A 288,358-nucleotide genomic window follows, 5' to 3' on the forward strand; every position below is an offset into this window, starting at 1 on the left:
ATACAAAATCAAAATAATTTATACAGGCCGGGCTCAGTGGCTCATGCCTGTAATCCCAACACTTTGGGAGGCCAAGGCGGACAGACTGCTTGAGTCCAGAAGTTTGAGGCCAACCTGGGCAACATGGTAAACCTCCGTCTCTTAAAACAAACAAACAAACAAACAAAAATTAGCTGCGTGTGGTGGTGCATGCCTGTGGCCCCAGCTATTCAGGAGGCTGAGGTCGGAGGACCACCTAAGCCCAGGAGACAGAGGTTGCAGTGAGCCGAGAGTACGCCACTGCACTCCAGCCTGGGTGACATAGTGAGACCCTGTCTCAAGAAAAAAAAAAAAAATTCATACAAATAAATTGTTAGGATTAATTAGAAAGTTTATAAGTCTGCTAAATACAAACATCAAATGTATTTGTGGACCTTTGCTCTGGAACTTTATGAAAATACAGGTTTGGCTGGGTGCGGTGGCTCATGCCTATAATCCCAGCACTTTGGGAGGCTGAGGTAGGTGGATCACCTGAGGTCAGGAGTTCGAGACCAGCCTGACCAATATGGTGAAACCCTGTCTTTATTAAAAATACAAAAATTAGCTGGACATGGTGGTGCATACCTGTAGTCCCAGCTAAACTCGGGAGGTTGAGACATAATTGCTTGAACCTGGGAGGTGGAGGTTGAAGTGAATCGAGATCACACCACTGCACTCCAGCCTGGGCAACAAAGCGAGACTCCATCTCAAAAAATAAATAAATAAATAAATTAAATTAAATACAGGTTTGGGGGCTCCACCCCCATTTCTAAATCAGTAGCTCCAGGGCAGGGCTCAAGGATGTGCATTTCTTTTTTTTTTCTTTTTTTGAGATGGAGTCTCACTCTGTTACCCAGGCTGGAGTGCAGTGGTGTGATCTCGGCTACTGCAACCTCCGCCTCCTGGGTTCAAGTGATTCTCCTACCTCAGCCTTTCGAGTAGCTGGGATTACAGGAGCCAGCCACCATGCCCAGCTAATTTTTGTGTTTTTAGTAGATACAGGTTTCACCATGTTGGCCAGGCTAATCTTGAACTCCTGACCTCAGGTGATTCCCCGGCCTCGCCCTCCCAAAATGCTGGGATTACAGGTGTGAGCTGCCAGGCCCCACCAAGAATCTGCATTTCTATGGGTACAAAAAAAATAGTAAGAATGAATAAGATCTAGTATTTGATAGCACAACAGAGTAACTATAGTCGATAATTTAATTATAGATCTTAAAATAACTAAAAGAGTATAACTGGATTGTTTCTAATACAAAGGATAAATGCTTGAGGTAATGGATACCCCAATTACCCTGATGCGATAATTACATGTTATATGCCTGTATCAAAATATTCCATGTACCCCATATATATATCTACTATGTACTCACAAAAATTAAAAATTAAGAATTTGCATTTTTAACCAGTTCTCTCTGGTGATGCTGATGCTCCTCATCAGGGGACCACACTTGGAGAATGATTGCTATAGATTAACAACAATGAAACTTACAATAAAGTCACTTACCCAGGAATCTAACAAACGATGCATAATATGTAAACACAGAATACTATAAATCATTGCGGATATAAATGAAAGATAATCTAAATAAATGGGTACTCCACTTACATATTTTGGAAAACTCAATATTCTGGAGATGTCAATTTGTCTCAACCTTGTCTATAGCTTAATGCAATTTGATTCAAAATTTCCATAGATTTCTATTTGTGGAACCCAATAAATCTGAAATGTATACTGAGGCATTGTGAGTAAAGAGCACAGATAATTAAAATAGGCTTCTTACTTTCTGGGTTTGAATACTGGCTCCATCAACTACTCTGTGACTATGGTCACGTTACTTAACCCTTCAAAGAAAACAGGAAAGATACAATTTGGTGCCCATATGGGAAAAACAGTTGACTTGAACTTCACTGATTTGGCATGTATTTATCAAGGCCCTCCTTTTGGCTGAGGAGACCCCTCTGGAAAGAATGGTATCCATTTCTTCCTGGCAGTGTTCACCATTCTCCAAACCACTGACCTGCGGCCTGGTTCATGAAATGGTGGGTGGCTACTAGACAAAGATCTCTGAACAAACCTGTCCTTCCATAGTTCTATTCCTGGAAGTCTCAGTGAGTCTACACCAGCCCTGGAAATGAGGAATTCAGGGGCCAACTCCCATCCTCAGCTGAGTTATTTCCAAGGAACTGGACTGCTCCAGCATCTGCCCCATGAACAAGAGCTCCAAAGCAGCAGAGTCTGGCCTTGGCTCAGTGCCAAGTAACTACCCAGACTTCAGGACACCTCCCATATGCATGGCTCCTTACCTCAGGCTCCCACCAAAGTCCAGGGGGCCTCCTATACCATGCCTGATGAGGCTGGGAAACAAGGGGAGAAGTCAGGGAAGAGGCCATAATAAGCCTTAGCCTATTCCTGAGGTTGGTTTGTCTACTGACTTGGCCATTTCTTGGAGTTCCAGTGCCAAGTTCCAAAGGCCCAGTCTACCCATAAAGAAGAGGCTCACCCATTCCAAGAGCAGCCGAAACCAGCTCACTCATTTATTTGACTGAGAACATTAAGAAGGACAACAAAATTAAACATTCTTTAATAAAATTCCTATAGAAAGCTCAGTCATAGGGCAAATACTCAGTTCTCTTTCCCATATCACCGAGGATTGAGAGCTCCCAATATTCTTTGGAGAATAAGCAGTAGTTTTGCTGGATGTTGCCAGGACTCAGAGAGATCACCCATTTACACATTCAAACCAGTAGTTCCTATTGCACATATTAACATTACTTGCCCCTAGCACCCTAAATATATGGTACCTCAACAAATAACTTAAAGATTTCCGTGTGGCGTGAAACCATTTCAATTTGAACTAATATCCTTGAAAAAAATCACATTATTACAAGTTTTAATAAATACAGTAAGAAGAGCTGGCATTTTTCTAAAATACTGAATTTCAGATCTGGAGTTTATTCCATAAATAGGTTTCTTTTCATTTGCTTGCTTTCTTGGATACATTTGCTCAAGTATTATTCTCTATGAAGTGAACTCTTTCATAGATACCATATAAAAACTGTATTAATATGTGCCTCATTATAGAAGCAGCTGGAAGAACTGGATCACACAGTTACCTAACTGAAAAGTAACTTAGGAAAAAGCTCTGCTTTTTGTAAAACTTTAAATCACAGGCTGAAGAATACCAAAGAAACATTTATATAGAACTCCCACTAGAAATTTTATAAATATATATGTAGCATATTTATATATATTATATTTGCCTCACCAGTAGATTTTCAGCAAGTCTGGCTGGAATGATGCTATCATGGAAATAAATATTAACAAAAGAATTAATGAGTATCCACAGGTTTACAAGATTTCTTCTGGAAAATAATCATAAATTCAAATTATATTATAATTTGCAGTTTACACAATTTTAAAAGGGAAGAAAGATGCCTTTCTTTTTAGCTTCATTTGGACAGTAAGAACAGCCACCAACCCCCAGGTGTGGAAAAGTTGTTGGCTGAGTGACAATACTTGGTCACAACATTGAAAAGAAGTATTTACACCATTCTGGGAAGTACCAAATATTAGAAAAAACAAACAAAAACGGAAACAATCCCTAGTAGCATTCCTTGGCGTGCAAAGTCAGCAGGAAATGATTATCCATTGACAGTTTTCATGATAAGTCTTGGAAGCATTCAAAAAGCAGAGGGAATCATCGGGGATTGTTCAGATTAGGTTCTGTGGGATGCCTTGTTCTTAATTTAACTCTGAGTTCCAGGATTTCATTCCCTTTATAACATCTCTAACAGGGTCATGTTCAATTTAGTGCAAGTGCAAAATGAAAATGAAATGAAACCAACAAATACATTAGGAGCGAAGGCTGATCGTTAAGATCTGTAGTCTTTCCGAACTGTGTGGGCCATCCAGTTCACTTTAGTAGTCCAGCTTTCCCTGAGCGCCTCATCAAATTTTTGCTTAAACTGTTTGAGTGCTTCTTCTTCACTCTTCCCTAATGCAAGAGAGTCCTAAAATGGAAGGGGGAAAATATGATTTTATATAACTTTAGTAGAGATGTGCAAATATCAAAGTCTGCAGGAGGCTGGATTGGTTGTGCCTCCCCAGCCACCATCAGGCAGCATGCTTCATGTTCTTATTTAAATATCATCTGCAGGAGGCAGAACCCCAAGATAGGGAGATAATATGACTTCTTCCAAAAGGTTTTTGAAGATGAAAATAATTTATAATTACTGCAGGATGCACAGCTGCTTGCCACTACCACCCAAATCCAGTAAGATGACTCAAGACCTACTAAGATCCTGGCAAGAAAAAGGCAGACTGTGGAAAATCAAGGTGGCAACCCGCTCCTGATCTGCGGTCTTTCAGTAATGTGAGTAAGAAGGCTACAGCCCAATACCAGTCTTCTTTACGCCCCTTCTACTGATGGGAAAATCTTCTGGGTTACAAGCTACTCTACAAAATTCCTCCTTTATGTACTTCCCAGATTCTTTCCCTCCTGGCTAAGAACCATCTTAGAGGAAATGACTTTGTTCTACTTCCTTCAGCCACTTGAATAAAACAGGCAGCTAAAACTGAGCTCAATGCCCACAAAGTCCAAGAGAGAAGGAAAAGTGGTTTTATACCTTAAGATACTGTATATCTTTGACTGATGTGAGTTCAGGAAGCCCTGCAGTCAACATCAGCGCAAAGAGAGTGATGAAGAGATTCCCATGCCGTCGTAAAATCAGATATGCATCCTCACAACACTGGCGGAACCTTTGGGTGATGCAGCAAACCACATGAGCACAGTGTTAGAGGGGAGAGAGCACATTTCATACAGGAAATTAAGAAAACACAGCTAGACTTTCTATTAGAATAAGAAAATTCCTACTGAACTAAAGGTTCATTTCTGATTTTTACTTCTGCGAAAATTGTCCCAGGACTAAAATCTACATAAAACAATCAATCTCTCTAACATCACAGATATATTTTTCAAAAACAAAACTAAATAGAAATTCTATGACGAAAGGCTATTACATTTTTAATAATAATCTAGACTTTTTAATTCTATGAGACACAAGAACTGATTATTAAATCAGTTATAATTATAATCCACAAGGATTTCTGAACATACTTCTGGGTTCTATATTTGTGGTCTGATTCCAGAAACTAATTTTTTAAAAGTCCCCTCAATCAGTGTCAGTGCTTTTGCTCCTTCCTGTCATCCTGCCTTCCCTCTCTCTCCTCTTCAAGATGGTCCCTCAAGAAGATCATCCAATGTTTTTTTTTTGAGATGGAACCTTGCTCTGTCTCCCAGGCTGGAGTGCAGTGGCGTGATCTTGGCTCACTGCAACTTCTGCCTCCCAGGTTCAAGCAATTCTGCCTCAGCCTCCTGAGTAGCTGAGATTACAGGCGTGTGCCACCACACCTGGCTACTTTTTGTATTTTTAGTAGAGACGGGGTTTCACCATGTTGGTCAGGCTGGTCTCAAACTCCGACCTCCAGTGATCTGTGTGCCTTGGCCTCCCAAAGTGCTGAGATTACAGGCATGACCTACCGCGCCAGGCTGAGGACCATCCAATCGTATCCCCTTATTTTGCCAAAGAGAAAACTAGACCCACTGAGGTATATTCTGCAGAAACCCAAACAGAACTATAAAGGATAGTGACAATGATTTGTTAAGTATGTGTTGGTTACATGATATGTCTCTAACCATCATAGTAGCCCTTAATTTCATATTTTTGTCCCCATTTTAAGATGATACAAAGGCAAAAAGACAAGTATTATGCTTGGGAACATGTAGGTAGCCAGTAATAGATCAGAGATTAAAAAATTTGCCCTGAATTCTAGTTCCCTTACTGTACTCCATACACAATGACAGCAGATGTCTTTTCAGCATCTTCCTATCAACTGTCTTAATAGTTTCAGAGAATGTTCTGAAACAGGTAAAAGGTAGTATATTATTGGAATAAAATATAATAATTATTTTAAATTTCTAGCATTCTGTTTCTCCTATCTGGGAATTTCTGAACCAGCACAATAATCTGACAGGCAAATTCCCCCAAAAGCTTCCTATAATCAGACTGAATATCTCCCAGATCCAAATATATCTCAGCTAAGAAATGCTGGTCCACCTGGTCAGATAAGAAAATGTTAGAAGTGTTCAGCCTTGGCACAAGGGCAGTACTCACCGGCCAAACTTTTCTGTATTTCCTGTTTTTCCTTGTTGAATGACATGGATGAAATCATAGGTAAGAATAAAAGGCACTCGCTCCCTTTTAATGCCAAACTTAGATTTGAAATTTCCAAGAATATGTCCAAAGTCAATGTGGAAGAGCTGGAAAACAAATGGGATTTAATTTCCTTCATTTTTCTGGTGGGTTCCAAATATAAAGGCAAAACCTCCATAGTCCTAGACCCCCAGGAACTATACCCATCCACATCTGAGCCCTTCTCCCTCTGTTTATAGCCCACTGAGCCAGGTGAGAAGAGACCATATCTAACACTCTTAAGACTTTTACAATCAATAATAAATAACCCTGATATTAAACTGTAGATATCTAGTGGAAAAGGAGACGCTTTAGAAAGAAAAATACATCCAAAGAATTAAAATGTCTGATTTTTAAAAAGTCAAATAGTTCTATAAAACATAACAAGAAAAGAGTACAGGTTGGTTGTGGTGGCTCATGTCTGCAATCCCAGCACTTTGGGAAGCTGAGGCAGGAGGATCACTTGAAACCAGGAGTTCAAGGCCAGCCTAGGCAACATAGCGAGACCCCATCTCTACAAATGAAGGAAAAAATTAGTCAGGCATAGTGGCACACACCTGTGGTCCCAGCTACTCAGGGGGGTGAGGTGGGGGAATTGCTTGAGCCTAGGAGGTCGAGGCTGCAATGGGCCATGATGATGCCACTACGCTCTTGCCTGGGTGACAGAGTAAGACCCTGTCTCAACAACAACAACAACAACAAAAAAGTACATCCTTGCCCTACTAGCTCCCCACATTGAGTGCTACTCTTTAGAGGTAACTTCTTACTCTTCTCACTAGGTGTTTTTCCTGGTGTCTGCCTCCATTTTTCTAAATAATATGTTTATATTTATTTTTGCTCCCTAATTGTATATTACTATTCTTATTATGGAAGATAAAGATTTAGTACTTTTATGCTAACATAATGCTACACACTGTGGCACATTATGTCATAATTTCTGGTTACATCAATATTCAGTGTTTTTATTTTTCACATGTTCACCTTTTTTCCTTTAGAAAACTGTACGCATGTATTCATTCATTCATTTAGCTTAGTGTTCTATGACCTTAGCATTAATTCTTCCCAAACTCTCCTTAAAAATCTACAAATCAAACAACAACAAATCTACAAATCATTTTCAAAACTGTTTTCCAGACAGTCAGGTAATCTACTGGTTTCTAGCTGGGCTGGTTGTTCTCCGGTGTTGCTGCAGAGCCATCATCCTGGGCCTTCCCTTTCCTCTTCTCCCATTTGGAGCCCGTTTTGTGTCCCACATCACATTCTCTTTTGGTTGAGACCAGGGTTTCTCAATACTGGCACACACTGACATAGGCCATATAATTCTTTGATATGGGGTTCTGTCCTGTATGGGTGTTTAGCAGCATCCCTGGCCTCTATCCACTGGACTACCCCACCCCCCAGTTATGACAACTAAAACTGTTTTCATATATTAACAAATGTCCCCTGAGTGAAAAATCACCCCACTTGATAATTATTGGTTTAGGCACTTGTTTTGGTAGATGTCCTTATTCTGGCAGCCTCTGAGAAAAGATGCAGAGGAGTGACAAGTTTTGTGACCCTGCAAGTTGGAAAAATGTCTTCATTCTACCCTTTATACTTGACTGGGCGTGGTGGCGCATGCCTGTGGTCCCCCAGCTGCCTGGGGAGGCTGAGGCAGGAGAATCACTTGAACCCAGGAGGCGGAGGCTGCAGTGAGCCGGGATCACGCCACTGCACTCCAGCCTGGGCGACAGAGCAAGTCTCCATCTCAGAAAAAAAAAAAAAAGTTTGGTTATCGAATTTTAGGTTAGAAATCATTTTCCCTCAAAATTATGAAGGCTAACGTGCACTGTCTTATAATTGCCAATGTAGCTATTGAGGAGCCAAGTCATTTTGACTTCTAAACTCTGGTATGTGGCCTGCTGTGTCTCTGCGAAAGTTTTAAGACTTTCTCTTTACGTCTGATGCACTGAAATTTCATAGTGCAGGTACTTAGTAAGGGTGTTTTTCTTCCATTCTCAGAAAATTTTTGTGCTATTTTGACTGGATATTCATGAACATTGGCTCTGGGAAATGTCTTAGTATATTATTTGCTTAGTAAGTGCCCTTCTTTCCTCTTCTTTTTTTTTTTTTTTTTTTTTTTTTTTGAGACGGAGTCTTGCTCTGTCGCCCAGGCTAGAGTGCAGTGGCGTGATTTCAGCTTACTGCAAGCTCCACCTCCCAGGTTCACGCCATTCTCCTTCTTTCTGGAATATCCATTAGGCTGAGAGTATACCTCCCTGGACTGAGTCTCTATTGTTTCTGGATCTTCTCTCTATTTATCATATTTTTTGGAGATATTAAGGCATGGTGGATTAAAAAAAAAGAATATGAGCCAAACTGCCAGGGTTAAAATCCTGATATGTCTACTCTCTGTTGCCTTAATATCCTCACTTGTAAAATGGGGCTATTGCCGCCACTCTATAAGGTTGTCATCAGGCCTGAAGGCATTAGATTATATATAAAGCACTTACAACTATGCCTGCCACAAAATATTTACACTATTTCTATTTTAACTTTTTGTTTGTTCCTATTTCTAATTTTCAAGACCTCTATGTGCTGATTGTAAAAAACAGAATCCTATTATTACTTTAAAGATACAATATATTTTTTTGCTTTGATTTTTAAAATCACCCTCTGTTTACTGCAGTTACCCTGTTTTCCCAGAGTTCTTTTCTTTTCTTCCCTATTTTGCTTATTTGGTTTCTATCTTTCATGGTAGAGGTTTCCCTTAAATGTCTGCTAATCCAGTAGAGAGTAGAATGGTGGCTGCAGGTGCTGGGGAGATACTGGTCAAATAATACAAAATTTCACTTAGGAGGAATAAGTTCAACAGATCTGTCTTACAACATGGCAACTATAGTTAACAACAATATATTGTATTCCTGAAAACTGCTGAAAGACTAGGTTTTAAATGTTATCATCACAAAAAAAGATAAGTATGTGAGGTAACACACAGGTCAGCTCAATTTATCAAGTCCACAATGAAGACATACTTCAAAACAATATGTCGTACATGATAAACATATTCAATTTTTGTCATTTTTTAAAAGTATATTAATCCTTAGCTGACCATTCATATTTAACAATGAATCACTAAAAAGCTGAATGAAAATTCTATGTACATGGTAGGCTTGCTTGTTGATTGGTGGACTTCCTTGTATAGAAACTAGGGAGAAATCTCAACTGTCAGATCTGCAGGACTTTTCAATGGAACCAATCAGATTTCTAGAATAGAATCACCTAGTCTTTTGATGAGGGTCAACTATACATCTGGCTGCCACTGTTCTTAGAATAAAGCAAGTGGAAGTGGCTGCAGATTGTACCATTTACTACGCCGACTTTCACTCCATCTCCATTTTTAATATGGGACCCTTTCTTGTAGTCTCTGTAGAAATAAGTGTGCTTGAGTCAGAACCAGTTTCTTCAGAGAATAAATCTATCTCCTTCTTGGCATAGGGAAGGGGACTTGAGTGCCTAACTGTTCCATATATAAGCTGCCAACTAGTTCTGTTTCAGCCTCTTTCTGTATCCCTCCTTGAACAGTATACATGGTGCCTCTGATTCCAGAGCTTTTATGGGACTTGCGTACCCCTTTACAAGTACTGACTTTCTATTTTCTCAGTTCTGCTAAGTCACTGCCACTTCTCTATCTCACTTTCTATCACCCCGAAGTCTGGTAATAGGTTTCACCCACTGTGGCCTATTTTCCTATCATCTTTGACTTCTTGAGTTTATATATTTCTTAATTCCTTATTATTGTTTTAGAGGTGTAAAAGAAGAAAATGGAGATAAATCTAAGTGTTTAATGTGATTGGACGGAAGTCCAAGGGACTCCTTTTAAGTATGGACACGAGATTCCTCAATCGTACATGGTGCATTCATGTATTATAGTGCATTACAAATTCATTCCACATCAACTCTCAAAGCCCAAGCCAGAACTAATCCAGATTTCCAAGGAGATACAAAACTGTGGGTCCCTCATAGAACCAAAGTTCACACAGTGACCCAGAGAGATTTTCATTCTAGTATGCCTCTAATGTGGGAATTCCTAGGGGGGCTAAACTGAAAAATTATCTAAGATATCTCATCTGTTTTTGCTTAACATAAAAAGTGTTTACAAATATGTCACTCTGAAAAATGAAATTTTCATTTGAAAACTTAAGTACTTTATAAACAACATGGTCTAGATTCCCTAGGTACCCCAGAATGCTATTACTCACACGACTGTTCTCCCTTCTCCCATATATAATTAGGTATGATGTTCTAAAAGAGAAAATAACTCAAGTGGGGTTCATCCCAACTTTTTTTTTTTAGCATTGGTAATCTTTTTTTTTTTTTTTATTTTAAGTTTTAGGGTACATGTGCACAATGTGCCGGTTAGTTACATATGTATACATGTGCCATGCTGGTGTGCTGTACCCATTAACTCGTCCTTTAGCATTAGGTATATCTCCTAATGCTATCCCTCCCCGCTCCCCCCACCCCGCAACAGTCCCCAGAGTGTGATGTTCCCCTTCCTGTGTCCATGTGTTCTCATTGTTCAATTCCCATCTATGAGTGAGAACATGCGGTGTTTGGTTTTTTGTCCTTGTGATAGTTTACTGAGAATGATGATTTCCAATTTCATCCATGTCCCTACAAAGGACATGAACTCATCCTTTTTTATGGCTGCATAGTATTCCATGGTATATATGTGCCACATTTTCTTAATCCAGTCTATCATTGTTGGACATTTGGGTTGGTTCCAAGTCTTTGCTATTGTGAATAGTGCCGCAATAAACATACGTGTGCATGTGTCTTTATAGCAGCATGATTTATAGTCCTTTGGGTATATACCCAGTAATGGGATGGCTGGGTCAAATGGTATTTCTAGTTCTAGATCCCTGAGGAATCGCCACACTGACTTCCACAATGGTTGAACTAGTTTACAGTCCCACCAACAATGTAAAAGTGTTCCTATTTCTCCACATCCTCTCCAGCACCTGTTGTTTCCTGACTTTTTAATGATTGCCATTCTAACTGGTGTGAGATGGTATCCCACTGTGGTTTTGATTTGCATTTCTCTGATGGCCAGTGATGATGAGCATTTTTTCATGTGTCTGTTGGCTGCATAAATGTCTTCTTTTGGATTAAAGACTTAAACGTTAGACCTAAAACCATAAAAACCCTAGAAGAAAACTTAGGCATTACCATTCAGGACATAGGCATGGGCAAGGACTTCATGTCTAAAACACTAAAAGCAATGGCAACAAAAGCCAAAATTGACAAATGGGATCTAATTAAACTAAAGAGCTTCTGCACAGCAAAAGAAACTACCATCAGAGTGAACAGGCAACCTACAAAATGGGAGAAAATTTTCGCAACCTACTCATCTGACAAATGGCTAATGTCCAGAATCTACAATGAACTCAAACAAATTTACAAGAAAAAAACAAACAACCCCATCAAAAAGTGGGCAAAGGATATGAATAGCATTGGTAATCTTTAAATTTAATACATCCAGTACATTATCCGCTCCTTCTGTTAGGTACAAATGTATCCCAAATACTATTTCTTATATTGAAGAACAGGCCACTTTAACTACAAAAATTTTTTCAATAATTTTTTTTTGAGATGGAGTTTCACTCTTGTTGCCCAGGCTGGAGCACAGTGAGGCGATCTCGGCTCACTGCAACCTCCGCCTCCCAGGTTCAAGTGATTCTCCTGCCTCAGTCTCCCAAGTAGCTGGGATTACAGGCGCCTGCCACCATGCCTGGCTAATTTTTATATTTTTAGTAGAGACGGGGTTTCGCCATGTTGACCAGGCTGGTCTCAAACTCCTGACCTCAGGTAATCCGGCCGGCTCGGGATCCCAAAGTGCTGGGATTACAGGCGTGAGCCACCACACACAGCCTTTAGTAATTTTTTAAACAAATAAATGCTTACCATCAAGCAAGCAAACAAATGAATACATGTAGTAGACTATATATGAAACGAGAGGTAGTGAGAAATTGAAGTAAAGACAAAGATATGACACTAAGAATCACAAAAGAATCTGGCTGAGTTGCACAAGAGATTATGCTATACATAAGAAATAGCATTACTAAGGCCCTTGGCAGATCCTGAGGAGCAGCTCACCTGGCCAGTTTTTTTGACCATGATGTTGTCACTATGTCTGTCACCAATCCCAAGGACATAAGAAGCTACACAGTAGCCAGCACAGGACAGTGTAAATTCCTCAATGGCTCGGTCCAGGTCATCCCTGAACAAGAGAAAAGAACAGAAGCAAAAAAGGTTTTCAGCCTCCAAGCGTGTAGAGTGAGACCCAAACCATACCTCTGTTTCCTTTTTAATTGTGAGGAGAACACAGAGCTGCCAAAACCGTATGAGAGAACATGTGGATCAGCCAAGGGGAGTGTGGGTGGTCTTCACAGGGGCTGGGCTGAGAGAGCTGCCTTCAAAGACATTAAATAACTGGGCCTTAGATATTCAAACGTCCTGGGAGCTGTGTTTCGGTGGGGCTGTGAGTAGACTAATGTTCACAGTACTTAGAAGAGACCATGGCTTTGCTAGATCATGCTAGGGGTTGGGCACATTTTAGTTAGTTTTGACCAAAGACTGACTACAATTTCATGTTTAAGAGTTAAGCACTGCAGTTTCAAACATTTAAGTCACTGATTTCAATTAGAAGTAAGTAATAGAGATTCCCTGGAGACAAGGCCTTAAGATCAAAATTTGGAAACTGATTTGCATATTACAAGTTCTCGATAAAATGTGTCTGACTCTGAAGTCTTTAGCCAAAAATACTTGCAGACCATTTCCCCCTCACACTGTGAAGTTCTTTTATTTCCTATATATTAGTGCTTTTCTAACACCATAGCCATAATTCCAAACATTGCATTTTTTAGTTTGGAGAAATCACAATCTACCAACTCATTAAAAACTCACTTAAGTTCATATATTCACATAATTAGAGAAGCTGATGCACTTGAACAAAGGCTTCAGTATGTTATCTTTAAATACTTAAATTCATAGATTGTAACTTTACTGCGGGGCTCCAAAATTTGATTTAGATAAAGTAGAATTCAACATTCACCATTTACAAGACTTTACGAAGGGCTATGTGTCATTTTGTTCTAACAAGAAATGAAGCAATAGATAAAAAACACTAATATTTCCTCTAACACACTGCTGACTTCTATTGGGAGCATACAGTATTTGTTTGGCTGTTTGTACAGAAAAATGATAATTAAACAGAATAAACTAACCCAGAGTTGTATTCTTTAAGCCAGTTCAGAAGGGCATCTTTGTTGAAGGCTGCTGCAGCAGCCACATTGCTACTGTTCAGCTGAATGTCAGCAATTGTTTCAGAGGTGCTCACAACTTCAATGAGGCCAGAGCGATCTCCTGTTGCTAAACAGCCATAAGGCAACATCCTGGAAGGAAAAAAATGGGCATAGAGTCATATTTTCCTTAAAATGAAACATTAATTTGGTAAGATTTTCCCTTTACTTTTTAAAAAAAGTTTTATTATTATTGATATACTTGCCATTACTATATTATTGTCATATGGAAAAACACAAGTTCCACCAAAGGAGTAAATCTCTTGGCCAACAGAAGGAGTAATTTACAAGGATTCCAATGTGCCAATTACATATAAAATTTTTTGTCTAATTATTCTGGTGAAACATTCTATTTGCTTGTGTAGGTGGACAGAAGTACATTGGATCAAAGTCTTTCACTCTTACTCTACATTTTGGGGAAATAAACTACTCTTTATGGAATACCCAGTAAGTGCCATGTGCCAGACTAGCCACTATACATATTATCTTGGTTAAGGGAAACTCCGTCCTTCTGGTGGCACCATCTCAGTTCATTACAGCCTCTACTTGCCAGCCTCCAGCCATCCTCTCACCTCAGCCTCCTGAGTAGCTGGGACTACAGGCATGTGCCACCACGCCGGGCTAATTTTTAAAAACTTTTTTTGACACAGGGTTTGGCCATGTTACCCAGGCTGCTCTTGAACTCCTGGGTTCAAGTGATCCTCTCACCCCAGCCTCCCAAAGTGCTGGGATTACAGGTGTGAGCCACCACATCAGAGCAGCAAAAGCAATACGACATCAATGGGTTTTCATGCTGACTTCTCATTTCTTGAGTTGAGATTTTACCTCCCCAATTAGATTGCAAACTCCTTGGAGACAGCAACTTTAACTGAAAAGAGGTGACTGGGTATTTACAAAGGACTAGTCATCTGTCAGAAAGGTAAGAATTGATATTCTAACTAGACCAATACATTCTGAAAAATAGATTATCAATTAAATGTTTTGCTCAATTAATAGGTGGCAGTTTGCTTTGATTTGCACTTATTTGATGCCTAGTAAAGATAATTATTCTCAGATCTCTTTTGGCCATTTTTTTTAAGAGTCAGTGTGTCTCTTTATTGCCCAGGCTGAGTGCAGTGACACGATCATAGCTCACCATAGCGTCAAATCCCTGGGCTCAAGGCAATCCTCCCTCCCTTGGCTCTAGAATAGCTGGGACTACAGGTGAGTGCCACTACGCCTGGCTAGTTTTTTTATTTTTTTGTTTTTTGTAGAGATGAGGTCTTGCTTTGTTGCTAAGCTTGTAACTCCTGGCTTCAAGTGATCCTACTGCCTTGGCCTCCTAAAGTGTTGGGATTACAGGCATGAACCATTGCACCTGGATCTTTTAAGCATTCTAAGATTTCTTTTGTGACTTAGCTATTTACATTCTTTGCCTATTTATTAGGGCTTTAGACATTTTCTTCAGTAACTTATATGAGCTCTTTGTATATTAATATTACCTTTTTCTCATTTTGGTTGCAAATATTTTCTCTAATTTCTATTATAATAAGAACACCAAAATGGAATGAGATATCTTGAAAGGTTCAAATAAAGATCAGGTAGCTACAGAAAATACAATGGATGGAATTCATGCACTCAGTAAATACTCGGGTACAGCTAACCAAGCATTGTGTTAGATCCTGGTGATACAGAAATAAGCAACAAACAAACAAGAAAACCAGAGCAGCAGTCCCTACACTCACTGAGCAAATGTACAATGTGCATGTGTGATCTCTGTATAAGGAAGAAGTGCCAGGAGAACATGGCAGGAGTCAAAAAAGACTTCCTGGCCGGGTGCGGTGGCTCACACCTGTAATCCCAGCACTTTGGGAGACCAACGTGGGTGGATCACAAGGTCAGGAGATCACGACCAGGTCAGCAGATCTGGCCAACATGGTGAAACCCTGTCTCTACTAAAAATACAAAAATTAGCTGGACGTGGTGGTGTGCTCCTATAGTCCCAGCTACTTGGGGGGCTGAGGCAGGAGAATCGCTTGAACCCAGGAGGCGGAGGTTGCAGTAAGCCGAGATTGCGCCACTGCACTCCAGCCTGGCGACAGAGCGAGACTCTGTCTCAAAAAAAAAAAAAAAAAAAAAAAGACTTCCATGTGGAGGAATGACAGCAGGGCTGGAGGAGAGCACAAGGGGGAGCACAACAGAAAGATGAGGAAGACACAGTAAGTGGTGAAAAGACCATGCAGGTTCCTGTTGGCCATGTAAGGACTTCTGTCATACTCCTAAAAGCACTGAGAAAGCTTCCGAAGGACTTTATGAGCGACAAAGAGAGGCTGTGTGTGTGTTGTGGGGAGGAGGGAGTATATGAGTGTGTTAGCATGTATCACAATCAGATAGTTTCTAAAATTAAACAGTTTCTAAAAGTCCTTCAAAAAAATTGAATTATTTTATGCTTTTTTATTTATTTTTATTTTATTTATTTATTTATTTTTTGAGACAGAGTCTCGCTCTGTCGCCCAGGCTGGAGTGCAGTGGCGCAATCTCGGCTCACTGCAAGCTCCACCTCCCGGGTTCACGTCATTATCCTGCCTCAGCCTCCCGAGTAGCTGGGACTACAGGCGCCTGCCACCATGTCTGGCTAATTTTTTTTTTTGTATTTTTAGTAGAGACGGGGTATGCTTTTTTAAAAGCACTTTTCATCCGGGCACGGTGGCTCATGCCTGTAATCCCAGCACTTTGGGTGGCCGAGGCAGGTGGATCACCTGAGATCAGGGGTTCGAGACCAGCCTGGCCAACAAGCTGAAACCCTGTGTCTACTAAAAATACAAAAAATTAGCCAGGCATGGTGGCAGGCACCTGTAATCCCAGCTACTCAGGAGGCTGAGGCAGGAGAATTGCTTGAACCCAGGAGGCGGAGGTTACAGCGAGCTGAGATTGCACCATTGCACTCCAGCCTGGGCAATAAGAGCAAAACTCCATCTCAGAAAAAAATAATAATAAAAGCACTTTTCTAGTTCTAGCAAAATGAGGTTGGGGGCAGAACTGTCAAAATACAAAATAAGAGAATGAAGCATTCTCCTAATGCAGCATTAATGTTTTTAATGAGACCCCTTATTCTTATCATGACATAACACATGTAAAGCAAACACTGCCAGGTTAAAGTGCACTTTCTCACTTTCCTGCATCTCCTCTCACTCCAGTTGCAGCCAAGGTAGGCAGAAGTCCAATAACTTCCTTTTCAAAAGCAGGCAACGATGAAAGCTTTCAGTGCCTTGAGGGTAGAATGTTCACAATGAGAAGGAAAAAACATCCTTCTCAGAGAGTTTGACAGAAGTCAAGCTGGGGACAAACTCTTGGAGCCCTAATCATCTCACCTAGGTACCCTCTGCACTCAACTTCTACACTTCTTACAAAGGCCAAGACTACAATTTCAGTAATGTTTACCCTCCTTTCTCAGACTCTCTGACTGAAGTAGCAATCTGTTACCTTTCACACTAAATCAAACATTTAAAAATGAAATAAATTCTACAACACGGGGATGGCAGCTCCATATCCTTACTCTAAACAGGTATATAGCAAGTTATCTGGCTTTAAAAATTTGTTTTACAACTTGTATATATTCATGGGGTAGAAGTACAATTTTGCTACATTGATATATTGCACTGTGGTGAAGTCAGGGCCTTCAGTGCATCCATCACTGTAGCAACACACATTGTACTCACCAAGCAACCTGCCATCAACCACCCATGCCATCCCTCTAAGTCCCCACTACCCATCAACCCACACCCTGCTTCTATGTGTATATATTATTTAGCTTCTACTTATGAGTGATATTATGTGGTATTTATCTTTCTTATCTCTGATTCTGACTCTGACACAATGACCAAAGTCTGAGTAGTACCTTAGCCATGGCTTCCAAAGGAGAAAAGTTTAAATCTTTTACCTAATGCTTGCATTATTTCCACCTTCTTCCTCCAACCCTCTGAGATGCTGACACCACTATCATTAAATAACTTTTGTATAGGTCTCTTAAAAGGGAAGTAGGCCAGGTGCGGTGGCTCACGCCTGTAATCCTAGCACTTTGGGAGGCCAAGGTGGGCGGACTGCTTGAGTCAAGGAGTTTAAGACCAGCCTGGGCAACATGGTGAAACTTTGTCTCTACAAAAAGTAAAAAAATTAGCCAGGTGTGATGACAGGTGCCTGTGGCAGCTACTCAGGAGGCTGAGATGGAAGATCACCTGAGCCCAAGGAGTTGAGGTTGCGGTGAACCATGATTGTGCTACTGCACTCCAGCTGGGGTGATACAGTGAGACCCTGTTTCAAAAAAAAAAAAAAAAAAAGGGGGGGGGGATGTAAAATGTAAACTCCATTAGTGTAATTCAGATATGAAGTCTTAATGGAGGCAACTGTCAAAAAATTGATTTCACATGTATTTGTTGGGGTAGAGTGGGGGTGTGCAGAGGACTGGCAAATCTACCCACGGCCAGATAGGTTTATATGTAGCCAGCCTATAAGATTTGCTTATTACTTCTTCACCAAAGGAGGTCAGGGAGTCCTAACACATCAATGTCTTATAAATGATCTAAGCTGACATGAAAGGTATCAAAAGAGTATTTTGGAACGTCATAGAAAAATGAAAATGAGCATTATGTATTTTCATTCATGCAAACATGGCACTGTTACAAGTACTAAAACAGTAATGTACAGAAGGTACCTCAAGATTTGGGATTGACCTTAAAAGAGTGTGTGCTACATGACCCACTTTAACCTAAACAGCTGGCCGAAAGAAAAAACAAACAAAATAGAAACATTGGAGCACATATATTTATAGAAACAGTAAAAAAGGTTTGGTGAGAAAAAGGTACCAGTTTGGAAATGAACTTAAAAAAAAATTAAAGTCCTTCATTTTTTAAAAACATGGGGTCAAAGTACAAAAAGTCAGCAAAGATCTCACTGGACAGACAAGTTCCTTTTTCTTCGCACAATGCTTCCCATCAGCTAGACACTAGGTTTATTTCCAGCACTCCCACATGTGGGTGCCTCCCATTGTCTGAGGTCACAATGAACTTCATTTGATGCTAAATGTGCTTTACATTTAGATAAATAAAATCAAAACTAAGAGAGAATAACTTGGTTGGGGTTTTCAATTAGGCTGATGGAACTAAGAATGCCAGGAAACAGTCTTTAGCTTAGCTTTTCATAACTAAATGAAGCTCATGATATGGCCTGAATCTACTAATTAGCAAAGGAGACCACTGTGTAGCTTCTGTGCTAACCTTGGAAAGAACAAATGAGTTACTAAACTTCAGCTTAAAGTTTCCCTCCTTTTTTGTGGGATCAGTCAAGTAAAAACATATTCCTGGGGGCTTACTTTATATAGGAGGAGTTGGTAAACTCTTCCCAGAATGAGCCAGATAATAAATATTTTAGGCACTACAGACTAAACACTCAACTCTGCAGTTGCAGCACAAAAGCAGCCATACATAATATGTAACCAAGTGGCTGTGTGCCAATAAAATTTCATTTACAAAAACAGGTAGCCCAGGTCCAACTGGGTTTATGGTCCTCAAGCAGACAGTTTATTCTAATGACCTATTCCTCTTATCTATGCAGTATACCTTATGAGTGTTTGAAAAACTAGCTACCTATTCAAAGCTACTAATTCTATTTTTACACAGCTGCATTAGAAATTCCTCCTAATTTAAAAGAAAAAAATCTGTCACCTGTAGTAGCCACAGTGTCCTTTTTAGATGAATTATGATCTCTTTTCTTTATTCTAATCACAGCTACAATCCCAAATTGCTCTTTCTACCTTTACACTACTGGAAAGTGTAACTTGGAAAAACCTAAAAATAAAAAATTATTTCTTTTTTTAAAAAAAAGGAAATTTAGGTATTTTAGGCACCATTATACTCTGATAAACAAAGAGTAGTACTAGACATGTCTTACCACATTATTTTCTCACTTAGCCAGACTGGTAAAATAATAAACAGGCATTAATTTAGAGTCTGACAGTCCTGGATTTGAATTTAGCTCTGCCATTTAATATTTCTGTAACCTTTGTTTAAAACCTCTAGCATTTTAATTTTTAATGTGTTAAAAAGAAATAACATAGCCCCATAGATATGTAAGCCTATACGATATTACTTACGAGAAGAACTTAATACAATGCCTGGTTCAGTCAATAAACAGCAAGGGTTGCAAGTTTTAAAAATATATATACACATATGTTTCATAATAACAGACTATAACTGAAACTTAAGAAATTAATCAGGAGATATTATAATCTTGCAGGAACAAAGTCGATCACACGTCTAACCGTTTCCAGCAACCTTGTAGACTAAGGTTGTTGCAGATACTAAATCACATTAAAAAAATGATGAAGTCCAAAGGTTTTATAAATAGGTGTGGTTAAAAAAGAAAGAAAAAAAGACCTCTAGGTTCCAAAAATAGAGATTTCTCACAGCAGTGGCTCAGGAAGTTAGACTTGGCTGACATTTCAATGCCCACCAAAAACAGTCACGGACTTAGGCCCATGAGGTAGGATCTGGACCCGACAAAGAACTGTTAGGAATAACACTCAAAATCCTAAGGAAACTGAACACTTGAACAAAGGATTCTTAGCAAAGCAATTTTACTTCTGCGTAGAGGGGTGCCTCCTTGGCCAGTTGCCATGAGAGCACACCTGAACAAAGGGGCACGACAGCCTTTATTCCTGACGCAAGTCCTGCCTCTGCATTCTTTCCCCATTGGCTGGGGTTGGGTTGTACAATCTAAACTAATCCTGGTTGGCTAAACATCTGAATTTTTTTAGATAGGGTGGGCACATGAAGAAAAAGTGGAGAGAAAGGGGAAGGGGTGTCTGTAATGAGCTAGAAAGTTAGTCCTCTTTCTAAATAAGGAAAGGAATGTGAGCTGGTACTGATAACGCTTGGTACTGTGGTGTGCCTGGGGATCTAACAAAGGCAAAAAGGAAAAAAAAGGAGAAAAAGGAGAAAAAAAGTGGGGGGGTTCTATAAATTAACGAACAAAAGATTGATCAGATTATTTGAAGAGGAACCTCATCATATCCCACACTACACAAAACTGAGGTCTGGGAGGACTGGAACTCGAAATATCTTTTCATTGATCAGATGATGTGGCATGAAAGTTTCCCATCTACCCCAGAAACTGGGTAGGCAAGAAAAAAAAAAAGTTTCATGTAAGTGCAAAACTTCAAGCCTTCCCACACTCTCTTATGAGATCTAAATATAAACTATCTATGAGGTGTGATGGTCTGAAGGCAGGGAGTTAACATAAAAACTGGCTGATTGTGTGTACAGGCCTTTGGCAACAGCTCAAACAAAATACAAACTCATTTTTAGAGATCCATTCACAACCCAGGGAGCAAAGGACCTTTACAGAAAACATAATTATCCATCAATAATGAATTCAAAACTGAGTATTATTAACTATATAAGGAAATGAATAAAGTCACGCAGATAAATGAAAAAGTAATATCCCAAGAACTAAAAAAGAACAATCTGAAAGAGACTTTAGGCTGGGCGTGGTGGCTCACGCCTGTAATCCCAGCACTTTGACCTGGGAGATGGAGCCAGGCGGATCACCTGAGGTCAACAGTTCAAGACCAGCCTGGCCAACATGGTGAAACCCTGCCTCTACTAAAAATACAAAAATTAGCCGGGCGTGGTGGTGGGTTCCTGTAATCCCAGCTACTGGGGAGGCTGAGGCAGGAGAATCGCTTGAACCTGGGAGGTGGAGATTGCAGTTAGCCAAGATCGTGCCACTGCACTCCAGCCTGGGTGACAGAGTGAGACTCCGTTGAAAAAAAAAAAAAAAAAAAAGAGAGAGAGAGAAAGAGATGAAAAAGAATAGAAAGTCTAAGCAGAAAAAAAATACAATACAGGAGAGTAAACATTGTTGCAGAGATAATGAACTGGAAAAGAATAGGAAATTACTAAGAAAGTCACATAAAGATATGAAAAGACTCAGCCTGGTCTCAACGCCAGAGCACACAGAGACTTGAGTAAAACTGTTATAATGATAAGATATGAAAAGATAGAAAATATGGAAGGTTAAGAGACATAAAGGAGAGAACAGGAAAGTTTAATATAAATCTACTAGAGCTGCAGAAAAAGACAATGAGAGTGGGAGAACTGCAATACTGAAGGAAATGTTCAAAGTTTTCAGAAACTAAAAGATGTGACTTCTTTGAAAAGGCACAATGAAAATGGTGATAAAAAAAAGAAATAAAAGAAATACACACGCACAGATTGTACTGCAGACAAAGGCAAAGAGAAACTTTTTGATGCACTAAGGTGTAAAAAAGACATTACTTACAAAGAACCGATAACCAGACCGAGAACAGACTTTTTAAAAACCGAGACTAGAAGACAAATGAATAATATCCTCAAGGCTTCTGAGGAAAGCAGTCAATTTGGATTTCAAACTTCTATAGCCAAATGATATCAAACTCTGAATATCTACTTCTCCATAAAAGCAACAAGAATACTGACAAAAATTGTTGAAATCAACTATTTTAGAGTTCTGAAAATAAAACAAAGGCTTGCAGCAATCCAATAAGTGTTTATTTAAAACACACACACACGTACACACACACATACACACACACACACCCCAACGTGAATCTGTTTTGTTTTACCATGGCCTAGTCCCAACCCCCTTCCCAGTTATGTGGTAGCCTTGACAACAAATAGCCCACAATCATGGTGAATGCATGTCTGACAGCCACTAGAGGAAAGAAAAATGAAGTTGGAGCTCCTTCAAAGCCTGATTCCCACAGAACTGTCATTCTTTGGCCTCTCTGGTAGTTTCCAGGAAGATCCCACTTACAATACTATGTTTATTTGACCTGACTCAGACCTCACCTAGCATGAACTGCCTTTTTCCTGGGGAGTTTCTCAAAAATACTCAGAGGCATCTGTTTAACATTGTAGCTGTCTTGGGGGTAAATAACAGTTGGGGGAACCAACAAGCTAACTGAAAGCTTAAAAGGAAAAGGTAGGTAATTACATGTCCATATGGTGCACTGAAAAGCTCCAAAATTACTGGTAGGAATCTAGAAGGCCGTGTGCATGGATACTATTGTGGATTCCCAGGTCTGTGTACATGCAAAGGAAAGAGCTTACAAAGCCCTGGCTCTCAACTATGGCTAACTTTGAGGCTTTGTGAAAGCAGAAAGTTAGGGCTAAGGCACAGTTCTGAACCACCAGGCTGACTGTTGAAGGCATGACCCAACATGTGCATAAAGTGCCTCAGCAGACTGGAAGAGGGGTGGATTCCAGGCATTTAAGAAAATCAGGTCAACCATTAGCTGACCAATAAACTAAGTAAAGACATCAGTGACCACACATGACAAAAAATATAAACTTTACATAATTAGTTCAAAAAAGTCACTAAAATAAACAAACAGCCACAACGACAAATCCTGAAGGGAGAAGGAATCTGAGTTTCAGAGTTGTAAAATTATTTAAAGTGAACAGTTTTTGGCAAAAAGTATGTGACATACAAAGAAACAAAAAAGCATGGCACACATACAGGAAAAATGCATTCAATGAAACCGTCCTTCAGGAAAATCAAATTTTCAACTTATTACACAAAGATTTAAAAATCCCTATTTTAAACATGTTCAAAGAACTAAAGGAAACCATGTTTAAAGAACTATAAGGTTGGGGGCGGTGGCTCACACCTGTAATCCCAGCACTTTGGGAGGCCAAGGCAGGTGGATCACCTGAGGTCAGGAGTTCAAGACCAGCCTGGCCAACGTGATGAAACCCTGTCTCCACTAAAAGTACAAAAATTAGCCAGGAGTTGTAGTGGCCGCTTGTCATTATCCCAGCTACTTGGGAGGCTGAGGTGGAGAATCGTTTGAACCTGGGAGGTGGAGGTGTCAGTGAGCCGAGACCGCGCCACTGCACTCCAGCCTGGGCGACAGCACAAGACCCTATCTCAAAACAAAACAAAACAAAACAACTGTGAGAATGATGTATCAACAAAGGAAGACTATCAATAGATAGATATTATTTAAATGAATCAAACAGAAATTCCAGAGTTGAAAAGGGCAATAACTGAAATTTTAAAATTCACCAGGTAGACACAACAGCAGATATGAGCATAATAAAAAATTGGCAAACTTGTGGATAGGTCAATTATCCAATCAGAGAAACAAAAGAAAAAATAATGAAGAAAAAAGAACAGAGCCTTAGAGACCTGTAGAACACCACCAAGCAAAGCAATAAATGCATAATGGCGTTTAAGAAGGAGATGAGAGAGAGAGGCAGAAAAAATATATGAAAAAATTATGGCTGGAAACTCCCCAAATTTTATGAAAAACAATAATATATATGTCCAGGATGCTCAATTAATTCAAAGTAGAATAAACTCTAATAGAAGTAGGCATATTATAATCGAACTGTCAAGAACCAAAAATAAAGAGAATCTTGAAAGGAACAAGAGAGATGTGACTCATCACTTACAAGGATCTTAAATAAGATTAACAGCTGATTTCTCATGAGAAACCAGGGAAGCCAGAAGAAAGTGGGATGACATATTAGACATGCTGAAAGAAAACCTATCAAGTAGCAAAATTCTTATTCAGAAACAAAGGAAAAATTAACACAATCCCAGATAAATGAAAAGAGAGAAAGAACAAAGGTTGGAGGATTCATTCTTCCTGGTTTCAAAACTTATTATTAATTTACAGTAATCAAAACTATACATAGGGACAGACATATAGAATTGAACTTAGAGTTCAGGAAAAAACCTTCACATGTACAATCAATTGATTTTTGACATAGATGCCAAGATAATTCAATGAAGAAAGAATAATCTTTTCAACAAATGGTGCTGAGACAACTATACATCTAAATGGAAAAGAATAAAGTTGGATTCCTACCACACACACTATTTAAAAATTAAAGTGAACAAACAACCAGAAAAACATATTTGCAAATAATTTATCTAAGAAGGGTCTAGTATATAAAATATATAAAGAATTCTTATAACTTAACAATAAAAAGACAAATAACCCAATTTACAAATGAGCAGAGGATCTAAATGGACATTTCACCAAAAAAGGTATAGAAATAACCAACAAGCACATGAAAAGCTGCTCAACAACATTAGTCATTGGGAAAATGCAAATTAAATCCACAATGAGATAACACCTCAAACCTACTAGGGTGGCTATAATAAAAAAAGATGGACAATAACAAGTGTTGGTGAGAATGAAGAGAAATTGGAACCTTTGTACATTGCTGGTTGGAATGTAAAATGATGCAGCTGTGTGGGAAACAGTTTGATAGTTTCTCAAAAAGTTGAACATAAAGTTAACATCAGTTCCAGTAATTTTAATCCTAGGTATTTACCAAAAGAATTTAAAACACAGATTGACTCAAAAGTTGTACACAAATGTTTATAGCATTAACTGTGTACATTTATCTATGTATAGTTTTATAGCAGTTATTGTAATAGCAAAATAGTGAAACCAACCAAAATATTCATTAACTGATGTATGGATAAATAAAATGTGGCACATCCTTGCAAAAGAATATTGTTTGACAATGAAATGAAATACTGGTTACTGTTAAAACATGAATACACTTTGAAGCCATTACGCTTAGAGAAAGAAGCCAGTGACAAAGGCCCCATATTGTGTTTCCATTTATATAAAATGTCCAAAAAAGGTACATCTATAGACCATTAATTAGTGGTTGCCTAGAATTGGAGTGGTTTCAGGGAGGGGGTTGGGGGTAACAGCTAAGGAGTGCAGGGTTTTTGAAGGGTTGATAAAAATGTTGTAAAATTAATTGTAGTGATGGTTGCACAACTCAGAAAATGCATATAACCACTGAAATGTACACTCTAAACCAGTGAATTGTGATATGACAATTATACTGTATCCCAATAATAGTAAACAAAAACTCCATACCCAGCTAAACTATTATGCAAGATTTTTTTTTTTTTTTTGAGATGGAGCTTCGCTCTTGTTGCCCAGGCTGGAGTATGCAATGGTGCCATCTCCGCTCACTGCAACCTCCCCTTCCTGGGTTCAAGAGATTCTCCTGCCTCAGCCTCCCCAGTAGCTGGGATTACAGGGATGTGCCACCATGCCTCACTAATTTTGTATTTTTAGTAGAGACGGGGTATCACCATGTTTGTCAGGCTGGTCTTGAACTACTGATCTCAGGTGATCCACCCACCTTGGCCTCTCAAAGTGCTGGGTTACAGGCGTGAGCCACCGTGCCCAGCCTTACTCAAGATTGAGGGTAATATAAATTCATTTTCAGACAAAACCCGGAGTGAGGGAGTATGGTACAAAAAGCAATGGTGAATGAAGAAATATTTAAAATTGTATACAAGAAATTCTAGTAAAAATTCACTGTAACGAATAATATAAGGAGTTGTTAAATATTAGTTAAAATATAAGTGGTAGAATTTATCCTAAAGTACCTATAATGATCAAGAAGAGGGCTAAGTTATGGATTAATTTTGGAATTTGTTAAATCTGGCTGGGCGCGGTGACTCATGCCTGTAATCCCAATACTTTGGGAGGCCAAGGCGGGCGGATCACCTGAAGTCGGGAGTTCAAGACCAGCCTGACCAACATGGAGAAACCCCGTCTTACTAAAACTACAAAATTAGCCAGGCATGGTGGCACATTCCTATAATCCCAGCTACTCGGGAGGCTGAGGCAGGAGAATCACTTGAACCTGGGAGGCGGAGGTTGCAGTGAGCTGAGATCGTGCCATTGCACTCTGGCCTGGGCAACAAGAGGGAAACTCCCGTTTCAAACAAAAAAAACTTGTTAAATCAAATATGCAGTTTAAAAACTTAAGAATATTCCCTAAAATAAATAATATAGTATATAAAGATTCTATATAAGAGCTGGGTATGGTGGCATATGTCTGTAATCCCAGATACTTGTAAGACTGAGGTGGGAGGATCGCTTGAGGCCAGGAGTTTGAGACCAGAGAGAGCAACATAGTGAGACTCTGTCTCTCAAAAAAAATTTTAAATCCCAAAGTGCTTGGGATTACAGGCATGGTGGCATGTGCCTGTAGTCCTAGCTACTCAAGAAGCTGAGGTGAGAGGATTGCTGGTACCCAGGAGTTTGTGACTGTAGTGAGCTATGATTCTGCTACCCAGGAGTTTGTGGCTGCAGTGAGCTAGGATTGTGTTACCAAGGAGTTTGTGGCAGCAGTGAGCTATGATCATGCCAGTGCACTCAAGCGTGGGTAACAGTGAGACTCTATCTCTAAAAAAAATTTTTTTAATAAGTAAGAATTTAAAAAGTATTTTATAGAAAGGGAAAATGAAAATTTAAAACCCCTATCAATCCAATAAAAGGAAATAAATGAGAAAAAGGACAAAAACAAGGATGTAAATATAAAACATACAATAAGATAGTAGAAATAAATAAGTATATAGTAATCACAATAAACAATTAAAATTTCCTAATAAAATACATTCATATTGGAGTAAATCCATCCTCACAAAAAAATTCAACTATATGCTATTTACAGGAGACAAATATAATATAAAATGAAATAAAAGTTAAAAATAAAAGATACAAAGGTAAATACTAACCAAAATAAGCTGGTATACAAATGTCAATTTTGGACAAAACAGACTAAAACAAAATTACTAGGGATTAAGAGGCATATTTCTTAATGATAAAGGAGGGCACAGAAGCTAAAAGAAATCAAACCTTGTATAGATTTACAAATATAAGATCAATGCTTGAGGCCAGTAGTTCGAGACCAGCCTGGCCAACATGGTGAAACCTCGTCTCTACTAAAAATACAAAAATTAACCAAGCCTGGTGACCCGTGCCTGTAATCCCAGCTACTCGGGAGGCTGAGGTATGAGAATTGCTTGAACCCAGGAGGCAGAGATTGCAGTGAGCTGAGATCCTGCCACTACACTCCAGCCTGGGTGACAGAGTAAGACTCTGACTCAAAAAACAAACAAACAAACAAAAAAAGAAAAAACAAATATAAGATCAAGATAAACAAAAACTGATAAGATTTCAGGCAGGCAATGACAAATGTCAATTATAATAGGAGCTTGTAACATACCTACGAAGTGACAAATCAAAACTGAAGTTTAATGAGAATATAGATCTGAACATATACTTGATACAATAACAACACAATAAAATTAGAAATCATAAAGAGAACAAAAAAGTATGCCTTTGGAAATTAAATTTTATTTATTTATTTATCTATTTATTTACTGAGCTAGGGTCTTGCTCTGTTGCCCAGGATAGTCTTGAACTCCCGGGTTCAAGCGATCCTCTCACCTTGGCCTTCCAAAATATTAGGATTACAAGCAAGAGCCACTGTATCCAGCTGTAATTTTAAATAGTTCAGGAGTCAATAAGATAAAAATAGAAATTATGAAATATTTAGAATTTATATACTGTTTGATATATTATGAAAGTACATAAATATTTCCATTTTAAAAGTTAAGAGTTCTTTTTTTTTCTTTTTTGAGATTAGGGTCTCACTTTGTCACACAAGCTGAAGTGCAGTAGCGTGATCTTGGCTCACTGCAGCCTTGACCTCCTGGGCTCAAGAAATCCTCCCTCCTCAGCTCCCAAGTAGCTGGGACTATAGGCACATGCCAACATGCCTGGCTAATTATTATTATTATTATTATTATTATTATTGTAGAGACAGGGTTTCACCATGTTGCCCAGGCTGGTCTCAAACTCCTGAGCGAAAGTGATCCACCTTGGCTTCCCAAAGTGCTGGGATTACAGGCGTAAGCCACTGCACCCAGCCAAGAGTTCATTTTAAAAAATGAGAACAGAATAAACACAAAAGTAAAAAAAAAAAAAAAAAAGTAATAACTGATAAAGTAGGAAACAAAAAAATCAACAAAATTAGAAGCCCAGCTGAAACCATACTAATAAGGAAGCAAATCTCTAATAATAACTGACAATAACTGCATATAAAAAGAAGAAAAGACAGGGGGCGGCGACTCACGCCTGTAATTCCAGCACTTTGGGAGCCCAAGGCAGGCAGATCACAAGGTCAGGAGTTTGAGACCAGCCTGACAAACATGGCGAAATCCCATCTCTACTAAAAATACAAAAATTAGCCGGGCGTGGTGGTGGGTGCCTGTAATCCCAGCTACTCGCGAGGCTGAGGCAGGAGAATCACTTGAACTCAGGAGGCGGAGGCTGCAGTGAGCCGAGATCGCACCACTGCACTCCAGCCTGGGTGACAGAGCGAGACTGTCTCAAAAAAAAAAAAGAGGAAGAAGAAAAATATTAGACACAGCATAGCACAGATTTTAAAATTACAAGAGGATGTTATAAAAAAATATGTGGTAATAAATTTGAAAACACTGATGAACTGGACTATATCTTTGTGTATAAATCTCTGTCTACAATTCCAATTTTAAAGTAAATTGTGGAAATACTGGATATAAAGAGTATAAATTAACTTCATACATTAAGGTTTATATTAATTTATAATAGTATATAAAAATACCTGTGTTTTTGTTGCTTCAATAGCACCCTAGACTGGATTATCATTTAAGAAAATCTTTGTTAGGATATCCAGTTGTTCTTTTTTTTTTTTAATTTTTTGAGACAAAGTTTCGCTCTTGTTGCCCTGACTGGAATGCAGTGGCATGATCTCGCTCACCGCAACTTCCGCCTCTCAGGTTCAAGCAATTCTCCTGCCTCAGCCTCCCGAGTAGCTGGGATTACAGGCTCCTGCCACCACAACCTACTAATTTTTTGTATTTTTAGTAGAGCTGGGTTTCACCATGTTGGCCAGGCTGGTCGTGAACTCGGGACCTCAGGCAATCCACCTGCCTCGGCCTCCCAAAGGGCTAGGATTACAGGAGTGAGCCACCATGCACGGCCCAATTGTTCTTATAATCTGTACTTCTTAATTGGAACTGACAATTTTCATGTTAGTTTTTTTTTTGTTTTTTTTTTTTGAGACAGAGTCTCACTTTGTCATCCAGCCTGGAGTGTAGTGGTGCAATCTCTGTTCCCTGCAACCTCCACTTCCCGGGTTTAAGCGATTCTCATGCCTCAGCCACCAGAGTAGCTGGGAGTACGGGCATGTGCTCCACGCCTGGCTAACTTTTGTATTTTTAGAAGAGACAGGGTTTCACCATGTGGGCCAGGCTGGTCTCAAACTCCTGACCTCAAGTGATCTGCCCGCTTTGGTCTCCCAAAGTGCTGGGATTACAGGTGTGTGCCAACATGCCTATTAGTTTGTTTTTATACTTTTTATAAAATGCCTTTTCACATCTTTTCCTTATGTTCACTTCTATGGGCTCTTTAAATATTTACCCCTTGTTCTGTTCATTGTGAATACGATTCCCAGTCTGAGGCTTGATTTTATGTTTCCTTTTTTCTGTCACGACACCACAAACCTCTTCCGCTCACTATCTACCCCTATTGATGGTGGCAAACTAAAAACCTGAGAATGCACCTAAACATTTTCCTCTCTTTTCCCTTGGTAGGTAGAGAAATCAATGTCCCTGGACTAAGTATAAAAAGGCACAGGACTTTCTCTGGCCTTGTCATTGCCATGACCCACAGTACATCTTTCAACACCATAGGTTGGAATGTAATTCTGGCTGTCTGTCCAAACCTTATTAAAGTTCAAACCTATTCCTTCTTTCTGGAATTTCAGTAACATGTGTAGTTTTAAACTGAAAAAGTTTAGGCAAGACAACATATTTGAAAGTACATTCTAAAGTGCTATATAAATATTATTATGAACAACAACTAAAAATAAGAACAAGAGGGAAGGAATTAACAAGAAATTCTAGATATTTTTGCTATGGGAAGACATTAGACTGAAAAAAAAAAAAAGACTAGATCTCACCGAAGATCCAAACCAGCTTCTTTCCAGAGTAAATCCATCAAGCGCAACATTTGGAGTGTCAACATATCCTGTCGTAAATCTAAGGGAAAACAAACTGCTTCATTACAAGTGCTTTTCCTTTTATGCCCTGTAACTCATTAATTCAAGACTAACTCAGAATTAACTAAAAACATTAACAAACTCTGTGCTAATATTTTCACTAATTTTATAACAAATATTACACTCTTTGGATAGCATGTCCCTGTGACATTATTTCAGACATTAAATTAAAAGATTTTTTAAATTGTTTGCCATGTGTAAGTTACATCCTATTGAATATAAGCATAGCTTCGGAGAACTTTTAAGATTTTCCTTCCTTGATTATATTCTACCTCCCGAGGCTGACAGCTGGCCCTACTACTCCCATAAGGCAGTGACTTTCTGCTTGCTATTCACAGGAGATTCACTGCGCAAAGCACAGTCACTTACTAGAGGTCCGAGAGGATAACACATGGGTTCAGGGGTACTAATTGTATGCTGTAATACTGTTTGTATTACACTGTATGTGTATTACATTAATTACATGGTTAATTTTTTCCTTCTTGCTTGCTTTTACCACTATACGGAGAGTTCTTAAGAATCACGTAAGTAACTGCATCACGAGGTCACAAAACTGTAATGGTTCAATTTATTATCATGTCTAAGGGTATTTTCAGGGAAGAGAGCACATGAAACTAGTGACATCCACATAATGACATTTGTATGGTCAAGTGACATTAAATGTTTAGCAAAACCCTATGAGTTCTTTTTAAGTTGTAAGCACATATTCTGATAAGCACATTTGCTTATGTTATCTCAATTCCTTTTAATAACCCTGACATACAGATGCTATAATTCTCAAGGATATGAAAAACCTGAAGCTCAATCAGTTTTCTGTGCCTTGTTTGTAGTCACATAACTAACAAGTCACCACTGCCTATTGGCTGGTATGATTACTTCAGAGGCATTTCCTTTACACATTTTGGGTCTGTTAGGTACTTTCATCAAAATACAAAACTATGGCAGCAAAATCAATATTGCTATCACTGAAACAAGATGTATGAATATATTACTGAAAATATCCTTGCCTGGGCACGGTGGCTCATGCTTGTAATCCCAGCACTTTGAAAGGCCGGGGTGGGTAAATCACTTGAGCTCAGGAGTTCAATACCACCCTGGTCAACATGGTGAAACCCCATCTTTACAAAAAATACAAAAAGTGAACCAGGTGTGGTGGTGTGTGCCTGTAGTTCCAGCTACTCTGGGGGCTGAGGTAGGATGATCACTTGGGCCTGGGAGGTGGAGGTTTCAGTGAGCCAAGATCGTGCCATTGCACTCCAGGCTGGGTGACAGTGAGACCCTGTCTCAAAAAAAAAAAAAAAAAAGTAAAAATAATATCTTGTATTTCATAAGCTTTTTAATCAAAGGAGTAGGCGCGTTTTGTATTTTGTAGGGGGAAATAAAAGAAGGTTCATTAGGACAGTATATTTAAGTGAATGGTATAAATCATTTTATAAGAGGGGGAAAAAAAAAGCATTTAGGACATGTTCAACTTGACTTTAGGACCATTAATAGCTACCTTCCTGGCTGCAAATTGTTACACACTTACACTACACATCACCTTTCAGATAAAGCAAAATGGCAACAAATGAAAAATTCTAAGAAATTTGATGTTAAAAATCTCAGTACTTACCATCACCATTTTTAAAAATCACTCCAACTGAATCCTCACCAAATACCTTGTTATTGTATACCAGCCACAAAGGCTTCATTTTGGAATCCATGTATTTGCACTTTTCAACACTGAAATCAAGTGGGGAAAATTAGTCAACTTCAGTGTAATGATACAGAAGATTATAATTTTACCACTATATACTAGGCTTGGGAAAACTCCTCACCTATTCCTGTCAGGTCTGCAGAAGAGTCAGACTTAGAAGAGTCCCACTTGGTAGAAAAGCAACCATGAGGACAGCCTTGGGTGGCATATACTAATGCCAGATAGGCTGGACTCAAAACCTAAGATTGGCCCTTCTCACCTTCTCCACTTAACATTCCTTCTCTCGTTTCCTTTTATTTGCTTAACTTTACATTATTACATTTAGTGAATAAAAAATTAGAACAAATCATTGGATTAAAATTAGAACTATTTTGAGACCATTCTTGATTTCTTAACAAGGGATTCATTTGAATACTGATAATATACTGAATACAGACTATTATTTTCCATTATTACTTTTGTAGGGAATGAGAAAGTGAGAAATAAGTTGCCAAATTCACTCAAGACAAGATCTTATTTTAAAATAGGAAAATCAATCAGTAAATAATTTACTACAGTTTGCAACATTTTGCTTATTAGGATTGTCAACTCTTAAAAATCAGTAATATAGAAAATAAATTTAATTACATATAATTGAAATATAAATTCATTTGTAATAACTTTCACTAAATCCACTGGTAAGTTTAGCTGATAAGCATACATCCTATTGAATATAAGCATAGCCTCGGAGAACTTTTAAGATTTTCCTTCCTTAATTATATTCTACTTCCTGAGGCTGACAGCTGGCCCTACTACTCCCATAAGGCAGTGACTTTCTGCTTGCTATTCATAGGAGATTCACTGCGCAAAGCACAGTCACTTACTAGAGTTCTGAGAGGATAACACATGGGTTCAGGGGTGACTGCAGGTCAGAGAGGGCTTCCCGGTAAGCACTCTGTTTTAAACAGGTATGCATGGCCTCCTTCCCTTTGGCTCTGTTTAACTTCACGGCATTCAGTTTGATTAAACTATTTAAAGTTTTTAACTTATTGAGTGCTTCAACCTGAAAAATAAGTTCCCCACACCAAAAATTCATTTGACTAAAAGTAATATAATATCATGTGATCATATCAATCAATAACACCTGCTCCCAACATATACACATAACCATAAACACACATAACCAGCTGAAGTAAAAATAGTGTCTGACTTACGAAAAGCATTTTACATACAATAAACTTATTTTTAACAGTTGTTATAGCATCATTTTCAAACTTTCTTTAAACCTTTTCTTAAACAAAATCTTACAAATTCGAGAAAAGCAGACTTAGATTATGGGTACTTAAGATAAATGTGGGCCAGGTGCGCACTATGGGTACTTAAGAAGATAAATGTGGCCCAGCACTTTGGGAGGCTGAGGCAGCTGGATCACTTGAGGTCAGGAGTTTGAGACTAGCCTGGGCAACATGGCGAAACCCTATCTCTACAAAAAGAAATACAAAAATTTGCTGGGCATGGTGGCACTTGCCTGTAATCCCAGCTACTTGGGAGGCTGAGGCATAAGAATCGCTTTAACCTTGGAGGTGGAGGTTGCAGTGAGCCAAGATTAAGCCACTGCAGCACTCCAGCCTGGGTAAGAGAGTGAGAAACTGTCTCAAAAAAAAAAAAAAAAAAAAAAAAAAAGAAAGAAAGAAAGAAGATAAATATGAAACTTAAACTACTCAAAATTCTGCAATTCATTGTATAGTAGAATTTGAGACATCACTAACCTAAACCAGTCCATTTGGCCAACTTCCTAGTATTAGAGAAAAACCTATGTAGAAGTAACTCTGAGGTTCTTGCTATTCAACCTTAATATCTACTTCTTGTCATCACTCTTGTATGATATCTCAATATATTCTATTTCCATTAACAGCATAGCTAGAACGAATTATTTTATAATAAAGTGTGAATATAGACATGCTATTTGTTATTCAAATCTAAATTACTTGTTTTTATAATAACTATGGCTATCAAAACTTATGCAAGTAAAAAAAAAAACTTATGCAAGTAGTACAAGGTGTATCAACAATGGCCAACTAAATCAAAACCATTATGTTTAAAATTCAACTTTAGGCTGGGTGTGATGGCTCACGTCTGTAATCCCAGCACTTTGGGAAACTGAGGCAAGTGGATGAGTTGAGGCCAGGAGTTCAAGACCAGCCTGGCCAACATGGAGAAACCCCCTATCTACTAAAAATACAAAAATTAGCCAGACACGGTGGTGTGCACCTGTAATCCCAGCTACTCAGGAGGCTGAGGCAGGAGAATCACTGGAACCTGGGAGCTGGAGGCTGCAGTGAGCCAAGATCGTACCACTACACTCTCCAGCCTGGGCAACACAGTGAGACTATGTCTCAAAAAATAAATAAATCAGGGTCAGGTGCAGTGGCTCATGCCTGTAATCCCAGTATTTTGGGAAGCTGAAGTGGGCGGATCACTTGAGGTCAGGAGTTCAAGACCAGCCTGGCCAATATGGTGAAACCTCCTCTCTACTAAAAATACAAAAATTAGCCAAGCGTGGTGGCGCACACCTGTAATCACAGCTACTAGGGAGGCTGAGGCAGGAGAATCACTTGAATCTGGAAGGCAGAGGTTGTAGTGAGCCAAGATCATGCCACTGTACTCCAGCCTGGGTGACAGAGTGAGACTCCATCACAAAAAATAAAATAAATAAATAAATAATAACAACAAATAAAATTCAACTTTATTATTTAATAACTGAGGGTCTTTTATGTCACAGTACATAAAATTCATAACAACTTCAGCCACGCATAAAGAAGGAGCAGCTTATTTTACAAGTATATCATTAAAACTGGAAAAAACAAATGTTAAAAATAGAATTAAAAAGTATACCGTAACAAGCATATAAAATATGTCTATCACAAATATAAACAATGTGGCTTGAAATTCCATGAACAAGAGATTTAATTTATAACATGTTTTCATTTTTAAATTCTGCTTCTATGCAAGGAAACCACTAAGACTATGTAGGGAGATGAATTCAAGCATGCAGTTTCCACAGAGGCTGAGACCTTGCTCACAGGAAACTAGGAAGGACCTATGCAGCTTGATGATAAAATTGAGATGGCTGAAACTTACCAAGTTAGCCATCTGTTAAAACCACAGATCACTCTACTTCTCAACAGTTTCAGGAGCTGTACAAACACTGGTGACAAGGCAACCAGATAAAAACTGGGCTAAGCAAACAGGAACTTTTTACAAGTATGTGAAATTTGAAACTTCTTCCATGTCTGTACAGTTGAAAGTTTTCATGCTCCATCTCTAATTGTGTTGATATCCACACTTCCTGGAACAGTGTCCTGAATACCCCATGGACATAAGTCTAATACTTTAAGTGTTTCAACACCTTGTCCTTTTGTAAGTTTATAGTAATAACAAGAACAGCTATGTACAGGGTAAAGTCTTCCTCTCACAATTCATCAATCAAAAAAAAAAAAAAACAGGAGTTAGAATAATTTGTTCATACATATATCATCCTTTTATTGTCTTTAACATCAAGCTGAGGCTCCCAGAAAATATGCAGTGTGGAAAATGGTTATATGATGACAATAAGCAAGTTATGACTAAGTATGGCCTAACAGGCTTTGGCAGAAAATTTGAATTTTACTCATAGTGCAATGAAAAATTATTGAAGGGATTTTAAAAGGGAAATGATGTAATACAATCTACTTCTTTTTTTGAGACAGGGTCTTGCTCTGTTGCCCAGGCTAGGGTGTAGTGGTACAATCAAATCATAGCTCACTGCAACCTCAAATTCCTGGGCTCAAGCAATCCTCCCACCTCGGCCTCTCAAGTAGCTGGGACTACAGTTGCAAGCCACCTTCTAATTTTTTCTAGAGATGGGTCTCACTATGTTGTGCAGGTTAGTCTCAAACTTCTGGGCTTAAGTGATCCTCCCACCTTAGCCTTTCAAAGTGCTGGGTTTTCAGGTGTGAGCCACTGCATCTGGCCACAGTCTACATTTTTAAAATGTCACTTTATCTTCTGTGTATAGAATGTTGGGGGAGATGTAGGAAGGGAAACACGGGGTACAATTTAGATAGTTAATGAAGAAGTCCAGTGAAAAAGAATAGTAGCTTGGACTAGGATGGTAGCCATGAACACAAGGGAAATAGGCAGAGATGTGAGATATATTTCAGGGTTCTATAAAATTCAGAGGATTAATAATATTGATTCCATGTTGTTGTTAAGAATAAATGACCCATAATAAGTGATGAATAAACATTAGCTATTATTACAATCATTAATGGGCTTTTCAAAAGTAAGGGATCAGAAAAAGTTTTTAACATCATGAAAAATCCTAAATATTAAAAACACCTAATGGAAGCCTATGAGAGTTCTTCTGGCAATGCAAATGAATTAGAAAAGAGTAGTTTAACTGGAAATTAGGAATCTGATATAAAAATAGGGTGGGGCAGCCAGGTACGGTGGCTCACACATGTAATCCCAGCACTTTGGGAGGCCGAGGCGGGCGGATCACGAGGTCAGGAGTTCAAGACCAGCTTGGCCAACACAGTGAAACCCTGTCTCTACTAAAAATACAAAATATTAGCTGGGCATGGTGGCGCATGCCTGTAGTCCCAGCTACTCGGGAGGCTGAGGCAGGAGAATCGCTTGAACCCGGGAGGCGGAGGTCGCAGTGAGCCAAGATAGTGCCATTGCACTCCAGCCTGGGCAACAGAGCGAGACTCTGTCACAAAAAAAAAAAAAAAAAAAAAGGGTGGGGCTGGGTGTGGTGGTTCACATCTGCATTTCTTAGCACTTTGGGATTAATATAGAATATATTAGGAATGCCGAGTAATTATTTTTCAGGTAGCATTCAGTTAATATTTTTGTGCTAAGTTCATTGAAACTTCATTTTTTGACTTAAATTTTGACAAAAGAATGTATTCATCAGGTTGTCTGTTACTGAGACTTCTATGAAATAATGTGGTGGGAGAAATGGCATTTGATAAAACTGATCAAACACCAAGTACCAAATTGAACATGAAGATTAAAACAAGCTGATATTCATGCTTTAAACGTTGTCTGTCAAAAAAAGAAAAAATGAATAAATAAAACAAGCTGATACCTGCTTAGAAAGCACTTTCATGTGCCCCACACTTCCCCGGCAGTATGCTTCAAGGATGACACCAAATTGTACTGAGACAGCAGGAATGTGCACTTCTGACCTGCAGAAAGTTAATGATATCTGAACAGTTTGTTTATCAAACACTTCAGATCACCGAATAAATACTGACTTCTTTATTCTACAAAAAATAAACTTATGATGGCAAGGTCATTGTGTGCATTATTATTTCCTTCCTCCCTTCCTTCCTTTTTTGAGAGTCTCACTCTGTTGCCCAGGCTGGTGTGCACTGGTGTGATCTCGGCTCACTGCAATCTCCACCCACCGGGTTCAAGCTTGCCTAAAATAAAAAAGTGTAGCTAGATGTCGCTAGGTGACTAGGTTCTAGCCAACAGGATGCAAGATGAAGTGATGTGCACAAAAAATGAGTCCTGGACTTAGAAGGAAATGCTGGTCCCTCCCCTTCCCTCCCCTCCCCATTTCTGGCTCGAATGTGGATGGGGTGGCCAGCCCCTTCATACTTGCGATTCTCCTGCCTCAGCCTCCCGAGTAGCTGGGATTATAGGCATGCGCCACCATGCCTGGCTAATTTTGCATTTTTAGTAGAGACAGGGTTTTGCCATGTGGCCAGGCTGGTCTAAACTCCTGGCCTCAAGTGATCCATCCACCTTGGCCTCCCAAAGTGCTGGGAACAGGCATGAGCCACCACGCCTGGCTACTTTGTGCATAATTATTAGTGACATGGGTCAACTTTCCAATTTGTTAAACTTCAAAGTTCAAAAGCTATGATATTCTATAATTAGTTAATACTTCAAAGTTCAAAAGCTATGATATTCTATAATTAGTTAATACTTCAAAGTTCAAAAGCTATGATATTCTATAGTTAGTTAATACTTCAAAGTTCAAAAGCTATGATATTCTATAATTAGTTAATTCTTTATTCCAAGAAGTCTAAAATGTGTACATCTTACCTGATTTGCTTTTGTACGGGTAAGGCAATCTTACCAATTTAAAGACAATAGGCTGAAACAGGTATCTATGAAATCTGACTGGTATTAAACAATTGACTAATGCCCTGATTAGCATCTATTCCAATTTTTTTCTTACTTAAAAAGTGATGTACATATTTGAAAAAGGAAGGAATACTTATTTTGTTATTCCCTGAGAGGTTTAAAAACTAAGACTGAATGAATGAGAAAAGACAAGTTAAAAATAAGAAAAGGTTCTAGAACAACACAAGAAAGTAAAAAAAAGAGTGGAAAAAAATATATGAATAAGAAAACCATATTCAGAAATAAAACTAAAATTAAGAGCACAACATTATAGAGCTTATTGCCTTTGAGAAGCTCAGCAAAGAAAAGAAAAAAGAAGAAAAGAAGAAAAAGAAAAGAAAAGGAAGGAAGGAGAAAGAGAGAAAGAAAGAAAAAAGGTAGTTTTTTTTTCTGACAAGCATTAGTTTCAGCACTATGAAGTCCAGATTGGGAGGGAAAAAAAATGTCTGAGTACAGAGTCAGAAATGAGAAATCTATTAATACAATTTCCTTAGAAAACAAAGGAATAACTTTAGTTCTCATTCCTGATTTTACTCTTATATGAACTTGGTGAAGTAAGGTTCGTGTATTTCTGGAAATTACCTACTTAATAAAGAAATTGAATAAAATTGCTGTCATTATAGTATACCTTTACCTTCACTCAATAACACTAGTAATGACAGTACCACCCACAACTTTCTAGATGAAATAAATAGGTCTGCATTGAGCCCAAATATATTAAGACAATAAGTACACTTTACTGGAAAATAGCAATACATTATTAATTTCAGTTAAAAATCAAGCAGGTAGAAAACACACACAAAAAAAAAAAAAAGAAAGGAAGGAAGAAATGAAGAAATCAAGCAGGCATGGAGGGACACATAAGGGTCTTGGATAACTGAATTACTTTGTCAAATCTCAAATCATAAAAATCAAGAGTGCTGGTATCAAGAAACAGGAGAAGGCACCAAAACCATATAAATGTTATAAACGGTTCAGAAAAAAACTAAAGCAGCTATTTTTCTATTAAATATATTATGCTTGTTTATAGTTACTAAAGCACCTGGTGGGCTCAAAGTAAAATATAAAAGACTTACCTAAGATGCCAAAATAGAAACTGCCCTATCCTCCGATTACCAAGTGCTCTTTCTAATAGGAATCTAGAGAGGGCACAATCAAGAAAAGGCTCATATTTTAACACTTGCACCAGTTGTAAAAGATATTGAGAAAGTTCTTCATCACTGAAAGAAACAAAAGACACAGTGAGTAACCAAACAACCTGTGCCAGAAAAAGATCCCTTGGTATCAAACTATCAAATGTGAACTTGTTGAAACACAATGGTTCTTTTGGGCCAGGCTTGTTACATGCTTTCCTTCACTGTACCACTGTTACAATATCACAAAAAAAGCTGAAGATTTCAGATGGGGAAAAGGGAGTCAAGAGGGTCAAAGAACAGATACTAGAGATATTTTAATCAAATGAATTAGATTGTGATATGGTCTGGCTTTTGTCCCTACTCAAATCTCACCTCAAATTATAATCCCTATAATTCCCACATGTCAAAGGAGCATCCTGGTGGGAGGTGACTGAATCAATGTGGCCCTCCATGCTAGTCTCATGACAGTGAGTGAGTTCTCATGAGATCTGATGGCTTCATAAGAGGTGGTTTCCCCTGCTCTTTCCCTTTTCCTGCCACCTTGTGAAGATGGTACTTGCTTCTCCTTCGCCTTCTACCATAATTTTAAGTTTTGTGAGGCCTCCCTAGCCATGTGGAACTGTGAGTCAATTAAACATCTTTCCTTTATAAATTACCCAGTCTCAGGTAATTCTTTATAATGGTGTGAAAATGGACTACTACAGATTGTTAAAATTCATGACTGTATTTTCAGTCAGCTAAGAGTTACCAAAAATATTAGGTACTTTAATACTGATTTCTGATCATGCTAAAAAATTTGTGCTTAGTAAAACAATCATTTTTAAAATAAAAATTCCATCAGTACTTTCACAATTTATTTTCCTTTGCTGTTATTAGGGTTAAGTTGTCCCAGATAACCAATGTACAATTAAAATCTTAACTTCAAATAGTTTGAAGGATGAGAAAGTGAATACATTTATAAGTGGGAATTGATCATTGAAATAATATAACAGATAACATTGTAATTAACTGAGCTCAATTAATTAAGGTTAGTGGTTCTCTATTTTGTGTCAATCTCCAAACCATTCTACCTGTAAACACACTCCTATCAGAGGCAACTCCAGCAGTATAAGGTATGAAGCCCAAGTGCCCCAAGTGCTCCACTTACTCTCCACAGTATTGGGTAATAAATGGTTAAGGAATTAGTAGTCTAAGGCAGATATCTGGGACTGAAACCCAGGGCACTATATACCAAAACCAAAAACTCATAACCAGAAATTTCACAATAGAAAAACCACCAGAATTAGCTACACGGAATACACGGATCACTGCCATCTCCTCAGAGGGATCAATGCGTTTAAGAAAAACACTTGGCTCAGCCCAAGGAGAACCAGGTGGCCCCTCCACAACAGGTCTCCAATGCAAACTTAAGCAGATGGTGAAGCAACTGGGAATTCATTTTTTAAAACTATCTATAACACAATTTTGATTAGGTTTATTGTAAAATTCATGCCCACTATATAACCTATAAATAGTGTAAAAAATAGAAAGTATAGGAATAGGAAGCTGTTTCCTCTTCTCTCACATTTCTAATTTCACTCCCCAGAAGTAAGCACTATTGGTGAGTCTGTGTAATTACTTTTGGCTATTACACAGCTTAAAACATACACGATTTTAAAAAGAAAAAAGGATCATAGTATCCACACTATTTTGTGGGCTTTTATGTTTCAAAAACCATAAAGTACATAAGCCTCACTTTTGAACCTAGAAAGAAAATGGATAAACTTCATTGTCTGAGACAGTCATTTCTTCAGTGAATCTCATAGATTCTCACAAATGCACCATCCAAGGGAGACTGTACAAACATGTTCACTGAAGCATTATTTATAATAGGGAAATGTGGAGAAACTTAAATATTCCTTAATAGGGAATGAATTAAATAAGATATATCCCTATGACAGAATATTACACAGTAGTGAAAGGAATAAATGACATTTAAACATAATGGGAGAGACTAACCTCAAAAACCTGATGTTGAATTTTTATTTATTTATGTATTTGTATTTTATTTTTTGAGACAGGGTCTCACTCTGTCACCCAGGCTGGAGTGTAGTGGCACCATCTCAGCTCCTGCAACCTCCGCCTCCAGGGCTCAAGTGATCCTCCTACCTCAGCCGCCCAAGTAGCTGGGACCACAGGTGCGCACCTCCACGCCCAGCTAATGTCTCTGTATTTTTGGTAGAGACGGGGCTTAACCATGTTGCCAAGGCTGGTCTCAAACTCCTGGGCTCATCGATCTGCCTGCGTTTGTCTCCCAAAGTGATGGGATTATAGGTGTGAGCCACCACAGCTGGCTGAATTATTATTATTTTTTTTTGGAGACGGAGTCTCGCTCTGTCAACCAGGCTGGAGTGCAGTGGTACGATCTCTGCCCACTGCAACCTCTGCCTCCTGGGTTCAAGTGATTCTTCTGCCTCAGCCTCCTGAGTAGCTGAGATTACAGGCACCGGCCACCACGCCTGGCTAATTTTTTGTATTTTTAGTAGAGATGGGGTTTCACCATGTTGGCCAGGCTGGTCTCAAACTCCTGACCTCAAGTGATCTGCCTGCCTCAGCCTCCCAAAGTGCAGGGATTACAGGCATAAGCCACCACACCCAGCCATCTGGCCAAATTTTTAAAAAGCATGATATAAACTAATGCATATGGCAAGACACATTTGTGTAATAATAATTCCATGTCTATATTTTCATAGATATATATGAAACAGAAAAATGTGATATAGAAGCATACACACCAAATTCATGATAATGTTTGCCTCTGAGAAGGAAGAGAAGTAATCAAGACTGGATAAGGAAACTATGAGGACTTCAACTTTAACTGTAATGTATTTGCTTAAAATATATATATATATATATATATATATATATTATATATATATATATATATATATATATTTTAAACCCATGACAAAAATTAACATTTCTTAATTCTGGAGGGTGGATAGACTGTGTGAAGAAAAGAGGTAACACAGCAGGCTTGGCTGCTATCCTCTAACAAGCCTGCTTATAGGATTGGCCCATGGCTAGCATCTGGGAATTAAGATTTCAGGATTCCCACCACCCTCCCTAATTGATAAGAGTGGCTCACTGCACCTAAACTATTTGTGCAAATAATGGTTTATGTTGTATATCCACTTTACTGCTGGGAGTATAGAAATCTGGTACATGCTAGGCAGAGGGTGCTTATGTGATAGCTGCCCGTAAAAACCGTGGCCACGAAGTCTCTAACAAGCTTCCCTTGCAGACTTGTATTATCACAACTCACTCCTGATAGAAATAAAAGTGTTTGGGGTGACTTCACTGGAAAAGAACTCTTACAAGCTTATGTATGCCTGTTTTCCTCATGACTTCACCCCATGAACCTTTTTCCCTCTTTAAATTTTGCTCTGTATCCTTTTGCTGCAATAAATTATATCTGTAAGTGACTATGTGCTGAGTTCTGAGTCCTCCCAGTGAGTCATCAAACCTGAGGGTGATCTTGAGGACCTTCTGACCTAGCATGCTTTTGGTTTTTTTTTTCTAGTATAAACATTGAGTTGGGGAGCTGGCAGGAGTACATGAGCAAATGCTTTGAACTGTGAATAATTCTGAGCCCTTTTCTTTCTTATGAGACATCAAGGAGACACCCTCATCCCAAACCCACCCAAGTTATTCCTTGCCCCAAAGAAAACCACCTGCAGAAGATACCTCATCTGTCGCAGGCAGCCTACAGCATATTCTCGAACGTACTGGTCTGGATAGTTGAAATCCAGAAGCTCTAGGGCCTCCCGGGGGGGCAGTTTAGGCCAAATCTGAAGCAGCGCCTGAAGCTGTTTAAAAAATGAAACTGGTTCAGAAATAATGGGGGACAAAAGTAATCTAATTTTCCTTGACACACAGGAGCACCAAGATAGGTCAAAAGAAGGCAAAGCTCACTTTTAATTATTGATGCCTCAAAAATCCATTCCTGTTAATAGAGACTAATAAAGATTGTCTTTGTTGTTGAAACATTCTATAGATTAAGTCTGAAAAGCTATGAAGTACTTACCCCCAAATAAATTTTATGGGTGAGAGAGAAAAAAATGTTGAATTTGTAGCCTTTCTAAAGCTCAATTCCATCTGATAAAATCTTATTCCTTAGTATTTAATTTCTCTCATTGGATTTTCCTGGGTATCACCTAAGTACCACTGACATCAACGTCATGGAAGGTATATGATATGTATGCAAGATCACTGCTGTAAAACTATGGCAAATAGATGGCAGTGGTTAGAGGATTTTCTTTCAATTGATTGCTCAAAGTCATACTGGGAGAGGTGGCCTGCAAGCTTGTTGGCTATCTTGTGGATGTTAAGTTTTATTCTCCGACCAATTAAGCTTTGAGAATTCAATAAAAACCGTTTATATTTTATTATTTAATTCTACAAGTTATTCAATCTATAATTATGGCAAGCCCTCCCCCAAAAGTCAACAATATCTAAATGAGTATCTACCAGCTAAGTTAAAAGGCATTTTCTCATATCAAGCAAAAGTAAATAAAAGTTAACTAATTTTTTAAAAATTAGCTTAATTTTTTCAGTTGTTTTACATTTGAAAAATATTTTTGCGAAAACAATACTTTTGAATGATTTTTTAAAATTTAATTACTCTATTATTAGCATATATTTATATAAATTGTTAACTTTTTTCTGAGACAGTTTCACTCTTGTTGCCCAGGATGGAGTACAATAGTGCAATCTTGGCTCACTACAACCTCTCCTTCCTGGATTCAAGCCTCCTCCCAGATTCTCCTGCCTCAGCCTCCCGAGTAGCTGGGATTACAGGTGCCTGCCACTATGCCCAGCTAATTTTTTGTATTTTTTTTTTTTTTTTTTTTTTTGAGATGGGGTTTCACCATGTTGGCCAGGCTGGTCTTGAACTCCTGACGTCAGGTGATCCACCCACCTTGGCCCCAAAGTTCTGGGATTACAGGCATGAGCCACTGCACTCAGCATAAATTGTTAACTTATATATGTAATTTGACACATTAGAATTCACCTACGTGAATAAATTACATAGTTACTTAGCAAATACAGTGGAATGCCTAGTAATTTTTAAATTTTAACCTTTTTTTTTTTTTTTGTAAGAGATAGGGTCTCATTCTGTTGTCCAGCCTGGAGTGCAGTGGCACTATCGTACCTCACTGCAGCCTTGAACTCCTGGGTACAAGCAATCCTCCCAACTCAGCCTCCTGAGTAGCTAGGACTACAGGAACACGCCACCATGCCCAGCTAATTTTATTTCATTTATTTATTCTTGTAGAGATAGGGTCTCGCTATGTTGCTGGTCTCAAATTCCTAGACTCAAGTGATCCTCCTGCCTCTGCTTCCCAAAGTGCTGGGATTACAGGCTTGAGCCACCATACCCAGCCTAAATTTTAACTTTAAACTTAAGTTTTACTTAGCTATTCTTAACCCTATATTGAATAAGGCTAGCTCTTTTTTTATGTATAAAGCACAGATACAAATACGTACATGAAAAGATGTACCATGTATCTACGGAATCAAAATCTCATGGGTTATTGGGGGGAAAAGGGTCTATAAAAGCTCCTAAAGGTATAGTGATGAAAACAGGTTGAGAAATACTGATATAAAGACATAAAGCACCAACCTCATCCCCAATTTTTCTCACTAATAGATCCCCCCTCCCTGCTTTGCCAAAGGCCCTAATGGACCAGCAGTCTTCTTTATGAGCAGAAGAGTTGGGAAGAGACCATTTCCTGGGTTTTGAAATAGCAGTAATAAAAAAAACTCCTCATATCTCCAGTTAATACTTGGAATACACTGCCCATAAATAACACTGAAAAGGAGAGATAAGATTATGTAATACTAGAGGTTCAACAATGTTGTGGTTAAAAACAACTCTACCATTGGAAAGTAATGACTTTGGTAAGATTATTTATAATTATTAAAAATTAAATCATGTAAGTGTAAAATTAAATAAATTGCCAAAACTCACCAAACCTCTCTATAAGACAGCTTTTAAGAGTACAGCAAGAAATTCTTTCCATTGTGATTCTAATGAAATAATATGATGCATTTCTTAGATATGTACTCAGCACTAGACACTATCCAAAAGAAACAGGCAAATGTGTCAACTAAAAAAATGCTTAGATCTTGTTTTCCATTACTGAAGGTTCATGGAAAACGAATCCTGAATTTAGATAATACATCAGTGGCTAGAAGACAATAACTATTCTACAGCAATTAAAATAAAATAGTTCCTTTTCAGTCTAATTTGGTCTAAGGTGGAAACAAGTTTAATCGAGGTACACACAATAATATAATTATATAACATGTCTCCAAAGATTTATTTATTTATTTATTTATTTATTTATTTGAGACAGGGTCTCCCTCTGTCACCCAGGCTAGAATACAATGGCACAATCTTGGCTCACTGCAACCTCAGCCTCCCGGGCTCGAATGATCCTCCTGTCCCAACCTCCCGAGTAGCTGGAACAGGCGTGCACCACCATGTCTGGTTAATTTTTGTATTTGTTGTAGAGACAAGGTTTTGCCATGTTGCCCAGGCTGGTCTTAAATTGCTGAGCTGGTCTCAACCTCCTGATCTGCCCACCTCAGCCTCCCAAAGTGCTGGGATTACAGACATGAGCCACAGACCCCAGCCATTTTATTTTTTTGAGACAAGGTCTCACTCTATTGCCCAGGGTAGAGTGCAATGGCATTTGGTTCACTGCAGCCTCAACCTCCCAGATTCCAACAATTCTCCCATTTCAGCCACTCAAGTAGCTAGGACTACAGGCACATGCCAGCATGTCCAGCTAATGTTTGTATTTTTTGTAGAGATGGGGTTTCACCATGTTGCCCAGGCTGGTCTGGAACTCCTGAGCTCAAGCGATCCACCTGCCTTGGCCTCCCAAAGTGCTGGGATTAGAGGTGTGTGCTACCATGCCTGGCTCCAAAGATCTTTAGACACTAAAAGTAAACACAAAAGAAATCCTTTCTACTCTTAAATTGAGAAGTGAAACAATAAATCCAAAGATTTTTAAAATGCATATAATTAAGATAAATCTGTATTTCTTCACTAAATTTTTAGTCACTATAGATTTACTAAGACTACATACTAGAGAGATTCATTGAACTGAAATAAGTAACATGAAAAAATTTGGTTATTTTAGTAGACCAAATTTATTTGTTCTGATTAAAAAACCCATTTCAAAGGTCTTTCTATTGAGCACTGGTGGGTTGTTTGAATTGAATAAATGCCAGTGCTTTTTGGCAGGGTCTTGAAAATTAAATCAGGGAACTAAAATTTGGTGGGTTTCTGAAGCAAAATGGTCTTTTTTCTATTCTGTCAAAACGCATACATTCAGCAATACTGGACAACTGAAATGAATGTTAAAATTGACCTGAATGATATATTATCTAAAATATTATTCTCTGTAATAGATGTAATTTTCAAACAATGGACATTCATTCTAGAACAGTCATTGCAAAGAGTCTAAAAGATTTAAAACTCTGGAGTTCACTGATGAAGCTGGTAGAAGGTACCCACGTCTTAGAAAGTGGTACTTTTGATAGATAATTGTCCCAAGATCAATGTTTCAATTGTATTTGGTGAAAGGTATGGCAATCCTACCCAAAATCTGAGATTTTTAAATTCTGGAAATGTTCTGGTCCATTACTTGGAGTATAAGAGTTTAAAACCTCAAAATTTCTCCTGCTTAAATTATCCTATCTATGAAAATATACCTATGAGAAAAGGATACTTTATGTGAATCCAACCAAGTACCATACACCCAAAAAAAGTTATAGAAACGATCTTTTGTTACCTGAGCAACATCCTCAAGTTTATTCCACTTGATTGACAGCAGTAATTTTGGCAGTGATTGTGGGAAAATCTCTCGGCAGTCTTGTCGCAAAGTCCAAATAAGATCCATTTCATTTTCACACAGTTGAGACAAGGGATCCCTGTCCAAGATTTCTTTCAATACAGGAAGAAACTTTTTTCCACCTCGACTCTAAAAAAGTAAAATGCTCATTATAGAATTTAATTGTGCAAACACCACAGCGAACTTTCAGTAAATTTATATATATTTATATATAATAAATGAACCTAAGTATGTGAGATACAAAAATATAATTCCATAAAAAAAAAAAAAAGGTAGATCCTTTAATAATTTCTAAGCTAAGGATGAAGAGATTCTTAAAACAGTTTCTAAAAATCTAAAAATGTAAACTGTGCAAACACTGGGTGGCAGTATTGCTTTTTGGATAAAAATCCAAGTCAGGCCAGGCAAGGTGGCTCACGCCTGTAATCCCAACACTTTGGGAGGCCAATGTGGGTGGGTGGACTGCCTGAGGTCAGGAGTTTGAGACTAGCCTGGGCAACGTGGTGAAAACCCGTCTTTACAAAAAATACAAAATACAAAAAAAAAAGGATAATGAGGTGGAGACTAAGAAGACAGTTATAAGACTAGAAGACTGATTACAAACAGGGGATTGAGCAAATAAGTAAATACACCAAAGTTAACAGAAATCCAGATTTCTCATCATTAGAAAAGGGAATTACAAATATGAAAAGACAAAGACTAGAAAATATACAGTGGGAATGGATCCATATTAGAGGTATTGATGAGAACTCATGGTCTTTAATAGATGGATAAATAAATATATCTCTGTGTATGTTTATTTTCCCAAACATATGGAGGTAAACAAATATATACTGTCTAGCTCTGTTTCACAAAAGGGCCTGGAAGCAACTGCACCCCTGCATTCTCCAAGGAGCACTTACTTACTTTATACCCAGGGGCAATGAGCATATCCAGGGCCTAGATCTTACACAGGCCAGGTATGGTGGCTCACGCCTGTAATCCCAGCACTTTGTGAGGCTAAGGCAGGAAGACTGCTTGAGCCCCGGAGTTCAAGAACAGCCTGGGCAACAAAGTGAGACCCCTAATTCTACTAAAAAAAATAGAAATTAAAAAAAAATTTTTAAATAGCTAGGTATAGTGGCATGTGCTTGCAGTTCTAGCTACTCAGGAGGCTGAGGTGGGAGGATCACTTGAGCTCAGGAGGTTGAGGCTGCAGTGAGCCATGATCGTGTCACTGCACTCCAGTCTGGGCAACAAAGCGAGACACTGTCAATCCATTCCATCCGTTTGTTTATCCGTCCGTCCATCCATCCATCCATCCATCCCTACATACTTTTCACAAATAAAAGGAATAAACTGAATATAAAAAATGAAACTCTCCGGAGAAATGCCTGATTCCAAGGCTGGGGTAGGGAAAGTACTAGATGAGTGTGGAATACGCTGTTGTATCGGAAAGAAAGAAATGCTCAAAGAATGATAGGGACAAAGCAAAAAGAGACAAGAGACAGCTTAAATGGGCTCCCATGAGCCAGATCTGGGATAAATTAAACATTAAGATAAATGACAGTAACTAATTACAAATCATCGAATAAATGGAAATCACAAATCCATCTCCTATAAGTTAAAAAAAAGAAGAAAGAAAAAAGAGATGAATGGGGGAGAAGAGGAGTTCAAGGCTGCAGTGAGCTATGACTGTACCATTGCACTCCAGCCCGGGCAACAGAGCAAGACCCTGACTCTAAAAAGATAGATAGATAGATAGATAGATAGATAGATAGATAGATAGATAGATAGATAGAGATAGAGTAGAAGAAAAGCCTCTAACCTATGTTATAAGCCAACTAATAAATCCAAAACGAAAAGCAAGATTTAAAATTGGCAACCCACTGCAGTAACACTGATTCAAGGAAGATGTATTAGTGAATGCAAAAAGAAGTGGGTGACAGCTTGATCTGAAATAGAATGTTTACTTAGTGTCAAAATACGCCCCCACAAAACCTTTATTTATTAACTTTATACTAGAAAAACCTAGCAGACACCGTACTAACCAAGGGATAACAGTTAACTTCCAGAGTAGTGGTAAAAGCCGATATTGCCTCCTGATAAAATGCAGTAAGAAAACTACACCTTTACTTCTTTGATATTCACACTAAAAATGCATAACTGGGATCCTAAACATGACAAAACATCAGGCAAATCCAAACTGAGGGATATTCTATAAAATAATTGGCCTATAGTCTTCAGAAATGTCAGTCATTAAAGATTAAAAAAAAAAAAACAAAAAACAAACAAACAAAAAAACACTGAAGAACTGTTTCGGACTGAAGGAAGCTAAATATACCTGACAATGAAATGCAGCAAGTAACCAGAGATTGGATCCAAGACTTATAAAGCACATGACTGAGAAAACTGGCTAAATTTGAATAAAATCTGTAGATTATATAGAACTGAATCAGTATTATTTTCCTGACCTTCATGAATCTACTCAGGTTATGTATAAAAATGCCATTTTTTAAAGGAAATACTGAAGAATTAAGGGGTAAAAGGACATGATGTGGCCGGGCGTGGTGGCTGACGCCTGTAATCCCAGCACTTTGGGAGGCCGAGACGGGCAGATCACGGGGTCAAGAGATCGAGACCATCCTGGCCAACATGGTGAAACCCCATCTCTACTAAAATACAAAAAATTAGCTGGGCATGGTGGCGCATGCCTGTAGTCCCAGCTACTTGGGAGGCTGAGGCAGGGGAATCGCTTGAACCCGGGGTGGCAGAGACTGCAGTGAGCTGAGATCATGCCACTGCACTCCAGCCTGACAACAGAGTGAGACTCTGTCTCAAAAAAAAAAAAAAAAAGAAAAAGAAAAATCTAATAGATACTAGTAATTAATGCTATGGAATGTTAGAAAGGTATTTTTTAAAAAGTAGACCTATTCATACTCACATGACAATATCCACAAAGTATATTAAATGAAAAAAGTAGAAACTATATATATATATAGTTTTATATATGTATATATAGATCTCATTTATTTTAAAGGGGGAGATATTTACATATAAAGTTAGGATTGATAGCTACAAATTAAACTGTTTACAATTAGCTCTGGAGAGGAAGGTAGGTGGGAGTCACAGAGAGAAACTTTCATTTTTGGTTTACAATTTTTTTTTTTTTTTTTAAAGATACAGGGTCTTACTCTGTCATAACAGCCTCAACTTCCCAGGCTCAAGCTATCCTCCCACCTCAGCCTCCCAAGTAGCTGGGACTACAGGTCCATGCCACCACGCCCAGTTAATACTTTTTTTTTTTTTTGTAGAGATGGGGTCTCTCTGTATGGCCCAGGCTGCTCTCAAATTCCTGGGTTCAAGCAATCCTCCTACCTTGGCCTCTCAAAGTGCTGCGATTATAGGGGTGAGCCATCACACCCATCCTTACCATTTATTAATTGTACTTTGTGCCTAATAAAAAACAAACAAATTGTAAAGGTATATCAGACCTGGGCAAGATTACTGCATGCTCAGTGTGTAGCAAACTCTCTGATTTAGGTCAGGTACAAGTTTATGGTGGAAATAGTAAAAACTAATTCATTTATCTGAGGTTCAAGGAGCAATATTGTCTTATAAAGGGTAATGAGACAGGCACTTGAACCAAGACCTGCCTGTGTAACTATATCTCCTAAGCTTAAACTGTAATTATCTGTTTCAGTAATTGCCTAATAAGCTGATAAATTAACACCTGTAAGAAATTTGTTTTGTATCATTAAAGGTAACTGCTCTTGCAGTTGTCTCTTTTTAAAGTTTTTCTTTTATTTTTTAAATTTATACACAAACACACATTTTTTTACACTAGTCTCTGAGATTGCTTCCACTTTTATTTTACTGTTTTACTTTTTCAATAAACTCTTACTTCTTAGAGATTCCAGGCCATTCTCAAGTCTACATCCTCAGCAAGAAAAAGCAGTCAAACACAAGGATCCTATCACACCAGCCTCATCAATTGATCATGCAAATTTTTTTCAGGCCATATATATAATTTAAGCTATTAAAATTTGCACAATGTTTACAAATTAAATTATTATCTGAAACTGTCTCCAGAAACCTGAATAACACAAAACTTTGGGAAAAAAGACAGAGAGAGGAAGAATTTGGCTATTATGGTCCCAAACTGGCCCAGAGCCTTTCGTAAACTGTAAAGACTAGGAGTCTGGCACTACTGCTCTCTTTCCTAAGGTCAAGCATTCAAATTCAAAAGACAAAATTTAAGCCAAAAACACTAATAAGAAAGCAGTAGCAGATGACTCACACTGAGAAACTAGGGAAAGATTCTGAGAGCTCTAATGGCAAAGGAGAAGACAGCCTAGGCCAGACATTTCACCAACTGGCCAAAATTAAATAGTGCTTTGATTCTGTGAGAATGGGAAAAACATACACATTGTCTCCAGTTTGCCTCCTAGTCTCTATAACACTGCCATGCTACAGGTAGAATGACTTTGCTAAATAGACTTAAAAGTTGTAAACTGATGACGAGAATACTGGATTACAGCTCAACAAAGTCAAACTAGAAAGAGCCAAAAAATTAAATAAAAAAGCACAGATGGTATACATATTTATATATATATATGTAGATATAGATATAGATATGTAGATATAGATATAGATATATAAATGTAGATATAGATATAGATATATAGATGTAGATATAGATATAAATATAGCAACCCAAGTCAACAAAGTAACCTATTTGTAGTATCTGCATAGAAACAAATGGGAATAGTATATGTGGCAGAGACTACTATTTGACCCTCAATATCCATTCTCCACTTCTTCCTTTAGTACTAGAATCTCTTACTCTTAGCCAAGCGCATGACTGATGGCGTGGCTAAAGACTGCACCTCTCAGATGCGTGTGTACTTAGGCATGGTCAGTAAGATCTGGCCAATGACATGTAAGCAGAAATGATACATACTAATGATATCCTGAATAAGAATGGGGTGTGACCACTACTATTGTTTTTCCTGTTCCTGCTGGCTGGAATATAGTAAAGTAGGAAGCTGAAGCAGTAATATTAAACCATGAAATAGAAAATACATGTTAAATATGGCAGAGCACTAAGATGGAAGAAATTTGGGTCACTTGCATGATGATGTGTGTGCCTATTACTAAATCTGCTTTGTTACCTGAGAGAAATACAGTCTCCTCATTAAACTAAATAATATTCACTATGACAGCATTGTTAATCTATGAGGTGCCACAGAATCCCTTATAGATTACCTGCTAAACCTGTACTTGTATCAGAAAAGGGCTTGCCCACTGAACCCAGATCACCCACAAATTGGGCTGCCATTTAACAAAACACTATCATGTGCATACTTACCCACACTCACAGACTGTTCTTGCATATGAGTTACGGTCTTCTGTGAGTTCATTACTATGAGGCAAAGATACCTAATAATGTGCACAACTCCATAAGAAAGGGCCATTTAAAACTCTTGATACTTACTGACACATTAGCACTATCACTGCTTGCAATCTCAGCTGCCTTTTCAATAATCTGTTTAAAAAAATTAAAGAAAATGAATTTTGGCTCTCATATTTGTAGAATTTTAAGTGTAAATGACTACATTTGTACTTAGACTACATAAGATCTGGCATTGCTATGCTTTGTAACAGAAACATGAATTTTAAAAGCAAAATGATGCTTCTCAAGTGCTTTAAACTCTTGACAACAGGGAAATGATGGTATTGCTATAAGGGATTATGACTCCTAGGAAGCACTAAAATTGTCTGGAGATAAAACAAGTACCAGCTAGCATATATATGTCAAAAATTTTCTTTTAAGTATAAGTAAATGTATTCTAGTTAAGAAGACACAAAAACATGTAAGAGTTACTAAATTGTAGAATAAACTTTTCTCATTATGTTTTTTCTTCAATTAACAGACACCAAAAGTAGAAGTAACGACAATATCTAACTTGTACAATTGAAGGAGATCAATAAGCATATACTTATTTACATACTTTTTGTTTGTTTTTGAGATGGGGTCTATGTTGCCCAAGCTCGCCTTGAACTCCTGGGCTCAGGCAATTATCCCACCTCAGCCTCAAGCAGATGGGACTAAAGGCTGCTGTCCCTGGCTTATATATATTCAAAGACTAAAATCTCTATCCCAAACTGATCTTCTTCAAGAAAGACTCTCCAAGAGATTAGAAAGGCAAAAAAAAAAAAAAAAAACAAAAAACAAAACAAACAAAAAAAAAAACTTATATTTGCAAATATAGGAGGCTATATTTGTAAAAGTACTTCAAAAAGCATTTCATTTGAGCCAAAAGAGCCTATAACTGTTGAACACACATCATAACTGAACATGATAATAGTCACAGCTAAAACTATTAAATATATCACGAGTAGCTATGGCTTATGGATAAATTTCTATCAAAGGAATAACTAAAGACACTACATAAACGTATTGGATGAGTCAAAATGTAGCTTTTTCTACTCAGTGTATACTAACGTATATGATTCTTGCCATATTTGAAATTTATATTATAAGCACAAAATTTAATTTGGTTGTAAATTATTGTTCAGAAAAACATGTTTAAAAAACTTGAAATAAAAAATTACTCCTTAGATGGATAAAATCCAATTATAATGAAAATGAAGAAAGAGTGAATTACATAAATTTAATTTGCTAATACTTTAAATGTACAGGTAGATTATCTTAAGTATTTATAAAGTATAATATCAATCTTCAAAGGTAGTTTGTACTCAAGCGGATTGAGGAAATTAAATAAACTTTCAGCTTATTTTCTGAACATTTTTTTTTCTCCAGAGACAGGGTCTCTCTCTGTTGCCCAGGCTGGAGCACAGTGGCATGACCATAGGTCACTGCAGTCTGAAATTCCTGGGCTAAAGTAGTCCTCCTACCTCAGTCTCCAGAGTAGCTAGGACTATAGGCACATGCCACCACACCCAGCTAACTTTTAAATTTTTGTACAGACAAGGGTCTCTCTATGTTGTCCAGGCTATCTTGAACTCCTAGCCTCAAGTTATCCTCCTGGTTCAGACTCCCAAGCTGATGGGATCACAGGCTTGAGCCATGGTGCCTGGCTCCTAAATTCTGAGAATTTGTTCAAAGATTTCCTTATAAAAATCAACACTACCAGGTGCAGTGGCTCTCACTTGTAATCCCAGTACCAGGGATGCTGAGGCAGGACAGTTGCTTGAGGCAAGTAATTTGAGGCTCAATAATTGTGCCACTGCACTCCAGCCTGGATGACAGAGAAATACTCCATTTTTTAAAATAAAAAACACCATGCCAAACCTAAAGATAAAATATATGACAGCTCAGCTCTCTTAGCATGTAAATTACCATAGCCCTATATTTAGCCCCCATTAGATAATCTCTTTATCCCCAAGACATGCAGTGTGTATATTAAAGAAATATATTTAGAAATGAAGTCCTTACTATAGATTCTATAAAATAACTACATTAGGAAGCGCCACTAACAGACATATTCAACAAAAATCAATTGTTCTTTGAGTATCAATTCTAATACAGCAGTGACTATACCTTTAATATTTGAAACAACATTTTATGTATTCAGTTACATATGAATATATTTATAGCCCTTTAAGGGCGTGAGATATTAAAAAATAGAACAATTATGATTTCTTCATTTTATAAATAAGAAAAGTGAACTCCAGAGATGCCTTTTCTCTCTCTCTTTTTTTTGAGACGGAGTTTTGCTTTTGTTGCCCAGGCTGGAGTGCAATGGCACGATCTTGGCTCACTGCAACCTCCGCCTCCCGGGTTCAAGCAATTCTCCTGCTCAGCCTCCCGAGTAGCTGGGATTACAGGCATGTGCCACCATGTCCAGCTAATTTTGTATTTTTAGTAGAGACAGGGCTTCTCCATGTTTGTCAGGCTGGTCTCGAACTCCCGACCTCAGGTGATCCACCCACCTCGGGCTCCCAAAGTGCTGGGATTACAGGCGTGAACCACTGCGCCCGGCCTGGAGGTACCTTTTCTTACTTAGTCAGTGATAAAACCAAAACTAACAGAGTTAAGAAGGCTCCCTGATCCATGGTCTTCCCACTCAACAAAGCTGTCACTGTATGGGAAGTTTTGAAAGAGACAGATAGAGCTTAAACTATACATAGAGGAACTGATCATTCAATCATTTCATGCATAGAGGTCCTTTAAATAATTAGCTTACCTTATCGAAGGGAGGGTAATAATAAGGTTGTTTTTTATTCTCTGGAAATTTAACATGCAAAGCTGTTGCATTTTCAGTATATGGATTTGTTTGAACAGTTCCCATTGGATTCAACATTTCTTCGAGTTCATCTAAAACATGCAAATAATTTTGGTTCTTAAAAAATGTCTTTAAAACTAGGCTTTAAAAAAGCTGTAATGGATCTCCTCCCATGAAAATCACCTTAGAAGTATGTCAACTACAGAAGTGTGACAGACAATTCTATCAGTAATCCTCTAATTTTCTGTTAATGCTTGGAACAAAATTTCAGTGTGAGTTTGCATACATGTTTTAAAAATGAGAAAGTTAACAAAACTGAATGACTACTTTACCTCTTAATTCAAATTTAGTTCTCAATCTTGAAAAGACTTTAATTGGAACTGCTCTCTCTCCATCAAAATTAGGTGGCCCATAGAAACTATAATCTCATCACTACATATGGACTTCTTAATCACATGTAATCTGGTTTTCATGGTTGTCACAATAACCAAATTGGTATTTTAAGTCATCAATGACATTCTTCTTATCAAATCTAACGATAATGCTCTTTATTATCCTGCAACTGCTGACAGAAAATACCTTCTCTGGTAGCCTCTGGAATACTCCATTAAGTGGCGCTCCTTTTACCTCACCAACTGCTTCTTTCTTCAAGGTACTCCTTCCTTTTCCTTTTCCACCACGCTAAATATGGTCAATTCACAGAACTGTGTGTGTGATTTTAGAATTTCAGTGTAGTTAGAAAACTCTGGAGTTCGCATCATATAATTTTTTTATTTCACAGATAAGAAACTCATGATGAGAAAATAGAGTTAGGTGTACAATCTAAGATCCTCTCTCTCCAAAGTAATTTTTCTTTTCTTATACTGACTGTAGTACAGTTGTTCTTTCTGTATCTCCTAAGGAAAAAAAATATCAGCTCTACTCTAATTAGGTCTAATGTCCATAAAGTATGCACACTCAGAATTATTTCCTAAAGCTGGAAAATCTTTACAAGTTTTCGTTCCTTAATTCTTCGTTCATCTTTTTAAATATTTTCTCACCTCACGGACTCAATTTTTTCTTTTTCTTTTTTTTTTTTTTTTTTTGAGACAGGGTTTCTGTCACCCAGGTTGGGGTGCAGTGGCATGATCTTGGCTCACTGCAACCTCCACCTCCCAGGCTCAAGTGATCCTCCCACCTTAGCCTCCTGAGTAGCTGGGACCACAGGCGCATGCCACCATGCCCAGCTAATTTTTTAATTTTTGGTAGAGACAGGGTTTCACCATGTTACCCAGGCTGGTCTTGAACTCCTGAGCTCAAGAGATCCACCCAACTCAGCCTCCAAAAGTGCTGGAATTACAGGTGTGAGCAATCACACCCAGCCCAAACTCAATTTTCACCTGGATGGAGGCAACTCTTTTTTTTTTTTTTTAATCTTCCTGTTTTTTTAGAGACGGGGTCTTGCCACATTGCCCAGGCTGGATACAAACTCCTAGCCCCAAACGATCCTCCTGCCTCAAGCACCTGAGTAACTGGGACTACAGGCACACACACACCACTGCACCTGGCTCAATTCTAATAATTTATACAACTCTAGAGCTGATTTCTCAGCAATTTACAGTTTCATACTTCTGCTCTCTAGTACTATTTTACTTTTGTCCTATCAAATGCAACCTAACTGAAATCAAATTTAGTATTTTAGTACTTATTAGCCCCATACATAGAGGTAATCCTTTAGCCTTGTTCAAAAGTGATCAGAAAAAAAGGCACTCTTTTTCTGTGTGTATAGGGAGACAGAGTCTCACTATGTTGTCCAGGCTGGTCTCAATCTCCTGGACTCAAGTGATCCTCCTGCCTCAGTCTCCCAAAGCATTGGGATTATACATGTGAACCACCATATGTGGCAAAAAAAAAAGGCATTCATATATACTACACATGGAGAGCAAAAATTGATACACGCTATTGAGGAACAATTTGTAATGATAAGAATTATAAATTTATCTATTCTTTGAATCAATAAACCCACCTCTAAGGAATTTATCTCAGATATACACTGTACATAAGCATGGTTATTCATTATAGCAGCACTGTTTGAACTATCAGAACACAATTCTGCTTAAAAAAAAAAATCTAACAGTCCAGGCATGGGGGGAAAAACAGTTCTCTACATAGATACGTAGAGAAGATATGGTGATATGTAGATATGTAGATATGGTGAATAAAGCAAGAAGCAGAACATTACACAGAATGTGTCATTTTGTGTAAGTATAGGGGGAAAAACAGGAATCGACATTTGTATTTCCTAGTCCACATAAAAAAATTATGGAAAGTTAGGAAAAAAAATAATAAACGTGATTGTATACCTTGTAATGATGACCTAGGGACTCTGGATGGTAGATTATTTGTAGTTTCTTTGCTTCTTGTTTGCCCCTACTGGGTTAAATGTAACAATTCTAGAGCTGACACATGCAGAACTAATGTGTTCATTTATTATTTTTTATCATACATTTTCTCAGAGAGGAAGTCAGGTTCATAGTATTATGCCAAGTTAACACCACCAAAAATTGTAATTTTTACTAAAAATACTAGTCAAGTTGGTTGGTGATTCTGGAGAACATGTGTGAGTCTAAATTAAGATTCTCAAGAAAGTACAGTATTTTGCTGCTATATTTTATTGTATTGTGAAAGTTTAGTTCCTCCTAAGAAATATGTCAAATAGGCTGGGAGCTGTGGCTCATGCCTATAATCCTAGCACTTTGGGAGGCTGAGGAGGTGAAAATCACTTGAGCCCAGGAGTTCGAGACCAGCTTGGGCAACATGGCGAAACCCTGTCTCTACAAAAAATACAAAAAAAAAAAAAAAAAAAGCCGGGTGTGGTGGCGTATGCCTATAGTACCAGCTACTTGGGGGGCTGAGGAGGGAGGCTGAGCCCAGGAGGGCAAGGCTACAGTGAGCTGTGTTCAAGTCACTACACTCCAGCCTGGGTGACAGGGTGAGGCCCTGAGTCAAACAAACAAACAAACAAAAAGAAATACGTCAAATATACACAGTTCTCCTACATTTGGGGAATAACATAATTAGTGAAAACTGTTAGAGGTACATGCTGGAGAGGATAGGAATAGAAGGACACACACACACACACTATTAGATTGCAAAGAGTTTATAGATATGTCAGTAAATGATTATCCAAAAGTAATTTTTCAGGTGACAACTGCTAGTACATGAACATTTTGAAATGTCACTTACAAAGCCATGAATTAAAAAATTCAAATTCAAATTAGTTTACAACTTCACTAGATATATCAACAAACTATAAAGACAGGAAAAAAGAAAAAGAAAACCACTATTATAATGCAAGATTTACACTAAAAATTCCAACATTTGGGAAAGCAGTATAGACCAATGGGAAGATTTGAATAGTCTTTCATTCAAATCCTAGGTTTGAAACAGCTATGTAAGACTAACTTATTTTCTCTGAGCTTCACTTATCTGTAAAAATGGAAATAAAACCATCTACCTCACTTGATGAGGGTATTTTGAGTAGTATTTGAGAAATAAAAGCGTGTGGAAGGTGCTCCATTTACCTCAAATTTCAGGCTAAAGCCAACTAAAGAAAAAGTGTTTTAGGCTGGGAGTGGTGGCTCACGCCTGTAATCCCAGCACTCTGGGAGGCTGAGGTGGGTGGATCACGAGGTCAGGAGATCGAGACGATCCTGGCTAACACTGTGAAACCCCGTCTCTATTAAAAATACAAAAAATTAGCCAGGTGTGGTGGTGGACACCTGTAGTCCCAGCTACTGGGGAGGCTGAGGCAGGAGAATGGCATGAACCCAGGAGGTGGAGCTTGAAGTGAGCGCATATCACACCACTGCACTCCAGCCGAGGTGACAGAGCGAGACTCCATCTCAAAAAAAAAAAAGTGTTTTTACTATTTCTCCCTAATTAGAGATGTTCCTTCTACTCATGAAGAAAGTTAGCACAATTAGGAGCAACAAAGGTTATTATAAAGAAGACACTGTTCCTTAGGAGAATTTCTCAAAAAAAAAAAGAAAAAAAAAACCTACAAAAAATGCTGAAAGCAACACACATTCATTAAAATAAGAAATATATTCAGAAATACGGCCAGGCGCGGTGGCTCACGCCTGTAATCCCAGCACTTTGGGATGGCCGAGGTGGGCGGATCACCTGAGGTCGGGAGTTCCAGACCAGCCTGACCAACATGGAGAAACCCTGTCTCTACTAAAAATACAAAATTAGCTGGACGTGGTGGCACATGCCTGTAATCCCAGCTAGCAGGGAGGCTGAGGCAGGAGAATCGCTTGAACCTGGGAGGCAGAGGTTGCAGTGAGCCAAGATCACACCATGGCACTCCAGCCTGGGCAACAAGAGCGAAACTCCGTCGCAAAAAAAAAAAAAAAAAAAAAAAGAAGTTTAGTCTATTTCATTCCTAAATATGGTATGGAGATGCATAAGATTTAAAGACAAAGCTACCCATCACAAAACTTAAAAGTTATGTCCCATAGCGAGACTAGACAATCTCTAATGAGCTAAATGAATAATTTGTTAATACTAGAGTTAACTTGTTACTAGCAAAATAATGGTACATTATTTGTTGGAAGTATGTTTAAAATACTAACTTGTTAAAATAACCGTTTAAAATACAGGTCAGTAACAGTGGCTCATGCCTGTAATCCTAGCACTTTGGGAGGATCACTTGAGGCCAGGAGTTTTGAGACCAGCCTTGGCAGTATAGCGAGACCTTGTCTCGACAAAATAAAAAAAAATAATAAATAATAAAATAAAATATAGGCCGATTTTAAACCAAAACAAAATTTGTAAAGAAATCTACTCAGAAACAAGTAATTTTATGATAATATTAAAATAATTTGTGTAAATCTATTTTAGAATAAATAATACAAAATGATAATTTTATTTATTAAATTGAAAGAACGGTGATTCATAAATATTACCTAGTCCACATGCCAAAAGTTAGTTATGCTTTAACACTAAGGATAAGAATGTAAATCTTACCAGGAAATGAAGACCAGCTGTGTAATATTATGTCTCCAGTTCTCAATTGTCCTTTAAAGTCAAAAACCATCGTATTTACCCACGCTACAGGATAATGCTGTTGAAAAAGATACCATTGCATAAATATGCTAAGAATAACTTTAAGGTGTAAACATGCACATGTCCTTTGTTTCAATAATGTTAGTTCTAGAAAGTTCTGGATGATTTCCAAAATAATCTTCTAAAATGAGAACAAGATATACATAGAAAAATGCTCACTATCTTTATTACGTTTAAGAAGAACCTTAAAACTCAATTAACATTTCATAATAAATAGTATATGAATAAAATAGAATATGGACTAAAAAGCCTTGTGAAAATGATTTTTTTTTTTTTTTTTGAGATGGAGTCCCACTCTGTCACCCAGGCTGGAGTGGTGGTGTGATCTCGGCTCACTGCAACCTCCACCTCCCAGGTTCAAGAGACTCTCCTGCCTCAGCCTCCTGAGTAGCTGGAATTACAGGCACCCGCCACCACACCCAGCTAATTTTTGTCCTTTTAGTGGAGACGGGGTTTTGCCGTGTAGGACAGGCTGGTCTCAAACTCCTGACCTCAGGTGATCCACCTACCTAAGCCTCTTAAAGTGTTGGAATTACAGGTGTGAGCCATCACGCCCAGCCAAAATGAGAAATCTTTAATAATCCAAGAAAACACGTATAATATCAGAATACTTGTTTTAAGAGCTTTCAACCTACATAAATCTCAATATGGAAGGAGATAATGTCTCTAGGCATATAAATATATCTCTAAAAAGGAGGCATTGAGCTGATAGGACTTTTATACAAACATTTAAATAGATTAATTTCACCATAGTGTATCAAAAATCTTATAATCAAACACTTTGAGGATAATTCTATATTAAGGAAGAAAAAAATACTAAGGAACTAATGCTTCTGTGACTTTTTAGTCATTAAAAGTTATTTTACTTTTAGGGTATTTTTTTTTTTTTGGAGACAGGATCTCACCATGTTGCCAAGATTGGTCTCCAACTCCTGTCCTCAAGCAATTCTCCCACCTCAGCCTCCCAAAGTGTTGGGATTACAGGCGTGGGCCACTGCGCCTAGCCTAAAAATTATTTTTAGAAGACTATATGATGATAACCAGAGGAGATGCTTATATTCCCATGTTAAGAATAAAAGAACACGGCCAGGCACGGTGGCCACGCCTGTAATCCCAGCACTTTGGGAGGCCGAGGCGGGTGAATCACAAGGTCAGGGGTTCAAGACCAGCCTGGCCAACATGGTGAAATCCTGTTTCTACTAAAAATACAAAAAATTAGCTGAGTGTGGTAACGGGTGCCTGTAACCCCATTTACTCAGGAGGCTGAGGCAGGAGAATCGCTTGATCCCGGGAGGCGGAAGTTGCAGTGAGCCGAGATCGTGCCATTGCACTCCATCCCAGGTGACAGTGTGAGACTCTGTCTCAAAAGAAAAAAAGAATAAAATAACACAAATTAATATATAGATAAATATAGTAACTAGATTTTAAAAACATATAAAATTAATGTCCCTATCCCCACCAAAAAGCTTTCAAAAAGCAAGAAGAAAGTGAAACATTTGACTGAAAACATAACATGGAAGATGAAAGTATGACAACAGGTCCATCCTCTTATATTCATAATTTCAAAATCCGAGAAGCTCTAAAAACTGAAGGTTTGTTCATAGCTCATGTGACAGCAAAAAGTGGCCAGAGATAACAAAAAGCTAATGATAGTCACATTTAGTGTGAATACTGATATATTTCACTCCAAATATTAACATGTTTGATGACACATTTATGCCCCAGACCCCACAAGATATGTTGAGTCAGTTACGACCAATGATCTTTCTAAAATACACAAAATTCTGAATTCTTAAACATATCTGTCACATGAAATTTCAGTTGAAAGACTGCAGAACTGTAAATTTTTCAAACATCATCATTCTTCATATCTTCTTAAAAGTATTACATATATAATAAAACACTTATAAAATAAACCTGCCAAAAGAAAATCCATGGTAGAAGGAGCAAGATTACAAAAAAAATGCATGAACATAAACATAAATAAATGCATGAACATAAATCTAAAGATATAAACATGGAAATTTCTTATCTTCTTAAAATCAGTTTTTAAGGATCAAAGTTACCTAATATAATTTAACTTATATTACTCAATTATTTCAAACAGTCTTAAAATTATTCCGTTATATAAAACAATCCTCAGAAGTTGGTATATCATTACCACTTTTCCAGCTTTCCTGATGGTCTGATATTTAGAGGGATTAATAGTTTTCGTTGATTTCTTCGTTTTTACTTTATCCAAAACTGCATAAACAGCAAAACATAATCGAGCCATTCTTGGTAAGTCACAAATATTAATATCAAATTCCAGTGGTTCATTCCAAATATGATCATTTTTCCCTGATACCTCTGAGCTTACGATGGTTTTACACAGGAGCTCAGTACCATGAAAAAGACCAGCCCTGACATGAACCTGTAACGAAGCAGACAAAAACAAAAACAAAGTCATGAATACTGTACCACGAAAAACATCTCTTTTTGTTTGTTTGTTTGTTTCTACACTAAAAACATCTTTATTTTGGAGAAGGAAGGAACATACTGGAAGAAGAAACATGCCAAGTTTTAGAAAGCCTACTTGTCTGCAGAACCACTAGAGTGTAATTAACCAGTATATCGTTCAGTAAACCGTAGTTAGTCTAATCTGTTTTTCACTTGCTAAGTAAACCAGCTATAAAATCACATATTGGTCCAAATGCCAGGGTGCTCAATGGTTTAAACAGGTCTAAAGAAACCGTGACAGTAAGTATAAGCATACTATCATATGCTTACTCACTGACTTCATTTACTTGAGGTCTTGTCTTACCCTTCTCTATGTGTAGGAAAGAATGAATGGATGAGATGGCTCCAAAGTTTCTTTCTACTTCTAAATAATTTATGAATTTGTCATACTAAGTCAAGAGCTAACAAAAGATATTCCATCCATATCTTGATTATCCTATATATCACGGTCCTTTGTTTTTCCCTAAAGGCCTGGGGCCAGAGTGATGCAGGGCATGCGTAAGATGTCCCAGACAATTTTACTCATTTGCAGTTTTTTAAAATATATGACCTAATTATCACCAATTTAAAACTCAGGGAGAAAGTAGAGCTAAAAACAGTAGTAAAACACAGAGATTGACCCAGTGATACACTTTTAAGGTCAAAGTTTTTATACCAGTTTATTCAGATGTGATACTAGCACACAATATTACTCAACAAATATTTACTAAACAAATGAATACATATGTGGAATTGTTTAGGCTTATCTTTCATTTTTCAAAAGCTTATCAGCAAAAGCTTTTCTAGCTAGTTAAGAGTTACCACGCCAATATTTGAAAAGGAAGATAAATACCCAAGAATATACACATACTTCATCTATAGATATTAAAATATATTCAAACAGTAATATAAAATTTTAAATACTGATGTAATCAGCAATTTTAATTATAAATATTTATAATATAATTATGAGTTTAAAACCTACTAAAATAGTTAAAACTATGTTATGCTGGCATAAATAAAACTGTAGGTTAGTAGGCCAGACATATCATAATATAGTAAAAAAAAGATGACTGACTTAATAAATAATATTCTTTTATCTAATTCCAGCTAAATGAACACAGATGGATTAGAGAATTAAATATTTTTAAATGATTAAAAGCTAAAGAAATATTATTAAAAAGCTATCAGAATAACTTTTGAATCTGGATGATGGGTTCATGGAGGTTCATTATACTATTCTACTTTTGTGTATATTTGAAACTTTTCTTTTGAAAAAAAATTAAGCTAAAAGAAAAAAATTGGTTATTCTAAACACAGATGGATTATTATAACATGATAAATATTCAAGTAACAGGTGTTACAAAGGATACTAAAAGTAGTTGCAGTAAATCCTCAGGTCACTAGGAATTTATATCTGAACACATGACCTAATTCCCTTCAACTCCAGAAAAAGGCGTAATCCTTCAAGTCCCCTGGTCCCATATTGCTCCAGCTCCCCAAGTACTGAGATGTTACTCCTTTGCTCCTCTGCATTGGAAAAATCTTCCTCCAGCAGGCTATAAACCTGTGCAAGTCTCTCTCAGATCAAACTCAAACAAAAATCTACCTTAGAAGCTGACTAACCATAATCACACATGTTCTTTCTACCACAGTGACAATGGTACCAGCAGCTACTCAGTCACCTCTGTCTCCTACTTTCAATTCATCATGAAGTCTATGCTGTATACAAAGAAAAAGTTGATTTATGATGTAACCTTAAATGAAAAACAGTATAACGCAACATACCATCAAAATACTATACTATAGCAAAATATTATCAAAAGCACAGCCAGGTGCAGTGTCTCACGCCTGTAATCCCAGCATTTTGGGAGGCTGAGGTGGGTGGATCACTTGAGGTCAAGAGTTCAAGACCAGCCTGGCCAACATGGTGGAACACCATCTCTACTAAAAATACAAAAATTAGCTGGGTGTGGTGGAGAGCACCTGTAATCCCAGCTACTCAGGAGGCTGAGGCAGAAGAATCACTTGAACCCAGGAGGCGGGTTGCAGTGAGCCAAGACTGAACCACTACACTCCAGCCTGGGTGACAGAGAAAGATTGTGTCTCAAAAAAAAAAAAAAAAAAAAAAAAAAAAAGCATGTTCACCTTGTAAACTGTGTGAAGAATACAAATAAAAGTAGTTTACAGGCTGGGCACGGTGGCTCATGCCTGTAATCCCAGCACTTTGGGAGGCCGAGGCAGGCGGATCATGAGGTCAAGAGATCAAGACCATCCTGGCCAACATGGTAAAACTCGGTCTCTACTAAAAATACAAAAATTAGCTGGGCACGGTGGCACACGCCTGCAGTCCCAGCTACTCAGGAGGCTGAGACAGGAGAATTGCTTGAACCCAGGAGGCAGAGGTTGCAGTGAGCCAAGATTGTGCCACTGCACTCCAGTCTGGGCAACAGAGTGAGACGCTGTCTCAAAAAAAAAAAAAAAAAAGAAGTAGTTTATAGTGGATAGCTGGAATATTGGTGATTGTTGTCTCCTCTGATTAAAGGGGGACAAATATTAAAATCAATGATCTTTGATTTTATTTTATATAATGTTACCTTTAAATATTTTTAAATAGCCCAGAAAGTATTATAAAATGGCTGAATGTCCAAATGTAAGACCCTATATACAGACATAACAGCAAAATGACCACAGTCAATCCAAAACTCATTAAATGAAACCATGAATGAAAATAGAAATTTTTTGTGGTTTTTTTTTAAACTTTCATTTTAGGTTTGGGGGTACATGTGAAGGTTCGTTACATAGGTAAGCTGTTGTCACAGGGGTTTGTTGTATAGATTATTTCATCATCTAGGCATTAAGCCTAGTACCCAACAGTTACCTTTTCTGCTCTTCTCCCTCCTCCCCGCTTCACCCTCAAGTAGGCTCCAGTGTCTGTTGCTTCCTTCTTTGTGTTCATAAGTTCTTATCATTTAGCTTCCTTATAAGTGAGAACATGCGGCATTTGGTTTTCTATTTCTGCATAAGTTTGCTAAGGATAATAGCCTCCAGCTCCACCCATGTTCCCTAAAGACATGATCTCATTCTTTTTTATGGCTGCACAGTACTCCATGGTGATCATGTACCACATTTTCTTTATCCAATCTGTCACTGATGGGCATTTAGGTTAATTCCACATCTTTGCAATTGTGAATAGTGCTGCAATGAACATTCGCATGCATGTGTCTTTATGCTAGAATGATTTCTATTCCTCTGGGTATATACCCAGTAATAGGATTGATGGGTCAAATGGTAGTTCTGCTTTTAGTTTTTTAAGGAATCGCCATACTGCTTTTTACAATGGTTGAACTAATTTACACTCCCACCAGCAGTGTGTATGTGTTCTCCACAACCTCACCAGCATCTCTTATTTTTTGACTTTTTAACAATAGCCATTGCGACTGGTGTGAGATGGTATCTCATTGTGGTTTTGATTTGCATTTCTCTAATGATCAGTGACATTAAGCTTTTTTGCATATGCTTGTTGGCCGCATGTATGTCTTCTTTTGAAAAGTGTCTGTTCATGTCATTTGCCCACTTTTAATGTTTTTTTTCTTATAAATTTGTTTAAATTCCTTATAGATACTGGCTAATAGATCTTTGTCTGATGCATAGTTTGCAAATATTTTCTCCCATTCTGTAGGCTGTTTACTCTGTTGATAGGTTCTTTGGCTCTGCAGAAGCTCTTACGTTTAGTTAAATCCCACTTGTCAATTTTTGCTTTTGTTGTGATCGCTTTTGGTGTCTTTGTCATAAAATTTTTGCCCATTCCTAAGTGCAGGATGGTATTGCCTAGGTTGTCTTCCAGGGTTTTTATAGTTTGAGGTTTTACATGTAAAGTAAATATAAGTGTACATTTACATTAAGTCTTTAATCCACCTTGAGTTGACTTTTGTTTATGGTGTAAGGAAGGAGTCCAGCTTCAATCATCTACATACGGCTTGCCAGTTATCCCAGCACCATTTATTGAATAGGGAGTCTTTTCCCCACTGCTTGTTTTTGTCAACTTTGCTGAAGATCAGATGGTCGTAGGTGTGCAGCCTTATTTCTGGGCTCTTTATTCTGTTCCATTGGTCTATATGCCTATTTTTGTATTAGATATGATTTTTTAAAACAACCATTTGGGTTTTTCTCCCTCTCTTTAAGCAGGCAGTTTCAGGATTAAGTAGTCACACCCTTAAGCAATCTTTCTTTAAGTCCATGTCTCTGAACTACTTTAAATGGTATTTCCCTGTGTTCCCAGAAATTAGTCAAAAAGCCTGGGCACTTTCATTTTTAGTTTCTAAAGACTATGAACTAAAGAAAATTATGAAGAAAGATTTACACAACAGCACTTTTAGAAAATCTTTATATCTACCTTATATGCTATAAACAAAGTATCTAACTTATCAGAAACTTACATTAGCTCAGTATTTTTTTTTTTTTTTTTTTTTTTTTTTTGAGATGAGGTCTCACTCTGTCACCCAGGCTGCAGTGCAGTGGCATGATCTCAACTAACTGCAACATCCATCTCCCGGGTTCAAGTGATCCTCCCACTTCAGCCTCCCAAGTAGCTGGGATTACAGGTGCGCACCACCATGCCTGGCTAATTTTTGTATTTTTAGTAAAGACAGGGTTTCGCCAAGTTGTCCAGGCTGGTCTCAAACTCCTGAGCTCAAGTGATCTGCCCACCTTGGCTCCCAAAGGTATGAGCCTTTAACACCGGTCTAGCGTGGTATTTTAAACAGCTAAAATAGAACACTAGAAAGAATAGGAATAAGTGAAGGCATATTAAGACACATTTCACTTCTCATATTCCCAATTACTTTGTTTCTCTAAATAAAAGTTTAGTTGCCTGTAAGAACCATACAACAATTATTTTCTCCTGAGCAATTAAGAAACAGCCCCATCATCAATGTCTGTATCAGCTCTGTATCATCTCCAGAGAAGTCTTTCAAGGCTGAAGAAATAATCAATTTCATAGCTTTAAACACATTACCAAAAATTCTGTATGATATTATATACTCAACATTTAACCTAAATTCCATTCATTTAAACTAAATTCATATAAACTCCCAATCTGCTCTGCAAACACTGACAAAAAAAAAGGGGGGTAGGGGAAGAAATGTGTATGTACAGTGTGAAAATAGAAAATGAGACCTGAAGAAATAGCTAGGCTAGAAAAAAAAAGCTTGGGAATCAAGCAAAGTGGTGTACTTTTTCAAGTTTCTGACAAGAAAGATACCAGTAATTGCTTTCCAAGATGTGAAGACGACTAAGTGAGAAGAAAATCACTAACAGGTATTGATGCAGGGTCCGCATGCCTGAGGCAAACAACCCATCTGACTCCTGAGTTCCTTGACCTAAATATCTCCAACTAGGTACTTCTCTCCTTCCCTTCAGCCACACAATCTCACGATGCCACCCTGAATTTGACTTCACCACACCCTAGCACCTCCAAATCACTAATTATTACATCTCAGTTTCCAACCACTTCCCACCCTGATTCCAACTTACTGTTAATACATTCCCAAAGGAAAACTTTGTAGCCATCACTAAGACCTCTATTTCAACAACCAACACCTCTTTCTCCCCACTTCTCTAATAGTTTTGTCTGCCTTCACTCTCACCAAAATTATCTGCAAGTGCCTCTCTCCCATCACACTCGTCTGGAAGTCTGTATCTTGGATAAACCTAATCACCTGCCTCCTCTCCATCCCAAATGTTTTCAGGCAGACCAGCACCATGACTGACTGTTTTCAAATGTAAAATTACTATTTCAGGCTGGGTGAGGTGGCTTACACCTGTAATCCCAGCACTTTGGGAAGCCAAGGCAGGCAGATCCCTTGAGCGCAGGAGTTCAAGACCAGCCTGGGCAACATGGCAAAAGCCCATCTCTACAAAAAAATACAAAAATTAGTCAGGTGTGGTGGCGTGCACCTGTAGTCACAGCTACTCAGGAGGCTGACGTGGGAGGATCGCCTGAGCCCTAGAGGCATAGGTTGCAGTGAGCAGAGATTGTGCCACTGCATGCCAGCCTGGGTGACAGAGCAAGACCCTGCCTCATTCAGAAAGAAAAAAGAAAAGAAAGGAAAGAAAGAAAATAAAGAAAAAACTATTTTGTTACTGTAAGATTTCTTACCTTTTACTGCTCAAAATTTCTATTACCATTTACTCTCCAGAGAGATAATAAGCCTGCAAACTACAAAAAAACTTCAAAGCCCTGTTTAAGCTACTTTTTGGGAAAATGAAAGTGATTTCATAGTCAACTAACACTCCACATATCTTCATGAAAGGTGAGTGGGGGAGAGGGCAGTGCCATCTATTCACACATGATTTCTGCTTAGAAACTTCATATCCTTAAGTTTTTTTTTTTTGAGACAGAGTTTTGCTCTCATTGCCCACGCTGGAGTGCAATGGCATGATCTCGGCTCACTGCAACATCCGCCTTCTGGGTTCAAGCAATTCTCCTGCCTCAGCCTCCCGAGTAGCTGGGATTATAAGCACCTGCCACCACACCTGGCTAATTTTTTTGTATTTTTATTAGAGATGAGGTTTCACCATGTTGGTCATGCCGGTCTCTAACTCCTGACCTCAGGTGTTCCACTTGTCTGGGCCTCCCAAACTGCTGGGATTACAGGCATGAGCCACTGGGCATGGCCAAGATGATTTAATGTTACTCTAGGCTCAGTTGATGATCCATGTGTGCATATATATGTATATACACTTTGATCTTATTTGACTTTAAATGAACACAACAAAGTCTCCACTGCCTAATCTTTCCCAAATCCAGTTTTGAATAAAAATATGCATACAGAATTTCCTGAAAAACACACAACATTTATTTAGGAAGTCCAAATATTATTCAATTAAAGATAAACCATCAAATGGGTGAATACAGTACTAAGACTGAATTAATTTGGTCTCTTCTAGAATGACTTTTTCCAGATTATACTGTCAATATTGTATTTTATGTCTACCTAGTGAAAGACATTATAAGAGAGATGAGAAGCATTATTTTGCCTACTATAATATGATGTTGTCAGAGGTGTTGGTGCTCACTACATTACTCACTGTGTCTCATTCATAAGGATTCCCTAAGCATATCTCTCTCAATTTACAGTATTGAAATATGCTACAAACTCATAAATAACTAGTTTGTTTTACCTTATGAGATTCTGAATATTATAACTGATCATGTTTTCTCTTTGCCTTGTCCACTAGGTGTAGGGCAAGCAGACAGTCAAATATGTAGCCCACATCAAAAAATTAATCACACAGGATCTAATATTATACACATACCTACTAGGAATCTTGCTACTGGGTGTTTTTTTTTTTTTTTTCTTATTTCCTGTCAATTAACTATCCTCTATTTTTTTTAAAGTCAAAACTGTCTGTATTGTATGTGCTATGTAAGAGACACACACACACACACACACACACACACACACACACGTGTGTAGGCTCACCTCAAATAATCTGTAAAATGAGATTTGGTAAATCATAAATAAAACAAAACATACATAAAATATATTTTGCATCTGTTGTATGGGAGGTTATAAGATAGGAATATCAGGATAAAAGTGGTATTCAATTCTTACTCTCGATAATCTTACCTGAATTTGTCACCTTTTTAATATGGCATTTAAATATAGTTTATGCAGAAAATTATGAATTTTACAAATGATTATTTTTCAGTGTTCTGGTGATAAAGACATTGAGAAATAAAGACAAATAAGTTCCCACCATATAATAAAGGCTCAATAAATGTTCGCTAGTATTTAAAAACAAAACAAAACAGAATGCTAGTTATAACTGCATCCAAAAACTTCTGGCAAAACTCAGGTATAGGAAATGAAGTAGAATTAGGGATGAGCTGCTATAAAAGCTCAAAAAAAAAAAACCCAAAAAACCCTGAATTATAATGGGCTAAAAAAAAGTCCCGTACCATCTGTGTGAACAGCCACAACAAAAAATGTGATCTTGAAAAGAATAACAATAAAGAATTAATCTAACTTGAGCATGGTGACAATTTAAAAAAAACAAGACCCTGAACATTCTGAAAAAATTTGTTGAAAATAAGTATCATTATTTAACAGTCAAAGTATGATTTATTTCAGGCCAAGTCATTAAGATTAGTTCTGCTTGAGAAATCTCTGTGTAATTTACCATAATTATTAAAGTTGACAAATCGTTAAAAAGAAACAAGAGTAGGAAAAAAGACCCAACTTTATAATGATGCTAAAAATTTTGTTCTCTGAATTTAGAATCTCCCAATAAAAAGAAAAGAAGCATAAAAAAAGAAGTTTTTGTTTTCAGAAAAAGCAGTAACAAAATCCATCCTCTAAATTTGTATCACATGAAATTTTATAAAAATTGTCCCATTTCCTGAAGTTTGATCTGGGTTATCTTCAATCTTGAGAAGTAAAGCATTTTAAAGTATAATTTATTTAAAGTATGATTTAAAACCTGGCACAGTGGCTCACGCCTGTAATCGCAACACTTTGGGAGGTCGAGGTGGGCAGATCGCTTGAGCTCAGGAGTTCGAGACCAGCCTGGGCAACATGGCGAACTCTCCTCTCTACTCAAAATACAAAAAATAGCCGGGCGTGGTGGTGTGGGCCTATGATCCCAGCTACTCAGGAGGCTGAGGTGGAAGGATCCCTTGAGCCTTGGGGCCAGAGCCTGTGGTGAGCCAAGACGTGTCACTGCACTCCAGCCTGGGTGACAGAGCGAGACCCCGTCTCAAAAATAAAAATAATAATCATGCTTTATACGGTTACATGTTTTATTATCCAACTTTAATAAATTTTCATGGAAACACTTCTTCACAAGCCCCAGAACATTAGGAGAGCAAAAGAAGTCAGGCTTTGACATGCAAAGGACTTGCCACTGTGCTATAGCAGGGAGGTGCCAAGCCAACACACAGACTGCATTCCTATACTCACCAATTAAAAATGTTCTGTGTTGAATAAGATATGAATTTTTTTCACATCAACATTTTAATTTCCTTCTTGTTCCACAATATGGCCAAAATCCACTACATTTTTGCCCTTAGATATTAGACACAAAAAAAGATCAGTAGCATGAATAGGTGGAAATTCCCATGTTTTGGGAATTTCCCAGCCTTGATCATTTGTAAAAAGTGAAAAACTGTCTCTTCTACCTTCATCACTTCAGACACCAAATGTGAGGGTTTTCCTACACCAACCAATTCTCCAACTCTCTGGACACCAATTGGGTATCCTACAATTCAATTTTGATGCTACCTGGACTTAGGGCAGATGCTACCAGGTTATGGCATTAGTTCCATAAGACTGACTTCCAATTCAGGTGACAATTGCAAATCTCAGGTTATTATTTGTACTTGTGATCAATCAAGGGTTCCCACAAATGCCCTCCTCAGGTTCAATTTGCTCTAACGGCTCACAAAACTCAGGGAAACACATTTACCCATTTATTATAAAGGATATTACAAAGGATAGAAATGAATAGCCAAATGAAAAGGTATATATATGTTCTTCAAGGTCCAGAAGGGTTCCAAGTGCAGAAGCTTGTCCCCATAGAATTTGGCTGCACTATCCTCTCAGCATGTGGATATATTCACTAACCCAGAAGTCCTGCAAATCCCATTATTTAGGGTTTTTATGGAGGAGGCTCCATTAAGTAGGTATGGTTATTAAGTCATTGGCCACTGTTAAGTCGGTCTCTGTCCTCCCTCCCCACTCCAGAAGTCCCGGTGTGGAGCTGAAAGTTCCAATCCTCTATTCACGTGGTTGGTTTCTCTGGCAACCGGCTCCATCCTGGAGCTATCTAGGGACTGTAAGTCTCCATTCATCTTGTCAGCATACAAAAAGACACTTCTATCATTACCCAGATTCCATGGGTCTTGAAAGCTCTTTTGTCAGGACACTGAGACTAGATCAAACCATTAGAATAATAGATGCTCCTATCACTCAGGAAATGACAAGGGACTTAAGGAGCTCTGTGCCAAAAGCCACGGCGGAGACCAAATGTATATTCTTTATTATGTCACAATTTGTAAAAAGGTAGCTTTGTTCTGACTTATGAGAAGAATACTACATGACCTTCAACTAAGGATAAAATGTTAGAGACAGTTACGTTAAAATGTATTCATTCATTGCACAAATATTTATTCAGTGTTCCAGGCACTGAAAGAAGATAAAAAGAGGAAAATACGGGGAAGGTGTGGGGGTAGGGGGTGTGGGTGTGAGGTTTGAAAATTTACCTGTTGGGCAGTGTTCAGTATTTGGGTGATAAATACACTAAAAGCCCAGACTTCACTTCTATGCAATATATGCCCAGACTTCACTTCTATGCAATATATGCATGTAAGAAATATGCATTTATACTCCCTAAATATATATATTTTTAATGTTTAAGATTAAAGATACAAGTTCCTTGGGTTATATACTTTAATAGATAAGGAGTCCTGAGACCTATATAACTAGGCTATGGGGAATTATGATGTATGACTAATACGTGTGATACAGGATATGTCTGCACTTGTATTTCTCTTGGGATTCTTGAATTTGTGTTTCTGTCTTTTGCTGACTTTGCCGATAATCTAGTTTCCTGTGATTATTTCCTTAAGTAGTCTTCCTGAACTGTACTCTTTCTCTTATTTTTCTCAAAGTCAGATTGCACAAATGTTAGACTTTCTAGTATTTTCTCACAGGTTCCTGGGGCTCTATCGAATTTTTCTCCCATTTTTCTCTCTGTTGTTCAAACTGGAAAATTTGTATTGATTAATCTTTAAGTTCACTGATCCTTTCCTTTTTCATCACCATTCTGCTATTGGGTCCATTCAGTGTATTTTTAAATTTCAGTTATTATATTTTTTAGTTCTGAATTTTCCATTTGATTCTTCCTTATATCTTCTATTTAATGGCTGAAACTTTCTCCCTCTCCAGTCCCTCCTGCTGATTTGCCCTTAGTTGTTATAGCATTTTCATAACTGCTTTAATGTCTTTGTGAGATAATTCCAACATCTGTGTCATCTCGTCACTGACGTCTATTGAACTATCATTGTCCACACAACTTCAGATTTTCCTCATTCTTTATGTGTCAACTAATTTTGAATTGTATTCCAGATATTTTGTCTATTATGTTATGAGACATTGGGTCTTGTTTATATCCTATGGAGAATGTTGATATTTTTGTTTTGGGGGACCATAGTTAGTTAGGTTCAACAGTTGGAAGTTTCCATGAGCCTTCTGTGAGCTACAGTTCCGATACCAGTTCAGTTTTCAAGTCTTCTTGCAGGGCTATTTGCATCTGTCCCATGTGTGCACTACACATTAACCAGTTTGAGACTTGGCTAATGGAATATGCCACTGTTCAGTTCTCAAAGTATGTAGACTGTTAAGAGCAGATCCTCATATGCACAGCTCAGGAATAAGCTTATAAACACAGATAACTTTAAGAGGTTGCTTTCCTGAGCTTATCTCACTCTGCAATGTTCCAAGTATTTTTTAGTAGGCTGGGGTTCCCCTTTACTTGTTATCCAACCAGAAAGCTGCGGCTTTATTCACTCACACTTCCTGCAACTATGCTAAACACTAGGGGGGTGAGGGAAGGGGAGACTTACTCCATTCTCTTGTATCTACAACTCCTATAATTGAAACGGACATTCAACTCTGAGTCTTAGGCTCTGCCTGTCCCCGCTTCTCCTGCCACTGCCACTGCTACCACCGTTGCTATTGCCACAATACTGTTCAGAGACCGGGGCAATGCAGAAGAGAAAAAAGAAACAAAAAGAGGAGAAAAAGAGGTACAATTCATACATTCTCTGAGAGTTAGAAGACCCCTTTCCCACTAGAGCTATAAACAGCTATAAATAATGTCATCTTCTAGACTTTAGGCAACACTGAGTTCAGGCTTCTGCTGAATATTAATTAAGATGTACACATGAAAGAGGAAAACACTACAAGGCTAGCCAGGCTCGGTGGCTCATGCCTGAAATCCCAGCACTTTGGGAGGCTGAGGCAGAAGGATCACTTGAGCGGAGGAGTTCAAGGCCAACCTGGACAACACAGTGAAATCTCGTCTCTATAAAAAGTCAAAAAAAAAAAAAAATTAGCTGGGTGTGGTGGTGCATGCCTGTAGTCCCAGATATACAGGAGTCTGAGGCAGGAGGGTATCTTGAACCCAGGAAGTCAAGGCTGCAGTGAGCCGTGTTTATCCACTCCACTCCAACCTGGGTGACGGAGCAAGACTGTCTTTAAAAAAACAAAAAACAAACAAAAAGCCCTACAAGGCCAAGGAAAGATTGATCAGGAAGCTATATGCTACAGAATTCCAAGCACTCCCACAGAGATGGAAGATGTTCAAGTGCCAGGGAGGCAGAGTGGTGAGTCAACACTGAACATTTGAGATTTCTGTTATAGACCTCATACAGAGTCATGTGTCCTATATGATCTCTCAGACTGCAAATACGATGGATTAGACGCCTGTGATTAGGTTATACTATATGATACTGTCAGCTTTAAGGAGGGCAGAGAATCCTCAGTGAGACTGACTTATTTGTTGAACCCTTAAAAGACACTCAGCTCTTCCTAGCAAAAGAGTCAAAGAATGAGAAAATTTGATGCGTGAGAAATTTTCCAGACTTAAAAGTTAGACAGGGCCACAGGGCAAGGATCTGAGAGCTGTCTCTAGTTACAGAGAGAAGACCCCAGCCAACAGCCAGCAGGGAATTGGAGACTTCAGGCCTACAATCACATGGAACAGAACTGGGCCAACAACTTGAATCAGTTCAGAAGCAGACTCTTTCAGAGCTTTCAAAAAGGAGTGCAGCCAAAGTACACCTAGATTGCTGAGCTAGTAAGTAAATGTTGTTTTAAGTTTATGGTATTTTGTTATCCAGCAACAGAAAACTAACATAAGGGACTACTATGAACTTTATGCCAATAAACAACAACAAAACAAATTCTCTGAAAGACAAAAATTACCAAAATTGACACAAAAGAAACAGAAAATCTGTCTACCATACCCATTAAATAAATTTTGAATTTCTTTCTTTTTTTGTTTTGTTTTGTTTTGTTTTTTTGAGATGGAGTTTCGCTCTTGCTGCCCAGGCTGGAGTGCAATGGTGTGACCTCAGCTCACTGCAACCTCCGCCTCCCAGGTTTCAGTGTTAGCCAGGATGGTCTCGATCTCCTGACCTCGAGATCCGCCCGCCTCGGCCTGTTGGTTAGGCTGGTCTCGAACTCCTGACCTCAGGTGATCCACCCGCCTCGGCCTCCCAAAGTTCTGGGAATGTAGGCATGAGCCACGACTCCTGGCTATAAATTAAGTTTCTAATTAAAAACCTTCCCATAAAGAAAACTTAAGGCTCAGCTGGCATGGAGTAAGTTCAATTAAATATTTAAGCAATAAATAATACCAGTCCAACTGGTATTTTCTGAACGTAAACTTGTTCAGAAAATAGAGAAGGCTTCTCACCTCATTATATGACCAACGTTATTCTAATACCAAAATCAAAGAAAGACATTACAAGTCAAGAACACACCAATATTCCTCAATTTTCCTTATGAGCATAGACCATAAAATCCATAACAAAATATTAATAAGTCAAATTTAATAATGTATAAAAAGGCTAACACATCTTGACCGAGTGAACATTATTTCAGAAAAGTAAGGTTGGTTTCAACTTTTGAAAACCAATGGATGCCAGGCGCAGTGGCTCACGCCTGTAATCACAGCACTTTGGGAGGCCGAGGCGGGTGGATCATGAGGTCAGGAGATCGAGACCATCCTGGCTAACATGGTGAAACCCCGTCTCTACTAAAAAAAATACAAAACATTAGCCAGGCATGGTGGCGGGTGCCTATAGTCCCAGCTACTCAGGAGGCTGAGGCAGGAGAATGGCATGAACCCGGGAGGGGGAGCTTGCAGTGAGCCGAGATTGAGCCACTGCACTCCAGCCTGGGTGGCAGAGTGAGACTCCGTCTCAAAAAAAAAAAAAAGAAAACCAATGAATTAAAATATACAAATCATCTCAAAAAATGCAGAAAAAGTGATTAACTTTTTCTTAAAGGATAAAAATTTTCAGCAAACTAGGAAGAGAATTTCTTGAATAAGGGGCATCTATGAAAAAAACTACATTATATTTAAAGTTGAAAGACTTAATGAATGCTGTCCTTTAAGATAAAGAACAAAATCAAGATGGCAGGCTGGGCATAGTAGCTCACATCTGTAATCCCAGCATTTTGGAAGGCTGAGGTGGGTGGATCACCTGAGGTCAGGAGTTTGAGACCAGGCTGGCCAACATGGCGAAACCCTGTCTCTACTAAAAATACAAAAATTAGCTGGGTGTGGTGGCAGGTGCCTATAATTCCAGCTACACCGGACACTGAGGCATGAGAATCACTTGAACCCGGGAGGCGGAGGTTGCAGTGAGGTGAGATTGCGCCACTGCACTCCAGCCTGGGTGACAGAGTGAGACTCTCTCAGAAAAAAAAAAAAAAGAAGGTCTACTATAATGGTTAATTTTATGTGTCAACTTGATTAGGTCACAGGGTACCCTGGTATTTGGTCAAACATTTTTCTGGGTGTTACTAATGAGATATTTGGTCAAACATTATTCTGGGTGATTTTGGATGTGATTAACATTGTGATCAGTAGACTGGGTAAAGCAGATTGCCCTCCCTGATGTAGGCTAGCCTCATCCAACTAGCTGAATACCTGAAGAGAACAAAGACTGACCCTCCCCAAGTAAGACAGAATTCTTCCTGCTTGACTGCCTTGTAACTGGGACATTGGCTTTTTTCCCTGCCTTGGGACTCTAACTGAAACATTGGCTCTTCCTGGGTTTGAGTCAAGCCTACCAGCCTTCAGATAGGAACTACACCCACTGGCATTCCTGGTTCTCAGGCTTTCAGATTCAGACTGGAACTCAACCACTGGCTCTCTTGGGTCTCCAGTTGCCCACCTCCATAATCATTTAAGTCAATTTCTTATAATAAATCTTCTATATTTTTTGCTTATTTATATGTGATAATATAGATATAGCTATACATATTGTATCCTATTGGCTCTGTTTCTCTGGAGAACCCTGAGTAATCCATTTACCCTTATCACTTCTATTTGAAATTGTACTGGGATTCTTAGCCAGTGCATACAGGAAAGAAAAAAGTTTGGAAAGAAAGATGTAAAGCTGCCACCTTTTTTCAGATTTTGCTTTAACATTCTACTGGAGCTCCTCACCTGTGTAGCAAGGTATATCTACAGGAAAATCATGTCATAATTACATTTAATGTACTCAAATTCAACTATATAATCCTGCTGGGGAGAAGAAAGAAAAAGAGAACTACAGTGCTAGGTACGGTGGGGTGAGGTACATACATTAAATACTACCTGTCATTAAGCCCATTAATCCTCTCCATGAACATAACAACGGCAAACAATAGAATCAATCAAGCTTGATACCTGATAGAAGTGGCAAAACATATGGACATAAAATGTCAATGACTTTATTGGGTTTCTGACCACTGACAAAGGAATAACGCATAATGCTTGAGAAAAAATAAAACACGAATGAAGGCTTCTTGGATATTCTTTAGGAAGAAATTAAGTAAAGGGCTGCAGAGAAATACCAACCATAAACAAATCAAAGAACTGATAAATTATCTACAGAAGACAAATATGATAACCTGCAAATGGGAAGAACAAGCAGAAATTCCCATTTGTTACTACGTAGATTCTATATCGATACCTATAAATTACTAAACAAAACCATATATATATATAATATTCCATATGACTTGTGGGTAGATTTGACTCCATGTGATTTTTGCCTTTAAAAATGAAATCTGGTCTGGCATGGTGGCTTGTGCCTGTAATCCCAGTGCTTTGAGAGGCCAAAGCAGGAGGACTGCTTGAGGCTAGGAGTTCAAGACCAGCATTGGCAACATAGCAAGACCCTATCTCTATAAAAATAGAAATAAAAATAAAAATTAGCTGGAAGTGATGGTGTATACCTGTAGTCCTAGCTACTTGGGAGGCTGAGGTAGGAGGATCGCTTGAGACCAGGAGTTCAAGGTTACAGTGAGCTATGATCATGCCACTCAACTAGTGAGGGTGACAAAGTAATACCCTGTCTCTAAATAAATAATTTTTTTAAAAAAAGAATAAAATCCTCAAGGAAGTCTACTATTTACTAATCCAGAGGACTGTCCAGCACATATTATAAAGTGAATAAATCAAGTTATAGAACAATGTACATAGTATCATCCCTTTATTAACAAACCATTTGACAAATCACAGAAATAAACACAACCAAAACCCCTTTAATTCCATATCATATGTTTATATATATTTTTATAAACCTGGAGGACATTCACAAAGCTTGTTAACTTTGAATCCCTTATGATGGTAAGGAGAGACCAGTACCTTTTTTCTTAATCATGTTTGCACTTTTTCTTTTCCTTTCTTTTTTTTGGGGGAGATTGGGTCTCACTCTGTCACCGGGGTGGAAGGCAGTGACACAATCTCAGCTCAGGGGCAGCCTCGACCTCCCAGGCTCCAGCGATCCTCCCACCTCAGCCTCCCTCATAGCTGGGACTACAGACATATGCCACCATACCCAGCTAAGCTTTGTATTTTTTGTAGAGATGGGATTTCGCCGTGTTCCCCAGGCTGGTCTTGAACTCCTGGACTCAAATGATCTGCCCGCCTTGGCCTCCCAAAGTGCTAGGATTACAGGTGTGAGCTACCACGCCCAGCCTGTTTGCACTTTTTCATTTGTTGCAACAATTAGTCTTGTTATACTTTTGCAATTAAAAAATTTAAATTAAAAGATAAAAACAGGATTACCACTAAAATAGAAAACAGAGGTTAACCGGCCATAAACATGCTCATTAAAAAGAAAAATCTAGGCTGGGCGCAGTGGCTCACACTTGTAATCCCAGCACTTTGGGAGGCCACAGCAGGCGGATCACGAGGTCAGGAGTTCGAGACCAGCCTGGCCAATATGGTGAAACCCCATCCCTACTAAAAATACAAAAATTAGCCAGGTGTGGTGGCGTGTGCCTGTAGTCCCAGTTACTGGGGAGGCTAAGGTAGAAGAATTGCTTGAACCCGGGAGGCAGAGGTTGCAGTGAGCCGAGTTCATGCCACTGCGCTCTAGCCTGGGCAACAGAGTGAGACTCCATCTCAAAAAAAAAAAAGAAAAATCTAGCTGAGGATATAAAAGCAAAGCCTTTATTTTAATGATAGCTACTCAAAGAATCTTCTTCTAAAATTGCATATATTTAAGGTGTACAACATTGATGTTTTAATATAGAATGAAGTGCTTGCTACACAGTCAAGTAAATCAACATATCCATTACCACACACACTTTTCTTTTCTGAGGAGCGGTAAGAGTACCTAAAATCTACTTTCCTAGCAAATTTCCTGTATACAATATTATTAACTATAGTCTTCATGTTGTATATTAGATCTCCAGAATTATTCAACCAAGATAACTCTTTGTACCTTCAAATTATTTCTCTCAACTTTTTTCACAGCCTCACCCACTTGTCTAACACCAAAGGCGGTAACCACCCTTCTACTCTCCCCCAAAATCTTTAATACCCATGTACAAAAGCAAGACATTGGTAATTTTTGGCAAGGGGCTCCTGAATATATCTTCAAGCAACAAACATTTCAAACAAACCAAATCTCTTTCTTGGATCACAAAAATTATTCACTTAATTTCCTACCCAGCAAATTAGGGAAAATAAATGCTTTATACTCTGAGACAAAATGCTTTGTTAAGTCTTTATTTAAATGTATGGGATTGAGCAATAAACCCCCATGTGTTAACAACTTGTGGTCCATAACGTAGTAATCTATTTTCTTCCAGGAAATGGTATTACATGTTCTCTGTGCTCAGTTTAAAAGGAAAGAAAAGAAAAAAAAAAAAAAAAAAGACTGAAAGAGGGGTTCAGTGCAGCTCTAGGCAAGGCTGAGAGAGGAGAGTAAGCTTGCATAAAAACATGAGATCTATAGTTTTGGCTTAACTTTCACTTGCTGAAATTTAACATATTCATCATCACATATAGTTACCTTTGTTTTTTTTGAGTAAGGAGTGGTAAGAGTACCTAAAATCTACTCTCCTAGCAAATTCCTGTATAAAATATCATTAACTATAGTCTTCGGGTTGTACATTAGCTCTCTAGAATTATTCAACCAAGATAACTCTACTTTGCACCTTTGAATTATTTCTCTCAACTTTCTTCACAGTCTTACCCATCTATATTATATATTTCTTCTATATAATATATAGAAGAAATATGTAATATATACTGGAAAAATAATGTCAATCTTTCCAGTAGATCTCTAATGATTCAAAAGTCTTTGAATTTTAAAACAAAATTTTAAAATTTTAAAACAAAAATTCTCAATAGTCTTATAATAAATTACCATATTCTATATCATGTAATTGATCAATATGGGTAAAATTCAATCTCCAATGTGACATTATTGAGCATATCAGTGAGTTATTCAAATACTGGAGCGGATGGCAAATTCAAATCTTAGTGGGTACTCACTTTTACAGTTTCCTCTGTGTTAAGTTTATTTCCCTTAACCAAGACAATTTGGAAAGGGTTGTTATTTTCCCAAACATGCTGTAAAAGAATAAAATAAATACAAATTATTTTAATGAAAGAAATGAATATTCTATGCTAGCAATGCAATTGTCATCAGTTCTAATGTCTATTGGCAAAACTATGAAAATAGAGCTCTAAACTAACAACTGAAAGTCACATATACTAAATTAAGCATTGACCGGGCGCGGTGGCTCACGCCTGTAATCCCAGCACTTTGGGAGGCTGAGGCAGGTGGATCATGAGGTCAGGAGATCGAGACCATCCTGGCTAACACGGTGAAACCCCGTCTCTACTAAAAATACAAAAAATTAGCTGGGCATGGTGGCGGGCGCCTGTAGTCCCAGTTACTTGGGAGGCTGAGGCAGGAGAATGACATGAACCCGGGAGGCGGAGCTTGCAGTGAGCCAAGATTGCGCCACTGCACTCCAGCCTGGGCGACAGAGCAAGACTCTGTCTCAAAAAAAAAATTAATTAATTAATTAAGCATTATAACCCCTAGCACTTGGCTTTCATGGCAAAACATAGGCAGCATTCCACTAATGCTAAGAGATTTCACTAAATTAAAAAGCATTAACAAATAGTAATAAAAGCTTTGTATAAATTAAGAGCTGACCATTTATATTAATATAGAAATAACATCATCAAGGAGTAGTTCAATATACAATTTGTGACGACTGAGTAACTGACTAAAAAGTATTAACTGTTCAAATAAAGACAAAGTTAAAATTTGCTTTATACAAATATATTACATTCTGAAAAACAATAGTGCCCTTCATATATGTTTAGTACTAAAAGAATTCAGTATTAAGAAGGCAGGCAAATTATACCAAAAATACTACCATAGTTAAGCTGATAGAAATGAAATATACTGGTTAATTCAATTATTTCTGCACATCTAACTTTTCTACTAGGATGTCTCCAATTACTCATTGAAGTCCTATATTTAAATCAAAATCTCTAATTTGATGGCATTTTTCTTCGGCAGAAAAAGACATCAAAAATATAAACGGCATATTTACATTTAATTGTGGCTTGAGTAAAAATAATAGTATCTAGAAAGATAATTTTTAAATAAATGGTGATCGATTTTTGGCAAATATGTATTGGTTTTCACAGAAGGAGAAGTGAGCAAAGGAAATATGTGTGAAACTTATGTAAACTAACACAATCACATGGCTTTTGGGGTTACTAAAGGTTCAGAAATAAAACTTACAGAAATAATTCGTGTTTTCTTTGGTGGTAATGGAAGAGGAAGATTAGATGAATTTCGATTTATGGCAGCCTCTATGGCAATCATTTCTTGTTCATACATTTTCTTGATCTTGCAGCATTCCACAAGTATAAAATGGGGCAGGGCTCTGTTCATCACACAGTTCCGGATATACTATAGGGGCAAGAAAGGGGAAGGTATTGATTTTCATGCCAACACCTAAATCAATAGAATAAAATGAAGCTGAACAACACTATATCAAATGCACTGTGAAAGTATGTCTTAAACCACAGCAGAATATCAAGAAATTAAAAAAAAAAAATTTTTTTTTTTTTTTTTTGAGACAGGGTCTATGTTGCCCAGGCTGGAATGCAGTGACACGATCACAGCTCACTGCAGCCTCAATCTCCTGGGCTAAAGCAATCCTCCCACCTCAGCCTCTGGAGTACCTGGGACTACAGGCACACACCACCATGCCCAGCCAATTTTTATATTTTTTGTAGAGACAGGGTTTTGCCATGTTACCCAGGCTGGTCTTGAACTCCTGAGCTGAAGTGATCTGCCTACCTTGACCTCCCAAAGTGCTAGGATTACAGGTGTGAGCCACCAAGCCCAGCCTAAGCATATGAGAATTTTAAATCACAATACAAAAAATAGCTATCATTAACTGAACACCTAAGTACCTAAAGAAATGAGTTAGATGATTATTGTATGTTACAGCTAATCTCATTACACTCATTTAACATATTAAAGAAATGAAACTCAGAAGGGTTAAGTTGCACACCTAGTATCTGTAAAACCTAGATTTAAACCCATTTGTCTAACACTAAAGTCATACTTCAGCCATACTTTCAGCTTGGCTAGAAAAGCTGAATACGTGGTTCGCATGTGGCAGATTCACACTTTCTATGGATCCCTGAGATGGCCCCTTTCCATCACAGAGCTCTAGGCAAGTATTACCAGCCGTCTTCCCATCAAAAACCTACCGATCATCCCAGTTTGATGTTCTATTTTCACAAAACTAGAATGACTCTCCAGAGGCATATAAGAAAAGGGGTGATTATTCATATTACCAAAGATTCCTAACAAAGTGAATAGGAATCCAATGTATTCCTCAGAAGAATGAATTTCCTATACAGATCCAGAGTGTGATTCAATGTATCGTAATTCAATTCAGAACCATTAAAAATACATTTTTGTCAGAGAAAAAAAACTTCCAGAATGTCTCTCAGAAGTTATATATGATATTATGATAAATATATTCATCCAAAAACTTTTCACTATGAAAGATCCATTTCTCTCACATTCCTTTGCCTACACTGTATATTCTCTCTCTCTCTCTCTTTTGTACAGGGTCTCTCCTGTCTAACCCTGCACAAAAACACATACATGCTTCTGTTTTTCTTTATAATAATAGAGGATAATGCTGGTAAAATATACATTCTCCTTTACACCTCTTAAGGTAAAAAGAAATGTTAAATTAAAGAAACAGAAATCTACTTGAATGATGGCAGAACATGAAGAAAAGTCAGTACTTCTATGTTGCCCACCAAGCATTTTTCATCTTGTTTCTTCTTATGGACTAGAGTTCAACAGCTTACTATCAGAATACCACAACTCCCAAAGCTGTGCACATAAGTTATAACTGCTCCTGGACCTTATATGTACTAAACCACAAAAATTGAGGGCCACACCAGAAACCTGAGAAGAGGTGTAACATCATGTTATCTGCTAATAAATTGCAGCTCCATATTCTCAAACACATATTACTTTATAATTGGCATGCCTATACCCCTCTTGTTTAAACAACAACAACAATAATATCACAAAATAACAAGACTTTCCTAAAATTCTGTAACTACTAACCTCTAACTGGGCACTTATAATAATATTCCTTACATAATGACTATTTTTTAGTCTCCAAGATATTTCAACAAAAACATCTTCAAGTTACTTGAAGGCAAAGCCAAGGACCTAGTCTTTAAACAGTATACCTTATAGGGAGAGGGGTGCTGCACTGCACATAGCATATTTAAACTCCACTTTACTCCAAAAATAATCTGGGGCAATTCAGTGCCGTATAGAAGCATATTCTCAAAGAATTCTTAATTAAATGAAAATAAATAAATACCCGAATGATTAATAAAGGCTTTTGAGAATGGTCAAACCTAATGCCTGCAAAATTCTTGCCATTCATGGAAGTAACAAAAAAGGGGCAAGGGAAATTCCACGCATAAATATTTCAGACTGGAATTGAAAAGTTTTCCTTTAGTTAGCTAATGGATAATCACAAATAAGTTTTTATACAATTCAATGGATGACCATTTAATCGATTTTTAAATACTTTACCTCCCCCAGAATATTTCACGTTTATACTATATGATGAAATAGAAAGCAGCTATAAGTGTTAAAAAAATTCATAATGATATAAGACAATAATTATAAGGCTAACTAAAACAATCAAAACAGCCGAATGAGCCGGGCACAGTGGCTTATGGCTGTAATCTCAGCACTTGGAAAGGCCAAGCAAGTTGGGCGGATCACTTGAGGCCAGGAATTTGAGACCAGCTTGGCCAAGATGGTGAAACCCCATCTCTACTAAAAATACAAAAAGAAGCTGGGCATGGTGGCGCACACCTGTAATCCCAACTACTCGGGTGGCTGAGGCACAAGAATTGCTTGAACCTGGGAGATGAAGGTTGCAGTGAGCCAAGACTGCATGCCACTGCACTCCAGCCTAGGCGACAGAGCAACACTCTGTCTCAAAAAAAAAAAAAAAAAAAAAAAAAAAAGCAAAGCAGAATACAAACATATACATACACATATTTGTCTGTACAATCATTATGCTAAAATACAAACATAACTGCAAAAAGTGACAAAAACATGCCAAAAGGGTAACAATGATTATCTCAGAGGTAAGTACTATTATGAATATTTACTATTTAATACTGTATAATTTTCTGTATATTCCAAATGTTCCAGTGTGGGAACACATTTTTAAAGTCAGAAATAAAATATATATATATATATATATACTCATAGACTTTTCTGGTAAATTAATAGTTAATATACATACCTGGAACTGAATTAGTGGATGATCACCAAAAACATATTCTACTCTCCCGCTGACTTGCAACACATAATCATAGGGGCTAACTTCATCTTCCTTCCCATGAATAGTCAAACGTTTTTGGATTGCCAATTCATTTACTTTGATAGGATTCATATTAGGAGACACTTGAAAGCTAAACACGTCCTGAAGGGGGAGGGAGATGGGGAAAAAAGCAGTAAATGTTATATTTATGCTGAAAAATCACATTACAATCATTATGTAATAATATGTACAAATGTACATAATATTTATATGGGTACATCCTTAACAAATTTTATATGGATGCATATTTAGAATGTAGACAAGTTTACTGAAAGATAAAGATTTCTGATAATTTGAAAGTCATCTTACTGTATTCATAGTGCACAGCTTCCACAGGTAAGATTAATATTTAACTAAAGGTTACCATTAGGCATTTTCCAATGAACATCTCATCTTTTTTTTTTTGAGACAGAGTCTCACACTGTCCCCCAGGCTGGAGCGCAATGGCTCGATCTTGGCTCACTGCAACCTCTGTCTCCCAGGTTCAAGCAATTCTCCTGTCTCAGCCTCCTGAGGAGCTAGGATTACAGGCGTGCACCACCACGCCTGGCTAATTTTTTGTATCTTTAGTAGAGACAGGGTTTCACCATGTTGTCCAGGCTAGTCTCAAACTCCTGACCTTGTGATCCGCCTGCCTCAGCCTCCCAAAGTGCTGGGATTACAGGCACGAGCCACCATGCCCGGCCACATACTGCAGCTATATTTTGTATATATATTTTTAAAAACTTACACATTTCTCACTGGTAAGAAGACAGCCATACTTTATACGAATTAAACCATAAATTAGCAATTACGTCCAATTTTAGAGACATGTAAATAGAAACATATAGAAATTCTAATCAATTAAAAATGAAGATATAGTTTGGAATCGATATAGCATTACCAAATCTGTTCATCATAAGACTGAATGATACAGTTAACACCTGAATCCTCTCATAATCTAGCAAGGTAATTTTTCATTATATGATCATATACTAAAGATATAAGAAGCTATCTCCCAAAGCAACCAACTGCTACTCTGAACAACTAACTTATTGCTATTCTCTATACTGACCTGACATCAATTCCATAATATTTTCCACTAATTTAATTTAAATAAATCACTCCCCTGAATTTAAGATGTCTTACATTCAAACTTTTAAAAACTAAACTTACTATTTCACATCTATTTTTTCCAGTATTTTACTTGTTCTTCTGTGTTTTCTATGAGTTGGTGCCTGCCATAGACTGAATGTTTGTGTCTCCCCTGGCGAATTCATATGTAGAAACCTAATCTCTAATGTGATGATATTTGGAAGTGAAAACTTTGGGATGTGATTAGGTCATGAGGGCAGAGTCCTCATGAATGGGATTAGTGTCCTTATAAAAGAGACCCCAGAGGCCGTGCACGCTGGCTTACATCTGTAATCCCAGCACTTTGGGAGGCCGAGGTGGGCAGATAATGAGGTCAGGAGATCATGACCAGCCTGGCCAACATGGTGAAACCCTGTCTCTACTAAAAATACAAAAATTAGCTGGGCATGGTGGTGCATGCCTGTAGTCCCAGCTACTTGGGAGGCTAGGCAGGAGAATCACTTGAACCAGGGAGTCGGAGGTTGTAGTGAGCTGAGATTGTGTCACTGCACTCCAGCCTGGCGACAGAGCGAGACTCCGACTCAAAAAAATAAATAAAATAAAATAAAATAAATAAAAAAGACCCCAGAGAGCTTCATCTCCTCTTCTGCCATGTAAGGACATAGCAAGAAGACAGGTACGTATGGACCAGGAAGCAATCCCTCATAATGAACTAGTGCCTTGATCTAGTACTTCCCAGCTTTCAGAATTCTGAGAAACAGGCCAGGTGCAGTGGATCACACCTATAATCCCAGCATCTTGGGAGGCCGAGGCGGGCGGATCACTTAAGCTCAGGAGCTCAAGACCAGCCTGGCAAACACGGTGAAACCCTGCCTCTACTAAAAATATAAAAAATTAGCCAGGCATGGTGGCCCCTGCCTGTAGTCCCAGCTACTCGGGAGGCTGAGGCAGGAGAATCCCTGAACCAGGGAGTTGGAAGTTGCAGTGAGCCGAGATCGTGCCACTGCACTCCAGCCTGGTGTCAGAGTGAGACTCCATCTCAAAAAATAAAAAAAAAAAAAATAAAAGAGACCCCAGAGAGCTTCCTCTCCTCTTCTGCTACGTAAGGACATAGCAAGAAGATAGTTATGTATGCACCAGGAAGCAATCCTCATAAGACACGGAATGAACTGGTGCCTTGATCTTGGACTTCCCAGCTTCCAGAATTGTGAGAAACAGGCCAGGTGCAGTGGCTCACACCTGTAATCCCAGCACCTTGGGAGGCCAAAGCGGGTGGATCACTTAAGCTCAGGAGTTCAAGACCAGCCTGGCAAACACAGTGAAACCCTGCCTCTACTAAAAATACAAAAAATTAGCATGGCGTGGTGGTGCCTGTCTATAGTCCCAGCTACTCAGGAAGCTGAGTCAGGGAATCCCTTGAACCTGAAACGGGGCAGTTGCAGTGAGCCTAGCTCATGCTACTGCACTGCAGCCTGGACGACAAAGTGAAACTCCGTCTCAAAACAAAACAGAACAAAACAAACAAAAAACCCTACAATTGTGAGAAATAAATTTCTGTTGTTTATAAGCCACCCAGTCTATGGTATTCTGTTACAGCAGCCCAAACAGACTAAGACAGTGTCACACACATCAAAGAACACAGGCTAGGATGCTAGGAATCATTTTGAGAAGTCGCATGCCTCCTCTTTCCTCCTTGACCTCACCTCCCAGTAAGACACCAATGATCTTATATCCTAATAGTTTTCCCATATTTCAAGCAGTTGTTCATTATCACTTTCAATGACTTCATGAAATATTGTACCTTTTTTTTTTGAGACAAGGTATCCCTCTGTCGCCCAAGCTGAAGTGTGGTGGCGCAATCTGGGCTCGCTGCAAACTCCGCCTTCTGGGATCAAGCAATCCTCCCACCTCATCCTCCTGGGTAGCTGGGACTACAGATGTGCACCACCATGCCCAGGTAATTTTTGTACAGATGGGGTTTCACCATGTTGCCCAACCTGGTCTTGAACTCCTGGGTTCAAGAGATCCTCCCTGTTCAGCCTCCCAAAGTGGCTGTGCGCCACCTCACCTGGTAAAGCCAGTGTTCTCAAGTTGAACTCTCATCACCTTTCAACAGTAAATTCCCCTATTCTACCTCTCTTGACCACGGAGAATTCCTTAAACAGTATTGTAAATTTGACCTTGACATTTTAATGATACTCAAATCTTGACTTAAATTGAACTTTAGACTCAACGTATCTCAGGACAGAATGACAAATGGTGTTTTTCCCTAGATAAACTTACTTGTTTAGAGAAAATGCCTGAAGGCAGAATCTTTTTTTCACATCTGTCCTAACAAATACTTATTAACATGTTGTCTAAAAGGAGGCAAAACTGGGTAAAACCAGAGACACCTGGATGAAATCCTGGCTCTACCACTGACCAGCTATGAGGACTGGCACAAAACACTAAACTTGTCTTCCTTTCAGTCTCTTCACTGTAAGATGGGGGAAAGACAACAACGCTTGTAAGGTTGGTGTGGGAACTGGAGAATATATGAAAAATAAGCCATACCAGGAATTATGCAGAATAAGTGCTCAACACAGAACAACGACTGTTAAGTCATTGAGCACTTACCCTGCATAATTGGTTGTTGTCATTGCTATGGTTATTCACAGTAATTCAAGAACAAAACAAAACAAAACATCTGGCTGTGTGCAGTGGCTCATGCTTGTAATCCCAGCACTTTGGGAAGCTGAGGTGGGTGGATCATCTGAGGTCAGAAGTTTGAGACTAGCCTGCCAACATGATGAAACCCCATCTCTACTAAAAATACAAAAATTAGCCAGGTGTGATGGCAGGCGCCTGTAATTCCAGCTACTCAGGAAGCTGCGGCAAGAGAATTGCTTGAGACTGGGGGGCTGAGGTTGCAGGGAGCCAAGATTGCGCCATCGCACTCCAGCCTGGGCAACAGAGCAAGACTCCGTCTAAAAAAAAAAAAAAAAATCCTTGAGTTTCTACCTTAATCTAATGCCAGACCCTAGATGCTAGAACCACTATACTTGATACAACAGTAGTAGCATCATCTAGTTTGTATAATTGCTATGAACATTCAGAAATGGATGGGCTGTATATCAACTCTATTATAATGCCTACTTCCATATCATTAATTAATTCACATAGTCACAGAATGCAAATTTAAGAATATGGAAACAAAGAGACCATTTTGATTAGGCTTTCATTTCTACCGATGGGGGAGAAAAGTCACATGAGAAAAAAATATTTCCAATAAGGAACACTATCTAGACCAGCAACTGGCAAACTTTCTCTGTAAAGGACCAGGTTTGGCAAACAACATACAACACAGTGGTCTCTGTTGCATATTCTTTTTACTTCTTCTTCTTTTAAACATCCCTTTACAAATCTTTGAGGTTTTTTTCTCTTTTTAACATCCCTTTAAAACTGTAAAAACCAATTAAACAGTCCAGTTTGCCAATCCCATTCTAAATCACCATTCCACTGTATCAAAACAGATACGTGTACAGAATATCACTTTAGACTATTATATATAATCCTAAATACATTTCTATCTGAAATATAAAATTGTTCTTTCTAATAGTGTTTGCTAGGCAAGCGACAGACACTTCTAAAAATGCAGTTGTATTCGGGTAAAAATGAGAAATTTATTACAAAATATTTCTTAAAAAAATATAATCCTACCTGGCAGTTTTCAAAATGAACAGCTACGATGAGCTTTCCCCCATAAAGTTTATCTTCTAAGTTTTCAGGGATGGATGGTTCATGCTCTGGTGGATATGTTTGTTTTAGCCAGTCCATCCAAGACAATCCCACAAGTGACAGGATTTTTTCCTCGCTGAATTTGCGCATTTTTCTTCGAAATTCATTTACTTCAGGATCCTTCAAGGAATCAAATTCATGCAGACCTAAACACATTTTTTAAAGGTGTCATTTTCAGTAACTAACAATAATAAAAGAATATAGAAAGAATACAAAGTATATTCAACAAAAACTAACTTGGATGTTGGATGCTTGGCTTTTATCAAGCAGATGAAACTAGGGAGGAAAATACCATTAAAGATCAAAAAACCCAGATAAAACAATAAATCTCATGTACAGAAGACAAACATACAATTATATTTTTTTAAAAAATACAACTCAAAACCTCATAAAGAAATGTAGTTTGCCTACCAGTTTTACAAAGTAATTCACAATACATATTTTAAAGCCACACATAAAAGATTCATTGTTTTTATTTACAAACCAAGTATTAATAAATCACATTTAAAATATGTGAGAAAGACTAAGAATCTGAAAAACAGTTTCAATACTATATTAGAAGAAAACTAAGAATCAAGTTATTATTTCACCAAAACTTGGTATACTATGGGAATGGCTACAATACACAGGGGCAGAGGGAATACGGAAAATCTCTGTATCTTCCTCTCAATTTTGCTGTGAACCTAAAACTGTTCATAGTCTTTAAAAAAACAAAAACAAACCAAAGAAAACCTAGTACACTTAAATTTTATAGACTGAATTTTCAGTTCATTGTGATTTTTAAATGGTTATCATATATTGTTTTAGTTAGTCAAAAATCCCATAAACATAAAATTGTTCTTTATTGTTTGGTTGATTCTCAAACAACATGGTGGATGGGGCACCAACCCCCTACAGAGGAGAAAATTCACATATAACATTCATTCATTCATTCATTCATTCACTGAGACAGAATCTTGCTCTGTTACCCAGGCTGGAGTGCAGTGGTGTGATCACGGCTCACTGTAGCCTTCATCTCCTGGGCTCAAGCGATCCTCCCACCTCAGCCTCCCAAGTAGCTGAAATTACAGTCACAAGCACATGCCACTATGTCTGGATAAATTTTTAGTAGACATGAGGTCTTGCTATATTGTCCAAGTTGTCTTGAACTCCTGGGCTCAAGCAATCCTCCCACCTCAGTCTGACAAAGTGCTGGGATTACAAGTGTGAGTCACCATGCCCGGCCTACATGTCCCTTTTGACTCCTGAACAACTTAACTACTAATAGCCTACTTATGACCAGAAGCCTTACCAACAACATAGTCAGTTAACACTTATTTTGTATGTTATACATGTTATATACTGTATTCCTAAAGTAAGCTAAAGAAAATGTTAATTATTCCAGCACTCTTCTGATTAGAAAAAAAGAAAATGTTATTAAATAAATCACAAAGAAGTGAAAATATATTTACTATTTATTAAGAGGAAGTGGATTGGTCGGGCGCAGTGGCTCACGCCTGTAATCCCAGCACTTTGGGAGGCTGAGGCGGGTGGATCACCTGAGGTCAGGAGTTCGAGACCAGCCTTACCAACATGGAGAAACCCCATCTCTACTAAAAATACAAAAAACATTAGCCAGGCGTGGTGGTGGGTGCCTGAAGTCCCAGCTACTCGGGAGGCTGAGGCAGGAGAATGGCGTGAACCCGGGAGGCGGAGCTGGCAGTCAGCCGAGATTGTGTCACTGCACTCCAGACTGGGTGACAGAGCGAGACTCCCCCAAAAAAAAAAAAAAAAAAAAAAAAAAAAAAGGAAGTGGATCACCATAAATGTCTTCATAACTCATCATCTTCACACTGAGTAGGCTGAGGAGGAGGGGGAGAGGTTAGTCTTGCTGTCTCAGGGGTGGCAGACACAGAAGAGTGAAGGAGGTACAAGGGGAGGCAGCAGACGCAGGCATACTGTATGTAACTTCACAGATATACATCATAATTTCTGACTTCTTTGCTTTTTCTTTTCTGTAAAAATGTTTATCTGTATAGTACCAATCCTACCACTGTTTGCTTTAGTTTCAGTGCTGGTATCATAGAAGGGGCCATATTATAAAAGAAGTAAAAAGCATTCTTGAATAATCAGAAGCCTTCTGTCAGACTGTTGCATGTGAATTTGTTTTCGGGCACTGTTTCTTCTACATCTTCTTCCTCATCATCTGGCACTGCTTCAGAAGCACTCATCTCCATGAAGTTGTTTTCTGTTAATTCCTCTCATGTGGTGTTTATTAGCTCTTGGATTTCTCCACGATCTGTATCTTGAAACCCTTCACCACCACTGCTGCCTTTTATGCCATACCACAATCTATTTCTTAATTTCCTTGATTGGTTCTGTTGTCAATCCTGTGAAGTCATGTACAATATCGGGACAGAGATTTCTCCAACAGGAATTTACTGTTTTGGGTTTGATAGCTTTCACAACTTTTTCTATATGAACGATGGCATCTTCAGTGGTGTAATACTCCCAGACTTTCATGATGTTCTATCCAGGTTCTCTTTCATAGAGTACCATGAGTAATGAGCCTTAAAGGTCCTTATGACCTCCTGATAGGCTAAATTAGAGATGTTGTGTTTGGGGGTAAGTAAATCACTTTGAGGCTTTCAGTGTTGAACTCAGGGGGTTCTGGGTGGCCACGGGCATCATCCAATATCAAAAGAACCTTAAAAGGCAGTCCCTAGGCTGGGCACAGTGGCTCACACCTATAATCCTCCTGTCATCCTAGCACTTTGGGAGGCCAAGGTGGGGGGATCACTTGAGGTCAGGAGTTCAAGACCAGCCTGGCCAACATGGGGAAACCCCATCTCTATTAAAAACACAAAAATTAGCCAGACATGGTGGTGTGTGCCTGTAATCTCAGCTACTTGGGGGGCTGAGGCAGGAGAATCGCTTGAACCCAGGAGGCGGAGGTTGCAGTAAGCCAAGATCGCACCCCTGCACTGCAGCCTGGGCGATGAAGTGAGACCCCATCTCAAAAAAAAAGGCAGCCCCTTACTGGCAAAGTAGTTCCTGACTTCAGAACAAAGCAGTGATGGAACCAATCCAGAAAAAGGGTTCTTATTGTCCAGGTCTTCTTGTTGTACAACCAAAAGACTGGCAGCTGGTGTTTCTTTTTCCCTTCGAGGCTTGGGGGTTAGCAGCTTTACAAATAAAGTGTATCACAAACTAGTCTGCATTTGCACAAAACAGTAGTTAGCCTTCCTGTCTTAAATCCTGGTGCTGACTTCTCTTCCTAATAAATGACCTTTGTGGCATTTTTTTTCTCCAGAATTGGGCACTTTGATCTGCATTAAAAACTTGTTCAGGGTCAGACAAGGCAGCTCACACCTATAATCCCAACATTTTGGGAGGCCGAGGTGGGAGGATTCCTTGAGGTCAGGGGTTCGAGACCAGCCTGGGCAACATAGTGAGACCTCATCTCTATAAAAAATTAAAAATTAGCTGGGCATGGTGGTGCATGCCTGTAGTCCCAGCTACTCAGGAGGCTGAGGTGGGAGGATCACTTGAGCCCAGGAGGGCAAGGATACAGCCTGGGCAACAGAGTGAGATCTTGTCTCAAAAACAAAACACTAAAAATCTGTTCAGGCAGGTATCTATTCTCCTCAGTGATTTTTCTTAATGGCATCTGGGAACTCATCTGCTATTTCTAGGTCAGGAAAAATAACTTCTCCTGTTACCTTGATTTTTTTTATGCCAAACCTTTCTAAAATTGTCAAATCGGCCGGGCACGGTGGCTCACGCCTGTAATCCCAGCACTTTGGGAGGCCGAGGAGGGCGGATCACGAGGTCAGGAGATTGAGACCATCCTGGCTAACATGGTGAAACCCCATCTCTACTAAAAATACAAAAAAATTAGCCAAGAGTGGTGGCGGGGACCTGTAGTCCCAGCTCCTCGGGAGGCTGAGGCAGGAGAATGGCATGAACCTGGGAGGTGGAGCTTGCAGTGAGCCGAGATCACGCCACTGCACTCCAGCCTGGGTGACAGAGTGAGACTCCGTCTCAAAAATAAATAAATTAATTAATTAAAAATAAAAATAAATAAAAATAAAATTGTCAAACCATCCTTTGCTAGCATTAAAATTCTCCTGTACTAGATCCTTCAGTTTCTTATTGCTTTGTCACATAACTTTGCCTTTTCTTGAATCAGATTAGAGTCTATTGGTATGCCTTTCTTATAGCAATCCTGCACCCACATACAAGCTGCATTTTTACTCTGAGATAAAAAGGTGATTCACAAAAAGTGCAAGGTTTAGCACCTGCTGACATAGCTGCGGCGACAGTTTCATGAATTTGTTTTTTCACAATGGTACTTATACTGGATTGATTTATCTCGAAATGGCAGGCAACCACAGCTGCAGACCTCCATCTACAGTACATATCAAGCTATTCAGCCTTTATATATATATATATATATATATATATATATATATATATATATATATATATATATATATGGCATTTGCAGGCACAATCACAGCACACTAGTACCTAGAACTCCTGGGCTTAAGCAATCCTCTTGCCTCAGCCTGTGCACCCAGCTGCATTCAACTTTTTTCTTATAATATCATGACTTTTCTCTGTTCTTAGAAGTACTTCCAGGATCACAAGTAGCATTTTGTATGGGTCCCACAGTGTTATTCAAGGTTTGCAGTATTCCAGTAAACACAATTTAAAAAATACATGAGAACTCGGAGAGATCCCTTTTTACTGCAATATGCAATTTACTAGACAGAGAAACTGCTCAAGTGGAGATGATTAGAGTCACATGGCATTTCTGAGCATATGCTCACAACACTTAACCTCACCACAATAGCAACAGGAGGTGGCTGCAAAATTATTACAGTAGTATAATACAGTTAATTTTATGCAGTTATGATTTAATACTGTATCTTTACATTTGTTTGCACTTCTTTCAACTGCAAATGGCACCATGTATGGTTGTCTAAATGTCTGTGTATGTAAGTTTTGAAATTTTAACTTTTTATAATAGATTTATGTGTATTTTATGGTAGTAAATGATACATACATATCATGCATTAATGACACTTAACTTTTTAATTTTTTCACTATTTCTAGGCTGTGATTCGTCTGCAAGTTTTTTCAAATTGTCACAAATCTCAAAAAAAGTTTCAATATACGTATTAAAAAATATCCACGTATAAGTGGCCCTGCACAGTTCAAACCTATTGCTGAAGGATGGGTTGTACTTAATTTTTAGTCACTTCTGCCATTAAGACAATTATATATGACAACTTTTTCAAAAACTTATGATTATTCCAGTAAATAATTTTAGAAATCTAAAAGAATGAATCAACATACATAAATGTTTATGTGTGCATTTATTTTTACCTATCAGGTTGGCACATATTTTAAAATTTGATAATACCCTGTGCTGGAAGGGGCAGAGAGAAAAAGGCATTCTAGTATAGTTTTGTTGAGAAACTACATTAATATGAACTTTTTGGAGGGCAATTTTGCAATATTTATTAGAAATCATACACACACACACACACACACACACACACACACACACACACATCCTTAGACCTCACAATTTTATCAATCGTAATCTCAACCTGAGAGATTCAGGACCAACGAAGAAAGCCAAGTATACTAACCCAACACCAATCACATAAGATGCCTTGCTTCTAATTAGCCCACCTCCAGCTCCCTGCTGCCAATAATTTCCCATCAGGCATCTCTGAAACCTTCCCTTTTTTTTCACTGTAAAGCTTTCCCACTCCCCTGCCTGCCTCTGAGTCTCTGCCAAGCTCAAGTTCTTTTACTATAGCAACCTCTGCATAAATAGTCTCTGTTCTCATCTGAGTGGTCTTTGTTTATTTCTACAAACCTATGGATATACTATCAATATATGAATATTTGCTGCAGTTTTGTGTATAATAATTAAAATGTAATCTAAAGGCCATCATTCAGGACTGGTTAAATAAAGATACATCCATGTATCATTATACAGTGGTGCAGGAGATAAAAATACAATCAATCTTTGTGTTTTTAAGGGCACCAGATATTTTTTAAAAGTAGGTAGAGAATGGGTCAGGTAAAATCCCTTTTCTGAAAATTCAAAAGGAAGAATACAGAATATGCATAAGTTTTTGTTTTGGATACTTGAGATGACTCTATTGCTAGTGGTATTTTGTAGTATTAGGGAGGAATGCACAGTGAGGAAAGTTACTTTTTATTCCATAAAATTAATCTATACTATACTATTTGAACATATGCATGTCAGTAAGGGTTGCATTGTCTTTTTACTTTTATGCACTGAAAACAATAGTTGTTATTTCAAAAATATATCCTAGAATCAATTTTGTGGTATTAAATATAGAAAAATAAAACACAGCAAAGGTATAACACAGCAAAGGTAAAATGATTTCCTGGATAGTTTTAGATCTGGAATAAAATACATTACTCTAAATTAGCTATGAATGGACTGTAATTTGGGTGGAATGGCTGAAGCATTTTAGTGCACTGTTAATATTCATTCTATTCACAGGCAATAGGTATTACAGGTGACGAAAGGGAAATAAGTACCCAATAATATATACATCTAACAAAAATCAAATGCTTTATTTCCCTTAATCTGCTACAAATCATGTTTAACCCACCTTCTAAATGTCTCTCAACTCTGTCCACTTCTCTCAATTCCTGTAAACATTAACCTAATCCTGGCCATCATCACCCTTCCTTTGGGTTACAACATTTTTTCACTAATTTCTCTATTCAAATTCTTAATCCCTCCAATCCACTCTTCATTCTACAACCTAAATAATCTTTCTAAAATGCAAATTTATCACGTTACTCCCCTACCTATATTTCTTCAATAGCTTCCCAAGTGTTCTTAGTAGTAAAGCTCTACTTTTTACATGGCCTGGATGGCACTGTATGCTCTGCAGATGGCTGCCTCTCTAGTCTTTCCTAGTTGTCCTATCTGTCCCCCTACACCACCCATAATCAATTTCTTTTCCTTGAATAGGCCATTCTTCACATGTGCCATTTCTTTTTGTTTTTTCCTTTCTCCACCTCTCTTTACCTGCCAAATTCCTAATCAGCATTGATGGCTCAGTGTAGGTATACATCTTCTAAGAGGTCATCCCTGATTCACCTAATTGATTTAAGGTGACTTTCCTTTTCAAAAGTTTTGTTTTTCATTAATTGGCAAATAATAATTGCATGTATTTTTGAGGTACAATGTGATAGAGTTTTTTTGTTTGTTTGAGACAGGGTCTCACTCTGTCGCCCAGGCTGGAGTGCAGTGGCATGATCACAGCTCACTGGAGCCTCAACCTCTGGGCTCAAGCCAAGTGATCCTCCCACCTCAGCCTCTCAAGTAGCTGGGACTACAGGCACACACCACCATGCCTGAGTAATTTTTTGTACTTTTTGTAGAGATGGGGTTTTGCTATGTTGCCCAGACTGGTCTCCAAATCCTGGGCTCAAGTGATCCACCCACCTTATCCTCCCAAAGTACTGGGATTATAGGAATAAGCCCCCAAGCTCGGCCAATGTGATGTTTTGACACATGTATACATTGTGGAATGATCAAATCTGGCTAATTAGCATATCTATCACCTCAAATATTTATTATTTCTTTGTGAAGAGAACATTTAAAAATTCTCTCATAAATATTTTGAAACATACAATACATTATTATTAACTATAGTCACGGTGCTATGCAATAGAATGGGGGTGGGGGTGGTTTTGGGATGAAACTGTTCCACCTCAGATCATCAGGCATTAGATTCTCGCTCATTAGGATCACACAACCTAGATCCCTCACATGTGCAGTTCACAATAGGATTCTTCGCATTCAAGCTCCTATGAGAATCTAATGCTACCACTGATCTGACAGGAGGCGAAGTTCAGGTGGTAATGCTCACCCAACCTGCTGCTCACCTCCTGCTGTGCGGCCTGGTTCCTAACCAGCAACAGGGAGCAGAGGAGAACCCCTGCAATGGAACACCAGAACTTATTCCTGCTAACTGAAACTTTGTACCCAGTGACCAATGTCTCCCCTTTCCCAGCCCAATACACCCCTTTCTATGCCCCCAACTGGCTCTGCTAACTACCATTCAACTGTTTACTTTGAGTTCAACTTTTTCAGATTCCACATTTAAGTGAGATCACACAGTATTTGAAGGTGACCCTTTCTGACATAGCATAGCAGTTAATACATTGCAATAAAACTGTGTTTACTGATCCTCACTTCCCACTGGATTGTGAGGTCTAAGCAGAGACCATATCACCCACGGTCACTGGTAAAATTTCAAGTATAAACACTCAATACTACTGAACTGCAATCACTAATGTTTTGGTAATGTTTTTCAATATATTATGAATAAGGGACCCTGTTCATGTAACTGTTAGAATCACATAAAAAAATACAGCTTTCATTTATTCCAGACACACTGAATCCCAATCTCTGAGCATATTCATTTTAAGAAACTGATACAATCTAAATTTGGGAACCACCATAAAGATCTCTTAAATACAGAAATTTTAGGCCGGGCGCAGTAGCTCACGCCTGTAATCCTAGCACTTTGGGAGGCCGAGGCGGGCGGATCACGAGGTCAGGAGATTGAGACCATCCTGGCTAACACAGTGAAACCCCATCTCTACTAGAAATATAAAAAATTAGCCAGGCATGGTGGCAGGTGCCTGTAGTCCCAGCTACTCGGGAGGCTGAGGCAGGAGAATGGCGTGAACCCAGGAGGTGAAGCTTGCAGTGAGCCGAGATGGCGCCACTGCACTCCAGCCTGGGCGATAGAGCGAGACTCCATCTCAAAAAAAAAAAAGAAATTTTATCAAAAATAACGAACACTTTAAGCTAAGTAATTTAATTTTAAACCTAGTTAATACCCTACATACCTTCTTCTAAGAGAATCTAACAGCAAAGCTTAAATTTTCCTTAAGGCTACTGTAAAATTTATAGTCAAATATAATTTTTATATTTAAAAAGTACTGAGTGAACAATTTATTCATACTAAAGAGGGTGTTAAAATCCTACAGACTAGGTCGGACATGGTGGCTCACACCTGTAATCCCAGCACTTTGGAAGGCTTAAGGTAGGCAGATCGCTTGAGGTCAGGAGTTCGAGACCAGCCTAGCCAATGTGGCAAAACCCCATCTCTACAAAAAATATAAAAATTAGCTGGGTGTAGTCATGCAATCCTGTAATCCCAGCTACTTAGGAGGCTCAGGCATGAGAATCACTTGAACCCAGGAGGCAGAGGTTGCAGTGAGCCAAGATCACGCCACTGCACTCCAGCCTGGGCAACAAAGTGAGACTCTGTATATAAAAAAAAAAAAAAAAAAAAATCCTACAGACTAGCTATTTCCCTCACTTAAGGTATACCACAGGTTTAGATAGGTCAGGAGAAATAAGGGAGTTTACAAATATGTTTTTCAGAATGCTAACAAAATCCTCTGATTACGATTCTTTTACTGAGTGTTTGGAGAAATTAATATGGGGTGGCATACACCTTACTACAGAGAACAAACAGAACTCAAACAACAGCTCTGTAAATAATTATTTGGAATAAACACAGAAAAAAAAAAGATTAGCCACATCATCTTTCAGGAAAAGGTATTTTTAGCCTAGTCAGGGCAATTACGTCTCTAAAGGTTCTATTGTTTTCTTTGGAGAGAGGAGGTGGCAACCTTGTTCCTAAAGTTAAACTGAAATAATTGTATATTTTTTCCCAGGAGGCATGGCCTCATCAAGCCATGGTCATCACAGACAAATCAGCAACTGCAAAAATTGACTTGACTTCTCAAGTATTAAAAGTGAAAATTCATTCTTAAATACACAACTTACTCAATTTCTTAAATAAATGTTAACATTTAAATTTGTGTATATAATCAAAATGCCAAAGAATACAAAAATTAGGTGGGCGTGGTGGTGCATGCCTGTAGTCCCAGCTACTTGGGAAGCCAAGGTGGGAGAATTGCTTGAACCTGGGAGGCGGAGGTTGCAGTGAGCCAAAAAGGCGCCACTATGCTCCAGAGTGGGTGATAGAGTGAGACCTCGTCTCAACAGAAAAAAAAAAAGAAAAAATTAAATTCATTAGTCTAATATAGATTATACCCCTATGCTATGGTAGGATAAAAGGTAAGGTTGCCAGGTTAAAAAAAAACAGTATGCGCAATTCAATGTGAATTTTAGATAAACAATGAATATGTTTTTAGCATAAGCACAGCATATGTAATATTTCAATCTTCAATATTTTTATTTGCCACATTTGGCAGGCATAGGAAGAGGTAATGGTGGCCAATGAATCCATGTTTTGGTAAATGTTGGGAAGGAGGTAAATTTCAGAGAGATACCAATGCCTTGAAGAAACTTGGCCCACATCCTGGGTAACACAGTAAGATTCCATCTCTACAAAAAAAAAGAAAAAATTAGCCAGACTTGGTGGCTTGCACTCAGCTACTCAGGAAGCTGAGGTGGGAGGATCACTTGACCCTGGGAGGCTGAGGCTGCAGTGACTGGTGGTTGCACCACTGCATTCCAGCCTGGGTACAGGGCAAGACCCTGTCTCAATTTAAAAATAAAAACAAAAACAGCTGGGCGCAGTGGTTCACACCTGTAATCCCAGCACTTTGGGAGGCCGAGGCAGGCGGATCATCTGAGGTCAGGAGTTTGAGACCAGCCTGTCCAACATGGTGAAACCCTGTCTCTAATAAAAATACAAAAACTAGCTGGGCATGGTGGCAGGTGCCTGTAATCCCAGCTACTCAGAAGGCTGAGGCAGGAGAATCTCTTGAACCTGGGAGGCAGAGGTTGCAGTGAGTCAAGATTGCACCACTGCACTCCAGTCTGGGCAACAGAGTGAGACTCTGTATCAAATAAATAAATACAAATAAAAATAAAAAGGCCAGCACAATGGCTCACACCTATAATCCTAGCACTTTGGGAGGCAAAGGCAGGTGGATCACTTGAGCTTAGGAGTTTGATACCAGCCTGGGCAACATGCTAAAATCTACATGGGCATGGTGGCATATGCCTGTGGTCTCAACTACTCGGGAGGCTGAGGTAGGAGGATCACTTAAGCCTGGGAGGTTGAGGCTGCAGTGAGCTGAGATCGCACCACTGCACTCCAGCCTAGGTGACAGAAAGAGACCCTATTTAAAAAAGAAAAAAAAATCAAAAAGAACATGGCCTACTCTGTGGTACTTTTTGGATTAACAAATATTTTAGCTTCCCTAAAAATCAATGTGGTTCTGGTTTGCTTTCTTACATTAGCATGAGAATACAGAAAAGCTAAGTATTTTAATCCACAGAAACAAAAACAAATAAAAGCCTTGAAATACATATAATTTATTCAAAAGAAATATATCAAAATATTGTCGGTCAATATACTTGTCCTGGATGATAAGACTATAAGTGATTTTTTTTCTTTCTTTCTCCTCTTCCATATATTCTTCAACTTTTTATGGGCATGAGAACAAAGGGAAAACCTTTTATAATGGACAAAAATTTAAATTCTATAAAAATATTTGGGCCAGGTGCTGTGGCTCTGAAGGCTGAGGCAGGCAGACAGCTCGAGTCCAGGAGTTTGAGACCAGCCTGGGCAACACCCTGTCTCTACTATAATAAAAATACAAAAATTAGCCAGGCATGGTGGCTTGCATCTGTATGTAGTCCCAGCTACTTAGGACGCTGAGGTGGGAGGATCGCTTGCGACTGAGGGTCGAGTCAAGGCTGAAGTGAGCCATGATCGTACCACTGCACTCTAGCCTGGGCAACAGGGCGAGACCTTGTCACCAAAAAAACAAAAACAGAAACAAAAAACAAACAAAACAAAACACACCTTTGTAGCTCTAGAAAATAGAAAGGCATGCTTTCTAATAATGCTTTCTAATTATATGTCACTAATATATAAGAAAAAATTTTGTATGATACATAACTATAAACTTGTTAACTGGGAAAAATTTATTGCCAAAAATAAACTAGCCACCCTCTGAAGTAATCAAATATTTTTAAATATCAGAGTATCCCTTAGTAAACTAACAAGGTTCTATGCACTCAGAGGGAGTAGTCCCACAGTATAATCATTAGCTAGCCTGAATTATTATAGGGTTAAGATCAAAGAATAGTATTTTAAAGGGGATGGTACTATATTATCCTATAACAGTGAATCTGATCAATACAGGTACCCAATCTAGATACATAAATCTCCAGTGGATTTTCTGGTTTTGTATTTAAACTATAAAGTCCCCTCCTCAGTAACCTTTTGTAGTTCCTAATTCAAGTCAGTACCCTCTCTAAAGCAAGATATTGATAAAACATTAGCCCCTGAGACTCCTAATGTTATATAGCAAGAGAGACTCCTCCATGTTCTTGATTGTGTTACTCACAATTTTCCATGGAATAAATTTGCAAGGAATAATGTGGACATGATATTTCCTGACTCTCTACCAAAATAACTTCTACTTAAAGATAATTTCAGTTAAGAAGTAAAATTTGTCAATAATTTATTTATGGAAACATCAAACAGCTTAAAGTCTTGGTTGGCATAGAGAGTTGTGTATAAAATATGTTCATTCTATAGGAGCAGTTCATAAGAAACTAAGGATAATGTCTCCTTTAGTCAAGGACTTCTCAAACAATCTGAGGTAAAGCAACAACTTTTTTCTTTCCAATCCATCAAAGATCAATATTTTTGTAAAATAAAAATAAATCAGCCATGCACAGTGGCTCATACCTGTAATCCCAGCACTTTGGGGGGCCAAGGTAGGAGGATCACTTGAGCCCAGGAGTTTGAGACCAGCCTGGACAACACAGTGAGACCCTGTCTCTATTTTTAAAAATTAAATAAATAATAAATCATTAGACAACAAAAACATATACTAAACATAAGCCCTTGGATGCTATGGCAATATCATATTGCTAAAGGGGTTTCTAAACATTTATTCTCAATTTCTATACTTACCTTATCTCAAACTGGCAACAATTTACAGATCAGCAGTGGTCCATGGACCACACTTTGAAAAGCAATGTCTTAAATATACTTACTATATGTTTATATAAATAGATATATTAAGAATTTGTACTTTTTTTTTATTTTTTAATTTACCTTTTCCTATAAGGACTCCAATTTTTGAGTCTAATTTTTCCCCTGGGTCACAACTTCTTGTCACTAATTTGAGAACTGGAAGAAAAGGTCTGACATCACAGAGTCTTCGTGTTTCATCTTCAAGCTCCTCATATACAGCAGTCTGATTCACACATGCAAACATATAGGAGTCAATATCCATAAGGAGGTTGAACATTGGGTAATTGTGAACTTGCTTCCATAACATCTATGAGAAAAAATAAGACATTTTCTGGAATGGAAACACTTGCTCAAGTGTACAAAGATATAAGGATGCTCACTGCAGCACTGTTTGTAAAAATAAAAAACTATGAACAAATCAAATGTTTAGCAATAAAAGATTGGTTAAATGAATTATAGAATATTACAGAATGGTGAAAATAATAGAAATATATTCAGAAAAATAGAAAAAAATATAAATTCATTCTGAAATGGAAAACCATACAAAATATTCAAGTTTTCTTACAACAGCAAATTATAGGAGAGTATATATGGTATTATCCCATGTTTGTAGGGTAATATAATGGCATAGTGCACAAAAAATGCATTATAAATGAAATTACTAAAAGCAAATTATCTATGACAAGTAAGACTCAATGAAAACTTTCATATTTCACTTTCCTGTAAGCAGAAACTACTGATCAGGAGTAATCAAAAAAAAATTTTAATTTAAAGTATGTATCACCACCTCCATACAATATTTAAATTATTTTTGTCCTGCACTCTTTTCTTTTATCAGGGGTATCCTTACTAACACTGTCCTGTCAGAATGATCATAATCAATCTCTCAACATCTCTTTCCATGTCTCCTGGATGAGATAATATAAAAGAAGTTCACCACACAAAAACAAAAAGGGATTGCATATTTTGTTAACAGCCAGTACAAAAGCTAAGAGCTGAAAATAACAGACCTGAGTTAAAAATTGTGGCCAATCCTCAGCTCAGATTCAGTTACATAAAACATACAGGAGAAAGTACAAGCAACAACAATAATAATAATGATAGGTAAACTTTTCATTCTAAAGGCTCAAAATAGTAACATTAAGAAAAAAAGGTAAACTGAACTTCACCAAAACTTAAAACTTCTGTACAGCAAAAGACATTATCAAGAGAATGAAAAGGCAACCAACAAAATGGGAGGTAATATTTGCAAATCATATATATCTGACAAGATATTAATATCCAGAATATATAAAGAACTCCTACAACTCAATAACAGAAAACAAAGTTTAAAAATCAGTACAGGTCTAGAAAAGATAATTCTCCAAAAAACATACAAATGACCAACAAGCACATAAAAAGATGCTCAACATCATTAGTCATGAGGGAAATGCACATAAAAACCACAATGAGGCTGGGTGCAGTGGCTCACACCTGTAATCCCAGCACTTTGGGAGGCCATGGTGGGCAGATCATGAGGTCAAGAAATCAAGACCATCCTGGCCAACATGGTGAAATCCCATCTCTACTAAAAATACAAAAATTAGCTGGGCATGGTGGTGTGCACCTATAGTCCCAGCTACTCAGGATGCTGAAGCAGGAGAATCACTTGAACCCAGGAGGCGGAGGTTGCAGTAAGCCAAGGTCATGACACTGCCCTCCAGTCTGGCGACAGAGCGAGACTCCGTCTCAAAAAAACAAAACAAAAAACAAAAAAAAACCCACAATGAGATACCACTTCACATCCATTAGGATGGATACTATTAAACACACACACACACACACACACACACACACACACACACACACAGAAAATATGGCAAACAAGATCGTATCTCTTAGACAAACAAAAAAAGGAAAGAAATAATGTAAGAAAAGAGGAAGGAAGAAAGGAAGGAAGAAGGGAGGGAGGGAGAGAGGGGAGGGGAAGGGAGGAGAGGGAGAGGAAGGAGGGGAGGTAGGAAAAGAGGGAGGGAGGGAGGAAGAGAGGGAGGGAGGAAGAGAGGGAGGGAGGAAGAGAGGGAGGGAGGGAGCGAGGAGAAAATAGCATGTGTTGGCCAGTATGTAGACAAACTGGAACCCTTGTACACTGCTGGTCCCAACATTATATGGTGCAGCCACTGTGGAAAACAGTGTGGCAGTTCCTCAAAAGTTAAAACATGGAATTACCACTGTGAACCAACAATCACACTTCTAGGTATATACCCAAAAGAACTGAAAGCAGGAATTCAAACAGACATTTATACACCAATGCTCAGAGTAGCATAATATTCACAATAGCCAAAAGCTGGAAGCAACCCAAATGTTCATCAACAGATAAATATACAAAATGTGGCATATACATACAATGGAATATTATTCAGCCATAAAAGGGAATGAAACTAGGATATATGCTACAACATGGATGAACTTTAAAAACACTATGCTATGCAAGCCAACTACAAAAGGATAGCTATTTATTGTATGTTTCCACTTATATAAAGTACCAAGAATAGGCAAACTGGTAGAGATGGAAAACAGAATAGAAATAAAAAGGAATTGAGGGAAAGGGGCAGTTATGGGTATGAAGTTTCTGTTTGGGATGATGGTTAAGTGCTGGAAATGGATACTGGTGATGGTTGCACAGCACTGTGAATGCACACCTAAAAATGTCTAAATAGTAAATTCCAGGTTATGTATATTTCACAATTAAAAAGAGATAAATGGTTAATCTAATGTGAAGTATAGCCATAGGAATCCATACTTGTCACTGGTGACTATAAAAATAGGTGCACCATGCATGAGCGTATGAGATGCTTAAGTCAATTCTGTATTTTCTTTTTACTTTAAGGATCATGCCATTTTAGAATTCCAGTTTCTCTAATGAAGAAGCTTGGAAAGGAGTTAAGAGGCTTGTCCAAAGCCAAGAGTTTTCAGAGGTATATCATAAATATGTTTTCTTAAAAATACCGTAACTCCTGATATTCACATTGGGTTCAGCTTTTTGAAAAACATTAGAAAGAAAGTTTAGAAAAACAAGTTCATGTATATGCTGGTTTTTACAAATCAACGGTGCTCATCAATTTACTTTAAAAACTAATGCAACAGAAAAGGCAAGCCTGCTGAGGGAAAAATATCTGGTGAACAGCAGAAAAGTCTTTCTTCCCCCAAGAGTCAAGGAAAGGGGGAAGAGAAGAAAAAGGAGAGAAGAGAAAATGAACCAAAAATCACATTTTTAAAAGTGTGACAAGCTCAAAGACAGTAATTTCAAAGACGAACTCAAAAGAAAATCTTCTTGACAGTTTTAATAACCCAAACAAACATTTCAAACTAGCTAACATAAACTAATTTTTCTTAATTACCATCACTTCATTACTATCATTATCACATATAATTTACATTAACATTTTCTATTATAGAATGATATTTCCCCCAAGTGACACAGTATGCTAAACACATAGAAATTATACCTATTAACATACCTGCTTAATATAAGAAATGGTAGCTTCCCGAGGTACCTCCAACTGGATATAAATCCCAGTGGGCAAAAGGAAATCCACAGGTATGGAGCCATCAGATGCTATCTGTGAATCCACCGCCCAGATGTCAAGGATGTCTGCCATAGCAGGAGGCATTATGAAACTGAAGCACATTCATAACCACGGGGCCCTAGAAATCAGTAATTAAAACATAGCAAAACAACCATCAGCCAAATTTTATACCAAGATATGATAAAGACCACTAATCTACAATTAGTCCTTAGATTTCAATATAGCCAATAATGTAACAGGAGGCCAATTAAATAATGTGATATTTTAAAAACCAAGAGTAAGTCAGCAGAAATAAATTATTTAAATACACTTTTATCACTTCACAAATTATATATATGTACATTATCCAATCCATACCACCAACTAAAGGAAAAAAATTATTCTTATATACATATAAATAAAAATATATACACATACATATGTACACACACACACACCACATTGATTCAAATTCAACATAGATATTTGACATCTGAATAAACTGCATGCTTAAGGATTACAGGGTCCTAAGAAATTTAGTTAACCAGCACTTGACAGGTGATTTTTCTCCAAACTTTATTTAGAAAATATTAGCTTCTTAGGCTGAGTTTTTCTCTGCAAATTCCAATGAAAATGACAATCAAGAGGGCCCTCTCTCAACAAGAACAATTTGCAATCAAGAGGGCCCTTTCTCTACAAGGACAATTTTTTTTTTTTTTGAGATGGAGTCTCTCTCTGTTGCCTAGGCTGGAATGCAGTAGTGACATCTCAGCTCACTGCAAGCTCCGCCTCCCAGTTTTACGCCATTCTCCTGCCTCAGCCTCCCGAGTAGCTGAGACTACAGGCGCCTGCCACCATGCCTGGCTAAATTTTTTGTATTTTTAGTAGAGACGGGGTTTCAACCGTGTTAGCCAGGATGGTCTCGATCTCCTGACCTCGTGATCCGCCCGCCTTGGCCTCCCAAAGTGCTGGGATTACAGGCGTGACCCACCGTGCCCAGCCAACAAGGACAATTTTCTATCAACCTCACGGCCCATCCCCTAAGCATTAAAAACACCAAATCGCTCAATACAGATGGCAAGGCCCCTTGTGCTATTTCTCTGGCCTATTTTTCTTGCTCTCCCATCACTCTACAGCCCGAGACTGGTATCACAGTGCCTTCTGCCTTCCTGCTGCTAGACCTATGTTCACATGAGGAATAAACTCCTCATATCAAAACAAACGCACTATCCCAACAAATGCACCCTTTAATAGTGCCATTTAAGTCTTACCTATTCCTTAAGGGCTTCCTTCAAGAAGATACAACAATAATAATTGGAAGAACATGAGCGCTAAAGTTAAATGAACCAAGGTTCATTTAACAATTATGCCATTAATGAAAGTGTCATATCAAAAGAGACAGGAGGCCGGGCACAGTGGCCCATGCCTGTAATACCATTACTTGGGGAGGCTTAGATGGGTGGATTGCTTGAGTCCAGGAGTTTGAGACCAGCCTGGGCAACAAACAAGACCCTGTCTCTACAAAACATACAAAAAATTGGCCAGGCGTAGTGGTGCATACCTGTAGTCCCAGCTACTTGGGAGACTGAGGCATGAGGATTGCTTGAGTCCAAGAATCTAAGGCTGCATTGAGCTAAAATAGTACCACTGCACTCCAGCCTGGACAACAAAGTGAGACCCTGTCTTAAAAAAATAAAAATTAAAAAACAATTTTTAGAACTTCTTTTGCTAATAAATGGAAAAAGAATAATAAATTAGAAAATCACAATTCTGCAAGTGCTAATGAACTAACAGATCTAGGCAATGATCATTAATAGATGCTAAAGACATAAATAATAATAAGGTGAAAGGAGAAGAAACTTTACAATCGTCCGTGTCTGTCTTGTTGACACTACAGGAATCCCCTGATCTTAGCATTACTAAAAGTGGGACTATCAGACATTATGTGTCTCCTCATGAAATGCAATAGTCAGTACTTACCATTCACACAAAACAAAACTGAACTTGAATCTAATCAAGGCTTTAGATCTGATCTATGTGCTAGTTTACAGGAAACAGAGAAAAAAGTTAAATACTTCAAGGAAGCAATCAGCCAAGTAGAGAATGTGGCATCTTCAATAAAACAAATTATATGGTTTCTCCAGCTAATCAATATCAAGAAGAGGAGGAAGAAGATGGTGGAAGGACTGTTAAAGAATTTAAAAAACACTTAGGAGACACAGCCAAATCCAATGTTAGCTGGAACAAATCAACTATAAAAAACTATCTTAGCCAGGCACTGTGGCCCATGCCTGTAATCTCAGCACTTTGGGAGGCCAAGGCAGGTGGATCACAAGGTCAGGAGTTCGAGGCCAGCCTGGCCAATATGGTGAAACCCCATGTCTACTAAAAATACAAAAATTAGCCAGGCATGGTGGCGGGTGCCTGTAATCCCAGCTACTCAGAAGGCTGAGGCACGAGAATTGCTTGAACCTGGGAGGCAGAGGTTGCAGTGAGCCTAGACAGCACCATTGCACTCCAGCCTGGGCAACACAGCGAGACTTCGTCTCAAAAAAATAAAAATACAAAAATTAGTCGGGGGTGGTGGCGTGTGTCTGTAGTCCCAGCTACTCGGGAGGCTGAGGCAGAAGAATCACTTGAACCAGGAAGGTGGAGGTTGCAGTTAGCTGAGATCACGCCACTGCACTCCAGCCTGGGCAACAGAGTGGGACTCTGTCTCAAAAAAAAAAAACCAACTATCTTTGGGCCAGGCACGGTGGCTTATGCCTGTAATCCCAGTACTTTGGGAGGCCGAGGTGGGTGGATCACCTGAGGTCAGGAGTTTGAGACAAGCCTGACTGACATGGCGAAACCCTGTCTCTACTAAAAATACAAAAAAATTAGCCAGGCATGGTGGTTCAAGCCTGTAATCCCAGCTACTCAGGAGGCTGAGGCAGGAGAATCGCCTGAACCCAAGAGGTGGAGGTTGCAGTGAGCAGAGATTGTGCCATTGCACTCCAGCCTGGGCAACAAAAGCAAAAATCCATCTCAAAAAAAACAAAAAACAAACAAACAAAACCTATCTTTGAAATAATCTGGGAAATTTAAATATGGATTCATTATAAGCTCCTTGAGGAGATATAATGTCTAGTGGTCTTACTTTTAGCCATGCTAAGATTGATCACAGAATTCAGGTATTGTCAACATGCTTTTTAAAGTACTGTTTCTCACCACAGTATATGGAAAGGTCTCTATACTCAGGAACTCTTAACCAATAAACTTCCATAAACACGAACAAAACTACACAGTCACTACACATGTTATTAAGGCACTAGTCCTAAAATTAAGCAAATCACTTCAGAGCAGCCTTTGAAGATCTGGTGTAGGAGCTTCTCAATCTTGCAAGTAATAAGCATTCAATAAGTATTTGCTGAATGAAAACATGCTGTATTAACTTATAAAGACCATACTTTGCAGGGCCAGGTAGGGTGGCTCAGCCTATAATCTCAGCACTTTGGGAAGCCGAAGCAAGTGGAGTGCTTGAGCCCAGGAGTTTGAGACCAGCCTGGGCAACATGGTGAAACCTTGTCTCTACTAAAAATACAAAAAAATTAGCCAGGCATGGCGGCAGGCACCTGTAATCCCAGCTACCAGGGAGGCTGAGTCAGGAGAATTGCTTGACCCCAGAGGGTGGAGGTTGCAGTGGGCCAAGATTACACCACTGCACTCCAGCCTGGGCAACAGAGTGAGAGTCTGCCTCAAAAAAAACAAAACAACAATAAAAAAATATATATATATACTTTGCTTATATTCAAATACCACCATGCAAAGACAGAGGTGGAAGCCAGCTACTGAACAAGTAACTCAAGTACTATGTCTAACCAAGAGCTGCCAACAAAAGCTGGAGGAAAAATGAAAGTTAGTATGTATGTATGTATGTATGTATGTATTTGTTTAGAGATGGAGTCTCATTCTGTCACCCAGGCTGGAGTGTAGTGGCATGATCTCAGCTCACTGCAACTTCTGCCTCCCAGGTTCAAGCAATTCTCCTGCTTCAGCCTCCTGAGTAGCTGGGATTACAGGCACACACCATCATGCCCGGCTAATTTTTGTATTTTTAGTAGAGATGGGGTTTCACCATGTTGGTCAGGCTAGTCTCAAACTCCTGACCTCATGATCCACCCGCCTCGGCCTCCCAAAGTGCTGGGATTACAGGCATGAGCCACCGTGCCCGGCCCAGAAGTTAGCATTTAAAATTGAGGTGGGTTTATGAAACATCAGCCCTCTGTCACAGAATTAGAAACATAATAAACCTGTACACGTCCCTAGTTTCTTCAACACAGATTTTTGTCAAGAATCTCAGAACTGAAACCAAATCACCCAATTAATACAATACTAATAAAAGAGCATGAAACTAGAAAAATAAAACTCTGGGATCTCACCCTTACCAGACAGCTGGAAATGGTAAGGCATCTGAGACATAATGCCCAGAGCAGCAATCTTTTCAAAGAGACTGACTGCATCTCACCAGCACTCCCATCCTATAGCATCAACTGCCAAGATATAAAATTCTAAATTTCTAAGCCATTAGAGAAAATGCATTAAGGTAGATACAAAAATTTCTTGATGAAGGCCAGGCGCGCTGGCTCATGCCTGCAATCCCAGCACTTTGGGAGGCCAAGGCGGGCAGATCATGGGGTCAGAAGTTCAAGACCAGCCTGACCAACATGGTGAAAACCCGTCTCTGTTAAAAATGCAAACATTAGCTGGGCATGGAGGCACGCCCCTGTAATCCCAGCTACTTGGGAGGCTGGGGCAGGAGAATCGCTTGAACTCGGGAGGCGGAGGTTGCAGTGAGCCGAGATCGCACCACTGCACTCCAGCCTGGGCGACAGGGCAAGACTCCATCTCCAAAAAAAAAAAAAAAAAATTCTTGATGAAATGATTATATCTAAAATGAATTACAAGGCTAAGAGTGGTGGCTCATGTCTATAATCCCAGCACTTTGGGAGGCCAAGGCAGGAGGACTGCTTGAGCCCAGGAGCCCAAGACCAGCCTGGGCTACATAGTGAGACCTCATCTATCAAGAAAAAAAAAAAAAATTAGCCAAGAGTTGTGGCATGCACCTGTGGTCCTAGCTACTAGGGAGGCTAAGGCAGGAGGATCACTTGAGCCCAGGAGGCTGAGGCTGCAGTGTGCTGTTAATTGCACCACTGCTCTCCAGCCTGGGCAAGAGTGAGACTATGTCTCAAAAAGTAAAATAAAAAATAAAATGAATTATGAGACAGGGCATGGCAGCTCACACCTATAATCCTAGCACTTTGGGAGGCCAAGGTGGAAGAACTACTTGAGGTCAGGAGTTCGAGACCAGCACAGGCAACAAAGCAAGACTAATTTAAAAATTGAATTATGAGAATGAATTCATGATTGGGCCCCTACTTTCCTTCCTCTCTAAATGTGTCATTCAACACACAGGATCCTTAGTCCAGTCATGCTGAATCACAGGTACTTGCCAGCATATCTCACATTCTCTCCTGCCTCCTACTTTAAACAGATTATTCCCTCTTCCTAAGATGTCTTCAGCTCCATATTGCCTGACCAAATTTTATTATTCTAGATTCCTGGAAACCTTCCCTGATACTCCTCGGTGTGTCTCAAGCACCCAGGACATACCTGTGACAACACTGGAGCACACTGTATTAAAGCTCACTGTGTACTCATCTCTCCCTAGTCTCATATTATTTCTAGCTCTTTAGCTCCTGGCACATATTAGCCTCTCAATAAATAATCACTTATGGTTAAATGAAGAAATGAGTAACAAATCCCACAGAATTTGTAAGAAGGAGGCCGGGCACAGTGGCTCCCGCCTATAATCCCACTAGCACTTTGGGAGGTGAATCACTTGAGGTCAGGAGTTCGAGACCAGCCTGGCCAACATGGCGAAACCCTGTCTCTACTAAAAATACAAAAATTAGCTGGGCGTGATGGCTGCCTGTAATCCCAGCTACTCAGGAGCCTGAGGCAGGAGAATTGCTTGAAACTGAGAGACGGAAGTTGCAGTAAGCCAAGATGATGCCACTGCACTCCGGCCTGGATGACAGAGCAAGACTCCATTTCCAAAAAAAAAGAATCTGCTAGTAGGACAATTATATTGGATATTAAAAATTTGATTTAAATCATGCTTGACAGGAAAACTTGAACCTTGCAATCTTCAATATAGTCTTTCAGCACTTACTCTAAGAAATATCACAAACAGCCTCCGCAAGTGATACCTTTATATGAAATCAAAATATTTTACCAATACATAGATAAAATGCCATATATATCTACATATCCTACAACTCTTTAAATTAAGAAAACTAGCCAGGTATAGTGGCTCATGCCTATAATCCCAGCACTTTGGGAGGCTGAGGTGGGGGGATCACTTGAGCACATGAGTTCAAGACCATCCTGGACAACATGGCAAAACCCCCTCTCTTCAAAAAAAAAAAAAAAAAATTAGCTGTGCATGGGACTACATGGCACACACCTGTAGTCCCATCTACCTGGAAGGCTAAGATGGGAGAATCACCTGAGCCCAGGAGGTTGAGGCTGCTATGAGCTGTGATCATGCCACTGCACTCCAGCCTGGGCAACAGAGTGAGACGGAAGGAAGAGTGAGACGAAGTGGGGCGAAAGAAAAAAAGTTGAAATTACTTAACTCAGACATTCAAGTCTATTTGCATGTGGTTTTACAAAATCTCAACCTACATTTCAGGTAGCCCATGTATCTTTCCTTAAAAGAATAAAGTAAAAAATATTAACAAACATATAAAATTCTTTTGCATAGATCAGGCTTTGCCTAATGCTGCCATGTCTCAAATACATAAACTCCTGTCATGTGAAGAAGAGCATAAAATGGATCTCACCTATAACTTAAAGATGGCACCCTCACTGTGTTGCAATCCCAGTAATGTTATAGGTGTTTCTGAAAATGATGTATTTTTTTAACTAATGTTTGACTATAAAACTGCTATTTTCAGGATAAGGCATCCTCTCCTAAATTTAAATAGGCTGAAGAACTCCCTTGATGTCAAAGGGATAACCATTATTTATTTCTCAAGCTCCAACAGACTGAAAATTGTTTCTAGTATAAAGAAAATAAAAAACTCATTTCAGAATAATTCACTAAGTTTTTATGTTTTATGTACTTTTCTATATCTGTGCTATATTTCACATTTTAAATGTCTTAAAATTTTTTTAATGGCAAAATACACTGCAAAGGCTAAGTATCTTTCTTGTGCCATCTTTAGGTGCATCATAAAGAAAAATTTTATCCTTTACTTTAACAGTTGCCCATGCTTAAAAATAGAAAAATCCTTCCTCACTTACAAAGAAAAATTTTATCCTTTAACAGTTGCCCATGCTTAAAAATAGAAAAATCCTTCCTCACTTACAAAGAAACATCACACCAATCTCCAAAATCAATTCCCCTATCTACAATTTCAAGGACAAAACCCTCACATTCAAAGTATCAATTGATTCAGAAATATTCTAATGATTCAGCAACATACTGAAGATGCCTGTAAAGCAGAATTATTGTGTTTAAAGACCTAGAAATGTTTTTCCCAACTAGGAGTAAATCATCAGAGGGAATACTGCAAGGTTAAATATATCTACCTTGATATTGTCATTAGCAATTTACTAATAACTGAGTTAGACTGGCTGTCAAACTTTGTAAACACTCTAAGGAGATATATAGTATTAAGCTAAATATTCTCCAGAAGAATGATTTTCAATTTTGTCATATTCAGTATTCCCCTTTTTTTTTTGAGACAAAAAAAAAGTATCCGGGCATGGTGGCACATGCCTGCAATCCTAGCTACTTGGGGGGCTGAGGCAGGAGAATCGATTGAACCTGGGAGGCAGAAGTTGCAGTGAGCCAAGATCGTGCCACTGCACTCCAACCTGGGTGACAGAGACTCTGTATCAAAGAAAAAACGAAACCAAAAACAAAAACAAAAAACAAGCTTTTCAAATACATAGATATCTGTAGAAAATTCAAAAATCATGTTTATATAAGACTTTTTTTGTTATACAAAACTGTCCAGTGTACTTCAGGATGTTTGATTATCCATTACCTAACAGTAGCACTTCCCTCAATCACTGTGCCAACAAGAACAAAATCATAACCCAACAAATTTCAAAACCATCTTTTGGGGGCTTCACACAGTCCACTTTCAGAATCACTGCCCTAAAATAATTCCTACTGTTACAGGATCCTTGGGGTGTTGTTTTTCTGGCCAGAAACATCTGTGGCCAGTGGCGCCTTTGCCTTAGTTTTGACAGGGCCCACTAGGCTCAGTCTGCCCACTTGGCCTAGCAGGCTGCACTCGATTCACACTATGGGACTGGATCCCATGACTGCCAAGGGAGACTGTGTGAAGCAGCAATGGGTGTGTGAGCAAGTGTGGGGTCCAGCCCCTGCACAGTCAGACTTGCCAGCTGCTGCAGCAGGGCAGGCAGCTCCAGGTGCCAGTACGGGCACCAGCTCTCCCTGAGGCTACGGCTGGACCAGGTGTACCACAAGCAGCTTCCACAGCTGGCACTGGGGGACATGGTGGCACCCGGAAGCTTGGAGATGTCAGGAACCCCGGGGCCCCAAAGAGGAAGTCACAGTCCTGGCTCGGGGAGTTCCCAGGTCTGGGCTCCCCAAAGGGCTACAGCTCTTCTCTCCTCTTCGCCTGCAATGCGATGAACAAAGGTCATGTTTCAGCCCTGTTTGTGTTACAGTTCTTTTAGCCTCAATTGGCAGGTCCCAAGAATGAAGTACGCAGCCAAGCGGAGGGTGAGCAAGACAAAGAGGAGCTTTACTGAGTGACAACAGCTAAGAGGAGGACCTGGAGTGGGTAGCTCTTCTCTGAAGGCAGGTCATCCTGTCATCTCTGCAGCTCTTCAGCAGACAGGAGGCCCTGAAATGGGTAGCTCTTCTCTGCAGCTGGCTGTCCTGACATCTGCTGCTCTCAGCAGAGAGGAGGCCCTGGAATGGGTAGCTCCTCTCTGCACCCTGTTGTGCTGATGTCTGCTGCTCTCAACAGAGAGGAGGCCCTGGAGTGGGTAGCTCCTGTCTGCAGCCTGTTGTCCTGATGTCTGCTGCTCTCAACCAAGAGGAGGCCCTGGAATGGGTAGCTCTTCTTTGCAGCTGGTCATCCTGATGTCTGCTCAGCTCAGGCTGAGCCTGGGGCTTTTATGGGCCTCAGGGAGAAGGAAGTGTGTGCCAACTGGTCCACAGGCAGCCATGGGCAGGCCCGGAAAAGGCACAAGTTCCCACTCTAGTCCATGGAACTGGCAGCCTGGTCCCTAGCCTTCAGACCCTCCCTGGCCTGAAGATGGAGGCTCATTGAGGACCCAACCTACTTCCACCCAGAAACCTGTCTGCCTCCTGTTGCTGATCATGGCACCCAAGCTGTAGGTACCGCCTACAGGTCAGCGCCAAGCTGCCCTCAGCCTCCCCTCAGCTTCCCTCCTATGTTCATTGGTGCCCAAAATCTGGAGGGGGCCAAGGTGGCAGGGGGCTGGCGTGTCAGCACTACCCTGAGCATGTGCACACCTGGCTGGGATGTGACAACACTTGGGCTTGGCCCTGACTCTGCTCCAAGGTCAGACTGGGTGCCGACAATAGGGAAAAGCCAGACAGTGGGAGCAGGCATTTCCGAGCCTGAGAGGGCAGAGTGGGCCTTCTTGGGCCCCTAAGGAGTGTGGGGATGCCTGGTTGGGCAGTTGCACTGGCATGGGAGAGAAGGGGCTGGGGGGCCAATGGCAAGGAGTGTGCTCCTGCCTGCTCCATGGAGCAGGAGGCCCGGGTCTGCACCCACAGTTTGGGTAGCTGCAGCTGCTCCTGGGAAGCTCCCACCCACTAACTTGGAAGGGATGTGGCCCCATTTGTTCCCCAGCTCCCGCCAGCTCCACAGAGCATGCAGCCCCGGCCACACCTCCTTGCTGCAGCTGGCATGATGGCAGCAGCTGTTCTAGACGGTCCACCGCTGCCATCACTACTATTTCTCAAAGTAGCAACAGAGTCTCCATAATTTATCCAGATATAATTGTAGCCTATATTTTTCAAAGTAATGAACATAACAGTATACATTTCTATCTGCCAATGAATGATGTTTCCTATATTTGGCTATGTTGTTTTTGGCTAATTCTTGAAGGGTAAAGAAGCTCTAAGTCAAGAAAACTAGACCCTTAACTAATCAGAGGAATGTAAACCCAGTATAACTAGCTCTTAGTTTTCAAGACCTTTAGTAACAAATTTACCGAAGAGATATTCAAACTAAAACCACAAGATGACATGTAACTCTTCAGAGCTTCATGCACAACCCTTTAAGAAAATTATTGAGGGAGAGGGCATACTCACAAAATGTGGTGTTCTGCAATTAAAATATCATGTGTTTTGTCAGACTTAAAACTGTAACATGCCACTTTTAAAAAATGAGGTAACAAACCAATTGGTTACCAATAAATCTTCTGTAGCTATATTTTGAAGGAAATTAAATTATTGCCACTAGGTTGAAAATAAAATATATTCTGCTATTTCCCTTAGTCACTCTTATTTTATAGGACTACACAAACAGTTCAGCCTGAGAGAAGTGACTCAGAGTTTCAACTTGGAGGTATCTTAGGAGTTACAGACCCTACCCATTTTAAAGATAAGAAAACTAAAGCTAAGAGAGTTTAAGTAAATTATCCAGGAATACACACAGACAGAGTCAGACCCAAAAGTCAGATTTTTTCCCCAAAGCAATTAGCATAATTTTCCCCTTTTTCTTTTTTCTTTTTGTATTTAAAGGAAATGTCTTTTCACAGGCCTACCTTGCCTGGCAAGATCCTCAGTCTTGTATCATTCTTCTGTTTGAGCATCAAAGCAAGAGATCAAAGGCTAAGGACAAGCAGAGTTTTTAAACTATGAAAACTTTTCAAGGAAGCTATCAGAGGGCACAGGAACTTCAGCAGTGACAATTAGTTCAATAAACCCTTTAACTGTAACTATAACCCATATCCTGTCGATTGTTCACTGGAGAAAGGGGAAAGAGTTTAAAAGTTCTCAGCTTCCCCACCAATGTGCCAGCAGAACCCACTGGACTTTACTCCTTTACATCTAATGATAAGCAGAAAACAACATAAATTTGTTCTATAGGTGAACAAATTCAACCAAAATCATAGGAGATATTTAAAAAGAGATTTTTTTTGGCCGGGCACAGTGGCTCATGCCTGTAATCCCAGCACTCTGGGGGGCTGAGGTGGACGGATCACGAGGTCAGGAGATCGTGACCATCCTGGCTAACACAGTGAAACCCCATCTCTACTAAAAAATACAAAAAATTAGCCAGGCATGGTGGCAGGTGCCTGTAGTCCCAGCTACTCGGGAGGGTGAGGCAGGAGAATGGTGTGAACCCAGAAGGTGGAGCTTACAGTGAGTCGGAAAAAAAAAAGAATTCTTTTTAAAATATAAAAGAAAAAACATTACTTCTTTTGTTTTTGTTTTTGTTTTGAGACTAAGTCTTGCTCTGTCACCCAGTCTAGAGTGCAGTGGTGCAATCTCGGCTCACTACAACCTCCGGCTCCCAGGTTCAAGCAGTTCTCCTGCCTCAGTCTCCCGAGAAGCTGGTATTACAGGCACCTGCCATCACGCCCGGCTAATTTTTGTATTTTTAGTAGAGACGGGGTTTCACCATGTTGGCCAGGCTAGTCTTGAACTCCTGACATCGTGATCCACCCGCCTTAGCCTCCCAAAGTTCTGGGATTACAGGTGTGAGCCACTGCACCTGGCCACATTACTTCTTTAAATACTACATTTGCTATCACAACTTGAGGTTTCATTCAGAGGCAACTTAAGGTATGGGATCTTGATTCATCTGGGCTTTGGTCCCTACCCCCGACGTTGCTCAAAGACAACAAATCAGCCCCAACTGTTGATGTGTTCATGGTGAAGTATGCATTATAATGGGTACTTAAAAACTGAACAGTATAGAACTTCATTTTGCCTTTTTTTTTTTTTTTTTGAGACGGAGTCTCGCTCTGTCACCCAGGCTGGAGTGCAGTGGCGCGATCTTGGCTCACTGCAAGCTCTGCCTCCCGGGATCATGCCATTCTCCTGCCTCAGCCTCCTGTGTAGCTGGGACCACAGTCGCCCGCCACCGCAACCAGCTATTTTTTGTATTTAGTAGATACGGGATTTCACGTGTTAGCCAGGATGGTGTCAATCTCCTGACCTCGTGATCTGCCCACCTCGGCCTCCCAAAGTGCTGGGATTACAGGCGTAAGCCACCCGCGCCCGGCCCTAGAACTTCATTTTCTAAAGGTGATTATTTATTCCGAATTGCTATAATTATATGTAAGAGCTATTTCTAAAGTAATTCCACAAATTATTAAAGAATTGCTATAACATTATATATCATATCATTTATAATAAAATGACATTTAAACTTATCCTCTCAAATCAAAGATGGCACTCTAAACAGCTTTTACAAAACATCTGCACCAGCCTGGGCAACATAGTGAGACCCCATCTCTACAAAAATTTAAAAATTGGCTGGGTGTGGTGGCACATGCCTGTGGTCCCAGCTACTCGAGAGGCTGAGGGAGGAGGATCTCTTTCTCTTGAGCACAGAAGGTGGAGGCTACAGTGAACCCTGTTTGCAGAACTGCACTCCAGCACGGGCAACAGAGCAAGACTCAGTCTCAAAAAAAAAAAAAAAAAAATTTGCAAATAGGCACTGAGCCTTGAATAACTTGGTAATTCCAGTTCTGGAATGTACCTATTTACAAACCTGAATACAGAAAAAGTTTCATGTATAAAGCAAAATATATAAAAATGAAAAATTTAAAAAAATAACAGACCCACCTGATGGCATCCACTTGGTGCACTCATTTAAAATCATGTTTATCAAGAATATGTGGCAATGTTTAGAAATAACATGAAAAAAATCCAAATATAAACTAATATACACATTAGAATTAGAACTGTGTTTAAAGTTAAAAGAAAAAACTGCAAGTATAACCTAATGCGCGGCAATTAAGGGTGGAAGGAAAGACACTCATACAGTTCAAAAGTAACTATAAAATAAATGTTTCTTTTATTCAACGTGCCTTTAATGATGGCATACAGTTTATACACTCTTTTAAAGTTCTATTGTTCCAGACACTTTGAGTGGGTCCAAAGGAAGGACTTAGGTTAGAACTTAGCAATTTATTCTGTATTTTTAAAAATTATTTTATTTTATTTATTTATTTTTTTGAGACAGGGTCTTACTCTGTTGCCCAGGCTGGAATGCAGTGGCACGATCATGGTTCCCTGCAGCCTTGACCTCCCAGGCTCCAGCAATTCTCCCACCTCAGCCTCCTGAGTAGCTAGGACTGTAAGCACACACCACCACACCCACATCATTCTTTTGATTTTTTTTTTTTTTTTTTACTAGAGACAAGGTTTCGCTACATATTCCCCAGGCTGAGCTTGAACTCCTGAGCTCAAGCAATCCTCCTACCTCGGTCTCTCAAAGTTTTGGGATTACAAGCATTAGCCAAAGCACCCGGCTATTTATTCTCTTTTTTTTTTTTTTTTTTTTGAGATGGAGTCTTGCTCTGTTGCCCAGGCTAGAATGCGGTGGTGTGATCTTGGCTCACTGCAACCTCAGCCTCCCAGGTTCAAGTGATTCTCCTGCCTCAACCTCCCAAGTAGCTGGGACTACAGTTGCCTGCCACCGTGCCTGGCTACTTTTTTTGTATTTTTAGTAGAGATGAGTTTTTGCCATGTTGGTAAGGCTGGTCTCGAACTCCTAACGTCAAGAGATCCACCTGCCTTGGCCTCCCAAAGTGCTGGGATTACAGGCCCAGCTATTTATTCTTAATATGTATGTGTTCATTAGTATTTCTAAACCACAGCCCAGGCACGGTGGCTCACGCCTGTAATCCCAGCACTTTGGGAGGCTGAGGTGGGCGAATCACTTGAGGTCAGGAGTTCAAGACCAGCCTGGCCAACATGGTGAAACCTTCTCTACTAAAAATACAAAAATTAGTTAGGCGTGTTGTCAGGCGCCCACCTACTTGGGAGGCTGAGGCAGGAGAATCACTTTAACCTGGGAGGCAGAGGTTGCAGTGAGTTGAGATCACGCCACTACACTCCAGCCTGGGCGATAGAGTGAGTGAGATACTGTCAAAGAAAAAAAAAAGTATAAAGATAAATTTAGACATATAATCCATAACACTGGTATTTCAGTGGAGAGGGAGGACATTATTGGTATTATTTCATCAAACTAAAAGGGCTGATGAAAAAAATTTAATAAAAGTCATATCACTCTATTATTCCAAAATATACAGCTAGCCTCTTTAAAATATGCCATTTTAAGTTACTTAATACAGTCCTTGAAATGGAAAAAAAATTTAAAAATTAAATGGTCTTCTTCCAAACACATAATTTTTTATTAAGCAATGCTAATAAAACTCTTCAGATTTCTAGTTTTTAGTCTACCTTCCTCTTTTCTAATCTAAATGTTCGACCGTGTTTACCCCTAACATCAACAAGATAAGTTATTCCAAATGGATATATGTATTTCCAGGAGAAATGTATTTCATCCCCACAGTCTTCTCTCCTCACCCTCTCCACCCCTTGCTGAAACCCATTCAAGTGAACAGTATTTGGGACATGGGAACTATCATTAAGTGTTAAGCTATTCCAATCACTGTTTGACAATAACCACGTTTTAAGGTAAAAATGATTATTTCCCTAAATAGATAAAATTAATAGGACAAAGACTACCAAAGACCAATATCTACTACATTAACATAGAGACCTTCTCTAGCCTTTGAAGATATAACTAAGGGAATTCTCCTACATTACAGGAGAGCATTTTCTGTTTTTAAACACTTTTGCTAATAACGCATAAACAAAAATACCCAACATGTAATTGTACAGTTCAATGAATTTTTGGAAAGCAAATACCTATTGCAAAGCAAACCACTATCCAGGTTAAGACAAAGAACACTGCCAGCATCTCAGGAGACTCCTTGTTTGTCTCTTTCAGATAGCAACCCTCTCCCAAACCTCCTACCACCATCTGACTTCTTTTGTAAGAGGTGGGGGTTGTTTTGTTTTTTAATCACTTTAGGTAACAGTATGGGAGCAAAGCAAATATCCAAATAATTGTGGCTCACTGGATACACTTTTGCACCTATCATTCAAGTATATATTTTAGACAAAAGTTTCATTGTCTAGATGACTGCTTCTGTTTCTCACTCCAATGAGTGGCAATGGGTCCAATAGACTAACTGAGGTGGGTGCTTTTGAATGTCAACAAATCTTCCTTCTAGAAATGGTATCCAATCAATTCTGGTTCTTGTTTACAAGTACCATCATGACAATCAGGAATGACTGTTTGTGTAGCAGAGTACCCACATGTAATTGCAATGAGAGTGAGTCATGAGCCAAATTGTACAAGTGTGTGGTGGTGCTGGTGAGTAACTAACCAACAGCTCTCACATCTAGGAACTGAACCAGTGCCAGAAAGCCATCTGGATAGCAAACAGTAACATGAGAAGAATTTTAAATAGCTTACAGCTGTAGAAAATGCACTATTCCAGGCTTTGAATTCTTTTAGTTATTTCTGTCTGCTGTCATTTTGAAAATAAGTCATAATATGTAAAAATTAAAAGAGCATCCAATAAAGGCTGGCATTTATCCCAAGTAATTTCAGGATTACTCCTTTGCATGATGGTTTAAGTTTGGTCTGGCAAGTACTTATCATTTGTTTGTCTGTTTTAAACCTTTTCCTTGGAGACCAATTTTCTTCCTAAGCTATCCACCCATGAATGACAAAATGCTTCTGTGTGTAGCTTTCATTTCTCCCTCACTATGGACTGTAAATTGAGAGGGAAAAGACTAAGAAAAACTGAAGAAGTATCTGTCCTTGATGCCAAGTCTTCTTTCACTGGTTATTCTCTCTAGAGGACACAGAGAGTCCAGAGAGGCAGGCTGATAATGTCATCTCAGTGCTAGGCCTTGATCAAAAAGAGGAAGAGAAGAAAACTGCAGAGGGACAAAGTGGGAAAACAACTGAATTTCAAGGAAATGAATATTTAATAAGTACTTATTCTGTTTAAGATACCATATCACACACTTGATTGGGAGATGAGGTAATTACAAAACAAAACGAAGCAATTTGCAATCCAGCCTGTACCAGAGCAGTTAGGTCTAGTGAGAGACTAGCGGAGGCATGTCTGTTCTCTGAATGATTGCAGTGTTTTTTACCTCGACCTCCCAGAGCCTCAACCAGAAGGGATGAGGATGGAATACTGGAAAAGGGAAATACAGAGTACCCGCCTGAACTTCTTAAGGTGTGGGACTGCAGTGTCTGGGGATCAGGCTATGTCATCTAAAAAGTTGAGGCAGCACCACAATGTTGCTGTCATGAAACCCCCTCACTGCCTCACTGCCCCAGCCTATGACCTGTGCATAATGGGATGAGTACTGGGAGTTACATGGTTTGGAATATAATAATTAATCACATGTTACTATGTCTAAGATCCCAAAAGATCTGAAATCTTTATCTGTTATGCATTAACAGGACAGCTTTTGGATACTGTCCTGTATTTAAGTTATAACATCACCCTATAAGCTAATAAATTATATTTCGTTTCAAAACCCTCAAATATAGCATTCTTTTAAATTAAAAAGCATACATTGGCCAGCCGCGGTGGCTCACACCTGTAATCCCAGCACTTTGGGAGGCTGAGGTGGGTGGATCACCTGAGGTCAGGAGTTGAAGACCAGCCTGGCCAACATGGTGAAACCCAGTCTCTACTAAAAATACAAAAATTAGCCGGGCGTGGTGGCGTGTGCCTGTAATCCCAGCGACTCAGGAGGCTGAGGCAGGAGGATCACCTGAACCCCGGAGGCAAAGGTTGCACTGAGTGGAGATTGCACCATTGCACTCCAGCCTGGGCGATAAGAGCAAAACTCCATCTCAACAAAAAAAAAGAAAGAAAGAAAAATGACATTAGTATCCATTTCATACCATTAGTATAACAGTTAATAATTTAAAATGTTTCCTGACTGAACGTAGCTACTAAAACCAACCCATACCTTTTTCTTCTGGAAACTATGGGAATACTCTCAAGGGATTAAAAATGTTTTGGATAAAACATTAGCAAGGAAAGAAAGCTTTAAGAATCTAAGGCCGGGAGTGGTGGCTTATGCCTGTAATTCGAGTACTGTGAGAGGGCGAGGCAGAGGATCCCTTGAGGCCAGAAGTTCGAAACCAGCCTGGGCAACTTGACAAAACCCTGCCTCTACAAAAAAATACAAAAAATACAAAAATTAGCTGGGCGTGGTAGCACACACCTGTAGTCCCAGCTACTCAGGAAGCTGAGGGACGATCGCCTGAGCCTGGGAGGCAGACATTGCCGTGAGCTGTGATTGTGGTACTGCATTCCAGCCTGGGCGACAGAGTGAGACCCTGTCTCAAAAAACAAACAAACAAACAAACAAACAAACAAAACCCCAGCATGGGCAACATGGTAAAACCCTGTCTTTACCAAAAACACACCAGGCATGATGGCATGCACTTGTGGTCCCAGCTACTTGGGAGGCTGAGGTAGGAGGATCACTTGAGCCTGGGAAGCGGACATTGCAGTGAGCTGAGATCATGCTACTGCACTCCATTGTTGGTGACAGAGTGAGACTCTACCTCAAAAAAAAAAAAAAAAAAAAAGAATCTAAATAATCTAACAAAGTATTGAAAAGTAGCTTAAAAAAATTGTGATTACACGATCAACAGCACTGCTGTCACAACCTGGGATGATTTTAAAACATGGCCACAAAATTATTTTACATCACTCCTGCACCTACTGGTGCTGCCTGCCAAGGCTGTGGGCAAAGTCATCTCCAAGCTGAGCAGGAAGGTCACTGGCATAGCCTTCTATGCCCCCACCACCAATGTGTCCCTCATGGACCTGACCTGCCATCTGGAGAGACCTGCCAAATGTGATGAGAGGTCAGGTGCACGATCCCTCTCCTTGAATATGGCTTCAGTGATGGCTTGACCTCTAATAGAATACAGCAGGGGTAATGCTCTACTAATTCCCAGGTTTAAGAAGCTGCAGCTTCCATTTCCTCACTTAAGACACCTGCTTGTGAGATGCTCACTCTTAGAAGGTAGCCACCAAGCAGTGAACAGCTCAGGACAGACACATGGGAGAGGCCAAGGATAAGTGTTGACAAACTCCAGCTGACTGCTAGTACCAATAGCCAAACTTCTGAGTGAAGAAGCCTTCAATGACTCCATCCCTCAGACGTCATGTTTTTCCACCTGATGCCCAGACAACATGGGCCAAAGACAACCTGACTCTGGTGTGCCCCATCCAATTCCTGACTGCAGAACCAGAGCATAATAAAATGAATGTTTTACACCACTAAGTTTTGGGATGGTTTGTTACAGCAATATATCATTGCAGCATGACCTATTAGAATGAAATCACGCAATTACTACAGTCAATAATTCATTTTTTTCTTAAAAAAAAAATTTACACTTTCTGTTCCTCCCATTCAACAGCCACATCTTCTCATGTAACACCCATCACATCCCTGAGACATCACAATGAAAGTGAAAGCCAGGTAAACTGATTTGGCCTTATTAGACACCTGGTCACCAAGGCTGCTTTTAACTCTGGCGAAGTGGATATTGTCTCATCAAGGACCCCCTCATTGCCCTCAACTACACGGTCTATATGTTCCATGATGATTCTACCCATGGCAAATTCCGTGGCACAGTCAAGGCTGAGAATGGCAAGCTTGTCATCAATGAAAATACCATAACCATTTTCTAGGAGCAAATTCCCACCAAAATCAAATTGGGTGATGCCACCACAATTACATTGTGGAGACCACTGGCATCTTCACTACCTTGTAGAAGGCTGGGGCTCATTTAAAAGGAGAAACCGAAAGGGTCATCATCTCTGCCCCCTCTGCTGATGCCCCCATGTTTGTAATGGGCATGAACCATGAAAAGTAAAAAAACACCTCGCAATTCCCAGCAAACCTTCTATACCACTAACTGCTTAGCACCACTGGCCAAGATCACCCATGACAACTTTGGCATCATGGGAGGAATCATGACCTCATCCATGCTACTATCACTGACATCCAGAAGACCACTGATGGCCCATCTGGGAAACTGTGGTGCAATGGCTTTCCAGAACATCACTCCTGTACCTACTGGTGCTGCCAAAGCTGTGGGCAAAGTCATCTCCAAGCTGAGCAGGGAGCTCACTGGCATAGCCTTCTATGTCCCCACAGCCAATGTGTCCATCATGGACCTGACCTGCCATCTGGAGAGACCTGCCAAATACAATGACATCATGAAGGAGGTGAAGCAGGCGTGGGAGGACCCCTCAAAGGCATCCTGGGCTACTCTGAGTACCAGGTTGTCTCTGCCAACTAACAGTGATAACAACTTTTCCACCTTCAATGTTGGAGCTGGTATTGTTCTCAATGACTACTTTGTCAAGCTCATTTCCTGGTATGACAATGAATTTGGCTACAGCAACAGGGTGGTAGACCTTATGGTGCACATGGCCTCCTGGACCACCAGCCCCAGTGAGACCATGTAAGTAAGAGAGAGGCCCTCAGCTGCTGTGCAGTCCTGCCCCACTCAGTCCCCCGCCATCACACTGAGAATCTCCCTTCCCAGACACGGTTTCCATGCCAGACCCCCTGAAAAATGGGATAGGCCTAGAAAGCTCCACTTTGTAGTGCACCATCAATAAAGTCCTCTGTATTCAGCACCCCTCTACTGCCAAAAAAAAAAATAGCAACACACACATTTTCCAAATATATATCTTACTCTATGTCATTTCTTTTTTTTTTTTTTTTTGAGACGGAGTCTCGCTCTGTCGCCCAGGCTGAAGTACAGTGGCATGATCTCGGCATACTGCAAGCTCTGCCTCCTGGGTGCACGCCATTCTCCTGCCTCAGCTTCCCGAGTAGCTGAGACTACAGGTACCCACCACCATGCCCGGCTAATTTTTTTGTATTTTTAGTAGAGACAGGGTTTCACCGTGTTAGCCAGGATGGTCTTGATCTCCTGACCTCATGATCTGCCCACCTCAGCCTCCCAAAATGCTGGGATTACAGGCGTGAGCCACCACGCCCGGCCTTCTTTTTTTTTTTTTTTTTTTTGAGACAGGCTGTCACTCTGTCACCCAGGATGGAGTACAGTGGCACGATCTTGGCTCACTGCAACATCTACCTCCTGGGCTCAAGCAATCCTCCCACATCAAGCCTCCCGAGTAGTTGGGACCACAGGTGCATGCCACCATGCCTGGCTAATTTTTTGTATTTTTGGTAGACGTGGGGTTTTGCCATGTTGCCCAGGCTGGTCTCGAACTCCTGAACTCAAGTGATCCATCTGCCTTAGCCTCCCAAAGGGCTGGGATTACAAGCATGAAATCGCTGCACCTGGCCAAATTTTTTTTTTTTTTAATAGAGACAGTGTCTTGCTTTGTTGCCCAGGCTGTCTTGAAACCCTAGCTCAAGCAATCCTCCTGCTTCGGCCTCCCAAAGTGCTAGGATTACAGGTGTGAGCCACCATGCCTGGCCCAAGGGCATTTCTTATGAGAAATATTTTCTTCTAATATACAGATAACTTTAGTATATCAGCAAACAAGTTAATCTCTAAAATTAGAATTATGCAGGTCCAAGTTCTACTGAAATTTAAATGGCACTGAGAACTTTTTTTTTTCTTTTGAGACAGAGTCTCGCTCTGTTGCCCAGGCTGGAGTGCAGTGGCGAGACCTCAGCTCACTGCAACTTCTACCTCCCAGGTTCAAACAATTCTCCTGCCTCAGCCTTCCAAGTAGCTGAGATTACAGGCACACATCACCACACCCGGCTAATTTTTGGTATTTTTAGTAGAGACAGAGTTTTGCTAATGTTGGCCAGACTGGTCTCGAACTCCCGACCTCAAGTGATCCACCCACCTTGGCTTCCAAAGTGTTAGGATTACATGTGTGAGCCCACCAGAAAACTAACTTTTGTTTTTTTGTTTTTTTTGTTTTTTTGAGACGGCGTCTTGCTCTGTTGCCAGGCTGGAGTGCAGTGGTGCAATCTCGGCTCACTGCAACCTCCGCCTCCAGGGTTCAAGTGATTCTCCTGCCTCAGCCTCCCAAGTAGCTGGGATTACAGGTGTGTACCACCATGCCCAGCTAATTTTTGTATTTTTAGTACAGATGGGGTTTCACCATTTTGGCCACAATGGTTTCGATCTCTTGACCTCGTGATCTGCCCACCTTGGCCTCCCAAAGTGCTAGGATTACAGGTGTGAGCCACTGTGCCCAGCCCTTAAACTATAATTAACTTACTTTAGTTGTGAATGTTACTATCATTTCCAAAAAGAAAGCAGTGTGGGCTAAATGTTTTTAAAATTATGTCTTTTTTCTTTTTTTCTCTGAGACTTTTTTCTGAGTGTCTCTCACTGTCATGCAGGCTGGAATACAGTGGCGCCATCTTAGCTCACTATAGCCTCTACCTCCTGGGATCAAGCCATCCTCCTGTCTCAGCCTCCTAAGTAGCTGAGACTACAAGCATACACCACTTCACCTGACTAATTTTGTGGGGTTTTTTTGTTTTGTTTTTTTGTAGAGACAGGGTATCGCTATGTTGCCCAGCCTGATCTAAAATTCCTGGCCTCAAGCAATCCTCCCGCCTCAGCTTCCCAAAGTGCTGATGTTACAAGCATGACCCACAATGCTCCAGCTAAAAATTAAGTCTTTACATAAAAATGAAACTTCTGGGCTCGTGCCTGTAATCCCAGCACTCTGGGAGGCCAAGGCAGGAGAATCGCTTCAGCCCAGGAGCTCAAGGCCAACCTAAGCAACACAGTGTGACCTCATCTCTACAAAAAAATAAACAAAATTAGCCAGGCATGGTGGTGCTCACCTGCAGCCCCAGCTACTCAGGATGTTGAGGTGAGAGAATTGCTCGAGCCCAGTAGGTTGAGGCCATAGTAAGCCAAGATCTTGGCACTGCACTCTAGCCTGGGTGACAGACTGAGATCTTATCTCAAAAAAAAAAAAAACAACAAAAAACGAAAATGAAACTTCTGGCTAGGCATGGTGGCTCATAGCTGTAATCTTAGCACTTTAGGAGATGGAGGTAGGAGGGCGGCTTGAGCCCAGGAGTTTGAAGCCAGCCTGGACAACATAGTGAGACCCCCATCTCTACAGAAATTTTTTTTTTTTTTGAGATGGAGTCCCACTCTGTCACCCAGGCTGGAGTGCAGTGGTGCAATCTTGGCTCACTGCAAACTCCGACTCCCGGGTTCAGGTGATTCTCTTGCCTCAGACTCCCGAGCAGCTGGGATTACAGGTGCCCACCACCACGCCTGGCTAATTTTTTTGTATTTTTTAGTAGAGACTGGGTTTGTCATGTTGGCCAGGCTGCTCTCGAACTCCTGACCTCAGGTGATCTGCCCGCCTCGGCCTCGCAAAGTGCTGGGATTACAGGCGTGTGCCACCGTGCCCGGCCCAAAAAATTTTTTTAATTAGCCAGGTGAGGGGGTGCACACTTAGGGTCCCAGCTACTTGGGAGGCTGAAGTAAAAGAGGATCACTTGACGCCAGGCAGTCGAGGCTACAGAAGGCCACGTTAATGCCACTGTACTCTAGCCTGGGTGAAAGAGCGAGACACTGTCTCAAAAAAATTAAAGTTTTAAAAAACAATTCCTATTACCCAACTTTGGTTACAAAACTATCAAGACAATTTCCTTGCACTAAATTGCTAACACAGACCAAATTTATGAATCAATTGACTCAAGCTCTAGCCAACTTTGTTAGATGTTTTAAAATATATTTAAAATTCTTATTTTCCAGAGAAAATGTAGACTATTTAAACAAGTTATATTTCAAAAGCAACTAGTATCATACCAATACATTTGCCTACAACTAAAACTTCAGAATTATTTCATCTCACATTATAAGCTTCCATTTGCTATAAGGCCATGATGCAGTTTGTACTCGGGCCTGGATAAAGCCACAGAGCTGTGAAGACCTTGGGTGTGATAAGAAGGAGAAGACAATGATTAATACTACCTTTAGCATCTCATAATCCTTCAAAATTGAATTGGAACAAGGCGAATGAAGAAACGATGGAAACACTTTGCTTGTGCCTTTTAAATTTAATCACTAAGGAAGAAGGGTGTGTGTGTGATAAATCTCCTGAGTATAGATCCCTTTTCTTATACCTTAGAAATTGAGACCTACAGAAATATGACAACTATACCAAGGTCACTATGGCAGAGACTAATTTTTTTCTTCCACAGTTACAGGATTGTGGCTGGGCACTTAGCGGATACACATTCCAACTTCCTGTGCAATTAGAAGTGGCCATGTACTAAGTTCTTTCCAGTGGAATGTTCAGTGGAAATGACCTGTGTCACTTCAGGTCAGGGCTTAATTTAAGAAAGTTGGTGTGACACTTACACCTTCTCTTTCCTCTTCCACTGGTCATAGTGGAATAGAGGATGACAGAGTCACAAGATGGAAGAAACCATTTGAAAGAGAACCACCTACCAAAGAGGGCCATCCAACTTAACTGTTCCACGAGTGAGAAATAAATGTCTATTAAGTTTGGACCATTATTCATTTTTGGTCTGTTGACAGCAATTTAGCCTTCACTAATTTAGTCAAACACATAATCTAAGTAGCTGCAAGGCCATGATTAAAACCCACATATCCTCCCTCAGTCAGTCCAATATCACTGTTTTCCTTATCACCCTTCATCCAAACAGAAAACAGAATTATGAAGAGCAGTGGGGGATATCATTAATGAGGCTACCATTATGACACCAGCAAATCATTCACTCCTGCTGAAGCTCAACAACTTTTATCCTTGTTCATTACTCTGCACAATGCATTTTAAAATCCCCTGGCAGAAATGAACATATCGACAGCTCTCCTCTTCCTCTGTAATCTTCTGATGAGAATTATTTTATTTTCATAAACAAATGTAGAGGTTAAAACATGTTAATTTGAGGCAGATAAAGAGGGTGATTTTTTTTTTTTTAATTTTTTTTGGGACAGAGTCCCACTCTGCCACCCAGGCTGGAATGCAGTAGTGTAATCATAGTTCACTGCATCGTCAACCTCTGGAGCTCAAATGATCCTCCTATCTCAGCCTCTCAAGTAGCTGGGATTACAGGTGCATGGCACCCAGCTAATTTTTTCATTTTTTGTAGAGACAAGATCTCACTATGTTGCGCAGGCTGGTCTCAAACTCCTGAGTTCAAGTGATCCCCATCCCCCGGCCTTGGTCTCCCAAAGTGCTGGGAATAGAGGCATGAGCCACCATGGCCCATGAGGGTGATATTTTAACAGAGACAATGTAAGACAGGAAATTAGCTAGGCAGGCAAGGAAAGAAAGACTATATGCAAAGACCTGAGAAACCTTAAGCATTTATGGAATTCAACAAGCAGAGTACAGGGGCAGAATGGTACTGGGGAGGCTGGTAGGTCAAATTAAGGTGCTGTTCTTCATGCAAAAGAACAAGAGATTCAATGAAGAATGTCAAACAGATAAATAAAAAATGATAAAATAAACAACTTTTGAAAGTTACAGTGTGAAAAAGAACATATAAAGAACATGAATCCAACAAAAAAAATTGGGATAATAATTAGTTTCCCAAAAGCCCAAATAACCCATAAACATATGGGGGAAAATGTTCAACCTCATTGGTCACCAAGAAAATGTAAATTAAAACCACACTGAGATGCCATTTCATAGATCGTTGCTTATGGGAGAATAAACTGATTTAACCTCTTCCAAAGGGAGTTTAGCATCAAAAATTGCATTACTAGGTATAATATTCTACGAAAATGCTTATCCGGGCCAGGCACAGTGGCTCACGCCTGTAATCCCAACACTTTGGAAGACAAGTGGATCACCTGAGGTCAGGAGTTTGAGACCAGCCTGACCAACATGGTGAAACCCCATCTCTACTAAAACTGCAAAAATTAGCTGGGTGCAGTGGCATGCACCTGTAATTCCAGCTACTTGGGAAGCTGAGTGGAATCACTTGAACCCGGGAAGCAGAGGTTGCAATGAGCTAAGATCACGCCACTGCACTCCAGCCTGGGCAACAGAGAGAGACTCTGTATCAAAAAACAAAAAAAGGCTCTCCCTCTCCCTCCCCCTCCCCCTCTCCCTCTCGTCTCCGTCTCCGTCTCCCACTTTGCACGGTCTCCCTCTGATGCCGAGCGGAGGCTGGACTGTACTACCACCATCTCGGCTCACTGCAACCTCCCTGCCTGATTCTCCTGCCTCAGCCTGAGGAGTGCCTGGGATTGCAGGCGCGCGCCGCCACGCCTGACTGGTTTTTGTATTTTTTGGTGGAGACGGGGTTTCGCCCTGTTGGCTGGGCTGGTCTCCAGCTCCTGACCGCGAGTGATCTGCCCGCATGGGCCTCCCGAGGTGCTGGGATTGCAGACGGAGTCTCGCTCACTCAGTGCTCAATCTTGCCCAGGCTGGAATGCAGTGGCGTGATCTCAGCTCGCTATAACCTCCACCTCCCAGCCGCCTGCCTTGGCCTCCCAAAGTGCTGAGATTGCAGCCTCTGCCCGGCCGCCACCCCGTCTGGGAAGTGAGGAGCGTCTCCCTGGCCACCCATGGTCTGGGATGTGAGGAGCCCCTCTGCCCGGCCGCCACCCCGTCTGGGAGGTGAGGAGCGTCTCTGCCCGGCCACCCCGTCTGAGAAGTGAGGAGCCCCTCCACCCGGCAGCCGCCCCGTCTGGGAAGTGAGGAGCCCCTCCGCCCCGCAGCCGCCCCGTCTGGGAAGTGAAGAGCATCTCTGCCCAGCAGCCGCCCTGTCCGGGAGGTGGGGGGCAGCCCCCGCTCGGCCAGCCGCCCCGTCCGGGAGGGAGATGGGGGGCAGCCCCCGCCCGGTCAGCCGCCCCGTCCGGGAGGGAGGTGGGGGGCAGCCCCCGCCCGGCCAGCCGCCCTGTCCCGGAGGGAGGCGGGGGGAAGCTCCCGCCCGGCAGCCGCCCCCTCCAGGAGGTGGGGGGGCGCCTCTGCCAGGCCGCCGCCCTGTCTGGGAGGTGTACCCAACAGCTCATTGAGAACGGGCCATGATGACGATGGCAGTTTTGTCGAATAGAAAAGGGGGAAATGTGGGGAAAAGAAAGAGATCAGATTGTTACTGTGTCTCTGTAGAAAGAAGTAGACATAGGAGACTCCATTTTGTTCTGTACTAAGAAAAATTCTTCTGCCTTGGGATGCTGTTAATCTATAACCTTACCCCCAACCCCATGCTCTCTGAAACATGTGCTGTGTCCACTCAGGGTTAAATGGATTAAGGACGGTGTAAGATGTGCTTTGTTAAACAGATGCTTGAAGGCAGCATGCTCCTTAAGAGTCATCACCACTCCCTAATCTCAAGTACCCAGGGACGCAAACGCTGCGGAAGGAAGCAGGCAGGGCCCTCTGCCTAGGAAAACCAGAGACCCTTGTTCACATGTTTATCTGCTGACCTTCCCTCCACTATTGTCCTATGACCCTGCCAAATCCCCCGCTCCGAGAAACACCCAAGAATGATCAATAAATACTTAAAAAAAAAAAAAAAAGAAAATGCTTATCTGAGGATATGACATTCACATGAATGTTTAAGGTGAAAGTTTTCATAGTAACAAAAAACTAGGCATAATCCTAATGTACATTAATAGATCAATAAATAATAGTTTACAATAGGAAAAATGAATAAAATACAGCTACACACATCACCATTAATGAACCTTACCAACAATGTTAAAAGAAACAAAAGAATATATATAGCATGACCACATTTACTGGAGTATATGAAGCAAGACTCCATCTCAAATAAAATAAAATAAAAGTAAAATAAAATCAGGCTGGAGCTTCCTCATTTTCCCCAGTTCTCTTCACAGTGTTAAAGAAAACAGTCTCTCCTGGGTGCTCAGAAGCAGCAGAAAGAGAGCTCCAAAGGTTGCTTTAAAAATGTCTCCTCACAAAAATTACAGATTTGTAGTCATGAGCTATATATAATAATCTCCATTCACTAATAATCCTTAAAACTTTGAATAAAAAGTTTAGGTCCTTTTTGAAAATAATGTGATTTTCTATTTAATTTTTTTTTTAAGATGGAGTCTTGTTCTTGTCACCCAGGCTGGAGTATAATGACGCGATCTTGGCTCGCTGCAATCTCTGCCTCCCAGGTTCAAGCCTCAGCCTCCTGAGTAGCTGGGATTACAGGCACGCACTACCATGCCCAGCTAATTTTTTGGATTTTTAGTAGAGATGGGGTTTCACCATGTTGGCCAGGCTGGTCTCGAACTCCTCACCTCAGGTCATCCACCCACCTCGGCCTCCCAAAGTGCTGGGATTACAGGCATGAGCCACCGTGCCCAGCCTGTATTTAAATTTTAAATACTATAAGTTTTATAAAATTATACTTAAAATGTACTATACTATGCATAAAACTGGTAATCCTCCACATAAAACTATTTAATAACATGTGACTATTTAACATGGTTTAAAAAACAGTATTGAGACCAACAAGGCAGCCATTTATATTACCCTTTATGTACTACTTCCTCTATCATGTGGCAGTCAAAAGGCTAAGTGAAATGCTTGCAGCAAAGAAAACAGTTTTGAAAGGTCATGCTATGCAGACAGCCAGAATTTCTTTCACAATATCCTTACTGTCTATGGCAAACTGCATGACAATCTGACCACAGTTATTTTCTGTGTAAAAGTAAAAAGCACACCACATTATCAAAGGACCAGAAACAGTAAGCACTCAACAATATCATCTTTATGAACATTTTTTCTAACTGCGTAAACATCCATACATATTAATGAAAAAGAACCCCGAGGCAAAGACAATGAATTGGAGAAAGAGGAACTTGGAAAAACTGGAAGGCAAGTTTAAACTATACCACTCTGTTTACTCATAGTGTTCACATAACATAAGAAGCTCCTATAGCTGGGCGTGGTGGCAGGTGCCTGTAATTCCAGCTACTCAGGAGGCTGAGGCAGGAGAATTGCTTGAACCTAGGAGGCAGATGCTCCAGTGAGCCGAGATCGCACCACCGCACTCCAGCCTGGGCGACAGAGCAAGACTCCGCTCAAAAAAAAAAAAAAAAAGAAGCTCCTAAAGGAAAACTTTTCAAATTAAGACACATCATTTACAAAGAAAAAAGCCTAATTATAACAATATTGAAGACATTAAGATCATCTTTCAAAATTTCCATTATCTTAATGACAATTGCAAACAAGGTGCAAAGCTTCAAAAACCTCTCTGTGGCAGCTGTAATCCCATCACATTTTTTCCCTTTCATAGCTTTTACTGGTTTATCATTCATCTGAATAGGGAATATATTTTTCCAACAGTTAAGGTAGTACACAATCAATCAGTAAACACAAAAGTGAAAATTTCTCCAGCTCCTTGTAAAATTTCCAAACAGGAGGTTAACAAATGTATTCTTTTTTTTTTTTTTAAAGAAAGAAAAAAAAATCTAGTTTGTTTAATTGCTGTCCTATCCTAAAAGATCATATTCATGACTACACACAGCCAAGTAACATGGACACGGTCCCTGAAGCTTATGGCAAAGCATACTTAAGATTTTTTAAGGCCCCAGAATTTTAATTCCTGTGAAAATCTCTCACTAAAATTTAACTAGAAGACTTTTTTTTTTTTTTTTTTGAGACATGATCTTGCTCTGTCACCCAGGCTGGAGTATAGTGGTATGACCTCGGTTCAGTACAACTTCCGCCTCCCAGGTTCAAACGATTCTCCTGCCTCAGCCTCCCAAGTAGCTGGCTCTACAGGCATGCACCACCACACCTGGCTAGTTTTTGTATTTTTGGTGGAGATGGGGTTTTGCCATGTTGGCCAGGCCGGTCTCTAACTCCTGACCTCAGGTGGTCTGCCCGCCTTGGCCTCCCAAAGTACTGGGATTGCAGGCATGAGCCACCACGCCTGGATGAAGACACCTTTCTTTACCAGTTCTGACCTTGTAGCAGAGCATAAGGATTTGTGCTACTTCTAAAACTACCAGAAAACAGTGTATGATAAACATTCTTTTAAGGAAATAAACTTAAAACATTCCATTATTCAAAAACCACAACTATACTACTGGCTGGGCACAGTGGCTCACGCCTGTAATCCCAGCACTTTGGAAGACCGAGGCGGGCAGATCACCTGAGGTCAGGAGTTGAAGACCAGCCTGACCAACATGGCAAAACCCTGTCTCTACTAAAAATACAAAAATTAGCCAGGCCTGGTGGCATGCGCCTGTAATCCCAGCTACTTGGGAAGCTGAGGCAGGAGAATCGCTTAAACCTGGGAGACTGAGGTTGCAGTGAGCCGAGATCATGCCACTGCACTCAAGCCTGGGTGACAGAGCAAGACTTTGTCTCAAAAAAAAAAAAAAAAAAAAAAAAGGCCAGGGGCGGTGGCTCACCCCTGTAATCCCAGCACTTTGGGAGGCCAAGGCGGGCGGATCACCTGAGGTCAGGAGTTTGAGACCAGCCTGGCCAACATGGTGAAACCCCGTATCTACTTAAAATACAAAAAATTAGCTGGGCATAGTGGTACGCACCTGTAATCCCAGCTACTAGGGAGGCTGAGGCAGGAGAATCGCTTGAACCCGGGAGGCGGAGGTTGCAGTGAGCCCAGATCGTGCCATTGCACTCCAGACTGGGGGAAAAGAGAGAGACTTCGTCTCAAAAAAAAAAAAAAAAAAAAAAAAAAAACAAAAAACAACACCACAGAGTTTTTTTTTTATAAAACCAAACCCAGGCAAGGCTGTGGAGAAACTGGAAATCTTGTGTATTGCTGGTGCAAATATAAAATGGTATAGCCAGTATGGAAGACAGCAGGATTGTTCCTCAAAAAATTAAAGCATATGGCAGGGCGTGATGGCTCACGCCTGTAATCCCAGCATGATATTGTTGAGTGCCTACTGTTTCTGGTCCTTTGGAGGCCAAGGCAGGCAGACAGCTTGAGCCAGGTGTTCAAGACTAGCCTGGGCAACGTGGCGAAACACTGTCTCTAATAAAAATACAAAAAATTAGCCAGGTGTGGTGGTGGGCACCTGTAGTCCCAGCTACTCAGGAGGCTGAGGTGGGAGGATCACTTGAGCACAGGAGGTGGAGGTTGCAGTGAGCCATGACTACACCACTGTACTCTAGCCTGGTTGACAGAGTGAGACCCTATCTCAAAAAAAATAAAAAGAAAAATTAAAGCATATGATCCACTATGATCTAATAATCCCACTTCTGGTGATGTATGCAAAAGAAATGAAAGCAGGGATTTACTCAGATTTGTACACCAGTGCTCACAGCAGCACTGGTCACAACAGCCAGAAGGTAGAAACAGCACCAGTGTCACCATCAACAGATACATAGACAAAAAAAATGTGGAAATGTGGTGTGTACATACAATGGAATATTATTCAGCCTTTTTTTTTTTTGGAGACGGAGTCTCTCTCTGTCGCCAGGCTGGAGTTTAGTGGTGTGATCTCGGCACAAGCTCCACCTCCTGGACTCAGGGGTGATTATCCTGACTCAGCCTCCCGAGTAGGTGGGACTGCAGATGCGGGCCACCACACCCAGCTAATTTTCATATTTTTAGTAGAGACGGGGTTTCACCATGTTGGCCAGGCTGGTCTCGAACTCCTGACCTCGTGATCTGCCCGTCCTGGCCTCCCAAAGTGCTAGGATTACAGGCGTGAGCCACCAGGCCCAGCCTATTCAGCCTTTAAAAGGAATGAAATTCTACTATATGCTACAAAATGAATGAACCTTAAAAATATAATGCCAAGTGTAATAAGTCAGAAACAAAAAGACAAATATTGTATGATTCCAATTATACAAGGCATCTGAAGCAGAGTAGTCAAATTCATAGAGACAGAAAATAGAACAGTGGTTTCTCAGGGACTAAAGAAGAGGGGGCAATGAGAAGTTATTATTTAATAGGTATGGAGTTTCGGTTAGGGATGATGAAAAAGTTCTGGAGATGGACAGTGATGATGTACTTTTGTGAATGTACTTAATGCCACTGAATTATACACTTAAAAGTGGTTAAATTTCCCCCAGATGCAGTGGCTCACACCTATAATCCTAGCATTTTGTGAGGCCAAGGTGGGCAGATCACTTCAGCTCAGGAGTTCGAGGCCAGCCTGAGAAACAGGGCAAAACCCTGTCCTCATTAAAAAAAAAAAAAAGCAAAATGATAAATTTTATATTGTGTGTATTTCACCAATTTTTTTTTTTAAACCCTGAGACCGGGCACGGTGGCTCATGCCTGGAAGCCCAGCATTTTGGGAGGCCGAAGCGGGCAGATCATGAGGTCAGGAGATTGAGACCATCCTGGCTAACACAGTGAAACCCCATCTCTACTAAAAATACAAAAAAAAAAAAAAAATTAACTGGGCGTGGTGGCGGGTGCCTGTAGTCCCAGCTACTCGGGAGGCTGAGGCAGGAGAATGGCGTGAGCCCAGGAGGCAGAGCTTGCAGTGAGCCAAGATCGTGCCACTGTACTCCAGCCTAGGTGACGGAGTGAGACTCCTTCTCAAAAAAAAAAAAAAAAGAAAAAACCCTGAGTCCCAGCTACTCAGGAGGCTGAGGCAGGAGAATCACTTGAACCTGGGAGGTGGAGGTTGCAGCAAGCCGAGATCACACCACTGCACTCCAGCCTGGGCAACAGAGTGAGATTCCACCTCAAAAACAAAACAAAACAAAAAACCTGAAGCCAAATAAACTTGTCCATTATGAACTTACAGGCCCTCTGTGCCTCCAACTCACCTTTTTCAACGCTTCCTACCTCCCTGTGGTGTTCAAAAATCTGTTTTATTGTACACCCTCTTCTCTCATCTTCACTTTCAGATACTTCAAACATCTGACCTCATGGTTGTTTTTTTTTTGAGATGTCTTGCTGTGTCACCCAGGCTGGAGTGCAGTGGTGCAATCTCGGCTCACTGCAACCTCCACCTCTCAGGCTCAAGCAATCCTCTAGCCTCAGTCTCTCGAGTAGCTGGGACTACAGGCATGCGCCACCACGCCCGACTGATTTTTACATTTTTTGTAGTGATGGGGTTTTACCATGTTGCCCAGACTGGTCTCTAACTCAAGGGATCTGCCCGTCTCAGCCTCCCCAACTGTTGGGATTACAGGCGTGAGCCACTGCACCTGGCGGCCTCACAATTCTTCAGCCTGAAGTTACACCTCTCAGCCACAGCTTGACCTTTCACTTCCCACCACAACCTCACTCCTGGATCTGCAGCTCCACCATCATACAGAGAAAAAGGCCTGACTCTGGTCTACAACTTGACTCAAGCCTCTACCACATTCACAATGATGATGTCAGCTCCTACTACCTCCACCCTCACTTACTTCAATGCAGCCACTCCGGCCCTCTTGCAGCTCATAGAACACATCAAGCACATCCAGCTTCAAACACTTTGTATTTAAGTTCCTTCAGTCTAAAATGCCCTCCCCACCCTATCCAAAATACCCAGAGGGCCTGCTCCCTCACTTCATTTGGAGCTGCCAACTCAAATGTCACCTAATCAGAGAGGTCTTCCCTAACTTTACCTTAGTAAACATATCCCTCCTTCATCAATGTCTACTTTTCCCTAATATATTTCCATACCTTAATGACAATGGCAAACAAGGTATAAATCTTCAAAATAACACTTATCACCACCCAACATATTATATAGTAGGCCCTCCATATCTGTGTGTTCTATATCGGTGGGTTCCACATCCATGAATACAACCAACTATGAATCGAAAATATTGGATGCGGGGCCAGGCCTGGTGGTGCATGCCTGTAATTCCAGCTACTCTGAAGGCTGAGGCAGGAGAATCGCTTGAACCAGGGAAGTGGAAGTTGCAGTGAGCTGAGATCGCGCCATTGCACTCCAGCCTGGGCAACAAAGTGACACTCCATTTCAAAAAATTAAAGAAAAAAAAGAAATATTGGATCGGGTAATGGTTCTGTTGTGCCTGTACTAAACATGTACAGACTTTTTTCTATTGTCATTATTCCCTAAATAATACAATAACACCTATTCACAAGGCATTTACATTGTATTAGGTATTATAATTTTTTTCATTTTCCAGGTTACCATTGAGATAATTTTTGTTTTTTGAGACACAGTCTCGCTCTGTTGCCCGGCTGAAGTGCAGTGGTAGGATCTGGGCTCACTGCAGCCTCGACCTCCTGGGCTCAAGCAATCCTTCCACTTCAGCCTCCCAAGTAGGCGGAACTGCAGGCATTCGCCACCATGCCTGGCTAATTACAAGTGTGGGCCACTGTACTCAGCTTGCATACAGTTTAAATATTAAAAAGAGTAATTAAGTTTTTACTCAGAAGAGGTAAGAAGTTTGATTGAGATCAAAGACATAGGTAAAGGGTTTAGCTCTTAGAAGAGTAGCAATCTTTCTGCTTAGAAACTAGAGGACTGGAAGAGAGGATATATCAAGGAATTTTTAGGCAAAGAGGAAGAAGCTGTAGGATTTCTTTTCTCCTTCTCTTTCTCTCCCCCTCCCCTCCAACAGGGTCATACTCTGTTGCCCAGACTGGAGTGCAGTGGTCCAATTACAGCTCACTGCAACCTTGAATTCCTGGGCTCATGAAATCTTCCTGCCTCAGCTTCCTCAGTAGCCAATATTACACGTGTGTGCCACCACACCCAGCTAAGTGTAGGATTTCTTATCTTACTTTTTTTAATAATGTAGGGATTGAGGTTATCTATTCGGCATATAGTTAATTAGTGGTGAGGTTGGGATCCTGGGAGAAGAAAGCATTTAGGAAAAACATAGGGCAGCTACCAAATTCACCAAATATTTACTGACCACCTGCATTGTGCCAGGCACTCTTGTAGACAAGATTAGTGTTCTCGTGGAGCTAATCACTGGAGTGAACAAGAACAATACCAAATTGTAATGTGATATGAAAAGAATTAAAATATGGCAGTTGATAGTGACTGGTTATCTTCTTCTGAGGAGGTGACATTAAGATCTGAAAGACAAGAATTTAACCAAACTAAAAGAAAATCAAGCTATGTAAGTTTAAACCTCGCTGGGCATGGTGGCTCACGCCTGTAATCCTAGCACTTTGGGAGGCCGAGGGGGGCGGATCCCGCGAGGTGAGGAGTTTGAGACCAGCCCCGTCAACATGGTGAAACCCCGTCTCTAATAAAAATACAAAAATCAGTCGAGCATGACGGCACATGCCTATAATTGCAGCTACTCGGGAAGCTGAGGCAGGAGAATCGCTTGAATCTGGGAGGCAGAGGTTGCAATGAGCCAAGATCACACCATTGCACTCCAGCCTGGGCGTTGCAGCGAGACTCTGGCTCAAAAAAAAAAAAAAAAGTTTAAACCTCAAGGTGGAAATGAGCTGATTGTGTTTGAGGAATGGAAAGAATTCCAGTGTTTCTACAATAAGGTGGATGAGGACCATAGTGTCATGAGATGAGATTAAAGAAGTTGACCAGGCACTGTGGCTCCCATCTGTAATCCCAGCACTTTGGGAGGCCAAGGCAGGAGGATCGCTTAAGGCTAGGAGTTTGAAAACAGCCTGAGCAACATAGTGAGGCACCATCTCTTAAAAAAATTTCAGATTGAAGAAGTAGGCAGAGCCAGGCCACGTAGTGTTCTGTGGCTGTGGTAAGGAGTTTAGACTCAAAGTCTTGTGAGTTCTTTTTGTTTGTTTTTTGTTTTGTTTTGTTTTGAGATGGAGTTTCGCTCTTGTTGCCCAGGCTGGAATGCAATGCCGCGATCTCAGCTTACTGCAACCTCCACCCTCCAGGTTCAAGAGATTCTTCTGCCTCAGCCTCTCAAGTAGCTGGGATTACAGGTGCCCGCCACCATGCCCAGCTAATTTTTTGTATTATTAGTAGAGATCAAGTTTCATCATGTTGGCCAGCTGGTCTCCAACTCCAGACCTCAGGTGATCCACCTGCCTTGGCCTCCCAAAGTGCTGGGGTTACAGGCGTGAGTCACAGCACCCAGCATCTTGTGAGTTTTTAAGCATAAAAGTGGTATGACATGATATATGCCTTAGAGTCCTCTGTTTTATTGAAGATGAATTACAGGTGCAGAGTGGAAGCACAAAAGTCAGTTAAGAGGCTGTTGCAACTAACCAGACCAGAGACGGTGGAGAAATTTAATATGATTGCTGAGCAATAGTAAAGGCCTAGTTTGAGATAAGCTAGCATGACATGGCAGGCAGTATGAATTTAGCTAGCATAACCTTTTAGGTGAACATGAGAAATTTGACACTGGTAATTGAAATAACTGTCTATGAGATGCAGGATTGATAAAGGGGATGCATCAAGGCACTGGAGGCCATTATATACTGAATACATATTTACCGAGCATTTACTAATATACCAAGAACTCTGCTAGCTGCTAGGGTTACAACAGTGAACAAAAACAGAGGTCCATTTCTCATGGAGTTGATATGCTAATGAGGACAGAGAAGATAAACAATAAATATATAGTCATCTGTGGTATCTGGGGGGAATTGTTTCCAGAACCCTTGCAGACACCAAAATCCAGAAATGCTCAAGTTCCTGATATTAAATTGTATGGTCTTTGCATACAACCTATGCATATCTTCTTGTATACTTTAAATCACCTCTTGCTGGGTGAGCCTGGTGGCTTACACCTGTAATCCCATCAAGAGGCTGAGGCAGGAGGATCACTTGAGCCCAGAAGTGATAGCATCACTGGACTCCAGCCTGAGTGACAGACTGAGACCCCATTTTCTTAAAAAAAAATTATCTCAGCCGGGCGCGGTGGCTCACGCCTGTAATCCCAGCACTTTGGGAGGCCGAGGCAGGCAGATCACCTGAGGTCAGGAGTTCGAGACTAGCCTGGCTAACATGGTAAAACCCCGTCTCTACTAAAAATACAAAAATTAGCCGACCATAGTGGTGGGTGCCTGTAATCCCAGCTACTTGGGAGACTGAGGCAGGAGAATCACTTGAAACCGGGAGGCGGACGTTGCAGTGAGCCGAGATCACACCACAGCACTCCAGCCTGGGTGACAGAGCATGAGACTCTGTCTTTTAAAAAAAAAAAAAAAAAAAAAGGCCCAGCATGGTGACCCATGCCTATAATCCCACCCAGCACTTTGGGAGGTTGAGGCGGGCAGATCACCTGAGGTCAGCAGTTCGAGACCAGCCTGGTCAACATGGTGAAACCCCATCTCTATTAAAAATACAAAAATTAGCTGGGCGAGGTGGCACACGCCTGTAGTCCCAGCTACTTGAGAGGCTGAGGCAGGGGAATAGCTTGAAAATGGGAGGCAGAGGTTGCAGTTAGCCAAGATGGTGCCACTGTACTCCAGCCTGTGACAGAGCAAGACTCCGTTTCAAAAAAACAAAAATAAAAATAATTGGGCATTAATTGATCTATAGGAGATTTGAACCAGGATATATGGTTACCCTAACTATAACTCCAGTGCTTAAGGAAGTGATGACTGCAGCTATATTACATATGGGTTTAATAAATGAAATAGCTGAAATATTTAGATTTTATCACCTCCTCTTTACTCTTCACTCCACTGCAACCTGATTTTCAGCCATAAACAGTCTCCTAAAATGGCCCCTGCTGGGATCATCAATGAATTCCTAACTGTCAAATCCAAAAAAGTTTCTTCAGTTTTCAACTAACCTGTCTAAAGAGCTTTCAACACTACTGACACTCCTCTCTGCTTCATGAAGTTCTGTTCTTAACTCTGTAGGAAACATAATCCTCAATAACAGACTATCTTCAAACAAGACCTAGCATCCCCCCTACTCCCACTCCCTCCCTACCTCATAGGTTAACTAAAAGATTCATAATCTGCTGGGAGCAGTGGCTCATGCCTGTAATCCCAGCACTTTGGGAGGCCAAGACGGGCAGATCACTTGAGGTCAGGAGTTCAACACCAGCCTGGCCAACATGGTGAAACCCCGTCTCTACTAAAAATACAAAAATATTAGCCGGGCATTGTGGCATGTGCCTGTAATCCCAGCTACTCAGGAGGCTGAGGCAGGAGAATTGCTTGAACCCAGGAGGCAGAGGTTGCAGTGAGCCGAGATTGCACCACTGCACTCCAGCCTGGGCAACACAGCAAGACTCCACCTCAAAAAAAAAAAAAAAAAAAAAAAGATTTATACTCTAACCAATATATAAGTAATTAAAAATACAAAATTGGATACTTACCTAAGAATGGTCGCCCCCATTTCAGTCTTTTAGGAAAACAGATGGCATTACTTATTTTTTAAAAGTGACGTTTTCATGGAAGACTTTTTCCAGTTAAAACATACACTACAAAAAAGGTTGAAGACAAAAGTATTAATCTAAATGAGCTAAATTAAGTCACGTAAATTTTATTACTTATATATGTAATCACTTCTTAATGCTACACATTTTAAAATATGTAGGTTGAAGATCTAATGAGGCTGAAGATCTTTGCTCTCAGATTTTGGCCATTTTCTTATTGGATTGGCTTTTTCTAATTAATTAGTAGGCTTTATATATTCAGGACCAGGACAGACAACATAATTTGCAGAGCACAGTGCAAAATAAAAAGTGAGGCCTTTTCACCAAGATGGCACCAAAGAGAAAAAGGAAGCCCCTGCCTCTCCCAAAGCTGAAGCCAACAAAGGCTTTAAAGGCCAAAAACACACTGCTGAAAGATATCCGCATGCTACCCACCTTCAGGCTGCCCCAAGACACTGCAGCCAAAATATACTAGGAAGAGCACTCCCAAGAAAAACACGCTTAATCCTGACCAATGAGAAGACGGAAGACCACACCACACTTGCATTAGTTGTGTATGTCAAAGCCAACAAGCGCCAGATGAAACAAGCTGTGAAGAAGCTCTAGGACACTGACATGGCCAAGGTCAACACCCGGATTGAGTCTGCCAGAGAGAAGGCATATATTCAACAGATTCCTGACTATGATGCTTTGAATGTTGCCAACAAAACTGGAATAACCAAAACTGAGCTCAGCTGGCAAATTCCAAATATAAATTTTTCACCATAAAAACATTTTAAAATAAGTAAATAAAAATGTTGGGCTACTTTTTCAAAAATTAAGAATTTCAAGACGGTGACAGCTTACCAGTAAACTAAGCACGGGGACCATCTAAATGAGGGGTCCTGCGTGACTGCACAGATTGCACACCCATGAAGCCAGCCCTGGTCACGACCCTAATTCCCTATTACATATATTACAATTATTTTTCCCAAAACATGTGGCATGTTTTCACTTTCTTTAAGGTGTCTTTTGATGAAGATGAATTTTTTAAATGAGAGGAACATTATAAAACAAATTTCAGAACAATTTCGAAGTACATAAAGCTGATTGTTTTTCCAAAAGTAAGAAAATTGGTGAACTCAAAAATAACAAACTTGTTTATTCAGGATGTTGATAGTGGGGGAAGCTATGCATGTGTGGGTACAGTTATGACTGTGTAGGGTAATGGGTGTATGTGAAAACTCTCTGTACTCCTGCTCAATTTTGCTGTGAACCTAAAACTACTCCTAAAAATAAAATCCAGGGCCAGGAGTGGAGACATGTGCCTGTGATCCAGTTACTCAGAGGCCAAGGTGGAAAGATCACTTGAATCCAGGAGGCTCAGGCTGCAGTGAACCAAGATCACACCACTGCACTCCAGGCTGGGCAACAGAAATAGACCCTGTCTCAAAAAAAAAGAAAAAGGAAAAAAATCCTATATACTCTATGGAAAGATTTTCTGTGTAAATCTCTATTCTTAAGTGAAAAACACACTGTGCAAGGGGGAAGGTGGGAAGACCAATTTGCAAAATAACAGTTATAATATGCTACCTTTGAGATTGGTGGATTTTAGGGTAAAGATAGAAAGAAACAAGAATCTGCAGTTATTTATTTATTTATCTTTTTTTTCTTTTTGTTTTTGAGACAGTCTTACTCTGTTGCCCAGGCTGAAGTGTGGTGGCACAATAGCAGCTCACTGCACCCTAGAACTCCCCGGCCTCGGGTGATCCTCCACCTCAGCCTCCCAGGTAGCTGGGACTAGAGACGTGCACCACCACGCCCGGCTAATTTTTGTATTTTTAGTAGAGATGGGGTTTCACCATGTTGGTCAGGCTGGTCTCGAACTCCTGACCTCGTGATCCACCCACGTCAGCCTCCCAAAGTGCTGGGATTACAGGCGTGAGCCACTGTGCCTGGCCAGGAATCTGTATTTTTATTGTCTTTATTTATATAAAGAAACTCTAGAAGGTTACATGAGAAATTGAACAATAGTTTCCTAGGTGGGGTGGAGCATTGGAGGAATGGTGTGAATAGAAACAAGGTAGCTGAGGGATATAGGTGGGAAAGACTTTCCACTTGTTTTTGTATTTAAAAGTATTTCTAACTCCAGGATAATCCATTACTACAATACATATAGATTAGTAAATGAATGAACCAAAATAGGGCCTAAATACTATCAACACAAACACACAATAACAGGACCTATTCTTTTACCATCTCTGGAACTAAGACCTTAGCACTGCCCACCTCACTGAAGTCATCAACCCAAGATCTCTAACACTAGTCCCCTTGGAAAAGGATATTTTCTCCATAATTCCATGTTGCTTCTCTCGGGGTCCGGGTCAACTTTTTCTCCCCTAGCTATACAAAGTCTCATGTCTCTTCTGAACAAAAGCCTCACCAAGCCAGGCACAGAGATGTAAGCCTGTAATCCAGTTACTTGGGAGGCCAGAGGATCACTTGAGCCCATAAGTTCAAGACCAGACTGGGCAACATGGCGAAACCCAATCTCTACTAAAAATACAAAAATTAGCCGGGCGTGGTGGTGTATGCCTATAATCCCAGCTACTCGGGAGGCTGAGGCTATGCTGTTCCAACACCCTCCAAATCTGTCTCTCTGCTTCAAATCTTACTTTTTTTTTTTTTTTTTTTGAGACAGAGTCTCACTCTGTCGCCCAGGCTGGAGTGCAGTGGCATGATCTTGACTCACTACAACCTCCACCTCCCCGGTTCAAGCAATTCTCCTGCCTCAGCCTCCCAAGAGGCTGGGATTACAGGTGCCTGCTACCACATCTGGCTATTTTTTTTTGTATATTTAGTAGAGATGGGGTTTCACCATATTGGCCAGGCTGGTCTTGAACTCCTGACCTTGTGATCTGCTCGCCTCAGCTTCCCAAAGTCAAATCTTACCTCTCTACAATTAATCCGCACCAGATCAACCAGAATGTACCTTGTACAGCATAAATCATATCACTGGAGTGATCTGCTTAAAACCTTCCAAAGGCTTCCTGCTGTTAACCCTACCTGCGTTACAACTATGAACTACTAAGACCCTACATGATATTAAAAATGACCTACCCTATATGATCTGGTATCTGTCTACAACTAACCTCATCTTTTTTCTTTTCTTGTTTTTTTGTTTGTCTGTTTTTGAGACAGGTTCTTGCTCTGTCACCCAGCCTGTTGTGCAGCAGCATGATCACGGTTCACTGCAGCCTCAACCTCCTAGGCTCTAGGGATCCTCCCACCTCAGCCTCCCTAGTAGCTGAGACCTCAGGTGTGTGCCACCACGCCTGCCTAATTTTTGTTATTTTTTGCAGAGACAGGGTTTTGCCATGTTGCCCAGGCTGGTCTCGAACTCCTGTGCTCAAGAGATCCACCCACTTCAGCCTCTAAAAGTGCTGGGATTACAGGCATAAGCCACCATGCCAGGCTCTGACCTCATCTGCTTTCCTCTTCATTCAACTACTCTCTAGCCTTACTGGTATATTTTCTCTTCCTCACACTTTGTTCCTATTTAGGGCTCTTGTACATGCTGTTCTTTCAGCTTGCAATGTGCTGCCTCCAGGTCTTCTGCCACTTCATAACATTTACGTTTTAACTCCAAGTTACCTCTTCTAAGAGGCATTCTACACAGTCTCACAGTTAAGATAGCAACCTAGGTCATTATCTACCACATTACTTTATCATCTTTATAACATTTATTAATACTCACAATTCTCATTTATTAATATAAATGTTTCTTCTACTGGAGAATAGAACAGTCTTGAGGATAACTTTTAACCCATGACACTTTTTTTTTTTTTTAAACAGAGTCTTTGTCACCCAAAGATTGCAGTGGTGCAATCATGGCTCACTGCAGCCTTGACCTCCTGGGCTAGGGATCCTCCCACTTCAGCCTCTTGAGTAGCTGGGACTACAGGCGTGTGCCACCACACCCGACTTTTTTTTTTTTGTAGGGATGGGGTCTACTATGTGGTCCAGGCTGGTCTCAAACTCCAGGGCTCAAGCAATCCTCCCACCTCAGGCTCTGAAAGTGCTGGCATTACAGGCTTGAGCCACTGCACCCAGCTACAACTCTATTATTATTATTATTTTTGAGACGGAGTCTCACTCTGTCACCCATGCTGGAGTGCAGTGGTGTGATCTTGGCTCACTGCAACCTCTATCTTCCAGGTTCAAGTGATTCTACTGCCTCAGTCTCCTGAGTACCTGGGATTACAGGTGTGTGCCACCACGCCCAGCTAATTTTTATAGTTTTAGTAGAGATGGGTTTTCGCCATGTTGGCCAGGCTGGTCTCGGACCTCCTGACCTCAGGTAATCTACCCACCTAGGCATCCCAAAGTACTGGGATTATAGGCGTGAGCCACCGTGCCCGGCCTATTTTTTAACTTTTCTATTAATTCTGAATTATTTCAAAATCACATACATATAAATTTCACACTAAAAAAGAATAGATTCAGGAAACATTTTTTAAAAACCCCCATGTCCTCTTTCTTCTTACTCAATTCATTATGTAGGATGTAGCCTACTTATTACAGTAAGTTCGATAAAAGTTTACCTATTCTCAAACAGGTAATTAGGGGTAAGACTTCTAACAAAATTCTCTAGGCACAGTAAAAATGAGATGACAAGTCAAAAAAGCAAGTAGAACAGGTACCCATTATAATGAAATGAGGTGATATAGCAAGAGTATTATTTTTTAAATAACGATAATCTACACAGGAATGAGCAGTTGTACCATAGCAATTTGTATCAAATATCAGAGCCTCCCCATTTTATGTTCATTGTGTGCTTCTGGATCATGCCACCGCCATTATCAATGCATTAAATGGATAAAATTACCTATATTCAAAGTTGTAAGAATGACAGAATAGGTATGTTTATAGTTGAAAACAGTCACAGGGCAGGTGCAGTGGCTCATGCCTGTAATCCTAAAGCTTTGAGACACTAAGGAAGGAGGACTGCTTGAGCTCAGGAGTTAGAGGACAGCCTGGACAATGTAGCAGATCTCGTCTCTAAAAAAAAATAAAAATAAAAAATTAGCCAGGCGCGGTAGCTCACACCTGTAATCCCAGCACTTTGGGAGGCCGAGGCAGGTGGATCAGGAGGTCAAGAGATCATCCTGGCCAACATGGTGAAATCCTGTCTCTACTAAAAATACAAAAATTAGCTGGGCATGGTGGCGCGTGCTTGTAGTCCTAGCTACCAGGGAGGCTGAGGCAGGAGAATTGCTTGAACCCGGGAGGCAGAGGTTGCAGTGAGCAGAGATTGGGCCACTGCACTCCAGACTGGTGACAGAGCAAGACTCCATCTCAAAAAAAAAAAAAAAAAAAAAGATAAAGAAAAAAATTAGCTGGGTGTGTTGGTGCACACATGTAATCCTAGCCACTTGGGAGGCTGAGGCAGATGGGTCACCTGAGCATAGTTCAAGGCTGCAGTGAACTATGATGGTGCCACTGAACTCCAGCCTGGGCGAAGCAGCAAGATCCTGTTTCTAAAAACAAAAACAAAAAAGAAGAAAAAGAAAGAAGGAAAGAAAAGGGGAGCCAGGCACAGTGGCTCACACCTATAATCTCAGAACTTTGGGAGGTCGAGGCAGGTGGATCACTCGAGGTCAGGAGTTCAAGACCAGCCTGGCCAACACAGTGAAACCCCGTCTCTACTAAAAATACAAAAAAAAAAAAAATCCAGGCATGGTGGTGGGCGCCTATAATCCCAGTTACTCGGGAGGCTGAGGCAGAAGAACTGCTTGAACCCAGGAGGTGGAGGTTGCAGTGAGCCGAGATCGCGCCATTGCACTCCAGCCTGTGTGACAGAGACTCCATCTCAAAAAAAAAAGAAAGAAAGAAAGAAAGAAAAGGGAAGGGGGAAAGTAGAAAGGGGAAAGGAAAGAGTGGCGGAGGAAAGGAGGGAAAGAGGGCAAGAGGGAGGGATTCTCATCTCTATTGAGATATTACAAGTTCCCTTGCCTGTGGAAAACTCCATTGTTAATTTGTGAGGGGAAAAAAAAAAAGAGAGAAAAAAGGGCAAATAGTATTGTTACTTTAAAAAAAAGTTTTGACCTTCCAGAGCTCAGGGACCTCTCAGGGTCCCCATACTGTATTTTGAGTACCAATCCTGCTCTATTCTGTGGTCCACAATACCCTAGATAGGATCTCTATCTATCATTTGTATTTACCCCAACATATCAGAATTATCTGTTCATTTGCCAGTCTCTCTTGAGGTTTCTTAAAACTAAAACCATGAGCCATGAATCTTCTTCAACTTTGCACCCCCAGTGCCTCATACAGCACACAATACATATCCTCTCAAAAATGTTCCATGAATAAATGATGGATATAGGAAAATATTCACACACTCTAATACATTAATATAAAGGTGTATGTGAATAAAGCGGAGTTTCCCATGGCCAACTCTTTAGCTAAAAGAAATGTACAAAAGAAAAATCTTATGATAAATTGACAGCAATGCAAGAAGTAGAATAAAAGATATAGTCAAACCTGGTATGACCACATTAGATCAGAACTTTTCAGAAAGTTCAGACCTGAGGGAACAAGGAAAGCAGATTCTAAAGGGCATCTTAAACTGTAAACAAACACCCACTGCTCCAGTCTTCCACCAGAATAAAAAGTATCCACCTCTGCAAGCAGACAATTAAACCACTGTTTTTAAAAAGGTTGGGAAGGGAGGTGGTGTCAAGGCAGGGAGAGTTCCAGAGACTGGATGACTAAGAAAGAACATAAATAAGTATTCTCACCTTATGAAACTTATGTATATTTTAAATTTTGTCAAATTAGAATATGAGAAAACATATTTTCCTGTCTTTATTTGCATTAGTTTCTAAATCAATACCTCTTTCCATTTCTATGAATGACCTCTATCCTCCCAAACCAAGTAAACACCAACATGATAGCATTACTGAACACAGGACACACATTTGCCTCTCTTGCTTATTATTACACGTGGCCAGTACCTTGATGCTTAACAAATATATCTAGATTGTTCATTAATTGGATATATGCAGCAGCACGTGGGCCAAGGGAAAAGAATTCCTTTTGCAGAAAAGTCCTGGGATGAGGCTGGGGCAAGGTGTCACACAAGCCAAGACATGAAAGAAGCTCTTGGAAGAGGCTCAGGTGTGGAGGGAAAATTCTATGCTGAGTTTTACCATGAAGGCACTAGGGAAGTCACTGGAGCTGATGGCCTCCTTCTCTGGGCCTCCATTCTCAAACACAACATGAAGCTCTAAAATGCTTAGGCTCTCTACCTTGATTTTCAGAAAGTCTCTGTGGCTTGTCTATCTAGGAAAGTTCCAGCCTCTCAGCAGAATGAATTTGACATTCCAAAGATGTGAATTTTGACCAGAATCAATTCACTGGAGGCCCACATCAATACATAAAGCATTCAATTATTGTTAGATAATTTACAAACAGGTTAATACTGTTACCACATATTCTAGATAAGAAAATAGGTATAGAAGCAACCTGACTGACAGGCCAGGTGCAGTGGCTCACACTTATAATCCCAGCACTCTGGGAGGCTGAGGCAGAAGGATTGCTTGAGCCCAGGACAACATAGCAAGAATCCATCTCTACAAAAAATTTTTTAAAAAAAGAAGAAGTAACCTCACAAATCACTTGGCCTCTTATAGAGAAAAAATACATGAATATTTCAGAAAAAAACAGGCCAGGCATGGTAGTTCATATCTATAATCCTAGCACTTTGGGAGGCCAAGGCAAGAGGATGGCTTGAGCCCAGGAGTTCAAGACCAGCCTGGGCAACAGAGCAAGAGCCCCTCTCTCCGAAAAAATTACAAATCAGCCAGGCAAGGTGGTACAAGCCTGTAGTCCCAGCAACTCAGGAGGCTGAGGTGGAAGCATCGCTTGTGCCCAAGAAGGTTGAGGCTGCAGTGAGCCATGATCATGCCACTGCACTCAGCCTGAATAACAGAGACCTTGTCTCAAAAAAAACAAAAGAGCAAAAAGCTTGGAAACTATGGCTTTTAAATTAAGAGGACACAATGATGTTTTCATTCTGATTTGATATCCTTATCAACTCTTAAGAACAAAATCGCTGTAAAATAAGCTAAAATGTAAATCTGAATCACTAAATGCAAGACGCAATTGCTTAAGAATTCTTAATTTTACAATTTCTTTCCAAAGTATACTGTAAGCAGCCTTTAGAAAACTCAGTATGGCCGGGAACGGTGGCTCACACCTGTAATCCCAGCACTTTGGGAGGCCAAGGTGGGCGGATCACGAGGTCAGGAGATCAAGACCATCCTGGCTAACATGGTGAAACCCCGTCTCTACTAAAAATACAAAAAAATTAGCTGGGCGTGGTGGTGGGTGCCTGTAGTCCCAGCTACTCGGAAAGCTGAGGCAGGAGAATGGCATGAACCCGGGAGGCGGAGCTTGCAGTGAGCTGAGATCGTGCCACTGCACTCCAGCCTGGGTGACACAGCGAGACTCCATCTCAAAAAAAGAAAAAAAACCCTCAGTATTTGGCCAGGTGTGGTGGCTCACGCCTGTAAACCCAACACTTTGGGAGGCAGAGGCAGGCGGATCACCTGAGGTCAGGAGTTCGAGACCAGCCTGGCCAACGTGACAAAACCGTCTCTGCTTAAAATAAAAAAATTAGCCGGGCATGGTGGCGCATGCCCGTAATCTCAGCTACTCAGGAGGCTGAGGCAGGAGAATTCCTTGAACCCGGGAGGCGGAGGTTGCAGAGAGCCGAGATCGTGACACTGCACTCCAGCCTGGGTGACAGAGCGAGACTCCATCTCAAAAACAAACAACAACAACAACAACAAAATCAGTATTTATTAAAAACAGAATTAGGGGTCGGGCACGGTGGCTCACGACTGTAATCCAAGCACTTTGGGAGGCCGAGGTCGGCAGATCACGAGGTCAGGAGATTGAGACCATCCTGGCTAACACGGTGAAACCCCCGTCTCCAATAAAAATACAAAAAAATTAGCCAGGCGTGGTGGCACGCGCCTGTAGTCCCAGCTACTCAGGAGGATGAGGCAGGAGAATGGCATGAACCTGGGAGGCGGAGCTTGCAGTGAGCCAAGATTGCGCCACAGCACTCCAGCCTGGGCCACAGAGCGAGACTCCGTCTCAAAAAACACAAAAACAAAAACAGATTTAGGATGTACATCTTCTCTTTTGTTGTTGTTGTTTTGCTTTGTTTTGTTTTTTGAGAGAGTCTCGCTCTGTCACCAGGCTGGAGTGCAGTGGCGCAATCTCGGCTCACTGAAACCTCCCCATCCCCGGTCCAAGCGATTCTCCTGCCTCAGCTTCCTGAGTAGCTGGGATTACAGGCATGCCCCACCATGCCGGGCTAATTTTTGTATTTTTAGTAGAGATGGGGTTTCACCACGTTGGTCAGGATGGTCTCAATCTCCTGACTTCGTGATCCTCCCACCTTGGCCTCCCAAAGTGCTGGGATTACAGGCATGAGCCACCGCGCCCGGCCCCATCTTCCCATTTTTAAAGGATTCTTCCCCTTACAAAAAGAATCAGAACTTCCTTAATTAGATCAGCAGAGCAATAGTTTCTACAAGATTGAGAAAGCTGTGCTAATATAATTATACACATATCAGTGGTTTATTTATTAAATCTTCAGTGATTTTCTCAGACTCTAAGAGAAATCGGCCGGGTGAGGTAGCTCACACCTGTAACCCAGCACTTTGGGAGGCCAAGGGAGGCAGATCACTTGAGGTCAAAAGTTCGAGACCAGCCTGGCCAACATGGCAAAACCTCGTCTCAACTAAAAATACAAAAATTAGCCAGGTGTGGTGATGCACGCTTGTAGTCCCAGCTACTCTGTAGGCTGAGGCAGGAGAATTGCTTGAACCAGGAGGCAGAGGTTGTAGTGAGCTGAGATCCCACCACCGCATTCCAGCCTGGGAGACACAGTGAGACTCCATCTCAAAAAAAAAAAGATCACTGTTATATTATTCACCCACATGATAACTAAACATGCTCAGCAGAACAGGGATTTCCAAGAGTGACATAGTTGTATGGACAATGCTAGAACTGAAGAGAGGAAGCTCTGAACCTCAAAGAAATTGAGGCCTGCTTATTCAGGACTGCTCTAGAAAAATTAGACTTGAAAAGAGACCAACAGAATGTAAATAGCTGGAATGGCCAGCAGCAAAATAAGCTTGTATTAGGAGGATAGTGAGAAAATAGAGATTTCTTGGATGGGAATCACCCTGGGAAATAAGTCAACTTGCCAATGGTGATACTGTACACAGCTGGACGTTGAAGAATACCACCCTTAAAATACAAGAAACTGGAATATTGCAGATTCTAGGCAGGGGATAAGAGGCTTACTCTCCATAATAAACTTGTATTTTTAAACTTTATAATATGCGCAAGCATTCCACAGCTCCTATAACTTTTTGCAGTAGTGCCCTCAAATACATAAATTATATGCATACATATGGATGTGTTAACTACTGTTATAAATATGAGCCACTTATTACAGAAAATATGTCAATTTGCCTTCATTGTTTCTGGTCACAATCTGTATCTTGGGATAATACAGGATATGAACCAAATGTTTCAAAGTCAAATCTAAATCTTATTTATCCAGGCCAGGTGCAGTGGCTCATGCCTATAACCCTAGCACTTTGGGAGGCCCAGGCAGGAGAATTGCTTGAACTCAGGAGTTCGAGACCAGCCTGGGCAACGTGGTGAAACCCCGTCTCTACAAAATATAGAAAAATTAGCCAGGTGTGGTGGCACACACCTGTAATCCCAGCTACTCAGGAGGCTGAGGCAGAAGAATCACTTGAACATGGGAGGTGGAGGTTGCAGTGAGCCGAGATTGTGCCACTGCACTCCAGCATGGGCAACAGAGTGAAACTGTCTCAAAAAAATAAAATAAATAATAATAAAATGAACCTTATTTATCCATTACAGCACTGCTTGTAATGCCAATACACTATAAACTTTCTTAAAGTTTGTCAACAGAGGACTGGTTAGATGCACTATGGTACATCCACATAACGGAATGTTGTGCAGCTATAAAAAGAAAGAAAAGTCCAGGTGTGGTGGGAACAGTAGCTCAAACCTATAATCCCAGCATTTTGGAAGGCCAAGGTGGGAGGATCACTTGAGTCCAGTAGTTCAAGACCAACCTGGGCAACATGACAAGATCTCATCTACACTAAAAATTTTAAAAATTAACCATACATGGTGGTGGCACTTATAGTCCCAGCTATTTGAGATGCTATGGTGGAAGGATCGCTTTTGAGCTCGGGAGGTTGAGGCTGCAGTGAGCTATGATCATGTCATCGCACTCCAGCCTGGGGAAGACAGCAAGATCCTGTCTCAAAAAAAAAAAAAAGGTCTGGCTTCCAAGATGCCTTCTCTTACTAGTCCAGCTCACACTGACCTTGATCTCCTCATAAACTCGAGGGTTTTTTTTAAAAACACAATTAAGCACTACACCACATGTTGCCTTTAGTGCTGATTATTTTTATTATATATGTCATGTTCCCTCAATCAGATTGAGGGCTAGGAAAAGATACATTTATTTTCTCCCTATGACATATGGTATTTGAATTCCAAAATTAACAGAGCTTTTTATCCACTGCTCAGCAAGTTCCAAAATTTCATTTTACCATTTCTTTTTCTAACTATAAAACTTCTGACGGAACCCCATGTCCCATCCAAGAAATTAAAGGGGGAAAATATATTACTTATTGACAACAGTCAAAATCTCAGTTAAAAGAAGTGCAAAAAACAACCTCTCATGTAATATGTAAACCTATAAAACATTTAGAAGGCCGGGTGCAGTGGCATACACCTGTAACCTCAGCACTTTGGGAGGCCAAGGCAGGAAGATCATTTGAGCCCAGGAGTTCAAGACCAGCCTGGGCAACAAGGTGAGTTGTTCTACAACTCTATAAAGTTGTTGAACAACTTTGTAGTCTCTACAAAGTAGTGTGTCTCTACAAAGAAAAATACAGAGCCAGGTGTGGGAATGCACACCTGTAGTCCCAGCTACTCAAGAGGCTGAGGTGGGGTGGGGGTCACTTGAGCCTGGGAGGCAGAGGTAACAGTAAGATGAGAACATGCCACTGCACTCTAGCATGTACAACAAGCAAGACTCTGTCTCAAAACAAAAAAAAATTAGGAGAAAATCTAGGCCCTCTCTCTCTCTCTCCTTTTCTCTCTCTCTCTCTCTATATATATATACACACACACTATACATAATGTTTTATATATGAATATAAAATATAAGTTTTATATGTGAATATATTAGACTATATAACATATACTAATACATTTTATATATTTAAAAGTATTTATTTCTGCTGTTTAAAGGGAAAATCTAGTTGATCTTCAGTTTGGCTATGAGTTTTTATACAACACCAAAAAGCAAGATCTATGAAAAAAAAATTGGGTAAGCTGGTCTTTATTAAAACCTACAACTTCTGGCCGGGCACGGTGGCTCATGCCTGTAATCTCAGCCGAGGCGGGTGGATCATCTGGAGTCAGGAGTTCAAGATCATCCTGGCCAACATGGTGAAACCCCATCTCTACTAAAAATGCAAAAAAAAATTAGCCGGGCATGGTGGCGCGCACCTGTAATCCCAGCTACTCAGGAAGCTGAGGCAGGAGAATCGTTTGAACCCGAGAGGCGGAGACTGCAGTGAACCGAGACTGCGCCACTGCACTCCAGCCTGGGAGACAGAGTGAGATTCTGTCTCAAAAAAAAACTTACAACTTCTGTGAAAGATATGATTAAGAAAATTAAGCCGGGCGCAGTGGCTCACGCCTGTAATCCCAGCACTTTGGGAGGCCGAGGCGGGCGGATCACCTGAGGTCAGGAGTTCAAGACCAGCCTGGCCAACATGGTGAAACCCCGTCTCTACTAAAAATACAAAAATTAGCTGGGCATGGTGGCAGGCGCCTGAAATCCCACCTACTCAGGAGGCTGAGGCAGGAGAATCACTTGAACCCGGGAGGCAGAGGTTGCAGTAAGCCAAGATTGCACCATTGCACTCCAGCCTGGGGGACAAGAGCGAGACTTTGCCTCAAAAAAAAAAAAAAAAAAAGAAAATTAAAAGCCAGATTTTTCACTATTGGAGTAGGAGTTTACAGCAGTTAAACAAGAAGAGGAAGCGAGAATGGACTGGAGTTAGAAACATCAGTATAAACTAATGTTTAGCTTAACACAGACATAGTTAAGTATGGATAAATTTATAGACATACGTATATAGTATTCACATATATTTCCTTGTTCTATCAGCTGAGAGAGCTTAGAAGCAGATACCCCAGTAGTAAAGAGGGCACATTATGTTCAGCTCTTAGTTTCTAACACTGTTCTCCAATAAAAGGGACCAGTTCCCTTGGAGAAATGACTGATCCTAGGATGAGGTAAGAAATACACAAAGTAAGCCTTGAATATCTTGTAGTAATGTAACTAAAAAAGTGTTCAAACACACACATACACACACACGAACACACACACACAATGACAGGAAATCGTGAAAGGGACCAGGGCAAACTGAAAGAGCTCCCAATGGCCAAAGCTAGAATATTTTGAGCAACAAAGTAATAAAGTATTGGATTATAAACCAAAGTACAAAATAAATATCTACAAGTCTACACTGATGTAAGTAAATGATTAAACAAATAAATGGGAGGGCAGAATAAATCTCCCACACAGAATTCCAAATACTTTGTGTAGATACACCCCCATCAAGGAAAGGAACTATAACGCCCCACTCTTTAAGTGTGAGCTGCACATAGTGCCTTCCTTCCAAAAAGTATAATATGAAAAGGAGAGGGAAAGAGTAACTTTATAGCAGGGAAACCTAACAAACTACCTCAGCCAGCTGATCAAGGACAACATCAACAACGATAATTCATTTTTTAGTATATACTTTTGATATCATGTCAGAAAAATGGCACTTTACTTCCGTGGTCTTCCTCGCAAAAACCCGTAATTCCAGTCTAATCATTAAAAAAAAAAAAATCAGAAAAACTCAATTGAAAGACATTATGCAAAACAACTGACCAGTATTCCTCAGAACTGTCATGGTCATCAAAAACAAGAAATGTTGGGCCGGGCATGGTGGCTCACGCCTGTAATCCCAGCACTTTGGGAGGCCAAGGTGGATGGATCACGAGGTCAGGAGATTGAGACCATCCTGGCTAACACCGTGAAACCCCAGCTCTACTAAAAACACAAAAAAAATTAGCTGGGCATGGTGGCAGGCGCCTGTAGTCCCAGCTACTCGGGAGGCTGAGGCAGGAGAATGGCATGAACCCGGGAAGCGGAGCTTGCAGTGAGCCGAGATCGTGCCACTGCACTCCAGCCTAGGCGACAGAGCGAGACTCCGTCTCAAAAAATAAATAAATAAATAAATGTCGGCCGGGCGCGGTGGCTCACACCTATAATCCCAGTACTCTTGGGAGGCCGAGATGGGCAGATCACAAGGTCAGGCGTTTGACACCAGCCTGGTCAACGTAGCGAAATTCTGTTCCTACTAAAAATACAAAAATAAGCTGGGCATGGTGGTGCGTGCCTGTAATCCCAGTTACTCAGGAGGCTGAGGCAGGAGACTCGCTTGAACCTGGGAGGCGAGGGTTGCAGTGAGCAGAGGTTGCAGTGAGCCGAGATTGCACCACTACACTACAGCCTGGGTGACAGAGCAAGACTCTGCCAAAAAAAAAAAAAAAAAAAAAAAAAAGTCTAAGACACTGTCATGGCACCACTAAGGACAACTAAAAAATATTATTGTGGGAAAAAAATACATAATTGGTAAAATTGGAATATAAACTATATATTAGGTAACAATACCAATGTTAAGTTTTCTAAATGTGGTAACTATACTATTGATATGCAAGAAAATTACCTTTTTTTTTTTTTGGCAGTGTCTCACTTTGATGCCTAGGCTGGAGTGCAATGGCGCAATCTCGGCTCACTGCAACCTCCGCCTCCCAGGTTCAAGCGATTCTCCTGCCTCAGCCTCCTGAGTAGCTGAGATTACAGGCGCCCGCGACCACACCTGGCTAATTTTTGTATTTTTAGTAGAGACGGGGTCTCACCGTGTTAGCCAGGATGGTCTTGATCTCCTGACCTCATGATCCGCCCGCCTCGGCCTCCCGAAGTGCTGGGATTACAGGTGTGAGCCACTGCACCCGGCCCTGATATGCAAGAAAATTTCTACAGATAAACATAACAATTTAGATGGATCTTCAGAGAATTATGCTGACTGAAAAAAAAAACAGGCTAGGCATGGTGGCTTATGCCTGTAATCCCAGCACTTTGGGAGACCAAGGCAGGAAGATCACTGGAGCCCAGGAGTTCAAGACCAGCCTGGGAACTGTGGCAAAACCTTGTCTCTACAAAAATTTTAAAAAATTAGCTGGGTGTAGTGGCACATGCCTGTAATTCTCAGCTACTTGGGAAGCTGAGGCCAGAGGATTGCTTGAGCTCAAGAGTTTGAGGCTGCAGTGAGTTATGATCGTACCACTATGCTAAAGCCTGGGCAACAGGGCAAGACCGTATCTCTAAAAAAAGAAAAAAGCCAAACTCCTAGATGATTTCATTTATATAACATTCTCGAAACGACAAAATCATAAAAAACAGATTAGTGGTTGCCAGAGGTTAGAAAGGGTGGGAGGGAGGTGACTGGGGCTATAAAAAGGTAGAATGAGAGGTTTTTTTTTTTTTGGGGGGACAGAGTCTCGCTGTCACCCAGGCTGGAGTGCAAATGGTGCGATCTTGGCTCACTGCAACCTCCGCCTCCTGGGTTCAAGCGATTCTCCTGCCTCAGCCTCCCAAGTAGCTGGGACTACAGGCACGCGCCACCACTCCTGGCTAATTTTTGTATTTTTAGTAGAGATGGGGTTTCACCACATTGGTCAAACTGGTCTTGAACTCCTGATCTCGTGATCCGCCCACCTCAGCCTTCCAAAGTGTTGGGATTACAGGCATGAGCCACTGTGCCTGGCTTTTTTTTTTTTGAGACGAAGTCTCACTCTGTCACCCAGCCTGGAGTGCAATGGTATGACCTCAGCTGACTGCAACCCCTGACTCCCGGGTTCAAGCGATTCTCCTGCCTCAGCCTCCCAAGTAGCTGGGATTATAGTCATGTGCCACCACGCCCAGCTAATTTTTTGTATTTTTAGAAGAGATGGGGTTTCACCATGTTGGCCGGGCTGGTCTCGAACTCCTTACATCAGGTGATCCACCCACCTCAGCCTCCCAAAGTGCTGGGATTACAGGTGTAAGCCACCACACCCAGCCAGAATGAGAGACTCTTGTAATGGAACTATTGTGACTTTACGGTGGTGGTGGTCACTCAAATCTATATATATAATAAAACTGAATGACCTAAATACACACTGAAATAAGTGAATGTAAAACTGGTGAAATGTGAGTAAGATATATGAACTATAGCCAAGTCAGTTTCGTGGCTGTGGTATCTTTCCATAGTTATGCAAGATGTTACCACTGGAGTATTATGGGTAAAGGATAATGGATTCCTCTGTATTATTTTTTACAACTGCATGTGAATCTACAATTACCTCAAAATAAGAAAAAAAAATTTTTTTAATGGTGTCTAGAACTGAACATCATTCCTTTTTAGGAGGGGCTACAATTCTACCAGTGCTATTTAGGACCACATCAGCTTTTCTGTCAAGAGAATCCCTCTGCTCTACCCCAGCATTTCGTACTCATAGACTATGGTTCACCCAGAGAGTTAAGACACACTTAAGTGATACAGTTCCCAAAGATCTAAAAAACCTCAGAGTCAAAGCTTAAAAAGTTAGCTTGTCCAAGCTAAATGTTTCTAAGGCCAAAGTCTTTCTTCAGTTTAATTCACACATGATTAAGGGCCTACTCTATTTTTTTTTTTTTTTTTTTGAGACAGAGTCTTGCTCTGTCGCCCAGGCTGAAGTGCAGTGGCACGATCTCTCCGCCTCCTGGGTTCACACCATTCTCCTGCCTCAGCCTCCCGAGTAGCTGGGACTACAGGCGCCCACCACCACACCCACCTAATTTTTTGTATTTTTAGTAGAGACGGGGTTTCACCATGTTAGCCAGGACAGTCTCGATCTCCTGACCTCGTGATCTGCCCGCCTCGGTCTCCCAAAATGCTGGGATTACAGGCGTGAGCCACCGCGCCCAGCCGATTAAGGGCCTACTCTATACCAGGCATTATGTCAAGTGTTTTAGTGGTGGTGATAGCAGAAATTAAATTATACAAGACATTACAAGAGATGATTTCTCATCCTCAGGTGGGGTAAACAATTAGATATGAGCATTCCAAAGAAATGGGGTAAAAGCTAACAAAGGTGTAAGATACACAAGTGGGGCCCTTACCACAACCTAAATGGTTTGAAGGAGGAATACACCTGGGCTGAAAAAGGCTGAATTAAGAGCCAAGTTGGGGACAGGGAAAGGAGCAGAAAGCTTTCTCAATGTGGATACTATACTAACAGCTCTACATGAATCAACACATGATGAGATGATGAGGTATAATCCCATTTCTCCCATTTTTAAGAGGACATGGAGGGACAGAAAGAAAAGACAACTTGCCCAAGATCACATGACTAATAACTATAAACTCAAACAGTCTGGTTCCAAGACAGTCATAGAAAGATTGAGTTGGGTGGGTGCAGTGGCTCATGTCTGTAATCCCAGAGCTTTGGGAGGCCCAGGCGGGAGGATCACTTGAAATCAGGAGCTTGAGACCACTTTGACCAAAATGGTGAAACCACAACTCTACTGAAAATACAAAAATTAGCCAGGTGTGGTGGTGGGCGCCTATAATCCCAGCTACTAGGGAGGTTGAGGCAGGAGAATCACTTGAAGCCAGGAGGTGGAGGTTGCAGTGAGCTGAGGTCACACCACTGCACTCCAGCCTAGGTGACAGAGTGAGACCATCTCAAAAAAAAAAAAAAAAATTGAGTCTTGGGTTTCAGTATCAGCCTTGGGAAGACCAGGGCTATTTCACTCCTATTCTTTATTCCTCTCTCCTTAAATATCTCTTCCCTTTACTTTTTCTAGCTCTCTCTAGATTTCCCCAACCCTCCACCTTCCTTTCCTCCACTCAACCGTTATCCTTTGTCTCTGTCTCCACATATATGTTCCAAAGGTTGATCTCAAATTTGGCCATAATAAACTAGTCAAAACCGCCTAGGCATGGCTCACACCTGTAATCCCAGCATTTTGGGAGGCCAAGGTGGGCAGATCACTTGAGCTCAGGAATTCTAGCCCAGCCTGGGCAACATGGCAAAACCCCATCTCTACAAAAAATACAAAAATTTGGCCAGGCGCGGTGGCTCACGCCTATAATCCCAGCACTTTGAGAGGCCAAGGCAGGCGGATCATGAGGTCAAGAGATCGAGACCATCCTGGCTAACACGGTGAAACCCCGTCTCTACTAAAAATACAAAAAGAAATTAGCCGGGCATGGTGGCAGGCGCCTACAGTCCCAGCTACTCAGGAGGCTGAGGCAGGAGAATGGCATGAACCTAGGAGGCGGAGCTTGCAGTGAGCCGTGATCGCGCCACTGCACTCCAGCCTGGGCAACAGAGCGAGACTCCGTCTCAAAAAAAAAAAAAAAAAAAAAAAATATATATATATATACATATATATATATACAAAAAAATACAAAAATTGGTCTGGTGTGGTGGTGTATTCCTGCAGTCCCAGCTACTCTGGAGGCTCAGGTGGGAGGATGCCTTGAGCTCAGGAGGCAGAGGTTGCAGTGAGCCAAGATTGTGCCACTGCACTCCAGCCTGGGTGACAGAACCACATCCTGTCTCAAAAAAAAAAAAAAAAAAACTAGTCAAAACCATAACAAAAGATTACAAATTCTTAATGCCTGGTGTTACAAAAGAAAAAAAAAAAGAAGAAAGAGAATTAAAAAAAGATTAGAAACAATTTAAACATCCATCCATATATAAATACAGAAAAAATATGTTACATTGACACAATACAAAGCAGTCCTGAAAAAAGAATAAAGCAGTTCTACACCTACAGATACATGGCATCAAATATATTAAGTGATAAGAGAAGACATAGAATAATGACCATGCTATGCTGCCATTTGTGAGAGTGGGGGTTTACATGTATATATTCATAAATTATTCATAAATGCACAGGTTATCTCTAGAACATACAGTAGTACACAGTATACAGGAGGATGTGTGCAGGTTACATGCAAATACTACACCATTTTATCTAAGAGACTTGAGCACCCATGGATTTTGACATCCACAGGGAATCCTGAAACCAATCCTTCACAGATACCAAGGGATAAATTGCATTCAAATAAATAATTACGCACTTAGCCTGGTGCCTGCACAAAGAAATCCTCAATACATGGCAGCAACTGCTCCTCTTTTTAGGTATTTTTCACTCACACACACACACTCAGTGATAATCTTTTTACATATTTGAATAAGGTAGTTAAAAACCACAAGGTGGGTTGGGTGCAATGGCTCATGCCTGTAATCCCAGCACTTTGGGAGACCGAGGCAGGTGGATCACTTGAGCTCAGTAGCTTGAGACCAGCCTGGGCAATGTGGCGAAACCTCTATCTCTACAAAAAATACAAATATTAGCCAGGCATAGTGGCGCATGCCTGTGGTACCAGCTATATGGGAGGCTGAGGTGGGAGGATTGTTTGAGACCAGGAGATTGAAGCTGTAGTGAGCCTGGGCAACAGAGTGAAACACTGTCTCTAAAAAGTAAATAAATTAAAATAAAATAAAAACCAGCCGGGCATGGTGGCTCACGCCTATAATTCCAGCACTTTGGGAGACCAAGGCGGGTGGATCACTTGAGGTCAAGAGTTTGAGACCAGCCTGGCCAACATGGTGAAACCCCATCTCTACTAAAAATACAAAAATTAACCGGGCATGGTGGCAAGCACCTGTAATCCCAGCTACTCAGGAGGCTGAGGCAGGAGAATCACTTGAACCCAGGAGGCCAGAGGTTGCAGTGAGCCAAGATCATGCCATTGTACTCTAGCCTGGGGACAAGAGTGAGAGTTTGTCTCAAAATAAATAAATAAATAAATAAATAAATAAATATAAATTAAAAAATAAAAAATAGAAACCACAAGGTGACAGTTTCACTGGAGATTGTCAGTTAATTGCTAGTAACAATGAGCCTACCCTCACTGTGAGTCACCAAATGGTATCAAGAATTCTGAGGGTTTATTCACCTCATTTGGGTGAGCAGATGATGTACCATATTAGGACCAATCCATGGCTAATATTACAGAGAATTAAGTACACAAAAAATCATTCTGAAAAAGATCTAAACCTTAGAGGTCCTATGTATTTCCTTATTTTCAGCACAACTTAAAAGTATAGTAATTGGCCGGGCGCCGTGGCTCACGCCTGTAATCCCAGCACTTTGGGAGGCCAAGGCAGGTGGATCGCTGGAGGTCGGGAGTTCAAGACCAGCCTGACCAACATGGAGAAACCCCGTCTCTACTAAAAATACAAAAAAAAAAGGCCGGGCGCGGTGGCTCACGCCTGGAATCCCAGCACTTTGGGAGGCCGAGGCGGGCGGATCACGAGGTCTGGAGATCGAGACCATCCTGGCTAACACAGTGAAACCCCGTCTCTACTAAAAATACAAAAAATTAGCCGGGCGAGGTGGTGGGCGCCTGTAGTCCCAGCTACTCAGGAGGCTGAGGCAGGAGAATGGCATGAACCCCGGGGGGCGGAGCCTGCAGTGAGCCGAGATCGTGCCACTGCACTCCAGCCTGGGCGACAGCGAGACTCCATCTCAAAAAACACAAAAACAAAAACAAAAAAAAATTAGCCGGGCCTGGTGGCGCATGCCTGTAATCCCAGCTACTTGGGAGGCTGAGGCAGGAGAATCACTGCAACCAAGGAGACAGAGGTTGTGGTGAGCTGAGATCATGCCATTGCACTCTAGCCTGGGCAACAAGAGTGAAACTCTATCTCAAAAAAAAAGTAGAATAATTAAAATATGCTGGTAGAGAAGAGCATTAATTAATTAATCCTTGCAGGCACCCCTAAAACTACTGAGCCAAAATACACAACCAGGTAAAGAGTCAATGCAGCAACATAAAATGTAGATGCTAGTAGGCTGATGGCCCAATTCAAACCTTGATGCTAGGGGAACTCACAAGTAAAACTCAATACTTTATATAAATAAAGCACTGGGCCAGAATGTATAGGAAGTAAAAGGTATACGATCTAGAAGGGGAGACAGGTACACCAACACAAAAAACTATTAGCTAGGCACAGTGGCTTGTGCCTCCCGAGTCACCAGAGGCTGAAGTGGGAGGAGCAAGTACTTGAGCCCTGGAGTTTGAGGCTGCAGTGAGCTATGACTGCACCACTGCACTCCAGCCTTGGCAACAGAATGAGATCCCATCTCTAATAAGGAAAACAAAAGCTATTAAATAATTGAGCTTAAGTCAAGATGGGGCTGGGCATGGTAGTACATGCTTGTAGTCCCAGCTACTCAGGAGGCTGAGGTGGGAGCTATCGATAGCTTGAGCCTAGGAGTTCAAGTCCAGCCTGGGTAACATAGTAAGACCCTGTCTCTATTTAAAATAATAGTCAAGATGGAAACTCATATTTAGTGATTCAGTTTGACCAGAGAATAAAATCATGGAGGTCCTGACTTCATGACTCCCTATTATTCACTGCCTCCAGCCTGCACACAGCCATGCAGCCATCTCCATCCTGGAATTCTCTCGCTCAAAACCCAATATGCTCCTAAATGTCTAAAATCTAACTCCTCTGCCTGGCAGTCAGGCAGAAACAAAGAACTGTGTCATCAAGTTCTGGCTCTAGCTCATTTATTCACTGTGTGACCTTGGGAAAGTTCCCCTAACTTCCTTTTTCTTATTTGTAAAACAAGATGGTTTAACTATATGCTCTTTAATGTCCATTTCAGCTATAAATTCCACTTGGTCAAGCAACTCTACAGCTCACAATGCCTCAGCTTTTGTTCCAGTCAAACAACTCTCCAAGATCCTTCCCACAGCCTACAAGGTGCTGCATGGACTCTACCTCTCTTTTTGGCTCATCTTACACCCTTATCCTACACACCTCTTGACCTCACTCTCTCCTCTCAGGCTAGAATGGCCTCCTTTTAGTTCCTCCAAAATGCCAGGCTCCCTCCTGCTAAAGAGCCTTCCCATGTGCTGGACTCAATGCTTCCTTTTTTAAAATAATAAATATTTCATAACATCCCTTTACCATTGGAAACAAAATGTATACATAATACAAACTAAACAAAACTTTAGTTACATATATGTATATGTTATATAGAGTCTTAACTGTAATATAAAGAGAAATAAAAGGAATATAACTTAGTACAAAATTATATATATGCTAATGGTAAATGCTCTGGTACGACTACATTATAAGTCATAAAAAGGTAGTCGAAGCTTAAACCTAAACTTAAAATTACTGAATATCACAGCTACAAAGGCAGACTGATGTGCACATATTGTCTTGGTGATTAAACATCACTACCGGGCCGGGCGCAGTGGCTCACGCCTGTAATCCCAGCACTTTGGGAGGCCAAGGTGGGTGGTTCACAAGGTCTGGAGATCGAGACCATCCTGGCTAACACGGTAAAACCCCGTCTCTACTAAAAATACAAAAACTAGCCAGGCGTGGTGGCACGTGCCTGTAGTCCCAGCTACTCAGGAGGCTGAGGCAAAAGAATCACTTGAACCCTGGAGGCGGAGATGGCAGTTAGCCGAGATTGCGCCATTGTCCTCCAGCCTGGGCGACAGAGTGAGACTCCGTCTCCAAAAAAAAAAAAAAATCACTACCAACATATGCCACTGGTGACATAAATTTTAAATTTTAGAAAGATAACTCTTGGTAAAGTTCTGAACAAACTAAAGCATAATCTCCTCTAGATTTCCAAAGAAGGTGAATTCTGGGAAAACTGAATATTAAAACCATGCCATTTTTATATTTTGTTTATGTGTAAAATGAAGTTAGGATTTAGGCAATGGTTTCAACCTGGGCTATACATTAGAATAAGAAGGACATTTTTAAACAATACTGATGCCGAGGTATCATCTCAAAGATTTTTATATAATTCGTATGAGGTACAGCCTCATCATCTTTTAAAAACTTCCTAAGTAGGCCAGGCATGGTGTGGCTCACACCTGTAATCCCAACGCTTTAGGAGGCCAAGGCGGGCAGATCATTTGAGGCCAGGAGTTTGAGACCAACCTGGAAAACATGGTGAAACCCCATTTTCACTAAAAATACAAAAATTAGCTGGGCATGGTCACAAGTGTCTGTAGTCTCGGGCTACTTGGGTGGCTGAGGCAGGAGAATCGCTTGAACCTCAGGCAGAAGCTGCAGTAAGCTGAGATTGTGCCACTGCACTCCAGCCTGAGCAACAGAGCGAGACTCTGTCTCGATCAATCAATCAATCAATAAAGCCTTCTCAAGTGATTTTGATGTGCAGCCAGAGTTGAGATCCACTGTTACGGACTAAAACAAATAGGTTTTCACCTATGTGAACTGAAAATTGATGATCTTACAGGACACAAAACAAATCTTTGCTTTGCAAGACTGTTGCACACTTTATATTACTAAGGCTAACATGACTGGCCTTTGCACACTAAATGCTAATATATCCCCCAATAATTGTACAAGCTAAAATCGTCCCCTGCTCTCATTCCTGAAACAGCCCCTAAACATCAGTCAACCCCAGATGAGAAACACTGACCTACATAATTCACCTTTCACATCTCAATTCAAACATCACCTCAGAATTTCCTGTTACAATATTATTACATTACTCATTAATAGGAATAAATGTAATAACAATGATAGTATTCCCCACATATTGTAACCACACCTTTGTGGTTTTTTAACCTAACTCATTTATGTGGTAAAATGATTCCACATCAGTACATAAACACTTTCTTCATTCTGTTTGTTTGTTTGTTTTGAGATGGAGTCTTGCTCTGCTGCCCAGGCTGGAGTGCAGTGGTGCAATTTCAGCTCACTGCAACCACTGCCTCCGGGGCTTAAGCAATTCTCCTGCCTCGGCCTCCCAAGTAGTTCAGATTACAAGTGCGCACCACCACACCTGGCTAATTTTTGTACTTTTATTAGAGACAGGGTTTCACCATGTTGGCCAGGCTAGTCTAGAACTACTGACTTCAGATGATCCACCCACCTCGGCCTCTCAGAATGCTGGGATTATAGGCATGAGCCACCGTGCCTGGTCCACTTTCTTCATTCTGTTAAATGGCTACAGAGCATTCAATCATAGGAACGTCCTATTTTTTTTAAAGTAATTCCCCTAGTGAAAAACATTTAAGTTACTTCAGGAATTTTGCCATTATAAACAATAATGCAACAAATAGCCTTCACCATACATGATTTTCCACACATGTGAGTATACCAATAGGATAATGCCTACAAAAAGAATTAATGGGGGCTGGGCACGGTGGCTCACGCCTGTAATCCCAGCACTTTGGGAGGCTGAGGCGGGCAGATCACGAGGTCAGGAAATCGAGACCATCTTGGCCAACATGGTGAAACCCCGTCTGTACTAAAAATATAAAAATTAGCTGGGCGTGGTGGTGCGTGCCTGTAATCCCAGCTACTCAGGAGGCTGAGGCAGGAGATCCCTTGAACCCGGGAGTCGGAAGTTGCAGTGTGCCGAGATTGTGCCACTGCACTCCAGCTTGGCGACAGAACGAGACTCCGTCTCAAAAAAAAAAACAAAAAACAAAAAAAAAATTAATGCTCAGGGCTGAGCAGGGTGGCTCATGCCTGTAATCCCAGCACTTTGGGAGGCTGCGGCGGGTGGCTCACCTGAGGTCAGGAGCCACTGGACCATCATGTACAAATTACAGAGATATTAGACAATACTTGTGAGCAAAATGAAGACCTAAAACCCAGAAGCTCCTCAGTTAGAAAAAATATTAATAGCCTGGGCATGGCGGCTCACGTCTGTAATCCCAGCACTCTGGGAGGCCGAGATGGGTGGATCACCTGAGGTCAGGAGGTCAAGACCAGCCAGACCAACATGGTAAAACCCCACCTCTACTAAAAACACAAAAATTAGCTGGGAGTGGTGGCAGGCACCTGTAATTCCAGCTACTTGGGAGGCTGACACAGAAGAATCGCTTGAACCTGGGAGGGAGAGGTTGCAGTGAGCCGAGATGGCGTCACTGCACTCCAGGTTGGGCAACAGAGTAAGACTCCATTTCAAAAAATAAAAATAAAAATAAAAAAAGGAAAAATATTAATAATGGAATGGTGAGTGAATGTGCACATCAAGAGTTAAGACAGCTTGGCCGGGTGCTTTGGTTCACACCTGTAATCCCAGCACTTTGGGAGGCTGAGGCTGGCAGATCACTCAAGCCCAGAAGTTTGAGACTAGCCTGAGCAACATGGCAAAATCTTTCTCCATGAAAAATACAACAAGTAGCCAGATGTGGTAGCACACACTTATAATCCCAGATACTGGGGAGGCTCGCTTGAGCTCAGGAGGTCCACACTGCAGAGAGCCAAGATGGTTCCACTGCACTCCAGCCTGGGTGACAGAGCAAGACCCTGTCTCCAGAAAAAAAAAAAGAATTCCAGTTGGCTATCCCCAGGAACTCTTGCTCAAAATTTAAGGGGAATGATAACTAGCTCATAAATATGGAACTTGACTTTTGAAAATATATAACTAGGCCGGGTATGGTGGCTCACGCCTATAATCCCAGCACTTTGGGAGGCCGAGGCAGGCAGATCACAAGGTCAGGAAGGGCAGATCAGGAGTTCGAGACCAGCCTGGCCAATACGGTGAAGCCCTGTCTCTACTAAAAAATACAAAAGTTAGCCGGGCATGGTGGCATGCACCTGTAGTTCCAGCTTCTCAGGAGGCTGAGGCAGGAGAACAGCTGGAACCTGGGAGGTTCAGCCAAGTTCACGACACTGTACTCCAGCCTGGGCGACACAGTGAGACCCCGTCTCAAAAATAAAAGAAAAAGAAAAAGAAAATACGTAACTGCAGCCAGGTACGGTGGCTCAACACTTTGGGAGGCTGAGGTGGGTGGATCACCTGAGGTCAGGAGTTCGAGACGAGCCTGGCCAACACGGTGAAACCCCATCTCTACTACAAATACAAAAATCAGCCAGGCGTGTGGCATGCGCCTATAATCCCAGCTACTTGGGAGGCTGAGGCAGGAGAATCGGCTTGAACTCAGGAGGCGGAGGCTGCAGTGAGCCGAGATCACGCCACTGCAAATATATATATATGAAATATATATACAAAATATATATACATGAAATATATATACGAAATATATATGAAATATATATATGAAATATTTATACATGAAATATATATATGAAATATACATGAAACATATATACGAAATATATATACATGAAATATATATATATATATTTGCAGTGGCGTGATCTCGGCTCACTGCAGCCTCCGCCTCCTGGGTTCAAGCCGATATTTATCACTGCAGAAAAACGTTTTAGTTAACAAACTACATTTTTTTTCAGATAACACAATGGCAACAATTTGTAATGGTTTATGAAGCTACAAGAAAACACTGACTTTAATAGAATCTAAATACAACACCTGCCCATGGTCCCAGCTACTCTGGAGCCTGAGGTGGGGGGATCGCTTGAGCCCAGGAGTTACAGGCCAGCTGGGCAACACAGCAAGTCCCCATCCCTAAAAAAATAAATAAATAAATACAAGGCCTATACTAAATCAAGAATAAACAATTTTAAGTGATCATATTTCAACTATTTAATGAAATATGAATAGTTATTGTATAACTATGAACACGTAACTTGTCAGATGTAGTAGTAGACTGGCTACAGAAAAAAAAAAAAGCAACGGTCGGGCAAGGTGGCTCACGCCTGAAATCCCAGCACTTTGGGAGGTAGAGGTGGGCAGATCACGAGGTCAGGAGATCGAGACCATCCTGGGCAACATGGTGAAACCTCGTCTCTACTAAAAATACAAAAATTAGCTGGGCGTGGTGGCGCATGCCTGTAATGCCAGCTACTCGGGAGGCTGAGGCAGGAGAATCACTTGAACCAGGGAGTCAGAGGTTGCAGTGAGCCGAGATGGCGCCACTGCACTCCAGCCTGGCGACAGAGCGAGGCTCTGTCTCAAAAAATAATAATGAAAAAATTTTTTTAAAATAAAAAAACTATCAGTAGGCTAACTTATTAAACAGTAAAGGAAAACTTCAAATCGGGTTATAATTCTGATCATCTGAAATACTGATTACTTAAATCACAAGAGCTCATTCATTTAAGCAAGTAAAGTACAAATGTATCAAAATGGAGTTTGAGCTCTTGTTGACAGTTACCAATGACTCAGCAGGTAAGGAATTCATGGAATTCAGGTCTTCATGGTCTAGAAAGCACTGTAGCTAAACCACCCAGTTAATACCAAATCATCTGCTGGTTATCTAACTCCTTCCATCTTTTCTCAACTTCACAACTGCCATTACTTCTAAGTGGCAGGAGAAGAAGATAAATTTGAAATCAGTAAATATTATAAATTAGTTATTAGAAATACAAGAAAAAACTGTGGTCAGGAATGTGGTTAAACTGTAGTTTAAAACAAAGCCTTTGGATTACCCATGGATTTAGTTTAATCCATATAATCCTCCCCCTGCAGGCATGGATAATCAGGATCGCATTTCCCTTGAGGGCAAATCAGCATTTGCCTGGTGGTCTCCTGAATGCCTGAAGCACCAGAAGACAAACTACAGGACCAGGGATGCTGTCCTTGGGTTTACACTGGGGAGAATTCTGAGCTGCAGACCTATCTCTAGCAATACTATAATATAGGAGATGACTGTTGAGATTCACATTCTTGATTCCAGCAGTAAGCCAGCTACTCCCAGTTAAAGGGTCAACCTCAGGTGATCTGCTAAATATCTGAGGAGCTATTAAAAGAAAATAAGGAGATATGGCCGGGCGCGGTGGCTCATCCCTGTAATCCCAACACTTTGGGAGGCCCAGGCAGGTGGACCCACCTGACGCTGGAGTTTGAGACCAGGAGAATCACTTGAACCCGGGAGGCGGAGGTTGCAGTGAGCCAAGATCACGCCATTGCACTCCAGCCTGGGCAACAAGAGCAAAACTCCACTTCGGAAAAAAAAGAAAAGAAATGAAGGAGATATACATTCTCGGGGAGAAGGGGGGTCACAAAAAGAAAGATCCTAGGCTGGGTGCCATGACTCACACCTGTAATCTCAGCTCTTTGGGAGGCCAAGCAGGCAAATCACCTGAGCTCAGGAGTTTGAGACCAGCCTGGGCAACATGGTGAAACACTGCCTCTACAAAATACCAAAAAAAAAAAAAAAAAAAAAAGTTAGCTGGGCATAATGGTGCATGCCTGTACTCCCAGCTACTTGGGAGGCTGGAAGGATCACTTGAACCTGGGGAGGTCAAGGCTGCAGTGGGCCACGATTGCACCACTGCACTCCAATCTGGGTGACAGAGTGAGACCCTGTCAAAAAAAAGATTTGAGAAGGCAGCTACAGAGATGGGAAAGGACTCCTTCAAGTATGCCTGGGTCTTGGATAAACTGAAAGCTGAGCATGAACATGGTATCACCATTGGTATCTCCCTATGAAAATATGAGAACAGCAAGTATTACGTGACCATCACTGATGCTCAAGAAGACAGAGACTTTATCAATAACATGATTATAGGGACATCTCAGGCTGACTGTGCTGTTCTGATTGTTGCTGCTGGTGTCGGAGAATTTAAAGCTGGTATCTCCAAAAATGGGCAGACCTGTCAGCATGCCCTTCTGGCTTATATGCTGAAGTGTGAAGCAACTAATTGGTGTTAACAAAATGGATTCCACTGAGCCACCCTACAGCCAATACAGATATGAGGAAATCATTAAGGAAGTCAGCACTTACATTAAGAAAATTGGCTACAACCCCGACACAGTAGCATTTGTGCCAACTTCTGGTGGGAACAGTGACAACATGCTGAAGCCAAGTGATAACATGCCTTGGTTCATGGGATAGAAAGTCACCCATAAAGATGGCAATGCCAGGGGAACCATGCTACTCGAAGCTCTGGACTGCATCCTACCACTAACTCATCCAACTGACAAACCCTTGCATCTGTCTCTCCAGGATGTCTACAAAACTGGTGATATTGGTACTGTGCCTATAGGCCAAGTGGAGACTGGTGTTCTCAAACCCGGAATGGTGGTCACCTTTGCTCCAGTCAATGTTACAACTGAAGCAGTCTGTTGAAATGCACCATGAAGCTTTGGGTGAAGCTCTTCCTGCAGACAATGTGGACTTCAATGTCAAGAATGTGTCTGTCAAAGATGTTCATCACGGCAACGTTGCTGGTGACAGCAAAAATGACCCACCAATGGAAGCAGCTGGCTTCACTGCTCAAGTGATTATCCTGAACCATTCAGGCCAAATCAGTGCTGGCTATGCCACTGTACTGGATTGTCACACAGCTTACACAGCTTGCAAGTTTGCTGACCTGAAGGAAAAAGATTGATCACCATTCTAGTAAGAAGCTGGAAGATGGCCCTAAATTCTTGAAGTCTGGTGGTGCTGCCATAGTTGATATGGTTCCTGACAAGCCGATGTATGTTGAGAGCTTCTAGGACTATCCTCCTCTGGGTCATTTTGCTGCTCGTGATATGAAACAGAGTTGCCGTGGGTGTCATCAAAGCAGTGGACAAGAAGGCTGCTGGAGCTGGCAAGGTCACCAAGTCTGCCCAGAAAGCTCAGAAGGCTAAATGAATATTATCCCTAATACCTGCCACCTGAGTCTTAATCAGTGGTGGAAGAATAGCCTCAGAAATGTTTGTTTCAATCAGCCATTTAGGTTTAATAGTAAATGACTGGTTAATGATAACAATGCACTGTAAACCCCTCAGAAGAAAAGGAGAATGTGTTATGGACCATTTGGGTTTTTTTTTTTTTTTTTTTTTTGGCATGTGGCAGTTTTAAATTATTAACTTTTAAAATCAGTAGTTTTTAATGGAAACAACTGGACCAAAAATCGGTCACAGAATTTTGAGACCCATCAAAACAAAGTTTAATGAGAAAAAAAAAAAAGATATGGTAACTCTAAACCAAATAGTTCAGAGCATACATACACATACATTCTTACAACACATACACTCTCTCACACACGTGTGCAATGGGAGGGTCTCAGATTCAAAAACTAAGTTGTCTAATTAAACTAAAAATTCCTGGCCAGGCGCAGTGGCTTATGCCTGTAATCCCAGCACTTTGGGAGGCCAAGGCAGGCGGATCGCCTGAGGTCAGGAGTTCGAGACCAGCCTGACTAACATGGTAAAAACCCCGTCTCTACTAAAAATACAAAATTAGCTGGGCGTGGTTGTGGGCACCTGTAATCCCAGCTACTCGGGAGGCTGAGGCAGGAGAATTGCTTGAACCCAGCAGGCAGAGGTTGCAGTGAACCGAGATTGCACCATTGCACTCCAGCCTGGGCAACAAGAGCAAAACTCGGTCAATAAATAAATAAATAAATAAATATTCCTGATCTCTAAAAATACTAAATACGATTGAATACAGGATCAAACTACCACATCCTAAAACCAGTCCCCTTCAGTCAAGACCAAAATTCAAGGCCTCAAAAGGACAAAACAAGGTGGTTTTGTTTGGTTCCTTATTTTCAAAAAGACTAATGATTCAGGACGCAGTGAACAAAATTCACACTCGTTTTTGTCATTAATTGCTTAATGTCTAAAGGCTTGGTCTTTTCAGGGGTAGAGCACCTTAACGAAGATTGAGAGAGTTAAGAACGCCTAATAGAAGGCTGGGTTCAGTGGCTCTAGCCTGTAATCAGAGCACTTTGGGAGGCCAAGGCAGGAAGATGGCTTGAGGCCAAGAGCATGAGACCCAGCCTGGGCAACATAGCAAGAGCCTGTGTCTTCTACCTAAGAAATTTTTTTTTTTTTTAGTTAGCCAGGCAGGCATGATGGTATATGCCTATAGTACTATTAATAACCACTTAGGAGGCCGGTGCAGGAGGATCACTTGAGCACAGCAGTTCGAGGTTACGGTGAGCTACGATTGTGCCCCTGCACTCCAGCCTGGGTGACAGAACCAGACCTGGTCTCTTCAAAAACAAAACAAAAAGGCCGGGCCCGGGGGCTCACACCTGTAATCCCAGGACTTTGGGAGGCCGAGGCGGGCGGATCACAAGGTCAGGAAATCGAGACTATCCTGGCTAACACGGTGAAACCCTGTCTCTACTAAAAAAATACAAAAAAAAAAAAAATTAGCCGGGCGTGGTGGGGGCGCCTGTAATCCCAGCCACTCAGGAGGCTGAAGCAGGAAAATGGCGTGAACCTGGGAGGCGGAGCTTGAAGTAAACTGAGATCGCGCCACTGCACTCCAACCTGGGTGACAGAGCGAGACTCCGTCTCAAAAAAAACAAAACAAAACAAAAAAAGGTACCTGATAGAATAATAACTCTAGGGTCTCTGGTTACTGTCTAATTTGCCCAAATCCGGAACCAAAAAAAGGGGGAAGTGTGTTCAGGATATACATTGTACATTCAATCAAAAGATTTTAGAACTAATTTCATTCCTACATTTATTCATTCAACAGTAATTAAATTTCCTTTTTTTTTTTTTTTTTTTGAGATGGAGTCTCGCTCTATCGCCCAGGCTGGAGTGCAATGGCGCGATCTCGGCTCACTGCAAGCTCCGCCTCCCGGGTTGACGCCATTCTCTTGCCTCAGCCTCCCGAGTAGCTGGGATTACAGGCGCCCGCCACCACGCCCGGCTAATTTTTTGTATTTTTAGTAGAGACGGGTTTTCACGGTGTTAGCCAGGATGGTCTCGATCTCCTGACCTTGTGATCCGCCCGTCTCGGCCTCCCAAAATGCTGGGATTACAGGCGTAAACCACAGCGCCCAGCCCCATTAGTTAAATTTTCCAGGCATTGTTCTGGTTCCTGAAAATACTCCAGGGAAGACAAGGTCCCTGCCATCATGAAGCTTATATTATATTGGAGGAAAAAGACCATAAATAAATGAACAATAAAATAAGCAAGCTGGGAGAGGTGAAATGTGCCTAAAGCTACTGGGGAGACTGAGGCAGGAGGATCACTTGAGACCAGGAGTTCAAGGCTGTAGTGCCCTATAATACTACCTGTGAATGCCCACTGGACTCCAGCTTAGGCAGCATAAGGAGACCCCGCCTCTAAAAAAATTTTATCTTTTATTTTTTATTTTTTTTCTGAGACGGAGTTTCACTCTTGTTGCCCAAGCTGGAGTGCAATGGTGCACCTTGGCTCACTGCAACCTCCGCCTCCCAGGTTCAACCGATTCTCCTGCTTCAGCCTCCAGAATAGCTGGGATTACAGGCGCATGCCACCACACCAGGCTAATTTTTTTTTTTTTTTTTTTGTATTTTTAGTAGAGATGGGGTTTTGCCATGTTGGCCAGGCTGGTCTCGAACTCCTGACCTCAGGTGATCCGCCCACCTCAGCCTCCCAAAGTTCTGGGATTACAAGCGTGAGCCTCCGTGTCCGGCCAAATTTTTTTATTTTATTTATTTTTTAGCACTCAAACAGATTATGACAGATAAAGGAAAATTTAATAAAAATAAATAAAGGCTGAGATGGGTGGATTGCTTCAGCCTAGGAATTCAAGACCCCTGAGCAACATAGCAAGATCCCATCTCTATTTTAAAAATAAAATAAAATAAAAATAAACAATTCGCTGACATGCAGATAAAGTTTGGATTTACTTCTTAGTGTAATGAGAATCCACTGGAACAGGAGAATAAGTAAAAATCACTCCGACTGCTGTGTGAAAAATAGAGTAAGAACAGAGGCAAGGAGACCAGTTAGGAAGGTACTACCCAGGAAGAACTGGGGTAGTGGAAATGAAAATAAACATATGTGGGATATATTTTGGAGATAAAATTTAGAGTGTGCTCAAGGATTGGCTGAGCGTACAGTGAGGGAGGATGAGACAAAGGGATAAATTAAACATAACCACTAGATTTTACACTCAAACAGGATGGTGAGTGGGGCAGCGGGGTGCTACGACATGAAAACTGCTAGGGTTAGCCGGGCGTGGTGGCGTGCGCCTATAATCCCAGCTACTTCGGAGGCTAAAACAGGAGAATCGCTTGAACCCAGGAGGCGGAGGTTGCAGTGAGCCGAGATTGCGCCACTGTACTCCAGCCTGGGCAACAAGAGCGAAACTCCATCTCAAAAAAGAAGAAAGAAAACTGCTAGGGAAGGAATAAGAATGGGAATTAAGAGATCCATGCGAACCCATTACATTGAAAGACGCCTAAAAACAGACGAAATGAAGGTGTCATGTAGGCAGGCAGAAGACTGAAGTTCAGGACTGGAGATAAAAATCTTGAGAGGCAACAGCAGTTGACAACAATTTACTTATTTTTAGTTTCTCTACTAAAAATAAATAAATAAACCACAGGACAGGACAACATGAGATCATTCAGAAAGAATACAGGTAGAGAAAGGAATAGGGACAGGCCGGAAGCCCTGGGGCATTAGAATGTTTTGAACTCAACAAGAGAAGGAAAAGTCAAAGAGAGTGAAGAGGAGGAAAGCCATAAAACTCGAATATCCTAGAAGGTTCCTTTACATAATGTGATTTTCTAGTACACCACCACAACCACCCCCTGCCCACCACGGTAAGCCAAATTCTATAAATAAAAAAAGGGGCCCAGGCGCGGTGGCTCACCTCTGTAATCCCAGCACTTTGGAAGGACGAGGTGGGCGGATCACCTGAGGTTAGGAGTTCTAGACCAGTCTGGCCAATATGGTGAAACCCTGTCTCTACTAAAAATACAAAAAAACTAGCCAGGCGTGGTAGCGCACGCCTTGTAATCCCAGCTACTCGGGAGGCTGAGGCAGGATAATTCCTTGAACCCGGGAGGCGGAGGTTGCAGCGAGCCAAGATGGCGCCACCGCACTCCAGCCTGAACGGCAGAGCACGACTCCGTCTCAAACAAAACAAAACAAAACAAAAAATCAAAAGGAACAAGTCCAAGAGAATACACAAATAATAAAGCAGGGGCCGGAGTGGATGACGCCTGTAATCCCAGCACTTTGGGAGGCCGAGATGGGCGGATCACGAGGTCAGGAGATCGAGACCATCCTGGTGAACACGGTGAAACCCTGTCTCTACTAAAAACACACAAAAAAATTAGCCGGGCGTGTTGGCTGGCGCCTGTAGTCCCAGCTACTTGGGAGGCTGAGGCAGGAGAATGGCGTGAACCCGGGAGGCGGAGCTTGCGGTAAGCCGAGATCGCACCACTGCACTCTAGCCTGGGCAACAGAGCGAAACTCCGTCTCAAAATAATAATAATAATAATAATAATAATAATAATAATAATAATAATAATAAAGCAGGAACTCACTTTCCTCAGTTAAGTATTTTATTTATTTATTGGGGGCAAGGCGCGGTGGCTCCCGCCTGGAGTCCCAGCACTTTGGGAGGCCAAGGCGGGCGGATCACGAGGTCAGGAGATCAAGACCGCCCTGACTAACACGGTGAAACCCCGTCTCTACTAAAAAAAAAATACAAAAAATTAGCCAGGCGTGGTGGCGGGCACCTATGGTCCCAGCTACTGGGGAGGCTGAGACAGGAGAACGGCGTGAACCCAGGAGGTGTGAACTCCAGGCTGGGCAACAGAGTGAGACTCCGTCTCAAATAAATAAAATAAAATAAAATAAAATTAAATTAAATTAAAATTAAAAATAGTGCTAGGCGCAGTGGCTCACGCCTGTAATCCCAGCACTTTGGGAGGCCGAGGCGGCCAGATCACCTGAGGTCAGGAGTTCAAGACCAGCCTGGCCAACATGGAGAAACCCCTAAAAATACAAAAAATTAGCTGGGCGTGGTGGCGGGTGCCTGTAATCCCAGCTACTTGGGAGGCTGAGGCAGAAGAATTGTTTGAACCGGGGAGGCGGAGGTTGCAGTGAGCCAAGATTGCACATTGCACTCCAGCCTGGGCAACAAGGGCAAAACTCAGTCTCTAAATAAGTAAATAAATAAAAACAAAATAAAAAATAAAAATAAATAATTTATTTATTGGGGCCAGGCACAGTGGCTGACGCCTGTAATCCCAGCACTTTGGGAGGCCAAGGCGGGAGGAACACGAGGTCAAAAGACTGAGACCATCCTGGCCAATATGGTGAAACCCCATGTTTACTAAAAATACAAAAATTAGCGGGGCATGGTGGTGTGCACCTGTAGTCCCAACTAATTTGGAGGCTGAGGCAGGAGAATCGCTTGAACCCGGGAGGTCACAGTGAGCAGAGATCGTGCCATTGCACTCCAGCCTGGCGACAGAGAGAGACTCCATCTCAAAACAAACAAACAAACAAAACAGAGGCCCATAAGACTGGGTAACATCCCCATAGCCCCAGCTGTTTTTACCCAGGTTGAGGCCTAAAACCAAGAGGTGACTTCTGACTCCCAGCCTTTTCACAGTGGCTAGCAGTAGTTCTACTGTTGAGTTCAACAGTCTAAGCTAGACAACTGGGAAAACCTCAAGAAAGAACATAATTTAGACTACAGTGTTCATTTTTCACTTTTTTCCATATAGTTGGCTGACATTCACAAAGCAAGTTGAAGCAAAAGCCTTTATGGATGAGTCTTTAAGAACACCAAGAAAGATAGGCAAGAGGTGCAAAATGACAAATCAAAACCCGACTTGATTTTCAACACTTCTAAAAAACACTCCGAAGGTGGTGGACTCAGGGTGTGAATCAGGGGTGTAAATTAGATTTTTGCTTCTTAAGTCATTTTGGCTTTAGTGAATACAATTCCAGTTTAAACCTTTAAGATTTTTACTTTCGGCCGGTCGCGGTGGTTCATGCCTGTAATCCCAGCATTTTGGGAGGCCCAGGCTGGCGGATCATTTGAGCCCAGGAGATCAAGACCAGCCTGGCCAACATGGCAAAACCACCTCTCTACCAAAAATACAAAGATTGGGCCGGGCGCGGTGGCTTCCTCCTGTAATCCCAGCAGTTTGGGAGGCCGAGGCGGGCGGATACCTGAGGTTGGGAGTCCGAGACCACCCTGACCAACATGGAGAAACCCCGTCTCTACCAAAAAAAGTACAAAATTAGCCGCGTGTGGTGGCACATGCCTGTAATCCCAACTACTCGGGAGGCTATGGCAGGAGAATCGCTTGAACCCGGGAGGCGGAGGTTGCGGTGAGCTGGAGATCGCGTCATTGCACTCCAGCCTGGACAACAAAAGCGAAACTCCGTCTCAAAAAAAAAAAAAAAAAAACAAAATTGAAAGATTGGCCAGGCGTGGTGGCACGCCCCTGTAGTCTCAGCCACTAGGGAGCCTGAGGCAGGAGGATCGCTTGAACCCAGGAGGCGGAGGTTGCAGTGAGCCAAGATGGCGACATTGCACTCCAGCCTGGGCGACAGACCGAGACCCTGCCTCAAAAAACAACAATAATTTTTTTTTAAAAAAGAAGCAAGATTCGGTCTCAAAAAGATTTTTTTTTTTTCTTTTTGAGACAGGGTATCCCTCTGTTGCCCAGGCTGGAGTCCAGTGGTGCCATCTCGGCTCACTGCAACCTCCGCCTCCCGGGTTCAAGGGATTCTCCTGCCTCAGCCTCCCAAGTAGCTGGGATTACAAGCGCCCGCCACCACGCCCTGCTAATTTTTGTGTTTTTGGTAGAGACGGGGTTTCACCATGTTGCTTGGGCTGGTGTCGAACTCCTGGAATCAATTGATCCGCCCGCCTCGGCCTCCCAAAGTGCTGGGATTACAGGCGTGAGCCAACGCACCTGGTCAGAAAAAAGACTTTACTTTCTTCCATACCTGCATTCTGAAACTGGGTTAAGATCCTTATCTGACCACCCTTTCCTGTGCTACATTATTATGACTTAAACAGTTCTGCTTTTACCATAAAATCTTACAATGTAGCATAAAAATCCCCAAATGATTAATGAACTGCTGAGACCTCTGACTCGTTGGAGACAATTTTATTACGAATCATATCTCCAAACTTCCATTCAGTGCTTCAAAATAAGTACTCATTTAATTATCATGACTTCACCAGACAGTCACACTGCCCACAATGATGTTTACAAAAGCACTTGTCACTCCCTTTGGATGTAGCAATGCAGAAAAAAGAGTCTGTTTCCATACTCTTCGTGTGTTTATAACTCTGTAACAAGTGGCAGAGTTCAAGTGTCACTTGAGATGAAACAGCAAAGCACTTCAAGTTTACGTCCCACCATCTTTCATCCTAAGCGAATCCCGAATTTGCTCGGTTTCATTTCAGCAGTAATTCCCACTCAGTACCTGAGACAGGGTTCCAATTCAGCCCTGCGGGAAGAGACTGCAGGATTCTAGTAAGGGACTATAGGATTCTATTTTGGCCACTGCGAGGTTAACAGGCTCCAATATTAAGCAACTCCAGTATCGGTTACTGCAACACCAGAGCAGATCGGAAATAAATGTGCCCCCAAACGCACGCCAGCAGCCAGGAATTAGCAATAGCTAACACGAGATGCTGCAGCAGGGGTATCATTTACTTAGCACTTGTTCAGTTATGCCTAACCTCACAACAACCTTATGGTGTATGTATTATTATTTCCATTTAACACATCAGGATATTTTGGCCCAAGGCCCCAGGACTGGTCAGCAGCGGCGTTGGGATTCGAAAACATGTCCATAACCTAATAACCCTGGGTCCACGCCTCTGAAATACACTTCTGCGCAAAAAGGCACCTGAGGGTCGGGAAGTTCCGGAGGTGTCCGCATAGACGCGGGGCGCGAGTACGCCGTCTCTCCACAGAAACGCCCCTCAGGAACGGGACCCAAAGCGACAGTGACCCGGGACGCCCGGCAGCGTCTCTGCCGCCCAGGGGCCGGGGGGCGCCACTCACCTTGGAGAGCCCAGGGCGGGCCGCAACCAAGCCAGACGCCCCCACCGGCCGGTAGGCGGTTATCCTCCAAGCTGGCAGGAAGCGCGGTGCAACCACAAGAGTCGCCAGCGCCGCAGGTAGCGGCAAGCTAGAACGCACCGCCAGCACGCCCGGGGGCACCGCAGCCGGCGCCGCGACCCAGCCGCCCCTCAGCCGCGCCGCATCCGGGTCCCGGCCGCCGCACTCACCTGCCTGGCGTTCCGCCGCCGCCGCCTGCTACTATTCCAAGTGCGCAGTCAGCAGCCCAGGCCGCCGCAACCGCTCCACTCCGGCGCCCCCATCCCTGCCTCTCTCGATCACCTCCCGCCTGCCCCGCGCAGCACTACACTCGCCCCCTCCCCACTGCCATGGCCCGCTCCGCCGCAGCGCCGCACAGGCCGACAGAGCACGCGCGCGCCGCCGCCGAACCCGCGCCCGTGTGCGCGCGCGCCAGCCTCTCAGGCCTGCATCCCAGCAGCCCCCGCCCCGCCCTGCGCCGCCCTCGGGCCAATCCCGGGCCCCGCGGTGGCGGCGGCGGCGGCGGCGGCAGTTGGGCTGGCAGGGTGTGGGGAGAGGCCTCACTGCCGATTCCTCTACCGTTGCCAGCCCGGCTGCGACGCTGCTGCACGGCCTTTCCTAACTCTCTTTGCGACTCCCAGAGGACTGCGGAATAGGGAATCCCCGGCAAGTCGCCTTCAGGAGAGACCCATCACCCGCTGCGGCCTCCATAACCTCCTCCCGAGAGATTCCGCTCTTCCTAGGTTCCTTGCTGGCCTTTTCTTCCCAGCCCTTCTCCCTGTTCTGCGACATGGACTGACTCCTAAATTCTTGGACGCAGCACTTATTTTTTTCCCGATACCCGTCTCCGTCTTTCACTCCCTTTGTGAGGATAGGGCGCTAGCTCGGCTGCCTCACAGCTGGCCCTTCAGTCCCTACACTGTGAATGGTTGTTTCTAGGGAAAAGTCCAGGCTTTCAAGCCCAAGATTCTTGTTCTTTGTTCAATTTTGCAGTAACAACACCTAACATTTGTCTGCAGAGCCTTAAACTTTACCCCTTTTTGCCTACCTTGTTTCCTGTTACCTTTGACCCCAACCGCGAAAAATCACAGTCCTCTTTCTAGTGGGACACTTAAATTTTACTTACTGAAAACCAACATTTTAACTCACTCCAAAGCTAGTATATTCTAACGTAATGCTCCTATATTACCCTGGACAAATAGTTGAGTAGTCAGGGATAAAATCTAGAAGTACAACATAATAAAAAGCAAACGTGACAAATCAATTAAGTGACAAACCAATAGTTTATTTGAGAAATGATCCTAGTTTTTTTATTTTTTATTTATTTACTTATTTTGAATGAGAGTTTCGCTACTGTTGCCCAGGCTGGAGTGCAATGGCGCGATCTTGGCTCACCGCAACTCTGCGTCCCCCGGTCAAGCGATTCTCCTGCCTCAGCCTTCCTGAGGATTACAGGCATGCGCCACCACGCCTGGCTAATTTTGTATTTTTAGTAGAGACGGGGTTTCTCCACGTTGGTCAGGCTGGTCTCGAACTCCCGACCTCAGGTGATCAGCCCGCCTCGGCCTCCCAAAGGGCTGGGATTACAGACATGAGCCACCGTGCCCGGCCAATGATCCTGGTTTTAATTGACTTTCGATTTAAAGCAAGAACATTGAAAAATAAATTCCAGAAGAGGCTGTAATACCAACACTTTGGGAGGCCGAGGTGGGCAGATCACTTGAGCCCAGGAGTTCACACCTAGCCTGGGCAATATGGCGAGACTGACAAAAATGACGTGAGTGTGGTGATGTGCATCTGTTGTCCCAGCTACTTGGGAGACTGAGGTGGGAGGATAATATGAACCCAGGAAGTCGAGGGAAGTCGAGGCTGGTGTGAGTCGAGATAGCACGGTAGCACCACTGCACTCCAGCCCGGGAAATAGAGCAAGACCCTGTCTAGGAAAAAAAAAAAAAATCCAGAAGAATTAAAAAATATAAAAATTTACAAAACAGAAACTTAAGAGGAAAAAAAAATTTTTTTTTGAGACAGTCTCATTCTGTTGCCCAGGCTGGAGTGCAGTGGCACCATCTCAGCTCATGGCAACCTCCACCTCCCAGGTTCAAGCAGTTCTCTTGCCTCAACCTCCAGAGTAGCTGGGATTACAGGCACCCGCCACCACACACGCCTAATTTTTTTTTTCTTTTTTTGAGACGGAGTCTTGCTCTGTCGTCAGGCTGTAGTACAGTGGCACAATCTCGGCTCACTGCAACCTCCGCCTCCTGAATTCAAGGGATTCCCCTGCCTCAGCCTCCCAAGTAGCTGGGACTGCAGGCGCGCACCACCATGCCCGGCTAATTTTTTGTTTTTTAGTAGAGACGGGATTTCCCTGTGTTGGCCGGGATGGTCTCCATCTCTTGACTTCGTGATCTGCCCGCCTCAGCCTCCCAAAAGTGATGTGATTACTGGCCAATGAGGCAGAAATTTTAAGCAAGACAGGAAGCCCAGAACCATTATAGAAAAAAGAAAAATATTTGCCTACATAAATATTTTGAAGGTTTTGCATGACCTCACAGTGATAAGTTTTGAAAAAGAAAAAACACAATAAGTTGGGAATGATGGCTCACACCTGTAATCCCAACACTTTGGGAGGCCGAGGCGGGTGGATCACCTGAGGCCGGGAGTTTGAGACCAAGCCTGGCCAATATGGTGAAACTTTGTCTCTACTAAAAATACAAAAATTAGCTGGGCGTGGTGGTGCGGGCCTGTGATCCCAGCTACTCTGGAGGCTGGGGTGGGAGAATCGCTTGAACCCAGGAGGCAGAGGTTGCAGTGAGCTGAGATTACGCCATTGTACTCCAGCCTGGACAACAGAGCAAGACTCTGTCTCAAAAATAAATAAATAAATAAATAATAGAAATGCATGGCCGGGTGCTGTGGCTCACTCCTGTAATCCCAGCACTTTGGGAGGCCAAAGCGGGCAGATCACCTGAGGTCAGGAGTTCAAGACCAGCCTGACCAATATGGTGAAACCCCGTCTCTACTAAAAATACAAAAATTATCCGGCCATGGTGGCGGGCATTTGTAGTGCCAACTACTCGGGAGGCTGAGACAGAATTGCTTGAACCTGGGAGACGAAGTTTGCAGTGAGCTGAGATAGTGCCACTGCACTCCAGCCTGGGTGACAGAGCTAGACTCCATCTCAAAAACAGAAAACATAAATTAATTAATTAATTAATTTAATTAAAATCCATTTATAGAACCTCTTTTATGTTAGAGATATAATGTGTTGGCCAGGTGTGGTGGCTCACATCTGCAATCCTAGCACTTTGGGGGCCAAGGTGGGTGGATCCCTTGAGCAATTTTTTAATTTTTATTTTTGAAAAAAGATATAATGTGTTTGCCATATTTTTCTGCAGTTCTATTCCATCTATTGTGTTTTTTCTTTTTCTTTTCTTTCTTTTTTTTTTTTTGAGTTGGAGTCTCACTCTGTCGCCAGGCTGGAGTGCCGTGGCATGATCTCGGCTCTCTGCAACCTCTGCCTGCGGAGTTCAAGCGATTCTCCTGCCTCAGCCTCCTGAGTAGCTGGGACTAAAGGGGTGCACCACCACGCCCAGCTATGTTCTTTTTTTTTTTTTTTGTATTTTTAGTAGAGACAGGGTTTCACCATGTTGGCCAGGATGGTCTCAATCTCTTGACCTTGTGATCTGCCCACCTTGGCCTCCCAAAGTGCTGGGATTAGAGGCCATGAGCCACTGCACCCGGCCTTATGTTTCTTTTTCTTTTCTTTTTTCTCTTTTCTTTTCTTTTGAGATGGAGTCTCACTCTGTCAACCAGGCTGGAGTGCAGTGGCATGATCTCGGCTCACTGCAACCTCCACCTCCTGAGTTCAATCGATTCTCATGCCTCAGCCTCCAGAGTACCTGGGACTACAGGCCCACACCACCACACCTAGCTAATTATCGTATTTTTAGTAGAGACAGGGTTTCACCATATTAGCCAGGCTGGTCTGGAAGTCCTGACCTCATGATCACCCGCCTCAGCCTCCCAAAGTGCTGTGATTACAGGTGTGAGCCACCGCGCCCAGCTGCTTTTTTTTTTTCCTGAGGGAGTGTCTTGCTCTGTTGCCCAGGCTGGAGTGCAATGGTGCAATCTCTGCTGCTCACTGCAACCTCCACCTCCTGAGTTCAAGCGATTCTCCTGCCTCAGCCCCCCGAGTAGCTGAGATTACAGGCACCTGACACCATGCCCAGCTAATTTTTATATTTTTTTAGATTCGGGGTTTCACCATGTTGGCCAGGCTGGTCTTAAACTCCTGACCTCAGGTGATCTGCCTGCCTCTGCCTCCCAAAGTGGTGGGATTACGGGTGTGAGCCACCGCACCCAGTCAACAATAAGAAACTTGAGAGATGAGATCATCCTGGATGTAGGATGGGTCCAAACCCAATGACAAGTGTCCTTATAAGAGAAGGGGAAAGAGAGATATGACACAGAGAAACATAGAGAGGAGGGTAATGTGAAGAAGGAGGCAAAGGTTGGAATGATACATCTACAAGTGGAGAACACCAAAGATTGCTGCCTCTGTTTCTCCGCTTCCTCAACTGCCTTCAAAAATCAGCACAAGGGCCTGGGAGTTGTGGCTCATGCCTGTAATCTCAGCACTTTGGGAGGCCAAGGTGGGCAGATCACCTGAGGTCAGGAGTTCAAGACCAGCCTGGTCAACATGGGGAAACCCCATCTCTACAAGAATACAAAAATTAGCTGGGCATGATGGCAGGTGCCTATAATCCCAGCTACTCAGGAGGCTGAGGTGGGAGAATCGCTTGACCCCGGGAGGTGGAGGTTGTAGTGAGCCAAGATCACGCCACTGCACTCCAGCTTGAGCAACAGAGCAAGACTCTTTTTCAAAAAAAAAAAAAAAAAATTAGCACAAGGCCAGGCGCAGTGGCTCATGCCTGTAATCCCAGCACTTTGTGAGGCCGAGGCGGGCAGATCACCTGAGGTCAGAAGTTCAAGACCAGCCTGGTCAACATAGCGAAAACCCATCTCTACTAAAAATACAAAAATTAGGAGGGCATGGTGGCGCACACCTGTAATCCCAGCTACTCAGGAGGCTGAGGCAGGAGAATCGTTTGAACCCAGGAGGCAGTGGTTGAAGTGACCCGAGATCGTGCCGATGCACTCCAGCCTGGGTGACAGAGTGAGGCTCCATCTCTTAAAAAAAAAAAAAAAAAATGATCCAGTCACATGTGCCAAGGCCATCAATCTTGGGAGGGAAAGGACAGAAAGTAAAAAGCAGATGGAGAACAGAGGGGAAGAGGGAAGGGTGAGCAGTGGCCACTTAAAAAACAAATTCTGCAACAGAAAATTAAACTTAAGGACCAGATGGGAGGGCAGTGACATTGGAGGGAGAGGGTGAAGCAAAAACCATTTTTGAATTTCTGTTTTCTTCAGGCAAGGTAATTTCACAAATGTGTGATTACTAATATCACTTATAAATATAGAATGTTAATGAGGCTTTAAAAGAGCTATCTGGGGACAGGGAACAATGGCTCACACCTGTAATCTCAACACTTTGGGAGCCACAGGCAGGAAGATCTTTTGAGGCCAGGATTTCAAGACCAGCCTGACCTTGAACTTGAAACAGAACTGGACCCTGTCTTTTTTTTTTTTTTTTTTTTTTTGGAGACAGAGTCTCTCACTGTGTCACCCAGGCTGGAGTGCAGTGTCATGATCTTGGCTCACTGCAACCTCTGCCTCCCAGGTTCAAGCCATTCTCCTGCCTCAGCCTCCTGAGTAGCTGGGAGTACAGACCATGTCCAGCTAATTTTTTTTTTGTATTTTTAGTAGGGGCGAGGGTTCACCATGTTGACCAGGCTGGTCTTGAACTCCTGACCTCAGGTGATCAACCTGCCTCGGCCTCCCAAAGTGCTGAAATTACAGACGTCAGCTGCAAAGCCCAGCCTTTTTTTTTTTTTTTGAGACGGAGTCTTGCTCTGTCACCCAGGCTGGGGCTGGAGTGCAGTGGCGCCATCTTGGCTCACTGCAACCTCCGCCTCCCAGGTTCAAGCAATTCTCCTGCCTCAGCCTCCTGAGTAGAGGATTACAGGCACGTGCCACCACACCTGGCTAATTTTTGTATTTTTAGTAGAGCCAGGGTTTCACCATGTTGGCCAGGTTGGTCTCAAACTCCTGACTTCAAGTGGTCTGTCCACTTCGGCCTCCCAAAGTGCTGGGATTACAGGCATGAGCCACTATGCCTGGCTGACCCTCTGTTTATAAAAAAAAAAAAAAAAAAGTTTTTAATTAGCTGAGTGTAGTGACATATGCCTGTAGTCCCAGCTACTAGGGACGGATAGCTTGAGCCCGGGAGTTTGAGGCCGCAGTGAGCTATGATCATGCTACTGCATTCTAGCCTGGACTACAGAGCAAGACCTGTTACAAACAAACAAACAACAACAACAAAAAAGGGCTGTCTGGGCCGGGCGCGGTGGCTCGTGCCTGTAATCCCAGAACTTTGCGAGGCCAAGGCAGGTGGATCACTTGAGACAAGGAGTTCGAGACCAGCCTGGCCAACATGGTGAAACCCCCTTTCTATCAAAAAAATACAAAAAATTAGCCGGGCATGTCTGTGCGTATCTGTAGTCCCAGCTACTTGGGAGGCTGAGGCACAAGAATTGATTGAACCCAGGAGCAGTGGTTGGAATGAGCCAAGATCCTGCCACTGCACGCCTGGGTGACAGATTGAGACTTTGTGTCAAAAAAAAGGGGGCTATCTGGAATCAAATATCCAGTCTCCTCATATTTGTCTTTTATCTACTGCCTCCCCAGGAACAAGATTAGTGCCTGACAAATAGTAGATGCTTAGTAAATATTCTTTTTTTTTTTTTTTTTTTTTTTTTTTTGAGACGGAGTCTTGTTCTGTTGCCCAGGCTGGAGTGCAGTGGAGTGATCTCGGCTCACTGCAACCTCCACATCCCAGATTCTAGCTATTCTCCTGCCTCAGCCTCCTGAGCGGCTGAGATTACAGGCGTCCGCCACTATGCCGACTAATTTTTTGTATTTTTAGTAGAGACGGGGTTTCACCATGTTGGCCAGGCTGGTCTTGAACTCCTGACATTGTGATTCACCTGCCTCAGCCTCCCAAAGTGCTGGGATTACAGGCGTGAGCCACCGCGCCCAGCTAATATTCTTTTTTTGAGATAGTGTTTCATTCTGTTGCCCAGGCAGGAATGCAGTGGAATGATCACAGTTCACTGCAGCCTCAACCTTTTGGGCTCAAGCCTTCCACCTCAGCCTCCAAAGTAGCTGGGACCACAGGCACACACCACCACACTTGGCAAATTTTTTAATTTTTTTTTTTTTTTTTTTGAGACGGAGTCTGGCTCTGTCGCTCAGGCTGGAGTACAGTGGCGCTATCTGGACTCACTGTAAGCACCGCCTCTTGGATTCACACCATTCTCCTGCCTCAGCCTCCCGAGTAGCTGGGACTACCTGCCACCACGCCCAGCTAATTGTTTTTCTATTTTTAGAAGAGACAGGGTTTCACCATGTTAGCCAGGATGGTCTCGATCTCCTGACCTTGTGATCCGCCTGCCTCAGCCTCCCAAAGTGCTAGGATTACAGGTGTGAGCCACCATGCCCCTGAATGAATTTTTTATAGCTGAGGAAAACTGAGGCCCAGAGAAGTTAACAGGCTCACTCAAGGTCACAGAGCCAGCTGGTACACAGATCTTTCAGGCTCCTAACTTTGCTGAAATGCCTGCCAGTTGCTCCTCATGACTGGCCAAAATAGCCTTGCCATGTGCCTTGGGTTCCCAAGTACTGATTATATCAACATTCCCAAACAAGAGGAAAATTCTCTAGGAATACTGAGGAACCATTCCTGGGCTGCTGGGATGGATAGAATCTTGGTAGGTTTGTGAGAAGAATCAAAGAGCACTTTTATAGGAGCTGGAGGGAAGATTTATCCCGCCTGGTGACATCCTTCCTGACTTCCTCCCTCCGGAATATTGACTCTATGGCTGAAGGCCTGGGAGGATTTGGGCTCAGCTTGTGAAATCTTCCCTACCAGCCCTCCATGATCCAAGCCACATCTGCCTTATTATCTTAGCCAACTCTTCTTCAAGGCCTCAGCTTCAATTTCACTTCCTCCTGATTGCTGGCTTCCCCATGCTTCTTTAGGGACCAGTAATCCACTATGAGACTCTCACTTCACTGTTGAGAAATGACTGGTTTTCCTGCCTGTCTCTCAGTGGGTTCCAAGCAACTTGAGGGCTGGAATGCTCCCCTATATATGGCCAGGTCCAAGCACGAATGGTCTCACTTGCTATGTTGCCTGGCTGGATGGATTTGACCTCCTGGGCTCAAGCAAATCTCCTGTCCTAGCTTCCAAAGTAGTTGGAACTACAGGTGCATGCTAATGTGCCCAGTAAGGCTTTCTTTTGAAAAACAAATTACTCTCCTGTATGTACTTTTTTTTTGAGAGAGAGAGAGAGAAAGAGTCTTGCTCTGTCATCCAGGCTCACTGCAGCCTCAACCTCCCAGCCTCAACTGATCCTCCCAGCTCAGCCTCCTGAATAGCTAGGACCACAGTCACGTGCCAATACGCCTCCAGCTAATTTTTTCTTTCTTTCTTCCTTTTTTTTTTTTGAAACACATGAAACGGAGTCTTGCTTTTTCACCAGGTTGAAGTGCAGTGGCCCAATCTCGACTCAGTGCAAACTCCGCCTATTGGGTTCAAGCGATTCTCGTGTCTCAGCCTCACAAGTAGGTAGGATTACAGGCACCTGCCACCATGCCTGGCTAATTTTTGTATTTTCAGTAGAGACGAGGTTTCTCCATGTTGGTCAGGCTGGTCTCAAACTCCTGAGCTCAAGCACTCCACCCACCTCAGCCTCCCAAAGTGCTGGGATTACAGGTCTCTATGTGCATTTTTATCCATGATTTTTAGGAAAGAGTTCAGTGTTCAGCTACACCAGTGTAAAATTTGCAGGGCTAGAAGCTGTAGGAAATAAGACAGACATTCTGAAAATGGGGAAGACCCCAGGTGTGGTGGCTCAAGCCTGTAATCCTAGCACTAAAGGAGGCCAAGGCAGGAGGATCACTTGAGCTCAGGAGTTCAATATCAGCCTAGGCAACATAGTAAGACCTTGTCTCTATAAAATATTTTAAAATATAAAAAAAAGAAAAGGAGGAAAAAGCCAGGCAATGGGACTCAGGGGGACTACACATATTCTCCTGGAATGCAAACTAAGAGATATATAATGTTTTGAAGGAAAATTTGATAAAACACACATACATACACACACAAATACATATATATATGTATTACATTTATATACACCACACACACAAAGAGGAGAGAGATTATAGCTGAATATCGTGATATTATGCAACTTTAAAAAGAATAAGGCGGCTGGGCACGGTGGCTCACGCTTGTAATCCCAGTACTTTGGGTGGCTGAGGCGGGCAAATCACGAGGTCAGGAGTCCAAGACCAGCCTGACCAACATAGTGAAACCCCATCTCTACTAAAAATTCAAAAATTAGCTGGGCGTGGTGGCACGTGCCTGTAATCCTAACTACTTGAGAGGCTGAGGCAGGGGAATAGCTTGAACCCGGGAGGCGGAAGGTTGCGGTGAGCCAAGACCGCACCACGGCACTCCAGCCTGGGCAACAGGGCAAACTCCGTCTCAAAAAAAAAAAAAAAAAAGAAGGCACTGATCTGAAACAATCTCTAAAATATTGTTTTGTGAAATCGGTAAGATGCAGAACAGTAAAGAAAGCTGCCATAGATTATCATCAGAAAAACACAAGAAACTAACAGTTGTCTGGAAGAAGGAAAACTAGAGGCTGGGAAAAAAAGGTGGAAGGGAGATTTAATTTTTATGGTTATTTTCTTTTATGCTATTTGAAATTTTATCATGTCCACTTATTATATATACAGTATGTATATGTACATATATATACACACAGTAAGGAAAACACATAAAAGGGCTGTAATTAGGGCGGGTGCGGTGGCTCATGCCTGTAATCCCAACACTTTGGGAAGCCGAGGTGGGCGGATCACGAGGTCAGGAGTTTGAGACCAGCGTGGACAACATAGTGAAACCCCATCTCTACTAAAAATACAAAAATTAGCCAGGCATGGTAGTGCACGCCTGTAGTCCCAGCTACTCGAGAGGCTGAGGCAGGAGGATTGCTTGAACCTGGGAGGTGGAGGTTGTGGTGAGCCGAGATCGAGCCACTGCACTCCAGCCTGGCAACAGAATGAGACTCCATCTCAAAAAAAAAGGGCTGTAATTTAGCGAGCTATGATCATGATTGAAAAAGGAGAGGGAGGCTGGGCGCTATGGCTCACGCTTGTAATCCCAGCACTTTGGGCGGCCGAGGCAGGCAAATCACAAGGTCAGGAGTTTGAGACCAGCCTGACCAATACATTGAAACCCCATCTCTACTAAAAATACAAAAATTAGCTGGGCATAGTGGCGCGTGCCTGTAATCCCAACTACTTGAGAGGCTGAAGAAGGAGAATAGCTTGAACCTGGGAGGCGGAGGTTGCAGTGAGCCGAGATCGTGCCATTGCACTCCAGCCTGGGCGGCAGAGCAAGACTCCGTATCAAAAAAAACAAAAAAAAATTCCCGCCTGGGCAACAGGCCTCCGTCTCAAAACAAAAAAAAAAAGAAAAAAAAAGAAAAAAGGAAAAGGAAAAGGCAAAGAGCAGGAGAGGAAGGGAGGAAGGGGTGGAGCCTGGTGAGGAGGGAGTCAGTATGGCAGTGAGGGCACTTGAAGGGCGGGAAGTAGGCTCAGGGACTAGCCTTACAAATCAAGAATGCCATCACATTGTATGTTTTTTTTGTTCTGTTTTTGTTTTTTTGAGACAAAACAAAACTCTGTCACCCTGGTTGGAGTGCAGTGGCGTGATTACGGCTCACTGCAACCTCTACCTCCTGGGCTGAAGCAATCTTCCTGCCTCAGCCACTGAAGCAGCCGGGACTACAGGCGCAAGCCACCATGCCCGGCTAATTTTTGTTATTTTCTTTGTAGAGACAGAGGTTTCACCATGCTGCCAGGCTGGTCTGGAACTCCTGAGCTCAAGCGATCCACCAGTCTTGGCCTCCTGAAGTGCTAGGATTACAAGCATAAACCACCACGGCCAGCCTTGTTTATTTTTTATTTTTATTTTTTTTTCTTTGAGACAGGGTCTCACTCTGTCACCCAGGCTGGAGTGCAGTGGCGCAGTCTCGGCTAATTTTTGTATGTTTTTGTAGAAATGGGGTTTCATCATGTTGCCCAGAACGGTCTCAAACGCCTGAGCTCAAGTGATTGGCCAGCCTCGGCCTCCTAAAGCGCTGGGATTACAGGCATGAGCCACCCAGCCCAGCCTCCTTCATGCTGTATGTTAAGTGCAATTAGCCTTCAATCCTATTAACTTGTGGCTGTAGAATAGTGTCATTCACTAAAGAAATATAAGTTGGTGTTGAGAAACAATAAATCAGACACTTTAAAAACCAATTAGCATTGGTATGTGAAGTTAGTTAGATCAAAGATCGTATCCCAGGTTCCCAAGGGGTTTGTGGAATGTGAGCTATTCATCAGCAAATGTGCTGCCCTGTTTGTTTTTGTGGACAAGCCACCCTAGGCTACAATTTAACCTGTTTTTACGTTTAAGGAAGATAATATAATTAAATTAACATTTACATAATCTGCTACCTTGAACACCTTGAATCAAGAATTTTCTGCCCCATTAAGGAGTCAAAGGCAGAAATAACTAAATTCGAATGCCAGTGGCCCATCTGCACTTTCACCCGAATTCATTCAAAACTGCATTTTTGGTGGAGAGCCTATGTACAGCGCCTTAGGGAGCTCACAAGGCCTTATACTGGCAAAACAAACCCTAAGTTCAAAGGGATTACTTTAGCTTTGAAAAAAGTGCTCTGTCCCAGCCTTTTTCCTTTAAGAAAACAGCAAACCAAAGAGCTGACTTACTTAAGGGAGTTTGGTGCTTTTTTTTTGTACCAGGTTGTGATCGTTAAATCAAGCAGCACTCACAGGTCTACAGCAGTCTTGAAATACCTATGCAAATGAATGGGGGAGCTTGCACGTACAAGATGGGTCTCAAAAACAAAAACCTGGATTGTGCAATCTGTAAGGGTGGGGACATGAGCAAAATGTGAAATGACTTCCTTAGACTTCAGTCCCCTAGACTGATCAAGGGGCGGATAAATTTTGTTCCTCTTACGCAGTCAAGACTTACACGTTGGCCGGGTGAGATGGCCCACGCCTGTAATGCCAGCACTTTAGGAGGCCAAGGTGGGTGGATTGCTTGAGCCCAGGAGGTGAGCCTGGGCAACATGGTGAAACATCATCTCCTCAAAAAATACAAAAATAATTTGGGTGTGGTGGTGTGCACCTGTAGTCCCAGTTACTCTAGGAGCTGAGGTAGGAGGATCACTTGCTGCTTGGGAGGTGGAGGTTGCAGTGAACTGAGATCCCACTAGAGTCAGAGGCATTTGAACCACAGCAACTCCATTTTGAATAGGGGCTGGGTAAAATAAGGCTGAGACCTACTGGGCTGCATTCCCAGACAATTAGGCATTCTAAGTCACAGACAGGATGAGATAGGAGGTCAGCACAAGATATAGGTCATAAAGACCTTGCTGATAAAACAGGTTACAGTAAAGAAGCCAGCCAAATCCTACCAAAACCAAGATGGCGATGAGAGTGACCTCTGGTAATCCTCACTGCTACACTCCCACCAGTGCCATGACAGTTTACAAATGCCATGGCAACGTCAGGAAGTTACCCTATGGTAACCTGTATGGTCTAAAAAGGGGAGGTATAAATAATCCACCCCTTGTTCAGCATATAATCAAGCAATAACCATAAAAATGGGCAACCAGTAGCCCGTGGGGCTGTTCTGCCTATGGAGTAGGCATTCCTTTATTCCTTTCTCTGTTAGTGAACATAACCTTCACTTTACGGACTCGCCTAGAATTCTTTTTTTTTTTTTTTCCCGAGTCGGAGTCTCGCTCTGTCGCCCAGGCTGGAGTGCAGTAGCGCGATCTCGGCTCACTGCAAGCTCCGCTTCCCGGGTCCACGCCATTCTCCTGCCTCAGCCTCCGGAGTAGCTGGGACTATAGGCGCCTGCCACCACGCCCGGCTAATTTTTCGCATTTTTAGTAGAGACGGGGTTTCACAGTGTTAGCCAGGATGGTCTCGATCTCCTGACCTCGAGATCCGCCCGCCTCAGCCTCCCAAAGTGTTGGGATTACAGGCGTGAGCCACCGCGCCCGGTGGCTTTTTTTTTTTTTTTTCTTTTCTTTTGAGTCGGAGTCTCGCTTTGTCGCCCAGGCTGGAGTGCAGTGGCGCGATCTGCGCTCACTGCAAGCTCTGCCTCCCGGGTTCGCGCCATTCTCCTGCCTCAGCCTCCAGAGTAGCTGGGACTACAGGCACCCGCCACCATGCCCAGCTAATTTTTTTTTTTGTATTTTTAGTAGAGATGGGGTTTCACCGTGTTAGCCAGGATGGTCTTGAGACTGAGTTTCGCTCTGTCGCCCAGGCTGGAGTGCAGTGGCGCCATCTCGGCTCACTGCAAGCTCCGCCTCCCGGTTTCACGCCATTCTCCTGGCTCCGTCTCCGGAGTAGCTGGGACTACGGGCACCCGCCACCATGCCCCGCTAATTTTTTTTTTTTTTTTTTTTTTTTTTGTATCTTTAGTAGAGACGGGGTTTCACCGTGTTAGCCAGGATGGTCTTGAGACTGAGTTTCGCTCTGTCGCCCAGGCTGGAGCGTAGTGGTGCGATCTCGGCTCACTGCAACCTCCGCCTCCCGGATTCTAGTGATTCGCTTGCCTCAGCCTCCTGAGTAGCTGGGATTACAGGTGCACACCACCACACCTGGCTAATTTTTGTATTTTTAGTGGAGATGGGGTTTCACCATGTTGGTCAGGCTGGTCTCGAAGTCCTGACCTGAAGTGATCTGCCCGTCTAGGCCTCCCAAAGTTCTGGGATTACAGGTGTGATCCACTGTGTCCGGCAAGACACTAACTCTTAAAAAAATTTTTTTTTCTTGACCATGGGCCACCTAGTTAAAAAAAATTTTTTTTTAATTAAAAAAAAAAATTACAGGCGTGAGCCACCGTGACCAGCCTTAATTTAAAAAATTGAAAAGGCTGGGCACGATGGCTCACAGCTATAATCCTAGCACTTTGAGAGGCCAAGGTGGGAGTATCACTTGAGCCCAGGAGTTTCAGACCAGCCCTGGCAAGATAGTGAGACAACCTTTCTACAAAAAAATTTCAAAATTTAGCTGAGTGTAGTGATGCGTGCCTGTAGTCTCAGCTACTTGGAGAGACTAAGGCAAGAGGATCTCTTGCGCCCAGGAGTTCCAGTCTGCAGTGAGCTATGATTTTGCCACTGCCTTCCAGGCTGGGCGACAGAGTGAGACTGTTTCTAAAAAAAAAAAGAAAAAAAACTGGGCTGAATGCAGTGGCTCATACCTGTAATCCCAGCACTTTGGGAGGCTGCGGCAGGCAGATCACTTGAGGTAAGGAGTTTGAGATCAGCCTGGCCAGCATGGCAAAACCCTGTCTCTACTAAAAAATAGAAAAATTATCTGGATGTGGTGGTGTATGTCCGGCTAATTTTTGTATTTTATAATTTTGTAATTCCAGCTACTTGGGAGGCTGAGGCATGAGAATCACTTGAGCCCAGGCAGCAGAGGTTGCAGTGAGCCAAGATCACATCACTGCACTCCAGCCTGGGTGATGGAGTGAGACTCTGTCTCAAAAAAACAAAAACAAAAACAAAAACAAAACCTATTTACTGGGATAGGTGGTGGAGATATAGGGGTGAACAAAACAACATGTTGCTTGCAGCTGATGCTGCAGAGGAAGAAATAGTCATTAATGAAGTCATCACATGATGAACTGCAAATTACAGCTAAGTGCTATAAAGTGGGAGTGCCTGATGTTGTGACAGCAATAATAATAGGGGGAATTTTGGTGTGAGTTGGCTGAAGGTAATGTCAAGACAAGAAATGATTAAAATAATTTTTAAATGAAAAAAATAAATAATATGAGAAATTGACATAGTCAGAGGCGAAAGCAAAGGTTTCCCTTAAGAAGGGACACTAGGCTCAGTCCGAGGGAAGAATAGACTTTAACCAAGCAAAGAGTGGAATGAAAAATGTTGCAATCAGAGAGAACAGCCTAGGCAATTGTCCTGTGGCAGTAAGGAATGTATCAGTTTGAAAGACCAAAAAAGGCCAGTGTGACTGGCATGTAGAAAGCATGGTATGACATCCTGGGGTAGACATAATCACCATTAACTAGTATTTCCAGCTCATTTCCCCTCCAGAGGACTGCTGCCTTGAAGTTAGGTGGAATCCTTGAAGTTGGGTGAAGTCATGAGACTTGCTTTGGCTAATGCAAATCACTTGCTTTGGTAAGCACAAGTGGCAGCTGCTACCTCTCGGTGGAAGCATTCAAGAGGTGCAGTGTGTTTCTCCAGGTCCTTTCTTTCCCCTATGCTGAAACAAAGGTGCCACAAGAAAGAGGGGTTCCAGGCCCCGGCGCAGTGGTTCATGCCTGTAATCCCAGCACTTTGGGAGGCCAAGGCAGGCGGATCACCTGAGGTCAGGAGTTTGAGACCAGCCTGGCCAACATGGCAAAACCCCATCTTTACTAAAAATACAAAAATTAGCCAGGCGTGGTGGCCCCTACCTGTAATACTAGCTACTTGGGAGGCTGGGGAGGAGAATCGCTTGAATCCGGGAGGCAGAGGTTGCAGTGAGCCAAGATCTTGCCACTGAAAGAGGGGGTCAGAATAACTGAGCCAACACAAGAAGTACAGCTACCTTGGAGAGCTGCCAGGAGGGTGGCTGACTGCATGAACTGGAAATAAACATTTGCCATACTTAAATTACTAAGATTCTGGAGCTGTTTGTAACTGCCACAAAGGTAGCCTACCCTACTTATATAGGCCTTATTAAGGGGGGTAAAGCAAAAATACTTCAGAACTTAAATAGAAAGAATTTCTGTTTTTAATTTTTTTTTTTTTTTTTGAGATGGAGTTTTGCTCTTGTTGCCCAGGCTGGAGTGCAGAGGCACCATCTTGGCTCACTGCAACCTCCGCCTCCCAGGTTCAAGTGATTCTCCTGCCTCAGCCTCATGAGTAGCTGGGACTACAGGTGTGCACCACCATGCCCAGCTAAGGTTTGTATTTTTAGGAGAGATGGGGTTTCACCATGTTGCCCAGGCTGGTCTCGAACTCCTGACCTCAGGTGATTCACCCACCTCAGCCTCCCAGAGTGCTGGGATTACAGGCGTGAGCCACCGCGCCCAGCTAAATTTTTTTTAGGAGTCAGAGTCTCACTCTGTCACTCAGGCTGGAGTGCACTGGTGTGATCATGGCTCACCACAACCTCAACCTCCTGGGCTCAAGCAATCCTCCTGCCTTAGCCTCCTGAATAGATGGGACTACAGGCTCACTCCACCATGCCTGGTTAATTATTTTATCTTTTTTTTTTTTTTTTTTTTGGAGACGGAGACTCGCTCCATCACCCAGGCTGGGGTGCAGTAGCATGATCTTGGCTCACTGCAAGCTCCGCCTCCCAGGTTCACGCCATTCTCCTGCCTCAGTCTCCCGAGTAGCTGGGACTACAGGTGTCTGCCACCACGCCCGGCTAATTTTTTGTATTTTTAGTAGAGACGGGATTTCACCATGTTAGCCAGGATGGTCTCAATCTCCTGACTTCATGATCCGCCCGCCTCAGACTCCCAAAGTGCCGGGATTACAGGCATGAGCCACCGTGCCCAGACTATTTTATCTTTTGTAGGGATGGACTCTTGCTTTGTTGCCCAGGCTGATCTCGTACTTCTGGCTTCAAGTGATCCTCCAGCCTTGGCCTCCCAAAGTGCTGAGATTACAGGAGTGAGACGCCACATCTGGCCAGAATTTCTTTAATCTATATCTACAACTTAACTGCATTCACCAACATTTATTCATATAAATTTCAACATCTATTTTTTTAAAACTGCATCTAGTTTGCAGCATCTGATTTTTTTGAACTCCTGGCCTCAAGTGATCCTGCTGCCTCAGACTACAAGCATAAGCCACCACAGCATCTGATTTTCTATCCGAACATCTTCAACACTGAAGAAAAAAATGTTTTTCATCTTATAAAATTGAATAGATATGGTGGGGGAAGGGATTTCTTTTTAAGTTAAATATAAAACATCCATTGAGTACTTCTTTTTTTTTTTTTTGAGACAGAGTCTCGCTCTGTCATCCAGGCTGGAGTGCAGTAGCGGGATCTCAGCTCACTACAACCTCCACCTCCCCGGTGCAAGCTATTCTTCTGCCTCAGGCCTCCCCAGTAGCTGGAACTACACGCACTTGCCACCACGCCCAACTGATTTTTGTATTTTTAGTAGAGACGGGATTTTGCCAAGTTGGCCAGGCTAGTCTTGAACTCCTGATCTCAGGTAATCTGCCTGACTTGGCTCCCAAAGTGCTGGGATTACAGGCGTGAGCCACTGTGCCCAGCCCATTGAGTGCTTTTCTACTATCTATTAGCACAAGGGTAATTACCTGAATTTATTTAATCCTCCTAATAACATTATTATTACATGTGTTTTCCAGATGGAGAAACTGAGCCTCAGAGTGGTTAACAACTTGCCCAAGGTCATACAGCTGGGAAGGAGTGTACCTGAAATTAAAATCAAATTGTCTGATTCCTTCATAAATGGGCCTATTTATTTATTTATTTATTTATTTTTGGGATGGAATTTCACTCTTGTTGCTCAGGCTGGAGTGCAATGGCACCATCTCGGCTCACTACAACCTCCGCCTCTCAGGTTCAAGTGATTCTCGGCCTGGCACGGTGGCTCACGCCTGTAATCCTAACTCTTTGGGAGGCCGAGGCAGGTGGATCACTTGAGATCAGGAGTTCAAAACCAGCCTGACCAACATGGTGAAACCCCGTCTCTACTAAAAATACGAAAAAATTAGCCGGGCATGGTGGCAGGCGCCTTTAATCCCAGCTACTCGGGAGGCTGAGGCAGGAGAATTGCTTGAACCCAGGAGGCAGAGGTTGCGCCACTGCACACCAGCCTGGACAACAGATCAAGATTCCGTCTCAAAAAAAAAAAAAAAAGATTCTCCTACCTCAGCTTCCTGAGTAGCTGGGATTACAGGTGCCTGCCACTATGCCCGGCTAATTTTTGTATAGTATTTTTTTTTTTTTTTTGAGATGGAGTCTTGCTCTGTTGCCCAGGCTGGAGTGCAATGGCACGCTCTCGACTCACTGCAAGCTCCGCCTCCTGGGTTCAAGCGATTCTTCTGGCTCAGCCTCTTGAGTAGCCAGGACTACAGGCGTGAGCCACCATGCCCAGCTAATTTTTGTAGCTTTAGTAGAGACGGGGTTTTGCATGTTGGCCAGACTGGTCTTGAACTCCTGACCTCAGGTGATCTGCCAGCCTCAGCCTCCCACAGTGCTGGGATTACAGGCGAGAGCCACCACGCCCGGCCTGGGCCTAATTCTTACCAGAACTCTGTTCATATCTCTGAGACTGAAAACTCCATCAGACTGAATGCCTTCAAGGCAAGAATGATATCTTATTTGTCTCTGCATGCCCAGCACTGGGTCAGCCACCTAGATAATCCTCGATGCATATTTTTGGAAGTAATGAATAGCTGATTAAAAAATATTTACATGAGTGGGGCACGGTGGCTCACGCCTGTAATCCTAGCACTTTGGGAGACCAAGGCGGGTGGATCACCTGAGGTCAGATGTTCACGACTAGCCTGGCCAACGTGGCGAAACCCCCACTCTACTAAAAATACAAAAATTAGCCGGGCGTGGTGGTGGGCATCTGTAATCCCAGTTACTTGGTTGGCTGAGGCAGGAGAATCACTTGAACCTGGGAGGCAGAGGTTGCAGTGAGCCAAGATTGCGCCACTTCACTTCCGCCTGAGCGAAAGAGCAAGACTCTATCTCAAAAACAAAAGAATAAATGTGTGTACGTATGAATTTATGACTGATAAGCTACATTAGCCACTAGGGATTATATTTTGGCAATTTTTTTTTTTTTTGGAAATGGAGTCTCACTGTCACCCAGGATAGAGTGCAGTGGCGCAATCTTGGTTCACTGCAATCTTCGCCTCCCGGGTTCAAGCAATTCTCCTGCCTCAGTCTCCCAAGTAGCTAGGACTACAGTTGCACGCCACCACCCCCGGCTAATTTTTTGTATTTTAGTAGAGACAGGGTCTCACTGTGTTGCCCAAGCTGGTCTCAAACTCCTGAGCTCAGGCAATCCACCTGCCTTGGCCTCCCAAAGTGCTAGGGTTACAGATGTAAGCCACTGCGCCCGGCCATATTTTGGCTATTTATTTATTTACTTATATCTCCTACCAGGTTGTAAACTTTGTCTACACTTTCAGGACAAAGTGTAGACAGAGTGTTTATTTTTATACCTCCCACAGTTGACACAGGGCCTTGCTCTAAGTAAGTCCTCAGCTAATGAATGTTAGGTCCCTTCACCTGAATTCACATAGCCAGCAAATGCTGAAAGAGGGATTAGGACAATAGCCCCTGTTGCTTTCACATCATACTGCCTCCCACCCTCCCTCTAAGATTTTAGTTAATTTGGTGTTTTCTAGGAATATGCAATTCATGGCCTAATCGTACATGGCAGCAAAAAAAAAAAAAAAAAGAGTAAAAAAAAATTTGTATTCAACTTTGGAAACATTAAGTCATCTGTTATTTGAAGGAAAAAATATATATAGAGAAAACACACCTGACTGTGCATATGATTAAATGGCCTTGAGGATGTAATATAAGCCAACCAAAGTACAGAAATCCAGAGTTCACCCTGCAACAGCATCCTGATATTGTGTCTGCACTTCCACTCTGGTTCTTTGAATGAGCTTCCCAGGTGTTATTTTCTAGTGATGACGTGTCTCAATATCCGGATCTCTGGGGAGCTCTGAACTGGACAGATACAATCTTAGCATACTTTTGCCAGACACAGCTTAATGCAAGCTTTCTTAAACTTTTTTTGATCCAATTCCCCGTAAGAATGCATTTTGCATTGCAACCCAATACATAGGGAAGTGTGTCTGTATGTGTATTGATAATGTGTGCTGAAATAAAAATTTAATAAGACCTTTATTCTGTGTGATGCACTTTGATATCAGCTAGTCCATTTCTATATTCTTTCTTTTTTTATTTTTCCTCTGATGGCGAGATTTCTGTTTTGTTTTGTTTTGTTTTTGTTTTGAGACAGGGTCTCACTCTGTCACCCAGGCTGGAGTATAGTGACACAATCATAGCTCACTGCAGCTTTGACCTCCTGGGCTCAAGAGATCCTCCCACCTCAGCCTCCTTAGTAGCTGGGACCACAGGCACTTGCCATCACACCTGTCTAATTTATTTTTTTGTTTTTTTTGGTAGATACAGGATCTCACTATGTCACCCAGGTTGGTCTTCAACTCCTTGGCTCAAGCGATCCTCCAGCCTTGGCCTCTGAAAGTGTTGAAATTACAGGCGTGAGCCACCATGCTTGGCCAACAATTTTTTATTTTTATTTTTTGAGACAGGGTCTCGCTCTGCTGCCCAGGCTGGGGTGCAGTGATGAGATCACAGCTCACTGCAGCCTTGACCTCCTGAGCTCCAGTGATCCTCCCATCGCAACCTTCCCAGTAGCTGGGACTACAGATGCATGCCACCACGCCTGGCTCCTTTCCATGGCTAACGGGTTTTTGCCATGTTGCAGAAACTGGTCTCCAACTCCTACGCTCAAGCAATTTGCTCTCCACAGCCTCCTAAGGTGCTGGGATTACAGGCTTGAGCCGCTGCACCTGGCCGACATTTCTGTTTTATCTTTTATGTTATAAAATTGCTATACAAGTGTCAGTCAGATAGGTATAATTTAATATGCAGGGTTGGGGAAGCATCCTGGAGTAGCTAACATTTAAGCTGAGATCTAAAGGCCAAATAGGAGTTAGTCACATAAGATTTGAGAGGTGAGGGAGTAGGGAGAGAATTCTAGGCAGAGGAAAGAACACTGTCCATACACAGAGGTAAGAAAGAGTCGGGGGTGGCCAGGTGTGGTGGCTCATGCCTGTAGTCTCACCTACTCGGGAGGCTGAAGTGGGAGGATCATTTGAACCCAGGAGGTCAAGGCTGCAGTAAGCACAACTGCACTCCAGCCTGGGCAACTGAGTGAGACCCTGTCTCAAAAAAAAAAAAAAAAAAAAAAAAAAAGAGTCAGGGGCCAGCCTGGTGACTCACGCCTATAGTCCCAGCACTTTAGGAGGCCAAGGTAGGAGGATCACTTGAGCCCAGGAGTTCAATACCAGCCTGAGCAACATAGCAGGACCCCATCTTTACACAAAATAAAAAGATAAAATAGCTGGGTGTGGTGGTGCACACCTGTAGTCCCAGCTACTCCAGAGGCTGAGGTGGGAGGATCATTTGAGCCTGGGGAGGTCAAGGCTGCAGTGAGCTGTGAGCACACCACTGCACTCCAGCCTGATGACTGATGAGACCCTATCTCAAAAATAAAGAAAAAAAAAGAAAGAGTTGGGTGCATATAAGAAACCATGTTATGACCAGGCGTGGTGGCTTATGCCTGTAATTCCAACTTTGGGAGGCTGAGGTGAGTGGATCACCTGAGGTCAGGAGTTTGAGACCAGCCTGGCCAATGTGGTAAAACTCTATCTCTACTAAAAATACATTAAAAAAAAAAATTAGCCAGACATGGTGGTGTGAGCCTGTAATCCCAGCTACGCGGGGGGCTGAGGCAGGAGAATCACTTGCACCTGGGAGGTGGAGGTTGCAGTGAGCCAAGATCATGCCACTGCACTCCAGCCTGGGTGACAAGAGTGAGACCCTGTCACAAAAACAAATAAACAAACAAACAAATCTTATATGCCCCACTGCCTTGCAAAAAAAGGACTGGACTTCCGTTGTTTCTGTCCCCACTTTTTCTTTGGAAACCCCCATTCCCTACTTTACATAGGGTTGGTGAAACTGCTATGTGGGACCACAACCCCTACCCCACAGGGATGGATGGGTGGCACAGGCTGGTCAATCAGAGACCTCCATCTCCCTGGCCACAGTAATGATTGGCTCAAGATTGAGGAGGTAACCTCAACCAGACCTATCAAAGTCATCTTTATAAGTGATATATGGAAAGGATGTCTTTTCTCTGTCACTGGGAATGCAGATATAAGATCAAGTAAAGCTAGAGCTTTCTTTCATTGTGTGGAGACAGCAGGTCAAAAAATGAAACCAAAATACAGGGAAAAGGAGAGCTAAGAGCAGGACCAAGAGAGGAAGAAGCAAGAGCATATCATTTGAAAGTTTGGGTCCAGACGTGCAACACTATAACTATTCAAACTAATAACTCCACTCTTCCCTTTTGCTGGTTTTAGTTGGTTCTCCATTATCTGCAACTGACTCTAAGTGTGAAAGGCATGAAAGGAAAGGTAGACAGCCAATTTATTTATTTATTTATTTATTTATTTATTTATTTATTTATATATATTTTGAGACAGAGTTTTGCTGTGGTCCAGGCTGAAGTGCAGTGGCACAACTGTAGCTCACTGCAGCCTGGAACTCCTGGGCTCAAGCAAAATCCTCCCACCTCGTTCTCCTAAAGTGTTGGGATTATGGGTGTGAGCCACCGCACTTGGTCTTAATTTCTTTAAAAAAATGAAGAACAGAAATATGTCTGTGGCAGCAAAAAAAAAAAAAAAAAAAAAGTATATCTATATATATATATATAAAACTGTGGGCTCACAGACCCACCTCACCTCTTCCATGAATGGGAATTTTTGCCTGAAATATGCCAGATTTCAAGGATTCTAGATTTTTGAGGTTAATCAATTTCTCAATTTCTCTCTCTCTCTCTCTCTCTCCCTCTGTCTCTCTTTCTGTCTCTTTCTCTCTCAGATCAATGTATCAGCTTTGTGAAAGTAGGTTAGGGAAGTTTATAGGGAAAGTAGGGAAGCTATAATATGTTCCTAACTAGAAAAATATCTAGCTATGCTGGGCGCGGTGGCTCATGCCTGTAATCCCAGCACTTTGGGAGGCTGAGGCAGGCGGATCATGAGGTCAGCAGTTTGAGACCAGCCTGGCCAACATGGTGAAACCCCTTCTCTACTGAAAATACAAAAATTAGCCAGGCATGGTGGCGAGTGCCTGTAATCCCAGCTACTAGGTAGGCTGAGGCAGTAGAATTGCTTGAACCCAGGAGGTGGAGGTTGCAGTGAGCCAAGATCGTGCCATTGCACTCCAGCCTGGGCGACAGAGCGAGACACCGACTCAAAAAAAAAAAAAAAAGAAAAAGAAAACTGTCGAGCTAGAATGGCTTGGACCAGGATAGTGGTGGTGGCAATAGAGATGAAGGAAGAAAATTTAAGAACAACTTTACTAGAGCTGCTAGAACTTGTCATGGATTAGATGTGAAAGACTGAACTGCCAAGATGAAAGAATTCAAGAACACACAGTTCAATGGTGCTAGAGCAATTTGTTTGTTTTACACCCTGTGGTGGGAGCTAGGACAGCAGAGATGATAAACAGTCCCTGCCTTTAAGGAACTTTCAGCAGAGGACCCCCAATATTCAGGAAAGTAAAACAAAACCCAAAAAGTCCAGAACCCTCTCCAGCTCCCTGCACCTAGGAATAGTGAAAAGTTCACCTGGAGTTGGGAGATGAACTTTGTCTTCCTCTAGAAATGTCTTACAAAATGGCTTTGTAAGATAGGACTTGTGGGCTGGGCGCAGTGGCTCATGCCTGTAATCCCAGCACTTTGGGAGGCCAAGGCAGGCGGATCACCTGAGATCAGGAATTCGAGACCAGCCTGACCAACATGGTGAAACCTCGTCTCTACTAAAAATACAAAAATTAGCCGGGCGTGGTGGTGCATGCCTGTAATCTCAGCTACTCGGGAGGCTGAGGCAGGAGAATCGTTTGAACAGGGGAGGCTGAGGATGCGGTGAGTCGAGATCGCGCCATTGCACTCCAGCCTGGGAAACGTGAGCAAAACTCCGTGTCAAAAAAAAAAAAAAAAAAAAAAGATAGGACTTGTGTTAACTTTGGTTACTTAGCCTCCAGGACCTCTGCCTGTGGTGGGGATCAGGGGAAGGACTCAGGTCAAGAAGGCAGGGGAATAAGGGTAAAGAAAAAAGATAGAGGCAACCGGGCGCAGTGGCTCATGCGTGTAATCCCAGCACTTTGGGAGGCTGAACAGGCAGATTGCTTGAGCCCGGGAGTTCAAGACCTACCTGGGCAACATGGCAAAACCCCGTCTCTACAAAAAATACCAAAAAATTAGCCAGGTGTGATGGCATATGCCTGTAGTCCCAGCTACTCGGGAGGCTGAGATGGGATGGTGGCTTGAGCCCAGGAGGTGGAGGTTGCAGTGAGCCAAGATTGCACCACTGCCCTCTAGCCTGGGTAACACAGTGAGACCCTATCTCTACCAAAAAAAAAAAAAAAAAAGATAGAGGTAAAATGTATACTGGATGAGAACCCATGCTGAGCTAGTTTGTCATAACCAGCCAAATAGGATTTGAAGAAACAAAGGCTATGAAAGTAGGTGCATATGGTGAAGCAGTAGTAGCTTCCAAGTGCGCTATCAGGCCAGCTATCCCAGAAATCAAAGAACAAAAAGGCTTTCAGGCCAGGAGCAGTGGCTCATGCCTGTAATCCCAGCATTTTGGGAGGCCAAAGCTGGAGGATCCCCTGAGCCCAGGAGTTTGGGAAGAGCCCGGGCAACATGGGGAGACCTCATGTCTACAAAAATTTTAAAAGTTAGCTAGGCATGGTGGTGTGCATCTGTAATTCTAGCCACTTGGGTGGCTGAGACAGGAGGATCACTGGAGCCCAAAAGGTCAAGGTTGTGAGCCATGTTTGTGCCACTACACTCCAGCCTGGGTAACAGAGACCCTGTTTAAAAAAAAAAAAAACCAAAAAAGCCAAGTTAAATGCTCAAATCACATGCTTTATTAAGTGAAGCTAAAAACACACAGGAAAAAGCAAGAGGAAAGAGATGCGGTAGGTTAACACACTTGGGATAGGATGCATGCAGCAGGGTGGAAGTGTCACAGTATCTGAATCCTGGGGGTCACAATTGTTCATATGTTCAGTCTCTTGGCTGCATTAGTCTTCCCTGCTGACAGTGCAGCTATAAAGAACAGAATTGAGGTTTGAGGCCTGGTGCGGTGGCTCACATCTGTAATCCCAGCACTTTGTGAGGCTGAAGCGGGTGGATCACTTTTGAGGTCAAGAGTATGAGACCAGCCTGGCCAACATCTTGAAACACCATCTCTACTAAAAATACAAAAATTAGCCTGGCATGGTGGCAGGCACCTGTAATCCCAGCTACTTAGGAGGCTGAGGCAGAAGAATCACTTGAACCCAGAAGGTAAAGGTTGCAGTGAGCCGGGATCATGCCACTGCACGCCAGCCTGGGCAAAATAGTGAGGATCTGTCTCAAAAAAAAAAAAAAAATGAATTGAGGTTTGAGCAAAGGCATGCCCACAGATGGACCCTTCCCTGGATCAGACACACTAATTCCAAAGATACGCACAGCTACGGTACACCTTGTCACCACTGTAGCTTTCCAATTAGCCAGCTGAGCAGTTATGGGTTTATTTGTATGTTTTGGACAGAAGATGGGGCCAGAATGGTTGTCATCCTCCACATTGAGACTTCATGAATGAATATTTAGGGTTTCTTGTATATTTAGATTGTTACAGAATTCTAGTGCCTCATGTATATTTAGTACCTCAAGAATAGTAGGTATCTCTTGGTTCTTCTATCTTTTCTATGTTTGTCACACACATCTTGTACTTATTATCTTAACACATTTTAAAAGATTTTGCCTTTATCTTACAAACTGTAAATTTATTCATTTTCTAAAATAGAATTAAATATTCTAAAAAGCAATTGCATGTTACAGTAGGATTACCAAGTATCCATGTCAGAGATACTTTCTTTTTGAGACAGGTTCTGGCTCGGTCACTCTGTCACCCAGGCTGATGTGCTGGAGTGCAGTGGTGCAATCATGGCTTACTGCAGCCTCAGCCTCCTGGGCTCAAGCGATCCTCTCATCTCAGACTCCCGAGTAGCTGGACCACAGGTGTGCACCACCATGCCTGGCTAGCTTTTAAATTAAAAAAAAAAAAAGTTTTTTAAAACCCTGTGAATAAAATAAGACAAGGTCTCTCTATTTTGCTGAGGCTGGTCTTGAATTCCTGGGCTCAAGCCATCCTCCTGCCTTGGGCTTCCCAAATGTTGGGATTACAGGTATGAGCCAACACTCCTGGCCAGAGAAACTTTTGGGATTGGTGAATGTCAACCAGGACAAGAGGACCTGAAGCCCTGGGTAGCACTCTTCAAAGAACAAAGAGGAAGGGAACTTTTCTCCCTCCCAGAGTGATAGAGCTGAACCCAGGAAGGTAAGAGGAACAGCTGGAGCCATGAAAGGGATACTTAGGGGCCATTGGCAGAAGCCAGTGCTAGGGAAGCAGCTAGGATAAGCAGATGCAGCCTAGCATCCAACATTGGTAGCAGCCAACAGGCAGGATTGCTGATGCCCAAACTTGGAGCTGGATGCTTTCCCCTAAAACCCCTAAGAAGGGAGAAGTCAGGGAAGAAGTGTAAGGAAGCCCAGCCCAGCCCCAGCCTTTGGATGCTGTGAATAAAAGGACCAGCTCTTACCAGGACACTTCAGGTTTCTTGCAAATCTCTAACTTCCTTAAAGCTAGCTATTTTCATTACTCCTTATTTCCCTGCAGCTCAACTATTAAAAGGAATAGGAGCTGTACATGGTGGCTCACACCTGTAATCCCAGTTACTCCAGAGTCTGAGGTGGGAGGATCGCTTGAGCCCAGGAGTTCAAGGCTGCGATAAGCTATGATCACGCCACTGCACTCCGGCCTGGGAGCAGAGTGAGACTGTGTGTCTAAAATAATAATAATAAATAAATAAAATGAATAAGGTTTAAGCACAGAAAGAAGGAAGTGCAAAGGGGGTTGGTAATTTATTCAAAAGCTGGTCTGGGGAGGAGGAGCTGCCCTTGATGGTATAGGGGGTATGTTGGCTGTGAGGCCTTTGGCAGCACCCTGGGGAGCCTGTGAGGAGAGAGAGGGTTCACAGGCTCCATCCCAGTTGAGAGGTGAAAGCTGGATGGGGCCACAGTGTGGGTGAGAGCTCTGACATGGACAGCTCAGAGTAGCACCTCAGGGAATACTTGGATTTTTTTTTTTTTTTTAACTGTTTTGCTTTGTAGTCAGAGAGGTATAGGACCAGATTGCTGTGGGAAGAGGGAACTGTAGGAAGTAGTTCTGCCCCTGCCCCCACCCCCAGGCTCCCACAGTTCTCTCTGCTACCTCTGCCATCACTGTACACTCATTGCCTGTTCTATCTTGGTATCCCCCACCAGACCGTGAGTGTCCCGGGAGCAGGCACTGTGTCTGATTCACCTCCTTCTGCCTCACAATGTGGCCCAGCATGGGGCTTGACACTTGGAAGTTTCTCAAAGAGTTACTTGTTGAATGAATGAACAAATGAATGCTTTCTCTGAACTGCCCTGAACTCTAGATGAGATTTACAAAGAAGGGAAGCCCTGCTTACAGTTCTCTGCTCCTTATACCCGCTTCCTAAAGGCGTTCGTGTGCCTCTAGGACTCAAGGAGGCTCCCGCCTCAGCCTCCCCAGCAGCTGGGACTACAGAGGCACCCCACTGTGCCTGACTTCATTTATATACATTTTCCCGGTGATTTTCTGGAGTCTATATCCTTCATCAGATTTTCCAAGGGGTGTCTGTCCCCTCAAAAGAATGATTGTCATTATTTGAAAGACTAGTTCCAGACAGATATTTTATACAAATTTTCCCAGCATTGACATCCCTGAACCAAACTGTTTTTCTTCCCAACATTACTGTTTTCTTCCTTTCTGTCGAGTTTGTTGTTTTGTAATATCAGAATCTCCAGCTCACCTGAGTAAATGGTAACAAGGTGCCACCACCTTTGAATTCTCCCAGAATCCACCCCACCCTCCGTCAGAGCCACTGCCAAGGCACTCTTACTGATTTCTCCCACACTGCTGGCTCATTGCAAGTGGGAAGACAGCATGTGGAGTGGGTGTGCGGCTTATTAAAGTGAGAACTCAGGGTCAGGGCAGAACCAGGAAGAGAGCAGTGAGATATCCTGCTACCTAATCCAATTCTCCTTTTTGTGCATTTAGCACCCTCCCCTCCGCCTGCATAACAATGGAAGGAAAGAGGAAGTGGGAAAAAAGAAAGTCATGTAATTGAGTTAGAAGAGGTAATGACCAAGACCCTGGAGCAGAGGGAAAGCGGGTTACAAAAGGTGGGTTAAAGAAATCACAAGAGTATGAAGAGCTGGGAAATTACTAACAAATATTTGCTTGTGTGGGAAAGCAAAAAAGTAAAAACTTCAGTGCTGAATTGGGGCGCTGAGCCACCAGGGAAATTTGAGATTGGCATCAAGGACCGTGTTGAAGCAGGGTGGGCGGAGAAGGAGGGAAAACTACCAGCCAGCTGAGATTTTGCAGCTAGGCTGTGGCCTGATACCGAGTATCGATGCCGCAAGGGAGGGATGAGTCAGTCCTAGCACGTCCAAGTTTAGAATAATAGACTGTTTGCCACTGGGAAGGCAAACACCTTTCCTGTGAGAGGGCTTGCTGACAGTTCCAATGTCCAAAGTCCAATGCCGACCCAGAAAACTGAGGAGGCCCTGGCCCCTGCAGGAAGGGCTCATTTACATGGAGACTGAGTAAAGTGCTGTCTTAAACCCTCCTTCCTTCCCCCACTGGGAGGTTTCAGCCAGATATGCCACCCTTTGTAGGATTTCATAGGGTTGTCTAAAGCCAGGGTTGGCACAGAGCAGAAGCCACAGGGCTAAGTACCAGATTATAATTGTCAATGTCACACCTTACTGCAGAAGCCAGGGAAGGGAGCTAGGAAACTGAAGAGCTTTCTTGGTTATGGGCGGGGCTGTAAATGCAGAGTGTGCCCTGGTGACTCATGGGAGACAGTGAGAAACACTGTGGGGATCTGGTCAACCGGGTACTGATTCCTTTGAGGAAGGTATACTCCACATGCCAACCTGATACTCATGGCTAGTGAAGAGATGGCAGGATTGGGTTGCATCAGCCAGCCTAACTCGACTTGGAAACACAGAAAATAACCCAGAGCAGGTCTCAAGCACTGTGTAACTTTATTAGTTCATAGTGGCTGAACAGCCATGTTTAGGGCCTCTCAGAAGAAAGAGTTTCATCTTTGGGAAGAAATTTGTGTTGGGTGATTTTGTTCATATAATTTTGTGTTTTTTGTTTTGTTTTGGTGTTTGAGACAGGGCCTCACTCTCTCACACAGGCTGGAGTGCAGTGGCACCATCTTAGCTCACTGCAACCTCTACCTTCCTGCCTCAAGCGATCCTCCTACTTCAGCCTCCTGCATAGCTGGGACTACAGGCACGTATCACTCAACCCAGCTAATTTTTTTTTTTTCGAGATGCAGTCTTGCTCTGTCACCCAGGCTGGAGAGCAATGGCACTATCTTGGCTCACTGTAACCCCCGCCTCCCAGTCTCTGCCTCCTGAGTAGCTGGGATTACAGGCTCCTGCCACCACCCCCGGCTCAGCTAATTATTTCTTTCTTTCTTTTTTCTGAGATGAAGTTTCACTCTTGTTGCCCAGGCTGGAGTGCAATGGCACGATCTCAGCTCACTGCAATGTCTGCTTCTGGGGTTCAAGCAATTCTCCTGCCTCAGCCTCTCTAGTAGCTGGGATTACAGGCATCCGCCACCATGCCCAGCTAATTTTTTGTATTTTTAGTAGAGATGGGGTTTCTCCATGTTGGTCAGGCTGATCTCCAACTCCCGACCTCAGGCGATCTGCCCGCCTTGGCCTCCCAAAGTGCTGGGATTACAGGCGTGAGCCACTGCGCCCGGCCTGGCTCGGCTAATTTGCATATTTTTAGTAGAGATGGGTTTTCACCATGTTGGTCAGACTGGTCTTGAACTCCTGACCTCAAGTGATCCGCTCTCCTCGGCCTCCCAAAGTACTGGGATTACAAGCGAGAGCCACGGCGCCCCAGCCTGGCTAATTTTTAAAGGTTTTTGTAGAGATGGGATCTCCCTGTGTTCTCCAGGCTGGTCCCCAACTCCTGGGCTCAAGCAATCCTCCCACTTCAGGCTCCCAAAGTGCTGGAATTACAGGAATGAGCCACTGTGCCTGGCTTTATTTTCCTTACTGTTTAAACAACTTTTCTCTGCAATATATTTTTTCCTGTGCTGGTAGTTGGGACCATGGTAAGTCTTGCCTAGCCAAGAGGTCTCTTTGCCTGAATTTCATCACAGGTAAAGAGAAGGCTGTGAGTTCTCTTTTGTATAAACAGCAATGCTACTTTCCTTCTATATGTGCATACCATTTTTTTTTTTTTTTTTTTTGAGACGGAGTCTGGCTCTGTCACCCAGACTGGAGTGCAGTGGCGCGATCTTGGCTCACCGCAACCTCCACCTCCTGGGTTCAAGCGATTCTGCTGCCTCAGCCTCCTGAGTAGCTGGGTTACAGGTGCCCACCACCATGCCTGGCTAATTTTTGTATTTTAGTAGAGACAGGGTTTCACCATGTTGGCCAGGCTGGTCTTGAACTCCTGACATCAGGTGATCTGCCTGCCTTGGCTTCCCAAAGTGCTGGGATTGTGCACACCTATTTTAACAAAATAGAAATAACATCAAACTAGCCCCAAATGTAGTGCTGTAAACTACAACTATTTAACTTGCCATTCTGTGTCGGCATCAATTTGGGCTGGGCTCAACTGGGCATTTCTTTTGCCATTATAAACTAAGGTCATTCTGCTGTCTTCTGGTGCTGGATATGGAGTGGGTGGTGTTCAGCATACTATCTGGGCAGCTGGGTACCAAAAACAGGAAGAGGGCTGGGCACAGTGGCTTAGAACTGTAATCCAAGCACTTTGGGAGACTGAGGCAGGAGGATTGCTTGAGCCCAGGAGTTGGAGACCAGCCTAGGCAACATGGTGAAACCCCATTCCCACAAAAAAAAAAAAAAGAGAAAAGAAATGAAATGAAAATAATTAGCATGGTGGCATGTGCCTGTAGTCCCAGCTACTCAGGAAGCTGAGGCAGGAAGATTGCTTGAGGCCAGGAGTTTGAGGCTGCAGTGAGCTGTGATCCTGCCACTGCATTCCAGCCTGGGCAATAGAACAAGACCCTATCTCGAAAAATTTAAAAAATAGGCCAGGTACAGTAGCTTACACCTATAATCCCAGCACTTTGGGAGGCCGAGATGGGAGGTCACTTGAGGTCAGGAATTTGAGACTAACCTGGCCAACATGGTGAAACTTGTTGAAACATGTCTCTACTAAAAATACAAAATAATTACCTGGGCATGGTGGTGCATGCCTATAATCCCAGCTACCTGGGAGGCTGAGGCACAAGTATTGCTTGAACCTTGGAGGCAGAGGTTGCAGTGAGCCTAGATCATGCCACTGCACTCCAGCCTGGGTGACAGAACAAGACTCTGTCTCAAAAAAACAAACAAACAAACAAAAAAACAAAAAAAAAGAAAAAGAAAAAGAAAAATTAAAAAATAAGATAAAGCGGGCTGGGCGTGGTGGCTCACGCCTGTAATCCCAGCACTTTAGGAGGCCGAGGTAGGCAGATCTCGAGACCATCCTGGCTAACACAGTGAAACCGCATCTCTACTAAAAATACAAAAACTAGCCGGGCGTGGTGGCGGGCGCCTGTAGTCCCAGCTACTTGGGAGGCTGAGGCAGCAGAATGGTGTGAACCCGGGAGGTGGAGCTTGCAGTGAGCTGAGATAGCGCCACTGCACTCCAGCCTGGGCGACAGAGCAAGACTCTGTCTAAAAATTAATAATAATAAAATAAAAATAAAATAAAATAAAGCGGCCAGGCACGGTGGCTCACGCCTGTAATTCCAACACTTTGGGAGGCCAAGGCGGGCAGATCACGAGGTCAGGAGTTTGAGACCAGCCTGGCCAACATAATGAAACTCCATCTCTACTAAAAATACAAAAAATTAGCCTGGCATGGTGGCGGGCGCCTGTAATTTTAGCTACTCAGGAGGCTAAGGCAGGAGAATCACTTGAACCCAGGAGGTGGAGGCTGCAGTGAGCCGAGATCGCACCACTACACATCAGCCCAGGTGACAGTGGAAGATTCTGTCTCAAAAAAATAATAATAATAAAAATAAAAAATAAAAATAAATAAATAAAGCAAACGTCTCTTTGACCAGCTTAATCTCACAGGACCATTTTCGTTTCTTTTTGTTTTTTTTAGACAGGGGTCTCACTTTGTGTGCTAGAGTGCAGTGCCACCATCATAGCTCACTGTAGCCTTGAACTCCTGGGCTCAAGCTATCCTCCCACCTCAGCCCCCAGAGTAGCTGTGACTATTGGTGTGTGCCACCATGCCCAGCTAATCTTTAAAATTTCTTTTTTTTTTTTTTGAGAAGGAGTCTCGCTCTTGTCACCCAGGCTGGAGTGCAGTGGAGCAATCTGGGCTCATTGCAACCTCTGCCTCCCGGATTCAAGCAATTCTCCTGCCTCAGCCTCCTGAGTAGCTGGGATTACAGGTGCCCGCCACCACGTCTGGCTAATTTTTGTAGTTTTCGTAGAGACGGGGTTTCACCATGTTGGCCAGACTGGTCTCAAACTCCTGACCTCAAGTGATCCACCCGCCTCGGCCTCCCAAAGTGCTGGGATTACAGACGTGAGCCACCACGCCCGGGCTAAAATTTCTTTAATAGAGACAGTCTTGCTTTTTTGCCCAGGCTGGTCTCGAACTCCTGGCTTGAAGCAGTCCTCTTCCCTTGGCTTTCCAAAGTGCTGGTATTACAGGCATGAGCCATCGCACCCAACCCACAAGACCATTCTCTATTTCTGTAGTTGTAGCTGTTACTTTTGGCAGAGGGATCAATGATAATTAATTAGAAAGCCAAGTGCATGACCAGGGAAAAATCAACGCTGCAGACCTGTAGCCGTGTTGTTGGTGTGGCATAAATTGGGATCGTGGCAGTGTGCAGGCCAAACTTCTGGGTCTACTGACATTGAACAAAAAAACTCTTATTTTGCCAACCAAAGACAGAATGTGCTGACTGAGCCTTCTTTTTCACTTGAGACGGAGTCTCACTCTTGGTACCCAGGCTGGAGTACAGTGGTGTGATCTCAGCTCGCTGCAACCTCCCCCTCCTGGGTTCAAGTGATTCTCCTGCCTCAGCCTCCCAAGTAGCTGGGATTACAGGCACCTGCCACCATGCCCAGCTGATTTTTGTATTTTTAGTAGAGACAGAGTTTCGCCATGTTGGCCAGTTTGGTCTTGAGCCCCTGACCTCAGGTAATCCACCCGCCTTGGTCTCCCAAAGTATTGGGATTACCAGTGTGAGCCACCGCGCCCGGCCGACTGAGCCTTCTATACCAGGAAAACTGTATTATGTTTCTCTCTGATACAAAGGTTAGAATAACAATATGTGACCTTATAGCTCTGGGCACTAAGACTACACTATATTGGATATGAAAAAACAGATGTCCCTGCATTCAAGTGACACATTTTATTTGTCAAATTTATGTATCTTTGTGTAAAAGATGAAGGGGATTTTTTTAAAAACCAAAACCCAGACTTCCTGTCCTTAAGGAATTTATAATCCAGTTGGAGAAATAATGCCAGTCCAACTAGAGTTATGGATCTTAGAACTAAGGAATGTTTTATTTTGAAGGTTGCCTAGAGACCCACCTGGTCTGAAATTCCCTACCACAGTGGAACTCCCCCTACAAGGTACTCTGAAAATAGTCTTTTCAACTTTATACCAACGTTTCTCTGGGGAAGAAGCCACCATTAATTTAATTTTTCTTTTAATTTAGAAAAGTAATATATACTTAATGTGACACATTTAAACAATGTGGCAGAGTGAGTAAAAAAGTCAAACTTCACCTTGGAACTCTCGCTTCTGCTTCCCCACTGTCTGTGAAGGACTATCACAGATTGATGAGGATGACTATTTTCTATACTGTGCAAACACATACATGAAGATTTACACCCCACACTTTATTTTTGTTATTTATTTATTTATGTTTTGAGACAGAGTCTCGCCTGTCACCCAAGCTGGAGTGAAGTGGCTCGATGGCTCATTGCAACCTCCGCTTCCCGACACCTCATACTTTAAATTTTAATTTTTTTTTTTTTTTTTTTTGAGACGGAGTCTCTCTCTGTTGCCTGGGCTGGAGTGCAATGGCGCGATCTCGGCTCACTACAAGCTCCGCCTCCCGGGTTCACGCCATTCTCCTGCCTCAGCCTCCTGAGTATCTGGGACTACAGGCGCCCGCCACCACACCCGGCTAATTTTTTGTATTTTTAGTAGAGACGGGGTTTCACCGTTGTTAGCCACGATGGTCTTGATCTCCTGACCTCGTGATCTGCCCGCCTCGGCCTCCCAAAGTGCTGGGATTACAGGCGTTAGCCACCGCGCCCGGCCCAATTTTAATCTGTTTTTAAACTTAAATAACATGTGTGTAATATAAAAGTCAAATAGAATAAGAGAATATGGCCGAGACTGCCTCTCACAAAAAAATAAAAATAAAAAGCGAGAGCCCCCTCTCAAAAAAAAAAAAAAAATTAGAGAGAGAATACACAATGAAGAGAAAGTCTCTTTCGTCTCCTTCCTTTCCCTTCTGCGCCTTGGTTCTACTCCCCAACAGCAATCCCTGTTACTACTTCCATGTGTATCCTTCTGGAAATTGTCTATGCATTTACGATGCTTATAAGTTTATATATGTGTGTGTGTGTGTGTATATATATATATAAAATATATATATATATATATATTTTGAGACAGAGTCTCACTCTGTCACTCTGTCACCCTGGCTGCAGTGCAGTGGCACACTCTTGGCTCACTGCAACCTTCACCTCCTGGGTTCAAGCGATTCTCCTGCCTCAGGCTCCCTAGTAGCTGGGATTATAGGCCTCGTGCCACTAGGCCTGGCTAATTTTTGTACTTTTAGTAGAGATTGGGTTTCACCATGTTGGCCAGGCTGGTCTCCAACTTCTGACCTCAGGTGATCCACCCACCTTGGCCTCTCAAAGTGCTGGGATTACATGCGTGAGCCATCACGCTGAGCCCATATATATATATATATTTTTTTTTTTAGACTGAGTCTCACTCTGTCACCAGGCTGGACTGCAGTGTCGATCTTGGCTCACTGCAACCTCTGACTCCCGGGTTCAAGCGATTCTCCTGCCTCAGCCTCCCCAGTAGCTGGGATTACAGGTGCGTGCCACCATGCCTGGCTAATTTTTGTATTTTTAGTAGAGACGGGGTTTCACTGTGTTGGCCAGGATGGTCTCAATCTCCTGACCTCGTGATCTGCCTGCCTTGGCCTCCCAAAGTGTTGGGATTACAGGCGTGAGCCACCCCGCCCGGCCCACACCGAGCCTATTTTTTAAATGCAAGTATTAGCATACAATATATAATATTTTTCCCTTAATAATATATCTTAGGGCCTGGTGCAGTGGCCAACGCGTGTAATCCCAGCACTTTGGGAGGCCAAGGCAGGAAGATCAGTTGAGCCCAGGAATTCGAGACCAGCCTGGGCAATGTGGCGAATCCCCATCTCTACAAAACCGAAAATTAGCTGGGTGTGATGGCTGATGCCTGTAGTCCTAGTTACTCAGGAGGCTGAGGTGGGAGAATCACCTGAGCCCGTGAGGTTGAGACTTCGGTGAGCTGTGATCGGGCCACTGCACTCCAGCCTGGGTGGCAGAGTGAGATTCTGTCTCAAAAATAAACAAATAAAATAAAATAAGAAAAAAAAGGCTGGGCGCAGTGGCTCACGCCTGTAATCCCAGCATTTTGGGAGGCTGAGGAAGGCGGATCACTTGAGGTCATGAGTTTGAGATCAGTCTGGCCAATATGGTAAAACTCCGTCTCTACTAAAAATACAAAAATTAGTCAGGCCTGATGGCCTGAGCCTGTAGTCCCAGCTACCTGGGAGGCTGAGGCAGGAAAATTCCTTGAACCTGGGAGATGAAGTTTCAGTGAGCCGAGATTGTGCCACTGCACTCCAGCGTGGGTGACAGAGCAAGACTCTGTCTCAAAAAAAAAAAAAAAAAAGGAAAGAAAAGAAAGAGAGAAAAAATATATCTTAGACATCAAACCATTACATACAGTTGTTTTATTCATTTTAATAAGTGTATAGCATTTCATTGTATAGATATATCATTTAAGTCAATATCCTGTATATGAATATTTTGATGTTTCCAATTTTTTGCTATTACAAACAAGGCTGCAATGAATAACTGACTATACATCTTTTGTTTTCCATGAGTGTATGCAAACTTGCAGGATAAATACCTAAAGGCAGAATTGCTGGATCAAGGGGCATATTCATTTGTTATTTTGATAGACATTGCCAATTGCACTCAATAGAGGTTGTACCAATTTAAACTCCTTCCCTCAATGATGAGATACTTTTCCCCTATTTCTATCAGATTATTAATTATATTTGTTTTTAGCCTTTGTCAGTTTGGTAGGGCAAAAATTGTTACACCTAGCTGTTTTAATCTGCACTTCTTTTATTTTGAATGAAGCTGAATATTCTTTCGTAAACATAAGGATTGCTCATGTTAATTTTTCTGTACATTATCTGTTTATATCCTTTACCTGTTTTTCTATTTGCTATTTTTCTTTTCAATATATTTGTTGTATTTCACTTAATTTAAATTTAAGGCCGTGTGCAGTGGCTCACACCTGTAATCCCAGCACTTTGGGAGGCTGAGGCTGCCGGATCATTTGAGGTCAGTCACGGCAGTCACTTGAGACCAGCCTGGCCAACATGGTGAAACCCCGTCTCTACTAAAAATATAAAAATTAGCTGGATGTGGTGGTGGGTGCCTGTAATCCCAGCACTTTGGGAGGGCTAGGCAGTTAGATCACCTGAGATCAGGTGTTTGAGACTAGCCTGGCCAACATGGTGAAACCCTGTCTCTACTAAAAATAAAAAAATTAGTGAGGCATGCTGGCGCATGCCTGTAATCCCAGCTACTTGGGAGGCTGAGGCAGGAGAATAGCTTGAACCCAGGATGGGAGACAGAGGTTGCAGTGAGCCAAGATCACGCCACTGCAACTCCAGCCTGGGTGACAGAGAGAGACTGTTTCTCAAATAAATAAATAAATAAATTTAAAAAATTTCACCCAGTTTGTTACTTTTCTTATGACTTTGTTCATAATGTTTTTCTCCATGTGGGAATTAATATTTTTCTTTTATTTTTTGAGACAGAGTCTCGCTCTGTCGCCCAGGCTGGAGTGCAATGGCGCAATCTCAGTTCATTGCAACCTCCACCTCCCACGTTCAAGCAGTTCTCCTGCTTCAGCCTCTGTAGTAGCTGGGATTACAGGTACATGCCACCATTCCAGGCTAATTTTTTGTATTTTTTAGTAGAGGCAGGGTTTTACCATGTTGGCCAGGCTGATCTCAAACTCCTGACCTCAGGTAATCCACCTGCCTCGGCCTCCCAAAGTGTCGGGATTACAGGCATGAACCACCACGCCTGGCCCAAATATATATATATATATATATATATAATTTTTTTTTTTTTGAGATGGAGTTTCACTCTTGTTGCCCAGGCTGGAGTGCAATGGCTCAATCTCGACTCACTGAAACCTCCACCTCCTGGGTTCAAGTGATTCTCCTGCCTCATCCTCCCAAGTAGCTGCGATTACAGGTGCCCACCACCACGCCTGTCTAATTTTTTTTTTTTTTTTTTTTTGAGACGGAGTTTCACTCTCATTGCCCAGGCTGGAGTGCAATGGCTCGATCTCGGCTCACCGCAACCTCTGCCTCCCAGGTTCAAGGGATTCTCCTGCCTCATCCTCCCAAGTAGCTGGGATTACAGGCCTGCGCCACCATACCCAGCTAATTTTGTATTTTTAGTAGAGATGGGGTTTCTCCACGTTGGTCAGGCTGGTCTTGAATTCCCGACCTCGGGTGATCCACCCTTCTCAGCCTCCCAAATTGTTGGGATTATGAGCGTGAGCCACCATGCCCGACCTAATTTTTGTATTTTTAGTACAGAAGGGGTTTCACCATGCTGGTCTCGAACTCCTGACATCAGGTGATCCACCCCTGCTTTGCTAGGATTACAGGCATGAGCCACCACTTGAATCAATCTTCTTTCTTTCTTTCTTTCTCTTTCTTTTCTTTCTCTCGTTCTCTCTCTTCTTTCTTTCTTTTCTTTCTCTCTTTATTTTCTTCTTTCTTTCTCTTTCTCTCTCTCTTTCTTTCTTTTCTCTCTCTCTCTCTTTCTTTTCTTTTCTTTCTTTTTTTTTTTTGACAGAATCTCGATCTGTTGCCCAGGCTGGAGTGCAGTGGCACCATCTCAGCTCACTGCAACCTCCACCTCCTAGGTACAAGCAATCTTGTGCCTCAGCCTCCCGAGTAGCTGCAACTACAGGAGTGCCACCAAGCCTGGCTAATTTTTTGTATTTTTTGTAGAGACAGGGTTTCACCATGTTGGTCAGGCTGGTCTCGAACTCCTGAACTCAGGCAATCTGCCTGCCTCAGGCCTCCCAAAGTGCTAGTATTACAGGTGTGAGGCACTGCGCCTGGCCTATTAACATTTTCTTTGACCGCTTCTTATTTTATTTATTTATTTGTGTGTTTGCTTTACCATCCTGAGGAAAGCTTGTCCATAGCAAGATTGTATATATATAAAAATTTTTGACCGGGCATGGTGGCTCACACCTGTAATCCCAGCACTTTGGGAGGCCGAGGTGAGTGGCTCACCCACCTCGGTCAGGAGTTCAAGACCAGCCTGACCAACATGGAGAAACCTCGTCTCTACTAAAAATACAAAATTAGCCGGGTGTGATGGCACATGCCTGTAATCCCAGCTACTCTGGGAGGCTGAGGCAGGAGAATTGTTTGAATTTGGGAGGCAGAGGTTGCAGTGAGCCGAGATTGCGCCATTGAACTCCAGCATGGGCAACAAGAGCAAAACTCTGTCTCAAAAAAAATAAAATAAAATTCTCCCATGTTCTCATCTAGTACTTTTGTGCTTTCACTTTTCATATTTCAATCTTTCCTCCATGTAGAAAGTAAAAAGTTCCTCTTTAAACTTTCCCTTCTTGTTAAGGAATAAATCATAAGTGTTAGAAATAATAGTTTTTTTTTTAAAGACTAACTTCCTTTAAGCCTCCTTACTGTATGCTAATAACTTTTTGTTAGGCTCTATCCTACGTAGCTGTTAAACATGCTCACAGGCACGTAGTACATTCTATGTCCTTGTACCTTAAGCAAAATATTTGTGCTGGACATGCTCACAGGCACGTTCCAGCTCGCAGCCTATGCCCCTTCCTTATTTGGCATAAGCAATTTCCTCTTTTCCTTTGTCTTTCCATTCCTTTCACCTATTTAGAAAAGTTTTAAACTGTTAGCCAATCAGGTTTTAGTTTAGATTGTGTGGTCTGGCTCCAGCCAATGGAGACAGGACACAGTAGCAGGGACAAACTGCGTAAGGAATAAAAATTGCTTCCCTCCTTTGTTCAGGTATGCTTTCGCCATTATTCCATCGGCAATGAGCACCCTTTCTGCAGAAAGTAAAGATTGCCTTGCTAAGAGGATTAAATTTATGTTGAAGTGCTATTTCTTTGTGGCACCAGGGAACAAGCATTTACATGTAACGCTCCATAAGTAGTTTATTTTGATACAAAGCATGAAGTGTTGATCCAATTTACTTTTTTTCTAGATGGCTCTCCAGATTTCCCAACACCTTTGATTGAATAATCCATCTTTTTCTGCAGAAATAAAATATCACCTTCATAATATATTACATTTATTTATTTATTTATTTATTTATTTATTTATTTATTTTTGAGTTGGAGTCTTGCTCTGTTGCCCAGGCTGGTGTGCAGTGGTGCAATCTCGGCTCACTGCAACCTCCGCTTCCTGGGTTCAAGCAATTCTCCTGCCTCAGCCTCCGGAGTAGCTGGGATTACAGGCGTGAGCGTGAGCCACCATGCTCAGCTATTTTTTATATTTTTAGTAGAGACTGGGTTTTGCCATGTTGGCCATGCTGTTCTTACTTGAACTGCTGACCTCAGGTGATCTGCCCCCCTTGGCCTCCCAAAGTGCTGGGATTATAGGCATAAGCCACTGTGCCCAGCCTATACCCTACTATTTTAAGAGGCAGGAGAATTGCTTGAGGCCAGTAGTTCTAGACAAGCCTGGGCAACACAGTGAGACCCTGTCTCTACAAAAAAATTTTATAAAGTTAGCTGGGCATGGTGGTGTGAGCCTGTAGTTTCAGCTACTTGGGAGGCTGAGGTAGGAGGGTCACTGGAGCCCAGGAATTTGAGGCCACAGAGAGCTATGATTGCACCACTGTACTCAGGGCATCTATAGGATAATGGCTTATAGGAGATTCCAGCCTGGTCTACAGCAAAACTTAAAATTGTTTAAAAAATATTTTAATATTGACTATATTAAATATATAAATTTCTTGTGAATTGACATCTTTATAATATCGAGTCTTCTCAGCCAATATGCATATTTTCCTCCCTCTACCAATTTTTTTTTTTTAATAGGGTTTTGCTCTGTTTTCCAGGCTGGAGTGCAGTGACACTATCACAACTCACTGCCGCCTCGACCTCCTGGGCTCAGGTGATTCTCCTGCCTCAGCCTCCTGTATAGCTGGGACCACAGGCATGTGCCACCACACCCAGCTAATTTTTAAAATTTTTTGTTGAGGCGAGCTCTCACTTTGTTGCCCAGGTTGTTCTTGAACTCCCAGGTTCCAGTGATCCTCCCGCTTTGGCCTCCCAAAAAGTGCTGGGATTCCAGGAATGAGTCACTGCGCCCAGCCCACCTTGTTTTTTAAAAATTTATTTTTATTCTTAAACAACTTTTTTTTTTTTTTTTTTTTTTTTGTGGAGACAAGTTCTCGCTATGTTGCCCAGGCTGGTCTCAAACTCCTGGGCTCAAATGATCTGCCCAACTTGGCCTCCCAAAGTGTTGGGATCACAGGTGTGAGTCACTGTGACCAGCCTGTTTCATTCTCTTCTTTTTTTTTTTTTCATTCTCTTCTATTCCCAGATCCTTTATACAGTTCCCTGCACATTACAGGTAGGCACTCAATAAATATTTGTTAAATGAATAAGTGAATGGGATCCCTACTCTAGATCTTACAGGACATTTTTTTATGACCTCAGTTCTCGCGTTCCAAGATAACGTATCTTCACTTACGCATATCTCATAACCAGACTTCTTCTGAGTCCAATCAAAGGGATTCAGGAGCTGTTGTTTGGCCAGTTATGACTCCTGCTAACTGCCCTGTCTCCCACTTTTCCTCCTGGCCACAGAGACACCACGGGACCTTATCTACCCTCTTGCAGAATTTCAGATACACTGTGTCTCCAATATTCTCGGAAACCATCCAGTTTAGTAACCCTATCAGAAACGGAAATGAGTTTAGCTTGGCAGGAAATGAGGTCAGTTTGGCAACTGATAGTGAAACATTGAACAATGTAGGAGTTAGTGGTAGTTTGAGTTAATGCAAGTCATGTTGCAAGGAGGTGCAATAAGAAGATCAAATGGGCTGTGAGCTGTGCAGGGTAATTTGGGCTGAAAGAGGGAAGACCCCTGTAAACTGATGATTGTTTGCTTTGTGTGTACCTTGGGCAGGTGAGTGCATAGTGGAGGACTTCTGAGTCCTCCCAACCTAGATACAGATCTCTCAGGGCATCTATAGGAGAATAGCTTTGACTAAAATCAATTAGCGCCATATATTGGGCCTTTCATGCCCTGTGCTAAACATTTGTTATCTCTAGTCCTCCCAGTACCCCTGCTAAATGGGTAATAGTATCCATTTCACAAAGAATGGCACTGAAGTTTAAATTACTAAAGGATCTGCCCAAGGTCACAGAGCACAAATCTAGAGCTTTAATGAATTCCTTTCCAAGTAGACGTTGGTTTGAATCTATCTACTGGGGTATACAATGTGTGATCAATTCTGAAATATTACATTTAAGTCTTTGGAATTATTCTTGTTAATGGACCACATAACAGAAATGGAAGGGGGTCGGGCGCAGTGGCTCACGCCTGTAATCCCAGCACTCTGGGAGGCCAAGGCAGGCAGATCACCTGAGGTCAGGAGTTCGAGACCAGCCTGACCAATATGGAGAAACCCTGTCTCTACTAAAAATACAAAATTAGTCGGGCATGGTGGCACATGCCTGTAATTCCAGCTACTCGGGAGGCCAAGGTTGCGGTGAGCCGAGATAGCGCCATTGCACTCCAGCCTGGGCAACAAGAGCGAGACTCCATCTCAAAAAAAAAAAAAAAAAAAAAGAAGTAGAAGGGAAGAGTCAATGTAGAACTACAGAAAAAAATGTAGGATGGTTACCAAAGATGATCAGCATGTTCAAATTTTCATGTGTCATTTTCCATCAAAAGCTAATAAGCATAAAAGCTAATCAACAGAATATACCCATAAATGAAAATAATGATGCTGTTGATGTAGATGAGGGATACAGTTGTGTTCATTAACCTCCTGTTTTATCTACATCTTTCCTGAATTTATGGAAACAATGATGCATTTATAACCAGAAAGAACAGAAGCCAATTAGAATTATGATTCCACGTGGAAGACATTTAATATTTTAATTGCAGCCTCATATCTTCTCATTTCTTCTGGACATTCCCTCCTGTCCCTCCCTAGACCCGCAGTTCTGCACCAGGATGTTTGAATTGATACGAAAGGAAAGAGTGCAGTTCTTCTTGGGTGGGGTAGCTGGGAGATGTGGTCTGAAAACTGCCAACAGTTGTTCTTCCATTCACTTGTAGGAACTTGTCTGAGGGAGATCAGAGTTGATATCTAGAGGCTCTTTCTGTGGTTTGTCTAAGCTAGTTGAGTTGGATTTCTTTCACTTGCAGCCACTGGCCTTCTATGGTCTGTTTGTGGCTTACCCCCTTGATCTGTCTCCTCTGTGTGTGTTGATGTTGGTGTGTGAGTCTCTACTCATTCTTTCTTGGAGTCTCCCTCTTTGCCAGTTTCCTTCCCTATCAGCAATGTGTTCTTGGAAACTATAAGTTTTAATACTTACTTGGCTGAAATAAGGTTAATTCTACATTTTAAGTTGACCTCACTTTTTTTTTTTTTTTTTTGAGACAAGGTCTCACTCTGTTGCTCGGGCTGGAGTGTAGTAGAGTGATCGCTGCTCACTGCAGCCTCATCCTCCTAGCATCAAGTGATCCTCCCACTTCAGCCTCCCCAGTAGTTGGGACTACAGGAGCATGCCACTACACCTGGCTAATTTTTTCTTTTCTTTTTTCTTTTTTTTTTGAGATGGAGTCTCGCTCTGTTGCCCAGGCTGGAGTGCAGTGGCGTGATCTCGGCTCACTGCAAGCTCCGCCTCCTGGGTTCACGCCATTCTCCTGCCTCAGCCTCCTGAGTTGCTGGGACTACAGGCGCCCGCCACTAATTTTTTATATTTTTAGTAGAGACGGGGTTTCACTGTGTTAGCCAGGATGGTCTCGATCTCCTGACCTTGTGATCCACCCATCTCGGCCTCCCAAAGTGCTGGGATTACAGGCATGAGCCACCGCACCTGGCCACACCTGGCTAATTTTTTAATTTCATTTTTTTGTGGAGATGGGGCTGTCATCATGTTGTCCAGGCTTGTCTCAAACTCCTGACCTCAAGTGATCCTCCCACCTCAGCCTCCCAAAGTGCTGGGATTAGAGTCGTGAGCCACTGTGCCCGGCCAGGGAGAGTGTGTTTCTGTTGGAAGGATCCTCCAAGGACATCTGCAGTTTTTTCAATGTGAGGACAGATACCTGTATTAATTAATTAATTCGTTCTCAGGAACTATTTTTTTCACTAAAAGGTGAATATAAAGGTAATTTACCATAAAATTATCACACAATACACTTCAAAATCAAATATATTAATGGAGTCATTATTTAGATTATTTTTGCCTTTTCTCCACTTCCTTGGTGGGAATGATCAGATTTGACTACAGAAACTCAATACCTTTGCCACCAACCACAAACATTGGTGGCACTCCTTAGTATAGTAGGAGAACTGAGGGTGTAAAGAGGTGGCAGGTTTCTGGCCTCATAGAGACCTTGGCCATTCCAAAGATGAATCTTTTTTTATTTTTTGAGACTATGTCTTGCTCTGCCACCAGGCTGGAGTGCAGTGGCATAATCTTGGCTCACTGCAATCTCCGTCTCCTGGGTTCAAGTGATTCTCCTGCCTCAGCCTCCCAAATATCTGGGATTACAGGCACAAGCCACCACACCTGGCTAATTTTTGTATTTTTAGTAGAAACGGGGTTTCACCATGTTGGCTAGGCTGGTCTCGAACTCCTGACCTCAAGTGATCCACCCGCCTTGGCCTCCCAAAGTGCTGGGATTACAGGCATGAGCCACCATGCCTGGCCTCAAAGATGAATCTTATTGCCATAGTTTTTTATTTATAAGTCAGCATCTGTTTGCTAAAGGAGCTTTCTGGGGCTCAAGCAATCCTCCCGCCTCAGCCCCTTGAGTAGCTGGGACTACAGGTACAGGCCACCATGCTTTACTATTATTTTTTAAAAATGTTTTTGTAGAGACAGGGTTTCCTTATATTGCCCAGGCTGGTCTCAAATTCCTGGGGTCAAGCAGTACATTCACCTTGATCTTCCAAAGTGCTAGGATTACAGGTGTGAGCCACCACACCCAGCCTCCTTCTTGACTCTTATACTCCAAATATTTTGTTTGTTTGTTTTATTTTGAGATGTGGTCTTGTTATGCTGCCCAGGCTAATCTCAAACTCCTGGTCTCAAGCAATCCTCCTCCCTTGGCCTCCCAAGTAGCTGGGATTATAGGCATAGGCCATTGTGCCTAGTTTACCCTCAATATTTATAATTTATCAATGGATTCTTTTTTATTTTTATTTTTTGTAGGAAGAGATGGAATCACACTAATTTGTGCAGGCTGGTCTCAAACTCCTGGCCCTAAACTATCCTCCTGCCTTGTCTTCTCAAAGTGCTGAGATTACAGGTGTGAGCCACTGCACCTGGCCTATCAGTGGATTCTTATCCCATTCTATGCAGGATCCCGATTGGATTAAATTCAGATACTAATCCAACTGGTGGCTCTTGAGCCCTGTCGCCTATGCATAGGGCTCTGCTCATCAGTTGTGCTGGTGCTGTTCTGTGCAGGTGTGGCCGGGACCTGGGAGGATGCTGCAAGTAGATTTCAGGTTGAGACCCATGCCCAAGTTTGACCTGCTCCTATTGCTCATTGTTTAAGTTTAAAGGAGCATTGTTTAAACTCCCTTCTAAACCAGCAGTGTGGATTTTGCCTTGGTGTAGACTCAAGATATTCCTGACTGGGTTTCAGTGACAGGAGAACTCCCTCTTTCCAGCTCACACTGCCTTGCCACCCAGACAGAGGGATCAAAGTTCAGTCTATGTGACTGAACTAATTTGTGATTGTGTTTTGAGTAGTTGTTTCGACAATCAAAGTCAGCCTTAGCCCCGCATTGAACTTCTCACATGCTAAAAAGCGTCTGACACTCACAGCACCAGGTGGTAGTGGCTCCTGCTGGGCCATTCCCCTGCCTTACAGGTTAGGATCTGGAGTTTCAAGCTAGCGCTCAGCAAAGGAGAGTCCCAGAGCAATGAGGCATTGACTTTTACCCAGAGGCATAGCCTGAAGGAAGACAGTGACTTCAGGCTGGGCGCGGTGGCTCTCGCCTGTAATCCCAGCAATCTGGGAGGCTGAGGCGGGTGGATCACAACGTCAGGAGATCGAGACCATCCTGGCTAACACGGTGAAACCCCGTCTCTACTAAAAAATACAAAAAATTAGCCGGGCGTGGTGGCGGGCGCCTGTAGTCCCAGCTACTCGGGAGGCTGAGGCAGGAGAATGGCGTGAACCTGGGAGGCGGAGGTTGCAGTGAGCCAAGATCACGCCACTGCACTCTAGCCTGGGTGACAGAGCGAGACTCCATCTCAAAAAAAAAAAAAAAAAAAAAAGATAGTGACTTCAATGGAGGAGGGAGAATTCCAGACTAGATAACTTATTTGGGTAGAAAACCAAAGTGCGGAAAGAAGGATAAACACAATTTGAATACTATTCCGTCTGCATCTCAGCTAAGTTAAAAAGTAGTTATACAAAGAAAAGGAGCTGAAAATATTTCATTTAAAAATCTTGACAGAGGTTTTCTCCTAATGATGGGATTACAGCTGATTTGTCTTTATATTCTTTTGTATTATATTCTATTGTTTTGATTTGTCTTTATATTCTTTTGTATTATCTTACTACTCTCTATTACCTTTACCTATTTGAAATTGTTTTACAAATTACAAAAATATTATAATATAGGCTTATTGTAAAATTTTCAAATCACACAGAAAAATACATATGGAAAGTAAGGCTGGGTGCGGTGGCTGACACCTGTAATCCCAACACTTTGGGAGGCCAAGTTGGGTGGATCACTTGAGGTCAGGAGTTTGAGATCAGCCTGGCCAACATGGTGAAACCCTGTCTCTACTAAAAATATAAAAATTAGCCAGGCATGCTGGCACATGCCTGTAATCCCAGCTACTCGGGAGGCTGAGGCAGGTGAATCACTTAAACCTGGGAAGTGGAGGTTGCAGAGAGCCAAGATTGTGCCACTGCACTCCAGCCTGGGCCACAGAGTGAGACTCCATCCCAAAAAAAAAAAAAAAAAAAAAAAAAAATAGAAAGAAAGAAAGTGAAAGTGTCACTTCACCCAAGAGTCAACAGCATTCAATGCCAGTCAATACCAAGGTATAACCACTGATAAAAATTTATTGTGGCTGGGTGAGGTGGCACATGCCTGTAATCCCAGGATTTATAAGAGCTGATTCAGGCAGATCACTTGAGCTCTCAGGAGTTGGAGACCAGCCTGGGCAACGTGGCAAAACCCAGTCTCTACAAAAATTAGCTGGGTGTGGTGGTGTGTGCCTGTAGTCCCAGCTACTTAGGAGGCTGAGGTGGGAGGGCAGCTTGAGCCCAGGAGGCAGAGATTGCAGTGAGCCGAGATTGTGCCACTGCTCTTTAGTCTGGGCAACAGAGCCAGATCCTGTCTCAAAAAAACAAAAAACTCATTGTGTGTATACATGCATGTGTACATTTAAATAAGGATAAGTATATTTAAACATCATTTTTTTTTCTCCTAGCATTATGTATTAAAGATCTATTAATGTCAGCTCTCCAGCCTGGGCAACAGAGCCAGATCCTGTCTCAAAAAAACAAAAAATTCATTGTGTGTATACATGCATGTGTACATTTAAATAAGGTTAAATATATTTAAACATTATCAATTTTTTTCTCCTAGCACTATGTATTGAAGATCTATCAATGTCAGCTCTATCTCATTCTTTTTAAAATTTATTTTATTATTATTATTATTATATTTTGAGACACAGTCTGGCTCTGTCGCCCAGGCTGGAGTGCAATGGTGGGATCTCGGTTCACCGCAACTTCTGCCTCCCAGGTTTAATCAATTCTCCTGCCTCAGCCTTCCAAGTAGCTGAGACTACAGGCACGCGCCACCATACCCAGCTAATTTTTGTATTTGTATTTGTATTTGTATCTTATTTTATTTTATTTTTGAGTTGGAGTCTTGCTCTGTCACCCAGGCTGGAGTGCAATGGCACGATCTTGGCTCACTGCAACCTCCGCCTCCCAGGTTCAAGAGATTCTTCTACTTCAGCCTCCCGAGTAGCTGGGACTATAGGTGCGCGCCACCACATCTGGCTAATTTTTTGTATTTTTAGTAGAAACGGGGTTTCACTGTGTTAGCCAGGATGGTCTCGATCTCCTGTCCTCATGATCCGCCTACCTTAGTCTCCCAAAGTGCTGGGATTACAGGTGTGAGCCACCGCACCCAGCCAGTTTTTGTATTTTCAGTAGAGACGCAGTTTCACCATGTTGGCCAGGATGGTCTTGATGTCTTGACCTTGTGATCCGCCAGCCTTGGCCTCCCAGAGTGCTGGGATTACAGGCGTGAGCCACTGCACCCAGCCTCATTATTTGGTTTTTTTGAGACAGAGTCACACTCTGTTGCCCTTGCTGGAGTGCAGTGGTGTGATCTCGGCTCACTGCAACCTCCGCCTCCCGGACTCAAGTGATTCTCTCCCCTCAGCCTCCCAAGTAGCTGGGATTACAGGTTTGTGCCACCACATCTGGCCAATTTTGTTGTTGTTTTTGAGACAGAGTCTGGCTCTGTCGCCCAGGCTATAGTGCAGTGGTGTGATCTCGGCTCACTGCAACCTCTGCCTCCCGGGTTCAAGCGATTCTCCCGGGTTCAACCCTCCCGGGTTCAAGCGATTCTCCTGCCTCAGCCTCCCAGGTAGCTGGGACCATGGAGGCGAGCACCACCATGCCCAGCTAATTTTTGTATTTTTAATAGAGTTGGGGTTTCACCATATTGGCCAGGCTGGTCTCGAACTCCTGACCTTGTGATCCACCCACCTCGGCCTCCCAAAGTGCTGGGATTACAGGTGTGAGCCATTGCGCCTGGCCGTTACACCTGGCTAATTTTTGTATTTTTAATTAAGAAGGGGTTTCACCATGTTAGCCAGGCTTGTCTCGAACTCCTGGCCTCAAGCTATCTGCCCACTTTGGCCTCCCAACATGCAGGGATTACAAGTGTGAGCCACCGCACCTGCCCTCATTCTTTTTTTCACTATTTTCCTGACATTCAATAGCTCATTCTTTTAAATTGCTGCTTAGTCTTTTATAGCATGAATGTATTATAATTTGATTAAATTGCTTATCAATGAATATAGAGGTCATTCCCAATCTTTTGTAATTACAGTCTATTCTGTATTCGAAATTATTGCATGTACTTCCCTGTATACATGTGTGTTTCTTCAGGATCAATTTAGAGAAGTGGAAGTTATGGGCCCAAGGTATATGCAGTTAAATTCTGGACATAACTTGCCAAATTGCTCTTCCAAAGGCCCACCAATTTATTTTCTGCTCAACAATAAGAAAGAGTGATCATTCTTCCACAGCTTGCCAGTAATAAATATTACTATATTTAAAAATTATTGATAATTCTACTTGCCCCGATGATATTATGTTGTTTTAATTAATATTTCTCTATTTTTTTTTTTTTTTTTGAGACAGAGCCTTGCTCTGTGGCTAGGCTGGAGTGCAGTGGTGCAATCTTGGCTCACTGCAACCTCAGCCTCCTGGGTTCAAGTGATTGTCCTGCCTCAGCCTCCCAAGTAGCTGGGATTACAGGCGTGTGCCATCACACCCAGCTAATTTTCGTATTTCTTTTTTTGAGACGGAGTTTCGCTCTTGTTGCCCAGGCTGGAGTGCATTGGTGCAATCTCATCTCACCGCAGCCTCCGTCTCCCGGGTTCATGCGATTCTCCTGCCTCAGCCTCCCGAGTAGCTGGGATTACAGGCATGCGCCACCACTCCTGGCTAATTTTGTATTTTTAGTAGAGACGGGGTTTCTCCATGTTGGTCAGGCTGGTCTCGAACTCCCAGCCTCAGGTGACCCACCCACCTTGGCTTCCCAAAGTGCTGGGATTACAGGCGTGAGCCACCACACCTCGCTTAATTTTTGTATTTTTAGTAGAGACGGGGTTTCACCATGTTGGCCAGCCTAGTCTCAAACTCCCGACCTCAGGTGATCCGCCTGCCTCAGCAGCCCAAAGTGCTGGGATTACAGGTGTGAGCCGCTGCGCCCAGCCCACATTTCTCTATTACTAGTAAGAATGAGTAACTTTTTGTATCCTTATTAAATGTTTATATCTCTTCTATAAATTAAACCTTTATTGTCTTTTGTTTGTCACTGTCTTTCTTTTCTTTTCTTTTTCTTTCTTTCTTTTTTTTTTTTTTTTTGAGATGGAACCTTGCTCTGTCACCCAGGCTGGACTGCAGTGGCACGATCTTAGCTCATTGCAACCTCCGTCTCCTAGGTTCAATTGATTCTCCTGCCTCAGCCTCCTGAGTAGCTGGGATTACAGGCACTTGCCACCACGCTCAGCTAATTTTTGTATTTTTACTAAAGATGGGGTTTTACCATGTTGGCCAGGCTAGTCTCAAACTGCTGACCTCAGGTGATCCGCCCACCTCAGCCTCCCAAAGTGCTGAGATTACAGGCATGAGCCAGTGTGCCTGGCTTTAATTTTATTTCTAAATATTTGATTGCCCCGTACCATGCCATGAACACTCATTCCATTTCACTGATTTGAGAATTCCATTTTTAAAATTTTTTTTTGAGATGGAGTTTTGCTCTCGTTGCCCAGGCTGGTGTTCAACTGCACGATCTCGGCTCACCACAACCTCCGCCTCCTGGGTTCAAATGATTCTCCTGCCTCACCCTCCTGAGTAGCTGAGATTACAGGCATGTGCCGCCATGCCTGGCTAATTTTGTATTTTGAGTAGAGACGGGGTTTCTCCATGTTGGTTATGCTGGTCTCGAACTCCTGACTTCAGGTGGTCCGCCCGCCTTGGCCTCTCAAAGCGCTGGGATTACAGGCGTAAGCCACCGCAGCCGGCCTTTGTTTTTCTTTTTCTTTTCTTTCTTGTTCTGTTTTTTTTTTTTTTTTTTTTTTTTGAGACGGAGCCTTGCTGTCTCCCAGGCTGGAGTGCAGTGGCATGATCTCGGTTCACTGCAAGCTCCGCCCCCCGGGTTCACACCATTCTCCTGCCTCAGCCTCCTGAGTAGCTGGGACTACAGGTGCCCGCCACCACGCCCGGCTAATTTTTTTTTTTTGTATTTTTAGTAGAGACAGGGTTTCACTGTGTTCACCAGAATGGTCTCGATCTCCTGACCTCGTGATCCACCTGCCTTGGCCTCTCAAAGTGCTGGGATTACAGGCGTGAGCCACCGCGCCCAGCCTGTTTTTCTTTTTTTTCAGACAGGGTCTCGCTCTGTTGCTCGGGCTGGAGCGTAGTGGTTTGATCATAGCTCACTGCAACCTCAACCTCCTTGGCTCAAGGAGGTCTCAGTCTCCCGAGTAGCTGAGACTACAGATGGCAGGTCACCATGTCTGGCTAATTTTTAATTTTTTTATAGAAGCAGAGTTTCATTATATTGCCCAGGCTGGAAAAATTCCATCTTTATTATAGACAAAATATTTTCATATATAAAATAATATGTTTTTGGATTTTCTATTCATTTCCATTCATTTGTTTATCCATGCAATGATGTCATATTGTGTAGATTACTATTGCTTTTTACTATGATTTGCTATCTGATAAGGCAACTTGCTTCATTATTGATTATTTTCCAAAATGTTCTTTGCTGTGCTCGCACATTTTCAATTCAAATCTTGAGAATCAGATAAGCTTGAGGATGACCATATGATAATTACAAGAGATGTCAAAAAAGCATCTGATGAGCTGCGCGCCGTGGCTCACACCTGTAATCCCAGCACTTTGGGAGGCTGAGGTGGGCGGATCACGAGGTCTGGAGTTCCAGACCATCTTGGCCAACATGGTGAAACCTCGTCTCTACTAAAAATACAAAAAACGAGCTGGGCATGGTGACATGCGCCTGTAGTCCCAGCTACTCGGGAAGCTGAGGCAGGAGAATCGCTTGAACCCGGGAGGTGGAGGTTGCAGTTAGCCCAGATCGTGCCACTGCACTCCAGCCTGGTGACAGAGCAAGACTCTGTCTCACAAAAAAAAAAAAAAAAAAAAAAAGGCATCTGATGAAATTGAACATCTGTAATATGAAAATATTTTGCAATTGTTTTATTTTAAAAAGAAGAAGAAGAAAAAGAAACAAAAACACAGGTCTTGAAGGATACACATGTAACTGCTAATTTTTGTATCAGGAGAGGAATAGGAGTTTAGGGCTCTAGTAGCTACTGTGGTGTGTTCTCTAGATGCCCCTCTTTAGTACAAACCACTTATTCCAGTTGCCAGGAATGTTGCCTGCTGACAGCTTACTGTATAGTGCCTCGCCAGACTGCGATTTTAGTTGTGGGTAGCTGCTTTGCGAAGTTTAAGTTCCTGCCTAAGGACAGATTGCATCCAATGACTGAATATTATGGGATATAAATGCATCTCCCCTTTGCCTCAGTTTGGGACAATTCTGAATGGCCATCCTAGCTTCAGAGCTCCCTGAAGGACTGCTGAAGCCTCTGTTGCAACTGCATCACAACCTAACTTCTCTCTGTGCCAGATCTTGCTTTTCTCACTGCCTTACACGTTTCTAAGAGCATTTGCCAATGAACCATCCGCACACAAGTTTGTTCCAGAGTCTATTTCCTGGGGTTCCTGGCCTACAATGGGCAATAATGATTGGGTGGTGAGGAGAGATGAGTTTTTCACATTTTGCTGTCTTAAGCAAACTTGAATAGTTTTTAAGAATCTATTATATCACTTTATTTTATTTATTTATTTATTTATTTATTTATTTAATTTTTTGAGACAAAGTTTTGCTCTTGTTGCCCAGGCTGGAGTGCAATGGCGCAGTCTCGGCTCACTGCAACCTCTGCCTTCCGGATTCAAGTGATTCTCCTGCCTCAGCTTCCCAAATAGCTGGGATTACAGGGGCCTGCCACCACACATGCCTACTTTTTGTTGTTGTTGTTGTTAGACAGAGTCTTGCTGTGACACCCAGTCTGGAGTGCAATGGCGAGATCTCAGCTACTGCAACCTCCGCCTTCCAGGTTCAAGTGATTCTCCTGCCTCAGCCTCCCGAGTAGCTGGGATTACAGGCACGCGCCATCATGCCTGGCTAATTTTTGTATTTTTAGTAGAGACGGGGGTTTCACCATGTTGGCCAGGGTAGTCTCAATCTCCTGACCTCGGGTGATCCACTTGCCTCAGCCTCCCAAAGTGCTGGGACTACAGGCGTGAGCCACCATGCCTGGCCCTAATTTTTGTGTTTTTAGTAGAGATGGGGTTTCACCATGTTGGCCAGGCTGGTCTCGAATTCCTGACCTCAGGTGATATGCCTGCTTTGGCCTCCCAAAGGGCTGGGATTACAGGTGTGAGCCACTATGCCCAGCCTATTATATCTTTTATATCACTTTAAATTTGTGTTATCTTTTTTTTTTTTTTGAGACATTGTCTTGCTGTGTTGCCCAGGCTGAAGTCCAATGGCACGATCACAGTCACTGCAGCCTCAACCTCCTGGGCTCATGCAATCCTCCCACCTCAGCCTCCTGAGCAGCTGGTACTGCAGGTGCTGCCACCATGCCTGGCTAATTTTTGTTTTTTTGTTTTTTTTTTGTAGAGATGGGGTTTCGCTATGTTACCCAGCCTAGGTGCTTAAATATTACCAACAAGTAGAAAACATAACAACAAAGTTATAGTGACTTTTAAATTTTAATTTAATTTTGTTATTATTATTATTACTATATATATATATATATTTTTTTTTTTTTTTTTTTTTTGAGATGGAGTCTTGCTCTGTCCCCAGGGTGGAGTGCAGTGGTGCGATCTAGGCTCGCTGCAACCTCTGCCTCCCGGGTTCAAGCGGTTCTCCTGCCTCACCCTCCTGAGTAGCTGGAACTCCAGGCACGTGCCACCACGCCCAGCTAATTTTTGTATTTTTAGTAAAGACAGGGTGTACCATGTTGGCCAGGATGGTCTCAATCTCTTTTTTTTTTTTTTGAGACAGAGTCTCACCTATCGCTCAGGCTGGAGTGCAATGGCGTGATCTCAGCTCACTGCAACCTCCGTCTCCTGGGTTCAAATGATTCTCCTGACTCAGCCTCCCGAATAGCTGGGATTACAGGTGTACACCACCATGCCCGGCTAATTTTTTGTATTTTTAGTAGAGATGGAGTTTCACCATGCTGGCCAGGCTGGTCTCGAACTCCTGACTTCGTGATCCGCCTGCTTCAGCCTCCCAAAGTGCTGGGATTACCAGCGTGAGTGACCACACCCGGCCGGTGTCGATCTCTTGACCTCATGATCCACCTGCCTTGGCCTCCTAAAGTGTTGGGATTACAGGCATGAGCCACTGTATTATTTTTTTTCTAAGAGACAGGGTCTCCCTATGTTGTGTAGGCTGGTCTTGAACTCCTGGGCTCAAGGGATCCTCCTGCCTTGGCCTCCTACAGTGCTAGCATTACAGGCGTGAGACACCATGCACAATCTATGTTGTAGAAACTTTAAAAAAAGAAACCCTCATGTCCTGCCCACATTCCCACTCAACAGTCTCACTACTGCAGTACAAGAGTCATTTTATTTCTACATACTTCCCTTCAGCAGGGATCATATACAGTCATATTTTTGCCTGGCTTGCTGTGGTGGAAAGTTTCACATGGTAATACAATCATTTATCATAAAGGTGAATTTTTCACTGCTCTATAAAGATGACTAAAGAAAGCAAGGTATAGCTGAACCAGAACGGGCATTCAGAAAACTCTGACAGCTGTTGTCCCAGCCTTGGGTCTAAAACAGGTTAACTTAGTTGTATCTTCTGTAAAAGGAAATTACTGGAGGAAGTTTGCTTAACATAACACAGCCTCTTAGCCAAAGCACCAGAACTGAAAACTAGGGTTCTAAGTTCTGGATTCCCAGTGCAGTATTTGTTCCACCAAGAAAGTCGCCCCCTTGCCCCGCCTTTTTTTTTTTTTTTAAAAAAAAAAAGAGAAACGTGTTTAATGGTAAAACTCAGCACATGCCAGCACCAGGAATGTTATGGAGTTGTAGCAGCAAGGGTGAGTAGGTGACCCCCATGGAGCTTCACATGGCAAAGAGGATGAGGAAGGTGACTGTCAAACAGAAGAGTCCCATGGCCTCAGATAGGGCAAAGTCCAGAATGGCATAGAAGAGCTGTTCCTTGAGAGATGGGCTGATGGCATAGTGAATGATCAAGTTGCCAGACACCATTGCTATGCCAGCCCCTGAGCCAGTTACAATCGTGGGTTGGGTGTGGTGGCTCACACCTGTATTCCTAGCACTTTGGGAGGCCCAGGCAGGCAGATTGCTCGAGCTCAGGAGTTCACGACCAGCTTGGGTACATTGCAACACCCGGTCTCTACAAAATATCAAACAATTAGCTGGGCATGGTGGCATGCATCTGTAGTCCCAGCTACTCAGGTGGCTGAGGTGGGAGGATCGCTTGAGCCCGGGAGGTTGAGGCTGTAGTGAACTGTGATTGTGCCACTGCACTCCAGTCTGGATGACAAAGTGAGACCCTATCTCAAACCAACCAACCAATTGTGATTGCCCCAGCATCAATAAACTTGGCTGCTGTGTCAATGTCCCAGGAGACAACACTGGTCTGGAACTCCTATCTGGCCACGTGGAGCGGAGAGCTGCCGTAGGAAAGCTGTTTGGATAAATTATTTGGCCTATTCAGAAAGGAGGCAGACACAGACCTGAGTAAACCCCTAGTACTACAGCAGATCAGAGCCTGAGAAATGAGTAGTGCCCCAGGGGTCTGCATTTTTTCAGTCTGCACTCCCACTGCCCTGCATCTCCAGCTTGGCCCACAGCATTCACCCTGCCCAAGATGACTTAGAAGTTGCAATTTTCTAAATGCTGATGTGTTCTCTGATCAGAATCTTCCTCTGAGTGGGCACAGCAGGCTTCTGTTCCCTGGGCAGGGCAGAGGAATTCTTGTCCTTGGATGTAAAGAAAATAGGGAAATCTGCCCAAAGAATTAGCTGTGGTTCTTAATGCTCAGGAGTCTTCCTGGTTCCCCTAACTTTCCTCCAGAGTTCTATTTTCTTTCTTTCTTTCTTTCCTTTCTTTCCTTGCCTTCCTTGCCTTTCCTTGCCTTTCCTTGCCTTCCTTGCCTTCCTTGCCTTCCTTGCCTTCCTTGCCTGCCTGCCTGCCTGCTTTCTTTTCTTTCTTTCTTTTTCTTTCTTTCTTTCTCTCGCTCGCTTTCTTTCTTTCTTTCTTTCTTTCTTTCTTTCTTTCTTTCTTTCTTTCTTTCTTTCTTTCTTTCTTTCTTTCTTTTTTTCTTCCCTCTCCCTCTCCCTCTCTCTTTCTTTCTTTCTTTTTTGAGACAGAGTCTTACTCTGTTGCCCAGGCTGGAGTGCAGTGGTATGATCTTGACTCACTGCAACCTCTGCCTCCAGTTTCAAGACATTCTCCTGCCTCAGCCTCCTGAGTAGCTGGGATTACAGGCAGCCATCAGGCCCGGCTAATTTTTGTGTTTTTAGTAGAGACAGGTTTTCTCCATGTTGGCCAGGCTGGTCTCGAGCTCCAGACCTCAGGTGATCCACCCGCCTCGGCCTCCCAAGGTGCTGGGATTAAAGGCGTGAACTGCCACGCCTGGCCTGGAGTTCTATCTTTAAGTTTCTCTGTTCTCTGATCTTCAGAAGCTGCTGGAGAACATGGTCCCACTAGTTATTCACACACATCCATAAAACTCCCCACTTAAGAGTCAGAATGTCAGGTTGGCCAATGACCAATGAACCACAAGTCGGTGGTTGGAAACTTTCTTCAAAAATGAGGAACTTAAAAGTTGAAGAGCCTGTGTTGGTTGTTCCAGGGCAATTGTCCTTTATTCTGACCCAAAAAACCTCATGTAGCTCTAAATTCAGAAAATAACACGTGTTGGTGAGAATGTGGAGAAATTGGAACCTTTACGCATTGTTGATGGGACTGTAAAATGGCACAGCCACTGTGGAAAATAGCATGGAAGTTCCTTTAAAAAATTAAAAACAGAACAACTCTATGACCCAGCAATCTCACTTCTGGATATATATCCAAAAGAATGGGAAGCAGGGCCTCAAAGAAATATTTGCACACCCTTGTTTATAGAAGCTTATTCACAATAGCCAAGAGGTGGGAGCAAACCAAGTGTCCATCAAAGGAAGAATGGATAAACAAAATGTAGTATATACATACAGTGAAATATGATTCAGCCTTAAAAAGGAAGGAAATCCTGTCACATGCTACAACATGAGTAAATCTTGAGTCATTTTGCTAAATGAGATAAGCCAGTCATGGCCGGGCATGGTGGCTCACGCCTGTAATTCCAGCATTTTGGGAGGCTGAGGCAGGTGGATCACAAGGTCAGGAGTTCAAGACCAGCCTGGCCAACATGGTGAAACCCCGTCTCTATTAAAAAAAAATAAAAATAAAAAAAAAATAGCCAGGCTTGGTGGCGGGTGCCTATAATCCCAGCTACTCGGGAGGCTGAGGCAGGAGAATCGCTTAAACCAGGGAGGCAGAGGCTGCAGTGAGCCGAGATCACACCACTACACTCCACCCTGGGCAACAGGGCAAGACTCTGTCTCAAAAAAAAAAAAAAAGAAAGAAAGAAAAGAAATATGCCAGTCACAAAAAGGCAAATATTGCATGATTTCACTATCTAAAATAAAATTTAGTTAAATTTTATTTATTAAATTAATTAAATTTATAGAAACAGAAAGTTGAACAGTAGTTGCCATGGGGTGGAGGAAGGGGGAACTGAGGAGTTATTTAATGAGTATAGCATTTTAGTTTTGCAAGATGAAAAAGTTCTGGAGGCTGGGCATAGTGGCTCATGCCTGTAATCACAGCACTTTGGAAGGCTGAGGAGGGCAGATCCCTTGAGCCCGGAAACAAGACCAGCCTGGGCCACATGGTGAAACCCTGTCTCTACAAAAAATACAAAAATTACCTGGGTGTGGTAGTATGAGCCTGCAGTCCCAGCTACTCGGGAGGTTGAGGTAAGGGGATCACCTGAGCCCAGGGAGGTAACTGCAGTGAGCCATGATAGCATCACTGCACTCCAACCTGGGCGACAGAGTGAGACCCTGTCTCAAAAAAAAAAAAGTTCTGGAGATCAGTTGCACAACAATGTGAATACACTTAACAGTCTTGAACTGTATGTACACTTAAAAATGGGTAAGATGATAAATTTTATGTTATGTGTTTTTTACAATTAATCGGCTGGGCACGGTGGCTCACGCCTGTAATCCCAGCACTTTGGGAGGCCGAGGTGGGCAGATCATGAGGTCAGGAGATCGAGACCATCCTGGCTAACATGGTGAAACCCCGTCTCTACTAAAAATACAAAAAATTAGCCGGGTGTGGTGGCAGGCACCTGTAGTCCCAGCTACTCGGGAGGCTGAGGCAGGAAAATGGTGTGAACCTGGGAGGCGGAGCTTGCAGTGAGCTGAGATAGCACCACTGCTTTCCAGCCTGGGTGACAGAGCGAGACTCTGTCTCAAAAAAAAAAAAAAAAAAAAAATTAAAAAACTCAATGAAAAGGTTAACAAACAAATTAGATATAATTGAAGAAGAAATTAATAAACTAGAAGAACTACCAAAATTATTCAGAATATAACACAGAGAAACAAAGAGATATCAGGAAACATGCATAATAGAGTGAGAAGATCTAACATTTGGCTAACTGGGGTTCTAGAAGAAAATAATAGAGAAAATGGACAGGTAACACTCAAAGGGAAAATGCCTGAGAAATTTTCCAGAATTGCTGAAAAATATATATCCTGTTTCTTTTTTTTCTTTTTCTTTTTCCAGTAAGCCTTTTGCACTCCTAAAATCCTGTTTCAGAAATCACAATGAATCTCAAGAATGATAAAAATAACCCACACTTAGACTCCTCACAGAGAAACTGCAGATCAAAGACAGGAAGATTACATTAAAAGCATCCAGAAAGCAATCAAGATGTATTTCAAGCCTGGCACGGCAGCTCACGCCTGTAATCTGCTGAGGCGGGCAGATCACTTGAGGTCAGGAGTTCAAGACCAGCCTGGCCAATGTGGTGAAACCCTGTCTCTACTAAAAATACAAAGAATTAGCCAGGTGTGGTGGTGCACGTCTGTAATCACAGCCTGTAATATGCTGAGGTGGGCAGATCACTTGAGGTCAGGAGTTCAAGACCAGCCTGCCCAACATGGTGAAACCCTGTCTCTACTAAATATACAAAAAATTAGCCAGGCGTGGTGGTGCACGCCTGTAATCCCAGGTACTTGGTAGGCTGAGGCAGGAGAATTGCTTGAACCCGGGAGGCAGAGGTTGCAGTGAGCCAAGATGGTGCCATTGCACTCCAGCCTGGGCAACAAGAGCGAAACTCTGTCTCAAAAAAGAAAAGAAAAGAAAATGGAGGAGGCCTTGTATTTGCAGGAGCCAGGGGATAAATGGAAACTTTCTGCTCAACTTTGCTGTAAACCTAAAACTGCTCTAAAAAATTAAATCTGGCTGGCCGCAGTGGCTCACGCCTGTAATCCCAGCACTTTGGGAGGCCAAGGCAGGTGGATCACCTGAGGTCAGCTGTTCAAGACCAGCCTGGCCAACACGGTGAAACTCCGTCTCTACTAAAACTACAAAAATTACCTGGGTATGGTGGCAGGTGCCTGTAATCCCAGCTACTAGGGAGGCTGAGGCAGCAAAATTGCTTGAACCTGGGAGGTGGGGGCTGCAGTGAGCAGAGATCGTGCCACTGCACTCCAGCATTGGGCAACAAGAGCGAAACTCCGTCTCAAAAAAAAAAAAAAATTAATTTGAAAAAAAAAAAAAAAAACCTCAAGGCCAAAAAAGACATCTAGAGAGAAAAAAAGTAATGAACAAAAATAAGCAACAAAATAATAATTACATAGACAGGAAACATCTTAATTGAAACAAAACAAGACATTTTTCAAAACAAAAAAAATACACTTAATAAGGAATTTGAAGTTAGCTATTGCTCGGTATGGTCCTGCCCTATTTCCTACTCTCTTTCTCCTACCCTCTGTCTTCATTAATTTATTTTTCTTTTTTGAGACGCAGTCTTGCTATGTCACCCAGGCTGGAGTGCAGTGGTGTGATCTCAGCTGACTGCAACATCTGCCTCCCAGCTTCAAGCAATTCTTCTGCCTCAGCCTCCAGATTAGCTGGGATTACAGATGTACACCACCATGCCTGGCTACTTTTTGTAGAGATGAGATTTCACGTTGTTGGCCAGGCTGGTCTTGAACTCCTGACCTCAAGTGATCTGCCCAACTTGGCCTACCAAAATGCTGGGATTACAGGCGTGAGCCACCACCCCCAGGCTGTTTGTCTTCATTAATATGAATGACAGCTTTTATTCTGTAACTAGGAGAAGAGAGAGAGACTGAGATGAAGAAAGAGAGGGGAAAGGAAGTTTGTTGAAGGAAGAAAGGGTATTTGGCTTTTAATACTGATATTGACCTGGAGAGGAAAGGGGTCTAGAAAGGCCACTGCTTCATTATCATCTGGGGTTGGGGTAGGGGTTGGGGGAGTATGGTAAAATTATTCCCACAGCAAACCTCTATGGGGCAGAAGACCACTAGAGACACTTTCAATGATGGTGCCCATCTGTGCAAGAGCTTAGAAGCTATAAAGTATACTTACATATGTCATCTCATTTAATCTCTGAGAGAGAGGTCACTTGCCTACTCTGTCAGGTAATGCCAACAACAGCATTTCTAGATATATTGGTTAGTCTTTTTTTTCTTCTTCTTTTAGAGACAGGGTCTCACCCTGTTGCCTAGGCTGGAGTACAGTGGTGTGATCATATAGCTCACTGTAATCTAGAATTCCTGGGCTCAAATGATCCTCCTGTTTCAGCCTCCCCAGTAACACGGACTAACAGGCGGTGCCACCACACCCAGCTAATTTTCTTTTTTTTTGAGACAGAGTCTCCCTCTGTAGCCCAGGCTGGAGTGCTAGTGGTGTCCTCTCAGCTCACTGCAACCTCCTAGGCTCAAGCAATCCTCCTGCCTCAGCCTCCCAAGTAGCAGGACTACAGGCCCATGCCACCAAGCTTGCCTTTTTCTTTTTCTTTTTCTTTTTTTTGAGACGGAGTCTTGCTATGTCTCCCAGGCTGGAGTTCACTGCAATCTCTGCCTCCTGGGTTCAAGCAATTATCCTGCCTCAGCCTCTCGAGTAGCCGGGACTACAGGTGCATACCACCATACCCTGCTAAGTTTTGTATATTTAGTAGAGACGGGGTTTCGCCATGTTGGCCAGGCTGGTCTTGAACTCCTGATCTCAAGTGATCCACCCACCTCAGCCTCCCAAAATGTTGGGATTACAGGCATGAGCCACCATACCCAGCCCCTGGATAATTTTTTGTATTTTCAGCAGAGAGAGGTGTTTTCCATGTTGCCCAGGCTGGTCTCCAACTCTTGAGCTAAAATGACCTGCCCATTCGGCCTCTCTAGGATTACAGGCATGAGCCACCATGCCTGGCCCCTAATTTTTGTTTTTTGATTCTTTTGTGGAGATGGGATCTTGCTCTGTTGCCTGGCTGGTCTTGCACTCCTGGCCACAAGTAAGGCGTCTGCCTTGGCCTCCCTAGTAGCTGGGATTACAGGCATGAACTACCATCCCCAGCCCTCTTGGTTAGCCTTATACTTCCTGATATTTGTTAGTTGCAATTTTGCAGGCTCCCTCTAATTTCAACATTTCTTGTTGCTTATGAGCAGAGAAAGGTAAGCTAAGATTTTGAAAATTTTTATCTCCAGCCTGGACCTTTCACAGGAAATCTGGACTGCTAATTGAAAGCAACACTGGAATATCTAAACAAGCACTTCAGGCCAGGTGCAGTGGGTCACGCCTGTAGTCCCAGCACTTTGGGAGGCTAAGGCAGGCGGATGACTTGAAGTCAGGAGTTTGAGCCCAGCATGGGCAACATGGTGAAACCCCGTCTCTACTAAAAATACAAAACTTAGCCAGGCGTGGTGGCTGACACCTGTATTCCTAGCTACTGGGGAAGCTGAGGCAGGAGAATAGCTTGAAACTGGGGTGGCAGAGGCTGCAGTGAGCCGAGATCGAGCCACTGCACTCCAGCCTGGGTGACAGAGCAAGACCCTGTCTCAAAAAAAAAATAAAATAAAATAAATAGGCCGGGCGCGGTGGCGCATGCCTGTAATCCCAGCACTTCGGGAGGCCGAGGCAGGCAGATCGCCTGAGGTCAGAAGTTCGAGACCAGCCTGACCAACATGGAGAAACTCCGTCTCTACTAAAAATACAAAATTAGCCGGATGTGGTGGTGCATGCCTGTAATTCCACCTACTCGGGAGGCGGAGGCAGAAGAATCGTTTGAATCTGGGAGGCAGAGGTTGCAGTGAGAAGAGACTGTGCCATTGCACTCCAGCCCGGGCAACAAGAGCAAAACTCCATCTCAAAAAAATAAATAAAAGGCCGGGCGTGGTGGCTCACGCCTGTAATCCCAGCACTTTGGAAGGCTGAGGTGGGCCGATCACTTGAGGTCAGGAGTTTGAGACCAGGCTGGCCAACATGGTGAAACCTCATCTCTACAAAAAATACAAAAATTAGCTGGGCATGGTGGCAGATGCCTGTAATCCCAGCTACTCGGGAGGCTGAGGCAGGAGAGTCACTTTAACCTGGGAGGTGGAGGTTGCAGTGAGCCAAGATCGCGCCACTGCACTCCAACTTGGGCAACAGAGTGAGACTCCGTCTCACACACACACACACACACACACACACACACACACACACAAATAAACAAGCACTTCAAATTTATGATGCCCAAACAGTCAGTCTGCTGAATTAGTTCTTTCTAGTTGCTTGTCTTGCAGTCTTTCCTATCTCAGAAAATGGCAACACACTATCCTTCCAGATGCTTAGACGAACACCTTGGAAGCAGCCTTCTCTTCTTGCTTCTCTCATATCTCATGTCCAACCTATTAGAAAATCCTGTTGGTTTTATGTTTCAAACTGTATTCAGAATCCAATCACTTCTCATAACCTCCTCTACTACCATACCAGTCTTAAGTCTCCATCACCTCTCATTTGGATTACTGCAATAGCCTGCTTAACTATCACATGTGGTAGGAGCTCAATAAATAACTGAAGAATGAATAAATGAAATGCCACCCAGGTATGGGTTATCATTGGCTCTTTTGTGTCTCATGGTTAAACTAGAGACCCCTCACCATATTTTGGGAGAGAGCGGAAAGACATAATATTTGGGCAGGAAATACTGTGTGCCCACAGAGGAGGCAATGTGAAGGGAAGTTAACTCGATCATGAAACAGACAGGAGAGAGAAATCAGCAGAACTGTGGCTCTGAGGACTCTGAGTGGGACTCAGCAAAGGCACACCAGGCCACCAAGTGCCCTGTCCCTGCCGCTCTGACTGCCCATCCTTTGCTCCTGTAGAGCTTGACTGGATACCCTGTTTCCCTCTGCTGACCAATTCAACCCAGGGTCCTATATGGTGATCTTCAAGAAGCCAGCCAGAGCTGGCTGGGTGCGGTGGCTCATGCCTGTAATCCCAGCACTTTGGGAGGCCAAGATGGGTGGATCACCTGAGGTTGGGAGTTCGAGACCCGCCTGACCAACATGGTGAAACCCCATCTCTACTAAAAATACAAAAATTAGCCAGGTGTGGTGGTACGTGCCTGAAATCTCAGCTACTCAGGAGGCTGAGGCAGGAGAATCGCTTGAATCCGGGAGGCGGAGGTTGCAGTGAGCCGAGATCGCACCACTGTACTCCAGCCTGGTGACAGAGTGAGACTCTGTCTAAAAAAAAAAAAAGAAGCCAGCACAGGTGAATGACCCTCCCTTAGGACCAAGTGAAGAGAGCAGTTTCCTTCTGAGCTTTGGAGCTGCGTCCTCTAGAGGGAGGGAATTCAGTGGAGCAGCGAAGTTCTTCAAACTGGGGCGAGAGAGGGAAACTAAGGAAGGGTTGTAGGTGTGGCCTGGCCTGGGATCCTTTCTACTCTTGTGCCACTCTAGGGTCCATCCTTCTCCCTCTCCCTATAGGGGAGATGCAGAAGCTGCTCTCTAGAGCCTAGGTCTTCTGCCTGCTTTGGGAGTCCTTCCAGGAGTTTGTAGTTTGTTCCCCTGTCTCTTATTAGCCATTTTTTCAGTAGGTACCTAAGGCCTGGTTCCTTCCTCTTGGTCACTCAGGAGCTCTTCTCCAGACTGGCTAAAGCAGTATGGTTTGGGAAAAGCACTTGGCTGGGTCTCCTACATGTTGAGTTCAATTTCCTCCTTTGGGTGTGTTTTAGCTTCCAGCTGGGATTTTTGCCATAGTAATTATAACAACCACACTCTGCATAGAGACTCTAAAAGCTATATAGGCAAACACATAAATAGAAAGGAATTCCTAAGGCAAGCCAAGTAGTTATCAGAATCTCCACCCCTACCAGAGTCGGAAGCTCTGTACTTGCCTCCTGGTAACTGCTTAGTGAGAATTATTTAGCCAGCTTGGATTCTTTCTACAACCACATTGAAATCAGATATCCTGAGGGAAGGGGAAGGTTTATCCCACCCCAACCCTGTTCCTCTCCAAGCCTTTCTCATCTAGCCAACAGCACTGTCATTCACATGTCTGCTTGAGACAAAAACCTAGAGGTTTGCTTTTATTCTTCCTTGTCCCTCACCTCTCATCTTATCAGCAAAGCTTATTGCCTCTACAAAATGTGCCTGGAGTCTATCTTCTTCTCCTCACTATTGGGTGTCAACTGTGTTCATCTTGGACAATTGCTAACTGATCTCCTTGCTTCCACTGTTGGTTCTTTCTTTCTTTCTTTCATCCTTTCTTCCTTCCCTCCCTCCCTCCTTCCTTCCTTCTTTTCTTTCTTTCTTCCTTTCTTTCCTTTTTTTTTTTTTCCTTTTGATTCAGTCTTGCTCTATTACCCAGGCTGGAGTGCAGTGGCATGATCTCAGCTCACTGCAACTTCTGCCTCCCCAGCTCAAGTGATCCTCCCACCTCAGCCTCCTGAGGAGTTGGGACTACAGGTGCACACCACAATGCCCAGCTAATTTTTGTATTTTTTGTAGAGACAAGGTTTTGCCATGTTGCCCAGGCTGGTCTTGAATTCCTGGGCTCAAGCTCTTCACCCTCCTCGGCCTCCCAAAGTGCTGGGATTACACGCATGAGCCACCGTGCCCAGCATCTGCTTCCACTTTCATACTGCTACGTATCATTCTCCCCATAGCTTCTGGAGCCATCTTTTAAGACAATAAATCCCATCATTGCCTTGCTCACAACCCTTGTTGGCTCTTGCGGCTATGAGGAGAATGAACTCCTACTGAACTTTTGATCATTTCAGACTTCTTCATGGCCCAAGAGGCTTTAATGTGGCTCAGCCTTCCTCTCCAACCACGCTTCTTAGGGCTCTCCCCCTCAGCTACCTGACCGTCTCTGTTCCTCAGTGTGCCAAGCTTGTTCCTGTCTTCAAGCCATGGGATTTGTTGTTGGCTATGCTTAAAATGCTCTATGAAGATTTCCTCATGGCTGACTCCTTGGTATTTAGGCCTGAGTTCAGTTACTATTGCTCCATAGTGAAACACTCCAAAACTCAGTGGCTTCAAAACAACAATCATTTATTTTGCTCATATATCTGTATTTTGGGCAGGGCTTCATGGGGAAGGCTCATTTTGCTCCATGCACCATCAGCTGGGGCAAATCAGCTAACTGAGAATTTGCCTCTGAGTTGGCTCACTCACATGGCAGTCCTCTATGAGTTAAGCAAGGGTTGAAGGCTGGGGCTTTAGCTATTCTCCACGTAGCTAGGCTCCTGGGAATGTGTCCTAAAAGAGTTGGGTAGAGGCTGGGCACGGTGGCTCACGCTTGTAATCCCTACACTTTGGGAAGCTTCAGCTCAGGTGTTCGAGAGCAGCCTGGGCAACATGGTGAAACCCCGTCTCTACAAAAAAAAAATACAAAAATTAGCTGAGCATGGTGACGTGTGCCTGTAATCCCAACTGCTTGGGAGGCTGAGGCATGAGAATTGCTTCAGCCCAGGAAGCAGAGGTTGCAGTGAGCTGAGATCATGCCACTGCATGGCATGGCATGTCATCCAACCTGGACAACAGAGTGAGACTCTGTCTCAAAAAAAACAAAACAAAAGTCAGGTGGAAGCTGTAATGTCTTTTCTGACCTAGCCTTGGGAGTTCTGTTGTATTTTATTAGTTGAGAAGACCAAAAGACCCATGGGAATTCAACTGAAGGGAACACAGAGTCTGCCACTTGAGGGAGTGGCAGGGTTCTGAAACAGCGTGTGGAAATTGAAATATTGTTTTTCTGGATAATTTTTGGGAAATACTATCTGCCACAGCTACTGCCACAGTGCAGTCTTCACTGACTGCTCTCTATGTATTAACCACTCCTCTACACCCCAAACAGCTATTCTCTACCATTTCAACATCTGCTTCCTCATAGCACCTGCCATTCTCTTGTTCCTTGATGTATTTGCTCACTTGCAGCCTTATAGAAGAATATAAGCTCCCTGAGAGCAGAAGTCTTGCATGAAGGGAGACCAGATGGAAGGCTGTTGCACAAAGGTCTGGCAGTTGCAGACAGAAAGGCATTGGCTATTTAGAGACATGTGTAAGGAGGGAGAGGTTGGTATTTAGTGATTGATTGACTATGGGGGATGACAGGATGAAGGTGGACACTGGGTTGCCAGTCCATCTCAGATCGAGGACTGGCATGGGACTGAGGGTATGCATACTTTAGGATTGCCTGGCAAAGGCCACGCTCAGACCTGTCCTACTGGAGGGGTAAGTGGTGCTTACCATATGTGTGGAGAGACTGACTAGATGCTCACCAAAACCCTTTCTTCTCCTTCCTAAGCTTCTAGCTAGGTCACACTTCCTAGCTCTCTTGCAGCTAGATAGGAAATCATATAAAGTTATGGCAAAAAAAATATAAGTAGGAGCTGACATATAGCACTCTGAAGCTTGGCCTATTAAAAACCATCCTGGAAAATTCTTTTTTTTTTGAGACTGAGTTTCGCTGTTGTTGCCCAGGCGGGAGTGTAATGGCTCGATCTTGGCTCACTGCCACCTCCACCTCCTGGGTTCAAGTAATTTTCCTGCCTCAGCCTCCTGAGTAGCTAGGATTACAGGCACACACCACCATGCCCGGCTCATTTTTTGTATTTTTAGTAGAGACGGGGTTTCACCATGTTGGCCAGGGTGGTCTTGAACTCCTGACACCCGGCCCATCCGGTAAGATTCTGCGTGGTGGCCGGGCGTGGTTGCTCTTGCCTGTAATCCCAGCACTTTGGGAGGCCAAGGCGGGCAGATCACCTGAGGTCAGGAGTTCCAGACCAGCCTGGCTAACATGGTGAAACCCCATTTCTACTAAAAATACAAAAAATTAGCCCGGCGTGGGCGCGCACCTGTAGTGCCTGTAATCCCAGCTACTTGGGAGGCTGAGTCAGGAGAATTGCTTGAACCCGGGAGGCGGAGGTTGCAGTGAGCCGAGAGCATGCCATTGCACTCCAGCTTGAGCAACAAGAGTGAAACTTCGTCTCAAAAAAAAAAAAAAAAAAAAAGATTCTGCATGTTCCCTTCCTGTTCCTGGGTGGCCTTGTAGGAAGTGTGTTAACCATGACAGCATCGCAGATGGGAGAAGTCTACGTTACTGAATTTGTGGAATAGAGAACTGCTCCCTAATCCCCCAATCTTTTTTATTTCATGACAGAATTTTTGAAAAAACAAAGAAAGTTGTAGAATGTCCCCACATTTAGGATTTGTCTGATGGTTTATTCACATTGTTATTTAACTTCTTCCTCTACTTCTTGTATTTCCTGTAAAATAAAAGTCAACTCTGTAGCTTCAATTGGATTTGAGTTTGCTTTTATGGTAAGAAGTTTTTCAAAGGTCACATTGTAGGCTGGGCATGGTGGCTCACACCTGCAATCCCAGCACTTTGGGAGGCCAAGGCAGGTGAGTCACTTGAGACCAGCCTGGCCAACTTTGTGAAACCCTGTCTCTACTAAAAATACAAAAGTTAGCTGGGTGATGCATGCCTATAATGCCAGCTACTCAGGAGGCTGAGACACAAAAATTGCTTGAACCTGGGAAACGGAGGTTGCAGTGAGCCAGGATCATGCCACTGCACTCCAGCCTGGGTGACAGAGCAAGACTCTGTCTCAAAGGAAAAAAGTGACATTGTACTTTATATTGCATCATACCAGCAGGGACATCATGTCAGGTTGCCCCACCATTGGTGATGTTACATCTGAAGATTGTGTTCAGATAGTAATTGCCAAGTCCCTCCATTGTAAAGGCTCTTCCCTCCCTTTGCTATTAATATGCATAGTAATGGAGTAGTATGGGATAACCCTTGGTCATCATTCTAATATATATATATATATATATTTTTTTTTTTTTTTTGAGATAGGGTCTCACTCTGTTGTCCTGGAGTGAGGGAGTGAGATCCTGGAGTGAGGCTGGAGTACACTGGCTCAATCTCAGCTCACTGCAGCCCCAACTTCCTGGGCTCAGGTGATCCTCCCACCTTGGCCTCCCAAGTAGCTGGGACTACAGGTGCATGCCACCACGCCCAGATAATTTTTGTATTTTTTTTGTAGAGACAGGATTTCACCAAATTGGCCAGGCTGGTCTCAAACTCCTGGGCTCAAGTGATCTGCCTGCCTCAACCTCCCAAAGTGCTAGGATTACAGGTGTGAGCCACTGTGCCTGGCCAATAAAAATGTTTACATGGCAAATATTATGTGTTAGTGGAATTATTCTTTCTGTATTTTCCTGAAGGGTCACCTGACCAGATTGGTTTTCTGGCCTCTTACAGGGTTGGTTCTGGCTTCTACATCTGCCTGTGGAGCTCAGTCAGGGGACCTGCCTTCTATAGGTATATCAGCTCTGGGCAAAAGGGACAGAACTAAGGGTTTGAATTTGTAGAAATGGATTCTAGATCTTAAGGCATGGTGAGCCCAATCAGATGCAGCCTTTCTGTGGGTCTTGTTCAGGAAACCTGAGGGCCTCCCTGAAGGACACCTCTATTACGAAGCTCTTTACCTGCAGCACACTGCAAACAATCATTCAGGGAATAATGACATAACCACATACCCTCATCTTCAACCAAGATCATCAAGTGAGGCATTCACATAGGAAACAGTTCTGCCACAAAGAACACAGAATTACAATGGAAAAAAAAAGTCCATTATGATGCCCACCAGCAATGATATGAAGATCAAATGGCAAATTGTCGTAGAGTAAGCACCATAATAAATTTGTTCTCTTAAAAAAAAGTTAACTTTTATAGCATTTTGGAGGAATATTGACATCTTTGCAACACTGGTTTTTTTTTTTTTTTAATCTTAAAAAATTTTGAAGCTGGGTGCAGTGGTTCATACCTGTAATCCTGGCACTTTGGGAGGCCGAGGCGGGTGGATTACCTGAGGTCAGGAGTTCAAGACCAGCCTGGCCAACATGGTGAAACCTCGTCTCTACTAAAAATACAAAAATTAGCCAGGCATGGTGGCACATGCCTGTAATCCCAGCTACTTCGGAGGATGAGGCAGGTGAATTGCTTGAGCCGGGGAGACGGAGGTTGCAGTGGCCAAGACTGTGCCACTGCACTCCAACCTGACCCACAGAGCAAGACTCTGTCTCAAAAAAAAAAAAAATTTGAAGCAGATTTTATTTTATGGAACTGTTTAGACTTATATAAAAATTGAAGATATAGGCCAGGCGTTGTGGCTCACACCTGTAATCCCAGTACTTTGGGAGGCTCAGGCGGGTGGATCACTTGAGTTCAGGAGTTCAAGACCAGCCTGGCCAACATGGTGAAACCCCATCTCTACTTAAAATACAAAAATTAGCTGGGTGTGGTGGCGTGCACCTGTAGTCCCAGCTACTTAGGAGGCTGAAGCAGAAGAATCACTTGAATCCAGAAGGCAGAGGTTGCAGTGAGCCGAGATCAAACCACTGAACTCCAGCCTGGGTGAACAGAGTGAAACTCCATCTCAAAAAAAAAAAAAAAAAAAAAGAAAAAATTGAACATATAGTTACCCCTTTACTCCACTCTGTTTCTCCTATTATTCCTATTATTAATCTTATGTTAGTATGGTCCATTTGTTCCAATTAATTAACCAATATTGACCAATGATTATAAATGAAGTCCACAGTTTATTCAGATTTATTTATTTATTTTTAAATTTAGGGACAGGACCTTCCTCTGTCAGCCAGGTTGGAGTGCAGTGACATGATCATGGCTCATTGTAAATTCAAACTCCTGGGCTCAAGTAATCCTCCTGCCTTGGCCTTCCAAAGTTCTGGGATTATAGGTGTGAGCCACTGCACCTGGCCCAGATTTTCTTAAGTATTTTTTTTTTTTTTTGAGCTGGAGTCTTGCTCTGTCACCCAGGCTGGAGTGCAGTGGTGCGATGTTGGCTCACTGCAACCTCCACTTCCCAGTTTCAAGTGATTCTCCTGCCTCAGCCTCCTGAGTAGCCAAGATTACAGATCCATGCCACTATGCGCGGCTAATTTTTGTGTTTTTAGTAGAAACGGGTTTCACCATGTTGGTCAGGCTGGTCTTGAACTCCTGACCTCGTGATCCGCCCGCCTTGGCCTCCCAAAGTGCTGGGATTACAGGCGTGAGCCACTGCGCCCAGCCGATTTCCTTAATCTTCACCTAATGTCCTTTTTGTAATCCCGGATACCATTCAGTGTATCACACTGCATCTAGTTATCATGTCTCCTTAGGCTCCTGTTGGCTTGGGGTGGTTTCTCGGATTCTCCTTGGTTTTGATAACCTTGACAGTTTTGATGAATATTGGTCTCGTATTTTGTAGAATGCTCTTCCATTGGAATCTGTCCAATGTTTTCAATGTTTTTCTCACATTTAGACTGGGGTTATGGATGTTTTTTTTTTTGGAGATGGAGTTTCACATTTCACTCTGTTGCCCAGGCTGGAGGGCAGTGGTGCAATCTTGGCTCACTGCAACCTCTGCCTCCTGGGTTCAAGTGATTCTCCTGCCTCAGCCTCCCAAGTAGCTGGGATTACAGGTGTCCCCCACCACACTTGGCTATTTTTTTTTTTTTTTGAGACAGAGTCTCGCTCTGTTACCCAGGCTGGAGTGCAGTGGCGGGATCTTGGCTCACTGCAACCTCCTACCTCAGCCTCCTGAGTAGCTGGGATTACAGGCTCCCGCCACCACACCCAGCTAATTTTTGCATTTTTAGTAGAGACAGGGTTTCACCACGTTGGCCGGGCTGGTCTCGAACTCCTGACCTCAGATGATCCACCTGCCTTGGCCTCCCAAAGTGCTGGGATTACAGGGCGTGATCCACCGTGCCTGGCTGGTGGTTATAGGTTTTTGGGAGGAAGACCACATATTCATCACATCATATCAAGGTACATACAATCAACATGAGTCATCACTGTTGATGTTGAGTTTGGTCACCTGGCTTCATCAGGTTTCGCTACTGTAAAGTTACTTTTTTTTCGCCCTTTCCACAGTGTTCTTTTTGGAAGGAAGTCACTATGCCCACTCCTTAAGTGTGGGAGTTATGTTCCACCTCCTTGAGGAGTATGTCAGCTTCCTAAGGCAATGGTGACAAAGTACACAAACTGGTGGCTTAAAAGAACAGAAATGTGTTCTCTCATGGTTCTAGAGCAGCAGTCCTCAACCTTTCTGGTACCAGGGACCAGTTTCATGGAAGACAGTTTTCCCACAGATGTGGGGACTGGGGGATGGTTTTGGGATGAAACTGTTCCACCTCAGATCATCAGGCATTAGTTAGATTCTCATGAGGTGTGTGCAACCTAGATCCCTTGCATGTGCGGTTCACAATAGGGTTCACGGTCCCAAAAGAATCAAATGCTGTCACTGATCCGACAGGATGCAGAGCTCAGGCAATGCTCATTCACCTGCTACTTACCTCCTGCTTTGCAGCTCGGTTCCTAACAAGGCATGGACTGGTATTGGTCCTCAGCCCAGGGGTTGGAACCCTTGTTCTAGAGGCTAGAAGTCTGAAATCAAAATGTCAGCAGGGCTATGCCCTCTCTGAAGGTTCTAGGGGAGAATTTGATCCATGTCTTCTGTCTTAGTTCACTTTATGTTGCTATAACAGAATACCTGAGACTGGGTAATCTACGAAGAACATAGACTTATTTGTTACAGTTCTGGAGGCTGGGAAGGCCACGTTCAAGGGCACTGCATCTGCTGAAGGCCTTCTTGCTGCTCATTCCATTGTGGAAGGCAGAAAGACAAGAGAATATGCTTGAGAGAGAGAAGGGAATGGGGGTCAAATTTATTATTTTATCTGGAACCCGCTTCCAAGATACCTAACCAACTCCCACAATATGGTATTAATTTATTGATGAGGGCAGAGCCCTCATGACCTAGCAATCTCTTAAAGATCTCATCTTTCAACACTGGTATACTAGGGATTAAGTTTCCAACACATGAACTTCGGGGACAACTTAATTTCTGGTGCCGCTGGCAACCCTTGGCCTTACAGACACATCATCACTCCACTCTCTGCCTCTGTGGGCACATGACGCTCTCCTTCTGTTCTCTTTGTCTTTGTCTGTGGCTCTCCTCTTCTTATAATGACATCAGTCGTACTGGGTTAGGGCTCACACTAAATATCTCATTTTAACTTGATTCTACCTGCAAAGACCCTATCCAAATAAGGTCACAGGTACCAGGGTTTAGGCTATAACATATCTTTTTGTAGAACACAGTTAAATCTATAACAATAGGGGAGTATCTATATACATTAATTTTTAATTTTTTTTTTTTTTTTGAGACAGAGTCTCACTCTGTCGCCCAGGCTAGAGTGCAGTGGCACGATCTCGGCTCACTGCAAGCTCTGCCTCCCTGGTTCACGCCATTCTCCTGCCTCAGCCTCCCGAGTAGCTGGGACTACAGGTGCCTGCCACCACGCCCGGCTAATTTTTTGTATTTTCTAGTAGAGACGGGGTTTCACCGTGTTAGCCAGGATGGTCTCGATTTCCTGACCTTGTGATCCGCCCACCTCGGCCTCCCAAAGTGCTGGGATTACAGGCATGAGCCACCACGTCTGGCCTAATTTTTAAATTATTATTATTATTTTTTGGAGACAGGGTCTTTCTCTGTTGCCCAGACTGGAGTGCAGTAGCGTGATCTTGGCTCACTGCAGCCTCGACCTCCCAATCTCAAGCAGTCCTCCCACCTCAGTCTCCTGAGTTGCTGGGACTACAGGTGTGTGGCACCATGCTGGCTAATTTTGTTTATTTTTTGTAGAGACGAGGTCTCACTATGTTGCCCAGGCTGGTCTCAAACTCCTGTACTCCTCCTGCCTCAGCCTCCCAAAGTGCTGGGATTACAGACATGAGCCACTGTGCCTGGACTATATATATTATTTAGAATTCTTCTGCAAAGAAGATTTATCACTTCTCTCTCATTTAATTGTTTATTTATATCAGTGTGAACTACGACCTTGCTATATTTATTTATTAGTTCCTGAAGTTGTTTTGTCAATTATTTGGGATTTTCTGCATAGACAGTCATGTCATCTGCAGCTCCTTCGCAATCTGCATTTGGTTCCTCTTCTTGGCCTATCACAGTAGCCGGGACATCTAATACAATGTTGAGTAAGAGTGGTAAGAGAGAAAATCCTTGCCTTATTCCCAATTTTAGGGGGAAGGCATCCAATTTTTTACTACTAACTATAATGCTAGCTGTAGGTTATTTTGCCCATTCTGATAATCTCTGTCTTTTATTTTGTGTATTTAGGCTAGTCACATTTCAAAAATATTTTAAAAATAGACTTTGTTAGAGCAATTTTAGGTTTTCAGTAAAACTGAGCTAAAAGTACAGAATTCCAAATATTTCCTCCCAGTCTGTGGCTTGTCATCTCATTCTCTTGAGACCATTCACCTTTAAAGTGATTATTGATATAGGCCACCCCTGCTTCCACCCTTTGGTTCCCAGGCCCAGGAGGACTTCCCTACCCATTGCAGTTTAATATTCACCATGTTTGTAGCTGTTTTCTACTTGTTATATCCTCTTCCTTCTTTTTCTGCCTTTTCTGATTTTAATTGAGCATTTTATATGATTCCATTGTAAATTTGATCTTATTTATTTATTTGAGACAGGGTCTGGCTCTGTCACCCAGGCTGAAGTGCAGTGGCACTGTCTTGGCTCACTGGACCGTTCACCTCCTCAGCTCAAGCAATCCTCCCACCTCAGCCTTCCAAGTAGCTGGGACTACAGACACACACCACCATGCCTGGCTAATTTTTTTTTTAGACAAAGTTTCTCTCCTGTTGCCCAGGCTGGAGTGCAGTGGCCCTGTCTTGGCTCACCACAACCTCAGCCTCCCAGGTTCAAGCGATTCTCCTGCCTCAGCCTCCCGAGTAGCTGGGATTACAGTCATGTGCCACCACGCCCGGCTAATGTTGTATTTTTAGTAGAGACAGGGTTTCACCATGTTGGTCAGGCTGGTCTCGAACTCCCGACCTCAGGTGATCCGCCTGCCTCAGCCTCCCAAAGTGCTGGGATTACAGGCGTGAGCCACCGTGCCCAGCCATTTTTTTGTATTTTTTTGTAGAGACAGAGATTCACCATTTGCCCAGGCTGGTCTTGAACTCCTGGTCTCAAACAATCCTCTTGCCTTAGCTTCCCAAAGTGCTGGAATTACAGGTGTGAGCCACTGGGCCCGGCCTCTTGATCTCTTTTTGAAGAAAGATTTTACTGCTCTTCATTACGTGAGTAGTTCTTAACTGGTGGCGATTTTGTCCAGCAGTGGGTATTTTGCAATGTCTGAAGACATTTTTGGTTGTCACAACTGTGAAAGTCTTACTACAGTTATCTAGTGGGTAGAGGCCGGGGATGTTGCTAAAACATCCTACGTGCATAGTACAGTCCCTATAGCCAAGAATTATCTGATTCAAAATGTCTATAGCATTGCTATTGGCAAACACTGAATTAGATAATAGGAACCAATGTACATTAGTCAGGAAAGTCTGGGTTATGGTTACAAAAAGGATTTCTCCCACCTTTTTTTTTTTTTTTCTTCAGGCAGAGACTCTTCTGTCACCCAGGCTGGAGTGCAGTGGTGCAATCTTGGCTCACTGCAACCTCTGCCTCCCGGATTCAAATGATTATTGTGCCTCAGCCTCCTGAGTAGCTAGGATTACAGGCTTGTGCTGCCATGCCCGGCTAATTTCTTTGTGTTTTTAGTAGAGAGAGGGTTTTACCATGTTGGCCAGGCTGGTCTCGAACTCCTGGGCTCAAGTGATCAGCCTGCCTTGGCCTCCTAAAGTGCTGGGATTACAGGCGTGAGCCACCGTGCCTGGCCTCCCCAAATCTTACTAACTTAAAGCAACATATCTAGTCACATGGCCCTATCCAATTCAAGGAATCAATCATATCAAGGTGCCTGGAAGTGGGGGAACTACAAGTGTTTGATGAAGAACACTAATGAATACTATACAGTAATATTTTTCCTTTGACTTCCGGGAAGCTTGGAACTCACTTTTATACACAATAGCAGTAGCTTTTGTGTTAGTGCCGGTCTTCCAAAAAGTAGATGCCAAGATTGGGTTAGACCTCAAGAGATTTACTGAGAAAAGGCCTGAAAGGGAAAATGGAAAGGAAGCTGGTGAAGCCTGGGAGAGCATCAGGCTATGATGGAGAAGAGAGGGGAGGAAGGAAGGAAGGCAAGTTAGACGGGAAGAATCTTACAGTGCAGTGCAATTCTAAGAAAGTTTTGGCATCACTTTTGAGGGGGAGTCTTTGAGCCAAAACTGCCTCTGAGAAGAGTCCTACATCTCCTGGGTACAGTGTTCCCACAATGCTCAGACATTGACTGGGAGCAGCCTGTGCTCTGACAGATTTCAGAGCACACACAGGACCATTGGTGAAATATGCTCCCTGCAGGTGAGATCTGAGAGGCACATTCTCATGGTTGCTTCAGTTCACCTGCTGGTATTGCATGAACATGCCTTTCCACACAGGTCCAGGGAGAAGTTCCTCTGTGGTTCCTCAAGGCCTCTTTTTCTAACTAGTTGGACAGCTACAGCCCCCATTGCTGCAGCTGATCTCATGGTTGTAACTGGTACTTATCTTCTCCCTCCTCCACTATCTACTCAATCCCCCTCACCCTCATGGATCACTTTTGCTGGTTGTAGCTTACGCGGTGGAGTGACCCTTGGTAATTATACCCTTCTTAGACTGGGGTTACTACACATGTCCATTCACAATTGCAATGCGGGGGAAAGGTGCAGTGGCTCACGCTTGTCATCTCAGCACTTTGGGAGCCCAAGTGGGGGCAGATACCTTGAGCCCAGGAGTTGGAGACCAGCCTGGGCAGCATAGCGAGAACCCCATCTCTACAAAAAATACAAAAATTAGCCGGACGTGGTGGTGTGCCCCTGTAGTCCCAGCTACTTGGGAGGCTGAGGCAGGAGAATCGCTTGAACCCAAGATGGAGTGGGTGGCGGGGTCAGGCGAGTCGGGGGCGGAGGCTGCAGTGATCTGAGATTGCCATCAATTACTCATGCTGTTATGGGGACTCCTTCTCTCATCAGCTAGACACTGGTGAGTAGCTATAGTTTGTAATTCAATAGGACCCTTGTTGTGTCCCCTGGCAAGAGTGCAGCGCCTTCGGGGACTAGGGTCTCTAACCTTGCAAAGCCTAGAGTCGCGGGGACAGGAAGCACAGAGTGGGTCATTGGGACTGATGGTAATGGGGCTACTCCTCTTCCCTGGCTTAGGTGAGCTATGGCCTTGTGGCAATCTCCCTCTACCCCACTTGGATTAGTTTTGCCTCCTCAGGTTGCCTCTAAGCTCCAGGTTCCTGGCTTTCCACTCTGGAAAGCTTCATTGTTTCCTCCGGTGTGCTTTGTTTGCTGTTTGTTTTGACTGGGCAATTATTCAGAAGATTCAAAATTCAAGAGGCACAAAACAGCATTTTAATGAAAAGTCTCCTTCCTACTTCTATTTTCCAGCTATCCAAGTTCCCCTCTACAACAAATGTTTTCAATTTTTTAGATACCATAACACACCTTTTTTACCCAGATGGTAACATACTATACACATTGTTCTGTACCTTGTGTGCATGTTTTTAAAAATTTGCATACAGATGAGATTAGATCTTAGAAAGCATTTCAAATCAGTACGTAAAGAGATTTCTTTTTTCTTTTTTGAGACAGAGTCTTGCTCTGTTGTCCAGGCTGGAGTGCAGTGGTGCCATCTTGGCTCACTGCAACCTCCACCTCCTGAGTTCAAGTAATTCTCGTGTCTCAGCCTCCCGAGTAGTTGGAATTACAGGCGTGCGCCACCATGCCAGGCTAATTTTTTGTATTTTTAGTAGAGACGGTGTTTCACCATATTGGCCAGGCTGGTCTCGAACTCTTGACCTCAGGTGATCTGCCTGCCTTGGCTTCCCAAAATGCTGGGATTATAGGCATGAGCCACCGTACCTGGCCCCTAAAGAGATTTCTTATTTAATTTTTATGGATAATTTTTGTGTGTGTCTGTGTGTGTGAGAGAGAGAGAGAAAGAAAGAGAGAATGTACTATAATTTATTTAACCAGTCCACCAATTGATAGGTGCTTGGTTTTTTCTTATTCTCTGTGATTACAAACAATGTCGTAATTAATAACTGTGTACATTCCAGGTATGTGAGTATATCTGTAGAATAAACTTCTAGCAGTGGAATAGCTAGGCCAAAGGGTATTTAGATTTGTCATTTAACAGTTAATTGCCAAAATCACCTTTCATAGGGATGGTACAAGTTTGTCTTCTGCCCTTAATGTGCCTGTTTCTCCAGAGTTTTGCTGATTCAAGATGTTAACAAACCTTTTTAATCTTTGCCAGTATGAAAGGATAAAAATAATATCTCAAAGTTGTTTTAATTCATTAAGATTAGCCATATAAAGCTGCCGTTTTTAAGGTAAAACTAATCGTTGAATAGTAGCAATTTCATATTCTTTTATTTCTTTGTGAGATTGTAGATCTCAGTTTTTTTTTCGGATTTCTTCTGTTTTTAATTTAATTTTTTTATTTTTAAAATTTCATTAGCTTTCGGGGTCCAAGGGATTTTTGCTTGCATGGAGATGGACTGGGGGCCAAGACTTACAGGAACCAGATAAGACGCCTGAAAGAGTATGGTTAGATGGGGCAAAGCTAGGAAACTCTTGGGCTCAGCTAGGCCTGATAGGATCAGTATGTGTTGCTCGGTCTCCTCTAGGCGCTTGTGTTTGTTCCAAATCTAGCAGAACAAGCTGCTTCAGCCCAGCCCAGAGCACTAGCAGGGATGAAATGATGGGAAACTTGGGCTCTGCACATCCAGAAGTCTTGTAGCTCTGCTGAGCTCAGACTTGGAGTTACTCCAAGGGGCTGCCCCATCACATTTTGTTTGTTGTGAGCCTCAGAGCCCCAAGAGCCTGTCCTATCTTCTTTCTCTCTCTGTGGCGCTCAATAAGTACTTGTCCTGTCCTGTCCTGTCCTGGGCACTGAGGGTGGAGAGAAGAAACAAAGCAGAATGAGGGGGTGTTCTACCTTCAGGACTCACCATTATCGGAGGCTATCTCCTTGGGGGTCCCCAGAGCAGCCCCCTGCCCTCTCAAAAGTTTTCATGACTCTTATTGTGAGTACCTAAGCTTTTCTTTGTCTTTTTTTTTTAAATTGAAGACGATTTTACATGTAATTTTCCTACATCCGCACATCTAGACCTGCTTTGATAACTTTAAAGGCTACATAAGCTTTCACTGGATGGATACATCATAATTTTTTAACAATTCCTGTGTTGATGGACATTTAGGTTGTTCTTGCCTTTGACAGCACTGCCACAAACCTTTTTTTATGATTCTTTGTGCAAATGTGCAAGTGTAACTGTTGAATAAGCTCCTAAAAGTAGAACTGTTGGGTTAAAAGATGTGTGCATTTAAAAAAGTTGATTAGTATTGACTGACTGTTCAGATAACAGCTCAAATTGTCTCTCATTGGAGAAACAGAGGCCCCCAGAGGCCAAGTCCCCTCCAGTCCTCCCTATGTCACATATCCCAATGTTCCACAGGACTCACTGCTTTTTCACATTTGGTCTGACTTGCTGATATGGGTCTCAAATTGTCTCCCATTAACACAATCTTCTTAAAATTACATTTTCTTCTATAGTATGGATAGACCATAATTGGATTCATTTCCCTATTGATGGAACTTTATTGAGGTTGCCTCGGGATGGCGCTATGCAGATAATTTTGCAAAGAGCATTTGGGGCAGTCACGGTGGCTCATGCCTATAATCCCAGCATTTTGGGAGGCTGAGGCGGGAGGATTACTTGAGGTCAGGAGTTTGAGACCAGCCTGGCCAACATGGGTGAAACTCCACCTCTAACAAAAAATACAAAAATTGGTTGGGTGTGATGGCAGGCGCCTGTAGTCCCAGCTACTGGGGAGGCAGAGGTGGGAGAATCTCTTGAACCTCGGAGATGGAGGTTGCAGTGAGCTGAGATGGCACCACCGCACTCCAGCCTGGACGACAGAGTGAGACCCTGTCTCAAGAAAAAAAAAAAGAAAAAAAGAAAAAAAAAGACAAATTGCACTTCTGCCCAAACCCTTGCCTGAGCTAACAATAGTAGCTAACATGTATTGAACACTTTCTATGTGTCTGCCCTGCCCTTTGCAATGTATTAGCTCAAAACTCCGATTAATTAGATATTTTTATTAGCTTAATTTTACAGATGTGAAAGCTGAGGCAGACAGATAAATGGCATGTTCAGGGTTTTAGAGCTGATAAGAGACGGGGTTGGAGTTAAAATCCACGTTCTAGTTCCAGTCAGTGGGCCTGCCTGACCACTGTGCAATTCCTGGCTGCAAGTCCCAGCCTGGGGCTTTGGGTGCAAAGGGTGGCCATATTTAAAAGTGAGATGCTGTCCAATTACTCTCCCAAAGGGCTATGCCATTCTCTGGTACCACCAGAGTAAGAGTGAGGCCCTTTTTCTCTTCAAGGAGTATGTCTTTTTCTTTTTTTTTTTTCTTTTTTTTTTTTGAGACGGAGTCTTGATGTGTTGCCCACGCTGGAGTGCAGTGGCACGATCTCGGCTCACTGCAAGCTCCGCCTCCCTGGTTCACGCCATTCTCTTGCCTCAGCCTCCCGAGTAGCTGGGACTACAGGTGCCTGCCACCACGCCTGGCTAATTTTTTGTATTTTTAGTAGAGACGGGGTTTCACCGAGTTAGCCAGGATGGTCTCAATCTCCTGACCTCGTGATCCGCCCGCCTCGGCCTCCCAAAGTGCTAGGATTATAGGCGTGAGCCACTGCGCCCAGCCAGGAGTGTCTTTTTCTTTTCTTTTTTTTGAGACGGAGTCTCACTCTGTTGCCCAGGCTGAAGTGCAGTGGCGCAATCTTGGCTCACTGCGATCTCTGCCTCCTGGGTTCAAGCGATTCTCCTGCTTCAGCCTCCCGAGTAGCTGGGATAACAGGCGTGCGCCACCACGCCTGGCTAATTTTTGTATTTTTAGTAGAGACGGGGTTTCTCCATGTTAGTCAGGCTGGTCTCCAACTCCTGACCTTGTGATCCGTCCGCCTTGGCCTCCTAAAGCGTTGTGATTACAGGCGTGAGCCACCGCACCTGGCAGGAGTGTGTCTTTTTCATTTCCATATCCCTGGGTGTAGGGGATATGGAAATGAAATATACCCCACATAAGGTCCAGCATGGAGCAGGTAGGTGCCTGTGGGACGGCTGGATGGATGAATGGATGGATGAAGGGGAGCAGACAGGTGTGGAGAGAGGGAGGACAGGTCACACCAGAGGGGCCATTGCTCAGTGTGGCATCTTGCCTCTAAAACTCATTCATTTAACACGTTGAAGTGTTCCTTATTTTTCGGTTCCTAGCTGACTCGCCCCTTCCTGGAGGGATCTGCTGAAGCGTCCCTCTCCGATCAGAGCCTTCCCTGACCTTCCTGTCTCCACCGCACCATGCATTCCTCACCCTCCTTATCCCGCTTAGTTTTTCTCCACAGCATCTATCCTCACCGTACATGCATTTACACTTCTGTTTTGCTTATCGTTTTCCCCATCCCCGCAGGGGAGAATAGGAACCTCACTAGGGCAGAGGCTTTGTTTGTTCACTGATTCATCACCGGGACTTAGGACATTTCCTGCTGTTGTCGCTCAGTCAGTATTTGGTGAATATGGCCCCTGTTATTCACTGTTCCAGGAGCTGGGAGTGCAGCGGCGGGCGGGACAGAGACCCCGCCTTCAGGGCTCGACATTAATCCTGCCTGAAGGTGGGAGCCCGAAGAGCCTCTCCCAGCCCTGGGCTCCAGATCACTTTGTCCCTTCCTAAAGAAATCTAAGGCTGGCAGCGACGGCTCTCCCTTGGGCGCAACAGCCGCGCCCCCGGCGGCAGGCCCGCCCCACAGCGCCCCCTGGCGGCCCCGAGCGCGCCGCACTGGAGCCCCGCGCTCCGCAGGCGAGCTGGAAACCCCGGGAGCTCCGGGGCCATTTCCTCCCAACTTTCGGACACTTCTGCTTTCGCCCGGGGCGGGAAGAGGAGGAGGGCTGGGGGAGGGCGCAGCGCAGGGCGGGGCAGGAAGGCTGGGGCTCTGGCGCTTTCTGCCACGGCGTCATCTGGAAGACCCGCTTTTTCAAGGGCGAAGACCCCACATTCTTGGAGGGCCTAGCTTTCCTCCGGGCCCAGCTCTACACTCACCTTACGCCTCTTCTCCCCGCGGGAGGTGAGGGGTTGCGGGGTCACAGGAGGAGGCGAGGGCCGGGCCAATGTTCGTCCTGCCGCCCTACGTCCCCTAGGTCCTGCACCAGGGTTTTGGGGCCAAAGCAAGCAGTGCCTCTGTGTTTGGGGTGGAGCTTCTTCACGGTCTGTGAACACTACGCGCAAGCCCTCGGGCGCGGTATGGGCGAGTGCCCTGCCCTGGCGGGGGTCCCAGGGATCCGCAGGGAGGGGAAGGCCTCCGAACAGAAGTCAGGGCGCCACCTGGCGGCCGCAGCCCACAGCCCACAGCCCACAGCCCACAGCCCGCAGCCCGCAGCCCTCAGAGCCCAGACGCGCCTTAGGGGCCGCTTGGCCAGCGGGATCTGCAGACCCTAACCCTCCTGCAGGATCCCGGGCCCATTTCCCGTAGTGGTTGCGGGCCTGGGTCACTGACATACGTAAGGTATGACAATCCTACGCTAAGGTAGGATTGGACTTTGAAGAGCTGAGCAATGGCTGGGCATGGTGGTTCACTCCTGTAATCCTAGCACTTTGGGATGCTGAGGCAGGAGAATCGCTTGAGCCTAACAGTTCGAGACCCTGCCTCTACAATAAATTAAATAAATAAATAAATAAATAAATAAATAAATAAATAAATAAAAAAGGAGCCAGGTGGGCCTGGTGGTGCGCGCCTGTACTCTCAGCTACCCGAGAGGCTGAGGTGGGAGGATCTCTTGAGCCTGGCAGGTCCAGGCTGCAGTGAGCTGTGATTGCACCACTGCGCTCCAGATTGAGCGATAAAGTGAGACCCTGTCTCAAAAAGCAAAACAATATATAAAAGAGCTGAGCACCGACCAGTCCAAGCATGAGAATGGCTTCTGTTGCTGTTGGAACTGAAGTTTCCTGACTTCATGGATGCCCTGAGGGCTCAAAATGGCTTTACCTCCTCTCCATAGTTCTCTTTTTTTCTCCTCTGTCTATATTGTTCCTTTTATTCAGTCTTGATAAAGTGTGTGTGTGACAATAAAATGAATACATAGTCGCTATTTTTAAAAATGGAGAAAGTTCCTGTGGTTCCTGTTGGAAGTTTTCCCCTTCCTGAGAACATGGGTCTGTGCTCACTGGAAATGCAGGTTTGCTGGTTCTCCTTCCTTAATCCTGGCAGGACTCTTGGCCCGGAGTCAAGTCCACTCCCCTTCCTGGTGTGGGCAGGAATGGCCCATTTATCTCCAGGGCTGGAAGCACCTTGGAGGCAGCTCTGGAATTGGTGAGGCTTTGGGGGTGGGAGGTAGGGGGTGTCAGAAGGGAGGCATTGGGCATCCTCAGATGTTTCTCACTTTTTTCCTTTTGCATAACTTGATTAATTTTTTTTTTTGTGAAGTTCTTGCCCATTCAAAAACAGTTTTATTTTATTATTATTATTTTTTTTGAGACAGGGTCTCACTCCGTCACCCAGACTGGAGTGCAGTGGCACAATCACGGCTCACTGCAGCCTCCACGTCCCTGGGCTCAGGTGATCCTTCCACCTCAGCTTCCTGAATAGCTGGGACTACAGGCGTGCATTGGCTAATTTTTTTTTTCTCTCTTTCTTTCTTTTTTTTTTTTGTAGAGATGGGGTTTCACCATGTTTACCAGGCTGGTCTTGAACTCCTGGGCTCAAGCTATCCACCCCGCTCTGCCTCCCAAAGTGCTGGGATTACAGGCGTGAGCCACTGTGCCTGGCCAGTTTTATTTTATTGTAGTAGGTTTGCCTGTTGTTTCGTCTTATTTTTTTTCAGACATGGTCTCACTCTGTCGCCCAGGCTGGAGTGCAGTGGTGTAATCTCGGCTCACTGCAGCCTTCACCTCCTGAGTTCAGGTGATCCTCCCACCTCAGCCTCCCAAGTAGCTGGGACCACAGGTGGGTACCACCACACCCAGCTAATTTTGTTGTTGTTGTTGTTTTGTAGAGATGAGGTTTCGCCATGTTCCTCAGGCTGATCTTGAACTCCTGGGCTCAAGTAATCCCTGCCTTGGCCTCCCAAAGTGCTGGGATTACAGGTGTGACCCACCGCGCCCGGCCAGTTTTATTTGCTTGTATTAGGTATACCTTGTTTTATTAGTAGCCACTCATAACACGGATGCCCCCTTCTCAGTTGATCTGATTTTCTTACAAAGGGTCACATCAGTGATGGGCCAGTATCCCAGATCTGGGGTGGCAGAAACCAAGGTTGGTGGTCCACTTTCCCACTTTGGTCAGGGGTGTCCAGTCCAAGAAGTCCAGATTCCAGTAATAGGAAAGTTAGGCTGTCTTCTCCTTCTCTTTCTCCTCCTCCTTCTCCTTCTCCTTCTCCCTCTCCCTCTCCCTCTCCCTCTTCTTCTTCTTCTTTCTTCTTCTTCGACAGTCTCCTCTGTAGCCCAGGCTGGAGTGCAGTGCCAAGATCTCAGCTCACTGCAACCTCCACCTCCCGGGTACAGCCTCCCAAGTAGCTGGGATTACAGATGTGTGCCACCACACCAGGCTAATTTTCATTTTTAGTGGAAACAGGGTTTCCCCGTGTTAGCCAGGCTGGTCTTGAATTCCTGACTTCAAGAGATCTGCCTGCCTCAGCCTCCCAAAATGCTGGGATTACAGGCGGGAGCTACTGAGCCCAGCCCTGCTGTCTTTATTTTCTACCTTACATAGTACAAAATCATATTTGTTCATTTTTTGTTACTTAAGAAATTTTTTTATTAGAACATTTCATTTCATAAAATAGAATGTATATCCTATTTGTTCCTAATAAACACCTGAAAATGCCCACTTCAACAATTCTGCTGATATTATGCTCCAACATATAGATGTCTTCTTTCAAAGAGCTGACAATCCCATCCTGGCTAACACAGTCAAACCCCGTCTCTACTAAGAATACAGAAAATTAGCTGGGTGTGGTGGCACGCGCCTGTAGTCCCAGCTACTTGGGAGGCTGAGACAGGAGAACGGCGTGAACCCGGGAGGCGGAGCTTGCAGTGAGCCGAGATTGAGCCAGTGCACACCGGCATGGGCGACAGAGTGAGACTCCGTCTCAAAAAAAAAAAAAAAAAAATGAAAAGAGCTGATAATCTATGTCATGTGGTTTATTCAGGCAGCTCAGGGGTACACAGAGTGAGGACAGGTCTATGCTCATAAACCAGGATCACAGAGGTTCCTGCTCTTGTGAGGCCCCAGGCCATTGTCTACTGTGGTGCTTCCCAGGTTTTTGGAGTTCATGAGCCCATGGAGTATTGGGCAAACCACACAGACTTGTCAATTGTTGATTTGGCACATCAGGACATTATTAGCAAAGCCAAATTCTATTATCAATTCAGAAAAGAAGGGATATTTTAATACCAAGAGCTTCTAAATGTAAGCTTCTCTCATTTCACCAAGGACTGGTAGAATAGGTAAGGATCTGCTGGTAGACCTGGCTGGTTCCCTTCACAGTTGGGTTGCTGCCTCGAGTACTCAAGGCCTCGACAACAAAGGGAGGGATATTCATTGTGGTTGTGAGTCTCTCAAAATACAGGCTTCACAGTGTCAAACCCAGTGTTTCACCTGCCCAGCCTGTTGCTGGTCGCCATCTCTGGGCTCTGGCACCTTTGGGACAAGTTTCTGTCGTTGCACTTCCCACGTTGTTTCATGGGCTTTACTGCCCCCCTCAGTGGCTTGCTGGCTAAAGACAGGAACCACATTAGATCTGACTGCTGGCTGCCCAACACTCAGCAAGTGCTCACCAAATGCCTGTTGCCCACATGAATTAAACTCAGTTTCACTCTTTTGTATCTCCAAATAATGAAAGAAATACTCACTGTACACTGCTTGAAAAATGAGAGGGGAAATGGCCAATTTCATGCTGAGAAAGGAAATATATTTGCTAGTTTTTCCCACAGGCTATTTTATAGCTACTTGATTTCATTTAGGTTGTGGTTATTTTCTGCTGGGCAATCTTTACTCCAAAGAGATGAGGGACCCATGCTTTGCATTGTCCCACCTTCTATAACCATGGTTCTCAGCCTTGCTGCACATTAGAAGCACCTGGGAGAGCTTAAAATACTGATGCTCAGGGGCCCACCTCTGACCAGCTCAATCAGACTCTCTGGGGGTAGGGTCTGAACATTGGTTTTTGTTTGTTGGTTTGCTTCATCTCTGAGAAAAACTCAGTGATGAGTTTTTCTCAGTGATTGTAATGTGCGTCAGTGGCTGAGAACCTGTGGCCTAGACACACTTTTTGGGCTCTTGCAACCGAGTGAGAGCCAGTGGTGAGATGGGGGAAGTCATGGACAAGGAAGGAGGGGAGACTGGAATTCCAGATATAGTCCGCAACTTCCCGTGGACTTGGACTTAAGCCCTTGGTTTTATCTTCTGTAAGATGGGGATAATGACGGCTGTCTCAAAATGCTGTTGAGATGATCTGAATGCCTGGCACAGAGGAATGCTTGTGATGGTTTCATGTGTCAATTAGGATAAGCTATGGTATCCAGATTTTTGGTCAAACAAGTAGCCTAAATGTTACTGTGAAGGTTTTTTTTTTTTTTTTTTTTTTTTTTTTTGGAGATGGAGTTTTGCTCTTGTTGCCCAGGCTGGAGTGCAATGGCGCGATCTCAGCTCACTGCAACCTCCGCCTCCCAGGTTCAAGTGATTCTCCTGCCTCAGGCTCCCCAGTAGCTGGGATTACAGGCTCCCGCCACCATGCCCTGTTAATTTTCTTTTTTTTTTTTTTTGAGACGGAGTCTCGCTCAGGCTGGAGTGCAGTGGCACGATCTAGGCTCACTACAACCTCCGCCTCCCGGGTTTTCTTACGCCATTCTCCTGCCTCAGCCTCCCGAGTAGCTGGGACTATAGGCGCTCGCCACCACGCCTGGCTAATTTTTTGTATTTTCAGTAGAGGCGGGGTTTCACTGTGTTAGCCAGGATGGTCTCGATCTCCTGACCTTGTGATCCGCCCGCCTGCGCCTCCCAAAGTGCCGGGATTACAGGCATGAGCCACCGCGCCCGACCTTAATTTTTGTATTTTTAGTGGAGACGGGGTTTTGTCATGTTGGCCAGGCTGGTCTTGAACTCCTGACCTCAGGTGATCCACCCGCCTCAGCCTCCCAAAGTGCTGGGATTACAGGCGTGAGCTACTGTACCTGGCTGGTATTTTTTTAAAGCTATGATTAACACTTAAATCAGTAGATTTTATTTTTTATTTTAATTTTTTAATTTTATTTTTTATTTTTATTTTTCGGGACAGAATCTCACTCTGTTGCCCAGGCTGGAGTGCAGTGGAGCAATCTCGGCTCACCCACCAGCTTCCGGGTTCAAGCAATTCTCCTGCCTCACCCTCCCGAGTAGCTGGGATCACAGGCACGCACCACCACACCCAGCTAATTTTTTTTTTTTTTTTTTTTTTTTTTGTATTTTCAGGAGAGATGGAGTTTCGCCATGTTGCCCAGGCTGGTCTTGAAATCCTGACCTCAATTGATGCCCCTCCTCAGCTTCCCAAAGTGCTGGGATTACAGGGGTGAGCCACTGTGCCTGGCCTTAAATCAGTAGACTTTGAGTAAAGCAGATTACCCTCCTTAATAGAAAAGACTGATGTCCCTGAAGAGGTAGGAGTTTTGCTTCCAGACTGCCTTTGGACTCAGGATTGCAGTGTGGGCCCTTGCCGGAGTTTCCTGTTTGTTCGCATGCCTTATAGGTTTTGGATTTTGGCCATCTTGTCGGAAGGAAAAAAATAAGATTTTGGATTTACCAGTCCCTGCAATCGCAGGAGTTAATTCCTTAAAATAAGCCCTTCTCCAACTCCTATTGTTTCTGTTTCTTTGGAGAATGCTGATGAATACAATGCTCAATAAATGATTGCTACTGTTGTTACCATCTAACTCAGTAGTGGCTAGGGCTGGTTTGGGGCAATAAGTAAGACTGAAGCTTTATGGGTCAGGGCAATAGGCATTATCCCAAGGAAATGACAGTGATGAGCTCTCACTATTGAATTCCAGAGTGTGAAGTCCAGATGTGAAGATAAACGCAGGGTGCAGAAATCTTTTCCTTTTCCTCATCTGGAATGTGGAGATTTTCATCAGGAGAGAGGGCCTGCAGCACAGGGTACAGAGCTCCAGACTTGTGGTCAGGAGGCCTGGCTTTGGCTCCTGGCTGAGTCACCAGTTCACTATGCCACCTTGGGCAAGGCCCCAGCCTATTTTATTTTATTTTATTTTGTTTTTTGGCTCCCTGAGGGGGTTGAGCTGGATGATGCGTGAAGTGCTTTCCATCTCGCTGGGGTTTGGTTTCTGCTTCTTAAGTGGTTCCAAGTTGGGCCGCTTGTATTTATGCTCAGGAGAGAGGTCACATGGCTGAATTGTGGCTGTCCTATCCAGGGCTTGAGAAAATGCCACAGACCTTACCCCATGTACTCTGAGATAGAGAGTCCAGGACATGGAGAAGCTGGGCTCCTGCATGTCTCTGCTACTGGGATTCCCTTCCCAAGTCCCCTCAGACACACCAGGCCCTTTCCTGACAGCTTGCCCTGGAGAGGGCAGAGACCACATATAGAGCAGTGGTCCCCAACCTTTTTGACACCAGGGACCAGTTTCACGGAAGACAATTTTTCATGGGGGTGGGGGGTGGTTTTGGGATGATTCAAGTGCATTACATTTATTGTGCACTTTATTCCTATTATTATTACATTGCAATATATAATGAAATAATTATACGACTCACCGTGATGTAGAATCAGTGGGAGCCCTGAGGTTGTTTTGCTGTAACTAGACGGTCCCATCTAGTGGTGATGGGATACAGTGACAGATCATCAGGCATTGATTCTCATAAGGAGTGGGCAACTTAGATCCCTCACATGCACAGTTCACAATAGGGTTCGCACTCCTATGAGAATCTAATGCTGCCACTGATCTGACAGGAGGTTGAGCTCAGGTGGTAATTCGGAGCAGCTGTAAATACAGATGAAACTTCACTGGCTAACCTGCCACACTTACCTCCTGCTGTGCGGCCCGGTTCCTAACAGGCCATGGACTCGTACCAGTTGGTGGCCCGGGGATTGGGGACCCCTGATATAGAAAATTTATTATTTACCCCTGATATAGAGAATTTACTATTGCTTTACAAACTCAAGTGTGAAACAAACAGCATTAGTTGTGGTCCCCTTTTTCATTTATTTATTTTTTAGAGACAGGCTCTTGCTCTGTTGCCCAGGCTGGAGTAGGGTGGCACAATCGTAGCTCACTGTAGCCTCGACCTCCTGGGCTCAAGTAATCCTTCTGCCTCAGCCTCCCAAATAGCTGGGACTACAGATGTGTGCCACCAAGCCCAGCTACGTGGCCTTCTTTAAATGATCCAATTTCTGACTCTAAGCCCCCATCCTGCCTATTGTCAGGGGTCTTGGGACGTCAGTCTTCGGATATTATTACCACGTTATTTGCTCCCAGGGCTGCATGTCCTTGGGGCCTGGCGTCTCTTCAATTTCATGCCATGCTGGTGTGCCTGGGTCACAGGTACAGCCTATGATCATCTCCTCTGAGCACCTGCCATCTTCCCAGGGCATCTTCAGGAAAAATTATTGAAACTAGGAACTATTGAGCTTCTCTTGTCTGTGGGTGCTAGGGGCCCCCAGCCCTAACCCAGGCATCAGCAGCTTCAGTTTCCATCTACAGAATGCAAGATCTCAGCTCACTGCAAAACTGCCCTTCCTCTGGGTGCTTCCAGGAGTCCACAGGGGATGTTTCTTGAGTAACAAGCTTTTCTCTCACCTACTTCCACTTTGGACCACACTGCCCCCTTGTGGAGGGTGGTGACTCTGCCATTGCTTTATACGCCTGTGATGGCTGTGAGTTACGTTCTTGCCCAGGGTGCATCTGACAGCCACTCAAAGCTGCAGTCCTCGAGGATCCAGAGGGTCCACACAGTTGTGTGGTCCCTCGCAGCCAGGCTGTCACCCCAGCACTCCTCCCCTGATCTGAGTTGCACCTTGTGACCTGGGCATGGAGGCAGTGCTGCCTGTGGTCCTGGGACTCTTGGGATCCTTCTTGAGGAGGACTCTTCTGCCTCAGCCTGTGGCTTTTTTCTCCGTAACACAGGCCCAGTGTATTAGGAGTCTTCCAATTGCAGATGACGGAAACTCAGCTTAAGTTGTTTACAATTCCAATAAATAAATAAATAAATAAAAAGAAAGAAAGAAAGTGTATTGGTTTGTCACTGAAAACTCATGGCAAGTCTTCAGGTATAACTGGATCCAGGAGCTTGAACAGCGTGGTCAGAGCGCAGTCTTACTCCTGTCTGTTCTGCTTTCCTTTGTGCTGGCTTTACTCCCATGCAGGCTTTCTCCACTTGGGTGCTCTCTAAAGTTTTGGGCTTATTTCTTCCCCACAGCTATCAATCTTAGTGGAAAGAAGCTTCTCTTTGCCTTCAGTCCCTACAAAAGTTCTGCAATTGGGTCTCTTTGGCTCAATTCACTTGCTTGCCATTGAAACAACCCCTGTGAAAGACAGGGTGAAATATACAAATACACTTCCTCTCTGGCTGGGTGCGGTGGCTCACGCCTGTGATCCTAGCACTTTGGGAGGCCGAGGCGGGTGGATCACCTGAGGTCAGGAGTTTGAGACCACTCTAGCCAACATGGTGAAACCCCGTCTGTACTAAAAATACAAAAATTAGCTGGGTGTGGTGGCACACGCCTGTAGTCCCAGCTACTCCAGAGGCTGAGGCAGGAGAATCACTTGAACCCGGGAGGTGTTCAGCAGTAAGGTTTTCTGACAAGTGACCCTGTCCTCTTTCTTGGACCAAGGCTGGCCTGTGACCCCAGGGCCACCATTCCAGGTACTGGGTAGGCCAGCAACCTCTGAGGTGACTTGTCTTGACAGGATGAGTAGCCTCAAGTAGTTTGTCCCTTGGAGATTGGAATTAAGAATTTCCAAGAGAGGTTTTCAATTTGTAGAAGGAGTAGGGGCTGGAGGGTCCTCAGTGGCCATATGTATAACAAATCCAGGAGGGAGTGGTCAATTCAGCAGAGAACAGGGGGACATGCAAAAGAAGCAGGGAGGTCTTGGGAAAGATCATGCAGTCCAGGAGAGAGAGACAGGGCTGCTGAGAGACAGAGAGACCTCTGATCCCATTGGCAGTCCAGTCTCAAGACCATACATTGAGTTCCTTTTTCTTTATCCTGCAAAACTTTGTAGTTTAAAACACAAACACCCAGTTAAATCTAGCTGATTTATTTACAACTATAGACTGACTTAAAGATAAGCAATAGGCTGGGTGCGGCGGCTCACGCCTGTAATCCCAGCACTTTGGGAGGCTGAGGCGGGCAGATCACCTGAGGTCAGGAGTTCGAGACCAGCTGGCCAACATGGTGAAACCCCATCTCTAGTAAAAATACAAAAATTAGCCAGGTATGGTGGTGGGCACCTGTAATCCCAGCTACTCAGGAGGCTGAGGCAGAAGAATCACTTGAACCCAGGACGCAGAGGTTGCAGTGGGCCAAGGTAGCGCTCTTGCACTCCAGCCTGGGTGGCAGAGCGAGACTCCATTGCAAAAATAAATAAATAAATAAAGATGAGTAATAATATTCCAAGTGAGAGAAGGAAATATTCAGACTGCTTAACTTGTAGCTCACATATATTCATTATTTCTGTACCTTTTTTTTTTTTTTAATTTTGACAGGGTCTCTATCTCTCAGGCTGGAGTGCAGTGGTGGTGAGGTCTCAGCTCACTTCAACTTTCGCCTCCCAGGTTCAGGTGATCTTCCCACCTCAGCCTTCCAAATAGTTGGGACCACAGGCATGCACCACCACAGCGGTTAATTTTTTTGTAGAGATGTGGTTTTGCCACGTTGCCCAGGCTGGTCTCTAACTCCTGGACTCAAGTGATCCTCCCACTTTGTCCTCCCAAGGTGATGGGATTACAGGCATGAGCCACTGTGCCCAGCTGGTACTTTTTTTTATTTTAAGATTATAGTATTATCTGTCTCCCTATCAGCCATTTCATCCTCTCTTCCTTGTCAGGGAACTCTGATTTTGTTCAAGGATATAAGTAACTCAAATATTACATAGGGCCATGTGCAGTGGCTCACATCTGTAGTCCTAGCACTTTGGGGGGCCAAGGCAGGAGGATCGCTTGAGCTCAGAAGTTCGAGGCTGCAGCGAGCTATGATTGTGCCACTGCCTTCCAGCCTGGGCAACAGAGTGAGACCCTGTCTCAAAAAAGAAAAAAAATTACATAAGCAGAGTATGCGACAACAACAACAAAATCATAGAGACCTTGGCCTCTACTCTTAGGCAGATCCCAGTTATCTGAGTCAGCCATGGTGGTCTCATTCTTTTGCCAACAGTTGGTTTAGGAACCAGCATGTAACAGACTCAGTCCTGGCCCATGAGATGAATAGGGAACTCTACTGAGGGATTCAGGGAGAGTGGATCAGACTTCTAAGAAAGAGTCTGGAAGAAATGGCTCCTTTTCCCATCAGAATTTTTCTTTCTTTCTTTCTTTCTTTTTTTAAATTTTAAATGTGGGCCAGGTGCAGTGGCTCACACCTGTAATCCCAGCACTTTGGGAGGCTGAAGGCAGGTGGATCACTTGAAGTCAGGAGTTCGAGAGCAGCCCGGACAACATGGTGAAACCCCATTCCTGCTAAATGCACGCGCACACACACACACACACACACACACAAACACACGAAAAATTAGCTGGGCATGGTGGCATATGCCTGTAATCCCAAAATCCCAACTACTTGGGAGGCTGAGACATGAGAACGGCTTGAAATCAGGAGGCAGAGCTTGCAATGAGCCAATATTTGGCCAATGCACTCCAGCCTGGGTCTTACTCTAGGGAGACTCTGTCTCAAAAAAAAAAAAGAAAAATAAATTCTGAATGTGATGTCTGTTACAGTCCACAGAGGTAAAAGATACAAGTAGCAGGGCTTGTGCCCAAGTTTTAGAGTGACTGTACCTATAGCCTACAGCCAGTAATCTCTGTCTTCTTTATTGTGAGATAATAAAGCCCTCATTATTTACATTCCTTTTAAAATAAAATCCCACAGTATTGTATTGTAATTGATGCAGATATAGCAGGTTATTAAACCACAGCTAGATTAATATTGTCATGAATCACAGGAAATTTTAGAGGTCATCTGTCTAATACAGTTCTACTTTACATCCCTACAGTGGCAAGATCCCAGTTAGAATGTGGAGTTGGCCTCTGTCCCTGTGCTATTTACTGGCTGGGGGCCCTGCACAAGTTATTTAATCTTGCTCAGTCTCACTTTCCTTACATATTAAAAGGAAATATAGTTTGTGGGAACTAAGTGAGATAATGTATCATGGCTGGCATAGAATAGGCACCAAATAAAAGCTAGCTATCATGGTTATTTCCAGATGAAAAAGGCATGGTTTTTGCCTTCAATAATATTACAATTAAGGAGTATGGAAAAGACAAACAGCCATGAAACGCAAAGTAAGACCTGATGAAAACAACTGAGTCAAATCATGGGGGTAAAGAGAACATGTGCTGTAAGAGTTCAGAGGTGAGAAAAGCTTTATTTATTTATTTATTTTTAGAGACAGAGTCTTGCTCTGTCACCCAGGCTGGAGTACAGTGGCACGATTATAGCTCACTGCAGCCTTGACCTCCTGGGCTCAAGGAATCCTCTTGAATAGCTAGGACTACAGGCATGTGCCACCATGCCCGACTAATTAATTTTTTTTTTTCTGTAGAGACAGGTCTTGCTATGTTGCCCCGGCTACTTGTGAATTCCTGGCCTCAAGCAATCCTTCCACCTTGGCCTCCCAAAGCTCTAGGATTATAGGTATGAGCCACTGTGCCCAGCCCAGAGGTGAGAAAAGCTTAATGAGCAAAAGGGCATTTGGGATTATGGCTGATTTTTATGATCTGAATTTTTCAAATTCCCTGCAAAAAATATCTATTGCCTATTTAATCACATAAAAGTTATTAAAATAATGTGCATTCCTCAATAAATAAAGGAAAGAAACAAATCTCCAAATGCCCATTGCAATGTTTCCCTTTGATAGTAGTGAACAACCTGGAAACATCCTAAATGTAGGAATTAAATAAATTGGGCCACATCCATGTGGCTGAATATGTTATACATATACATATGTATGACATATAATATGTCATACAGTTGTTAAACAGCTGGGAATTGTGTACCAATATGGAAAAATGAAAAGAATTGCTTTGTTAGTGGTTAGACGTTGGATGGTTATTGGCTTTCCATCTGAATTTCGAGTTTCCATGATTACTACAATATTGTTTGTGCAATAAAACATTTAATAAAATCAAAGAAAATAAGTGTGAAATTTGACCCGAACAATGGGGCCTTTTGTGTAACATTCTTTGCTCTGGTGGTTGCAGGGGTCTGCCTATTTCTCCACACCCTGGCAGGTCCACAGCACAGATCCTTTGTCACCCTTAAGAAGGTGTGTGTGGAAGGCATGCGGCCTTGGTTGGCCAGGGCTGAGGACACCATCCCCTTCCCCAGTGGGTGGTGGGGGCTGCTTTCAGTGCCTCCTTGTCTGGAAGGGATATTAAGGCAGGAGGCCTGGCTATGGCTTTTTGTTTTTGATATTCTCTTCATTAGATGTTCTATACTGTTTGTAAAATGGATGCTAAACCAGGAGAAAAACAGGTCTACCGTGTTTCCTTGATCATCTGTGAGGGGCTCCGGCACAGGTGCTAGGTAGACAGGTAAAACGCAGCCATTTTCCTCTCACCCTTTCAGGGAAACCCTGCCATGCTTTCCTCCTTAGGAGTTACTTTTGGCAGGCCCGGGTCCCAAAGTCTAAGGGCCTGTGTATTTACTTCCCCTGAAGAGACAAGGGCCTGTAGCCCTCTTTTGGGGTCAGCGTCTGACACTAAACAGAGTCACTCATGGCTGTGACTTCCAGGCAGTGGACACGAGCTCTTCGGACTGCCAAGGCTGGCTCCAGCCACCCAGTTCCGCTTTTCTCTGGGGCCATCTGTAACAGTGCGGGGGGACGTGGGGTGGTCCCTGGGTGTCGCGGCGCAGAGCCCGGTCAGATGCGTGCCATTAGTGGAGACAAGCTCTGCATGGAGCTGGTGGCCTAATGGGGACCACGCTCGCCCTAATGCGAAGCAGCCGCCGCACCGCGGCCGAGCCTCTTCCTACTGGGCATGAGAGCTGACGAGATAGAACGGAAGAGCCACGAAAGGCCCTTTGATTCCAATACGAAACAAATTATTACTCCCGGAATGGAACAAAATAAGCCAGAGAGGAATCTCAAGGCCACCCACCATTCCTCCCTGCGAGGCTGCCGCCGACGGCCCCGGGCCTGCCTATCCTGCGATCTTTGGCGGGGACACGGAGACACGGCACTGAGGGGCTCCGGGCGACTGGGGCGGGGAAGTCGGAGTTCCTGGCCAACGGCCCGCGGGGGCCTGGATCCTTTGTTTGTTGGGGCACCCCAAGGTCAGTGGTCCTCAAACTTGAGTGAGGGAGCCTCCGCATCTCGTGGAGAGCTTGTTACAGGGCGAATTCCTGGGCCCCACCTCCAGAGTTTTTGATTTTGCAGGTGGAGTGGAGGTTGAGAATTTGCATTTTTTCAGGGAATGCTGGTGCTATCGGTCCAGGGAAAACTCTCTGAGAACCAGCTAGTAAATATGGAGATGGAAGCAACTTGGCCTTGAGTCTCCCACTACCACTATCCTGGCATTCAGATGGCTAAGTCCCAGAGAGGTCTGCAGTGGGTAAACTATCTAATACAGCCCTCCCACCCCCCACCTACGAAGTCAACAAGTGATGCATGTGCCTAGCTTCTTTCATCCCCTTTGGAGCCTGTTTTTGATTGGTCACTCCTGTCCTATAGTGAACCAACCAAGTCCCACCCCAAAACTCAGGGACTGGAATTTCCCAGCACCCTGGGCAGGTAAATGGGCAGCTGCCAAAGGCCTGTGAGAAAAAACTGGTAACAGCTTCAGGACTCCAGGCAGCCTCTCTGGGGGATGCTTCTGCTCAAGTTGCCTAGCCTCTAGAGAAGGTTCCTGGCTCTCTGTCACTGGCCTGGGCCAGCAGTCATTCCTGGCAAGAGGAGTTTGGGGGTGAGGGGTAGGGAGTAGGGAGTAGGAAGGGGAGACTGGTGGCTGGGGGGACAGTGGCAACAATTCTTGTTGGGGTAACATCAGAATTCCTGCCTGGCTTCTTGGAAACCATTCAGGGATCTAAAAGCCTGAAAGTGTTTCTTTTTTTGTTTGTTTGTTTTTTAGAGACAAGGTCTTGCTGCTGCCCAGGCTGGAGTGCAGCGGCACAATCATAGCTCCGCAGCCTCATACTACTGGGCTCCATGGATCCTCCCAAGTAGTTGGGATTATAGGCATGAGCTACCAAGCCCGGCCAGTGCCTAATTTTTAAATTCTTTGTAGAGATGGTGGGGGGCGGGGAGGGGGTGGTCTCGTTATGTTGCCCAGGCTGGTCTCAAACTCCTGGCCTCAAGTTATCCTCCCGTTTCTGCCGCTCAAAATGCTGGGATAACAGGCATGAGCCACCGCACCCAGCCATGTGTTTTAGGTGCAGGATGTGTGGGATGAGGGCTTCCCTAGAGTAAACCATTTGTTTTCAAACTTGAGTTTGCATCCGGATCACCTGGAGGCCTTCGTAAGACAGACTGCTGGCTCCACCCTAGAGTTGCTGATTCAGTGGGGCTGAGGTGGGGTTGAGAGTTTGCATTTCTAACAAGGTCCTAGGTGCTGCTGATGATTTGGGTTCCACACTTTGAAAATCACAGCCCTAGACTTCATTTGGGATCTCCAAGCCCTCTCTATAGTTTCAAATGTCATGGTATCTGTCCCCAGCCCCACTCTCTGGACATCCTCCATCAGTCACTGGTCTTTGTGTTGATCACCTTTCTCCGCTTTTGAAAAGGCAGTTTGGTCTTGTCTTGTGCTGCCTGTGCTCTCTGGTTCTGGAAGCAGGAAACAGCTCTCAGGGTGATTCAGCCATGGGAAGAGCAGCATCCCTCATACCCCACCCTCATTCTTGCACCCAGCCAGGCAGGACAGCTCCCTTCTATTTGCTGCCATCCCTCACCCTCTATAATTGCTTGAGTCCTAGCCCTGGGTTAAGCTAAAAAGAATAGACAGCTGAGGAAAGATCCCTTTAATAGGCACCTTAGTATCCATGCAAGGCCAAGCCTAGAGGGGTTGCTGTTGCATTTCTCCCAGTGACAAGATCTCTGAAGTGATCCTTCTTTTTTTACCTTGTGCTTTGCACATCATAGCTATTTATGAACTATTTGTTGATTGACTAATTGCTTAGGGAAAACTATAAGGAAGGGAAACAAAGCAAAATAAAGATATTCTTCAAGGCTGCCATGCACTAGGACAAAGTTTTGTTTGTTTTTTTTGAGGAGTCTTGCTCTGTCACCCAGGCTGGAGTGCAGTGGTGCCATCTCGGCTCACTGCAACCTCCACCTCTTAGGCTCAAGCCATTCTCCTGCTTCAGCCTCCCAAGTAGCTGGGACTACAGGCATGCACCACCATGCCTGGCCATTTTTTTTTTTTTCATTTTTAGTAGAGACTAGGTTTCACCATGTTGACCAGGCTGGTATTGAACTCCTGACCTCAGATGATCTGTCTGCCTCAGTCTCCCAAAATGCTGGGATTATAGGCATGAGCCACTACACCTGGACTAGGACAAAGTTTTCATCAGTGTTTGCCAGCTTGACTGAAGGGGTAGAGTTTATCCTCTTTGGCCTCCAGAAAATGTGTCAGAAGCTCCTGGGTGGGAACCCTGAAGCACAGGCCTGTGGGCAGGGGCAAGCAAGATCAGTGTAATTCGGGTTTTTTTGGGGGGGCTTTGAGACTACCCTGGCAAGCTGGAGACCCTGGAAAAGAAGGGGCTGGTGGTCTATAGGGGCCTGAGGGTCAGCTGAGGCCATGCGGAGCCATCCTATGTTCTGGTGCCTCAGGATTTCCAGAAAGGCAAGTTTTTTACAAAAGGAACTTAACATAACATTTATGTCAAGAAGTTTAGAAAATGTCAAATGTGAATAATCATGGCATTTGAAATTTGGACTAGGGTATGTACAATTTAGATGAAAATAAGCCATGTGCAAACCATTAGATTTTAATAATTTTTCTCTTCATTGGATATTTTGAAGCTATATCTTTAGCAAATGGCTAAATTGGCTGTAGGTTCCCTATTTAGTTATTGCCATGGTTCTTTTTTTGTGGGGGACAGAGTCTCACTCTGTTGCCCAGGCTGGAGTGCAGTGGTGTGATCTCGGCTCACTACAACCTCTGCCCCCCGAGTTCAAGCAATTCTCCTGTCTCAGCCTTCTGAGTATCTGGGACTACAGACATGTGCCACCATGCCCGGCTAATGTTTGTATATTTAGTAGAGACAGGGTTTCACCATGTTGGCTAGGCTGGTCTCAAACTCCTGACCTCAGGTGATCTGCCTGCCTCAGCCTCCCAAAGTGCTGTGATTACAGGCATGAGCCACTGCTCCTGGCTGTGGTTCTTAACCTTAGCTGTACATTGGAATCACCAGCATTGCTTAAAAAAATAATCTCAATACCCTGGCTACACCCAAGACATGGAGGTAAGACACAATATTTTTTTTTTTTTTTTTTTTCGAGATGGAGTCTCCCTCTGTTGCCTAGGCTGGAGTGCAGTGGCGCGATCTCGGCTCACTGCAAGCTCTGCCTCCCGGGTTCATGCCATTCTCCTGCCTCAGCCTCCCAAGTAGCTGGGACTACAGGCGCCCACCACCACACTCGGCTAATTTTTTGTATTTTTAGTAGAGATGGGGTTTCATGGTGTTAGCCACGATGGTCTCGATCTCCTGACCTCGTGATCCACCTGCCTCGGCCTCCCAAAGTGCTGGGATTACAGGCGTGAGCCACCGCGCCCAGCCAAGGCACAATAGGTTTTTAAAGCCCCTGAGGCAATTTTGTAGTGCAGCTAGGATCAAAAATCCTTGAGCTATTGATTGAGTGGTTGGACAGGCTAGACTGAAACAAATGACTTCCTGGGGTGTCTGCTTAGCCTCTCATGAGTGCCATGACTGCCCTCTTCCCACAAGGAGCGACCATCAGAAGCTACCAGCAGACCCTCTTCCTCAGCTCCAGTTGACAGGACTGGGGTGTATCTCCAGGACAGTACCTGACCCAGGATACCAATCAGCTTTCTCACACAGGAAGATTGAATTGACACTCAGAAATTATAGCTGTCGCTGGAGCTCCTCTCTCAAATGGAGCAGAGGAGAGACCTGACCAGAGCAGCAGGAAAAGTTGGTTCTTGCCATCACCTCAGCTCCTGTTGCAGCATAGCCCTTCAGGGAGTCTGGCTACCACCCTGCCTGGGTCTCCAGGGGTCACTCATGAATCCTTATAAAAACACCCCCCACCCCAGCCACCCGTTTGGTTTAAAGCCAGCTCTAGTGGGTTTATGTTACTTGTGACCAAAGAGGCCTGCCGTGTGCACAGACAACAGCCCATCAAAAGCACATAAAAACAAATATGTATTCACTTCCCCCACCACAGTTACACCCAAGCTCTTTCTCATTCCATGTGGTCCCAACGGAAGACTGTTTGGAATCTGCATTTTCTGGAGGCCACCTGGAGAAACCTGTTTTCAATTCAATTGAGAACTGCAGTGATTCCCTAATGTGGCTCCACAGGCTTCTTCAGAATCACCTGGAGGAACTACAGATACACACAGATTGCCAAGCGCCATCTCCAGAGGCAGAAGCTGTTTAGTTTGAAGATGATCTTGAAATCTGTGTTTTAAAAACTTTTTTCCATGAAATTTTGATGTGCAGTTGATTCTACTGGGATCAGGCTGGTTGGGTTAATTTTTTAAAAAATTAAATTCCTCTTTAACTGCATCCTAGATGGAGGTGGTGTTGCTATCAACCTATCATTTCTGGGAGATGGATTTTGGAGGCATTTTGTCTGGGAGATGGATAAGGGCCTAGTCTGTGGATGAACTAAACAGAGCCCAGTGAGGTTCAGGCTCGTTGGAGTACATGTAAACATCAATCAGGCCAAAGGGACTTTTCCAGGTTGGCTGCTTGAGCTGGTCAAATGAACCAGATCATTTACTTTGCCTTCTGAGCTCTGTAGACACAACCAAAAGAATAAAAAAAGTGTGTGTGTGTGTGTGTGTGTGTGTGTGTGTGTGTGTGTAAGGCAGCAAATATACCTTTTACTCTAGAAACAAAAATATCATTTCTGACCCAACAATAGCCGGATCCTTGTGAATGAAGGGTTTGCATATTTTCCTGTTTTAACGGTTCTAGTATAAACAGCCCAAGCCCAGGCCTGATTGTCAGAAGGTCCTGAGCAGCCCAACCAGAATGCTGGAAATGACTCCTTCAGCCCTGAGGACCTGGATCCGGCTTAGTGCCAGGATTTGAGCTTGTGTTTAACAGTAGCAATGGGGTCAGAAGTTGAGGGAGAGGGCAATTGCAGTGGTCCCCAAGACCACAGCTAATGCCAGAACAACAGCAATAGCAGCTGCAGAGCCAAAAGAAGCAGTAGCTATGGTGTATTGATAATTTATCTGTACAGCCCTAGGCTAAGTGTGTCATTTGTTTGAATACTTACAAAAGCTTGATGTGGTAGGCATTATTATTCCAATTTTTAGAATGAGGTTCAGGGAAGTTGAGCAGCTTTTCTGAGGTCACACAGCTTTTAAGGGGAAGACCCAGGATTACATGAAGGCATGTTTGACTCCTAACCATTACAAGACACTGTACACAGTAGCCCAGGTCACAAACATCATCTTGTGTGCCAGTTGGGGATACAGGGCTTTGGTCCTAGAAGCAGGCTAGGACAGCTCTTCAGACACATTGCTGGTTCCTGCCATCTTTCAAGATGTCCCTCTCACCACCCCAGCTACACTGGTCTCCAGCAGAGGGAGATGGCTGGCAGCAGGGGCTAGAAGGCCCTCTTCTAGGTCAAGGCAGTCCCTAATATCTGGGTGGATTTTTTGTGTCCTGAGAATGGGACCATGACTCTCTTTGTTAGGCTAGCAAAAGACTCAACATTGGCCAGGCATAGTGGCTCATGTCTGTAATCCCAACACTTTGGTAGGCTGAGGTGGGTAGATCTCTTGAGGTTAGGAGTTTGAGACCAGCCTGGCCAACATAGTGAAACCTCGTCTCTACTAGAAACACAAAAATTAGCTAGGTGTAGTGGCGGGCGCCTGTAATCCCAGCTACCCGGGAGGATGAGGCAGGAGAATTGCTTGAACCTGGGAGGCAGAAGTTGCAGTGAGCTGAGCTGGTGCCACTGCACTCCAAGCTGGACGACAGAATGAGACTTCATCTCAAAACAAACAAGAAAAGAACAACAACAACAAAAAATTAAAAAGAAAGGCTCAACATTTATTGATCAACTACTGATTATATGATTATATATTAACTGATCCAGACGGATCCAGAGAGTGTGGCTTAAGGAGACTTTCCTGGGCCTAAAACAGATAATTGGTGCTGGTGTATAACAAAATTATGGTTCATCCAAAGGATGGATTATTAAGCAATAATTGAAAATCATTTTTCAAAGAATAAGATATGGAGAAAAACCCTATGGCGAAAGGTTTAAACAAGCAGGATACAAAACTGCAAATTTTATGTATATTTGTTAATTATGGAAATTAGGCTTATTTTAATTGAAATATATAAATAAAAGACTGGAAAGATGCCATCGAAATGTTAACCATGGTTACCTTGTGGGAGGAGGGATGGGATTATTGTCGCGTTGGTGTTTTTTGTGCATTTTAATGTTTTATTTTCCCAATTTTCTTCAGTTTCAATTATCTTTGTGAGGGGAAAAGTGAAAATGTTAAAGTCCTAATACATAGCACTGGAAATGCATAGATATGATGACTGAGTAATTTTTACCCCACCCTGTCTAGAATGGATGCAGCAGGCAGAAGTGTCTCTTCGCCTCACTGCCTAAAGTTTATTTCAAGGGCAAGAATGGGGGCCTCTGGAATCAGTTCTGTCTCGGCAGAACCTGAGCTAGGCCTGTGCCGTGCGGGTAGGGAGCAGCCCCTTCCGGTCGTCGAGGCGCTCTTAATTTGGTTGGAGAGACAAGTGCACTACAAGAAACAGAGGCAGCCAAGCGCCTGGGCCACCATCAAGTAAGGTTGAAAAGGGGAGGGCAGGTAGATCGGGACCCGTGGGCGCCAATCAATGCTATGGTGGCGGAGAGTAAAGGGGACGAACACAGCCTGGGGCCATCCCCGGAGTCCCCCAGCGTCCGCCTGTGGCCGTGCCTGGTTGGCCGCGGATCCCGGCGGGCGCCGCAAAGCGGCGGGATTGCCAGCGCAGAGCTCCGGCTCTCTGCCTTGTCCCTGGGTCCGAGCACCGGAGCCTCTGGTGTCTGCGGGGAGAAGTCTCGGATTGAGAAATACGGGAGGGTCTCGTCAGTGGCTGCAGGTGCGGCAGCCACTCTGGGGACCCAGTGAGAATGGGGTCGCCTGGCTCTGCGCGAACCCCTCACGTGGGTGCAGCTCCTGAGCCGCCGAGGGAGGCGGTGGTAATGTCGCCCAGTGCCAGCAGAGGGCAGCCTCGAGGCCGTGAGCCCGAACGGCGACCTCGCCAAACCGCGGGCTCCCTTCCAGCTCCCGGATTCTGCGGGGTAGAGGCGGCCTTGGAGCCCAGAGACCAGCGACCTCAGTCTGCAGGAGCCCGGCGCAGAGGCCCAAGGGCACCCCCGGGATGTGGTCAAGCTACAGCCCTTAGGCAGCCTCACTCTGCGACGGCAAGGGCTTAGAGGGTGGAGGGGGACCAGATGCCTTAGGAGGGGTTAGAAAGCCAACGCACACAGGGAATTTGTTTTCAAGCAACAGATTCCAAGCATGTGGAAACCTTTTAAATGATGCTGGTGAGAGCTATGATAGTTTTCGCATTCTTGGCGAGGGAAGTCGGAGGCTAGTAGCGGGATGGCTCCTGGGCGCGCGGGAGACAGAGGGACCAGCGATCCTTGCTGGGGGCAGAGGGACTGTGGACCAAGGATCCAGACACACTTAATTGGGGATTCCAGTCCCGACTGTGGCCACTCAACTGGCGTTGAACTTGAGCAACTCACTATACCGCTCTAGCCTCCGACTAATCACTTCTGTAAAATGGGCATTGTGGGCTCCGAGTCTCGTAAGGGCGCTAGGGATTCGAGACAGCAGGAATTTCCTCACTGCTCCAGCAACCCTGGGTTCCTGGGTTTGTAGGTGGGCTGAAAGGATCCTTTCATCGCACGTTTGCCTGGCGTGGCTGCTTTAGAGACCGAGGCCCGCCAGGCTTTGCAACCCAGTTGCGCGTGGTCAGCCATGGCCTTGGAACCGCCGGGATCGCCTCAGCGGCACTCCGGCCAGCTCCCGACTTCCCGCCCTGGGCACTAGGGTCACCCAGCTCCAGAAGATAGTGCTTATCAGCACAGGAATTGAGACCCCACACCCGGCGCAGTGGGTCTCCCAGGAAGCCTGGCGAAGAGCCAAGGCCCGCCGGACCTGAGGTCGCCTGGGGCGCTAAACAGACCCATCTATGAGCACATTCGGCCAACACACCCAAGTTCAACAGTGGGCGGGATCTTTGGCTGGCCTCGATCTCTCTCACAGTGTGTGCAAACGGGTACCCATTAGATTCTTTTTGCTTGTTTCCTCATCTGTAAACTTTGAAAGGAGAGTATTTCCCGGGGTGATTCTGAAAATCATGCCAGAACTGAAAAGGCCTGTGTAAATGCGAGGTGTAATGATGACTTATTAGAAGCAGCCAGCCCTGTACGTGCCTGTAGGATAGATGCTAGAACGTTCTACAAATGTGTGCACATACACATCACGTATGTGTGAAGGTGCACACCTGTCCCTAGACACTTGACAAATGCACACACGTATGCGTGTACCTCTGGCTGAGAGCAAAGGGGCTAATACAGGGCTCATACAGGACATCATCCTGCAGTCTTGTGCGTGCACAGTACACACGCGAGCACGACTGTCTGTGCCTGGAGACACCGTATGGCACCGGAGGAGCTGCTCAGCCGTCGGTGCCACCTGGGAAGTAGGGTTTCGGGTGCTGCTCTGGAGCGCGGGAAAGTCCGGATCCGGGTCTGCTGGTCAGCGCTTCGGCGCCGCCGGGCTCCTTTATCTCTCATCCGCCGGCCGGTGAGCGGCTCCAGTTTCAAGACCCCCGATCCTGCCGGTGAGGGGAGGGAGCGAGAAGGAGTGCGCTCCGGGCCCAAGAGGCTGCAGGGCCCCACTCCCCAGGTCTGTCGTCCTTCCTTTATCTCCTCAGGTCACACCCCCACTTAAAATAAAGAAGGGTGCCTGACTCATTCAGGTCAGGGAAGTCGGCCCCCGGGAGCCTCCTGCCCTCACAAGCCATGGTGAAGGGAGGCGAAGCCAGGGTTTGCCACGGCCTGGGAGAAAATGCGGCTGCAGGGTCTCTTTGGGCTGCAGCGCTGGCCCGGGGCCCCAAGACTGTTAAGGTGTGTGTGGGAGGCGCGCAGTGTGGCTACCGAAGAGCCCTCCATCACCGCACCGGCAGGCCGCCGGGCTCGTCCTCCTCTCATGCTTCCAAGGGTTCTGAGCTGCGCAGCACTCGCATCACCCAGAAGTGTCTGTGGAGAAAACGACCTCAGGTGTAAGCCCAAGGCTGCTGCCTGCAAAGGCAATGCCGTGGAGACTGGGTTCCACAGCGACCTGGGTTTTTAAGTCACCGAAAGCTACAGGGCAGGGTCACAAACACTCTCCCGCCTTCTCTGCAGAACCGTGCGGCTGACAGGAGAGCGTTGCGCAGAAAATTCGAGGCCGGGCGCTGGAGGAGTCTCCGCGGCCCGGAGAAGGCACAGAGGCGCCCCTGAGAGGCGCAGCTGGAACAGGCGATGCACGGGTTCGGATCTGGCCGGCCAACCGAGCCCAGCGGTCGCGAAAACCAGAGTCGCCACAGAGGTTGAGCACGATTCCATTTCTGGGGATCGGGTCCGGTGGGGAGCCACTGTCCCTAACGCCTCCAGAGACTTTAAGTAGGACAATATAATGCTGGTAGGAGCAAGGTGCAAGGAATTTAGCGGCAGAAGCCTTTCGGGGGGGTGGGGAAAGGCAGATCCGTGCCTCGTCTGAGCCTGGGGGTGGGGACAGCCCCTGGCCTTGTAGCCCCTGTTCCGGGGATCAGCTGGGCCCACCTAACCCCCCTACATGGGGTTGAAAGGGGCCAATGGGACGGCCCCGCCGCCCCTCCCTCGGGATTCCACAGGGCCCTGACCCGGCCTTTATCTCTGCACGGTCAGCAGTCGCGGGGGCTTCAGGAAGGAGGACAAAGGCCCGGTGTCACCGCGGGCGGGGGCTCGGTTTCCTGGCTCTCTGCTCACACTCACAGCCTTTAGCGGTTGTTGGGGGAAGATTTTTAAAAATATGTGTCGAATTTCCTTTTTTTCTCTTCTAGAAACAAACAAACAAAAAAGGCAAAAGGCGAATTCCCCTTCACTCCTCGTCCATAGAGATTAAAGTTTCCTGGGATCCTGCCCTTTTTTTTTCTTTGACTGCCTAGAAATACTTGTTCTCCCTTGTACATAGAGGAAAATGCGGGGAAAGGTTTTTTAAAACTCGGTTTCATACTATTATTATTACTAAGGACAACCGGGCAGGCTGAGGTCCCAACGTGGATGATCCGAGTTGGCCTCGCGCCGGGGCTCTGCAGCCACTGCCCTGTGCGCTCAGCACCTCTGGGGGCGATCAGGGCCCCTGCGCTTCCGCCCGCCGCCCGGCAGTCGAGAGCACCCTGTGCCCAGACTGGCCGACTCATTCTCCCCCGAATTTTGTTTAGAGCTGGCAAGGGGGACTTAGCTCGCGCCCCAAGACCTGGGCTTGCAGCGCCGCCAACAGGCCCGGGGACACGAGGCGCTCCAGGCCGGGGTCTTCCCGGCTGCTGGCCCCTCTCGCTCCCCACCCGCTGGCGGCGCCTCGGTCGCCCGCAATTGACCCAACCCGCTTCCTGCGTTTGCCCCTCAGGTTTCCCGTTTCTCCACAAAGGCCTA

At 42.9% G+C, this 288,358-nt stretch overlaps 1 protein-coding gene, 2 long non-coding RNA genes and 4 pseudogenes across 16 annotated transcripts in view, besides 17 other annotated features; 3 read left to right on the forward strand and 4 right to left on the reverse strand.

Moving 5' to 3' along the window:
* Positions 1-1,203: 1,203 nt before the first annotated feature.
* Positions 1,204-183,434, reverse strand: PIK3CB (phosphatidylinositol-4,5-bisphosphate 3-kinase catalytic subunit beta). 14 transcript variants are annotated; one of them, NM_001437293.1, is made up of 25 exons: positions 183,201-183,434; positions 144,969-145,073; positions 109,288-109,409; positions 107,679-107,865; positions 104,260-104,485; positions 91,064-91,287; positions 86,213-86,392; positions 83,140-83,310; positions 81,867-81,944; positions 62,974-63,225; positions 60,714-60,810; positions 55,665-55,795; positions 52,949-52,999; positions 47,413-47,601; positions 43,292-43,413; positions 39,506-39,649; positions 37,381-37,480; positions 33,131-33,309; positions 32,184-32,293; positions 30,473-30,551; positions 13,542-13,709; positions 12,412-12,535; positions 6,196-6,341; positions 4,648-4,780; positions 1,204-4,032 (listed from the first exon to the last, which is right to left on the reverse strand). In NM_001437293.1, the coding sequence occupies exons 4-25, from the start codon at positions 107,847-107,849 to the stop codon at positions 3,895-3,897; spliced, it is 3,213 nt and encodes a 1,070-aa protein (NP_001424222.1). In that variant the 5' UTR covers positions 107,850-107,865; positions 109,288-109,409; positions 144,969-145,073; positions 183,201-183,434; the 3' UTR covers positions 1,204-3,894. The 14 variants fall into 14 exon arrangements, with proteins under 14 accessions (NP_001424222.1, NP_001424216.1, XP_047304263.1 ...); NM_001437287.1 differs by lacking the exon at positions 109,288-109,409 and adding an exon at positions 118,557-118,623; XM_047448307.1 differs by lacking the exon at positions 109,288-109,409 and adding an exon at positions 144,435-144,498.
* Positions 78,444-78,967: an enhancer, noted in NCBI's record as "NANOG hESC enhancer chr3:138448780-138449303 (GRCh37/hg19 assembly coordinates)". NCBI's record gives its function as "activates a minimal SCP1, AML or CMV promoter by ChIP-STARR-seq in naive H9 embryonic stem cells {active_cell/tissue: H9 hESC(naive)}" and the evidence as "EXISTENCE:reporter gene assay evidence [ECO:0000049][PMID:30033119]".
* Positions 116,613-116,907: a silencer, noted in NCBI's record as "tiled region #1798; K562 Repressive DNase unmatched - State 17:Gen3'". NCBI's record gives its function as "represses a minimal TATA promoter and a strong SV40 promoter by Sharpr-MPRA in K562 cells {active_cell/tissue: K562}" and the evidence as "EXISTENCE:reporter gene assay evidence [ECO:0000049][PMID:27701403]".
* GAPDHP39 (glyceraldehyde 3 phosphate dehydrogenase pseudogene 39) lies at positions 126,266-127,517 on the forward strand (annotated as a pseudogene).
* Positions 139,522-139,731: an enhancer, noted in NCBI's record as "active region_20605". NCBI's record gives its function as "activates an Ori minimal core promoter by ATAC-STARR-seq in GM12878 lymphoblastoid cells {active_cell/tissue: GM12878}" and the evidence as "EXISTENCE:reporter gene assay evidence [ECO:0000049][PMID:35858748]".
* Positions 140,012-140,081: an enhancer, noted in NCBI's record as "active region_20606". NCBI's record gives its function as "activates an Ori minimal core promoter by ATAC-STARR-seq in GM12878 lymphoblastoid cells {active_cell/tissue: GM12878}" and the evidence as "EXISTENCE:reporter gene assay evidence [ECO:0000049][PMID:35858748]".
* RPL23AP40 (ribosomal protein L23a pseudogene 40) lies at positions 145,357-145,745 on the forward strand (annotated as a pseudogene).
* EEF1A1P25 (eukaryotic translation elongation factor 1 alpha 1 pseudogene 25) lies at positions 173,546-175,016 on the forward strand (annotated as a pseudogene).
* Positions 182,931-183,670: a silencer, noted in NCBI's record as "silent region_14766". NCBI's record gives its function as "represses an Ori minimal core promoter by ATAC-STARR-seq in GM12878 lymphoblastoid cells {active_cell/tissue: GM12878}" and the evidence as "EXISTENCE:reporter gene assay evidence [ECO:0000049][PMID:35858748]".
* Positions 191,133-191,427: a silencer, noted in NCBI's record as "tiled region #9070; HepG2 Repressive non-DNase unmatched - State 23:Low, and K562 Repressive DNase unmatched - State 6:EnhF". NCBI's record gives its function as "represses a minimal TATA promoter and a strong SV40 promoter by Sharpr-MPRA in HepG2 and K562 cells {active_cell/tissue: HepG2 | K562}" and the evidence as "EXISTENCE:reporter gene assay evidence [ECO:0000049][PMID:27701403]".
* Positions 191,898-192,639: an enhancer, noted in NCBI's record as "H3K27ac-H3K4me1 hESC enhancer chr3:138562234-138562975 (GRCh37/hg19 assembly coordinates)". NCBI's record gives its function as "activates a minimal SCP1, AML or CMV promoter by ChIP-STARR-seq in primed H9 embryonic stem cells {active_cell/tissue: H9 hESC(primed)}" and the evidence as "EXISTENCE:reporter gene assay evidence [ECO:0000049][PMID:30033119]".
* Positions 211,275-211,816: an enhancer, noted in NCBI's record as "OCT4-NANOG-H3K27ac-H3K4me1 hESC enhancer chr3:138581611-138582152 (GRCh37/hg19 assembly coordinates)". NCBI's record gives its function as "activates a minimal SCP1, AML or CMV promoter by ChIP-STARR-seq in naive H9 embryonic stem cells {active_cell/tissue: H9 hESC(naive)}" and the evidence as "EXISTENCE:reporter gene assay evidence [ECO:0000049][PMID:30033119]".
* Positions 211,893-212,187: an enhancer, noted in NCBI's record as "tiled region #8152; K562 Activating DNase unmatched - State 5:Enh". NCBI's record gives its function as "activates a minimal TATA promoter and a strong SV40 promoter by Sharpr-MPRA in K562 cells {active_cell/tissue: K562}" and the evidence as "EXISTENCE:reporter gene assay evidence [ECO:0000049][PMID:27701403]".
* Positions 224,142-224,875: a transcriptional cis regulatory region, noted in NCBI's record as "candidate enhancer chr3.4087 targeted for multiplex CRISPR interference". NCBI's record gives its function as "positively regulates PIK3CB gene expression with high confidence in K562 cells {active_cell/tissue: K562}" and the evidence as "EXISTENCE:mutant phenotype evidence [ECO:0000015][PMID:30612741]".
* Positions 224,318-224,503: a silencer, noted in NCBI's record as "fragment chr3:138594654-138594839 (GRCh37/hg19 assembly coordinates)". NCBI's record gives its function as "represses an EF-1alpha promoter that drives an FKBP-Casp9 reporter gene in an ReSE screen in HepG2 liver carcinoma cells {active_cell/tissue: HepG2}" and the evidence as "EXISTENCE:reporter gene assay evidence [ECO:0000049][PMID:32094911]".
* Positions 227,691-228,570: an enhancer, noted in NCBI's record as "NANOG-H3K27ac-H3K4me1 hESC enhancer chr3:138598027-138598906 (GRCh37/hg19 assembly coordinates)". NCBI's record gives its function as "activates a minimal SCP1, AML or CMV promoter by ChIP-STARR-seq in naive H9 embryonic stem cells {active_cell/tissue: H9 hESC(naive)}" and the evidence as "EXISTENCE:reporter gene assay evidence [ECO:0000049][PMID:30033119]".
* Positions 228,571-229,449: an enhancer, noted in NCBI's record as "NANOG-H3K27ac-H3K4me1 hESC enhancer chr3:138598907-138599785 (GRCh37/hg19 assembly coordinates)". NCBI's record gives its function as "activates a minimal SCP1, AML or CMV promoter by ChIP-STARR-seq in naive H9 embryonic stem cells {active_cell/tissue: H9 hESC(naive)}" and the evidence as "EXISTENCE:reporter gene assay evidence [ECO:0000049][PMID:30033119]".
* Positions 237,661-238,510, reverse strand: ATP5MC1P3 (ATP synthase membrane subunit c locus 1 pseudogene 3; annotated as a pseudogene).
* LOC124906289 (uncharacterized) lies at positions 248,261-264,488 on the reverse strand. The gene is made up of 2 exons (XR_007096114.1): positions 264,362-264,488; positions 248,261-248,600 (listed from the first exon to the last, which is right to left on the reverse strand). It is a non-coding gene; the product is annotated as an uncharacterized LOC124906289 (long non-coding RNA).
* Positions 263,944-264,163: a silencer, noted in NCBI's record as "silent region_14767". NCBI's record gives its function as "represses an Ori minimal core promoter by ATAC-STARR-seq in GM12878 lymphoblastoid cells {active_cell/tissue: GM12878}" and the evidence as "EXISTENCE:reporter gene assay evidence [ECO:0000049][PMID:35858748]".
* Positions 264,574-264,723: a silencer, noted in NCBI's record as "silent region_14768". NCBI's record gives its function as "represses an Ori minimal core promoter by ATAC-STARR-seq in GM12878 lymphoblastoid cells {active_cell/tissue: GM12878}" and the evidence as "EXISTENCE:reporter gene assay evidence [ECO:0000049][PMID:35858748]".
* Positions 272,011-272,060: an enhancer, noted in NCBI's record as "active region_20607". NCBI's record gives its function as "activates an Ori minimal core promoter by ATAC-STARR-seq in GM12878 lymphoblastoid cells {active_cell/tissue: GM12878}" and the evidence as "EXISTENCE:reporter gene assay evidence [ECO:0000049][PMID:35858748]".
* LINC01391 (long intergenic non-protein coding RNA 1391) overlaps positions 283,695-288,358 on the reverse strand; it is an 8,832-nt gene continuing 4,168 nt past the window's right edge. Inside the window, exon 3 of the long non-coding RNA NR_121649.1 lies at positions 283,695-286,942. This is a non-coding gene — a long non-coding RNA (long intergenic non-protein coding RNA 1391). The remainder of the gene's footprint in view (positions 286,943-288,358) is intronic.
* Positions 284,753-285,047: an enhancer, noted in NCBI's record as "tiled region #3980; K562 Activating DNase matched - State 1:Tss". NCBI's record gives its function as "activates a minimal TATA promoter and a strong SV40 promoter by Sharpr-MPRA in K562 cells {active_cell/tissue: K562}" and the evidence as "EXISTENCE:reporter gene assay evidence [ECO:0000049][PMID:27701403]".

Source organism: Homo sapiens, chromosome 3 (assembly GCF_000001405.40).
Source record: "Homo sapiens chromosome 3, GRCh38.p14 Primary Assembly".
Taxonomy (NCBI): domain Eukaryota; kingdom Metazoa; phylum Chordata; class Mammalia; order Primates; family Hominidae; genus Homo; species Homo sapiens.

Bases quoted from the DNA above. Each gene is read 5' to 3' on its own strand.
- PIK3CB (NM_001437286.1), bottom strand. From the start codon at position 107,849: ATGTGCTTCAGTTTCATAATGCCTCCTGCTATGGCAGACATCCTTGAC. The intron at 86,393-91,063 runs GTAGGATTATAT...CTCCCCCTTCAG, and splicing joins TTCATTTTGAAAACTGCCAG to GACGTGTTTAGCTTTCAAGT. The intron at 60,811-62,973 runs GTAATGATATAC...CTTTTTCAACAG, and splicing joins TCAGGAAAGCTGGAAAAGTG to CATTATCCTGTAGCGTGGGT.